The 243,793-nt window shown below is 36.9% G+C and overlaps 1 protein-coding gene and 1 long non-coding RNA gene across 14 annotated transcripts; one reads left to right on the top strand and one right to left on the bottom strand.

Annotated features, from left to right (window-relative positions):
* Nucleotides 1–115,537: 115,537 nt before the first annotated feature.
* Nucleotides 115,538–141,035, bottom strand: LOC128146422 (uncharacterized). 2 transcript variants are annotated; one of them, XR_008236757.1, is made up of 3 exons: nucleotides 140,224–141,035; nucleotides 138,128–138,308; nucleotides 115,538–116,972 (listed from the first exon to the last, which is right to left on the bottom strand). It is a non-coding gene; the product is annotated as an uncharacterized LOC128146422 (long non-coding RNA). The 2 variants fall into 2 exon arrangements; XR_008236756.1 differs by lacking the exon at nucleotides 138,128–138,308.
* Nucleotides 141,036–141,160: 125 nt separating this feature from the next.
* CHD9 (chromodomain helicase DNA binding protein 9) lies at nucleotides 141,161–243,077 on the top strand. Of its 12 annotated transcripts, none has more exons than XR_008236755.1 (42): nucleotides 141,161–141,416; nucleotides 149,487–149,562; nucleotides 151,344–151,432; nucleotides 159,604–161,206; nucleotides 184,858–185,195; nucleotides 195,175–195,286; nucleotides 198,615–198,761; nucleotides 199,965–200,033; nucleotides 200,122–200,177; nucleotides 201,611–201,728; nucleotides 202,254–202,340; nucleotides 203,762–203,899; nucleotides 206,105–206,226; nucleotides 208,874–209,117; nucleotides 210,242–210,418; nucleotides 211,295–211,438; nucleotides 211,948–212,203; nucleotides 213,054–213,264; nucleotides 215,369–215,564; nucleotides 216,351–216,518; nucleotides 217,106–217,285; nucleotides 218,868–218,978; nucleotides 219,662–219,858; nucleotides 220,658–220,857; nucleotides 221,358–221,517; nucleotides 222,464–222,553; nucleotides 223,578–223,681; nucleotides 223,803–223,920; nucleotides 224,598–224,655; nucleotides 224,984–225,026; nucleotides 225,189–225,408; nucleotides 225,538–225,740; nucleotides 225,989–226,897; nucleotides 229,094–229,257; nucleotides 231,174–231,446; nucleotides 232,276–232,444; nucleotides 233,527–233,666; nucleotides 234,176–234,397; nucleotides 235,224–235,352; nucleotides 235,827–235,996; nucleotides 237,399–237,503; nucleotides 239,621–239,756. XR_008236755.1 is itself a non-coding variant. In XM_052797761.1 (42 exons), exons 5-42 carry the CDS (start codon nucleotides 159,770–159,772, stop codon nucleotides 240,482–240,484), a joined length of 8,679 nt encoding a protein of 2,892 aa, XP_052653721.1. In that variant the 5' UTR covers nucleotides 141,163–141,416; nucleotides 149,487–149,562; nucleotides 151,344–151,432; nucleotides 158,829–158,932; nucleotides 159,604–159,769; the 3' UTR covers nucleotides 240,485–243,077. The 12 variants fall into 12 exon arrangements, 11 of the variants coding, with proteins under 11 accessions (XP_052653727.1, XP_052653726.1, XP_052653721.1 ...); XM_052797761.1 differs by lacking the exon at nucleotides 235,827–235,996 and adding an exon at nucleotides 158,829–158,932 and having other exon boundaries at nucleotides 141,163–141,416; nucleotides 239,621–243,077; XM_052797767.1 differs by lacking the exon at nucleotides 235,827–235,996 and having other exon boundaries at nucleotides 141,162–141,416; nucleotides 232,303–232,444; nucleotides 239,621–243,077.
* Nucleotides 243,078–243,793: the final 716 nt, after the last annotated feature.

A 243,793-nucleotide genomic window follows, 5' to 3' on the forward strand; every position in this document is an offset into this window, starting at 1 on the left:
AAGCAGAATCACACAAAAGTAATAGAATAGGAGCTGGTAGGATGCTCTCTGCATTGTGGACTTGCCACAAAAAAACCCAACAAAAAAAAAACCCCAAACCAAAATAAACCAGACATCAGTGCTCAGACCCCAGCACTCCTGAGACTGAGACCCCCACTTAACATTGTCTAGAAGAGGAATAGGTAGAAGTCAGACTTGATACCCAGGACTAAGTGGCACAGAAGCAAACAGTAACTTCTACCAGCTTTGCCTGTCTACCCCAGGGATTTACAGTGGGAGAGCTACATTGCTAGTTGCCTGGCAATAGCTAAAATCTTAGAAAGACAAGTCACTTGAGCTGCAATTTGATTTTGAAACTGACTGAAGACAGTATTTTTCCCATATATTTTAACTTTAATCTTTAAATCAGTTTACACACCAAGACTATCAGTTATAAATGGGGATGGAAATCCAAACAGATTTTATGATTTGTGTGTGGTCCTGCTTCATTTTCTTGACATTGCCCAACTTTGTACCATCTTCATTTCGGTAGCAGTTAACGATACGGTATTTTAACTGCCAGCACTCTGGGGCCAGCACTTAACATACTAAACTGCTGGCCAAACAAAAAATTTAACATTATAACTGAGCTCCTCTCGACAGAGTGCATCACAGACTATGTTTACAGTGCACCTGACAGAGGAAACAAGTATTTTGTAGGACTACTGATTAATTCATAGATATATATGTGATTTACTGTCACTGCACTCATGCAACCAAAGCGGCACTACTGCCAGAGAGATTACCATACTACAAGTAAAAAGGTAAAGCAGTGGTTAAGAGGATACTCCATATAGAATATTAATCCTTTTACACACCTAGCTTTTTTACAACTGCTTTCCTTACTTCTCTTTAGAGCAGAAGCATAAAATTAACAAAAGCCTACAGGCTGACCCTTTAGGAGCATATTACCTGCACTCACTGTTTGCAAATAGTAGAAACATTTGGGATATTTTTCAGTTTAGTTTAGATTTGGGAAAATATTTTTATATATATATATACACACACACACACACAGAGCGTGTATCTTCCCAAGAATACATTGGCATGCAATTTTATATCAACGCTAAATCATACTAAACAAACTGAAAATAGCTTCTATGTTTAATTGTCAAACTATAAAAATTGTCTTATGCTAAGTATTTTTCCTTAAAAGGAATAATAGAAAGTGACAGAATAATAGAAGCCTAACGTGTCATAAAGGACATAATAATTAGCCTATCAAAATTAAAACATCTTTAATACTATAGCATCTAGGAGCCATAAACAAGTATGGGAACAACACTGTGCAAGAAATACACAAAACACCCTGTCACCAAGCTGATGGCATTGATGTATAAAAAAAGAAAGAAAGAAAGTACCCTCTGTACCTCATCATCAGGCTTTTAAAAAAGTATATTTACTCGTATTTGTGATTCTTATGAGAAAAACTAATAAAATACATAAGTATACATATTTTTAAGCCTGTGGTGCCAAGTTTGAATTATTGATTATACTGGTTTTTTCTCTGGCCTCCCACACAACTTGAGGACAATAGCTGGTAGCTGTATCATAGCCTGCAGCTGTACATCCTGCTTGTTTCTTCATTTGAAGAAATTAACTCTACTTCTCAAAGGAAGCTGTTGTACTAAAATGTACAACTGATTATTCTGTGTTGTATTAAGGCATTTGGAATCAGAGAGTGTATCTACTTGTCTCCCACTAGATACGCCCTGGCAAATCCATATGCATATACAGAGCACCAGCATAACGTGAAGCAGTATCATCTTGAGACCCACCAGGCAAACAGCTGCCTCAGTGTGCACTGCACCTTTCAAGGTAGCTCAAGCAATCCTATAGCATTTCTAGTTCCCAGTGTGTTAATTTTTTCTACTCTGCTGTGTGATATTTATTTCTTTTAAACCTAATGTGATTTATTACCTTTTCCACAAAAGGGCTGCTCAATGTTCCCCACTACTAAGAAGTAAGAGCGATCAGGCCCAAAAACTTCAGTTGTCACTGACAGCTTCACTTTACAACTCGTGTGATTATAGCAATAATGCTAAGCACTAAAAAACATAAGGTGAACTTAATAAAAGGTCTAAATACTATTTAATGTAAGAATAGATACATCCCAAATTAACAGCTACTCTTGAAAGCTTTGGCTTTACTTTCCACAGTAGATGTGTTCTGCTGCTTCTGCTCAAGGGACAGGGAGCTAAATGCAGTCCTCCAAGCAAGCTCTGTTATGACAAGGATTAATATTTCAATTGGGACACAGGCTGTAAGATTCTGAGATTTAAAAGCACTTTTTTCTGAAACAGAATGCAGGTAATGCATTTCATGAGAAATTAAGGGTTAAAAGTTAGTACATACAGGAGAAAATCGATGTCCTTCATTCAGTTCACTTAGACCATTTCTAGTTAACAGGACCAATGTCATCTTGGAAAACAAAAACAAAGTGCTGGAGTTGCACTCTGGGTAAATGCGTGCTTTAAAAAATACGTTTCAATTTTTTAAAGGCCTCTGAAAACATACTTTTCAACTGGCATGTAAGAGGCAAATTAAATACCCTGTGTATTCATGTTTTAGAAAGGTACGTTGAGTTTTGTGTGAGCGAATAGATACACCCAGGAACGTTCAGAACATGTGTTTGAGACTGTGAGAAACTAACTTATTCAATACACTTTCACAACATGCCAAACCTACTAGCTTATGGTTAAATGAGAATACCTCTTCCTTTTTCTTGATGGAATTACCATGTCACACTTCTAATTAGGATCCCTGGTTCCTTAAAGTAGATTAGGTATACATAAAATTGTGTGCTCTAGGAAAGCCTTTTTGACAGATATGCTGGACTAGACCAAGCAGAGTACCTCCTGACTGTCAGGAGAAACATAAACATTTAGAGAAGCACATATTCCAGGGTCACATAAAAATAAATATTATTTCTTGATACCTGTTAAACTTGAATAGAGTTCAAGTACAAAAGGTTTTTGATGAAATAAATTGGGGATTTTAATTTGTATGAATATGTCATATTTATATTTCATGGTCTACTGTTATAAATGATAAATGGAGTTTAAACATGCGTATCCTGATAATACATTATTAACTATACTATAACTGTTTCGTCAGACGGTAATTTGCATTTAATAATTTCAGTCATTTTGTTATTCAGAATTTGTATTTTCCCTTTTAGGTTCTTTTACTCCTCTGTTCCTCTGAGCTTAGGTTACTTTTTCAATGCAGTAAACTGTTGGGATATAATGGTTAAATAATGTGAAATTGCACTGATGCCAGTGAAATAAAAGTGAGTTTTACAAAACCAAGTTCCTTCCCTGAACATAATAACAGTAAATTTCTAGTGTCCTGTAGTGCAATATCCATTAGATTTATTATGTTGCAATTCCCAATCCCACTAGTTCTGCCTGAGGGTGAGTATATTACATTTCATCACAGTTTCATTTTCTCCTACAGATGAGAAATGGGAATGCTATTGCAGTTATGTAGCATGCATGTGTTAAATCTGATCTCTAATAAAATCAAACACATCACAACTCACAGCACTTTAGCACAGCGTCGGCAAAATGAAACACCATCTGTCATCATGTAGAGACTGCCTTATTGTAACACAAAATCAAACTGCTCAGTGTGAACATTGTTATTTAATAAATGGGTAAGTGGAAACTGATAATTATGATCTTATTTATTTTAAATGACGGGTTAAAGCTACAAAAAATGCATTATATCTTATCAATTAGACGTATGGACATTACACTAACACCAAGAGCAAACATCCATAAGCCAAGTCAAAATTTTAAATGGATTTAGTGAAAGAGTGAGATAAATATGCGAGACATACACTTACAAAGACCTGCCAAAATGTAGGCTAAGGATAGAAACTGATGAAACTAACATTCATTGTCTGTACTAATGAGACAATTGTAGTTTCTGATACAAAAACAGCTGAAGGCTATGGTAAAGAATAGCTACTTGTAGCTAGCTGGAAGGTTTAAAGGCAAAATGAACACCATGCTCTGGTCTGAATGGATTGCAATACTAAAGGTTAGTCATCATCCCAATATAAGCTGGACTTCTAGGAGCTTCTAGTTTGGCCACTTTAACTCGTATCAGAGTGAAGAATGATGCGACATATTTGCTATTAGTATGAATTAATTGCCTTAAAGAAAAAAGCATTTGTCAGCTAAACTGTTCCTTTCAATTAGCAACAACAGCTAAAAGAAGATTTCAGGTTTATAATTACAAGAAGCTGGATTTGACAATTTAAATGCCAGCTTCTAGTTATATAGTTTTGTTTCGCTATTGTAACAAAAACCCGAGTCATTTATCTTCAAAAAGGGATCTTCACATACAGAATATGTAGTTTTCAAAGAGCTATTACTGTATCTGCAAAGACAGTAACATGTTCAGACAAAATCTTAATAGTCCCATTGCCCTCATATCATATTTAAAGGACCCATGAGCCTGGTAAGATGTCAACAGAAGTGTCCAATGCAGTAGCACTGACATTGTGTGATGTCTAAGGGAGCAAACAGAATGCCCGTAAAATCTCATATGTTTATGAACGTGAGAATTTTCTCCATTCCATTGATATTGTATCATGACTTGGAACAACCATTAGCAGTTCAGCAGAAATGCCCCATACTGTGAATGCATTTATGATTATTTTGCTGATACTGGACTCAGAGGTTATTATATAAAACTTAAACGTATCATGGAATTTATTACCTGTTCAGTTTCAGATTTTGCTTCTTCAAGGCATTTTTTTTTAAAAAAAACATTTTAAAATAATGTTTGCCTTAAAAAAAAAAAAAAAATCCATCCCCTGTTCTGAATGTGTCATTTTTGGAGCTAATATGTAAAATGGGTGCAGGCCATGCACGGAAATTCACAATTTTTACAATAAAATTTGGATCTATATGCAGGGTTATATTTTACATTCCATTGATTAGGATTGCAGATACAACTTCCAAAAAAAATTGACAGACCAACATACATAGTCTTAGATAAAATTCTCAATGCTCAGGACATTAAGAATCAAGACAGTTATTTCTTCTTTGGCTTGCCTTGTTCTTAGGCTTTGAAACACATACATATGTCATACAGAAATACCTACCAGGCAAGACCCCAATAAAACAGGCACCAAGTGGCAAAATAAAAACAGTAAGTGTCCTTTATCCTGCAAATTCTCAAGGCACTGTACAATATAGTCATTTACCTACCACTGAAATGGAGCCACTTGCAGTGAGAAACACAGCAGCTGTTTAACAGCCCACATTAACACTACACAGCAGTCTAGGACAGGCGGCAAGGAAGAATACCCTATTGAGATGAAAGTGGAAAGAGAAATTACAAAATTTAACTAGAATTACCAGGGTTGGATTTGGGCCAGGAAACAGTCACTATAGCATCTTGAATAACCACAATAAGTCTGCAGCTTGGTTTTATAGCTCAGCCAGGAGATGGCATCTCAATCAGCGTAGAGCTCTCTAAGACCATATTGGGACACTTCTTTCAGTGTAGAGCAAAAGGGAAGTTAAGGATGGAGTACCAGCTTTATGCCTAGTTGTCATGGCTCTTGTTGGCTAAAACTAGATCTTGAACATTAATTTAATGTAGAGTTTTTGTGTTGATTATATCACATTAGGAAATTATACAATCATATATAAGGCTTTTGAGAATACTGAAATATTCTGCACACAGGGAACACTGATATACTTTCCGTATGTGCTTCATTTATTAAAGCACTTATACAAGGGAGCCCTTAGAGAAGGAACATCTTTCCAGGGAGACTCTGGAGGTTTGGTTGCTAGGAAGTTACATATGCTTCTGTTTTTAATGAGATTTAAAGTATCATGCATTATATATTATTTTCTACATTTAGGATGTTCACCGTTATTTGGCTTATTTTGTACTTCATTTTGCATTTCTGGCATGTAATCTCTCTGCATACAAAACATCTTTTATAAAGAATTCCCTGAGAAATTTCAGAGAGATTACATTTCACATTTTTTTCCCCCCAAAAGAAAGCTCATATAGCTTTTCCCTTTATTGGCATGTCTGCTGCAGGCATTCATTCATCAAGAATTTGTTTCTACCAACTTAAAAAAGAATTAATCTTGGCCCATACCACAGTAACTATTAATGTGGATACTGTGTGCCTTCTATCCATTCTCTTCTGTTGTATATAATAAGAATCCTGCTAGCTTTGTTTTCAGAAGAACTGTTTAAAGTCTGCAGGTTTTATTTCCCTGAAAATTACAGAGGTAATGTTTAAAGAGAATTTTTACAAGAATGGAACGCTCAACTCCTCTTAACTTTAATCATTAAATAAAGGGACAGCCATTACACAAAAGAATTTTTAAAACTATTTGGTTTTAAATGCCCATCTTAGGAAAGCAAATCATTATGTAAATGCACAGCAGAGCCAGCTTCTTACACGGCTTTCTCTTCATTTACATAATAAGAGATGCTAATCAAAGGTCAAAAAATGGTAGCAAACATTTCTGTTGAAGTTAGAGAGTGATAAGGCAAATTATGACGTTAGTTCTAGTTTTCAGAACTGTTTTGATCTGGAAATAGTTTTCAATAGTTTTCAAAACTGCATATTTAATATTAAAAGATGATAGGATGTGCTTTTCACCAGCTCCTTGTACTGGTATTGGATTTCTACTATGCTTGGATCACATATAGAAAGAAGTACAGCTATTTCAGTATTCTAACTTTAAACACAATTTGAGAGGTATGAAAATGGCAGTTGATCAGTTGTAGTACAAGTTGTACAAATATGCAAAGTGCAATAATAGATATTCAAATCACTGTAGTATAGGCATAACTATTATTCATCAATGAAATCCTATTACTCTTCTCTGTAGTAATTCCTGTCCTCCTCCACACTTCCCAAAGAAATTAAAATGTCTCCTTTCTCTCCATTACCTATTGAGGCTGTAAAGTGTGTATCTGTGTTGCTAAACTAACCATCATTCACGTCTAGTTACCAAGATCTAAAAGCCAAGCGAAATTTCTGCAGCAGGGTCTTATAGCAGGGCTAAATTTCTATGCAATGTGTATGCCTGTACCTTTGCAAGTTCTCGATAAATTGGGTTCTTGAACAAAGTGTTATAAAGCATGCAAGCTTTGGGGCTTACAGCTGAACATACCTGAGGCCACATCTTTAAACTATTAGATATCTAAGGATGCAGCTATGAACCATACTGATATTCCCAAATTCTCAATGGGAGTGTCTAAGTAATTTGCCAAGTAACAAATGAAGCTAAACTGGTTTTTTACTAATAGAAAAGGAAGATGATGACTGGAAAAAGAGCAGCCTAAACAAATGATATGCATTAATACTGTTTGCAGAATAACTGTAATGTTATATCTAAAGCAGCCATAAATATTGAACCAGTAATAAATTCTCTAGGGACTGGGGTTTTGGTTTTTTGGGGGTTTGCTGTGGTTTTGGGTTTTGTTTTTGTTTTACAAACAATACACGTGTATTTGCACAGACATTGTGTCTTGCTTCATTCCTTTCCATAAGGTCAGACAGAAACATACAGGAATTTCTGTTACTACGCAGCAAATCAGGGGAACAGCAACACCAAAAGCTCAGGAGATCATATCCAGCACTTTCATCTTTATCTTAAACAGTTAAGTACATTGAGTGTCAGTGGGAAGCACAAGTCTCCTCTACAAACTTCAGAAGTTTGTATGAATTACGTAATCCAAACCTATTTCTACAGTTTTGTCCCAGTTCAGGACAAAATCTAATTTCCACTTAGCAGATACATGGTTGAAATTTCCACAAAATACTATAGTGTGATTTTGTATCCAAGTGGAGAAAATAAAATCCTATAAAGTATTTGCATGATTATTTCTACTGAAACGTAACCAGAATTCAATCACCTTGTTTTACTCCAATTCTTGAAAGAAAACAAACAAAAAACAACCACTATGATCTGGCAGCTACCCAAACATTTGACAAAATGGATCCACTTCCTAATTATAAACTGATTATATCAGATTATAAATATCTAGATCATCCCATTTACCCTTCTTTAAAATATTGGAAGAACATTGTCTTTCTCACACTCATATGAAATTTCCTCTATGTTACAAGACTTACTGAAAATCAAAATTGATGATCCAGAAAGCTTCCCAGCTGGTTTTAAAACTCTGAGCGGATTTTAAGATATCCAGTTTTAGTAGCTGTTCATTATCCTTTGTAGTTCTTCCTTAAACCAAATCAAACAGTATTTCCTTATCACCGACTGATGAATACATTACCTTTTTCTTCCCTAAGTAGAAAAATTCTGATCAACAGTAGTTCTATCACTTCCATCTTGTAGTGGCTCAATGCCTTTTGTTAGAATCTTGATTATTCCTAATTCATCTTTTCTTATGGTCTATAGCTCTACTGTCTTAGAATCATCTGCCAATTTCCTTTCCTTATAGTTTTGCAGCAGTTATCTTAATATTTTTCAGATTATGTGTTATATCTTTATACTTGCTTTCACATCTTAGGTTAATAATGTAGCTAGTACTGCCATTTCTCTCGAATGCAGCTTTCGGACATTCCAGAAAAATGTTTTAAGGAACTCCTGATTACAGTTCCTTGTTTTATTTAACGTACATCATTCCCAGTAATTTAGCTTACAATTGTTTGGGGAAATCAATCATTTTGAACCACCAGACATGTGCTACCTGCTCAAATTTATGTTGTTTACATGTTATTTATAGTATCTTATGACAACTTTTACCTAAGTGACCATATATTTTTAGTTGTGCAGCCAGCCAGGTTTTTATTTGTTTTAATCAACATGAGGCTAAATATAGATTTTTTTTTTTTTTGAATGAACACTGAGTTGCTTCAGACTTGCTATGACTTAAAGGATTTCCTGTTTTCTATGCAGCACATTTCTACTTTATTTACTTACTATTATTATTATTCACTTAAAAAGCACACTTGCTTCTTTCACAACCTTGTAAATCTCCCCTACAACTCACATAAACTTTCAGCATTCACAGAAGCCTTTTGCAAAGGATTCCACAGCTCAACTGTCAAATGAAAACCCACTTGCTTGTTTTGAACCCATACTCATTGCATTTGATATCCATCAGTTCTAGAAACAAGAAGATGGGAGGGGGCAATGAAGGAAATGCAGTCTTCCTATACATAGCATCTGAATGTTTGAGTGACATCCTGCTCCCCAAACATGGCACATCTCTCCAGTAGACGCTGACCAAAATCCTGACTTATTAAAACATTGATCCACAATTTATTTATTTATTTAAGAAATCATTTAGATCTGAATTGGCAGTCACTTGGACAAAAAGGTAACGCTATTTTTAATAGAACATCAGACACACTACTTCCCTTTTGGCCACAGGTTCTTCCTTAATGATGTATAGCAACTGATTTAACACTCGAGTCACCTGATCTTCCCAGCTAGGTTGAATATATGCCCACATATGAACAACTGTGTGTCTTGAATATCATGCTGGCTTCTAGCACTGTCAGTTATATTATTTGTCTCTCTCTCTTCCCCCCCCCTTTTTTTTTTTACATCCCATGTTCTCAATTCTTCCCTTTCCACCACCTCCCCACCCCCCCAATACACATGCTAAACCAGTGCTCATTTTACTTTCCCCCTTCCTCTCTATTTATCACTATAGACTGTTCCGACCAACACAGCGAGGTTGTCACCCAGATGACATTTCAGTTAGGGAGGTCCTTATCTTCTTGCAAAACAGTTTCTCAGTCAAACTCAACCTTTTATATAACTATCAGTTAACTCCCAAAATATTCTGCTGCCAGTCTAGCTAATTGGCTGTAGAAAGATCACTCAGATGCACTTTTCTTTCCAGCTACTCTGGACCTCTGGAGTCACAGAAGAGTCATGTTTTTTCATGATACAAACTTGGATGACAATATATAGGATGTATCATCCTATATCACTGCAAACTCTTCTCAAGCAAATTGAGTTGATTATCCAAAACTGCAGTCAAATACTACACCCCAGTTTTATTAAGAGATCATGCTAGTGTGGTTTAGGATGAGGAAAATTTATTTGTATTCATAATGAAATCTCTTTGGGGAACAGGGGGAAAACAGTAAAAACTGGAAACTTAAAGAGACATGACAAATTTCTATCTGGTGTGTATATTCTTGTCCTGGTTTCAGCTGGGATAGAGTTGTCTTCCTAGTAGCTGGTACAGTGCTATGTTTTGAGTTCAGTATGAGAAGGATGTTGATAACGCTGATGTTTTCAGTTGTTGCTCAGTAGTGTTTATTCTAAAGTCAAGGATTTTTCAGCTTCTCATGCCCAGCCAGCAAGAAAGCTGGAGGGGCACAAGAAGTTGGCACAGGACACAGCCAGGGCACCTGACCCAAAGTGGCCAACGGGGTATTCTATACCATGTGACGTCCCATCTAGTATAGGAACTGGGGGGAGTGGGGGTGGGGAATCGCCGCTCGGGGACTAGCTGGGTGTCGGTCGGCGGGTGGTGAGCAATTGCACTGCGCATCATTTCTACATTCCAGTCCTTTTATTATTGCTGTTGTCATTTTATTAGTGTTATCATTATCATTATTAGTTTTTTCTTTTCTGTTCTATTAAACCGTTCTTATCTCAACCCACGAGTTTTACTTCTTTTCCCAATTTTCTCCCCCATCCCACTGCGGGGGGGGGGAGTGAGTGAGCAGCTGCATGGTGCTTAGTTGCTGGCTGGGGTTAAACCACGACAATTCTATAACACAGTCCAATGTCGCTTTATTCTTGGGCTGCTAAGAATCAGAACTAGCCAAGGAATAGCCCCTTTGTCCTTCTCCCTGATCTTCTCTGGTTAACTATGGGTTCCTAATCTTTGAATAGGAACTTCCTATTCCTATTCTTCCCAAACTTGCTTAACTGTCCTTCCTTACCAGCTCCGTTACACCTGCCTGCTTCCATTTTCCATTTAAAAACCTTCATTTTCTAACAAGATAGCTCACTTCTACAGCCCTTTTTTCTTCTTTTTTTTCTTCAGACAGCAAAACACACAACAAAAAGAACTATAACATATTCAGGGAACAGCTCAACACGGATTTATTGACAATTATCATGGTAACAGGTACAAAATTACATGGAGAAAAGCTTCCGATGCTCTTCTGTAAATTCTAGAGTTTGTCCCTCCTGATCATCTATCTCAAAAACGCATGTAAAACTATGTGCAAATTTGAACTTTAAAACTCAGTTTATACCTGGCCTGGAACATACTCAAATACTGGGCCCTACCTTACTTTTACAGCAGGTAAGAGAGCACAGATTATAGTATCCAGGTATTAAAACAGCCGAGGTACTAAAATCTCCTGTTACAAACATCTCATGGGCAATTTGGTGTCTTAATTGCTTGATATGTGACAGGCAGTCAGTATTTCTACTGTTTTATCATCACAGTGAGAAAGAAAAACTTTAAAGGGTTTTAAACCAGCACCTGCTCCTGCCTCTGCTGTAACACTGAAGAAAACTGATACAAGTCAAGGAAAATACATGAAGCTGCTTTTGATTGTCAGATTTCTGTTCTGTTCTGAGAAACAGAAACTTAATAAAATTTCATATCAAAAGCTGGCATCAGTTTCACTGAGTCTCAGTTATACAGTCATACCATGCAATTGCACATGAATTTTTTTTTTAAGCCCTTGGTGAGAAAATGTTCATGGCTATTCCATTAGAGATACTGCCCATATATTACGTATCAAGAATTAAGATCAATCTATGTGAGCAATCCCTACAAATATATTTGTAGGTGCGGGACCCTTGTGCCCTATTCCTAGAGTTCAACACCATTCCTCGTCAGCTCAGTTTCTATGAAATTACTAGATAAAATCTTAAACGAAGTAGTGCTACCTCTGCTTATTTCTTCTGAAGTCTCAAAAAATGACTTTTTTTCCCCCAAAATACAATAAAGCATAAAAAATATTTTTCTTCTATGTAGTGAATAGAAAAATAGTCAGTTTGGGCCACAAGAGTGAAAAGAATAACCCAGCAGGAAGAACTGGTACAGTGTAAGCCCAGCCTTGCTAATGGTGCTTAAGTATCTTACTTGAGGATTTTCTCATTGTGATTTTTGCTTGAATGCTCAAGTGTGCTTAATACACTCTAAAAACTTTGCATAATACCATAATTTTAAGTCTATGACTATCTACAGTGTTTTCCTCTTTGTTTCTAAAAACTCTCTTACAATATTTGATATTTCGATGGACAAGTTTATTGTGTGGTTGGAGTTACATCAAAATGATTTCTACCTTTGGTTGATTCAAATGAAGGAAATTACTATTTTTATTTATTTACAAAAAATACAGTGCTTTAGTGCATGCTTTTATAGGCAATAGCTCTACAGGTTTGAGAGTGCAGAAAATAGTGTTGAAAAATACAGTATTGTAACTCTACTTTTAAAATGTCTGCTTATTTGCAAGTCTAGCTTTCAGAAACTGTTTGAAAAGCAAGACTATTGGGCAAAGCAAAACTTATTTTGTAACTTTATACAGTATGAATTATCCCTGGAAGTTGTTGTCTGTTTAATTTTAGAAGCTTAGCACTAATAGAAGAGGCATAAGACACTATAGTCTTACAAATTCTGCTGAAGTTGTCTCTACCATGTACATGAATGCTACTGAAAGATAAATCCTTGAGTTTCCCCACAACACCCATTTCAGCTATTGGGAATTTCAGGATATTCAAGGATGAGACTGAGTCATCAACAGAGACTTGGATTGTTTCTAAATACTGTAAATTAAAGAGAACCAGAGATGGCTTATGCATGACCGAGAAGATTTGATAGTCTGGAAGACAGGAATACTACCACTGTCATTCTTGTACATGAGGTTTCTCAAATAAGCAGCCTTGAGGCAAAAGGAGATATACAGAATACTGTGACCATATTTTGTCTTTTGAAGACAGATTTAGAATATATAAGCCCAATGTCACCTTACAGTAGAAATACTCAGCAAAACTTAATGAGAATGCAAACCCACTGTATTCTCCAGTCATTTAAACTGGGATTAATCATAGCGTTTATAAACTGATTCCTTCCCTAGTCCCTGTAATCTCTCTTCCATACCTTCCTTCTCTACATCTTCTACCTGCTTGCATAGACAGAAAGTCTTCCCTGATGTGGACAAAATATATCATATTATTTGTTGAATTGTTACTGAGGATAAGCTTTTTCAAAAAGACGGACACTGCAACTTTCACTAAACTGTGGAATCAATCTGATATCAAGAGGGCGAGCTTTTCAGAGGTATGTCCCAGCGCTGATAAAGCTTTGCTGAGCAGTGCCAGTATCCCATCACTGGCATTGTGAACTCGGGTTGCTCCTGATAAGCACACTTGTCAGCCAATACAGGAAAAACTAGACAAGGCATACAGAATAACTGAAGCCTTGAGGATCAAGACTTTAACTAGGTCAGTATTCTGGGATCAAGAGAGACAGAATAAGAGCATTTAAGAATGGGTAATAAATCTGGCTGTGGCTGGGGAGATTGTTAGCATTGAGCGTCCGTTTCCAGTCACTGTGCAAACTTGAAAATCTCAGAGTTGCCTTCACTGGAGCTCTGAATAACTTCATCAGCAGAATGACCGCTTCTGATAAAATAGTAAGTGTCACAAATCACTTTAAGAGAAACCATACAGAGCATTCTAACTTAAGGGAAAAAGGTCTCAAAGGTAACTGTGATGAGGTTTGGTTTGTTGTTGGTTTTTCCACCCCCAAGAAACCCTCAACTTTCCTTTAAACTTGGAGGCACAACAATGTGCTTAGGTACAGCCGCTGTCTAAAGCATAACATCCTTCCAATAGCAAACTAAATTGGGAAACATGATACGATCTGCAAAGTACAAACTAAAATGTATCTCATGGTATTAGAACCTTTCTTTTAAAGTTTAAAGGAGATTTTGCCACTCCAGTATTCAGCCTTGGCATTTTAATATGTTGTTATTTTTCTGATTACAATATGAACAGAAGTAAAACTTATTTATGGTTACTGCCATTGTGAACCGTTTCCTATTTAGAACTTCCCAGTGGTAGCAGGAGACAATTCAAATTCTATAAGCATTCATAGAAACATCAACCAACCACCATATGTCGTATATAAATTACGCTTTTTCTTTGTGCATTCCAGTTTCTTTTATAATTTCAAACTTCATTGTTAAAATAAAATTTAAATGACAATAGCAACTGCTGTCGTTGCTTTTTATCCTGTTAGTGTTTCCAAAGCTCGCTCTCAGTAACTTTGGTATTTGCTCTCTGTCCGTTATTTCTCCTGTAGCACTGACAAATAGGAACTTCACAGTCCTGACACCATCTAACATATAGAAATATTATCTAAATTTAAAAACTGGGAAACTGAAGCTGAAAGATTTTTAACTAAAAGTCACCCTGAAAATCTACATTAACATCAGAAATTAAACCCGATGCTCAGAAAACATAGTATGGGCATCATATTGGAACACAGATAAATAAAAAGATAATGCCGTAAACACAATACCATCATAGCTGCAGGTAGAATATTTACTGTTTGACCTGCAACTCACACACTCCACTGTCATACATAAATCAGATTTTTGCAATACAGGGAGATTTCACTAGCAATTGCAGCAAAACCTCATTAAAATGAACTGGCAGACACAGAATATTCCTATCTTACAGAAAATTGGTGAAAAGCCAATAAAAAATTCCTTGCCTACACTTTATATTCAAAAATTTTCAGCCACTCTAGCTGTAATATTTATGCTGCACATATAGAAAGATAGATATAGTCAAGCTGTAGAACACAAAGTCAATATCTTTCCCACATACAACAAAATAAGCCATGTCTTCAGATGCCTGCATGCACTTTTGCACACTGATTTACAGTTAAACCGCCACCACAGAAAACTGAAATAATAATTCCTCAAGCACAGCTTACATTTTTCTAACCAGTTTATTGAAAGGTGGCTATTAATTCCCCTCAGAATATATTTGATGGAAAGCAAGCTGGTTATTTTAAGTTGAAAAACTCATGATAAACTATCTTCTCTCAATTATCAGTAACACATACTGTGTACTTAATTTGGTTCTTTCTTTGGAACCGAGTTGAAGAATAGCAACCACAACTACCTTCTCACAGAAGTTTATTACTCAGCAAAACTATTCATTTTCCTCTAGTACTATAATCCCAGCAGCTTTCACAAGCACTAAGTCAGTTTTAATTAAAACACACAAAGTTGATTACTCCAGCAAGGAATGCCTTTTTAGCTAAAGTATTCAGTCTGTCTCTGGCAGACAGGACACTTTTTGCAGAAAAAAGTTTGCTTCCTTTCTCATAAGAAAACACCTTTTGGGGATGAAATTACAAGTTTTGAACAACTGAAAAGTTGACATTGGTGTTCTGTTCTCATTATGCCTGCAAGCATGGTATTGTTCAGGGACTACAAACGCAGAAGGCAAATGGTGACTGCAGGATGTTGTGAGAAGACGCTATCAATCTGTGGAAATTTCCTTCTTCTGTGAAGCAGTAACTGCTTTCCCTCTCTGAATGTCCCCAGTTGGAGAAGATCAACATCTGAAAAACCACAGACTGCACACTTACATTCTTAAAATACATCTTAAAATAAATACTTAGTACCCCTTACTGGTTTGCTGCCAGAACAACCCTCTCAGCCTGCAGCAGATGTTGGGCTCTCAGCTCCCCAGTTCTCAGGTAAGGATTTAACCACCATGTCAAATCATGTGATTTGTGAATTGATTGAAGACTTTTTCCTTGGTGGACAGGTTGCATTTTAGAGCATTTCAGAAAAATTAAGTCTTGTGTCTACATCTACATAAATTATTCCATATTGTTAATTATTAGCTAGTAATCTGAATGGTTGTTTAATAATCCAAAAATCTGAAATTTATTGGAGCTTTTTGAAAAATGAAAGCAGTTTGAGGCTCTGCTGAATATTTAGCCAGTAAGGAACCTTTACATCAGTGTCATGGTTTAACCCCAGCTGGCAACTAAGCCCCACACAGCCGCTCACTCACTTTTCCCCCCCCAACGGGATAAGGAAAGAGAATCGGAAAAGTGAGAAAACTCGTGGGTTGAGATAAAGACAGTTTAATAGGTAAAGCAAAAGCCGCACACGCAAGCAAAGCCAAACAAGGAATTCATCCACCACTTCCCATCGTCAGGCAGGTGTTCAGCCATCTCCAGGAAAGCAGGGCTCTGTCACATGTAACAGTTAATTGAGAAGACAAACGCCATAACTCTGAACATCCCCCCCTTCCTCCTTCTTCCCCCAGCTTTATATACTGAGCGTGACGTCCTATGGTTTGGAATATCCCTTGGGTCAGTTGGGGTCAGCTGTCCCAGCTGTGTCCCCTCCCAACTTCTTGTGTCCCCTCCCAGCCTACTCACTGGTGGGGTGGGGTGAGGAGCAGAAAAGGCCTTGGCTCTGTGTGAGCACTGCTCAGCAGTAGCTAAAACATTCCTGTTATTATCAACACTTTTTTCAGCAGGAATCCAAAACATAGCCCCATACTAGCTACTATGAAGAAAGTTAACTCAATCCCAGCCAAAACCATCACAATCAGCTATGTTGCTGCTCACTGAAGAAAAAAACCTGGCATGAATATTTAATGTTGTTAAAACTCATTGAGTTGGAGACATGATACCTGGGGTATGCAGAGTTGAGCTTCTGAAGGCCGTTTTTAATAGCAAACACCCTCCTAACAGCAGGTACCATCAGGCCTAAAATACGGTGAGAGCCAAAATCAGCAAGCTGCAAGCAAGCTTTCCCCAGAGTGGGGACTTTAGCTTGGGCCCATTGTGTGAAGGTTCCACAGGAGGCACACTTTAGTGTCACCTGTCCTAAACAATTCAAGAAAAGTGCACTTACCCTGAAATTAGGAAAGCTGATTGCAGCTCTCTGCACATCCAGGCAAGATTAGAGAGACATGTTTCAGTCAGTACCAGCTAACTCCTGAACAATCAGAAAGTGTTCCAAGAAGGTTGCTGTGTTTTAGTCCATGCTGAAGTCTGAAACTACATCTGCCCTGCACCTTGTATGCAGCTACCTAGTTCAAAAACACCCATACATATTGCAAGACCCTTTTCTTAAGAACTGGGGGGGGGGAGGTTCGCTTGTTTGGGCTTGGTTTTGGGGGGTTTTGGTTTGGTTTGGTTTTTTGTTTGGTTTTTTTTTTTTAAAGAACACATTAAGAAAACCCTAATAAATGCACTACAATTTCCAAACCATCATTCTAATAAACTTAATAGGATTACATCATGAATGTCCAGTTTAAATTTCCACGCTTCAAGATCATTGTAGGCCAATAAGTGTATTGAATATCTACCACATTTGCAATAAACCCTGAACAGGGCTACAAAACTGTGAGCAGGTAAAATTTTATCATCATCTCTATGACAAGAAAAATGATTGATTGTACAGAGGTTCAGAGTTTGAAAAATGAGACAAAAAGCAAGAACTAAAATCACAAACTTGCCAATAGATGATAAAAGAAACATTCCAAAAGAGAAGGTGAAACTTTATTATCTGTTATCTTGAGAAAAGAAATCAACCTTCATTCAGCTACAGAGGGGATTTTTAATTCCAGATAAATGTTCTGTTTCATTTAATACTCTTAGAAATAAAGGAGGAAAAGTAGGCAAGTAAAGACATTTCTCTAAGGCCCAGGCCCAGGCTCTTTACACTTTGGGAGGGTGTGGAGGGGGGGAAAGGGGAGAGAATTAGAACATTTTGGTATAGGTACAAGAAAAATGGAAATATTATGTCAAGGAAAGAAGCTTTTCTTCTCACCTAGTGTTAAACTGTGCTACACAATCTAGGAAAGGGAGGGGTTTGTCTTTCAAAGAGGATTTTAAACAAATGGTGCTGACACCACTATTCCCCTTTATAAAATTTGAGGGTAGCTTCTAAAGGGACAAATTACTTAATGTTATGATTTTGAGATGTCTGAGATTTTCTTAGATTCTCAAAGTGCAGAATGACAGCCCCAGAAACAAAGTGAACTGATGACAGAAGCAAAAGAGAAGGGGATTTCTTCCTTCTGGACATTAAGGCCTACTAGAAATCTTTTCCTAATTTTTGTTAGAACTAAAACAAACTAGATTATCATATACTCACAATAGATATAAAAATGAATAGCTAGCATGGATAGCCATACGTCACCTTTTGTTTCACACAGGACCCAGGTCACCCATTCACCTTAAGACCAAACTTGCCTCAGAGACGGTAAAAAAGATCTTTCTGCCCTAGGATCATTAACTCCTTTCCTAATCCCTATACCAGCTTTGGCACTGGCATAGAAGTGAATGGTCCCCAGCAACGTTACTGTTCAAAATTCAGTTTCCTTTGAACGGTTCATTGTAATACTTCAACACTCAAGAATAATGAACTCAATTATACACCTGTCTAAGGCAGCTGTGTAATTCATTATAACTCTGCAGTTAAGAGATGAGGTATGTTGTTATTTACTAGACATGTGAAAACACTCACAGTGACAATTTGAAATATGCGGAACTCATCTGCTCAGTTCAAACTTAACACTCGGACCAGGTTCATCCCAAGTTCCTCTAAAGACTGACTCACCATGCTCATGAGAACTACAGGACACACACAGTAATCTATGACATGAGATGAAACGAGGTAAAAATGGAACAGTTTCCACCACATTATTTTCCTACAGGATCCCAATGACCCATTTAGTGCATAGTGTGTTCGGCAATCAGAGAAGGAGGAACCTGTTTCAATATTTTCTTCTTCTCGTTCAATGCAGAAGCCCATACGCTATTTATTTTACACCATGTAAACCCTGCAGTGATTACAGAAGTATTCATTTTGTAGTCTTCTTTCCTATATAATTCATAGACCAAGTACCAGAATACCTCAAAAGCTTCAAAGCAATTGTTTTTCAAACTCCCTTCATTTTACATACGAGAAAAGAAAGACAAAGAAAAGCAACTTGCCTTAAGACACATAGCAAATCAGTGGTGGACTCAAGATTACACCTTGAGACCACCTTACTCCCAAATCCAATACTCACTGATCTAGACTGTGTCATCTCTGTATTGAAGGACAAAGAATTAACAGCTTCTACATACTTCGTGTTTACTTCTAAGTACTTACCATTCCACTAGTCAAGATACAGCTTTCTCAAGTGATACCTGCCTGAATTTGCAGAATCTGTAGTATCTGATATGTGCTAATTTAGCCTCCATTAAAATGAACATGGAACTCTAAACTTCCACAAAAGCAATCAGCAGCATTAAGAATGATGAGGTTAGTGCCACCAAAACTTACAGCGAATCATACGGTCACAGCCCATTCTAAAACCAGTAAACAGACTAAATAAAGAGTTTGCATTTTCCTTTGTCCATCTTTAAATTAAGGGAGACCAGATCCAAACGTGCTGTGTCAGTAGAGAGTGAAGCTACATTCGTAAATCCCAGACAGAAAGCTAAGCACGAAGATCTCAGAGGTAATGGGAATATTTGGATTCTATTAAAGGGCATTAGAGAGCAATTACTATCAGATTTTGGCCATGAATTATTTGAATTGACTGTATTTAATAGGTGGAATTTGGAAAGGAGCTGTACATAGCGAGGACCTAAGCAGTATGAATTGAACCATGATTAAGTAAGATAAAAATAAAATCTAAAGAAGATAATTTCAGAACAGAGTCTGAAAGAATGCAAACAGGGCTGGGTAAAATATAATCAAATATAGTACTGAACAAAGTGGGCAGACAATATGGAGAAAAAAGTTCTCAAAGAAAAACACACACTTTCTAGTAATAAATGTGCTAGGAATCAAACTATCCAGAGAGAGTAAACAACAAAACACAAACTATAAAAGGAAAAGGCAGCACTTACGAGATACAAAACCAGCATGAATCTAAAAAAAAACACCACAAGAAAACCCCCAAGAAAATGTGCACAGAGTAAGCTGAAAGATTACAACTGCATATAAAGAAAACAGCTGAAGAACGAATAAGCCAATAGTATAAATAGTTAAGACTGAGAACAAAATACCATCCATGAAATACCATGAAAACCAAGAAATCAACACAGGAGATGGAACTACCACAGACCTATCATAGGAACAAAAAGAGTAACTTACTACCAATAATTATACATTACTAAAACCCTCAAATTCTTCAATCACTGTCCATAAAGGAGCTCCACAAAGAAGCTGGCAGACACATACAAATTCCAGACGAGAAGGTAGTCCAGAGGTCTTGAGACAACCAGAAAAAAGCGGAAGGACTTTGAAAAGAGAAAAGTCACCTAAAACATACACAACAAATTAACCTAGAAGGATAGAAAGAACTTTTATAACTATTTGGTGTAAAACTTTTCATTGGTTAGATTAGAGCTGGTTGTAAACATGAGAAACACTTTTATTGTACAGTGTCCCCTTTTCAACTTAAATGCCAAAAAATCTGACTTCCTTCTTTTCTTGCCTGACTAACCAGGGCTAACTTACATGTTTCAGGATAGATGGTTTAAAAAGTACAAGTGAAATAGTAACCAAAAATCATGAAATCAAAATAAGATGTCTCAACAAGTAACTAAATTGTAATCTTGAGCCAACAAGCTGAGAGGTTACTGTCAAGAGTAAAAAGAGAAGTGGAAGAACCACCTGAAAAAACTAAATTTTAATTGAGGAGACACAGCAGAGGGAATTTAAGTTGCATGGATTTTAGAAAGGTCACTAAGTCTCCGCTTCCTCCTCCATTCCCTTTCTGCCCTTCTTTCAGTCTTTTATTTCCCTCTGCACCACACAATTGAAAAGAGCATTTGGTCCAAAGTCATTAAGTATGGTATTGGGGTGAGCCACATATGTGGATAGGGAACTGGCTTAAATGTCACAGACAGAAGCTGTTTATGAGACAGAGCAGTTTGGGAGAGAGGGATTAGTGGAATGCCACAAGAATCAGTATTAGGCCCATTTTTGTTCATTTCATATATCACTGACCTAGGACATGAAAAATGTATGAAGGTGAAGAAATTTGCTGATGAAACAAAACCAGAGAATAGAGCTTGTAAAGACAAAAAGAGAATAGCAATAAAATTCTGAATGACAAATAGACGAGGATCACAGGCTGATACTGTTAGTGGTTTCACTGGCATCTGCAATTCATTGTAAAGAAAGATAAGGTTATGGGATGACAAAAAAAAAAATTAATAAAAGGTAGTGCTCTCTCAACGGCCATACGCCACAAAACATTTAACAGGAGTTGAATATGGTCCTGGTACTGGAAAAAACTTTAAAACCATCTGCACAAGGATTAACAGTATTTAAATTAATAAGGCAAGAAAGATTCTAGGATAGATATAGTAAACAAGAGTAAGACTTGGAATAAATCATTCTAATACTACATAAGGGACTTGAAGCCACATTTGGAATGCAGCCATAGTTCTTGTCCCTTTAGTATAAGAAGAATATTATAAGAGTGAAGATACTAAAAGGACAATCAGAACATTACAGAAACTCGAAAAATTTAGTTCACAAAGGAGTAAGCAGCTAGTATTCTTTGAAAAAAGATCCTAGGAGATTAAAATCCTTTTGAAATATACAGAATATTGAGGAGAATATAAGAGAAAGAATACATCCACCTAGAACGAAGGAATTATAGTGAGTTGAGGGGAATTTAAGAAAGCTATCTGCCTCAATAAATCTGTTTACTGATTACATAAAGTGAAGAGAGAAAACAAAGTATCATGATGACCAGCATTATCAGAATGGCTATATCAAGTGATGCTCCAAAGTGCTGGATGTCATGCAGCAGTACTGCTGTATCAAAAGTAATTTCACATCATGCTATATGGGTGACCTGGCAGATGATGGTCAGCACCACAGTTACCCAGAAGAAAAAAAAAAAAAATTGAGAAATTAGAATTAATAACTCATCTACTCCTACTGCATGCTTGTCCAAGCCCATAATAATGGCACAGATACTCCATGAACAAGGCCCTATTAATGAGTTTTTTAAATTGCAAGGAATTGTTTATGACTCATATAACATACCTTGTCACAACACACCCTTTGAAATCATACATTATTCCACAAGCACTACACAATATGCCAAGGCCACCGCTCATTCCCTCAGCTTGCTGGCTTTCTTTCCAAAATAGCCTTGCTTTTATCTAGGTCTGATCAAACGCTTCTTGGAAATCAAAGATCCTTACCAGCTTCAGAGGAAAACAGATTGACCGTCAATTGCTTATACATATTCTCAATATATGCAATATCTTCAGAATTACTACATGGCATGACTGTGTTAAGTGACCAGATTTATAAAACATTATATGATTTTTGTTGCAATGCTGCTTTTAAATCTACTGTTTTCTTAGCCTGAATAGTCTTTCATACCAGCCTTACTAACTACCAAAACCAGCTTAATATTAGAATATTATCAACTTCCATTATGTTTAATTTGAGAATCTGGCAAGAGATAATTTTAAATACATTTTCACCAAAATTAAAATCACAAATTGTAAAATTAATCCTTGAAGTGTCAGTTGTAGCATAATTTCAGTCTCCTTAAAGTGACTATTAACTACTACAGATCGGAATCCCAACCAAAAAAATGCAGTGAAGAAATTTAAATACCACACTAGCTACCAACCAGCCAGATAAAGTGAATTGGGTGAGATGAGTTCACTTGATTTGATAACCACCTGCAAATACACAGGTTGTGTTCCTGTCATCTGCATTCATTATCCAAACATGACTGGCTACCATTAGCTCTAATACGGTCTCAAAGGAATTCAGCAGCAATGCCTTAGGTTGAAGGAGAGAGGGAAAGAATAAAAATAAAAGTGAGAGTTATTACTTAGATGTGTTGTCAAATTTTACCTTTTTTAACTCCTTACTGGGAAAGTATTGTGCTACAAGAAGTGGTGTTTGGAGTTCAGAGGTTGCCACTCTTCCCTTAAAGACCTTCCTGATCTTATTGGCCAAGCAGAATAATTGTAGAAAACAGGTTTTTGCGGGGAACCCCTTGTTATGAAGACTCTCCTGCATTTCATCTATCTCCTCTGCCAGGAACAGGTCACCGAAAACAGCTCAAAACCAGGAGAGGAGCCAGCAAACTTAATCAGAGCTGGCAGTACTCTATTTTTATCACCTGGCAAGTAAGGAAATTATTTGGACCATTTCTTTTCGTTAACTTTTATCATTTGTTGTATTTCCTAGTCAAATCATGAAAAGTTTAGGATATAAGCCTGTATTTCACATCCTCTTAAATCAAGATGTTAGATGAGAGAGAAGCATATGCATTTGGATTTTTTGAGAGTGTGTGTGCACATGCACACATGTGTGATTATCAGTATGTCGGAACAGATGCAGAAGCTTTTCAGAACCAGAATCAACTGACCAATCACAATTACTGAGAAACTGAAAAGGTATTCAGACTAGCTATGTACGGGACCTGCTTAGAGAGAGAGAACAATTCCTACTGGAACAGGATAGTAACAGCTTTAATAATTTCCAAAACCCAAACAAAATAGAAGAAAACCAAGCCAATGCCTTGTATGAGGCCTAGAAATACTTGCTATGTAAAAATCGTACAGCAGTGGTAAGCTGAACTTGCTAAATGGTATTGCCCACTTCAGAGGATAATTATATTCCCTAAATAAGCTATTTAGTTGTACTTAGAAGAAACAAGAAATATTTTGCTATCATTGATTCTCATTTATATTGCAGTTCTGTTATGTATCTTGCATAACTACAGTTATTTAATAAGTTACTGAGGTGCCTTCTTTTCTATATCAAGTTTGGATTTCCAAGTGAGACTTATAAATATTATGTATCTGATAAACAGAATCATGTGATAATACCTTGTATCATTACCAGTAGCTTTGTAAGAAAATAATTTAAATCAGTAGAGGATAGTGTCAGGGCTCTAGTTAGTGGAATGGATGAGGTCCTTCTAAAGAATGCATCTCCCATGCATTTATGCTCTTTAGCATGGCCATTACCATATTATACATCTACCTAAAACAGGAATTAAAAGAAGGCTTTCTTACCATCTAGAGTGATTTCCACTTGCTTTGTATTGACAGAAATTACTTCATAAGGTGCAAAGGTCTGGAGATTCAGCATTTAAGTACACTGGGATTTGTCCACATGTGAACTTATAAAAAATGCTGCCTATTGTGTCTGCAGGGAGAAAGCATCACTATTGATTGCAAATAATTTTATACAGATGTTTGCTTACAAGCAAGCCTAAGAGACTAGAGCGGAGAATAGTGATACAGACCAGACTTGTCAAAAACTAATTTACCAGGTTTTGATCAGAAAGTAGATGACAACTGATGACTTTATACAAGCTGTTCTGAAATGCATCATGAGATGCCAAATAAAGTACAACAGCAATGTTTCCAAAAAATACAGCACATGCCTTGAAAACCTTCGTGGTTTTAACACAGATGTTATTTTAGTATTTTCAGACTTCCTTACAGTTCCTGAAAGACAGCAAAAAACTCTTCATTCTATTGCAACAGATCCTTAAATGAATAAGCCATTTCCCCAGCCCCCTACCTGTACATGTCACCGCATATTTTAAATGCCTATCATCACTGATATCAAATTCAAAGTATTCATTATCTGAATAATTTCTAAATGGACAGTTACCTTCACATTTGTCTTAAGTCTTTAAAGAAACCACCCTAATATCTGTCTTTAAGTTCCTTCCTTGAACTGCTGCTCCTGCTCTCTTGTTTTTCCTCTCCATAAGCGATAATTGCTTTTCAGTAACTCACTCACCTTTTCCCTGTACCATGCCAGATGGGGGATAGGAGGGGGGTGTAGTGAAAGATTGCAAAAGGAGCTGCCCTCTTTAGGTGCAGCAACAGGCTGCCGAGAGATACATTTTCCTTTATCCCACTTCACCAGCCTTGGACCACAAGACTGGATCTGCACTGGAGAGAGAAGTTCATTGCTCCACTGCCTTATTGCTTTCTACAGAAACCACAGTAGCACCTCCTTCTTCCCTGTCCTCTTATTGTTGCTGGCTGATCCTACAGCTTGTTTTCCTCCAATTTCTTTAAGAGACTTCTCTCTGAATGTCAAACCAGCAAACCTCTGATGGCACAGCTGTTTCCTTTCCCTCCTTAAATCATCCACAAGTTCTTCTACAAATAACTCTTATGTCACATGTCCTTGTAACAAACTGCACACAACCAAGAAAAGTTTCATCACCTCACATATGAAAATTCTTAGCTAAAGCAAGTATTTTTTTTTCTTTTTAGGGAGCAAAAATATGTTTTGTCAGCTTAAGGATGACTTTACAAGATACCATTTAATCCTCTACAGCAGAGAGAACTAGCACAAATCTGTTCCATCTTACAGTTACGAGACTGTCACCTCTTCACAGAAATTCAAGTTTTACCTAAAATTCACTAAATATTACATGAAAAATCTGCCAACTGGAAAGTGACTTGCCTTACAAATATGGTCCACAGTGCTGCAGGACTAATAAATTTACCCCCCAAAAAAGACGGCATTGACCCCAATGCTAAAAGTGACACCACAGAGAAGCTAGCAGCATCAAACAGATGAACAAGAGGAGAAAAGAAAAAAGCCACCAAAACATGTTCATTTTCTGACTATTTTGCACCATTTCCAGAGATAATCCTGATGTCAGAATTAACTAGTCAACTAGCTATTAGTAAGCTGGAAGCAATTTTAGCTACTTTCAGTATCCTTGATAAACTAGTGATTCAATATGCCAGTGTGTGAGTGATGAATTTCAGTGGTTTCAGAATGAATCTTGCAGTATATTATACATGTCATAACAATCCCACACTCTCCAGAAGTTAGTAGTCATGGAATATATCACACAGTTTGACAAGCAAATCTCTCAACAAGATCTACGTTTATCTCCTATGACCTACAAAGCTACTCTTATCACAACAAATGGAGCAAGCCCAGCACATCTCAACATAAAGACAGATTGAGACAAATCTATCTACTTTAAGGAACAGCCTCAGAGGACTATCAAAGTAAGCTAAAGATATATGTGCTCTCCCACAGCAAGATTTTTAAATCTATCTTAACTCAAACTAGTATGTTCACAGCTGGGGGCGGGCGGGGGGGGGGTAAGCCTGAAGAGTGCCAGGAACTAATTAGGAAACAGATAAAATGCGAGGTCTTACGTTCCATGTATTGTACTAAATGGCATCCTAATAGCGTGTTATGGTCAACTGTAATTTCTGCCAGAAGTAACCAAGGAAACCACCTACCTAAATGTATACATGGGGGAAGGTAGCAATGGAAACGGACTCAAATCCAAACTCAGAAAACTTGGAGAGCTAGCTGCAACAAGCCTCCAAAAGATGCAGCTGTTTGAAGAAACAGCTTATACATATTTATCGAAACATTTTTGGGGGTTTAAAAATCCCAGTGAAGATAGAGCAGATTCTCACACCGTACTAAGAATAGGATAGCAGTCAATATGGACCATGAGGCAGTAGTGATGTGGTAATGCACAGCAAGTCAAGATTCATGTTTTGGTAACTTGTGGATCTTTGGCAAGTCCTGCTTACGAGGTCTGAAAGACTTAGCAACACTTCGGCAAATAGTCAGCAGCTATGTCTACACCACTTAGAAAGATCAGCTTTTTGAGAGACTGTAAATGGAGCAAACATCTGCTTCTATATCCACCTAGAGAACGCACAAACCCAGCCTGTTCAATCCTGTCTGGTAGCACAGTAACCCATTGGGTATACACAATCTCATATTCTGGATGGCAGACTCCAGTTGCCATCATAAAAGATTTGTGCCTTAGACAGGTGGGTCTGATACTGACAGCAGCCTCATGAGATGTTTTACAAATGGGGCCGAGACTGGTCAGAAAACCTTTAAGCATCAGCAACTGCAGGATGACTTTCTGTTTATTTGCAGCACTGCAGTGCAAGCTTTCTTTGCAGATCTCTGAATGGCAACACATTTTTTAATAACCTCAAAAATTAATACTGTAGATGCCTTTTTAGAGCTAGCCTTGAAAAATTCCCAGAAACTTTGTTGATACAGAGCACATACATCATTAAAATGTGACCCAAATCCCTTGAAGTCAAGACACGCGTAACACCCTGTAGTATTTTGTTTGCATGTTTTACGGAGCATTAACTGCATTTGCAAGATATAAATTACTAGTTTTACAGAATTGCATATAGTACCTATCTCCACCCATGCTTCAATACCACTACTGGCAACTGAAAATATTCTGATTGTTTTCCATAGGAATTTGAGCATGTCTAGATGAAAGGATCATGCACTCATTTCTTGCCAAAAATCAATGAGAATTTAGCATCTACCTACCTTTAAAAAGACCAAGATTGTCTTGATTATCAGGAATTTCTTATTACTCAAATATGAAGGCTATTAATGAGTGGCTCAGGACAGAACAAGCAGAAAGTTATGAAATATTGTTTTTCTTAGTGTTAACTACAGTACTTTTTTGGTCAGTTCTTCCTTAGATTACCATTGTCACTTTATTATTTATTTACTCTACAAAATTATTTAAAACTTCCAGAGTACTCTGAATTAATTTGTATGTGTATAAATAATAAATATACTAGTGGCAGAATATAGACTGCAATACTCTTTAAATGTTCTGATGCTTGTTTGGTAATCAGTAGTTAAAATTAGCCACTGTACAATTGGTTACACCATAATTAGGTTTTTGTTGGGGTTTTTTGGGGGGAGGGGTGTTTGATGGGTTTTTGTTTGGGGGAGTTGTTGTTTTTTTGTTTTTGTTTTGTCTTTTTTTTTTTTAAACTTAAAAAAAAATTAGAAATAGATTACAGCACTGCAGCTGTATTGGAATAAAGAGAAGAAAGAGGAATGTCTCCATGCAAATTCACAAGCAGAGGGAACACTTTTCAACAACTTAAAAACCAGCTGCACAGTTAATTTGCCAAAATATTGGGTATTTTATTTAAAATAAATAAATAAAAATTACTCCATTTTGCAGCCATATGTGACCATCTCCCAACTTCTATCTGCCTGATAATTTAGAATGGGATGCTACTGTCTCTGTGCATTTATCTATTTAGATGAAGTCAAAAAAAGTCAAATCACAACAAAGATGTAGTGGAAATCTGTGTGGATCTATTCGTAATTCAAGAGGCAATGCCACAGACAGGAAGAGAAAAAGAGATATTGATGTAGCAGAAGAAAAATGAAGGAAGATGGTTGCAAATATATTTCTGGAGGGTAAGGGGAAAGATATGGAGATTGCTCATTTTTTGGCCTAATGAATAAATCATTTTACTTTCCTCCCCCCTTATGCACCTGCTGCTTTGAAAAGCCCTTTCCACAACCAACAACTGAACAGCAAATGCTGCACAATGACTCAAACGTTGCTGGAGCCATGCCAGCAAAAATTACCACTCTTCAACCAAGATAAACATCATATTACTTCATTACCCTTTTAAAACATATGCAAATTAAATCCATTATTCTTTTTTCTTACAGAAATGAAGTTCCTTTGGCTGGAATTCAACAGCTCCCTTTGTCATCGTTGACCGTGAATGGATGAACTTCATGTAGATGATGCCCATTTCCCATCTTTGAATCAAACATTAATACCATTTGACAGTAATAAATAACATTTATCACAATAGGGATCTACTAATGATTTTCCCACTAAGCTGGCTCATCAGAACCTATCAGCTGACAACTGCATAAATGAGATTAGCATAACAGCTGCCTATGACAAATGTATCTAAATCATTTTAATACCAGCTAGCTCTTTGATCTTCCTATCACGTTGTTGCCAAAACTAAATCCATTTCTTCAAGATACATGTTGTTTATTACAGATACATGTGTATATTCCACACCATTATGTACTCTAGAGATTTCAGTAATTAAAAGAATTAAAAATACTGATTGGATACTGCCACTATAATGTAAACTTGCAACACCGCACTTCAGAGTAGCATTCCACTGCCTACTTAATTCCCCCCCTTCCAGTATGAATTGTAGGATTCGGTGTTTAATAGCTGGGTGTTTCTCTGGCACAAAATAGATGTTTTAATGTAAATATGTGTATTAGCTTCTCTTTCTGAATATTGCTTACAGAAGCACCATTTTCATACTATTTAAACTGATTCCCAGTAATATGGGACTTGGTTCCATGCACACATCAAAGCAACAAATCATTGTGTTTGTATAAATGCAAAAGCGACAGGGAAAGAAAAACTCGCTGGTAGAGCAATGTATTTGTGTTTTAATTATTATTACAAGCAAGGCCTATGAGGCTGTCATACAAACTCATCAAAACAGATTTCAGACTAAACCCAAAGCAAACAGCTCATGTTGCACCCCTGTAACAACATTTTTAAAAGCACTCTTAACTTCCAAACGCTTCTTCAGTTGAAAGTCAATGTGCTCCTCTTCCTGAATTCAGATTGTCAAGAGTTCTTTAGGTCCTTAAGGATATAGATGGCTTCCCTAATGTCTAAAACACAGGAGAAAATATGCCCTCAGGTGCTTAAGGAAATCCCAGTCAGATTTACCACTCTGAGATTAAACCCATGATGCTTCAGAAATGAACAAACAGGATACAACATAGCACAGGAAAAAAAAAAAAAAAAAGGAAAATACTCAAAATTATGTTTTCCCCTGACTGTTTCCCCAAGATATTTTATTGCACCTTAAATTATAATTTCCAAAAATATTTACTTTCTTAACTATGCTAAAGATATTTTAAAAGTATGTCAATTTTGGTCTGTTGGCACGTAGACATTTCTAAGTGTCTCTCCTTCCCAGTTTTGAGCCATTTTGGAGCCACCAATCTGTTGAAATCTGCAAAAGAATCTCCATTGATTTACTTAAGCTTGGATTAAGCTTTTGATGATTTCACGTATGAAGTAACATCAGGGAAGCCTACACTTGAGTGCCCTTGATTTAAAACCCAGCTGTATGCGTACCTTTCCTGGACTGTGTAGCTTTACATGCATTTATTTTGTAGTTTTGTAGAGATTAGCATTTGTTTTCCCATCAGTGTTTTCAGGCAAGTTCTAAACAAAAATATTCATAACTATTTATACTTGAACCATCTTAATGGCTATTCTGTGAATAAATAGAAGGCAAACTAGGTATCTGTGCTGCATTTAAGATTAAAATACATATCCATTTTCCCAATCAGCTAAGTAAATTCTGGAACATGAATCTTTCGACTTCTGCTGAGAACCAGTGGCAACAGTGGCACCAGAGCTCGGTTCTCCTAGAAGTAGCACCAATTCATGGTGAAAAAGGTTTTTAAATTAATGTTTCTAAATGAAAAGTTTGAAGCGTTTTGCATAAGCATGGAAAATATGCAAGTATGAGAACTAATGAGATTGCAGGCTGAGCACTGTTAAAGTATTCCAGTTACAGTGCTCTGTAGCAAGTATCTTGTTTTCAATGCTGTTACATTCACAAGCACTTTGTTCTTTCTTGCATTTCAATTAAAATTCACGAAATGTTTTCTCCACATATTTTTCAAGTCTGCCTGCATTTTCCATATCGTAGAAAAATTTCTGGCCATTATTTTTCATGTAAAATGAACAGAATGTATGGTCTTTTGTCCAAGCCTTTTGTTTTGTGAAGCAGGCCATTTTTCATGGATGAAACTGAGGCACACACTTTCAGTTTTGACAGCATTTCTTATCATTCCGCCCAGTTAGCATTGTCACCTTTCATTATTTAATTTTGAAGTACAAGAAAGCCTGATTTATACCCATGATGTATAATTACAGGCAGATGGAGGGCTTGGAAAGTAGAAACACTGAACTAGGGCTGTAGTAAGTGCCTGTAAGCTTCCTGTGAAAAGTCTTCTCTGTGCCACCAGCTAAAAACGAAAAGGCAAACAATTTAAACTAAATGAATCCATACTGTTGTAAGTACTGAGTTAATGAAAGTGAATCAAAACTAATAAAGTACATTGGTTGTGTTTGCAAGGTAATTTAAAATGTTTCTAAGTACAAATGATGAAATCTGTTTGTATTAATCAAAATCATCTTTGAATGTGCCCATGGTCAAAAGGCTTTTTTTTTTTTTTTTAACCTCCACTTCAGTTGAAATCACTCTGACACAAGTCCACTGCATTTTGAAAAGAGAAACGCTTTCTGCAGTTCTTTCATATGATAATGTACAGTATATTTTCAGCTGCCTTTTTAAAGTTTAAACAAATGGAAGGCTTATTAAGAAGATATCATAATTACATGCAGCTATTTTACTAGCTCTTATCTGAAGCAAAAGCAAGCAATTAGTTGAGAACATAAATTCATTCAAGACACTTACCGAACATGAGGGAGTAATAGACCAGTGGGAGAAAATAGGCCCATTTTACTGTTTCATCTTCCCTGTAGAAAGACAGTAAACTTACTCTAGTAGGGTTAACACTACCTACAAAATAGCTCTTATATTCAAAAAAATGAACTAATAGTTCGGAAGGCTTTGAGACTGTTTAGCAAACGGCTAAACATACCAAAAAAGTCACCCTAGTAATCTCAGATGGAGGACAGCTGCTTTGACAGACAGCAAGGAGTTACTGTTGTAATAAATACAAAAAACATTACTGGTGCAAGTGGTCACTGGTTCAGTTCTCACCAGCAGAAACATAAGCCCACTGCTGTCTTGAAATCCCATTTTACTTTCAAATTATGGATCACTGAAAAGTAATCAGTAATAAATCAAAATAATGAGATTTTTGCTTCATACTGAATGCAGACACCAAATGGAAAATATTAGGAGCACTATTAGTGCTTATTCTATTTGATTTTTCTCTGCTTTTAAAGCATGCAATTCTCTAGAGTGCTGATCACCACATCCCCCACCCCCAAGCATACAAAACATTTCACATATGTTTAACATTAAGCACATGAATAGTTGCATAGAAGACTATGGAAACATTCACGAGCTTTCAAGTTGAGCACCTGCTTAAAGGTGACAGCATGGAATGGAGGACTTCAGGCCTAGAGCTGCCACTTGTGTTGTCACAATGATGGTGGTGACATCCACCAGAACACGATTCCCAACCACAGCAACCACTCCCAGCATGTTAGAAACATCTACCCAAATGAAACTCCCCTGAGAGGATGCAGCTGACCAGATTTCAGGTGCACAGGTGCTTGGACAAATCGCTGACCTCCAACGGGAAGGAGCTGAAGAGAGCAGAAGGGAGAAGACTACACAGCAGCAGGGAGGATGAATAGGAGATGAACAGGTTCTTCATGGACACACTACTTCTCTATTTCAAACTTGATGTTTAAGACATCAACATTTCTGTTATAAAGGAAAGCTTTATTTAAGGTGGGGGAGGGAATAACGTCCAAGATTTTCAACAGTTACTTGGTTATAGTTAGATTCCAGAATAACTGTAATCCTTCACTGGACTTCCTCCCAGATCATTTGAGACAATTCTTCAGGTCCAGAAAACTATCATTTTGGTAATACAATGCTCACAGTGTTCATTTTTAAGTCCTGGTAATCCAAAACGCAGTTAATACATAATGGTTACTTCGTAACCTAGCTTTACATTTTATAGTCCCATTTGATGAATAAAAGTCAGTTTAAAATAATTTAAAAGGTATATAGTATAAAGTATTCACTCCTCCCTTTTTGTTATGGGGGTAACCAGGAAAAAAGTAGAAGAGTATTAAAAACAAGGTTTTTCTATTTTTACTGGGAACATATGTATAGAAATTTCTCACATATTTAAGAAAACACCTACATGCAAATCCTCTTTCTCTAGGAAGAATAATAGAATATTTGTGCTGGAATTTGTTAATGTTTTCTAAACTAGTAGAAAAACAACTGTTTTTCTAGCAGAAACATTTGGCAGGCACATAGGCAGAGTAATACTTCATCTTTCTGCAGTTATCTTCATTTGCAAATCTCAGTAATATTAATTCATTCTGGAGAAACAGTCTAATGATATTTTTTTCCTCTTGTCATCGTTTGGGCTCTGAATGTTTCTTTTAATGAATGCAACATAATTCATGCATAGTCACTACAGAACCCAGCAAATTCATAATTAGTGACAATTTTGCACCTGCTGTTGTGGGTAGATGCTATTCACTTTAATTTAACTTGATACTTTGATTATTCATTGGAAACTGCAGGAGATGCCGATTATCTTACATGTTTCCTGAAAAGAACATAGCAGTCACAACTGGATAAATAAATAAATAAATTTTAAAAAAGCATTTTCAAGAATTTTCTAGTAATCAAAACCCCAACCCAGCAATACACACATCTTGTGTACATATGTACACACATTACATTCATGAACATCATCCTCAAGATGATGGTAGTATTTCACATGCTTAAAACTAAACATGATAATAAGTTTAACCATATTTTTAAGTTAAGCTACTAGCTGAAGTTAGAAGTATTATGTATATTTTTATGCAAGTGGTGAACCTGCTGGAATGTGTACCCAACTGCCTCCAATATCAGTCCTACTACAAAGACATATTTGAATTTTGAACCACAAATGTCATATGGTAGCTGGAAAAGTTCTTTGTGGTTGAAAGAAGGGACATATTACATACAGAAGAATTGAGCACGGTCATGCTGGATGCATGTGTATTCATGGCTGCACAGATTTCTTCTTCCTGTCCCTCCATATCCTGCCATGCTCAAAGGTATTATACACATCTGACCATTTAAACATGTTTTGCTCTCTAAACCTATCTCCCAATAGACTTACCAGGTTGTTTTTCTAGAAGCCTAAGCAGCAGCACTTTCAAAAATGGGAGGAAGAAGATGAATCTTGTGTGTATGGACACACAAACCTTAACATACCAAAACCAAAACAAATCCTCTGCTACCCCTTCAAGTATTTCACAAACCCAGAAAGTCAGAGGGCTAGCAAACTTTCTGCACTAGTACAGGACAGAAGAGACTATAGTTGGAGCAATGTTGATGGGCCTGCTTATCCTCTAGGAAGAGCTAAAAAAGGCACCAGAGACTCTGTTCCCAAGAATGGGCTGGCATGTGGTGGGTTTCTAGAGCCAATCCTGGATCAGCCATGAAACCGTGGTACAGTATAACACATGACTTTCAAGGTATTTTCAATTATGCCTTACACTTCAGCATTCAAAGACCTAAACACACACAGAGGCCGCTACTAGCTGTTAATACCATCTATCATCAATGATCAGGGTAATGAAATCCCTGTTAATTTTTTTTTTTTTTTTAATATCAGTGATATTAGTGTTTCCTGCCTTATCAAAGCATCTTTTTTTTCCCCTCTAGAAGTGAATAACATTGCATGGTATTATTAAAGAATCATCCTTCCCTCCTCCACCCCTTTTTTTTTTTTTTTTCCTTTTTGGAAGTGCTGCTGCACTTGCTGAACCTTTTAGAAAACCTTGTTTCAATTTTATTGTATGACTTTGCCTAGCCAATAATTGTCAGAAATTACTTTTCTATTAGGTAAAAAGATTAGAAAAACAAGACATTTTTGTCACTTCAGCTCCCCATATTCCCAGACATTATTCAGTAGAAAAGAAAATATTCAGCACCATTAACTTGAACAGCATCTTGTTACAAACAAATTAAATTCTCATATTGTCCTACTGATGTTAAAGTCTAGTTTCTGTATTCTGAAACATTCCAGTACGACTGCCACAGACTAGAAGGGGATGGTTCTGAATCACCTCACTTTTACATAGGCAAATCACAGCCTCAGGCATTCTGATGACAAGGTGGAGTGCTTATGGGTGAGGATGAGAGGGAAAGCCAACAAGACAGATATTGTGCTGGGAGTCTGTTATAGACCGCCCGACCAGGTTGAAGAGATGGATGAATCATTCTACAAGCGGCTGGCAGTAGTCTCAGAATCGTGTGCCCTTGTCCTTGTGGGCGACTTTAGCTTTCCAGACATCTGCTGGAAATACAACACAGCAGTGAGTAAACAATCTAGGAGGTTCCTGGAGTGTGTGGAAGATAACTTCTTGACACAGCTGGTGGGTGAGCCAACCAGGGGACGAGCCTTGCTAGATCCGTTGTTTACGAACAGGCAAGGATCGGTGGGAGGTGTGATGGTCGGAGGCCGTCTTGGGCTTAGTGACCATGAAATGATAGAATTTTCAATTCTTGGTGAGGCAAAGAAGGTGGTCAGCAAAACCACCACTATGGACTTCCGGAGGGCTAACTTTGGCCTCTTCAAGGCACTGGTTGAGAAAGTCCCTTGGGAGACGGTCCTGAAGGGCAAAGGGCTCCAGGAGGGATGGACATTCTTTAAAAAGGAAATCTTAATGGCTCAGGACCAGGCTATTCCCATGTGCCGCAAGTCAAACCGCTGAGGAAAACGACCAGCCTGACTGAATGGGGAGCTTTTACTAGGACTTAAGAAAAAAAGGAGAGTTTATCATCTCTGGAGGAAAGGGCGGGCAACTTGGGAGGAGTACAGGGATCTTGTTAGATCATACAGATTGAAAATTAGAAAGGCGAAAGCTCAGCTAGAACTAAATCTAGCCACTATCGTAAGGGACAACAAAAAATGTTTTTACAAATATGTTAACAGTAAAAAGAATCCCAAGGAGAATATCTTTCCTTTAATGGATACAGAAGGGAACGTAGCAACCAGTGATGAGGAAAAGGCCGAGGTACTCAATGCCTTCTTTGCCTCAGTCTTTAATAGTGAGTCCAGTCATCCTCAGGGTACTCCACCCCATGAGCTGGAAGGTAAGGATGAAGAGCATAACATACCCCCCTTAATCCAGGAGGAGTTAGTTAGGGACCTATTACGCCATCTGGACACTCACAAATCTATGGGACCTGATGGGATCCAAGAGTACTGAGGGAACTGGCAGAGGTCCTTGCCAAGCCACTCTCTATCATCTATCAGCGTTCCTGGTCAACAGGGGAGGTCCCAGAGGACTGGAGGCTTGCCAATGTGACTCCCATTTATAAGAAGGGTCAGAGGGAGGATCCGGGGAACTACAGGCCTGTCAGCCTGACCTCGGTACCGGGGAAGATTATGGAACAGTTTGTCTTGAAAGCACTCACATGGCAACTCCAGGATAAGAGGGGGATCAGGCCCAGTCAGCATGGGTTTACGAAAGGCAGGTCCTGCTTGACCAACCTGATCTCCTTCTATGACCAGGTGACCTGCCTAGTGGATGAGGGAAAGGCTGTCGATGTTATTTTCCTTGACTTCAGCAAGGCCTTTGACACTGTCTCTCATGGCATACTCCTTGAGAAGCTGGCATCTCATGGCTTGGACAAGTGTACCCTTCGCTGGGTGAAAAACTGGCTGGATGGCCAAGCCCAGAGGGTTGTGGTGAATGGGGTGAAATCCAGTTGGCGGCGGGTCACAAGTGATGTTCCCCAGGGCTCAAGTTGGGCCCGGTTCTGTTTAATATCTTTATCAATGATTTGGATGAGGGGATCGAGTGCACCCTCAGCAAGTTTGCAGATGACACCAAGTTGGGAGGCAGGGTTGATCTGCTTGAGGGTAGGGAGGCTCTACAGAGGGATGGGGACAGGCTGGATCAATGGGCTGAGGCCAATCGTATGAAGTTCAACAAGGCCAAGTGCCGGGTCCTGCACTTCAGTCACGGCAACCCCATGCAGCGCTACAGGCTTGGGGAAGAGTGGCTGGAAAGCTGCCAGGCAGAGAAAGACCTGGGGGTGCTGGTTGACAGACAGCTGAATATGAGCCAGCAGTGTGCCCAGGTGGCCAAGAAGGCCAATCGCATCCTAGCCTGTATCAGGAACAGTGTGGCCAGCAGGAACAGGGAGGTGGTTGTTCCCCTGTACTCGGCACTGGTGAGGCCGCACCTCGAGTACTGTGTTCAGTTTTGGGCCCCTCACTACAAGAAAGACATAGAGCTGCTGGAGCGTATTCAGAGGAGAGCAACCAAGTTGGTGAGGGGCCTTGAGCACAAGTCTTATGAGGAGCGGCTGAGGGATCTGGGGTTGTTCAGTCTAGAAAAGAGGAGGCTGAGGGGAGATCTTATCGCTCTCTACAACTACCTGAAAGGGGGTTGTAGTGAGGTGGGTGTTGGTCTCTTCTGTCAGGTGTCTGGAGATAGGACAAGAGGAAATGGCCTCAAGTTGAGGCAAGGGAGATTTAGGTTAGATATTAGGAAAAATTTTTTTACAGAGAGGGTTGTCAAACATTGGAATGGGCTGCCCAGGGAAGTGGTTGAGTCACCATCCCTGGAGATATTAAAAAAGCGAGTGGACAGGGTACTCCAGGACACGGTTTAGGGGGCATGGTTAATGGTTGGACTCGATGATCTTGAAGGTCTTTTCCAACCAAAATGATTCTATGATTTTTTCTGAACTCTACCATTTCCAGCCACATACCCTCAATGCCAACAGTCAATGATTTAAGTGGCTCAATGCCTGTCATTTTAAGTTACTCTTACAGAACAGAAAATGCGGTTTAAATATTTTAAATCATGACCCTTTCCCAACTATAACCAACAAGCAGGAGGAAAAAAAGAGCATTTCTAACCTACTTTATCTGGCTGACAGACAGATGTGGAACCAAAATAATGCAAGGAATAAGGTGCTCACTTGGAAACTGAGCATGATCTTTCAGAGTACAAATTACAATTAAGACTTTTTTTTCTTGATTTTATGGCATGCTTTTTATTGACATTAATATGCTAGATCCTCAGTTCCTCTTCACTGTACTTCAAAATCAAGGCAATGACCAACCCAGCACTGTTAAGATTCTTCTTTCGTTTGACCAAGGAAACCATACAGTGTATACAGACATTGTTTCAGCTGCACAATTTGTCTCTTCTCCTCTTTGGGGGATAAAACTCTTCACAAGAAAAGTTAATGTAATAAACTCTATAGAGCCAAAAATACAAGACCAAGTAGGTATTTAAAAATAAATCTGATTTTCCTGACTCAGCTTACATCCTTAATAAGCAGTCTAATGACTCTCTAGATGACTGACATTACAATTATCATAAACTGAGTTCACTATTAGAATATTCATGGAAAATGCTATCATTTTATAGTTATATAGATATAATGGGAATTAGACAATAAAGAACTGCATATTCAAGAATTTCTTCAAATACTAAGGAAATCTATTTAAGTAAATACAGAACTATCAGCATACATGAGCACTCCATGATCTTTTTCATAAATTATCAATTCTGGGTTCTCTAAATTAGGAAGAGTATATAATTCTTGAAGAGATAATGGTGTCAGCATCAATAAGGGACATTGCTCAGGACCACTGCCTCCCAGTAAACTAGTACCAAGAACTTCATCTAGACCATTAAATTCACCTAGTATGTTATTTTAACATATTTTAACAAGGCAATCCTTTCTGTGGCTATACAGTCATATGAAGACGAACTGAATTTGCCCTAAACACCTGTCTGCATCTTGCAGGCAGCTAATGAAGCCCTCATATGCCACCAAAATACACACCGTGTGTGCTAGAGAGCTACAGAGAACTTGATGTCAAATGTATTAGCGTAAGAGGACATTTGCCCTGTAGGCTTCTTGCAGCCAGAATGAAGTTGGGTTGGACATGCAAGCTAGGACCCTATCAGCTGCTTGTGACAGCTTGTTTTCTTCATCAGCCCTTGTACCAACCTAACGCTCCTGCTGGTTGTGAAGCAAAGCCATAACATCAGATTTACTCTATAACATATATTCAATAGATAAATCTAGGTCAAGAATCCCAGATTAGCAATCCACACACATATACTCCAACCTATGAAGATGGTTTCTTCTACAAGAAAGTGGTTTCTTTGACAAGAAAACTCACAGGTGCTACAATCATGCTTTTCAGACAGTCGTGATATCCATTATACTAACTGTGCTTGAGAATTTTTACTTTTTTCTCAGAACAGTATTTGGGGCCTTAATGTAACATAATTGAAACTTGATGAAGCAAAGAACTATGCATACAGAGTATCAATCTAAAGTAGCCTTGATAGCAGGTTGTGCTTGCATGCTGGCTCAGCATTAGCAATTCAAGTGTCACATAGAAAATAAATTTGCATTCTTGAGTGTCCCATTTCAACGGGTTACTGTAATGAATGCAGACTCACTGAATACAAAAGAAAACACTGGAAAACAGGACACTTGCTTTTCATGGTCTTAATAGATCTATGTAAAAGTATTTTCTGCTGACTCAGGGATTGATGATATGGATTAGAATTCAGTTTTAGCATACACCAAAAAAGAGCCATGAATGTCACATCTTAAATTCTGTCAAGATGCTAGAATTTAAGCTCACTTTATTTCTGATCTGGACTATAAAAGATTTGAAAGAATTAAGAAACTCCTCAGGACATAGAGAAATCACCATCTTTGTTGCTGTAATATAGCCATGAATATGTCCTCGGGAGAAATGTTTCCATCCATTTTCAATCATGTAAACATGTGCCAATTGTTCAAACCTATGGGAGAAAGACAAGCTGCTTCTCCCACTTCATTTGTTGTTCAGAAAGTTGCTGCTTTGTCTTTAGAGCTCTGCTGAGGCTGCTTTCAGCAAGCCAGTACTCCATTGTTATAGCCATCACTTCATATGCCTTTAGGGACTGAAAGGATGGTGCAGATGGTAAACAAACATGCTTTACAGTCTTGGAGCTTAGACTAAGAAATTCAGATTTGCTTTTCATTTCTGGAATGCAACTAAGCAAAGAAATGACTCATTTATTATCAAGCTGGTTCTCAGTCCTGTGCAACTCCTCTCTGATTGTACTATCTAGCATAGATATTTCCCCTCAGTCTCAGAAACGTGACTGACAAGTGTAAAAAATTCTTTATGTACCTAAATTTCACCAGGGTATTTCACTCTGCTTCCATGGTACAGATACAAGCCAGAGCTCTGATGAATTTAATTTTAAAAACCTGAAGCTTTATATCACATACATCCTATTCACAAGGGGCATGGTATACGGGTCCTGCATTTGCATGTACCAGTCCAGATCACAACTTGAACAAAGACAAAATAGACATAAGCATCCTTCATTGCGTCCTGTAGCCAGCTCATCTGAGACAGTTTATTGCTGATAGGATGCTCTTCTCAGCCCTATCAGAAGTCTAGATTACCTTCAAAGGCAATGAAAAACAAATAGTTTGAATTCTACCAACAACTATATACCTATCTGACCAACATAGATCTAAGTAGTAGCGTGTAATTAGAAAGAAACAGAGGTTTTGGTCAAGTATAAAATTTTACAGAAAGAAATAGCAATGAAACAAGAGGGGACTCAATTAATTTAAACTATCATTAGCATGATAACTGATTTTAAGTAATCACTACAGCATATTCCATGCTTGATACTTGTTATATGGTGCAATAAGAAGCAATGAAAACAGGTAGCTTCCTGGAAAGGTTGTGGCTTCTTATCAATGGAGTGCTGGTGTATAATTCAACTTTAACTTTGCCTTTGGAAATCCATTCATCTGAAACAGATTCACAAATGTAATAGGGAGCAAGGTAACGACTCTAGAACCTTGTAACTTTAGGGTGTGAGGAGGACAGCCACAGCATTTATCCAGCCTACAGAAATAAGGTGCATTTGCTGAAAAAGATTAAAACAGTATTCCAGATGCAAGGTACATATACTTGTATAGTGAATTAGCTTGGTCCCCTTTACCCTTTGCGTACTCTTTAGAAGCAGTCCAGATGCCCAGGAGCCTACAAGCCACAGTTGAAAGCTAGAGAAGCTGGAGAAGTTACTTTCAACAGATTTGTTGCCTATTTTTCCTTATGCAGAATTTCTCCATGAACCTCTGGAGCCTATAATTTTGTACACAGTTGCTCACTGTCCAAAGTTGATCATATCACTTGCAATGCACTCAGCTTTTTGCTTATAAGGATTTTCTCATCCTATGTCCAGGTAATCTAGAAGTGTTTTCAGATTAATAAATGTCCAGAACAAGCTGCTTTTATTTAGTCTGGGCACTGGAGCACTCTCATGTGAGAAAATGGTAAGGTTTTCATTGTATTATTGTTAGTTTTCATCTTATATTAATCACCATGTCTTCAATTTAATCTCTAAATTACAGAGCTAGGACTTTCTGATAGGCACAATTGCTGCTCCTCAGTTTACTACCTCCTGTCAGTCCCTGATCACTTCATGACTTTTATTCATCACAGCTTCAAGTTATTCCTTGTGCAGAGTAACCATGGCCCAGAAAAGGCGGGGGGGGGGGGGTGGTGGTGACAAGGGGAGTGGAGAAGATTGCTATGGTTAACTATTTGGCAAAGTAAAGGAAAGAAATGCTTACATTTAAAAATGTTTATCTAGCACAGGTGATAATAGTTGAATAAGTAGTACATGAAAGTTGACCAAGTGACTTTTCTCCCTGACACGTTATTCTGTAAATATTCATCTTCTATTTGGTCCTTTTACAAAACTTGTTTTACTTTAAGACCGTACGGAAATTTACTGCATTTCTGCTTACCTTTTACAATACAGACACCTTACACAAGGGTTATACCTGCATCAACATGTTTTTATAATACACATTTATACAGATTAAAGCCATTTCTCTACCTCCATAAAACCCATCTCAGCATTTACGCTGCTTGAACAGATACTTCAGGAGAACCCAAGAACAGGATGGCACTACATATCTATTCACATCCTCCATTGCTTAGTTGTGACTAGTGGGAGAAGCATTCAGTGCAGAGGAATTTTTGTGCAGTGTGCACGAGAAGTTGATGAAGTGCATGCTTTTACAATGTTTGCTGCAAACATGACTGAATGCCCTGAAGTGCCCATACAGCAGTTACCCCTGTGTAGCTACCTGTCACCTCACTCCCTTATAAATAAGTGAAGGAAGATTTTTCAGATTGGTTCTACACAAAGAGGATCAAGCACAAAACACTTGACTCTCTGGAAGGCAGAGTGATTAAAGCTGTCTATAAATCTTCATAACAAATATGACCGAGCAACCTAATGTAAGTCAACATTTTCAAAGATGACAGAATCCTTTGATGAAGGAGTCATAGCCTTTATTGCCCATGTCGTGGTTTAACCCCAGCCAGCAACTAGGCACCACGCAGCCGTTCACTCACTTCCCCCCCACCCAGTAGGGTGGGGGAGAGAATCGGGGGAAAAAAAGTAAAACTCACGGGTTGAGATAAAGACAGTTTAATAGAACAGAAAGGAAGAAAATAATAATGATAATAATAACAACAGAATTGGAATATACAAAACAAGTGATGCACAGTGCAGTTGCTCACCACTCGCCAATCAATGCCCAGCTAGTTCCCGAGCAACAATCCGCCCCAGCCTGGCCAACTCCCCCCAGTTTATATACTGGGCATGACATCATGTGGTATGGAATACTCCTTTGGCCAGTTTGGGTCAGCTGTCCTGGCTGTGTCCCCTCCCAACTTCTTGTGCCCCTTCGGCCTTCTTGCTGACTCGGCATGAGAAGGTGAAGAATCTTTGACTTGGTATAAACACTGCTTAGCAACAACTGAAAACATCAGTGTGGTATCAACATTATTCTCATACTGAATCCAGAACATAATACTATACCAGCTACTGGAAAGAAAATTAACTCTATCCCAGCCAGAACCAGGACAGCCCAAAATATATATTTCTGGTCTGAATTTAACTCCTCTTAGCTTCTTATCTTTAGATCTTGCTAAGTATTACTTACTAAACTAAAGAACAAAACTGCCAGGCATAATTAAAAGATTCGAGGTATGCATTAACGTAGCAGTACCATGGAATAAGCACAACGTATACAAGAGTTCCTCCATCTCAAGGCTGAAGCATACATACTGCCACGGTTACCGTGTGTAACACAGAAACAAGCTTGCAACACGTTGCTAAGTTGATTAAAATTTTTAGCATACTCAGTGCTCCTTCCCCACTAATAAAATCTCCAAATCAATCTCTTTCATTAACTTAGGCTAACAGCAATGATGTAACAGGAGCTGGCCTTTGTTATGAAGCTTCCTGTGAAAGATGAATCCTTTAATGAACATGTAAATAACTCACAAGTCACAAAAATGACAATGCTGTACACACATCACCTGTGCAAACATCACAACAAGGAAAAGACACAAAGAGAAAACCAAAATATAAACTTCACAACTCTACACACACACTACAGAAATAAGTGGCAAGACGCTTGGCCACATTACTTATTCTCAAGAAACAGACATTGTTTGCCTTTAAATTGATGATTAAAAACTCCACTTAAATTATTACATGACCAGCAATTGCTCCATTTCCTAGAAATAAAGAAATCTGACACTATCCACAACTTAAATGCAACTTGCAATAGCAACAAAGAAAAAATGTGATTCATCATGCAGAAAGCTTATGCCCCCAAATATCAGAGATGTTCAATGGGTCAGGAAATCAGTGCCTATACATAGTAGTTACAGTACTTTCACTAGAGACTTTTTCTCTCAAAGTTTCACTTTATACAAATTGTAAAACTGCTGCAAGCATTAGGCCTTGTAGGTATCATAAGTAAAGGTAAGCAACCGGAGTAAAAACCAGTACTGAGAAACATGTTCTCATTACAAGCACAAAGAAACAGGAACTTCAATAAACAGACAAGTGGCTTCCACACATTTTTTGGCAGTTCTGACTGGGAGCCAGTCCTTGCACACATTTCTCTGCAACATTCATTCTCCAGAGCCCAAGACTTGAATGTGAAAAATTCTACGTGCATCCAAGGCTGAAACAGGAATATCTCAACAGGTGTACTTTTTTTTTTTTTTTTTTTAGAGACAGGTGGCAGGGGGGAATGTTCCTAAGAATTTGAACCTTCTGCTACTCTAAAGTTGGAACAAGTCTGTTACTGTAAATTTCACTTTATTAGATGTAGTAGCAAATACTAACCTTCATGAGATGGGAGCTTCTTCAAAGGGATACTGAAAAGTAGCTACTGCAGATGGGAAGGCAAGCAATAGGATGTTACCCTACTTAAGTCCATCTTGGACTGCTGAATCATAAATTCCTTTCCTCCAGTCCCATGAGGTGGGAACTGCATTTCTTTACTCTGAAATTAGTCTTTTATTGATGATGCCACAATAATGTTCTTGGAGAATGACTTTTTGTCACCTGTTGAATATTTTCTTTTGCCTTTGGAGGCTTACTAGGCCCTCACCTAAGGTAGTTACTGAGATTTTCTCTTGCTTTTGTTTACATTAATTGTCTATTGATTCAGTTTAACTGCTTATTATGGATTTCCCCAGGAGATGTCTATATCTCTAGTTTTCCTGTAACAACACACCAAGCATTTATGTAAAGCACTCCTGGCATGTATTTTTTCTCCTGCTCAATTGTTTTTGTTAGATGACTATTTCTATTACTTTTGAACTTGCACACAGTCTAGGGTTGTTATTTTACTCTGTCTTTCTGATGTTCAGCAGCATCAAGACATTCTTCTTATTCCTCCCCTCAAGGAAAATATCAACAACTAAGCCTTCTTCTCCACAACACTGAGACAGACAGAGGCGAGATGAGAAACTGCCAGGAAAGTCACTACCAATTGTAGGTAGCAGAGCTAAAGATTTAAGATAGTGACTATAGGTCTTCTGCACTTTACGCAATAGGACAATAAGAAAAGCCCATGAAGAGTGTTTGCTTCAGAACTGCTGATTTCTAAGCATTGACAAGTTTTGAATTAACTGGTTTCAGGCAATTTCTAAATTCTAACTTCTAATAGAGGATTAGAGAGTTTACAGATTAAAGGCCCTTATTCCCACTCAATTAGTTTTGAAGAAGAGGGCCTTGCAGAGACCTCAGCGTATCCAGTGTTTAAGGACTTACCAACAGAGAAACCACCGCAGGTCCTCCCCTCCTGGATAAATTGTATGGTCACTGAAAGACTGTCTTAATCCTAAATCAGAACAGCAACCAGAGCACAAACACAGGGCATTCAGCTGCTCTGAGTATTTAATTTCACATACACATGACGAGCTCAGAGCTGTCCTAGGAACAAGTACAAAGGTATATACAAGTTAGGCAGGTATGAATCCAGTTGCATTCAGAAACAGTAAAGTTCTCCTAGCTTGCAGACATAGACAAGTCATCTTGCTCTTTTTAACAGGGATCTTGCAGACTGTGCATACACACAGACATCACTCAAGAGCATGCTTTCTGCATTAAGGATCCAGCATGTTAGAAAACAAGGCATGAAAATGTGGGACTGTGGGGACAGTGAAGAAACCAGCACATCTACAACCCCTCAGTTCTTCAAACAGTTTTACTCAGCCAACATATAAACCCACCACATTTGCAAATATGCAACTTTGAATGGAGTCCCAGCATAACTGAAAGACAGAGGTAGTTCCGACAACAGCAAGCGTCAGACGCCTTCAAAACAGTGGTTCTTCCAGCCAGGTACCACATACTCGCAAGCTTACCCACCCCACAAACAACGTATCAGCATCTGTCAGCTTCTGCCTAGTCAGACAAGCACATCTCGCCACCAGGCCTGCCTCAGTCTCTTTCTGCTTTCCTGGTTTTTTTATATACTCACTGTATACATATATATTTTTTGTGTGTGTAGAGATATATATATAAAAACAAAACAACACACATCCACACACTATGCTTCTGTCACAACCACCTTCCTTCCCATCCCCTACAACCTGTTCACCTTAGGAGGGCAGCTTTTTCCTCCATGTTTCCTCTTAAATTGAAACTATCCTTTCAAAGTTTCAGCCTTCATAAACCCGCACTTTCTCTTTGGGAACTGGGGAAAGAGCAGCTTGCCCTCAGAAGCCCCCAGTCATCTGAACACAACGTTGGTGCTACCACCTGCTACCACCCAGTCTCACCGCACTAATAACAAGGCTACACCAAGTGCCACTTAACGCTCTCCACAACCAGCAGCTAAACTTTTCTCTATACATAACTATAAGGCTTAAGTTTACGTTCTATGTGACAACTGTGGTTGGTGACACTGGAAACCAAAGGGAATTTGTGGAAGGCAGATATCTGCAGTTATGTTTAGGTATCCTTAACACCTCATTACAAGTAGGTGAACAAGAAGTAGCTTAACTGAAAATTTTATCAATGCTGCATGGGTAGAATCCAAACTTAAAATAAAAATGCCTTTAGACACATGCAGGGTTTTTATTCAAGTATTGCCTTACACATGCACAGACGTACACCAAAGACACAAACAAAATGGACATTTTTCTTTTGTAATGCAACAATACCAAAATGAAATAGTAGCATTTCAAAAGCGTAATTAGGTCTTCCAAAAAGCACCCCTCTGGAGCCCTATAAAAACACCACAGGCATATAGATTTATTCTTCATTCAGGAAACAGTTTACATGTCGTTTTTCTCCCCACCCTCTCCTTAAGTTCTTCTGTTTAAAGACAATTTGTGTGTCATACAATAATTTCTTGTTCACCATTACTTCCTAAGCAAATCTAATCACAGATACTCATTTGTACCAGTTCAATTTCTGAACATGTACCCTTCTTATATTCTTTAATAGTGTATTGGGTCTGGCTGAGATGGAGTTAATTCTCCCCATAGCAGCCCTCGTAGTGCTGTGCTCTGCATCGGGAGCTAGAAAGGTGTTGATAACACACCAGTGTTTTGGCTACTGCTGAGCAGTGCTGGCACAGCATCAAGGCTGTCTCTCCAACATTTTTGCCCCCCCCTCAACGGCAGGCTGGGGCTGGGCAAGATCTTGGGAGGGGACATAACCAGGACAGCTGACCTAAACTAACCAAACAGATATTCCATACCATATGACATCAGCTCAGATATAAAAGCTAAGTAAAGGGAGACGGAAGGGAGGCATTTTTGTCTTCCGGAGCAACCACTATGCGTACTGAAGCCCTGCTTCCCAGGAAGTGGCTAGACATCGCCTGCTGATGGGAAGTAGAGAATAACGTCATTTGTTTTTCTTTGCTTTTGCTTTATTAAACTGTCCTGATCTTGACCCACAAGCCTTTTATATTTTCTCCCCCCTGTCCAGCTGAGGAGGGGGAGTGATAGAGCGGCTTTGGTGGGCACCTGGCGCTCAGCCAGGGTCAACTCACCACAAATAGTTATGTAAAATATCACAAGTAGCCATCTTAAGTGAGTTTCTGTATAATTGGGAGGGTGGAGACAGTATTTTACTATTACTCTACATGTTGAGACATGCACTGTTTCTACAATTCCACTCTACGATATATTTTTTGTGTCTATCAGCATGCATCGGTTCATACAGGTTCAAATTCACATATGAGTACCTCACAATATTTGTGTTTCTGAAAGTTGGGGTTTTTTTTAACTATAGTATCTGTAGTGATGTAAGATACACTGAAAGTTAGCAAAATGAGGACAAAACCTTACCTACTGAGTATATCAACAAAACTGGAATACAATTAATAGTGGGCAGTTGGTATTACCTGTTGCCTATTGCTTACATCTAAACACAGAATGATTATTGTGTTCAATCATCTCACAGGCAATATTTTAGAACCCACAATACAGTGATACATTGCAGTAAGCCCAGTTAGGACAAAGAAGTGGTTCTCTACATCAAAGGAATGCACAGAAGAGGAGTGGAGCAAATAAATATGATTAGCTTTATGTATGCTCAGTATTATTGTGCGCTATTGCTCAATAGATTTGAGCTAACATCAGATTTTATATACCGAATATGTACTATGCCACTGAACTTCAATATAGAGAAAGTTAACGTTAATCGGAAAGTTAAATTAATTGGAAAATTACACAACTAAAATGTTTTTGAGAGTAATTTCCTAAGGGGATGAATAACAAGCATAGTAGCGATGAATAGCTTGTGTTTATTTACCTAAGCTGAATTCTACCTTTAAGATGGCATTGCCCTGTGGTGGTGATAATACAGGATCTCTTTTTCCCAACAGAACCTCCGGAGGCACCAACTCTCAGAAAGCTCATACAGCTAGGAAAAAAGAAAAAAAAAAAAAAAAATCAAAACTATACCCTATCATACTTTCTTTGGAAAGCTTTGCTTTCTTTATAGAACCAAATGGCATCTCCCTCTAAGCTCGTCCAAAATTTTGCGAGTATATAGACCTACAGATTCCTTGACAGAAACGTTCTTGAAATGGTAAAAACTCAATTTAGATTCCATTTGAATACCTTTAACCTCAGAAAGAACACCAGCTATAAGATTAGAACATCTTCACTACCCAGACCTGCAACCCGTCCTGTCATCCCCATATTTATGACTGTCATCTTTTCAGCTTCGCTTGTTTTAAGGGGTTCCCAGTGCTTGCTCACAAGTGCCTGATTTCAGGTTGGAACCTGAATAATGCATCTCTAAAGCATATTTATTATGATTTTACACTTATTTGAACTCATATTAAAAAACAATATTTAAAAGTGCACCTTTTATAGTCCCATTGAATAATTGGCAGCAATTATTTTAGGTCCAGCTTGCCTTCAATACTAATCTCACATGTGAAAGAAGGACAAAGGTAACTTGCAAAAGGTTATTTTAATAACAAAAATCATTTCATGATTGATCATTATACATATCATATTGCAGCATGGGATCATACATAATACCAGCATGAGAGAACCTGTAATAGCAATATGAGGGCACTGCTCAGGGGTTTAGTGTGTGGAGGGAATAACTGTAATGAAAAAGGTGAAAAAAAAATCATAGAAAAAAAGGCCACAATTAGGTATACCTTTTGAAATGAAAGAATAAAGACTCAGAAAGTGGTATATTTAAGTACTTTTAAACATGTTTGAAACTTTTATATGCTCCTCAAGTTCCAGTTTTTAATGAGACACCACAGTTGAAAAGGGGACAGAAATAATTTTGAATGAACAATCAGGGGAGTACTTGAAAATCAGGAACATTTGAGGGGGTTTAGGGAAAAGCATTTAACAGAACTCTTGGCTACAAAGGCTGAAAATGGCTTTCACATATAATATCACTGTTGAAATACCTGTAATTTCAACTGTATCTTTCATACAAAACCCATGCAAAGAAAGTGCTATTGATCTAATAGCTAAAATATATACATCTGACTAGAAATACGTGCACAATATTTGCTTTAAACTCATTTAATGTCATAAGAAAGTGCCACAATTACTCATAGCAATTATACAAGATACTGCAATTTCAAATTACAGGGAAATAAAAATATGTACCTTTTTATCAATTCAGCTTCAAATATTTTCCCACTTATTTGCTTCATGAAAATTGTATTTTAGATACTGTATGTGCCCATATTTTTCAACAGGTATTTCATCTGAAATGTGCCTCTCCTTTATTAGAATACAGCAAAAGCATGAAGTGCATAATCTACAATTCTTATAAGGCAAAGGGCATCTCAGAGAGATATTTCAATAGCAAATTGAGCTGGAAAAAAATGTGTCAGTTCAATTCACAGAAGTGAACAGATTTCATTTTAACCTACTTATCTCAATGTTCCACGAGCAAGATTTAAGAATGGATGGGACATAATTTTACAGATATAACAATAAACTTACCAGTAAAAAAACCAGATTCTCAAATGCTAAGCATTCAAAACCAGCTCTCATGGCATTATTTATCGATAAATTTTAAAAGATCTGAGCTCTTAGCAATTGTGTCCCTACTGTAAATTATTACACCTTAAGGAAAACTTCTCCACAGACCTCAGGATCTTGGAGATACTTAATATCACAGTTGAAAACTTTACTAGTAAAGCAAGCAGCAATTTCCAGTGGTGATATCCAGGATCGTTCATGGTACCGCTCTCCTGTTTAAAAAAAAAAAAAAAAAAAAAAAATCAAGTATGAATCAAGTATGAGTGATAGCAAGCAAGAAAAATAATATTTTAACTTGAGTTAAAAGAAACACTGTCCAATTTAAGTCCATAAATAAGATTTCTTCTTTTGCATAAACAGCTCATCATGCACATTCCCTACAACACCAAAACCAGTCAACTAAGAAGTGAAATTCAGTAATATTTCAGAAAATAATCCTGCGCTGAATTGATTTCTCCCTCATCTATCATCTCTACATTGATTTGTAGATTTCACATGTTGCAGACTGGCTGATAAAGGTAGCATCCCTAACTCTTTGTAGTTATCCCACAGCCAGAACACCTGGTGCAATGTGACACTGACAACTGCTGCAAAATAGGGTCCTTCTGCCTCCGACACTGCAAATCCACTTTAACTTGTCACAGAGATCTAGTACAGTTTGTAGAAACAATACCTTTGGAACACTCGCTCCTCTCTGAAGTTTAGAAATGAATACCCAGACCTATGCAATTTGTTAAAGTTTTGTCTGCTTTTTAGCAGAAGCCAATGCAGTATGATTTCAAAGCATAAAAGAGATCAATAGGAAATGTCTTTTGGCTTTATCCTATTGAAAACTGATTTACTCTATGGGCTATTTAAACATTCTATATCTGTGTATTTAAATTAGACATTATTCCCATTCCCAGGATAGTAGAATGAAATGTAACCCTACATAACTTTGCAAAATGCATTCAAACACTGTAAGAAATATGGTTCGTGGCTGTGATGCTCATCCTGCGTTTACTGCTCTGTGATATTATTGTACATGCTTCTGTAGGCTAGCAGTTGCCACTCTTCACTGACTGAGCTGTTTAGTTCAATGAGTCTCTCATTTGATCTGTTATAAGGCTTTGAAAGACCCAAGCCTCACTCCCTAGCAGAAGCATAGTGACATTAAATATAGGAAGGCAGGAAAAAAAAAGCACTTCACTATACTCACAGCTCTTCAGTATACTCACCTACAGTCTCTTTTTGATGACCATGAACCATGTACTCTGAGCTATTCTGACCTATCCCCTCTGAAAACCAATCTTTCCTGGAATGATTTTGCAGTATCTGATAATTAACTTTTTGGGTGCTTAACCATCACGCTGTCCTATCTTCCAGGTGTTACATTTTCAAAATGACAGTAAACTCAGGGGATGGAGCGTCAGTGACTATGCAAACACTACACTACTCCTCTCAGGCTAGCAAGCACATACAGGCCTATATTAGGAAGCGATGTACTTTCTTGATCTGTGGTATGTATACTTCTGTGATAGGAAATAATGCTAACACAGCCTGAAGAGACTTTGGAAAGGTACTGAAACCTAAACCAGGGAAGGCTTAGAAATACACAAGTTTCTCAATTGAAGACCTTAAAAAAATTTGCCTTGTTTTTGGTAAATAAATAAAAATTGCAGGAGCTATGGAAGCAAAATTTTACAGTGTATAATGTAAGGTGGAATGAGGTTCTTAGAAGCGGATCGGAAAAAGCATATTAAACAAGCATTAAAAGATTTAAAGATGAGACAGAGGCTGGAACAAAAATACAGAACACCACAACTGTAATATTAGCTCTGCCAGTATTATCATGTGGCCTTCGTAAAGTCATTTAACCCCCACTTGGAGAAGCAGCTTTACTCTCTGTGGGTTATCTTCCTGGGTACCAATATAGGTTTTTAACTTAGCCTGAATTTGTGCAAGGTACACACAATGCATTTTGCGTATTGTTATACTGTCCCAGAGTTTCAAGTGATGCTAACTTGTGCACATCCTGACTGTTGGAAGAATGTGAGGAAAAAAGCAGGACTGAGATTTTAAATGCATATTTAGCACTGCTAGATACACATATTATAAAAAACATCCCACAAGGATCAGCTCTATTGAAATTCTAGTCACAGTTCACATTAAGCCAGCTTATTGTTTTCTGTTTAATAAAGGAATTACTTTAAATCAGGAACTGTTTGTGAATTTAAATACTATTCCTTTAACATAGCTTTTTTTTATTATTGTTACAAGTGTAGGTCTTGACAAAGACTAAATTGCAGCATTTGAGAGGTTTTTTGCCCTCTTTCCATTGGGAACAACAGAGTGCGCTAAGGGAAAGGTAGAGACAGAGTTATTAGAAAAGCCTGCAATTGTGCCACTCCAGAATATGTTTTTGTCTCTTTTCTCCAAGCTGTGCCTTTTTTAATATAACATTAATTATATGCCTGCATGATCATGATTATGTGATATGAAATTTTCTTCCAACAGATGGACCACATAGCCCACTGAAGACACCTGCATAGCCTGTGGATTGCTTATGAAAAGCAGACTTTTTGTTTCCAGTGCTGCCAGGTTATTGAAAATAGGTACAGATTTAACAGAAACAAACATTCATTCTCTTCACAGAAGAAGAAACAGAGAATTTACCGAGTATCATGAATACTGGAATACATTTAGCTTCTTCTACAGCTTAAACAATAACTATGATGCAACCTCTGTAAAGATTTATGAAGGTCTTTCAAGAGCAGTGGAAACCCATGAAACAACATCCATTTATGCAAAGTCTAGTAGACAAACTTTCCCCTCCCTGTAACTGTTAAAAGCTGAAGAGATTAATACATTGCATCACCTATTAGGCACATCTTTTTTACTCTTTCAAGAATGAAAAGATGAGGGAGACTCCTGTGTAATTCATAAGTCTGGAAACATAACTATGCACTGTCCACCCCCGCATGAAGAACAGACTTCAATGCAATTCTAGAACATATTACAAGAAATACAATGAACTGAATTGCCTTTTATAAGCTGTATCTTTAGTTATGAATATATAGATTCATATTTTATTACCTGAAAGTAAATTATAGCTCAAAAAGGTAACAGAAAAGAGAATAAGTCTAAGAATGAAAGGAAGCATCTGCCAAAGGTGCTACTGGTTCATCAACACAGAATAAACTAGTAAATTGTTAAAAACAACCTCTACAACTTTAGCTCACTACAAACTACATATAGCATCCCAAGGGAGTCAGAGGGAATATCCTATTGAATTTGATAAGAATCATATGTTTTCCATAGTATTCTCTGAAGAGGAAACTGTTTTCAGTAACCATTTACCCTGTAAATTTGCATTTACCAATAATATCAACTAATGGAAAACAGTATAAAAACATTTAAGCACACAAAAGTTAAAGCATAGTTTTTCTATTAACAGCTTTTATAGATTTTTATACCCATCCTTCATCAGAGATGTACAACACATGCATCAGATTACCATTAAAAAAAGAAGTATAAAGTAAAAAATAGAACATAAGGACGTTGCTAGTATTTTGTTGTGTTTGGGGGGGGAAGTATGCTTGCTTTTTTAAGATCCAATAATGGAATAACAAAAGATAGAGAGTTTAAATATAGCATCTTTGTTCAAAAATACTCACAACTACTATTGTGAAAACGCAAAATGCAAATATGCTGGCTGGACGGCAGCAGGTGTAGTTTTCCCAAAAGTGTAATTTTCCCACACCTCATTCAAATGTATGTTCTTAGTTCCACAGACAGAGTTTACATAGGTAGCTCACCTCTTAAATTAGAGTAATAAAATAATTTAATTATACTGTAAGTCTTATCAGTAGGACTAGGTACACCTTTATTTGGGGAGGAAAAAAAAGCTTTTTGAAAATTGTATTTACAGTTCTTTGTGAAATACAGCCTTATTATGAAATCCTTCTTGTTCTCAAGATATAGAACATTGTGCCAACTCAAATGTTCAGAATCATAGCCCACAATTCTATTCTGTTTGTAGTACAGACTTTCTGGCACATTCAATTTTTATTTTAATTATTCTATTCTGGGGAACAGAGTGGTCAGATTTATTATGAAGGTGGGCTCCAAAGGCAATATTATTATAGTTCTAACAGGTGAATAAACCAATACATTTTTTCAAACTATAAAGCAACTAATGGCACCTGGTGAAAATAGATCTGAACAGCTGAAGCAGAAGAGTTCAGAGGGGAGTAACAGCCTCATTCCAAGAGCAAAAAGGCTGTATAACGCAGTGTCCTCATTTTGGCTAGGATAGAGTTAATTTTCTTTCCAGTAGCTGGTATAGTGTTATGTTCTGGATTCAGTATGAGAATAATGTTGATACCACACTGATGTTTTCAGTTGTTGCTAAGCAGTGTTTATACCAAGTCAAAGATTCTTCACCTTCTCATGCCCAGTCAGCAAGAAGGCTGGAGGGGCACAAAAAGTTGGGAGGGGACACAGCCAGGACAGCTGACCCAAACTGGCCAAAGGAGTATTCCACACCATGGGACATCATACCCAGTATATAAACTCGAGGGAGTTGGCCCTGGGGGGGAAATCGCTGCTGGGGAACTAGCTGGGCATCGATTGGCGAGTGGTGAGCAACTGCATTGTGCATCACTTGTTTTGTATATTCCAATCCTTTTATTATTATTATTGTCATTTTATTATTGTTGTTATTGTCATTATTATTTTCTTCCTTTCTGTTCTATTAAACTGTTGTTATCTCAACCCATGAGTTTTACTTTTTTTTCACCCCCTTATTCTCTCTCCCACTGGGTGGGGGGGAAGTGAGCGAGTGGCTGCGTGGTGCTTAGCTGCTGGCTGGGGTAAACCACGACAGGCAGAAAGAAAAACAGATGACTATTTCTGAACGTCTTCTCAGGTTCTAGAACATACCAGTAACCTGAATTAGGTAAGATTATGTTCTAGTCTTAATTCATCAAATAATTTTAGTACTCTTACACTCAACTTTTTTTTTTTTTTTAAAACATGAATCTTTTCATTTTTGTTCTCTCCCAGTGACAAGGGTACAGCCTTAAATGGCAAGTCAAAAGGGTTAAGCTAGCCAAAATTGTAAATGACAGTAAATATTTCTTGCTCAAATAATTGAATATCTTGAGTAAAAAAGGAGGGGAAGAATGATAAACTGGTAAATAAAGTTTATGTGGTTTTATCACATCCATGTATGATTTAGTAGAAATAAGTAAAGGTATCATCAGAAAAAAAACAGCATGAAATCAATGTTTCATATGTTATGACATCTCAACATTTTATACATCACAAATTCAAAATACACTTTCAGAACCTCAGAAGAGGTAGATACGATATAATTCTACCCATCAGTAAAATGGAGCCACTTCTGGATTGGAATACAGCACACATCAGTTTTTATGACAGGACATTAAAAATTACTGTTATTCATTTCAAATTGCTGCAGATAATTATGGAACTTAATTGCAGAGCTGGAAATACTCCAGATATGATAGGTGCTAATACCTTTCATCTTACACAAAATTACATGCTCTCTAATGATTCTAAGGATTATCCGCAAGGCTATTCATACAGTACAAATTTATGGCTAATTTGAAGAAAAGAGCAAGGAACCTTATGACAATATCATTACCAAGTGTGAGGAGAATTTACTTTAAGGTATTCCACCTAAGCAGATGGAACATCTAAATGCTTGCATGGATAACTGTATTGCAGCCCAAAGTACATGGCTGGGTTACAATGCCTTTCTATCAAAGATATGTAAGTAAATATAGCCTTGAATTGAGCAAGCAAAATACCATCAACATCACAGAATTATATGTAGCTTTTCTTGTTTGTTTGTGTTTTGTTAGGTTTTTTTTTAAACTGAATTAATCCCACAGATTTCCACATCAGTCAGCATATTCAGAAGATATCACTAAAATATGGGAGTAAACAGTGTCAGAAGGATAGATTATAGTAAATAGTGCAATATATTAAGTCCAAGAATAAGACTGTACCTCAGATTTGCTCTTGCAGTCCTAGCTGCATGATTCCAGCAAAGCTACTCAGCCTATTCTGGAAACATGCAACTTAAAATAGTCTTTACACCCCCTGTCATGAAGGAAAACCATTTATGTCTATTTATTCTTTTGAAAACATAAAGATAAGTACCAAAAGTCATGATCCTCCCATGCTTCCTTCAAACTTGTATCATAACTCTGAACAATGTCATCCAAATAGTAGCATGCTGGTATGTTACATGAAATACAGTCTTTCTTTGGTCATGTTCTTATGATCTGTAATAGCAGTAAATCACTACTGAGATATTCTGATGGTAAAAAAAACACCACACAAAAAAAGACAAAAAGAAACAACACATTGAAACCAAACAACGACAAAAAAATACTTTTGGATTTCATGAGGTTCTGGAATTTAAATCAGTTGTTTCATGAATAAGAAAAATTAAGCTCTGTACTTATGGATGGTTAGTCTCCCACTGAGTTTTTTCCAAGTAGCTAGGACATATATCAAATTTAAGCAAAGAAGTTTGCCTCCTTCAGGATTAGTTTCAAACCGAACGGAAGTTTGAGACAGAACATTCTAACATTTAGAATAGCTGAAACACAGACAATACAGACAAAAATGCAAAATGTGAGAGGTTGCAAACTCAAGCCTTTAAATTGGGAAACAACTGACTTAATGAATATCCTGCCTCATTCGGTGCAGAGAATGGCAGTTTGCTTAATGAGCAGCTCTTCACTATTTTGGTTCATTGACATTGAACCAAAATTACTCCTACTTTATTTACTGCACACACTATTTAAAACAGTATTCTGGCAGTAGTTAATTTTTTCACTTAATTTTTCTTTAGCATTCATCAGTATTCTGTCCTACAGTTTCACAAGTGTGGATTAGTATTGAATTCTCGTAATTTTCCCATGAGGTGAGGGTTTGGTATTTAACACAAGACTATTCTTTGACTTCTCATCCCATTCATTATAACTTTTCAGGTAAGATTTCGAAGACAAAAGCCTTTCTAACTACCCAGCCCCAATTCATCACCAAAGGAGATGTACTGTGAATGAGGCACAGGTCTCAACAAAAAAATAGCATGGGATTGTGTAGAGTAGTCCATGCTGCAGCATCATACCAACACTCACCAGGGATGTTAGCAAGGTCGGAATTCTGACTGTAGCCTGACAGAGAAACCAAATAGCAGCAACAGCAAACCATCACAGCAGAAAGTTAGAACGCCCTTCAGAGGCTTTCACAGATTTTTTCTACTTTCACCTTTTTTCTACTACTAACCATCCCAAAACTCTTACTTATCCCCTAGTTCTGGTATGATCTCCATCTCATTCAATCCTTACTGGTATCCATTCTATTGCTTATCCATATCTACGTCCCAATTCTGATCACCATTGGATTTGTCATACAAGTCCTCAGTCTTCCTAAGCCTGTTTCAGTTCCCTGTTTCATGGTTTTCGCCTCCTTTCTGCTTCAGGCTCATTACTTCCACCATTCTTGTACCACATCTTTTTCCTTGTGGTTCTGATTACAGATTTCTCTCTTTAGCCTTCTCTTTTAATCTCAGTATCCAGTCTTAACAGGCAGGACTAACAGCACAGCTAGAACTTCTTTTATTATGTAGTAGAAAAGCCACAGGTTATGGTGGCTATAGTTTCCATAGTCTCTCCCATTCCTCCAGAGAATGAAAACTTTGTATTTAAGATGGAATTATGTGCTCGTATACTAGTGAATTCATTCTGGAATCACTGTGGAAATGACGAGATTGCTACAGCATTACAATGTGTTTTAAGTTTAATGTTTCTTTTCAAGAGATAAGGAGCCATGCTAACAGAACAGACACTGCCTCAAACTATTCCCTCCTACTGGAATCCTGCAAATAACTGGACTGCAGAGGCAGGACCAAACATTAAACAGCACTAGTTGTGGTCTGAAATAAGAAAAAATATAGTTAAAGAAAAGAGTTTAAAAAGTTAAGTAAAACAGTTAAAGTAAAAATAAGTGAGAAAAAGAGTAAATAGGGAATTTCAGCTTTCAGATACTGATTGAAATTTAATTATACTCCAGCGATGTCAAAGTTGTCTCAGCAACTTTTAAGGAAAACAAACATATTACTAGAACTTTGCACTTAGATACATGTAGTTTTTAAATTAAAATAAATGAAAGTTATATTTGTGGATTTAAGGGCAGATCTAAGCTCTTTATAGTTCAAAACATTGGTGATAATAAAACAGCATGCAAAGAGATGCCAGAATTAGGTACAACATAAGCACTCTTCAAAATTTGCGGGCACATTTTAACAAAATAAGTAACAGTTAGATTATGCCATACTAAATTAGTGTTGCAACAGATTATTTAATATTTCTCTGACCAGTGACTCAGCCAATCTTCTTTTAGAATTCTTACACAGATGGTAAATCCACAATATCCAGACATATCTTTATCAACTTTATAGTCTTTTAATAGAAAGTGACTGGAACAAATAATGATTTTTTTTTTTTTTTTTTGCTCAATTACCATACAATTGAAAAACTGACTTATGCAAGACATCAGGTAGAGACAGAACACTGATGTGAGGATCCTAGTTTCATTTTCAGTTCTAAAACATGGAAACTCATCTCTGACAGAGCAGGAAAAAAGCTAGCCAGCAGAGTAACTTTTCAAACATCTAGCTATAAAAATAGCATGATCAACTGTATTTCCCAACCAATTATTAATAATGCTGTTAGAATGATTTTGTTCCCAAAAAGCTTATTTTCACACTTTGTGAAATCTCGAATACTGGTCTTATAAGGCATTCTCTGTCAAATGACACAATGTTTCACCCCATGTTCTACGCATGCCTCTCTGCTCGATCGGCAACACATTTAGCATCACATACAGATTTCTACAGGGTAGCTGAGTTTACTGCTATATCAATTCCCCCCCCCCCCCCCCCCCCCCCCCGACCCAGTATTTTCTTGAATAGCAAGGATTTTCCTATGGTATACAACATTTACATGTTCACAACACAGTGACTGTTATCCCTTGGTAACTAGATAGGCAGGCAGATGTAGGTTTTTGGAAACATTCTAGTAAATATGGAGCAAGTAATTTTTTGCTGATTATTTATCATTATCATTATAAAGAAGGAAAGAATGATAATTTACACCTCTACCGTATATTGCTTTTAATGGTTTGTCCCAAATTGTTATTGCCAACCTTTACACAATAATGAAAAGGATTGTTCATAAAACAGTTCTTTGCAAAGCCAAGAGTATGAAATACTCTAGCTAAAGAAAACCATATATCTGCAAAATACATACATCTGAATGTAAAGGCATTTACAATAAGGGAGGGGAGGGGATTAATGAAAGACTAAGTTGGAGAGTAGTCTCTGATCAATGAGCTGTTCAAACTGCTATAAACAGGGTTTAGAATAGCAATTATCATTTTAACACCTAAACTTCCTGCTTTGGTCATGTGCTATATTCCTATTTTCTGGCCAAGGGAAGAAAGGTATTTTTTTAGATTCATATAGCTACTAGGGGACTACGCACAGGGGAACGGAACTTCAGAGTGGGGCTTGCTATCGTCAGTGAAGTAACATGTTTTGCTGTGGTGTAAAAGACCATGAGCTTGAAGTGGAACTTCTTCCAGGAGCTGTGTAGTCAATGTCCTGGGACCCGTATGTGATAAAGACAGACAAAGCATGTGTCATGTGTGTGTTATTAAGTCTGATTCATCTGACCAAATCACCTTGAGGCTGGATGCAGATGGAGAAAAGGAAACAAGAATCAGGAGGTGCAACTGCAATTTCTTTACGCTGCTTAGACAAGTCCTCCCAGGATGACTCAAGCCAACCTATTGGATCACACACACACCATCCACATTTGCACATCCAGTCACATCCTCCTTGTAAAGCTTCAGAAGAGAGAGACAGTTCTGAAAAAAGAAGTTGCGTGTCCTGTCTGGCCAATAGAAATGAAATTACGTTGAACAGGAAGAATCATAATTTTTAAAAATACAAGAAATAAAATGTACAATAAAGTCTCACGTACATTTCTATCTACCCATTAAAACTCATTGAATAGTAATGGTGATCTCCAAAAGGCCAAAGTAGGGAAAAACAGCTCTGAGACTGAATCTGCTACTCCTTTATGTTGAAATAAGTAGTCAATATCTTAGCTTCACTGACATGAGTAGAAAAGCTCCTATTGACCTATGCAGAGCATAGATTTTACCCAATGAGTCCAATAGTGCATTAGGTCCCAATTGTCTTGAAGAGCTTCACTGAAAGCATTATCAAAAACAATTCAAGTAGCCTGGCTACAGGCACACTGAAGATGAACGTGGATGTATCTGACATGTCTGCAAGGCCAGATAAAGCCTAGTGTTGTAGGAACCCAAACCAACAGAATTGAGCAGTAATATCTAATTGGAGGCTGCATGTCAAATACTGTGTTCAGTTTTGGGCCACCCACTACAGGAAAGACATAGAGGTGGTGGAGCATGTCCAGAGAAGGGCATCAAAACTGGTGAAGGGTCTGGAGAATAAGTCATATGAGGAGCGGCTGAGGGAACTGGGGTTGTTTAGTCTGGAGAAAAGGAGGCTAATGAGAGACCTTATTGCTCTCTACAACTACCTGAAAGGGGGTTGTAGTGAGGTGGGCGTCAGTCTCTTTTCCCAAATAACAAGTGATATGACAAGAGGAAACAGCCTCAAGTTGCACCAGGGAGGTTTAGATTGGATATTAGGAAAATATTCTTCACTGAAAGAGTTGTCAAGCACTGGAACAGGCTGCCCAGGGAAGTGGTTGAGGCACCATCCCTGGAGGTATTCGAAAAACGCGTAGACAAGGCACTTAGGGACATGGTTTAGTGGTGGAGCTGGCAGTGCTAGATTTACTGTTGGACTTGATCTTAAAAATCTTTTTCCAACCTAAATGATTCTATGATATCACAGAGATAAGAGCATAATTTGAGTATCAACACTTTCAGGGAAAGAGTAATTAAAAAAAAATTAAAATACTGAAGTGCCTAAGAAACAGCTTTGTGAATCCTTATGTCAGACTTGCAAAAAAGAGAAAAAGTGGCTTTTACTCCACACTGACAAGATCAGTTTAGGTAGGAAACCAGCTACTGGAAAAAAAAAAAAAAAAAGGACCAACATCATCTTAGATATCTGAATACAGCTCTGGAGAGTATTTCAGAGAACTAACCTATGCTATGCTGTTTAGCATAGAAAACACTGAATTCTCAGAAACCAAAACGCATCCCACTCCTTTTAACTGTCATTATTTTTGTTTGAATGACAATGTGTCAGTTATTTATAGCAAAGTATGTACTCTTCTCATAGAGTGTTTCTCATTGAAGTATGCCTAGCTGAGTGCTGGCACAAAAAGGTGATAAGAATTAAATCAACCGAATTAAAGTTTGCATTTTATTCAAAACAGTGTACTGTACAGCTTTCTCCGACTTGTCCCCTGCAAAAAAAAAGAAAAATTATAAATTGCTTTCATTTTTTGACAACTTGGTTTTGTTTTGCCTGGTTTGTTTTGTTGGTTTTCTGGGTTTTTTAATAGATTAGTCACCTTTATCATCTTGAAAAAAGTATCGTGATCTCTTCACTATTTGAAAAAATAACTTTTATGTATAATACATTATTGTGGGGTCTTACGTAAGAACCAAAAGATCATTAATTGCCTCAGTGGATTGTGTAGTTATTTGTGTGATCTCAGTGGACACGGGCTGAACATTTAACTAAAGACAAAATTAAATTCTAACTTTTAACTGAGCTAACAAGCATATCTTAACATATCATAACTGTAAATAACATATTTAGACAATCCATCACAAATGTAGTATCAGATTCAGCAAGTTGCAGTTTAGGTAATTTCTATTGATGACTGCATGCATTCACTAAGAAAAAGAAATGCACTGCAAGGTTACTGAATGCTGGCAACAATTTAGTAGAATATAAAAAAATATTTATATGTGATGTGTTATAAAAGGGAAAAGGATTTCATTATGCCATATTACCAAACTTTTCGAAATATTTCTATCACTTCAATTAGAACTATTTCTTTTGATGAGACATTATGCTCCAAGCCAGTGTTGCTACAGTAGCTAAATTTATCATACAAAGGATTTCTACCTTGGTACCTAAAAATCTTTTATACATTCAGTGTGCTCACTGGTTAAGAAGGTAAGAACATTCTTACAAACTGTAGTTGCTTACTTAAGTACTCCTGCTTCTACTTGTTGTCTATGAGTGTGCTCAAATGAAGATATTATATTGTAGTTGGATAACTAAAGGCTGCAACTGTATCATTTACCTACTGCAATTTATTCAAAGTTTCATCATCATGCTGCTTTGAAGATGAAAATGAAAGAGTTTACATTTAATGAAGACCATCTGAAGTGTCCCCATTGCAGCTGCAGGCTCTGTAGAAACTGTTGTGCAGGAGGCAATATGCTGTATTGTAATGCAGATTTGCTTAAGAGTGCATCTGCAGCAACAAGATCGTTTCCCATGGTCTTCACTGTATTTCTTCTATTATTCATAGAACACAATGTAAATGAAGCTATAAATTTTACCACATACTAAATGTAGAAAGAAGATAATGGAAATTGTGAATTATGAATGAATTGCTGTTATTGTGATTCCTCGAGGATTCTGATGTAGATGATTACATGCGTGCAAAGACACTGTAGCTAAACTTCTTTATATTGATCTTGAAAAATGATTCTAAGAACATTATAATTAATATACAGGATTCATAGATTTGTTTTTCATGACAATGCCAGATACAACTAACCATCAAAGGCAATTACATATCAATGCTACCTAGGGGCAGGCAAACATACTTGTATTTGGAATTACTGAATTGGGGAGAGAAAGATAATAGCTTGCAAAAATGCATTTCCCAGCTACCCACATGTGTTCTTTCACATTTAAATAAGCCACAGGCAAACTTTGTGGAGTATTCTGTAGCGAGCACATTCAAATGCCAAGTAATAAGTAGCAAGATGGGGGCTTCTCTTTTTTGTAGGGTGGCTGAAAAAGAAATAGTTTCTTTAAATGAAAGAAGTATTCTTCTACAAATTGCACAATCAAAAAAACCCTACAAGTATGAATCTGTCTCTGCCAGTTTTATCATTAATTATTATTCTCTTACCCATCAAGAATAAGTCTTAGTGATATGATAAAAGTCAGGAATTGTTTGATAATGTTTAGAAATTAGTAAGATTATTCACTAAAATTGCTCTATCTATAATCAACATCAGCAAAACACTTCCTAAAACTTGGGGCAAGTCTAAATCCCACAAGATATAAAGAGTAGCAAATGTACATTAAAATGAATTTGATACCAAAATTCTCACCCACTATGAAACCTCTCGAACTTTGTTCATTTCTCATAACAGCCTTTGGTCTGTTTGTAGCCATAGAGTAATTGACTGGCTCTGTCACTCCTTTCAGTAGACTTGACTTAGATGCTTATACAGGAAAAGGGTGAACAAGACATTTCTTAATTTATTACTACGTGGGCCTATGTTCTGTACCAATCATATCTGCATGTTTTTGTGCATTTTGGGGCAACAGATTTCAGTTACCAGGCAATATGGGCATCTCACATATTCCTGAGTTCATTAGTTGGGCATCACAGGTAGGGCCCAAGTCCTTGCCCATTTTTTCCACATTAGAATCTGCACCAAAAAAAGTCAACCCTGAAGTAGTAAAAGTGAGGGATAATAATGGAATTTGCACACCCTCTTTATATTCAATGCAGTCTCTTTAAGTTTGCGCTAAATTATATGGTGTCAGCACAAAAAAAGACTTTGACATATTATCACTCTCCTATGGAAGAAAAACCTAGGATATGAAATAATGAGGGTTCTTAACCTGAGTTCGTTTCAAGTAACTGGGGAAAAAAAACCAAAACCCAACATAAAACCAGAATAAACAACTAACAGTACTGAATTTTTTCTAGCCAACTTGAAAATACTATAATGGACAAGAGAGAAAAGCTTGGAAATAAACTAGTGAATAGTCTCAGGATGTGTTTTTGGCAAAAACATTCTGTGTTTTCATACAGGACAGCATCTACCTATCATAATTAGTACTTTGAGGATAGAAGCAGACTTTAATCATTTCTGTGATTTCTAACCTGTATCATTTGTTCACTAGAACACCACATTACTCATGTGTTTATGCTCCTCTAGGAATTTTGTTACACTTGACACCAATACAGATAAACTTACTTCCATTCACTCCTATTATGCTGATGTTCATTATCTTAGTACATTTTAATATAAACCCAACCTATGTTAACACACTTAACATAACACAAGTTACTACAAAAGTCTAAAAAAAATTAAAACAAGTGGAATTTCAGGATGATTTATTATAGGATTCCTGTTGTGGCATGAATGACTTCAGAGAAAAAGTAGCGTATGTTTGTTAGTGTAGCACCATTAAACAGAAAAATAAAAGTGATTAAATAGATTTAAGAGAGCCTTATATATAACAATATAGAACCACAAGTTACTACTCTACTGCAGGATCTCACTCAAACATATCATAAAATTCACCCAGCCAGCTGCTATATTCAGAGTCCACAGGTTTTCACTGTAATAGATTTTCTGTAAAAAAAAACAAAGCCCACCGAGTTTAAGATTCATCAGCTCTAAACTGCCCTGTTCCCCTTAGAATGCAGAATTTGTAAAGCATGTTAGCTACACATGTAAATTAATTCAAAATAAACCACATAGTTTGTGTTCATGACATACTTTAAAGTACTATGCAAAACCTGCATAATTAAGCTCCACCACAATGGCAATTTATGTATTATTTTCATTTCACAGGCGGCAAAACTGAGAGGTGAATGAAGCTACTGATTCAAGATAACAAGAAAATAATATCCTAAGCAACTAAGAAATCACAAGTTCCTGGGCTTACAATATTATCATCACTCTGAAGTAATTTTTTTTTAAAGGAAGACCCATATGAAGATGAGGATTCATTTTGCGTGCTTTTGTATAAACAAGAAAATCCTAAATAAATTAGAGCACAAACCATCATGAAATACATAATCAGATAAACAAACATTACATGATAATGCATTACTCATACAGGTAAAATGTAAATCTAGCTTAGTAATAATGTATCTGTTAAAATGTATGCATCTTACACAATTAATTATAAAATACATAATATAAACTTATAGCATTAAATATAAACCTAGGTTTTGATTGACCAGGTAACTTTAATATTAACGATTTCTAATAATTGGAGTGCTAGATTTTTATTTATATATATAGAATTTGTTTGCATTCATTACATTAATACTTGTATCATTTATATTACTTAATCTTTGAAAGTAACATTTTTATTTATAGTCAGTTTCACTACTCTTTTGCATTGCAGTTTTGGAAATCCCCAGTAGTGTTAAGTCTAATTATCTATTTTTACTTCTCTTAAAAATACCTACTTTTGACCAGAGCTGCTGTATGATTGCAACAACCTGCAATATGCAACATGCAACTTCTGGTCCTCTGCTTCTGACAGCCTCGCTGACTGTAAGGTCAAACATTAAGGGCTAATTCTCAAGGTACTAGGACAGAAGAATATGCACACAGCATGAAGAGTTGATATCATCAAATGTAATAGTGGAGCTATATACACAAATCGTCCCCAGAGAATTCAGAAGTCTGCTCAATCCTGTGGATATCCAACCTGTTCTGCAAAGTGCAGACCTTAGCTGCTGCTGTTAGCACACATGCATCTTCTACAGACCCTATCTGCACTCAAGTCCCTTCCTACTCTAATAGGTCTTTAGAGGGCATGGATGAGGGTGCCACACCATCTGTCAAAGCTAAGACACCTATGTGAGCCGCTAAGGAGGGTTGCGCTGCCAGCCTCGACAAGCTCAGCACCGCAGGGCTGTCTTCATGGGAGCTTCACCCTGTGCTGGAAGCCATGTCCTTTCCTAATAAATGTGGCCACTTTTATAGCCCTTTTGTGCAAGATTCCAACAATCAGTACGGTTTGGAAAACTAGTATACTAGAGAAAATTAAACGATGGCTTCCAAGCATCTTTAATAGCATTTAGTTGATCAGAGGGGAACTTCTTAGGTAGCAAAATAAGAGAAGCAGTAAGTCCTCATTATTTCCTCCCCATGGCATTCATTACATTACAGAGGAAATGACTACATAGAACATGGATTATGTATCACTGTATAAACATGTTCTTTGGTCTGGTATAGATGTACATACATTAGCTTTCACAAGCAACATTTAAACAAAATGCTTGTTTACTTGCAGTGGCTCTTCTGATGTTAAACTGGGATGAATAGGCAATTAAAGTTCAGAAACATCAGATGTAATTAAAAACATTTCCAAGTAGTTCTGTACATGGTTAAGAAATTCTCACCATATGAACTTTAAAACTCTTGTGCAGAATAAAAAGGCAGGCTAATTCTCTCTTTAAAAGAAACACTGGGTTTCTTGTGTCTTTATCAAACAGGGATTTTGTTAATTCATACTTCTAGAACTGACTGTCCTGATGGCACAGTTGTTCTTTTGTTTCCATTCCCATCACTAGATATGACAGGATTTAGGGAAATGTTCAACCTTATTTGAAGAAAGAATCTGACATCTTTATGAAGTCAGTGCTATACTAATGTTATTCAAAAATCAGAATCCTAGGACCAAAAAGTGAACTTAGTTTTGATTCTGAAGTGACAGTCAACTCAGCAACCAGATACACCAAATCCTCAAATCCAGACACTGTTCCGCTCTGGCAAAACTCTTATTTTCTTCCAATTTTGTTACACTCATGCTGTTCTGTGCAACTGATCCATAGCAAGCTTCAACACATTGAAACCACGTTTCAATCAAAGACTCACAGGAAGACAGAAGTGTCTGCAGGTTTAAAACAAACAAACAAACAACCAGCAAGCAAATACCCAGCCTGGTACTTGGCAAGGAATGCAGACACTTTTGAATCTCTTAGGAAAATGGAAGGTTAAATCAAATTCTTTAAGTGTGTCAATTAACATCCACTCGGTCAGATAAAATGTATTTGATTTTTTTTTTTTTTAAAGAAATCACATCAGCAACAGATGTAAATATGAAGACACTTGCTACCACCCTTTCAGAAATTTTCCATCCAAGCTTCAATTTATGAAGACAGAAAAAAGTTTCAAAGAATTAAACCAGGGATATTTATTTGAATCTGAAGTGCTATTGCCAAAAACATTCTCTGAGAACATCAAGATTGATGATCTTTACACACCAATTGTGTTTAAGTCAGACAAATGAAATGTCAAAAAATTTAATACAAAAAAGAGAGTTGCACATCTCTCATCAGTTAAGTAGTCACAAAGACATTACATGCTGGGTAAAGTTCTGGACATCTCGTAATGACATTTATTTGTATCTACAAAAGTGCAGCTTCCAAAGGAGTCCAAAGTTACTATTTGATTATTCTCTACTTGAGAAAGTTTAAATACCTCTCCTGAGGAAACTTATTATGAAGGTAATGCTCTCCTGAAGTCTGTATGTTAGGCATTACCTCTTCCAGTGGCTTATGAGAAAACCAAATGACAAAAAAACTCAATGATATGTCAAAGATCACATGACTCATTGATGACTATACTAGGAGCAGAGCATGGGAGTCCTGACTACCACCTGATGAAACACTATTTTCCATCTGTTGAGCATATAAAAAGAGAAGTTAAAGAAGATAACACATGCCCCCAGCGATGCTTCAAAACTAGGGCTCTGCACCAGCAATAGCCTGTATTTTATGAATGCAACTATATATTTTTACAAATAGTGAGTCACAAATTATGATTAAGAGCTTTGTTTTGCTGAGGCAGATGCCCATTTGCACCAGAATGTAAGTCTCCCAAGAAGATTTATTTTTGTTAGAATTAAAAAAAAAAACCACAACCCCAAAACCACAAACGCCAACATGCAGTACTATCACAGAGCTGCTGTTATCAGAACTTCATTTTACAGTTCTCTCAAAACCAAGTTACATCAGGTACTGCTGTAAAGATGCTGTTATATTACTGCCATTTTCACAGTGTCTTCCTTTATTTTACATTTTTCTCCATTTGTCCATAGAAATCCATTTTGTAAAACATATTGGCAGTCTTCTAAAATATGATTTATGGTACCACTTAAGCACTTATCACTTGCTATTCATTCTTCCAGCTACATTATTATTCTAGGCTACAAAACACTAAGTACCTCAGCAAAGCAAACATTTTTTAATTTATGGGGTTTTTATTATTTCTCAGACAAAATACAATATTTTTCCTGGCCTGTTTTTAATCATAAAACAAAATAAATCCACTAATGATTTAGATGTCAAAATTCCTTATTATTCATCAGCATCATGAAGCCTTAAGACTTAATACTGAAAAAAATATAGCCAGCTCCTTAACTTTAAACATGAAAGTAGCCTCAATTTTCTCTAAAGACTTATAGAACTGTAAACTAATTAGGCTCTTTTTTCCCCTCATTCATAATGAGAATTGATAGTTATTACTACATAAACTAGTGCAGCTAGAAAAAGCAGACCAGTTATGGAAACAACCCTTCCCTAGGCCCCCGCAAAATCTCTGTATTCCAGAGAGCAGTTTTGCTTTTTCTACCTATACCAGATAGCCTAATTAATAATATTCTTTCTCTTTCCAAGCCTTTCCTCATTTTTATGCATAGACCGTTACAGCTGAAACAAGACAAACATTACTTTTCTACAGCATAATCAACCAGATTAATTCCATGGACTCTAATGATGCTAACTAGCAAAGTGACAAGCAGACTGCACACGCCCAGCATAACAACCTTTCTAAAATGCAGGCAGATAATAGTTATTTGAAAATAATTATTACACATACAAAGCTCTGAAGTCAACATTAAAAGGCTTGCAAAGTGCAGAATATAGGTTTTCCAGTACTTCTAAGTCTACAGACATCTAGAAAAATAAGACACCAACTCACCACAGCAAGATTCACTATACATATTAAAAATTTCTCTTCTGTTCAATCACACAATGTTATACAGAACCCTCTGAAAATACAGCCTATGACCTGCTCTGTGAAACACAGGACCTGAAGAGACAAATGAGTAAAAAGAGAGTGGAAGCTTCCTGATTAGGACCTGCACACTGGAATTAGAAACAGCATAAGGCTTCTGTTGGAATTACGGGAGTTAATTCACATAATTGAGCATGATAGTCTGCCATCATTTCAGACAAACACTGATGACACACCAGAAGACAATTCCAACCCTACTGGCAAGAAAATCAGTTTGGCTTGTGGGAAAAGAAACTACTTACTTATGAAAAATATAAGATCACAAATCTTTCCCGCCCCCCCCCCTTTTTTTTTTAAATGTATCATGCAGGCATAAAGTTCTATAAGCAAACACATTTCAAAAATTATTTGAGGTTGCTGAGTTACAACACACTAAATTAGCACATCCTTTAACAATTGTCTACTTAAGAGCAAGGAAATGAATGGGTTACAGACATCAGTCATTAACTGTCAATATAAATGTTACACTAATCAATGTAAATGTACATATCAAAAAAACAACTTCACAAAGGTATAAATCAGAATTTTAAAAGCCTTTTTGTCTTGCAAATAAAATACTACTTTTTACATAAATAGCAAATGAAAATATGCACATCAACAAGCACTAATAATGGTCACCAGCCAACACTGACTTTGCTTTAATAATTTCAAAATGGGAGGGTGTGTAGGAGAGGGAAGCAGTTACTGAAACATACTGTCAATTGAGCACATCATCTGTTTTGTACCAGGAACCAACAGTCACTCAATAGCCTCTAACCCCTTTCTTCTGGGCATAGAAGATGACCATAACTTTTAAATACCTTAAATTGCAATACATTTTAATCAAATGCACATTAAGTTTTCAAAGACATTAAAGGCTAGAAGGTTTGGATGAAAAGCAGCAAGACAATTAAAAAAAAAATATATAAATACAGAAGCAAATAGAAACATCAGGTGGAAGAAAACTTCTTTTGACACAGCAAGTATTTTCAACAGCATGTAATAGAAGCCAGTTCTGAGATGCTTGTTTTCTCCTTCTCTGTGATAGTATTTAAAAGCTCTCTATTTTGAAGCCAAATAAAACTCCAGTCCAGCACTAAATGAGAGAATAAATACAGAAACTAGGAGAGCAAAAGTCTAAGTGTACAGGATACATAATTTTTTTTCTTTAAAGTAGTTGATAATGCCATCAAGATGAATGTCCCAGAAAACAAATGTTCACTTTATAGCTCTGAATCAAAGCAGAAAGATAGCATAACATAAATTGTCCAATAAGTTTTTCACATTGATGGACAGAAGATGAGCAACTGGGATTGCTGGGAAACAATCAACTATCTTAAGAATTTCTGACACAATCCAGCATTTGCAGCCCCAGTCTAGAAGGATGAAAAGACTGTACAAGATGGGAAGTTTTTATTCTCTTGTTGTCTTATATATATCTAAAAAGCACTTGGCTGGGAGAGGACTCAGTATACGTAGGCAGTTTAACAGGTGAGAAAAAGTGCAATTGTGCATGTACTATAAAAGCCTGTACTACAAAAGTACGTGAAAGAAAAGGTCCCATATTCCCATACATTTTAAACTCCACATCAAAACTCAAATATTTGAAATTATCATATACAATTCAAGTACCCAGGCTTTGTTATATTTTTGTTTACTACAATTAAAGTTGGAAGTAGAATACTCACAGGAGACAATCACTATTCAGAAGACTAGATCTGAGGAGGAGGTTTTAAGTATTCCTTCTAAAAGGGTTCATTGTTCTGACATGATTTTTTTTTAGTTTTTTATTAAAACACTAGGCAAATTAATAAACTAAATAATTTTGCTATTTTCTGCACAATTATTTTGTAACTTACTAAAAGAACACACACCACTGTAGATCCATTCTCATACTTCATAAGCTCCATGACTGTTGCTTTGTCATCCTGGTGATTTCATCAATTTGATTGTTTAAATCAATACAATATGAATTTACTTTGACTTGAATATTTTATTAGTTTAATTTCAGTGATACTAACTTCACTTTGGTTCCATGTTTCTGTGATTTTTAATGGTGAACATACTACATTAGAATCAGATACTGTGTGTCTTTTTTCCAATAAGCAGTTCAAGTCTAGTTACTTGAGGATACAGATAGATATTAAAAATCCAATCCAAACCCTGATCTGTTCACCTTTATTACCTTTTGGTTCTCACATTTCATAATAGAATCCACTCTGAATTTTAACTACAGTTAAGCTAATATTTACACTTACAACGGAGGAACTTCTAAACCATACTGTTCTAGTCAACAGCTATCTGCTACATGATACTAGTAGTACATACACTTTAACAGAATATATAGACTGGAAGCTTTATTCCTTCAAATACTGCTTAATTTTTAGAACTTGTGATCTCTGGAGCTTATTCATGTTCTATTGTTTGCTGTTTGTGAAACTGAAAGCTGAAAAGGACAGGAAGTATGCAAGAAGAAAGAAGTATCACCTGGAAAATGATATGTAAAAGATACTAAAAAAAAAAAAAAAAATCATTGGAGTTGTATAACATGGAGAATTGGATTAAAATTTTGATGTGGCTATAGTCCCCGCAAAGATGTCTGTCATTGGGAAAGATCCATCTCTGCATCAGAGGTGGACCCCTCTGGAAAGAAATTTTGGACTCTTTTTTCTGTATACTACTCTAACAAAAATTCTTCCTCTGACTTCAGCAAAGGTAGCTTAATAACCTGAAGCCTGTGAAGAGCAATTGCCCCACATGATGTGGGTCTAATAATGAGTTAATATCATTTAGGTCACTTCCTGCACAATCAGCATTAAAACACCAAAACTTGCACATTGTTCTTCAGTAATGCACCAGATCTTTTCCCCTTTCCCCAGTCATAAGTCACATACCAATTTCTTGCTTAATGATTACCATCTCTGGATTGTTACTCCCCATTTGATCAAATTAATTTCTGACCCTGACTCTATTGTTGGCTTTCCTGGAAATTGCCTCAGTTTGGTCGTACGAGTAACACAGGGTACAGAATATGCCTACGATGTGGAAACTCTAGAGAACACATACATAAGAAATACTAATGTGCCTTTTCCATTATGTATATATGTAAAATTGCATCTCTGAAGACACTTAGCTTGGCAATAATTGCAGAATGACTGGGTGACTGCTAGAGAACTTCAAGAACACCCTGACATCTTGTTAAACACTTATGATTGCTGCTTTGGAAACAAACAGCTTTCTTGACAAGGTTTACAACTTTGTCTATCCTATTGCCTACTATACAAAGTAGCTGCAAGCCTACGCTATCACACCATCCAATGTATTCTTTGTGAGAAAAGATCTTCTACTTCTGCTGGTTTTAAACCAAGTCTCAGCAAAGGTATTAGAATATCTGGCTCAAAATACTTTTTTGCAATGTCACTCATTGCTGAAAAATTACTTAACTGGGAAAATTAGAAAAACACTTCATCTCCATTTTCCAGTCTTCCTATCCTTGAGAAGGGTTGTCAGGCTAAGCAGTAACTATGGGGAGTCCCCTGTTAAAATGCTAGCAGTGATAATGCACATTGATTTTCACCACTGTCTCATGAGTATCTTCACGCTGAGAAGGGAATCATAGTTTACATACTGATGAGAACAGCATAAAGATACTTCCCTGTAGTTTCACATAGGAAGTACACAAGAATAGGACTGCAGGGTTCTCAAACTCTCACCTGAAGTTCTGTACAAAAAGGGACACATTTATAACACCCTACTGCTATACAAAGAAGAAAATAATCTGTTCTCCATGCCCATCGTGAACAGGACTAGTAATGGGTTTAAATTACAATGAGACAGCTTCAGCTTAAACGCAAACAAACCCCCTTCTATTAGTAGAGACTGGAAAAGATTGCCTGAGGAGACTGCACAGTTTCTATCATTTCAAATCTTGAGCAGTAGCTTAGACAAAGATCTGTCCTAAATCTTGAGCTTTGAACTGTCCAGTACATTAAGCATGGCAAGGTTCCAAATAAGCTCTCCAAGCTGATGAACTCTCCAACAAGTTACATGTGCAAAGCTATTCAAGCTATATTAAGAGCTACTTAACAGCAGGTACAATATCAAAATCCACATTTTATTTCACTCTCATCCCTAACCAGCGAGAAATACATTAAAATAATGCCGTGGGTTTGATTAAAACTAGGCAGAAGAAAGCAATCCGTCACTACTTTCTTTAATTTCCAAAATTGTACCTACAAATTCAGTACCTGTGAACTGTCTATGAACTCCGTGAACTGAAGAGCATTTTGGACTCAGTTTACAAAACCTGAGTTCAACCTACAACAGTATCACAATTGTTATGAACTGACCATTATACTGAATATTCAACAAACAAACACATTGGGTAAGAGAAAGAAACAAGATGAATTCACTAATCTTTATTTTAAGTTAATGTGAGGAAACTAAAAATATACAGATTTCATATTTACATATGCTTCTGACCACCTGTTTTCTACCTTATGCTCTGTAGCTGACCACAGCAATTGTTTAGACACACACAAAGAGCACGAAAGGAATTTGGGAGAGCAGAAAGTAAATTCTTGTGTACAATTTTGGCTTGTATTCTTACCCTTTCAAGTAATTCCAGAATTTCTTTTGGATAAGAAACATGTAAGAGACAGAAGTTCATTTAAAAGACACATTTTCTAGCTATTCTTAGCACTTCCTGAACCTTGTCCAATTTATCAACATCCTTTTTAAAGTTTTAACATCAGAACTGGACACCAGCATCCCTGTTTTGGTTTCAGTAATGCCATCTAGAATGGTAATGCTAGCTAGATACTTGTTTTCAGTACTTTTGCTTACACATTCAAGAATCTCATTCACTTCCTTAATGTGTTGTTTTACTCATGGTTTAAGACCATCTAAGACTGAACTGCTGCCCCCCTCACATTCCTTCCCTTTCTACTCACAACAGCACTGGCATTTTTGACATCAGTAACAATCTGACTGAAAACTTTTTTCCTGGGAAGCTGGGAAAGGCACAGCCAGAGAATCACAGAATATTTTAGGCACAAGTGCAGCCTTTGTGCAGTTTATGTTAGTCCTGACAGTGCACCTTTCACAACGGGATACTGGCTTATTCCATTGCCAATATCACAGTCTGCTACAGCATTTAAATAAGAAAAAAATAGAAGTATTACTTGAACCTGCTTATTTTAACACATGTACATACACTAAGAATTTTTAAATATTTTTATCTTATTACTTGGTCTTTGAGAGAAAAATATCATTTTACTTGGTTTTGCATTACCATTGCAGTCAAATCCTACCACCATGCTGCTTTTACGTAAATTTTCTGAGCGAAGGTTCACAGCAACCTGGTACATGAAAGTTGCCCCAGCTAGTAAACAATATAGAAAATCAGTCACAGGAAGCAAGGAAGATGGATATCCAAGACTGTTCAAATATACTTCATGAAGACTTACTAACATGGGGGTGTCCTGTGGTCCCATTTGGCCACTCAGTTTTGCTCAGGGTTGGTTTAATTTGAAAAGACGCCCAGGGACATCTCTTAGCCTTACGTGCTTGGTCCTGAGCAAGCAGTAAGGGACTGCCCCACTGGAGCGGAGTTCATTAAGAATGCTGACAATCTTTCAGGAAACTTTTCATTCACATTTCTACTGACCACAAAAGCAACATCCAAACAAAGAGAATAAACCTAGTGTTTCAGTTTTGAACTTGTATGCCTCTTTTTATGACCTCCACTGAGGTTCTTGTGTTACCCCGAGACCACATCTGAAATCCCCACAGATCTTTAGAGTTATTTAACTTGACACATCCCTTTTCAAAATGTCTTCCTAATTCCATTTCAGCTCATTATTTACTTACTCAGATATATACATACACGCACAACTAGCTGAACATGACTATTACTTAATTGCCTACAATTTAAGCTTCTGAAATAATCTCACTGTTACATTCTAAAGAACACAGGGAAGAGTAGTAACGTCAGTAACATGCATCAACAAATGCTTCTTAAAGTAATCCACTGTAAATGTAAAACCATACAGAACTGCAGTTCTGCAGGATAGTTAACAGAGAGCATAGAGATTTGGAAAAAGTATTATCTTGTTCACCATAACAACTGTATGCACTATCAAAAATCAGAAGTTGTGTATGCTTTAAAGTACAGTGCTATTTCATTGTCCTTTGCATCTTGGAATTTAGGTAGTTGAAAGGATTGGTCAAAAAAAAAAAAAAAAAAAAAAAACAAAACCCAAAAACCTACAAAAACACCTTCATTGTTAGAACCAATCCTTCATAACTGAGTTTCCAGACACAGGATAGCATCCTGGCCCCTTCTACTGAAATTATATTTTGTCATCAATATCAAGTGGAGAGAGAATTCTGTCCTATCGTCACTGCAGACACCAACAGTTCAAACAAATCATTACAGTTCACCACTGCATTATACTGTTTTGGAAGAATTGCCATCATTCTTAGTATGTAAAGCACAAGTGTTGTAAGATTATTTCTATCTTAGTTGTTACGCAATATTTGAAATGGCCTTCTTCCTAAAACGGGCTTTTTCCCCAGCTATGCTCTAGATGCAGCTCTCATTCTGCATTTAAGCAGGGCTTCAGGTGAATTAAAAAGGACAGATATGGCAGCCCTAAAGTAATATATGAAAGTCTTATTGTATTAGTCATTTTTCCTGTCATTTTGTATTAGTGTCATATTAGTCTAATGCAATACTAACATGATACTGAAATGTTAGCATATCACAGATTACTCAGTGTGTCAAGCTTGAGTCTGATCATATTACTTTGCTGTGTGTATTCCAGTGATGAAACCCTTCCCTTCCACCCCCTGAAACTGTGCAGGACCAACAGAAAACAGGAGGCACAAACTGCGCAGGAGTCTAAGACTTGCATAAGAGGTATTAACATCTCTTGTGCCAAACGAAAGAAACTAACAGAGCAAACAACATTGATTCAGTCTAGGAACTTGTTCATACAACTAAGGTATTCCTTTTCACTTTAAGATGATTTTGAGTCTCTCCATATAAACTGAAGAACTATCATCAAAATAGCAGCATTTGGAAGTGTTCTTATGATAGGGGAAATCCAACCAGAAAATAAAAGCATTGGATTATCCCCTTTCAGTTGTCTTTGCATTTAACCAGGAACTATTAAATTAGGCAATGAAAAAATCTGCATGGTTTTCTCCAAGTATTCTAGTGGCCTAGCATCAAGCAGGAAGTGAACCATATAACTGAAGGCTAGAAGGTGTGGCTGGGTTTTCCTGGTCAGGTCCTAGAAAACCCAGCAGAAATGCAGAGAGTAATTTCTGGCCTGGACAGTAATCATACTTAGGTAATAGCATGTAAACAAAAACAGAGAATAAACCCCCCCATCCAATCAATCTATGTTACTGTTCTCTTTGGTGATAACTATTGAAATACTTGTTTGTCAAACCAGTATTTGAATGTTTCCAGTCTAGGCACAGGTAGGACTGTCAGTAAAGACCACAGCCATTACAGTGTGTGACATTTCCTCTTCAGATGAAGCAGAGCTGCAACCTGTGTTTCAGTTTCAGAGGTCCCCATGCCTCTTTCATTTAAGTAACTAAAGTTTTTTAAAAAAATATTTAAATATTTTACTTACAATTATTTAAAGTGTTTATTTAAAACAAACACAGAACCCAAGAAAACAAGACTAAACAATGCCACATCTGAAAGGCCTTAGTAAATTAAGCTTGATAGACATTTACAGAGGAACAAGAAACTTTCAGAAATTTAAATGTTCCCACATGAAAACAGATGTTGCTAAGAATGAGAAGCAGTTTGACCAAAATAAAATCCAATTATGTAGGTGAGCACATTAACGACTTTGATTTATTCTAAAACTATAGATAAGTAAGGAAGCATTCAGAAAAAAACAGTTTCTTTTCATGGTCTTTGCCTACCACACTGACTACCCTGTATTGCTTTTGCAATAATTACTATGCATTAAATTTCAGTGAAGTTATACAGCTTCCCTGGCTCGTTAAGTTTTTACATAATTTTCCTCTACATGTCCTCGGTAACTACTATTAGGATCACAAATAGTACTGGAGAACTCTGCCTATGAGACGACCATAGAGTAAGTACCATTATGTGAGTTTTACATGTACACACTCAGACACATACATGTACTCTGACAAGAAGCACAAAAGCAAGCAATATTACTGTTTCTTTTTTTAATAAGTAGAAAATGATGGACAGAAAAAATGGTAATTAAGAACAAGAATGAAGAACAGAGCCGTAACAACCTATATGTGCAGAGTTCTGGTACATTATTTAACCATACGTTGCAGTTGAATTTTTTTGTATTTTAAATTTTAGGTGTGCATACCACACTCACCTCTGTTCAACTATAGTAGAATGACAGAAGAAGAGTTCTCTTCACAGTTTATACTACAGAGGTATAGGCATGCGCCAATTTACTGCTTTAACTCTGTCATTTGTACTTCTTCACAGGTACAAACATGCAGTTATCTCTATATATGCAAGAATGAACCTCTCACATGTAGTTTCCTAGCTATCCCAGATACAGATGGGCTTTTGTACAAAAAGACATCATTCACAAATACAGAGTACAAGATGACACAACAAAACTGTGCTGTTTAGTCTTTAGAGTTTTTTAAAGTGATTTTAGACTCCCTAAGTTTACTGTAAGGACTGGTAAAGGTTCAGCCTATTTTTATGGGTTTAAGTCAAGACTCAAAATATCAGATTTTTATATAATCAAACACTATAGGAAGCTAGACTACAAGTTTAATGCCATTTCATCTACTGAAAGAACTGTAAGCATATGATTTGATGAGCAGAGTTTTATTGAATGTGGATAAATATTTAAAGCTTTTTAGAGTCCCATGTAAATGCAATAAACACATATTTGATCAAACTGCCATCTGCTGGGTATTCCTGGGATTTAAGTGGTTTGGTTAAAAACACACACACACTTCTGTGTCTGAAAATATTTTAACAAGAACTATGAGAAATCTTTCCATTTTCATCACGTTTTTTGAAGTTTGGTTGGCAATAACCAATTGCCCTTGTGTATTGGGTCTGGCTGAGATGGAGTTAATACTCCCCATAGCAGCCCTCATAGCACTGTGCTCTGCATCAGTAGCTAGAAAGGTGTTGATAACACACCAGTGTTTTGGCTACTGCTGAGCAGTGCTGGCACAGCATCAAGGCTGTCTCTCCAACATTTTTGCCCCCCCCCTCAACGGCAGGCTGGGGCAGGGTGAGATCTCGGGAGGGGACATAACCAGGACAGCTGACCTAAACTAACCAAACAGATATTCCATACCATATGACATCAGCTCAGATATAAAAGCTAAGTAAAGGGAGACGGAAGGAGGGCATTTTTGTCTTCCGGAGCAACCACTATGCGTACTGAAGCCCTGCTTCCCAGGAAATGGCTAGACATCGCCTGCTGATGGGAAGTAGAGAATAACGTCATTTGGTTTTCTTTGCTTTCGCGCGCGACCTTGGCTTTCACTTTATTAAACTGTCCTTATCTTGACCCACGAGCCTTTTGTTATATTTTCTCCCCCCTGTCCAGCTGAGAAGGGGGAGTGATAGAGCGGCTTTGGTGGGCACCTGGCATCCAGCCAGGGTCAACCCACTACACCTTGTTCCAGCAGAAATGCTGTCAGAAGAGGCAGCTTTAGGACTAGGCCATGCTACAGACATCCTGTGACCCTGCATAACCTAATTCATCCTGCTCACACAAACACTGACATTCAGCTTGCTGGGCACAGCTCAGTTAGCTTCACCTGTGCAGCCCTTGAAGAGAAAGGGACACACAACAGGATCCAAATTGCCTGAAGCAACCATGCCCTATAACCACAGAATTTAGTAGAGGTGCTTGACTGCTTTTTCAGGAAAAAAAAAAAAAAAAAAAAAAAAAAAAAAAGGCAGCGACAGGAGAAATAAAAAAACTAATAAAGGAGTAGTAACAAATTACTTAAAGTACCTCCACAAAAAACAAGTCATATATAACAGAGGGGCAAATTTCTGAGAACTCTTTCTTCAGAAAATTAAGGAAATACTCCTCCTTGGAACCATCCAAGGTTACAGCCATCAAGAAGCAAGGCTACTCAGAGTGCACTACGCAAGTTTAATAACTGTGGTACAATCAAATGCAAACAGAGCACTCCCAGAAAATTATCATAAGTAGTAATGGTGGTAGGCTAAACTTTTAAAAGTGAGATTTCAAATTAGTTAGGCCCTGAAGGCAGAAGCAAAGTAAAATCTTGAGGCTTCCACAAAACAATAACTAAGCCCATTGTACAGAAAAACCATCTACTGTAGTCATCTTCCAACACCCCTCCTCTGAGAGGGCAAAATAAAATTATGAAATGCAAGCACAGAGCCATCAATTAGGAATTGGGTTGATCTGAGAGGCTGTTACAGAGGTGTTCATTGAGAGGTGTCTTGCCGCTTCTCCAAAGCATCTTTGTTCTAGGCCTGCAGGCTTATCTGTTTTGCAAACCTAGTATGTCACCTGCTGTTTCTTTCCTTAAGTCCCCGAATACATTTTAAATACCCTAAGTCACCTTTCTGAACACTTACTTCTATGACATTCAGAGACAGAACTCCAGGTACCACAGTTTTTACTGAAAGAAAAAATTGCCTCTAAGGTTTGGGAAGGTAATGGTACATTGCTATATAAACAGAAAAACTGTTTGGGGATTCAGAAGCAGGACTACTCAATCAGGTCAGCTGTAGCTTCACCTAGCTGATAAATCTGAGGTTAAAAAGGTTCATATGCACCTAAGTGTGCAAAAAAAGCTTTATGGAGAAGAAATACAGCTAGCCATGATATTTGATAGGATCTTTCAAAGGCAGGGACTCTAATTTTTAAAAGGCAGGGCATCTGCCAAGATGAAGTACTTGTGATGGGACAGTACTGAAAACCAATCGTCTGCAAATTTATTTAAAGCACGTTCATAGAAAACCCTTGTTTCAAACTACTGTATGGTTCCTTTTGGGGTTTGCGTGAATTATTAGGAAGAGATGCAAATTACCTCACAAGAGTACTTACAGAAAGAAAGAGAGTATTACTTGCATGTACATAGACTAGGATGGCAGGGGTGGGACCTCAAGCTTTAGAGGTTTTTCATAAGGCTTATTTTCCTTATAAAGAAGGAAGTTGGAAGGGGGAAGAGAAATGAACACAAATTCAGTTAAGCATCACCATTTCCTTTTGGAGCACAGGCAGGATTTAGGTATGCTAGAGGAAGGCTGAAGAAAACCTGGGCTCAAGCAGATAACCCATGCTCTCAAGACAGAAGGATGCTGTCCTTCCTTATCTAGGCTTTAAAGTTATGCTACTTTAACTGCATTTGGACCATAGTAGGTATAAGCCTAAATAAAGCTATAGTTCACTGTTATTTAAACAAAAATAAAAAGTTGTGTGTTTATCTGTCCTGTATAGGAAGAAAAAAATACATGAAGAAATACATACTAGCTTATCACACTTTCATACCGATGAAAGTTTCTTCACAAAAACTTGGACTGTTAGAAGTATACTACATTAAAAAGGTCATCTCCATAGTCTGAATTAAGAATGATGTTCCTATTACTACAATATAGAAATCAAGTGTAAATTGAACCAAAGCAATTTAGCAGAATTCAAAACATAAGATCAGGTTACACTATACTCTAATCCCTATTCAGAACCAAGTCAGCTATGCATAATTGCTGTTTTTCAATGAGAATGAAACAGTCTGTAAATGTTGTGTAAATCACCATGAAATGCTTGGGGATCCTGATGGGTGGAAAGTACTATACAGAGACACACTATTGTCATTTTACATTTAATTCTATAGTATTTGTATTTTAAAACCAGATACTCTACAAAATTCAAATAAGTGAGCGGGCTACAATCAGAAAGATTCTCCCTAATTTTATATCTTCCCCCCACCCCTGCTATCAGTAGATATGGTTTACAAGGTGTAGTGTTGGATTGCTAATCCTATATGACATTTTGTACACTGTCTGAAACTGCAGACTCTGGCATTTTCCAAGAATTACAAGATTATCATCTTAACAACAATGCTTGCAAAACCTGCAGCCATTTTAGTCAGTAGGGGCCCATTAAGTTCTTTGGGAACTGCAGCAGGAGAAAATGCACAAATTGCAACTAAAAATGCTAACTCAAGAAAACCAGTGCACAATAAGTCAGCCACGCACAACATGCACCGTATTTCAAAGGCCAGATATAAAATGGTGTTCTGGCTTTGTAGAAATGAGGTTTACAAAGTATCTGAGTCAAAACTTGTTATTCCTTAGGGAGGATTGTCTCTGCTGTCAGGGGAAGTGATGCTGGAACCAGTCAAACACACCTACCACCAGTCTGCTGGAAAAATAGAATGACGATAGCATAATGCAGGTACGACAAGTGGAGGATAAAGGTTCACTTACTGACCACAGTTTCTTGCTCTCAAGACTTAAATTCACCTGGATGAGATCCATGATAGATCCACCCCTTTGATTTTGAATGCCCAGACAAAGCACTGAGCAGGACTTCTAAAGGTTTCCTGCAGGTATATATGCACCAAATACTGACTCCTATCAAAACCGCAACTGAAAGCACACTACACAACCAGAAATTGAGCTTTTCCAAAAACAAAGAATATTTTCATGTGGAGTTTTAGATCAGCCCCAATACAGAAACACCCACAGAACACATCATCTGCTTCCACTAATTGCTTTGATTCTTTTAAAACGTTTAGTCTCCTTGGCAGGAGTATAGGAAAGAAAAAGTCTACATTGATATTACTTGTTTTTACACATTTTGGTCATTTGCTTCTTGTTTGAAACTTTATCTGTTACACAAAATGTAACCTTTAGGTTTGGAGCAGAGAGACTGGGTTTATTAGGGTGTTTGGGGCTTGTTTCATTTGTTTTTTTAATGCCCCTGCCCATCAGTGACCCTATGAAATTTTAGGCTGAGATTACTACATGCATACCCTATGTGAAGTAAATTACAAATACCTAAACACAAACTCTTTAATTATACTTACACATTAGAGAATGTGCTGGCTTGGGCTGGGATAGAGTTCATTTTCTTCACAGTAGCTAGTATAGGGCTATGTTTTGGATTTGTGCTGAAAACTGTGTTGATAATACAGAGATGTTTCAGTTACTGCTGAGCAGCGCTTACACAGAGCCAAGGCCTTTTCTGCTCCTCACCCCACCCCACCAGTGAGTAGGCTGGAGGGGCACAAGAAGTTGGGAGGGGACACAGCTGGGAAAGCTGACCCCAACTGACCCAAGGGATATTCCAAACCATAGGACGTCACGCTCAGTATATAAAGCTGGGGGAAGAAGGAGGAAGGGGGGGATGTTCAGAGTTATGGCGTTTGTCTTCTCAATTAACTGTTACATGTGACAGAGCCCTGCTTTCCTGGAGATGGCTGAACACCTGCCTGACGATGGGAAGTGGTGGATGAATTCCTTGTTTTGCTTTGCTTGTGTGTGCGGCTTTTGCTTTACCTGTTAAACTGTCTTTATCTCAACCCACGAGTTTTCTCACATTTTCTCACTTTCCCCAATCCCACCAGGGGGGAGCGAGCAAGCAGCTGTGTGGGGCTTATTGCTGGCTGGTTAAACCACAACAGAGTCAAATAGACTCAAGTCTTTATATACAGAATAAAGAATATCAGTTCATACAGTACAAGTCTTCAAGCTTATGCAAAACCCAAATAAGATTTTCATGGTTTGGCTACGTATACTTTATTCAGGATATTTTAATGCACAAACATCTTCAAAGTGTTCTAACAATCAAATGTGTATGGAATACACAAAACGTAAGTGTAAACTGTTTATAGTACGTGGGTAAGCAACAAGCTTTTGTCTAAGTCAATGGTGAAAATACATGACTTGGTAGAAAATACATGGATCTGTTTTCTAACGATACTGTCATGGGGAAAATAACAACAAAAAAACCCCAAACCAAACCATGGTAAAAATTTTCCTTGTATTTCAGTTCCCAAACAATCAGCCAATACTACACTAAGACTAAAGCAAATAATGAAGACAGTATGACCCTAATATTCCTTCTACCTTGTGTATTCGCATTCCAGGACAGTTGCATAACAACTTCAAAGTGATAATTCTATCTTTTGGGGTCTCATTTGGATCCAAGAATGCTTAAATATTTCAAGTAATACAGAAAGTGCCATCACTCTTCAAAGCAAAGTGCTTAGATAATCTGCCAAATTCTAACGTGCCATTTTTATTACTATTATAATTGTTGGTGTTAGGGGGGTGTTTCTAAAAAACTATGCACATAGGAGAAGCATTTGGTCACCATTGATAATAGGTGCTAGAAAAACGGTATCATACACTGTGTCCAGATATATTGCAACATACATATTCATCTCATCGCATTGCTAATAGAGGAACTAAACCAACATGGCAATGTTGTACCTCAATTAACTTAACATTTTACAAGAAGGTAGCAACTCATAACTTTTCCTAACATTTCCTCCCTTCAGTGACGAAAGACAGACTTGCCCTGAAAAAACATTAATCTTTTAAACAGTAGTATCTACTAGATAAAATTTGAGTTATTTAACTAGACTATATGCATTCTTATCTACAAATGCGTTAACCTTAGCTGAAACTGGTTTTGTGCAAATCCAAAAGTTTCAGGTATCGGGAAGCAGATGTCCTTTTACCTCCTACTTAGCTGGTCAAGCAAAATGTTCCCAGGGCTCCATCCTTCAAGGCTCAGAGGATGCCTCTTACAGAGCAGATGACCTTCACTCTGGTAAAGGACACCTAAAACTTATGGCATCCAAAAAAAAAAAAAAAAATCTATTTCACCTCAGGCATAAGTAACCTGACCATAGGACAGCTGAAAAAGTATTTCAAGACATCTCTTCCTAGCCAAACTGTTCTATACAGATTTTGGAGGTAAGGGCATAGGCAGGGAGAACAGAAAGAGGAAATGAAGGGTAGGTAGATATTTTGTTTTTCTGTTTCAGTTTTCTATGTGGAAATTTGTTTTCCATATTAGCAAAAGAAGGGGCAAAATGGTAGAGTTGCCATGGAGACCACAAGTTTCTCATTAGTGAACACACAGAAATCAGTTGGAAAAGCTAGAGAGGACAGATGCTAAATATACATTCTTCCTGAACTCAGTCATATTACTTTATTATTTTTTTTGCTCGTATTCCCTTCTGATTTACACATGCACAGATCCTTTCAAAATGTAAGGGGGAATGACTCCGATCAATTACAGAACATGAGGATTGTTTCAAACTTTTTTTAAAATGAAGTGCATACAAAAGAAATCATACATCTAAAAATCTCTCATAATGTGTTAGTCTACAAGCTAACTGCAACTTACAAACACTTAAAGCTAAGCAGTTTATGTAAAATTATGGTAGGAGGCTGCATTTTAGAAGTCATGTAGGTGAAATCCAACACATTGAACGCATGTAGGATTAATACAGAGAACATGAACTGGAGTTAAATCCTCAAATAATGCTCTGACCATTTCTGACTGGTGCAAATCAATGAAAAAACACAAATCCATCAGTCAAAATTAGCACTGTAGAAACAGTATGGGCTCCAGAATGAAAGTCTAATAGAAATCCAAAGATGCCAATTTCTTGAATCCAAGCAGCGTCTGAACTCATAATACTAACTTAAATATACATATTACCTGAAGCTGAACTGAAAGGCAATGAGACAGAACAACAGAAATACGTCTTTATTTCTCAGGAAATTCCCCTAATTTGATTTTTCAGAATTGTTTCCTTTCAAATATACAGAAAGCTTAGCTTAATAATCAATGTAGGTTGTTAAACAAAGGGACCATGCTATAACCTGCCATTTACTGTACTGTCTTATTGCAATGGTATGAAAACATTTCTTGACAAGAAACAAGGAAAACATGCTGCAGCGCAAGATTCTTTAAAATTCTGTAATACAGCACACATTACAAATGCAGAAACAGCTCCACAGAACATATCTGAAAAATAAGAGACTTAAGTACTCCTGAGAATCGTGGTCTGTTTCTGAATAAAAAAGCAATCACATAAAACATATGGCCTCTTAAGTGTTTAATAATTTTGTATCAAAAATAAACAGCTCATTTCGCATGGTGTAAATTGTGAAAGAGAATTCACATACAGTGCTATAATCTGGTCTAATTTCCATTAAACTGCTTTTCTTACAAATCCCTATTTCACTACCTTTACATTGTGCCCAGCTACAGAAACTAATAGTAGACTGACGACGACTGAATTAAAAATAAAAAATAAATTGGAATCTGTCCCCTAAGTTCCATTATTATGAACCAGATGTTTGTTTAGAACACAAACTTACACATTAAAGCAAGTACAAGAGTCCTGATTATTTAAGCACACGGGTGAAGGGAAAAATGAGCTAACCCCTTTCTACATTATCTTTTACTTCTTTTATCATAGGTAAAACAATGAAAAAGGTTTAAAAGCCAAAAGACAATCTTAACATGAGACCATAAGGAAACCTTCAAAGGGTGAAGAAACCTAGACTGCACTGATCTTCACTCTTGGAAGAGCCACTCTATTGCCAAAAGCACTCAAATGCTATGCACCAGACACCACATAAGATACTTAACCTTAAACTCAACAAACAAATGTCCAGGAGGAGTATTGGACCCACTCATGCTAGGATACTTTGAGTCATCAAGTTTTAAGAAAGGACAAAAAAAATGTTACAAGTATGAGAACTTTGGCAACTGCGAGAATCTATAACTAATCCCATGGTATGCACATTTATCACTTCTTTCTCATTTTAACATCACTGTTCTCATTTTATAGCATCACTGTGCCCTTTCAATTCCAGGATATTGTGAAACTGCTTTTAAAGAACATTAAAAGCTCAAAGTAGTACGGAAAAAGCAATGACTGAAGCTAATTAAGAACTCACTTGGTACAGTACATAAACTGTTTGACAATGTACATGAATACCATCATATGAGGAATGCAGAATATTTTTAAACGTTGTTTTTGCCTGTCATTTTGGAACTCATTGAAAATGTTCACCAAAACTCAACTTCACAATAACTTTCAAAGGTTTACTCTAGAAAGCTTATAAACCAGAAAAAATTCTCCTTAAGAACAAATATATTCCTGACATGCTTAACTGTGAATGAAGTGGATCAGAAAAAGCCTAAAATAATTTGTGTAGCAGTGAAGGCAAAGTGCTAACTGACCTCTGGGACATTCTATTGATCAAAACGGGTAGTACTGCACCTGTATTTTCAAGTTCAGAAAGCATGATAATGAATAGTTTTCTCCAGACTGGACAATATATTAAGGAACACCTTGAATATAGCTAATGTAATATTTTTCAAAGACACATATTGTGTAGGATATGCCCTAGAAATATAGATATTACTTGTTTTGGAATTTTCCTCTCCTCCCCCCGCAAAGTGAAGAACAATTGCAGTGGCAAACTTGGTATGAAAGTTATGAATATTTGAGTAAAAAGAAAAAATGTAACAGTAGTAGCTGGTAAACTATTATTTCATAAGAGCCATTTGGTCAATAGTATTTATACACAAACATCATCTTTTGCAGAGCAAGATACCTTACAGGAAACACACACCAAAAATCTATATATGTAGTCTATAAGCTGGCAATATGTGAGGTGGAAAAAAAACCCAACCAACTTTACAAAGGAGTTTTTCTTCTAGCAGCAGCACCAATAGTAGAAGAGAGGTTTGGGACCTTGCTCCCTAAAGAACTATCTCTGTCCACGACCTATTCCTGTTTTGAGGTCACTTGTTACCACCTTCTATAAGTAAGGAAGCAGGATTGCCATTTTGTTCAAGGAGGAAAGGCTCTTTCTTCTTCCTTCCTGTTAGCAGGATATAGATCTGGCCACTTAATTTTATTTTATTTTTTTTTAAATTAAATTACATGTACTGTTGTAGAAAACATTAGAAACAAAGTTACGTTAATAAAACAATATAGTCTATATTAAAAGTCCTAATATACTACAGTTTCTTTAATACCTGTCAGTGAAAGGGAATGCCTTCTCCATTCTTTTTTTCTTCTTGGATAAGTAATCACAGTCTATGTTAAATGTGTGCCTCATAGCACATTTATATATGATCTAAATAAAAGTATCATTACCTCATTCTACTTTGTTCCCTGCAATTTAATAGTATTTCTCTTCCACTTACTGTACTGTAATTAGGAAAAGACCAAAAAAACAGACCATGATTAGCACCAACTCAGTTTTTCCTGCCTACTAGAATGGATAAGTTTTTGGGACAGATACTTCTGTTTGTTTTTTTATTTGTTTGTTTGTATTTTTTAATATATTCTAAGTAAAACTGAGGTGAAATACAGTAATATGTCAATATGCAAGGCTATTATGAAATTGCCATAAAATACATTTTTAAAAAAGTAAAACAAAGACCTATTTATCCGGTCTCACGCATAGAATATCCAAGTATTAAGTGGTCTTTAAAATATATAACTGGCACGCTTCCCTTACATTATGATTAGCATTTAAGTGTTTAAAGGAAATTATGTGCTTGGAATAACTATTTGGAGAAATAGACACAAATAGAATTTAACACCCTGTCTCATTTAGCAAGCTAAGGACAGAGATTATGCTGGAGGGTGGTAATCATACCTTCAAGTTATGGTTGAAATTCTACTAAAAATAATTTCTCAAAAACAATTTTGATAAGAATCTAAATTTTAGAAAACGCTTATAGCTTTGAGAAACAATTCTGAATATCTACTTACTAAATCATATGGCTCTTGTCAGTTAAGTTACAAACAAGAAGGGCAATTTCATTGAATTAATACAATTAATAATAATCTAGGTTGAAGCCACTTATTCTAGTACTAGGGATAGTATACACAAAATATTCTATTGATGTTCATATTAGAAGTAGAAAAAAAAATTAAATTGAGGTTATAAGTACCACCTTTTTAAAACTGGTTATGTATTTATACAGAAAGAGTATACACAACTGGCACTCAAAGCCTGAATTACACAACTGTAGCAACCAACAAAAAATTTTTTTAAAACTTTTTGCAAAACCGAATCCTAACTTACTAAAAGGAGGAGTCCAAAAATGGAAATGTATTGTAAATAGCAGCATCATGTTTGATCATGCACGCGTGACCTTAAAATGTCATCTTATCCATTTTAATAGAAGGAAAATTTCTCAAGATATCAAATAATATATATACACAAGAGGAGTACATAATTTTTATTCCGTATATATTTTTCATGCATCACACATACATGTGAGTATATACACGTTCCATACATCTACACTTTTTTTTTTTTTTTTACATATATATGGTACCACTGAAACAAAAGGCACAAAGTATTTACAATGTCATGCCTGAAACAAACTACAATAAAGATGGGGGGGAAGTGGGGTTGTCGACTAACCTTTGGACCCTGATATAACATCTAGTCCACCATCTTGCTCCATCAAGGAAAGTTTAGATTCTTCGCAGAGCAGAGTTTTCCACCATAGTTTGTTAATAAGCAATGTGCAAGGATTACACACAAAAATCTTCCATATGGAAATCTGACACTGCACAGAAAATAAGATTACCTCTGGCCCCAATCCTGGCAATGAAGTGCTGGCACAAATACTTCTACTGCTGAATTAAATAAATGCACTGCTCCTCAAGCTGTACTAATACTTTACACTTTCACATTGCTTTTCATCCTTGTACAACTATTGCGTTTCTAGACCACTTTTACTTCTTTGTGTTGTAGCTTCATGTTATTAAGAGTATTTTCCATAAAAATATGATATTCTCAATGCTGTAATATTATTATATTTACATAAAAGAATTATTACATACTTGCTTCATTCTTGGCTGCTGGGGGATTGAAATATTTAAAATAATTTTAAATTTTTTTGTTGATAATTCAGTTTAGCATTTAATATTACACATATTCAGTATTTATGGTCACATGATAGGGATGGAATTGAATGACAAGGCTCCTTCGTTTTCCCTCCAGTTCTGCCACAGAATCCCGATACAACAGTGAGCAAGCAGTTTAGCCTTATTTTACACATCTGTTGTTTGTATGCTGCACTCACTTGTCTAAAACAAAGCAGTTAATTCCCTTTTGTAAAGGGCTGCTCACTTATCTGAAAGAAAAGTGTAAAAAGTGTAAAGCACAAGCCACACAGGAAGCAATATAGATTATTTCATGAAGTACAGAAACATACGTAAGAGCGAACAAATATGCCAATACTGAAGCTAGTCATTCTGTTGTGAGATCTTGTAAAACCGATTTTAAGCAACTGTTCAAGTATTTACAAGGAATACTTAGGGCAACACTTAAAATAGATGGGTTTTGTATACTGCAAGCCATATTTATCATATATTTATGAACATGGTTGTAGATACCATTCTCCATTAAGCTGCCGAAGCATCAAAAACATGTATGGGCAGAGCACGAAGTACTACTACATCACAAAGAAAATAATTTGAAATACAAACACATTTACATCACTAAAACTCCCAAAGTTACATTTAAGGGCTTTTTTATTTGACTGTTAAATACATTCCACCCTGAAAAGATAAACACAGTGCTCTTTAGCCAACTCGTTACATCCTGACGTCTGCTTCCATCATTGGAATTTTCCAACTGTGGTCTAATGTATTTCTTTAGCTAATCACTAGTATAACCTGACAGGCACTACTGAATAGTTCTACTAACTATTGCCAAGAATATATATTTATTTTTATATTTATAAAGACTGAAACATTGTATCAAAACAGTCTAGCAGACAAGAGTGGAAGTTATTTCAAGTCTACAATACTTTTTTTATTCATCTTTTAATGTAGGAAAAAAAATACAAGTAGGAGAAACATGAAAAAACTCTAAAGATCTGAAGATTTACAAGCTACATATGAATATACAGCACAGTGTAAAGACCTTCAAGTTACTTGCAAATCTACATCTGACTCTCATCAGAAAGGGTCAAGGTTGTTACTATAAAAGAGCCTAGAAAGGGAAATGTGCAAAAGAGTAGACAGAGATGCATTATTTAATATTACTCTTTGAAATAACATTCTGTGCATAAAGCACCAATGTTATGCAAGATAGAGAGATATGGATGTTAGTACTTAAAATTAAGAATAAGATTGTCAAAAGATCTAAAGCAAAAATATATTGCATTTTAGAAAGTAAGGACTACTACTTATATATTAAAAACTTAAAACTCAGATGCTACTCTTTTTATAAACATTAGCTCATACATAGTAATGTATTTTTTGCTCTCAATATAAAAATATAAATATAGGAAAAAAGGAAAGAATTTTTTTTCTGTTAGCATGAGCACACAACTTAAATCCAAGACAGTGACAGTTAAAGCACTTTTCTAAAGCCAAGAATGTTGTTCATGTTATTTTTCATTCAACAAGAAGTAACTGACATAAAGCTAGTGAAGTCCATAACATATAAGGCAGCTCATTTTCAGGCTACTGAGACCTAGGTATATTGAAAAAGAGAGAATACTGTTTAACTTTACATAAATGTTCTGATTTTTTTCAGATATCCAGAAGTCTTAGTTACATTTAATTTATTTCGGTTTCAAAAAGAAAATCTCTCCCCTAAGAAAACACTGGAAAATCTCAAATGGCCCAATCTTTCACTCCAATGGCCAAACTACTTACAAAATCATGTAAAATTCTGGAATTTGAAAATAAATTAAATACTGAGAAGAGTTCTTATACGAAGCAGTAATAACCTGTTAAACTTCAGAAACCCAAGAGCAATAATCATGTATCATTAAGTTGCTGAAGATTTGGGCACAAAGCTGACATAAGTATCTGCTCTTCAAAACAGAAAACAAAAAGTAGAATAACAGACTTATGATAAGCTAAATAACATATCCTTTAAATTCTAGTGCCCCATTAAAACTTGTTAATAAAACTATGTGAGTAAGCACTTATTCAGAGGAAAACTGCCTAATGGTTTATGGAACTTCTGCTTTTCTAGACAATTTTACTGAGATTATTCAAGGACATAAATAGTATAGGTTGCTTATAATAAAAAGCAAGAATAATAGATTGTATCTGTAAAGCGCAATGCTTTGCTGAGTACTTTCATTTAAAAACCTGAGTTTACTCCATCTGCCAATCAAGACTGGATGGAATGCAGGATCCCCAGCCTTCTCTACTTCGCTTCTAGTACCTCTAAAACAAGGACTGTCTCAACTTAAAAATAACAGAGAAACAACAATATTCTACATCTGATCCTTTGTTTATGAATATGTTTGTGTAATAACATAAAAGTAGAGGTATCAATTTACAATTTCCTTCTGTGTAAACAGTGACTGCTCAGTGCTTGGCCTTTAATTCTTCATACCCATTGAATCAGCATACAGTCATCTACAAGGTACCATCCAGTTTCAGAATATTATACAATGTTAAAACATGCTCAATTTCAGAATACTATACCAGCATTATATTTACCAAGTGTCAATTTAGATATATAAAATGTAAATATTCCTAAACACTGATTTTAACATGTCATTGTATTTTTTCCTCAGTTTGAATGGGAGATAGAACAGCTTATTACTGTACAGATACCATCTCATGTAACATTCAAGAATCTGAAAGCATTGAAAATAAATAAAGCTCTAAAAAGTAAAAATCTAATGGCTGATGTTTATTAGGAAGTTATCTTGCATCCATTTTAGATGTTTAATATACACTAACCTGAACTCAGTATTATGTCAGTTAAATAGTTTTCCTTCAAGTCTATCAAACAGCATCACCAATAAAGTTGGCCAGAAACAACTTTCAATCACTGAAAAACAGCATTCTTCTCCTACTCTGTATCATTTTTACTTTCATTCAGTTTTCTTCAAATGATCATCTTTGTACACATTTTTCTTCAATTATTACAACAAAAGCTCCTTTCAAGTCATATAAGAAGTGATGCTATTTTTTTCTTGCAGCAAGCAGCACTAACAGAAAGTAGCAGCGATACTAAACATTGTCTACAATTGTTATGAAAATACATTTATCTGTATCCTATGGTCATGGAAGCTAAAGATCAAGCCATAAAAGCTACATACAATAATTTATACTGATTTGAAAGAACATGTGAAGGAAATATTCAAATGCATAATTTGATAAAAATCAGACTAATTTCAAAGGCACTGGTTACCCAAGGCATGATTGCGAGACAGTTGTATTTCAATCAATATTTAATTCATTACTTACATCCTCTAGGTTCTATTAATATCCAGAGTACATCCAATTTAACAGCTCAAGCACTCTCAAACTTCTAGCAATTTTTTATCCTGGCATTAGGCCAATTTTAGCAATGTTCCAAACTACAAAAAAGGACACTTGCTGACATTCCATATTTGTTTCTTTTTCATAAAGCAAGGCTGTTTACTTAAGTCTGCTGTTTTGCAGCTGACCAGTTTTCTAAAATGGCAAACTCATGTGCAAGTTCTACTTCCCTCAACATGGAGCTACTATTCTTTTATGAGTTACTTTCAGTTTGTGCCATTTTTAATTATATAAAAATGAACACTATATCACAATTGTATTGGCTTTGTGTGGCAAGGTTTTGGTAGCGGGGGAGGGTTACAGGGGTGGCTTCTGTAAGAAGCTGCTGGAGGCTTCCCCTGTGTTCGAGAGAGCCCATACCAGCCAGCTCTAAGACGGACCCGCCACCGGCCAAGGCCGAGCCAATCAGCGGTAGTGGTAACGCCTCCATGATAACATTTTTAAGAAGGAAAAAAAGTTGGGACAGACAGTATTCGGCAGCCGGAGAGAGGAGTGAGAACATGTGAGAGAAACAACCCTGCGGACACCAAGGTCAGTGAAGAAGGAGGGGGAGGTGATGCTCCAGGCGCCGGAGCAGAGATTCCCCTGCAGCCCGTGGTGAAGACCATGGTGAGGCAGGCTGTCCCCCTGCAGCCCATGGAGGTCCACGGTGGAGCAGATCTCCACCTGCAACCCGTGGAGGACCCCACGCCGGAGCAGGTGGGTTCCCGAAGGAGGCTGTGACCCCATGGGAACCCCGCGCTGGAGCAGGCTCCTGGCAGGACCTGCGGATCTGTGGAGAGAGGAGCCCACAGAGCAGGTTTTCTGGCAGGACTTGTGACCCCGTGGGGGGGCCACGCTGGAGCAGTCTGTGCCTGAAGGACTGCACGCCGTGGAAAGGACCCATGCTGGAGCAGTTCGTGAGGAACCGCAGCCCATGGGAAGGACCCACGTTGGAGAAGTTCGTGGAGGACTGTCTCCCGTGGGTGGGACCCCACGCTGGAGCAGGGGAAGAGTGTGATGAGTCCTCCCCCTGAGGAGGATGAAGCGGCAGAAAATAATGTGTGATGAACTGACCGTAAACCCCATCCCCGTCCCCCTGTGCCGCTGGGGGTTGGTAGAGAATCCGGGAGTGAAGTTGTGCCTGGGAAGAAGGGAGGGGTGGAGGGAAGGTGTTCTGAGATTTGCTTTTATTTCTCATTACCCTACTCCGGTTGATTTGTAATAAATCGAGCTAATTTTCCCCAAACTGAGTCTGTTTTGCCCGTGACGGTAATTGGTGAGTGATCTCTCCTATCCTTATCTCGACCCACAAGCTCTTTGTTATATTTTCTCTCCCCTGTCCAGGTAAGAAGGAGGGGGAGTGATAGAACGGCTCTGGTGGGCACCTGGTGTCCAGCCAGGGTTAACCCATCACAACAATGTTTTAGGTAGTGATTGAGTCTCTAAACACTTCTTCACAAAGAAATTGTCCTCTATACAGGTGTGAAACAACATAGTTTTACCTATGCATATGCTTAACCACTGTTGCTGGAGAAATGCCGAGTGCCATGTAACATTTTATTTTAGAATTCTTCACAATACTGAACAATCTCATTACTAGTGCTGTTTTAGGAATGTACATAGAGTCTGATTTTTTCAAATTACAGCAGATTTCAGAATAGTGATTACTTGCTTTTGTTGATTTCTGCTTCGTTATATTTTATATCATTTAAACAGTGAAGAAACTGCTTTCACTGCTACTTTACTTCACTTGAATAGAAATATTTATGGAGCTAAAAAGGTAAGGATAGTCTCATATTTTTTTTCAATATTTACCCTTATTATTTGAGGGGAAAAGAAACAAATGGAAGAGATGTTTTTAAAAAAGATCAAGTAGCATCTTGCCTTGAATTCTTCCCCTCGACCAGTTCTTCCTAGATCAAAATCTGAAGTATTTCAGCTCAACCTTCTGCCAATATTTCAAGCAAAATGTCTGAAGCAGAATTTGTGAAAAAAGGACTACTGACTTCTTGGATGAGAAACAAATACTTTCACATTTGGGATGCAGAAGATCCACAGGGAATCAATTCTAGAATGAAACATCCACTACTAAAAATGTTTAGCTAGCAATCAGCTAATATCACAGTACAGAATAATGAACTCATGCTGCATCATTAAGTAACAATTTTTTCATGACCAAATAATGGTTATGCATAGCAAAATATGATGCAAACATGCTTTTGTGAGGGAATAATACTTTTGTTTCATCTGCTACTGAAGAAGAAAACTATACATTCAGTATAAAGTTTGGTGGTATTTTCTGTCTTTGTTTACTACATTGCGGATACATATACTTGTGTTTGTGAAAAGATGAAACAAGTTGTTCCTTGCACTTGAAAATAAGACAGTGAGATTTACAATTCTATTTAGTTCCTGCACAATTTTCTTCCACAGACAGGCTGAGCAGAAAGCCTTTTCCTGCCCAGATACCATGCACTGCTGTTTCACTCAACAGCTCTGTGAAATGTAAGGGGTAAAAAAGCATTCCTCTTCCCTGAGCTCAAGATAACATTGGGTATCTCAAAACTCTCACTTACCTGCAGGTAGCTTCACTTCATATTGTACAAGGAGGCACTGAAGAAGCAGAAGACTAGTATACTTATATGTAGTAGCTTGGGTTTTCTGTAGTGTCAATTATTTAAAGCCTTGATATACAGTATTCTTATCAGCTAACTTAAAAATTAGAAGTTTATGCAGCATAAACAGCAAAAGTGCACTAATATACAACTATACTGAACAGAGTTAGTAAAAGAAAATTATTCTAGAAGACACCACTACTTTCTCCTAAAACCATACAGATACTGAACAAGACAGAAGTAGCCAAGGCCCTTTACAAGCGAAATGCAGCTTTACATTGTTCCTTTCAGATATTCCACAAAAAAGATCTTCCAACCATTTTAAAGCATTTCTCTAAACCTTGCCACTTGCCCCAGAAGCAAAGCATATCACATACTTAAGCGCTGGATGCTCCAGAAGAGACGAGGGACATTAAAAATTATGTTCATTTTCCTGCTGTTATCAGGACAGGAAACAGTTTCTACAGCCTAAACCACATCTAAATTTCATCTCAACCACCCTAAACTTTGAACAGAGCAGTCAGACAAGCAGTGCTGTAGAAGACCAGAAACAGCAAAAGATGATGGTGTTGCATAAAGATGACAATGAGAATGTAAGAAGGGTTTGCAACAGCAGAAAAAAATTGCTTAAGGAAAAAGAGAGGGCTGGTCATAGAAATCACAGGGAGGAAAGAAAACATCAGTCCTGAGAAACATTTTGATAGCAGAGGAATACCCTCACAACACAGAAACAAAAGCTTATAAGGATAGAGTAAGAGAGATAAGGTAGTGTTGGAGAAAGAACTAAATCTGGTCTTGAAGGCAGGAAGCTGAAGTGTCTAAAGAAATCACTTCAAGACCACATTTTCAAGACTGCAATTTTATACACATACTCTCTATGCACATATGCAGAGAAATACCTTAACTTTATGTTCTGATTTTGTTTTTCAAAGATGGTATGTCTTAGGATTTTGAGAGTCTTCCATTAAACAGTCAATATTTTAATTAACTACTAAGTTCTTGACCAGAGAAAAATCTTAAACCTATGCATAGAATGCACATAATTTTTTTTTCCTCAGTTCTTATTATTTATAGCAATTTTTCATGCAAAGTCATTTGAAGTGCAATGCACAGAAGGCCAGAGCCTTCACTGCTTAGTTTAGATTTGTATCTCCACATTTTGTCATGCTTCCTTCTTGATCACTAACAAATCCTCCTTGAAAATGCCCATTTCTGATCTTGGTCTCTCCCCTCTCCTTCAGTGCAGATAGTTCCTTCTATGGAAGCTATTTGACCTTTTGCCAAGTGACCAACTCAATGACTTAAAGTTCCTTGTTAGGTCTCCACGTTAGTTGTCTTCCCAGGAGAAAAGAAAAAAAAAATTAAAAAATGCCTCATAATTAGTTAGCTTCTTCTCCCACTAGAGTGCTCTTCTGGTTTTTTCATAATGCAGGTTTATCTACTATGAAAAAATAAAAGTTACGATACATGATAAAGTAAAAGGGAACAATAAAAATACTGACAGTTCCTACAGTCAAATTGGAATCCATTAAATTGCACAGATTCCTAAACCAATTTTAAGATTAAAAAAAAAAATCTCACCAACAGTTACCCTTATTTGTCACTCTGATTTCCTATATTAAACTAAATCCCTAGGGCCACTAATAAATTAGAAATTACTTTGACTTTTCTATTATGACTATTATGTCATCATCCAAATCAGAAATTGTGGTATTACCACAACATGCTTTCCACATACTTGCATTAGAATGGCATTAACACTTGAATTAAGTCTACTTGTCACTGTGATCACACCTAATAATTGAAACGACATTATAATTAATTGATCATAAGATCATATTGAAGTAATTTTAGAACTGTTAATGCAAATTGTAATGAATCAAAATGGCAGTGCAACAAGTTCCACACTCCATGCAGGTGAGCTGAAATTGTTTTGGCATTGTAACATGAATTACTAACGGTGTGGTAATAGAATCACATTACAGTCTGTTCTATCTTTAAATCCTTCTGGCATGAAAATTTTGCATCAGAATAGCATGATGACACAGTTGCAGCATAGTCTCCCTTAAAATGGGATGGAATCATTCTTCCATACCACAATACCATAAGTTAAGAATACGTGCACTGTACTAAACAGGATACTGAGAAAGTACAGTATGATAGCATGTAAAAAAAAAAAAAAAAAAAAAAGCGCAAAGTTTACAACATTTTGCAACAATACTAGCTTGGATGTCCGTGGAGGTTAAACACGCTAGCATTAAATTATGCCTTTGCTAGGAAATTCTCTTCCTCCATAAAGCTGCCTAATCAATGACAGGAACAGACAAACTGCAAATCTAAAGCAATTTCAAGATACTCTACATTGTTTTGTCTAAAACTGTGGTCAACAGCACTCTGGCAAAAGATACAAAAGCAGCTGTATGAAGAGATTCTGAAAGAATACCTGATACGATTATACTTTACATTATGTTAATTCTTCAGTGCTCTTTGGACAGTGTCAGAAACCTCTGCTGATTAATACCTGCCATTCAAACTAGTCCAGTATCTACTAAAACCTCCCCTGACCGAACTCAATAGTTGTCTTGGGCATAGTCTCTCCACTCCTCTCTAGGTCTGTAGAATTCATTCATCTGGTAAGGTGAGGTTTGACAGAATATTTAAAAGCCCTGTGCAACAGGGAAAATTACATAGTTTCTATTGCCTACCTGTATTCTGGGAGTTTCCACTCAGGCTAGCTGCTATTGAAGCCAATAAAGAAATCTCCCAAAGGCTTGGGTTTTTTTTTTTTTCCTTGACATTACTCATCCAACACTCAATTTTTGAGCTGTCATTTCTTTCTACTGCAACCTCCCTGCTGCAGACTTCAGAAACCATGAGTGAGCAAGCAGCAGGAACAGGCTGCTCCATAAGAGAAGATAAGCCAAGAGGCAAGCATGTCAGCAAGGCAGGCACAGGGCAGCATCCTCACCAGCAAAGGGTGCAATCCACCACAGCCAAAAAAGAATAGTGGAGCAGGTCTGGTGACAGCAATCAGGGTCACCTAACAGTCCAGTGTGTGTCAGAAAAGTCATAGTGATGACGCTGTCTGAGGTTAAGCCAGTGAGGCAGGGTCAGGTCTGCTAGGCAGGTACAAGCATAGCTGCAACCTAGCCGGGGCAAAGGCCTGGATTTCAGTGCTGCTTCTGAGCTCAAGGAAGCAGACCCCCTGACAAGGCTTCACACAACTCTTGCTAACACAGCAGTCTGGTTTGAGGCCAGAAAGCTGCACCACATCAGAACTGGCCTCCAGCACATGCAGCTAAACCTATGCAATGGGTGGGGGTGTTCAGGGCCCACATGTGCTGAATATAGGAGAATATGGGTTGTAACTATTTTAAGATTTCTTTTGTTACTTCGTTACTACACTGGAAGCTAATCAGATCTTACATCTAGTTCTAGAGCAAAAATTCTACAATTAAAGAAACTTTAGAGATACTCTTACCATGTCAATTTAGTAAAGGAGTAGAAAAATAGTACTAGTGACAAAACTATAGAATGGAAACTGAAAGATAATCAAAGCATGAATCACAGGATTATGCCTGATGTTACATATATAGAAAAAAATCTGTACACTTAAGAGAACAGCTGGAGGTCAGCCAAAAGTCTGGCCTCAATTATTCAAATATAAGTACTTTAAGGCCTTTTATCCATACATTTTGGCTCATTCAATTTCCAGTTTTGGTTAAGTCACTATTGTTAAGTCCATTAAACTGCAGTAATCTCCCCACTGAACAGACCTTTCCTGAAAAGGTTAATAATTGCCATGTAAGTTTACTCCAAAACATAACATTCTTTTTATAACAACAATAAAAGGCAAAATGTCAATCAAAATAAAATGATCCCTCACTTCAACAATAAGTAATTGTGTTTAAAGTGTACAAAGATAGCAAAAATTAATTTTGGTGCAATCAATTCCTGAATTTAAATGAATATAATTATGTAATTATTAAGTTACTTAATGGATTTCATAGGCTTATTTCTGGGCTTGATGTCACTTTTCTTTCCAATTAACTCAGCTGTTACAATTAATTTTATATTACGAGCAAAACTAAAGATCAGAGCCAAGATTCACATGACTTCAGTTCACATAAAACCATACAGCATTGAAATTGATGATTTCTTCCTCAGCATGAATACCAATTAACTATGTCCATACAACAACCACCACCACGAGTCCTATAAAATAGCATTGTTTTCACATTGTTTAAATGGACTCTAATATTACGCCATTTAGCTAGAGTTGTCTTACAGTTTAAGTATACTTTAGTCACATCGTGTTAGTATCTTGCTTTCAGGCATGAAAATAATAGAGGGATGCCTTACGTAGTTGATAAATCTGTAAACATTCATGCTATATTTTCCACTGTTATTAATCTGTCATACAACTCTCTTAAAAATACCACATTCTCCCAAGTCTCACCCCTATCTTATTGTTTTGCTTGACACTAAAATAAGATTTACCAAGGAGATGCAAACTAAGGCAGCATTTTAGGAAAAAAGTGAGATGTCTTGCTCCTAGGGAAAAAAGTAACCATTACAATTATGAGCTTCTCGAAGTATTACATCAATCTACACCTAGCACAGAAAAATTCAATTCCTACCACCACGTTATCTGTTGTATGAGAGACACAGGGAATAAAAAGATTTTTCTGAAACCATCAAAATTAAATAAGACAGAAGAAGAATCATTTTGTCACCTAAACTCTACTTACAAAACTTGAAGAGATGTAATCTGAAGTCTGCTGTGAAATACATATTAGATCTATTAACAGGTCAAGTAAATAATCAACTTCAGCAGAGTAAAAAATTCAAAAGACATTTCCCATATGTATATTTCAAATAAATGTCACTGCTGCAGACAGCCTGCCTGTTACACACTTGCTTCATCTCTTGTCTACTAAAACCAATTGTCCCTGACTTCTTCTCAATCACCTACGAAGAGTAGCATAGCCCCACCAAAAAAGTAAGATTTTTCTCTTGCAAAACTTCAATTCGGACCAAAACAACCATGCACAGAGTCACAAAACTCAAGCTGAAAACTGTCAATAATGATTTTGCTCTACAACAGCCTGATGCTGTAAGGTTCTGAACACCTTCAACTTTCATTCAAATCAAGAAAGATCAGTCCCAAAGGGTAAATTGAAGCATTAGGTGTGGGATGAAAAAAACTAAAATTGTTTAAAAATGGATGTCTTATCCACAGGAAAGACAAGTATAACTGGATTCAAGTTATTTTACCTACATCTCACTTGCCCCAAAAAATATTAAATAAAATTATTAAAACTCTCAAGATGCTGCCTCATCTGACATTCAACGCCGTGTGATGAGAAAGGTATCTGTACTATACAGAGCAATTTAGTAATTTTAGTTCCTGTTTTCACGGGAGTTTCAAATACTATCTGTCCTGGTTTGAAATAACCCTTATAGGTAAAACAATGCACAGTTAAAACATGACGTTAAGTCTGCCACAATCAGGGAAAAATAAATTCCTGCTATTTTACAACAATGTCATTTGGGATCTTGACGATTTATTTTCCAGCTAGGATTTATAAACCATCAGGAAGATACAGCCAGTATTATAGAACATGGAAGGTGAGGGAAATAAAAGGGAAATTATATTGAAATAGATCAAAAGCTACCCCAATCTACAGATCTAACCTTTGCATCTATCAAATTCATACGAATGTAATTCTCCTACTGGGGCCTAAAATCATCAGTTCAGATTTGTACGAATGTACCTATTTACAAAATACTGGGTTGCACAAATTTAATTTAATAGCAGAAACATGAGGTTACTAATACAAGTTGAGGTTGGTTTGGTGGGGGCTTTTTGGTCCATTTGTTTACTTTAAGGGTTGTTCTGTGTTGAAGGTGTCATTTGTTTGTTGGGGAGGGGAGTTTTGGTTTTGTTTTGGGAGTTTTTGCTGGTTTGGGTTTGGGGTTTGTTTTGTTTTGTTTTAAATTTGTGCCAGCTGCTTAATAGAACAAACATAACCTAGAAGGACAATGCAGTTTAACAGTGCTATAATCTACATTCAGGCAACATGACCAAAACTCTTGAAATGCTAGAGTCATGCTCATGTTGCCAGATTAACTTTACCATTGGAGAGAATTTCCCTAAAGATGGTTTCTCTTAGAGAGAAGACCAAATATAAGAAGGTCATAATCTCCATTTTTGTTTTTCTTCACTCTCACTAGATCCAATTCCAAATATGTACCTAACCCATATTTCCCCTGGTCAGAGTTTGGAATAGGTACAGTTCAAGTAGATTGATTTACAGTACCTACATTAGACAACAATTTTGCACAAACTAATCCAGTGACAAAAAAAGGTATTTTCTTTCTCAGAAAAACAAAACCCCAAAAGACCAACTTTACTATCAGAACTAGAGAAGATGTCTGACCAGAATATTATTCTTTACAGTTAGCTGCTCTGTTGCAGCACCTTATACCAAACATTCATTCTACTCGTCCTCTTTCTAAATCAAGTTCCTCCGCAAGACCACCCTTATCCATAAAGCACGGAGAAAACCTGCAGTAGCTATCCTCACATACACTAAACGCCAAACAAAACATAGGTGGTCATCATCACAAGTTCAGGGGGGAAACCCCAACCAAAAAACCCACATGAACAAATCCGAAACACCCCACACACAGAACCACACTTAGATGGTTAGCTGTCTCTTAATGTTGATGCAACTGCCAAACTTCTCTTTCTATACATCAGGGTACTCCTCAAGAAGTCCAAAAGTGTATTCTGCATGCTCCTCTAATACTGTTGTGCTAATGCTTGGGAACATTCCGTACTCTTAAATATTTTGCTTCTTTCTTAGACATTTGACAAATCATCCTTTCTTATGACCAAGTGATCATTTTCACATCAGCTGTATCCCATCTTTTTGTTTCACCCTAAATTTCTGCTTAAAAAGCAGGAAAAAATAGAAAGGCATACTAATTTTACTTTTTCTTAAAATGAAAGAGGTCTGCAGAAATAGCAGTGGCATAGCTGTCCCAGTAACTGCTTTTATATAACTGGTGTTCCTGTATTATCATCTGGGCTTCTATACGGTTTAACAACATAGGCCTATTCCTTGAAAATCATGAGTCCTACTAGATTTCACTGGATAAAAAGGAACAGTATCACGTTCCTTACATTAGCAACATATTTGAACATAACAAAGAACTGCAAAATCAACAAAACAACAAACCTTGTTTAGGATCCCTGTCATATCCTAGTGTCAGATGTAACTACAAACAGCTGATTGGTTGCTTTTTGTTGTAGATACCAATATTGCCATATAATCAGAGTATGAAAGTTACTACCTATTTTATCAGTTTATTCTTTGGCAGTTGCCAAGATTTACCAGCTGTTCTTTTCAAGCAGGAAATAAATATTCTATTTGGTTTATATTTCAGCACAAATACACACACGCATGCAAATGTATATGCACATACTAGAACACTGGGTTAGTTACATTTGTTTACATTCTGTAGTAACGCAACAGCAATATTGTTGAACCAAAACATTCAGTTAAACTATAAATAAAGGATAAGCCAGATAACCTTCACATTTTTCTACTACAGTTCACATGAAATGAGAAAGTAACAATAAAGGTTTGCTATATTATACTTCATACTCATTCCTTACATTCATTGAGCTAGAGCACTGCTTATTTAGTTCCCACACAGATACATTCTAAAAAGCAACAAATAAAAAGCATTTTAAAGGGGAAAACCTGCAATGAGTTGTCATCAACAGAGAGAGCATCACCCTTATATTTTTAGCTAAACTAGTTTCTGATCTAGTCACATTAAAAACCTCAATTCTGGTGCCTGATCTTGTCAGACACCTACATGGAGCTATTGGGAGAGTAAACTGCAAGTTTTCAGCTATTTAAAAGCAGACCCTTAGTGAACAATAACCACAAAAAAGGTAAATTTATCATGATATCTATTTCCTTAGTAATCTAGTCTTACATATAGGATAGGCATACATCATGTGCAACATCAAAATCATTGAAAAGGAAAAAGGGAATTGAGAATCCTAGTTGTCATTAAGAAACCAATTTTCTGCATCCTATTACAGCTCAGAAGAACATAGTCCATTTAGTTCACTAGGAAAGGGGGGGGGGGGAATGGGGTAAAACCAGAGTTTAGGTTATGCCCATGAAAGAAAAAAAAAAACCAAACAAAAAAACCCCCAAAAAACAAAAACCAAAAAAACCCCACAAAGTATTTTTTAGGTAGAAGGGAAAAACCAGAATAGATTTATAGATAATAAATATTGGGAAACAGAGAGTTAGAAGTTCAGAGTTGTGACACTTCCTTCCACCCTCCAGAGTAGCTCCCTAACACTTTATTTTTTCTATAATGCAAGTAGCAATTACTTTAGTGCATCTACAGCAGCTTAAGAGCCCAATGCAATGATGTGGATGATCAGAACACAATTTTGTGTAAGCTGAGAACAGAAACAAATAGCTGAAGCTGAGGACATAGGAGCAAAGAGGCAGAAATTAAAGCAAGTTAGCCATACAAAGGAAATGCCTAGAGCAAATAAGTAAATGCAACATAGATCCTGAGATTATGCTAAGTCAAAGTTGATTATCACTACTTAAAGTGACAACTTCTTCAAGCTTTTCTCCAAAATTGTCTTTCAACTTTCATACATTAAGTGAGTAGTAGTTGCTGTCTGTCTTGTCCTGAAGTCTATTTAATTCAATAGTTGTTACAGCCCACCTGAAGCATCAACACAACACACAACGCTCAAGCACTGGTGGGGAATTGAATTTGTATCTCATTTCCCTTTATGAAGATCATTCACAGGTCCCAGAGATCTGTTAAGATGTACTAGCACAATTAAATACAAATCAAGACTTACCTAACCCAGGCACACTTGTCATCACTATTCCATACCTAGTATCTAGCCTGTATCAGCCATTTATTTTAACTGAGGTGAATTGAAAAAGAAATTCCTGCCCATGGCACTTTGAGGAAAGAGTGGGTTGGTAGAAACTTGAACAAGAGAAGAGATGCTGCTTCTGGTATTCTTTTCATCCTCCTCCTTCTTCCTATTTTAAAGTATCAATAGAGAGGGGATCTTACATATATACACACACATTTTTAAGTGTGTACAGTATATATTCCATATATTATATATAAAACATTTTATATATAGAAGCAGGATTTTAAAAATGAACTTTTACACTTTTTTATTTAAGTAGGCTCAACTTACTTTCATGTGCTGGTTCACAAAATTCAGACTTCAATTCATCCCTGCCACCAGTTTTATACTTATGAAAACATGACCAGGAATAGTGACAAACATTGTACATGCTGATTTAACTGTCAACTGCAAGAGAATTTTGGTACCAGTTAAAAATCCATGGACATGTTAGCTAATTTGTCAAAGCTAGGAAAATCTTTATTGAGTTGCAGTGGGTCAGTGGCTACTGCAATATTCACTACAGCTTGATTCTGCAGTAGTTTTTGTATCTGATCCAATTCTGAAAACACTGTATATGTAGACCATTTAATACAAAGCTAAATAGAAGAATATGCACACTGGCTTTTTCTAGTATTTGCTTACAAAACTGGTTAGAAACAGGAAAGAAGATATTCTGTACCATAGAAATCTCTTTTCTGATTAACTTTCATAACATTGCACCTGAAGTTTTTTCTTTAACACACCATGTTGATTTTGACAAATCTACCATTATACAACATCGCATGATGTAGCTTACGGACCTTGGTATGATGTGTCACAATACAAAACTGTCAACCAGTACATCTAAAAAGGTACTTTTGTAAAGTGGTCTGAAAGACTCTGACTCAAGACAAGAGCAAGAACTGAAAGGGGCAGGGGCAGCATGGAACAGGACAGAAGGCAATAAGGTATTTCAGAATACTTGAAGAAGGGCTAATAAACTTTCATATTCACAGCTTTAATCCATACATTACTCATTAGATCAAAGGGTTTTCTGACAATACTGATTAAACAATGGTACCAGGCAGCTGCCTACCCTTTAGCCTATTACAGAAGGGGCTGAACAGAAGGCACAGGTAAATACTGAACTAGAGGGATGTCGTACTGATCTATTCAACAATCCAGTGATCTGTTAGCTTGGCTGCCTGTATTACATTTTCAGGGTGTGCATACAGGAAAGTTGCTCAGCATGTGAAAATGAGTAATAATGGAAGTAATTCTGCCTCCCCAACCACCAAAAATAAATCTGGAACACTTCTGGAAGAGGAAAAAGGGGGAAACTACTGCAGTTCCGGCAGTATTAGGTTCATCTTCAAAGCGTGTTTGTGTTTTGGGGTTTCCCTCCCCCACCTTACAATTGCAAGATACTGAAAATACTCAAAAAGGGAAAAGCTGGCTTTGCCTAAATTACTTGGTCAAGGCATTTAATTGGCTGAGGGCAAGAGAAATGTGCTGTTAGGTCCCTAACTTCCTGCTGTTAAGAGAAACTCTTGACTATTTATTTACTTGGTTCTGCAGGTAACAGTTGTGAAATTATTGGAACATCACTATACATGAATTACAAATACATGCTCAGCAATATAGTGACAAGGACATTCCCTTTGCGTTTAAGTGAAAATGTAAACAAACTTAAGAACTCTGGAATCAAAGTAGTACAAAAATCTCATTCACTGCTGCCTCATTAAAGAAGCTTTTAATTAGTACACAAATAATAATAATTTTGTCTTCCCTCCACCCTTGTTTTTGTTGTGTCAGATTCCACAGAATTACACTGATAAACTCATATTAATATACTTAAGGTAAAGGAATTCAGAACTGATTTTTTGACAGAAAGGAAGGATAGCATAGAACAGAGAAACAGATCTATTGACCCAAACATTCAAAACTAAATATGATCAGATACTGACACATTTAATATTAGTATTTCAATAAACATTTCATTCTCACGTAAAAGAAAAATACCCTTGTGCAGAATATCCTACTGAGCTTACTTTCACAATTGTGGAGTAATTTGGAATATTTAACTGTAATTTTCAGTATTCAGCTATTACAAGACTGAGATAATCGTATACGGCTAGATCAAGTGACTAAGTCATGTGGCGGGAAAAGGAAATCAGAAGAAAGGCAAGAACATTCTATGCATGCATCAGAATCAGCTACAGGATGCTGCTTTCAGTCTCATGCAAAAAATTCAGGTATTGAAAGTCAGATCAAATGCAGTACAAAGATAATGAAGCCTTAGCTTCGAATGAAGAAAAGAGGATGACAAATCTTTTGCAGAAGATTTAGTTCCCTCTGATGAACATTCAATAGAGCTACAGTGTAAGGAACTTCAGATCAATAACTGGATTTGCTATAGTAATTTAAAAATAAAGCAGCTGGGGAAAGTATCAGCAGTAATAGTCTCCTTAAGCAGATGCCTGCAGAGGTTGTGTCTAGAAAGGACTGTAATGAGTTTACACTTACTCCACCTATCCTATCCATAGGGGTAGGCTACTAATGATTGTTTGGTCCTTTTGCAGCAGTTAGTGTCTTATGCCTCACTAGATTAGATAAATGAGATAATTAAGGATCATGGGGAAAAGCTTGCTAATGATTAAAGCAAACATTGAACCAGCTTTCTATTTATTCCCCTTCCATACATTTCAGTTCTATCTGATTTACATCTGCAGTTTTATGTTTGTGAATCGTCATATATCAACGAGCAATTTGCCTTCTCTTCACTTTTAACATTTTTCATATATGAGAAATGTAACTAATGCCAGCATACACTACTTGGCAGATATCAGGTATCTGCTCAAATAATGGACAATAAAACTGATGTTTGAGCAGACAGATATATATTTCTCAAATATAAGAGCACTCCAGAGAAACAAACAGGTAGTCATACTGACACACATGCTTATAAATTGTAATGGCTCAAGAGCATCATACACAAAAACATATTCCCCTTAAGACAGTAAGTTGTTTGTAGGGTCACAAAAGTCTTTTCTTGTAAATTCTTTTTGTTAACTGAAACAGTGGATGAGTTTCTCCTATACATAAAATTTAGGACCATAGGTTTTGAACATATGGTCAGGATGTTTTGTTCTCTGGGCAGAATGTATGAAGTTGGGCGACAACTTCGTAATAACTGTGCAGGCTTTCCAGCTCATTAGCCACCTGAAAGTAATGAACTAGAAAAGGTACAGGAAGTTAATATTCAAGTATCTTCAGATTAGGTTCCTCCTGACTATACATTACAACAGTGACAATAGAAATGCTTACAGCTGAAATAATCCTGCTAGCAGCTTGGGTTGGGGGGTTCTTTTGGGTTTTGGAGGGGGGACAAGGGGAACAGTATAGGTTGACCATAAAAACTTTAAATCAGAGGGGAAATGAAGAAAAAAACAACTCTATAAAACATGGAGATAATTAGCAATTCTCCAATAGAACCTTTTTGTTTCAGAAAAAGTTTGTAACATTACTTCTGAAATTTAAAAAAAAATTAAAATGGTTCTACATTTTCTAAATGAAGAGAACATATTTGGTGCTTCAGAACAGCTTTTTGTTTAAAAACATTGCAAGTTAACTTACTATTATCATGTGAGCCATCTGTTCATGCCAGTGCTTTTCCTTTATTATAAAATTGTAGAAATTTTACTGTTCATCCCGACTTTCGTTTGGAAGCCATTTTATTTGTTCATTGTTATTATTAAAAAAAAAAACAAAACAAAAAACAACCTAAAACCAAAACCAAAAACCCAACACACAACTCAAAAGCAGGTACCCACTCATCCCTCAAAGTTATCCAGATGAGGCAGACTCCGCCGCCACCCCCCCCCCCCCCCCAGTTTTATACCAATTCCAGTCATTTGTGTCTGAGGATTTCTTTCTGGCATCAAGTGTGGTACCAAGTAGATCACTATTTTCCTCCCCTTGACACTTAATGGAAGAGCTTTCCAGTGCATGAAGGAGCTTACTACTTACACTTTAGTAAGTTCCTTTTTGGTTACACAAGCTTTTATTGAGCAAAGTTAGCCAAACCATAATGTCATCATCTATGCCATATTGAACTATGAGCACAAGTGTGCTTTCTGAACCTCCAGAGCAGCTGTTTTGATTCAAATACTTATTGCCAATGTCGTCTTTTTTTTTTTTTTTTTTTTGAGAAGTTTAAATGAACAGAGAACACTACAACTGTAAGAAAGCTGAGTGTTACTGCAGTTTTCCATCCCAAGCAGAATTTTTTCTTCCTTGGCTACATGTTTAGTATAGTTAACTTGCAAGTACAGCAAAAGTTACTGAAATTCAAAGCAACTCCAATACTCCTATAGGGTAATACTTTTTGTCCTACATATACACAGCATTTAGTATCCTAGAAGCACTATACTAGCTTATAAAAGAAAATCCAATCCAAGATTTGGATTCACCATAAAGTTCAACCTCAACCAATTTCTAATAGCTTTTTTCTATGCAAGTAATTCCATTTTAAAGCCTTACAATATCTGCTCTTTACCCCATTTTTTTGTGGGGAAAAAATAAGGGGGGATCTTATCACACTTCAAACCCATTCAAAGCACTAACTTAATGCCCGATTCATGTCCAAGCCCAAGAAGATTATAGGTAAATACACAAACCTTAGCTGTGATGAGCCGACTTAGTCTGTCTTTTTATGCCCTAACAACTTTCAAGGAGTAACTGAAGCAAGCTATGGCCTTCTCTGTTTATAATTTAGCAGAAAGTTTACTCCTGCTGTAAGAAAAACTTATCATTCCCATTCTTCCTCCCCTTTCAAAAGTCCCTCCCAACTATTCCAGAAAAACACTAACAAGGCATGTGTTAAAGGATGTCCTGGTTCAAGTATTGCAGTCTGATAAACATTTAGATAGTGCTCTCATTTTTGCATGCAAACCTATTCCTCCAACTTTTCTTACAGTCTTTCTACACTTTGAAATATTAGAAAGCCTACATGCAGAGGCTTACCAATACAAGCAGTAGCGCCCCTTATAAGTAAACTTCTATATGATCAAAATTGAAGTTTGCTTCAAAAAAGTGTCCATTTAAAGCTCTGGAAACACCTAAAAAGATTTAAATCCCTAACAATTACTCATTTTCATTTTTTTTTCCCCCACCTGACCTCATTTAGCACAGCAGAAGCCTACCTTTCCTCGTCTATTAAGACTTCAATAAAATCATTCATTTACAGTTAACTGCAACAGTATTCACATTTAGACCTGAATATTAATTGACTGATAATGAGATGATAAAGCTGCTTTTCTCTGCAGGTGTACCAATCAATTTCAATGAAACTGAAGAAGTATTTTTCCTTACTGCATCTAAAATTAAAAAGTGATTTATGTTTTCTAATAAAGTGCTTTTCATTGATCTCCTTCTGAAAAAGTACGGTTTCATTTGCACCTTTTAAAATTATAATAGTTTCCGTTTGTATAGGAATGATTTTCCAATATTGTTTTGGCTCCGATTGATGATTAGCTTTAATATGGCTTTGCAGAATAAGAAAACCCTCCAAAGAATTTCTAACTTCTATTAAACTTTAAAATTTCTAGTCAACAGAATGAACCTTTTTAAAGACACAAAAGCATCAGAATAATTTTTAAGCTAGTATTTCTCTTGGACTTCTCCATTTGTACAAACTGTTCACTATTACTGTTAGTCAATGTAGCTCCAATGCTACTTAAAGACTTTTGCCAGCCATCAGTAACAAATCCAGCTTGCAGCAATTCAAAGTACCATCATCTATTAAAATCTTCTAGCAAATGCTTGAACTAACAGAGCAATTAGATTTCACTTCAAAATTAGTGTCTTCCAAGTGATAATAATTAAGGAACAATGAAAAGAATGGTATATTCTGATCATGTGTTCAAATACCAGGCTCAGTATAGGGACCAGTAAAATTGGGTACAGCTTGTTTGCTTCAGTACCAAGAGACAACAACAAGAATGAAAATATGGGATATGGAGTAAAACACATATAAATATAGGTATAAATATTGCTATACACTTGGAGAAAACTAAGGACAGAAGCTTGGCCCCAACTCCCATGAGCTCCAGAGTTCTGGCACCTTACTGAGCACAGGTGCTTAACCAAGCTGGCACCCATGATATGTGCAAAAAACATTGGTACTTGATGAAAAAAATTAAAATCAATGTTTTCATATTTTAGTATCTGTAGAACAGTGTTGTGTATTGTAAGAGTGATCTGAAATAGGCAGAAGAGCAGCTATGTTTTCTTTGCCAAATGAGAAGCCGAAAGAGAGGACAGCAATCTTCAGCATTCTCAGTGACTACTCACCACGTAACTAACTACTTTTGACACTGGAAGTGACCATAAACTCCACTGCAATCTTACAAAACTTTTCAGAGCAGTAAAGACTGTACTTAAAGAATCACCCGGTATCCTTACATTTTAGACACCAGAAGAGTGCTAGATATTAACTATGGATCTGCAAGTGACTGTCACCCCAAAAGGAATATCTCTTATCAAAACACATATTTCATAACATGTGACCATATTGAGTAAAAACATTAAAATTAAACAAGCAAACAATGCTTATTTACAACATTTATTTTACCAGAGGATTAAGCCTATCCAGATGGGATCCGACACCAGCACTGCAGACAGAAACCATCCCAGAACAAGCCAAAGTGAAAAACATACAAACCAAGAGATTGCATTGTTCTGATATACATATAGTAAGATGGAGTCTGACAGATAAGGAGGGAGACTCAACATAAGCTCTAGAAAGTTCAAATAAAATGGACCAGGGCTAGGAAGCTGACTCCAGGAACCAGGAGTAGATAGCTACAGAGACAAAAATGATGCCAGGACTCAGGAGTTAAGATCCTAAAGCACAGTCTTAGTGAAAAGCAAGTGTGCAGCCGAGACATAGTACTCACAGTCTTATATAGGCTTCCCTTAAAAGATCTGTTTAGAATAATAATTTCCCATCACAGCAAAGCCTAGGAATTTAACCAGATAAATACTATAAATACTTGCTGTTTGTCTAAGACATTTTTTGGCAGAAAATCTAGAATAAATTCACCAGAAAGCAGCAATTTTGGCTAGACAGAAGCTACAGAAGTTAAATGGACCCAAGAATCAAGTATGTAAGAAAGTAGCATTTACTATGACAGCTTTTAACTAGACTCTTTCATATAGTTTGTAGATGACTGAAACAAATATTCTTTTTAATTTGAGATGAATTCTACTTACTGCAGAACTGCATGACAAATACAGGAAATAGCTTTCAGTCAGAAAGTCTGCTTTCAAGGATTCATTACTTTTGGAGTTTTCTAGAGCTACATGCATAAACTCATGAATAAAACATAATTAATTTTCCTCTGATATAGAGTATTTAATCTGAAGAATTTAGCTTCTTAACAGTATCACCTAGCCATACCACACCTCTGTACATTGGAAAGTAATTAATTTTCTTACTGCACTGTAAGAGAGTAAAACACATTTAAATTAAAATAGATTTTAAATATACTATTTTCAATGGTAGACAAAGTTGTTTTTTCCAATTTGTTAAGAATCATCATCTAAAGACAGCAAGCCTAAACTCATGATGATTTTTAACTGTACTTCAAGAACATTTTCTTCTCACATTTGAAGCGGAGTACACAGCAGTTCAAGACATTTACTGTAATAAAAATCTTACATCTCCAGTATTATTCTGAACTCTCCCCAGAGTGCTATCATCACATTTCTGTAAAGCAAAGCAAAAGTACGATTTTCAGCCACTGAAGAACAACAACAAAAAAAAGTAAGTTTCAAAGTAACCATGGTTTAGAGGCAACATGTATTTTCTCAAAGGTCTCCCAATAGGATCCTCCATTGAGCCACTGACCTTATCTAACTACTGCTTAATTTTAGGAGTAATTTGTACCCTTTTGGAATCATATTTGACAACAGCAAAAAGAGTTTTAAAGTTTTACCCAGGAGCTCGACAGAGTGGAGGCACACAAAAAAAAAATAGTCTGCCACTAAAAACGTTCTCCTTAACTTAGTGCTACAGATGCCCAAATGTGGCCAATAGGCACTGGTCCCACAACACCAATAAGGGCAACAGAAAATACTTTAGAACACAAGCACTAGATAAAACATTTTAAGCATTCAATTCATAACAACGGAAAAAATTTAGATCAAAGCCTTGTTAAAAACATACAGCCTTTCTGACTGGTAAATTTAAGAGATCTATGCAAATTTAGTGTGTTGCATTCTTCCCTACTGGTCATCAGCAAAGATTGCGTACCCGCATTCCCCAATACAGATTTTAGTCTTATAATTCCTTTTACAACATTGCCCTCTAGTGGGTATTGCCTGCAGATGTTTTCTTGAACAGTAGATCAATTCCTTTGCTTCAGTGATTTAGTACTTCTGAAGAAAATTTAATAGGTCTCACCAAGTATTTTTGTATGCAGTAAGTGTTCTACAGCTGGGAGAGGAGGAGAAGGATATGCAGATAAGGTCTCACTTCATCTCTAGCCCAGCCTTCCTGGCATTTCAGTTAATTATAAAAAGTGTTTTGAATTGCAGATGGGAAGGACCATTAATTCCAAAAAAGCCTAGTGCATAGATTCCACCACAAATTCCAGTTCAAACTACTGATTTACCTCTCTGTCACTCCGTATTTTTGTTGAAGTGGAGAATAAGACACATAGCACATACATGAAATGATGTTAACAACTTATCTGAAAAAAGTTACATTTATTTTTTCTATGGAATAGAGCACTTCTATATTAAGAAGTAATTTTTTTCTCTATGTATAATTTTATACATACAGACACACACCCTCTCTTAAGTGTTCAAGATAGAAGTAATTTCTTGAGAAATGTTAGTGGTTATCAAAAGCAGTTTTGGGGTGGGGGAGCACCAAACACACACACAAACATCAATCTCACTACATTTGACAAAGTCACAAAACCAGTACACTCCAGTAGTTCAGTCAGCAGCATAATCCTTTCCAGGCCCCTGGGGCATTCCATTAAGGATGACTGGATGGTAGATGAGGAAAAAACCAAGAGTTTCAAGAGGTGTTGCTTGTTTGTTTTTTTAAAAATAACGGAGGAGGTAGGCACTACAGTGACTCTGCAATATTTAAGTTAATAGTTACATAGCAACTCTTGCACAGGCAACAGTTTTCCTCTGTCTTTGAAGAAAATATACCAACTGTTTTTCCTCCCAAGGAGACACACAGAGGTAACAAGAAAAGAAGAAAGCTGAAGATAAGTGCATATAACAGCTCCCAGGATACAAAGATAAGATTACAGAACAGGGGCATTGGGGAAGGGAAGAGTGCAAGGAAAGAAACCCAAACAAACCCACCCCCCAATAAAAGCCCTGATGTTTGGAGGTCAAATACTCTTGTACCAGGCTCTAAGACCCAAGAGACAGTGTGTGCCTACCACATCATTTTCCATCCCTGCAGTGTTTGTGATGAATTATGGTACAATGCACAGCCTTCTGAGCTAGCTCTACACATTACTAGCTAGCAAGGCACAGATCACTAGCCCTGTCTTGGGCTCCACAACACTACTGCTACATGTGAATCCATTACAGTCATCTTTAAAAAACTGTTTTAGATACAAACTGATCTGCATCTCCATCTCCCTCTGTAGCAGTATCCTATTATATTTTATCTGTTACAACAGCCTGGACCCCAAACCCCTAGCTCTGAAGAGCAGCACCTCTGATATGTGCACAGATAAGCTGTGCCACAAGAGGAAGAAGTCATGCAGAATGCAGCAGGACAGAACACTAGATGACCCTTGTTTTGTGGGGAAAGGAAAAGAATGTTGAAGATGGCAGAAGTCTTTGAGTTACAGGAAGCCAAAAAGCAGCTCATAGGATTATCTTAGTGAAAACACAAGCAACAAGGGACTTGCATGCAATGTCTGAAAGAAGCTACGGACATTCAGTACCACTAGCTTAAAATCTTGAACGATCGTCTACTTAATTTCCAGAATATGAAAACATCAAAGTATCAGCAAAAATAATTTGCTTAGAACAATATAAATTTTTTATTGATAGTATTGATTGTATTGATAGTAAATTGATAGTAAAAGCTATCAATACACTACAAACTACTGGCAAGTTCTGTGACTTCAATTGTGTACCAAGAAGTGCTGAACTATGCAGTCAATGCCTTAAGCTAACTACTTGACGATCAAGTACCATTTTAAAAATTCATGTTAAAACTGCTAGCTGCAAGAACTGAACTGGTAGTCAAAACTGCAAGTAGTCCAATTTTTCCTGGAACTGCAGCTTTCTCCTCCCATAAGAGACCAGACCTAGGAAATCCTGCACTGGGTCTCCAGAGAAAGAGAAGCACACCAAGTTTTTTTTTATATGACCAAATATGGATACCTTAGGTCGCAAACTACCGCTAAAACGTTAGGATCCAGTTCATAAGAGAAAGACAAAATTTATACATACCATGTATACCATCAGTAGCAACAGGCACCTCTGTTAACAGTGGCCACTTCCAGTTCTCAGCCAGGCTGTCTACAATTTTGAAACAGTTGGGGTGATACCAGTCATTTGGATAAGGAACACCTGCATGACTTGTTTAACATCTGAAACTAATTGTCCAATATTAATCTAAAATAAGATACCAGCCACCCCCCCAAACCTAACAGTTACACAGCTATTCAGTGATAGACTAACTCCTGTTATAAATTTCTGGATTCAACTCCCATGAGCTTCAGGTTGCTAAGTATACAGAAGTACACACATGGCTATCCTATCTGTTAGAGTATTCACTGGCAGTAGAATTATGCCTAGGTTGCCCCAGTTAAACTCTCAGTTTACACAGATGTAGCAGCTGTATTTCATACTCACAAGTGAACATCGCCAGCATTTAAAACGAGATGCTAATGCAGACATATAAAATCACAAACCAACATGTATTTAGCTGAAGAGAGGCTCTAAATCTTCTTACTATGGCTTAATTCTGACAAGTGTTAAACATTTATTTGGAAGTGCCAGCCACCTTTAACTTCTGCTTTCTTCACTGGCTCTTGAGGGTATAACGAAAAAAATCACAGCAAGTAGTAACAGACCTCGTATCTCTTTCCTACTCATCCCTCCTGCAATGCAAATTGAGGTAACTCCAATAGGTGTATTAAATAAAGTGTCATTTACTGAAAGACTGCTTACTGGACTGAAAACTCCATGTTAGTGAGATATCCAACATAGCAAGAAACAGACCCTTTGGAGAAATGCATCTACTCTTCCTCCTCTACCCAAAGGTTAATTTTGTCGTTTACAGGTATAACATAACATGACAGTTAATTGCATGAGGTTTGGATACATGAATATGGGAGAAATACTACTTTTTCTAAACACAAATGAGTGACACATGGCTCAAGTATTTCCAAGTATTTGATTTAAGAAAAACAGTATTTTCACCTACAAGATTTTACTTGTTAGCTGACCTAACCTAATGAATCATTTTTTGCCTCCAGATTGATACATCATTCAAGGACAGAACAAGAGAGGGGGACCCCCACAAAAAACCCCAAACTACTCAACAGTCGATAAACAAAAAATCTCTAGTCTTTAGTAACCTCCCCTCCATCCAAAGTAACCTGTCTTAATAAACAAACTTTGTCCTCCACTCAGTTTGAGGCAATACACCACCATCCCTCAGAAACAGCTCATCCTCAGATATTTAAGCGGACAGCCAAGCATTTTGTGTATATGCCTGTTTGGGAGTCAAAGCCATGTACGGTCCCATGACTAAACTAGAGCTTGTTCAAAATTCAGAAAAAGCTAGAAGCTCCTTTCCAGCTCACTATACTTTTTTAAAATCAATTCATTTGCAGGCTCCCTATATTAGTTCAAAGCAATTAAGATATTTTTACCTTCTTCTGGCATATCTACCAGACATCAGGCTCAGATTATTAATAGGCTACCCAAATAACTTTAAAAGCTGACATATTTATAAAAACAGGGTTCCTGAACAGATTTCATTGTTCTTCAGTTGTTATGTATAGCTATCAAAACCACCAGAAGTTCAGTGCTATTATAGAGCAACCATTCAGCTCTGCAAATACACCAGTTATCTAGAGTTACAAGCTCTGTTTATATGTTCAAGTTTTATACCTTCACTAAAGAAATACACATCATTCAACATTTTTAATGGACATACAATTCAGATTACATCTTCTCAAAACAAATATACATAAGCATTATTCACAAGCACTTAAATAGTGAACAAGCTTTAAGAACTGTCAAACTTCTTTTTAATAGAAGAAACAATTAGAAGTATAGGCTAGTCCACAAAGAAATCTACACCACCAATGTGTATCTTGGCATATGTACATCTTCTAGTACAGACAATAATAATGGAAGGAACCAAATATCTAACAGGTAAATTTTAGCCAGATTCCCATCAACCTAAAATACAAATGGTATAGGCCTTGTTAGAACAGTAATTTACTTCAGTTATGTCTTTAAGCACAGAACTGTAAAGAAATTGTTGCAAGTCTTTGCATCAAGAAGAATCAAAATGGATTATAATTGGGATTTTTAAACTGCTACAGTAGAGTTCATTATGATCAGATACATTAGAGTTATATAGTAAATATGAAGATAGGTGAATGGATCAACTTGTACAGTTGAGCATAGACAGAACTTAACATGTACTTCAGTTCTTAAATACCAAAATAGATTTCTGTGAGATGTTTCTTAGATTACATTTATTGAATAATCTGAAAGTTATTACTATTTATACTTAAAAGTTATTGCAATAGAAACTGTTTCAGAGTCAGAGAATTAAAAGAGATACATACACATATGTTTTGGGTTTTGTTTTAAAATCAGTTAATGCCTGAGATTTAGGGCTTCATTGATTTCTGTGAGATTACTTTGGATTCAGCCCAAGTTTCCAGGAGGCTATGTTGAGGGCAAGGCTTCTCATGCAACATACAGAGTTTTCCCTGAGTATCCATTGCAGGGAATTCATCAGCTTAGATGGCAATCTCACACCATTGTCCGTAAATGCAGATTTCCTTGATATCCAATATGAAACTTGCCTTTAACTCCACAGTGTCAGTAACACAAAGATCAATCCCTTCAAGCACAAAATGCCAATAAACAAGTTGCTTCCTTCATAGTTACAGTCTGTATTTGGAGCACATCAATATCCAATTTCAGCTTGTTCTGTCACATGCACTGTCCTTTGTAACTAAATTCTGGATAGCATCAGCAGTTTTTTCTGTGCCAGGATCTTCATTTTCTTCTTCTTCCTCAGGCTGTCCTCCAGGCTTCTGAACAGATTCCACTACTGTCATGCTCCTACTGGTATTGCAGCCCATTTTGGTCTTAAACAGTCAATGAAAGGATTTTTCTTAGGATATCTACAGAAGGCTCCCTGCATTGCAGGAATGAAGAACAAGGAAAGGAACCCAAGCTAAATAGCCTTCCCTATTGTATTGTTAAAAGCAAGTATGTTTGGTTTCTCTGACAACCCACTGATCCTGCCAATCAAGCACTGGCTAATAGAGAGCAAGTTTTCAGACTGGGAAACTGTTCTTCATTAGTATTTTTTCTTAACAGAGTAACTCACAATTGCCTTGCCCAAGGAAGTCCACTTTAACTTTTAAACATCCTAAAGCTCAGTACTAGGAAACAGGGTCTGGCTAGAGGGAAAAGTTTATGTCGTCAAAGTACAAGTCTGTACAATCATGTAAACATCTTCAGGATCATAATCTATACTACTATATATCTACCAGGTATTTTAAATAAACAGTAATACCTCCACAGTTTTGTTCCTGTTGCTTAAATGGCTTCAAGTCTGCAACTTTCAAGTTCCAATGCTAGTTTTAATAGAACTCCTTGATCCATCCTTGAGTGATAAATAATTTGCTCAATTCACTTATATAATCCAGTTTCCTCATTTCAGTCATGAAATTATCATGTTAAACATAACTTTTGTAACAAAAAATTGGACTATTGGCATGTCTTTCCTGTTGACAAATTAGGCTTCCATTTCAACACAGCTGTGGAATAACAGTAGCAGAGTGATTACTAAAGCCATTATTAAGTAGGTGATTTTATAGAGCTCGTTTTAGCACCATGCAACAACTTCTGACCTTCTCAAGCTTACTCATAAAATGTTTTTCTTACTACCAGCCACAAGAAAAAGCCCCCAGAGTTGGGAGACACCTTGCCCGAGATGCTAGTCTCTCAGAAGTGAGAAGTCCATATGCCCAAACCCTGTTAAAATATCAGCTTGAATCTCAGATTTAAGAATTACAAAACAAAAAAATACTCCCAAAAATCACTCAGTGCTGGAGTAGCTTGAAGTTTTCAGTTGAAAAGCAAGACTGAATGCATACACTCAAAATTCAAGCATGTCAAATAGCACATCACTACCAGATTCTAAACCAACAAACCAACTTACATTCTAACCCAGCAGACAAAATTTTCTAATAAGTGGTATACAATGAGTTCACAGTGACTGGCTCATACTATCATCTACTACAAACTAACTACAAGCCATCAGTACCCTCACATACATACAGACATCATTTGTTTCCCCATGAAAAAAAACCTGCCTTCTCAATTTTTTTAAACAGTTAACTGCAGACATGTATTCAGCTAAACAAAATATGCCACTATTTTACAGAACTATGTAGTACAGAAGCATTCAACGGTACTACAACTTATAGCTCTACGTGTATCCTAGGGGCTTCCACAAATACATATTTGACTACAGGAAGATCCTCCCTCCTGCACAGCACTCAATCAGGAATGCATTGAAGGTGAGCAGCAATTCTCCATAATATGCTCAGGGATCAATAGAGGCCAACCTCTGAAGAACTTTGATAATTGTAGAGGACCCATCCACCAAGTCAGAAAAGAAAGAATTTAGGAGGGAAGTTCGAGAATCATTTCCATTCCAAGGCTAGAGCTAGTTTAACCTCAGCTGATCAAAGGGCATGCAGCATCCAGCAGCTCAAAAAAAAGAAAAAAAAATTCTGAATGGAAGTATGGGGAAGAAGCAGAGCAGAGCTATAGCTGTGTCGGAACATTTTGCAGTTACTCCCTCACTGTTTTTAAACACAGTCCAGGACCCCATTTTCTCTTTCCAGTACAAAAAAAAGTGCATTTCAGCCAAACCCTCTAAACCAGGATGAGTTTCACCCCTGTCCAGTCATCTTTGCTATTACTGGCAATACTGGAACATCCAACGTAAGTGGGTTTTGGGAGTTAGCTTGGCTTACAAGTTACATGTGGTTTGTCAGACTGAAGTTCACCACAAATGAAGCCATACACATGCACTACTCCTTTAATGATTAGCTACTCATTTAATGTAAGTGACAAGCATAGGTTGGCTGTATGGGATTAAGTAGGCCCATATCTTCTAGATATAGCGAAAGCTGCATCAGTAAGCTTCATCACTAGATGCTAAAGGTGCGCTGTCTTAGTGTGAAAGGAAGATTGATGTTAATATGGAAGAACAAGGTTAACATGTGCCTCAAAGATGTTCAATGGAAATAAACAGGGAAATTCATTTTCAGTCCTTTTGAGGCAGAGGCTATTGAATTTGCAGCACGATGTTTAAGATTCTGTGAAGGAAGCACTCTTTTTGCCCCAAATTAGGCAGGATCACCGATTTGCACATCTGAAGCAAGTCAGAACAGCACCACACTGAGCTTGACTCCATATGCTTGGATTACTGCCTCTGACCAGTTACCACCAGAGGCAACGTCACTCTCTGCTTTGAGGCTTACATTGTTTGTTCTCTTTTAGTAACTGCCATTAAGCAAGAGTTATTTTTTTGTTTATATCATTACTACCCTCCATTTTATTCAACTAACATTAGGAACACCTGGTCAACCACTTACCTCTACAAGCATTGGGAAGTAAACAGAGCAGGAAAAACATACTTCATTAAAAACAATACCTGAGGTACATGCAGGTTTAAGTACCCGTTTTGGAAATTTAATTCTTAGTGCTTTACTCTTGCATTTAATTGTATGTATATGCTAGATGCCAAAGCAACTGTAATCTAGTTACTGAACTTTGGAATTTGTATCTGCCAGACTCACTTAATCCAGCATGTCTGTTCTAAAAATGTAAGAGAGGAAGATGGAAGCATTCAAACTCTAAAGGGACATGGGTCGGTTTTGGTTTTGTAAGGAAAACCCAGGAATACAATTCTATGCTTCTGCATTTCACCATTTGTATGCTTCATCCACTTTACTATAGTTCCTCCTTTTAATTCAGATAGGCCTTAAGAGTCAGAATGGTCTTACTTGTAAGGACTACAATCAGTCAAAAATCTCAGCGGTTCCCCAAAGTATAATACCTGTAAAAGTACTGATGATTCTGGAGTGTTTACTGGTCTGCATTTTCAGAACACTATCTCAAATTCCCCACTAGATGGTAGCTGAAAACTATGTTGATTGTGCAATATTACACAGCCTATGGTAGTCACAAGAGCTGCATCTAATGATTACAATTTTACAGGACTTATCACAGTATCTTTTAATAAAAATAAGACATGCTCAGAGATGACACTGTCTTAACTTTTTATGGATAAGAGGTACCTAGATAATTACACTGTCCTGATACTTAAGACTACTTTGCTCTCATTGAGTTCCACTTCTAGTTCAGTTTTGTTTGCAATAGTGGGCAAACACAGGTTTGCCAGTTTTCACAGTCAGGTATTTCTTTGGAACACCTCTTTATTTAACACATTTACTCCTTCCTCTACTGAAAGGGAATGGTTTTTTTTGTAAGACTCTTCATTATATCCCTGAAAATACTGAAAAATTCCAAAACCGGTTTCTTCAAAATGAGAGATCGTTCAGCTAAAGTACTAATGCCCTGCTTGTAGTAGTAGCCTAAGATTCAGTGCATTTCAGACAGCAAGCATTATATATTAGAACTGGACAATAAATGCAGAAGCACTTTTATACAAGAGTATTTGAAAACAGCTTAAGGTGTCACTGATTATACTTATATCCCATTCTCAAAGTTTCCGGCCTCTCTCTACTACAGTCTAACTGCACGTTGTTGTAGTATCTGGGCAACAGTTGATGTACTGATGTGCTACAAACTTAAACAGCAACCACTAGCTTCTCTTTAATCGCAGCACATTGTTCCCATAGCAATAACACTAGTTTTTCCATCCTGTATTTCCTTTTCAAAACTGGAAGTGCATAACAGCCAGACAAATGAGCAAGTATTCTAAACTTAACCATACAGTAGACCACTTCACTATTTTTGAATAAATTAACTAAGACACTTTTTATAAATGAACTGCAAGACAACCTCTTTCTTTTGTCTACTTATTCGACAGACTATTACTGACCAACCGCTTTTATGGAAGCACCCTGAAAGCAGAGAAAACTCTACATTGAAACATATCACTGAGCATGTTGTGTTGTCTTAATTGAGTATATTTATACCCTATTTCCCATGACAGTAAGGGAGATCACCTGATTCATCTCATAACTAGCCCATCATCTCCAAGGTTTAAAGGCTGCCTAGTAGACCTCATTTACAAAGCAGTCTCAGTTTCATTGTACTTCTCCCAAGATTTGAGTTGAACAGCTTCCATCTATCTCCCCTAAAACCAGAAGAAAACCTCCTCTTAAAGCCTTTGTAGGAAGTCCCATGCCAAGTCTAAAGGTGACAGTCAACATGCACCTATAAGCAATGTGGGCCACAAGGAGGGCAGATCAATCTGGTTGAGGAAAAACTAGGAAGCAGCTGACTGACTTCTGGGAAGTGAAAGCTTTAAACCACTTAAAAGAAGAAGTCAGAAACTGACTAAAGAGCATGTCTCTCAAAATGCAGTTTATGAACTCCTGTGTTAAAATTCTAATATTTTAAGAAGTCTAGGAATAGTGACTAGTAACCCAGTTAACTATGAAAAGAGTCAGCTACATGAATTACAGATATACAATCCAGTAATAAAAGAAACATTCCAAGCTCTTGAGGGGCAGATTGAGAACGCTTTCTGGCACAACCTTTGCAAAGCATTTAACGTTTGAATAAATGCTAATTTAAATCATAAAGTAATAATCATACAATCAATGCCTTAAATGTAGCTGAAGAATTTTATTATGAAGACAAAAGAGACCTAAGAAACAGATTTTTGGGGTCCCAATTTACCTAGGATAGACTGAGAAAACTTAAAACAAGCAAGAAAGACCAGCTTAAGAAGTCACATAACACACATGAATGTGGGCATCCCCATTCACCTAGCATATCTCTTTTGCAACTCTTAACAGCTTTAGCTAAATTCCCTTTTTTTTTTTTTTTTTAAAAGACCCTACAGTGACCTATACGACCCTGGTCATGCTTCCTCTGGAGAATAAGGATTGCTTTCATCTTCATTCCAACTTTTCTCAGTGGAATTTGTTCTAATAGATCATATTAGTTTTTACAAGTCTCTAATGAAAAATAAAAAAGAAAAACACAAACTTTAAGACTTCTAAAGATTTCTTCATGTTTCTCCATTTAATAGGTACACATTTATTTGAGTAGCACAGGAACATCCCCCAATGTCTTTATAAAAAAAGTGGTGAATTTGCTCACATATAATACAGGGTCCTCAGTCTAGTACTTAGTGTTGTACCTAGCTCAAACACTGACTTGCTTTGGCAGTTACAGTAACTGAAGAGATAATTCAGTTTTGAACAAGTATGGTTTATCTAATATACAAGGCAAGCCACTACACCACCTAATCAAACAGCTAAACTGAAAGAGTTCTTGCTTATTACTACAAGTAATGAATTAGAAGTTTTTGCAGATGTGACCCCTAAAAATATAGGTCTACTGGAAAGCAAAATCTGGTGTTTAAATATTTCAGGCTAGTTAAATGGATTGTGCAGAAATACATTATGGCTTTATTTCATACTACAACTACCGTACACAATAAGATATTAAGCCTACAACTGGTTTTGGGCAGGAAGACTCAACTTCTTGGAGAAAAGCCAGCAATCTTCAAACAATTTGAATCCCTGTGTGCACAAATTCTACATCAGAAACAGCTGCATCTTCCCACAGCAAGCAGGCTCAGGACACTGTTTCCTTAGCTTGCGTGAAAAATGTGTCCATAATATGAAATATAGCTGTACACTGCTCCAGTGATAATGTTCACTTAGCACTGCACACTGACGACAAGGCTCATTGACATTTTCAGGAGAATTGCCTTCTGTCATGTGTTTAGCTAGTACTTTTATGATTTTCCTCCTATTGACTAGCAGTTTTTGACCACCAGCAGCCAGATCCACCTGGTCAAGCACTTCCAAGCAAGAAGAATGAACTGCAATTACTTCACAGGTACATAATCAAGATATTTAGATTTTGTGGATGCTACAATATATTACTTCCTCCCCCACGTGTTCTGCATTTCCAGTGAAAATACAAAGAAGCATTAAAACATTCAGTGGCACATAGAGTACATACTGTCATCCCTCCTTATTTATCAGAGGTTTAGGTTTTGGGGTTTTTTTATTTGAATGGCTAAACTAGACTGGTAACTTTCTGTACTTACATTAATTATGGTTCTTTGAGAAGTGGTCTGCCTACCTCAGATAAGTAACCTTAATAAATTTTGCTATGAAATTCATGTCAAGTCAGCCTTGTTCAAGCTCCAAATAGCAATATGAAAAGAGACTATTTCCTAATTATTTTTAATTAGTAGACATCCAAGATTAATTTAGCAGTATACTCTCAAAGGAATGCCTATTTGCTATTTATTTACCTAAAGGAGTAAGATGGTAAATAGCTCAACAGAAGACTCATCCATATATGCCTATCTTTGTGTCTCAATCTTAATGTGCTCTTCTGTTGCTGTCAAATACGCCTGTGTTTCTGTACACTAAGGAGAAGGAACCACGACAATCTGTTCTCTCTTTAGAAACACAAGCTGTGTTTGGCTGGCTGAAAAAAAGTCTGTCAAACTAGTAAATATGTTATAGTACTTGACAATTTCACTGAACTAAGTTTAAGAACTGAGCTTTTAAAATTCTTAAGTGAGCTACATCACTCTCTAAGCTTTGTGTGTGCTTTTTTAACATCAGTAGGAAATATATCTCACTAAATTGTTAAATGCCAAATTTCTGCCAACTTCCGGATGAGGGAGAAAGACATAGAGAAACAGCATGCCTACAATACGACATGATAGAGTTAAGGACCCTGAGATTCTAAGCTTTTGTCTATTTTGCCAGAATACAACGTTACCTCTGCGCAAAAAGCACACACTAGAAATTTCCCACATTAAATTATCATCCACCATAACTTGTTTTCTGTTTCGTTGGAAGTCTTGCTACCTAGCCTGAACTGCAAACTGAAAATAATTTCCATTAATGATCTGACAAGTATTCTCTATCAGCCAGATGACACAGAGCTTCCTTCCAGATTTACTAGAACAAGGGTTCTTTGGTGTCCTTGAATATCAGAGACAGCATTAGGCCTTAACTTACGTGGTTTGTCACATGAAAAGAAATCACAGTATCCTCTTAGCAATGACTGCTAACTATTAGAAAGCTTACCACCTAACAAGGTCCTGTAGACAGAGGGTAGGAAAAAACCCACAAAATAACAAGACACACAGGACAACACTATTCTTTTTATTATAACAGGACACATCAAGCTACTTTACCTGCTCTTCTTCCCCACCCCTCCTGCCCAATTACTCACAATATTCCATTATCACACAAACCAAAAAAAGAGTACAAAACTAATTTGAAAAGGAGTCTTTCTATTTTCCAGTTTCCTCTCTGCATTCTGCATGCCTTGCTTTGCAAACATAGTTTTTCAAAAGTCCTGAAACCTAGAACATACATGTCTTAATTCCAAAATATGCATTAGAGCAGAGCATCAATAATCTATTACACAGTTCAGCATTGCAGAATAGTCTAAAAAACTGGATGTTCAAGTATGGCTTTAATACTCAATGCCTACAATAATGCATCAAATAAAAGATAAACATAAAATCAGTGCATGGAAAGGGACATAAGAACAAACATTTAGAAGTGAATAGTTGTTTCTGTTAGCGATGTTAAGACACACACTTTTAAATTAAGATCACTTCCACTTCAGACTGTTTTAATAGTTAACTAAATAGTATACCTTCCTCTAACAATGAAGCAGAAAGCAAACTGATAGCTTGGAACAAAGACCATGATTTCAATGTAAAAATTGCAGTTTTACCTGTGATAGAACCTGCATAGAGACAGGTTCTATCATGTTTGGGACACAATGAGGAAAAAAGAAAAAGGATAGGGGAAAAAGGCTGAGCTCAGAGAAGAAAAGTCAAACTAAAGCACAGGCTGATAATGAGGGGGAAGTGCATCTTCCTGTGGCTCATGAAACAGTTGGAAACTTTACCAATTCAGGGTGGGAAGCACCAACGTATAAAGCCAACTATTTTTAAGTCCCCAAAAAGCTCATAGCGGGATCTTAGAGCACAGATTCATAGCCCAGAAATTCCCATTCTGCATTCCAATAAAGGCACACAATTCTCTCAACTGACTTCCCAGTTTTTCTTCATTTGTAAGTTTTGCTTTAGTTACCTTAGATATATCAAGAATTATTGTCGTATTGTTAACACAGTGTCTTTGTGGACAAAGTGCTACAGAGCAATATCTGGTAGGTCTATATGGTTAACGATCTGCAGAATCTGCATAATAACTTGCTAAGCATTAGGACAAGCAACTGACCAATTCCACAAGTTTGGTGTACTCAGAGCTTTTAAAATTTGATCTCAATATATTTTTCATAGTACCTTTTCTAGCTAAGCTTATTTGTGGCTCCAGTTGCTCCATTATTTCAAGTTATTACAGAGATTATTGAGCTTTAGACATTAATATAAGCAGCTATATCAAACATACTATTTATGGTTGGGAAGCAGCATTCCTAAACAGCCAGATGCCTGTCACCAGATGAAAAACCTTAAGCAGTAATAAAAAAAGGTAACACCACTACTATATCACAACTTGAGGCCACCAAATTTGATACCAGCCAAGATGTTACACCTACTGCAAAACTGTGAATCAAGGTTTTAAGTAGTATTTTGAAAGCTTTACTGTTCCAGATCTTCAAATTACCAAGGGTATTTAAGTTAAATAATTCTTCCTGATCAACTCAGAATCAGAACTTAAGCTATTCTACATCAGCCACTCATGACATTACATCTCATCAGCTATCAAGACTCTCAATATTTTCATCAGCTCTTTTGGAGTTTGTTATTTTAAGCCACTGCAATCTGTTACCCAAATGCAAATGCCATCCATGAACTCTTCATACCAAGGGCATCACCTGTATTATGAGTCTTAGCTGAGATCCAGAACCATGTATTCATTCACTTAACTAAGGTTTCTACACAGTGGTTGAAATTCTGACTAATTTTGCTGAGATCAGAAGACTTGCCATGAACTCACTGGGGCCATGATTTAACTACACTTCAAAAACAAAACAGCAAAGTTAAATTTGAGCACATTTAAGGAGATAGAAGCAGATGGAAGAACATAATTAGTAGCCTTGTCCTCATTTCAAGATGAGGGACATTAAAATGAATATCAAGATGATAAATATTCAGAAATTAATTCCAAGACCAATACCTTAACATTCCCGTGTTTTCAAGTTTTTGTTTTCATAGGAAAGCTAGAACAGAGTGGTATTCAATCCAATTTATTCTAAGAGGAGCAACTTTTGAATTAAAGGGGTCAACTCCTGTAGCTGGAAAAAAAAAAGCAGGTTCAAACCTGACAATGAGACTGGTAAAAAAAAAATTAAAAAAAAAAATGCATGTAGGTTACGGTTTTTAGAAAAGTGCTGTTAGTTCAGCATACTCATGAAAGAGCTGCAGGTTAAAAAAAAATAAATTGAAGTCAATATAGTCAACAATACCCTTCTGAACAGAGGGTTATTTTCTTTTATCCCTTCATAAACAACAGAAAGGAGAGACTGAACACCCATTTAATTTGTCCAATCATATCTTCTGTCCACTGCTATTCTTCTCCTCACAGAGCATTCCACTGTGCTTTGTCCAGTGTAGCTATTTTCGTAACAACCATGCTCTACCTCTTGTTCTTTCATGCTCAAAAGCTTCAACTGCCCATGAGTTATACCTATTGATCACAAATCCTTACAAAACAATTAGATATATAGCACTGTTATACAAATCAGATTCTATATGAGTTGACGGTGCGAAGATTTAGAGTGGCTACAAAACAAGTTTATGTACTCTAAACTACTGCAAAATTGAACATAATAGAAGGTAACTTAAAAGAACAACAAAAAGCAGCACAAAGTACTTATGCGCCTTTCTTCATATTTGACAGTGTGTTCAACTTTGTGCAACTAAAATAATCACTGTTTGGTATTACCTAATTGGTGTTATTGGTTGCTGTATATACACACACACTTGGCCAGTTTGTATTTATTAAATCATTCTCTGGAAGATTAAACAATAAAACTCTGCTGAATACATGTTATAAATCTTGCAAGAATCCCATTCTGACATGAGAGATTAGAAGTTCTATACATGCCAGCAAGCATCTGCCTGCAAGATATGACAGACAACAACAGCCCGACCAGTACCTCTGGAGTCAGAAACAGCGTAACAAAATATTAGAAAGCCAGACCACAACCCAGTGCAGGTTTACTGCATTCTGAAGTTTTATTTTTATAACACTATCTAATCATATCACTAAGTTTCCTGGTTTCAGCTGGGATAGAGTTAGTTTTCTTTCTAGTATGTGGTGCAGTGTTCTGTTTTTGATTTAGTATGAGAATGTTGTTGGTAACACACTGATGTTTTCAGTTGTTGCTAAGCAGTGTTTATACCAAGTCAAGGATTTTTCAGCTTCTCATGCGCAGCCAGCAAGAAGGCTGGAGGGGCACAAGAAGTTGGGAGGGGACACAGCCAGAACAGCTGACCTGAACTGGCCAAAGGGGTATTCCATACCATGCGATGTTAAGCCTAGTATATAAATTGGGGGTAATTGGCTGGGGCAGGGGCAGATCACTGCTCAGGAACTAACTGGGCATCAGTGAGCAAGTGGTGAGCAATTGCATTGTGCATCACTTGTTTTGTATATTCCAATTCCTTTACTATTATTATTGTCATTTTATTATTGTTGTTATTGTCATTATTATTTTCTTCCTTTCTGTCCTATAAAACTGTCTTTATCGCAAGCCACAAGTTTTACTTTTTTCCCCTGATTCTCTCCCCCATCCCACTGGGTGAGCGGGGGAATGAGCGAGTGGCTGCATGGTGCTTAGTTGCTGGCTGGGGTTAAACCACAGCACTAAGTTTAAAAGAAAAACTGTCCTCTCATTCTATCTTTTTTTTCTACTGGGAGATTTATGACAGGCACATATTTTAGCCATAGACAACAGATAACAAAATTTTGCAGATAAAGATACTGAAAAATGTCTGCAATTTGGATGGCAAAGGTCACACAAGTGCTTTCAGTCAGAGACCATGACAAGTTAGGGGAGAAATCAGTGCTTTAGCGACATGCTCCAGGTGTCAGATAAATACACAGAAAAATAGTGTGCTACCCCTGCCAAGCTCTCCATCAGTGTGACAGGTCATGACTGTGATAAACAGTGTATTACAGGATGGAAAGGTCTTCAGTTACTATGAAGCATCAGTAACCCTTAAAAATAAATCAAGCTAGGCCTTTCAACCACAAGTTCAAAACCAATATGGCCACACTTACTTTTCAACAATACATGAAAACTCTATCACCACAGTGATAATTACTTCAGAGATTATAGTACTTTAATCAGAAACAATTTGGGGGAAGAAAGCTCTTGTTGACCTATAAGCTTCAGAAGGAGCAATTTCACAGTACTACCAGAAAGTTATAGGGAGTTTTCCTTTAACCAGAGAGGACCTAGGCAATTGAGAATTAGTTTCTTTATTATTTTGCATCTCTTGGCAAGTTTTCACATGTGACCAATAGACTTTATAGAGGACTGTTGATGAAGTGAATCAATCCTTTCAGCTCTGCAGAACCAGACCCTAACTTTGCAGAAAAACCTAGATTCAAAGTCAACTCCATCAGTTGCACTCAAATTCACCTATTTCTTGATGAGATGGAGTCCAATTACTCAGTTCTGTCAATAGAAACCAGAAGACTTGAGTCCCTATACACAGCTCACTTAATGAAACACCTTCTGGTGAAGTCCTTGATCTTTTTCTCTAGAGTTTAGTCAGCAGCTACTACAGAGCAAATAAGCCACCTAACACATGAGGAAAGCTACCCTGATACTTCTGTAGAAACTGCGCTACACATGCTAAGAAAATACGCCATGGCCAAAATGCTCTTCCCAAAAGGCACTGGAACCTGATTTCAGCAGACACTCTGTTCATGGCCATTTGCTCTTTGAGCCAAGCAGAACGCACTTCACAATTCATTTTGAATCATTTTTAAGAGGTAGGGAGGTGCTCCCAAAACAGAGGTGAATAAACAAAAGGGAAAACAGGCAAAGCTACTGAAAATGGAGAAAACGGGTAAGCTGCTAAGAGTAGCTGCTGAGCCAGGTAAAGGGGAAGTCTCAAGGGAATAGGTATCGGAGAAAGTAATCACACAGTAGGAGACCAAGGATTTCGGAGAACTAATTTGCACTGAAACACAACACAACCCATGCCTCAGGATTACAAAATGAGTCAGTCTGTATCCCAAATAAGCAGAGCCTCCTCCATCCTTTAGGGCCTCCCTCTTAAACACTGCGCTGTTCCATACAGTAACAGAGATGCACCTTGAGTGATCATTTCTCAGCAGAAAAAGTCCATACAAGATTATCTGTAGAGACAGAATCAGAAGCAGTACACAAAATGAGAGGACTGGACTAGTGACGGCCAAAGAGAGGCATGTGGAATGTATGAGGACATGAAATGTGTATTAGCCCTTCAACTTGGAGTTAAATTAATCGAATACAGGAATACTTAAACATATGTGAATAAGTTCAGACAACTGCACTATTTTTCTGCCAAGCTTGTCAAATACCTGAGCCCTGTAGGGTCATTTATGGCTTGAAATAGAAAACCACAAACCTCAGCAATATATTGTCAACACAGACCTTTGAATAGATGTTTTAGTCCTAAAGACAAACTGAATTACGGAAAAACATACTGACAAAAGGTTTAGTGGTTTGTTGTTCCCCCCCCCCCCCCCCCCCGAGGCTCTTCTATTAATGCAAAGTAAGACATTCTAGTATTTTATTAAATACTTCCTGTAGTTGTGCTCTCTTTTGGGGCAGACTGTCTCATGGGGAAGTTTCTTTTTTTTCTTTCTTTCTTGTGTTCCAGTAATATCTTCCTAATGCTATCATTAACAAGAATGTTGGGTACATGAAATACTCAGTTTTGCTGTTTCACCTTTAAAGACCACTCTTCATAAGTGATGAAAAAGGTTGCCTATCAGCTCCAGTCCAGAAATAAATGCTTTACCTAATAGGGTTCAGAGATTCTTGCTGCAAGTAGAAGGGTTTAACAGCCAAAAACACAGCTTCTGAATTAATTTGTTGTTTAATTAAAGTTCTTTCAAGCACTACCTTGAAACAGTCCACTTCAACACAGGTCTGAACAGCAACAGAGTCCAAGTTTAACAGTACCATTGGACAAGGTGCTGAAGCAGAACTTCCAAATCTAGAGCATGAGCCTGTTTGCAAACTAGGCTCATTAGCTGGAATCAAGATTCCAGTCCTCACACAACTGACTTAAATTGTGAGGTGGGTGTTGGTCTCTTCTGTCAGGTGTCTGGAGATAGGACAAGAGGAAATGGCCTCAAGTTGAGGCAAGGGAGATTTAGGTTAGATATTAGGAAAAATTTTTTTACAGAGAGGGTTGTCAAACATTGGAATGGGCTGCCCAGGGAAGTGGTTGAGTCACCATCCCTGGAGGTATTCAAAAAGCGAGTGGACAGGGTACTCCAGGGCATGGTTTAGGGGGCATGGTTAATGGTTGGACTTGATGACCTTGAAGGTCTTTTCCAACCAAAATGATTCTATGATTCTATGACTTAGTAGCTCTTCATAGGGAGGGAGTGAGTTATTCAGGCTGGTTAGTACTTTCAAGTTAGATCATAGCAATGTCAGTGCCTAGATTTGCAAGTGTACTGCAATACACTACTGTGATTTATTGCTTCCCACATAGGATCGCATCAAATTTAGTAAGTCACACTCATGTGCCATAGACAGCAGTCATACAACATTAAAAAAAGACTCAACTAGGCACCCAGTGACTGTTATCTGTTCTTAATGCATTATTTATCTACACATTCTTATTTAAAACTGCTCTCCCCATTTCAAAACTGCACTGTAACAAGTCCATCCTGACAGCTCAGTCTGCTTAACTTCCAAAACTCAAAATAATTTTCCCTACCTCTCACCAATATGAAGTTCTTATTGTTTAAGCCAAAAATTATCTTCCTTTTTGACATTACTTTCACAGCACTGCATAAAAAAAAAAAAATTAATTCTTCAGCTAAATCCTGTTCTTGAGATCTTAAATTCATTTTGCTATCAGAAGCTTCCCTTACTCTACTGAAGCACCTTACACCACTTCTTAATCACTTCTTCAGTAATCTTTCTTCTCATTGTATATTTGGATGTCTCTATTAGCTTTCACCAGCTCCCCCCCCCCCATTATAATCCCGTAGTATATATGCTTGTCAAAAGCATATAAGACATTATATATAAAGTACAGTTTTTCTCAGTAGATTTTTATGACACCTTTAGCTATTCACAGAATTTGGTTCCAAACCTGCCTTGTCTGTTCAGCGATATATGCTTTTTTGTAACCTAGAGTTCATGAGTTTCTATGTCATTCAATGGGAAGTAATTTCAGAAGTGAAAGAGCCATTATGGAAAATTGTAAAACTAGCTTGTTAAAATGAATTTCTTCAGCAGGTAGACCCTAAAAGTCCAACCATTTGTGGGTTGCCAGTCTTTCATATTTCCACTGAGAAACACCATTCTAGACCAGAAGTTTAAATCCAATGAATGCGTGGATTAAAGGTAACCAATACAAAAAAAGCACTCCACTTTAGAGTTCAGACACTATTTAAAAAGTTAGGTATTGACAACTTCAGTATCACACCCAATACCTTCATTTTGTTTTCCTTAAAGCACAGAATTAAATACACACCAAAAACCAGTTTGCAGAATTAGGAACAATTCACCCACAACAACTAATAATTCTTTCAGGAGTCAGACCTTAAGGCAAGAAAATGCTATCGAGTGTAAAGACAAACATGTTCCTCCAGCTGTTTGCCATACTTATTGGACATAATAAACTTGATATGCTGGAGGCTATAATTAATCTTTACTAAGTGAACACTCTTCTTACGATGACTTGCCTACTGAGCTGTCTAATGACACTTAAGGCTTTGATAAGTAAATAAATTAGCTCACTACAGTCAGACAGTCTTTCCTTTTTTTCTTTTACATGAGATCACAGATTTCTTTACATAGCTTGCCTTAGTCAGTCATCACCAGAAACAATACTTTGACCCTGAAGCTGACAAAAGGACATTCCATTTCAAAGCTCTCAACTCCAATTTCTGCATTACTTTCAATAACTTAATTTCTTTTTTTAAAAAAGAGCTGGTAATCTTTATTGATAAGAGCTTGGTTTAAAAATTAATTCTGCTGGAGAGTGACAGTATTATTTGCCTTTCTGTTGCTAGATCTCATTGCTCACAATAACATGCACAAAAGTAAAGCTGCAGTGCCCTCTTGTGAGCAGTGAAATCTCAATTTTGCAGAAGTAGTTTTAGCATTGATATTGTGAGGGTTGGGCAGCATTTGTGCTACAAACTGCCTTTTCTCAAGTAGAAGCACAGCACTTATTAAAAAGATTACTTTATTTATATATACATGCACACACCTCCTCCATCTAACTGTTCTGAAACAGATAAAGAAGCTCATATTAAAAAAAAGTAAATTTAAATTCCACTGAACCTAGTAAAAAGTGAAATAGAACGATTTCTTTATTCCTAATTTCAAAATAGGAGAAACCAAAAACCAGTTTCTTGGAGCCATTATCACAAGGAGTGGAAGGAAAGGTAACTATTGGTAGAAGTTAAAAAAAAAAAAAAGGAAGGAAAAGGGTTTGTAGTAGGGACAGTAAAAGCAATTGAACAGTCAAACACAGTATAGCAAAAATGCAATCCTAATTCCTAGATGTCTATAGGGAACAATTAGAAGATAGTGATAAAAGTCTGTATAGGCAATGCATATCCATAGCTAGTTGGATAGAACAAATATTTAAGATTTTGTTTTTAGTAAACTACAGTTAGAAGTTCACTAAAAGTCAGCAGTTTGACTCTCAGTCGTCCCTAGGTCAATTTTTGTATTCCACAGCATTACAAAATACAAGGTCAGTTACAAATATCTGAAAATTTACTAAAGTTTTAGGGCACCAATACAAAACTAAACAAGTGACACAGAAGGACCAGAAACAGCACCATACAATTGATTCTGTTGCCTAGGAAGTACACGTCAGAATTAACTTTCTGAAAAGTGACATCGTGTTATATGCCAATAAATATTTTGCTAAAAACCTCAAATTTATTATTTCCCTTGCATAGATCTGGTTTACTGTATACAGTAATAGTCAACCACTGAAGAAAGACAATCACCAGTGGCTAAGCTGCATGTAACTGTTTCAGTAAGGTTTCCACACGTAACATTTAAAAAGGCCTTTAAGTTTAATTTCAGCCTATCCTTGCACTTCATGACCGTTAAAGAAGTTTCACAGAAATGAAGCTTAACACAAGAAATCCAAGCCAGAACATTCACAAATCTTTAAAAGTTCATCTTACCACATTAACTAATCACTTGTAAGCAGATGTTAAATATTTGACTTCAGCCCAGAGAGTCAAGGTCCAAAGGAACTTCATTTGTTTAGGACCAGATCCAAAGAATTATTTCAACTGAATTTAGGCACACGGGTCCAAATTGCTGCAAAACTCCAATGAAACAAAACCTCTCTCCTGTGACTTCCTAAAACCACTGGCAGTCAGCCACATCTCTGTTCTGCCTTCAGCTCCCTCTTGGACAGTTTCAGTACTGCAGATGAGCAGGATGGCTGCAGCCTGCTTGCGTGGCTCTTGCAGTACTCGGGCTTTACTAGGACTTGCCTAAATCGCTTTCGCCAAATGACTGCTGAATCCCACACAGTTTACCTCGTATCAGTCCTCAGGAGAAGATACTTTGGGGCACATGGATGTAAAACTTCTCTGGTTTAGAAGTTTCACAATCAGTACCCTCCTGAAAATTGTATGGCAGGCACAGCAGTCACACAGAGCCACTCTGGAGATGTACTATAGAGATCAACAAGATTTCTGGTCTAGAGCAGATGATCCAAGTAAATTACTGCAGTGCATATATTTTAAGTGGTCAACTACACAGTTTACAGAATTTGGTAATATTAGCAGTTACTCCACGATACCTTAGGAATTCACAAGACAACAATTTGCACAAGCTATATGGTACTGATGAAGTTTACATAGTACCAAATTTATTTTACAGAGGTCTCAAACTGCAGATCTTGCTTCCACATGTATCAAATTAAAAGCAAATGGAAAATGGTTCACTTTAAAAATGCAATGCATGACTGACACAAAAAAAATTAACTTTTTTTCTTTTAAATTTGTTGGAGAGCAGATGAGTTTTAGTCTAGGTTAACACTACAGAATTATGAAGAACACATCCTCGTTTTCAGGTTCATGATTACTTGGCTATCACCTCAGTGCAAACTGGAGGTTTACTTATTGAAGCCAACACTGACGAGAGATTGAATCACTGCTTCATAGCTTCACTGCAAGTTTTGTAAAGCAACCAATGATAATCCACATTTCTCAAACAAAAAGTTGACTAGTTGGTTTGGCATGTTACATTATTCAGATTTACAAAACAAGTTTCTGAACATGTTCAAGATAACACAGATTTCTGAAGACATTCTAGGGATCTGGTATTAGAAAACAAGCTTCAGGAAATCAAGTTCGTGCCAGCCCTCCAGCCTGTCTAGCTCTCTGAATGGCAGTCTTCTCATTGAGCATATCAACTGGTCCTCCCCCATTTTCACATCACCTGCAAACTCCTCCAAGCAATTGATAAAGATATTAAACAGAACTAGTCTCAGTATGGATCCCTGTGGTATTCTATCTGTTACCAGCATTTGTATAGAGCATTACACACTCTCCACGCCTGATCATCCACTTTTCCACTCATTTGATTATCTACCCATTCAGAGCATAAAGTCCTGACTTGGACATGAATACTGCAGGAGACAGTGTGAAAAGCTTTGCAAAAGTTAAGTGACATCCACTGCTCTCCTGTCATCCATAAAGCTAGTAATTTTATCATAGAAAAATACTCCATATCCTGTAACATTAGCTCTGGCCTACCAGAATAAGGACATCTTTAACTTTACTGGCAGCTAAAACTTCAGCTTTAAAGGAAAATTAATGTTCTAACAGCTTCAGAGCAAAAATATATCTATACAAAGACCACAAGAGGGCAGAAGAAGCTTTCTACACTTAGTAACAAAAAGTTTAGTCTTGTATGGTTGGTTTCTAGCACCCATTCATACCACTCAGTCATGCTCTGCTTTATCAAGTTACATCAGATAAATGAATGCCTCACACAAAACTGAGATATCAAACCCAAACTCTTCAAACACCCATCTGTGATGATAGGACTCTCATGACACAATACATGCATGCTGCACTATAGGAAACAAGTCAGTTTCCCGGGTTTATTTCACTGGCTTAGTATCACATAAAGAGTAAAAGGGAATTAAGAGTAAAGCATAACATAATTAATATTAACAGTTTGTTGCCTGTTTTGTGGCAGTATAACTCACCAAGTCAGGAAACAAACAGCATTTTACACCAAAGTACTACTACATTAAAACTTAACATTTTAGGGACATACTTCATACACTGCTCACAACTGATAACACTATGCATACTAATATGGATGTCCACGTTACATAAAACAGTATTTCCAGCTGAATTTTCAGAGCTGCCTGAGAGAACCCAGTACATAGGTCATACCAGTACTCACAAGTTACTATGTTTTCTGACAAGTTTAAGGGGCCACCATACTATCTGATTTCACAGCTAGTTTTGGACTGCAAAACAGTCCTGAAGCTAGAACCTCAAGAGCTACACAAGCAAGTCCCACAAACCTATTAATTATGATTAGGAACCCTATTTATAGTGCAACTGTCCTTAACTATAATTTTGTTTTTCCTTCAGGACAGTTCCTTCCCTACTACAGTCCCAGAATACAGCAGCTGACAAACTAGTTACGTTTTGTTTTGTACAATCAAACTACCCAAAGAGTTTCTAAGCCTCCTTTAAACTGAAGAGTATCCCTATGTAGTATTTGGAATTAGATAAAGCTCCACATAAAGTGCCCTTTCCTCCCAGTCCTTACCAAACTTTCATCACAGCTTCATATCTTTAACATGTACCTGAGTTTCCCATAGTTTGTGCTTATCACTTTCACATGAGTAAGAACATCAAAAACCTGCAACGGGGAGAAGCTGTTACCACTAATCCTCTATCCATCTTTACAAAGAAAACCCTGTGGCTGTAACTACTTAAATATCCCTTCCACTAGACAGTTTTATCTCACATCACCTAAAACCAGCTCTTTGCATGTTCTACTGACAAAGAAAAAAGCAAAGGAAAACAACAGCAGAGAAAAGAATTCAGTTCCAGCAGGAGACCCGTTACCATCTCACAGTCAGGAGCCAGACACCTCCAGGACAGTTTTTTTTTACTAAAAAAGTACACCTCTACTTTAAATCACTCATATTCTCTGCCTCTCCTTTCTCCTCCTCATAAGAGCTACTTAGTCCTTAATTAAGAATATCCTATAAGTTTTCCCAAAGTCAAGAAGCGGTTCACAACTCCAGCTACCTTTAAAGCCAAGCCAGGAATAATAAAAACATAGTTAGTGCTACAATAAATAAATCTTAGTAAAAAATATTTAACAGCACAAAACTTCATAGAGAATACTACACTCACTCTAAGCTCTACATTCAAAAATCAAGTAATGACATATCCATTCAGTTTCTATAAATAGAAACAAACAGAAGAGAAACACAGATAAAAACAGGAAACAGCATTTTTAAAAGGCTCTAACTACTGCATTCCCTTCAGCATCTTACTTACTAGCGCAATTCAAAATACTCACCCTATTATCAGATCACTTAACCCACTTCCAGGCTTCATCTAGCCTTTAAAGACAACATAGTATCTCCAGCATACTTCTGCTTTAATAAAACCTCTTACCTGCTATTTCTACAGCTATTACTGTTTTCCTTCTTTCTTGATAACTCCTCCACATTCAACCACTCCACAGAAAACTATAGCAAGGCTTCAGTGTTGTCTTATGCAGCCCAAAGATAGTCAGGTGGCCTTCAGTCCTGTCCTCCACCTCGTCATCAAAACCTCCAACTCTGGCCTTAAAGGGCTACTTTCTTCCTAACACAAGTGCCTAGAAGAGGTCCTGTATCACCTCTCTTCTTTGTACGTGATCTTCACAGACCACACTTTCAACTCCAACTCACAAATCTCCTAACTCTCAACACCCAGATTCACAAACTGGCCTCAGCCTATCAAGATATGAACTTCTCTGCTCTCAAAAGACAATGCAGCAAACCTTTGACAAAACCTAAAACTGGTTACTGCCAGCAATCCCCCCAAAAATACGCTTTTTAGATTTCTTAATGAAAACACAATTTAGTAAAAAAATACTTTTGCAGTAAGATCAGATTTAAAATGTTCTTTCACACTGCCTATTTCATGACAGACCTCATTATAGTACTATCATTATGGTTTTATCAATTAACAGTGTACTTGTCACTGGCTGTCATTGTGGCAACCAGACAATCGAACTACAGATGTAGGTGTTTGAGGAAACAGCAACAGAAGCAGTTTTAGAAATCAGCATTTTGATACCCTAACTGCAGGTTTAATCAATTTACATCAGTAGTATCCACCGGTCAGGTAAACTTTTAGGACGTACCATCCTGTGAGTAAAACATTCTAGCTGCCAAGAGATTTCCATCTTACAAAGTAGATTACTTGCACATTTAATTAGCAAACAGATTTTAATTTGTAGTTGTTTATCACAATATGAAAGGTTTATATTCAGAATTCCAGCTTCTCTTTCTGATCCATACCCTTGGACACGATTGTTCCCACACATAGAGTCAAAATAATTAAATTTTGTCCTAATCTAAAAAGACTTACAACCATACCCTGGTTCACATCTGTCTCTGCAAGGCCACGAGAGAAACCCTCTGCTTCCATATACTTACTTTGCATCTGCAGTGTTTCACATGTGCAGGTGTACAGCGTAGCTGCTCCTTGCAGGAGTTCCACTGTATATTCCAGATCAAACAAACCTACAAACTGCCAGCCAACAGCACAACAAAACAAGCAGAGCTCCCCAATTTGAACTGCCTGGGAACTTACGACTTTGAATGTATTCAGAGGTAAAATGACAGGAGCTTACCCTCACCTTGCAGAGTTGTTAATGGCTCCAAAAGTCATCTGGAGAAAGTGTTTTGTTTCCTATTCATGCTGCAGGTTGCAGAGGCAATGCACCAAAGCAGCCAAAACACCTCAGCAAGGGCTCAGTTTGCATGGCGCTATAAGTCTTCACCTGCATCACAGATTCCTACCAGGCTGTTAGACTGTGCCTGCAAAGACGTATGAGGAGTTGCTCTAATAGCAACAATCTGCGCAGACAGCTGCTCTTTGCTTTCCCAAGTCACACAGAGTGGCTACTGAGAGGGATCAAAGCAGTCACTGTGGCAACAGTGGAATCTCAGCAGCTGATTCAGGAGGGAAGGGACAAAGTATTCTTCCACTCTTACCAAACGCAATATTTTAGAAGAGTCATCTGTATGCTATGACAGATCAAGGCAATATAATTACATTGTAAAGTAGTGGTGCTGAGAAAACAGAGATCTCATAAAATACATAAAACCTGCTAAAATTACAACTTTTTGAAACAATAGTAGGATTTTGGGGTGGTGATATAAAGTGGCAGAAGTTTTGATAGAACGAAAATTCAACACTGCACAAAAGCAATCTTCAAAACTGATGAGATACTGACATGTTTGAGAAAATAAAGCCCAAACCAAAAATCAACATTTAACTCTGTACATTTAAGCAACCTGGTTTTTTTCTAAACTCTGAGAGGATCCATCCAGACATTAAGACATTCAATGTCCTTTTGAGCAACAGAATAACCAGTCACATGGTCCTATTTTCAGTCATTCATGTGATTTATCATTCTAAGCCTGTGCTCTCAAATTATGACATTACCATTCACACTATCTACAGCTGAGGGCCCTTAACAATGTTAAAATAGTGTTGATAGCTTTATTAAGGAAGTACTACAATTGGCTGGCTAATTCTAATAAAAGGGTAAAGGCTGCCTTCTTTCCATAAAAGTGTTTGCTTCTTTCTCTGTGGAGGTTAGAGGAGCAAAGACATATATGTTTTCTTTTAGAAACCACTAGTATAAAAAACAACCACCTGTGAGGTATGTTCATTTTTTGAAGTTGTTCTAAATTGTTAGTGAGAGGCAAATTAGAAAGAAGAAAAATCTATAGGGCTGGCTACAAGAAGAAAGTGAGTACAGAAACTTTAGCTTAACTATTAACAGTAGTCTTTCCAAACAGCTTGAGAAGAAGATTAAAGTTTTAGCCATGAAGGAATTAAGAGAGAGGGAGAAAGACAAAGGTGCTGTAAAACTAAAACATTAAAGTAGCTTGTTTAAAGGCTTGTCTTCTGAACTAATGCTGAATAAGAACCTACCTTATGCTTGTATCTCCAGAAGCTCTAATGATTTAGAAACCCTGAATCAATTAATGTATTACAATATATAATTAAGCATATAAGATATACAAGAAGTCTGATACAGGGTAAAATGACAAACTTCTCTCTTAAATGATATCCTAAATATAGAAGCAACAGGTTGGAGAGAACTAGAAGTATATCCCCAGTTCCCTGCTGGCAAGCTACAGAAGGAAGCCTTAGGATGAAGTTTCTCATTACCTCTGTGCATACAGTCCTCCCAGGCCTGATATCCAAGTGTCAATAACTCTGACTGCGAAGTCTCTTGTATTGCTGGAATTCTCAATTTAGTCCTTAGGTCAACTCAGCAAGAGTTCTGTAACTGGTCACCTCAAGAGCTTTTTCTGTTCATCTGCTACTACAGCTAAAACTGCAAGCAAGCCCCTTCAGTGATTCTTTCAACCATGCTAGAAACTCGCTCCTCCAGCTTTTCGCTCTGGTCTCCTGCTACAAGGAAACGAGTGGTGTAACTACTTTGTAGCTCAAGACTCTTCAAAAGTTACTTCAGATAATGTGAATGTGAAGTGTTTTGTCAACTGCTACTTCTGAATTTTGATCTTGAAATCAATACTTGGCTTTTGATGCGCTTTGCTTTATATGATTGAAACAACTTATGTAAAGGGAAAGGCTTAGAGCTAATTTTGTAGGAACGCGTACCCTGTTAGCCTATTCAAGCGATCCATTCGAAAGTGGCTTGATCCGGTGTGCCTGAGGTTATGCTCGCCCTGTCTGATGTCCACCTTTATTTACCTCTGAAAGGCAGGACTTCTCCTTGCTCTCCCTGCTAGTACTTGGGCTTCAACGCAAAACCCGGTGATGCCATCAATAGGTCAAATTAACCGAATTCCTGGTCACACAGGCTCTCCCTAGAGAGAAGGAGAGAGAGTCTTAGCTATATACCGCGAGGGGAGATGTGGAACGCACCCCCGCTATTCTAATAAAGCGAACGAACGTATGCACGCTGGCCGCCGCGGGAGCCCTTCTCCCGCGAGGTAACGCCGCGGCAGGAATCCCGGCCCCGGCGGCGAGGCGGGCTCTGCCCTGCCCTGCGGCGCTGGGCCGCCCGCCGCACTCGTCATGAGGAAACCGCCGACAGCGACTGCGTAAGCGCCTCGCGGAAACGTGCCGGAGCTCCAAGTTTCCCTTTCCCAGGGAAAATCCCCGCTCCCCCCGCCGCCCGGGGGCTGGCACTCTGGGCGGGCGCCGTTCCAGCCAGCGCCGCGGCGGCCTTTTCCTCAGCGGGGGGGCGGCCGCCAGCAGCGGGGCCTGCTCCGCATCCCGGGCCCGGCCTCTGCCGGAGCCTGCAGAGTAAACGCGCCTGGGATTGGCTTCTGCCAACGAAGGGGGCCATATTGGATCAGCTCGCCCCGCCGCTCACGCACACCATTTTATCGGCTCCGCGGCGGCTTCCCCCCGCCCCCCTCCCCGCTCAGGGCTGCCCCCTCCCGCGGGGGCTGCGGCGTGAGGCGAAGGTGCCTCGGGAAGGAAATTCGCACGCTCCCGTTCCCCCTCTCCGCCTCCCGCGCACACTCCTCCCTGCGCACGCCCCTTCCCCTGCTCGCGTCCTCACTCCGCCCTCCTCTTCCTCCCCCCGCTCGCGGGCCCCCGCCGGCCCCGCACAGCCGCCCCGCCGCCGCTCACGCCCCGCTCCCTCCCTTCCCGAGGCGCCGTGTCAGCGCGCGGCGGCGGCCCCCGCGCGGGCGGCCAATCAGCGCGGGGGTGACAAATATGCAAATGCGCCCCCCAGCCCGTCCCCGCGGGTTCGCTGGGGCCGGTGGGGTCGCGGCGCGGAGCGAGTGAAACTTCGCCCACAGCCCGGCCGCCCCTCCCGCCCTGCCTGCGCAGTGGGCGGCGGGGGGAGGAGAGCCAGTCACGCCGCGCCGCCCTCGCCCGCTCCGCCGCCGCCCGCCTCTCCCGGCCTGCGCCAGCCACCCTGCCACCCGGTAAGTGCCGCCCTCGGCCAGCGGCTCCCTGGGCGCCCGGGGGGGGGCGGGGGGAATCCCCGGAGGGGGAGGGGAAGCCGCCGCCGCTCCTGCCGTCGCCTCTGAGCCGCCGCGTCTGCCCGAGGCCGCCCCGGCGGGGAGCTGTCAGGCGCGGGGCATCTCCTCCTCCTCCTCCTCCTCCTCCCCGCGCGTGTGCCTCCTGCCGGGCAGCGGCGGCGGCTCCAGGCGCTGCTGCCGCCGCCGCCGCCGCGTAATGGCGAACCCGGCGGTGAGTACGTGCGAAGGGACGGGCTGCTCCCCGCCACCTCCGGAGCAGGCCGCGCTCCAGGTGCCGGAGACACCGGCTGTCCCCGGCGCCGCGTCAGCCCCTCCCGCCCCTCCTCCCGCCGGGGGACGGCGCGGCGCGGCCTGCTCGCCGCCCGGGCTGTCCCCGCCGCCGCGCCTCGACCTGCTTCCGCCCCTCGCCGACACCGGCGGCGGAGCTGGCGGGCGCGGGGCTCCTCGCCGGTCCCTCGCACCTCTGGCGGAGGTGGGAGGAGGAAGGGGGGCGGCGGTGGGGCGAGTTTTTGCTGGGGGAGGCGGGGGTGGCGCGGGGCAGGATGGAGGCGGCGGGACGGGCGGGGGAGCCCAGGGATGCGGTCCCCGCCGCCCCCGTCCTCCCTGCCCCGCAGCGGGGCTGAGGGGGTGGCGCGGGGCCCGCGGGCGGAGGAGCGGCCGGAGGGTGGGGGCAAAGTTTGGAGGGGAGGAATGGGGCCTTGCCTCGGTAGCGGGGCGGGGGAGAGGCTGGATGTCCTGCCCCTGGCCTCTTTCAGGTAAGAAGATGGCAGGGCGAGGGGAACAGGGCTGGTCTCCTTCTGAGGGAAGTGGGAGGAAGAGGTCGGATGTCCCTCTCTCCCCCAGCGAGAAGGTGGCAGTAGGAGGAAAGGGTTGGGTGGAGGAAGGTAGGGCGAGAATATCCTCAGCCGCCTTATGCCCTTTAGGAAGGGGGCTGCGTGGCAGGGAAGGGAGGTGGCACCCTCCCAGGCAGAGAAGTGGGAATGTTAGACCTGGTTTCTCGCTATGCAAAGTAATAGAGGGGGGCAGAGGGAGGAGTTAAAATAATTTCCCAGGGCAAGCAAAGCAGTAGGAAAAAGAGGAGCTGAGTTTGGCAGCCCACTGGCTTGGATCCATGACAGCAGAAGACGTGGGAGCTGGGGAAAGGAATATGGAAGGGGAGGGTTGACATTGGGCGAGGTGTGTCTGGGAGAGACGGAGATGGGCATGCAGTCTGCTGTCCGTCTGGGCTGGAAGATTTCTGGGGCGAGGAGAACTGGTGGCCTATGGCTGCAGGTTCCCACTGCATGGGTGAGGCTTAGAAAGGGACTTGGCTGTGAAAGTGCAAGGTTGGGATTTATGGGCTGACATTTTCCAGGTAGGGGCCGCAGCCTGACTTCCTTCGGTGGTGACAAGGAGAGGATGTTGAGGCTAGCTCAATACTATATATATATAGTTCTGGGTGGATAGGTGGCATGCGTCCTTATTCTGAAGATAAATAAGGTGAAGTGGAGAAATTATGCTATTTCCCACTGAGCCTTAAAGCAGTGAAATGTTAAAACCTCATTATTTCCTCTTCACGCACAAATTTTTGTGAACGGGGATAAAAACTGTGAAGAGTCCAGAATTCTCTCATTTGGCTGTACAGCTTTGACGTTGAGGTTGATGCGTACACTTTCAGTTCGTAAGAAATGGTTTGCACTCCTCACTGTCTTTGTATCATAAGTGCCTTGAACCTTTAGCAACTAAAAACTTCCTTCAGTACATGAAAGTTGTTTAACTTCATCGGTGTGAGAAAATACAGCTCAGTCTCCCTCCCTTATGTAGAAGAGATCCAAACCCTTTAGTGTCATAATGCACGCTCATGGGGGACAAAATAATCTGTGTAAAGGGATAAGGTTTCTTATTCTCCTCTTGTGTCTTTTTTGAGACTTTGTAAGAAGTAGCTGTAAAAAGTAATCATCTTCTCTAAGGAAAACGAGGCCCATCAGTCCTAAGAGCTCTCTGCATCTGTTTTTAAACCTCTGTCATTTGATACCATCAAGTTCCCATTTGGCAGGTGTGAGGTAAAATAATTATTTCACCTTGTTTTACGTGTAAGCATTTGTATGCAAATATAAATATGTCTAGCATTCAAGGCAGAATATTAACATTCAGTCATCTTTGAGCAATATCTGGATTTTTAGCCTGGCTCCGAGTTTTAATTTGGTGGTGCATAGATCAACTTTTTGCTAGTTTCTTTCACAAGGTAAATATTTTAAAATTCATAATTATTCTTGTCCTATACTCTGTTAACTCTTACAGAAAGAGTAGCAACTAGTATCTTTTGGTTTTACCTACTTACAAAGTTTCTACACACCCCCAACCACTCACACCCCCAACTAATAACGACTTTTTTTCATTGTTCCTGCACCTGGCAGATGAGGCTTCCAAAGCACCATGGACTTCAATGCCTAGTTTTTGTAAACCAAAGAACAAAAATTAATATACATGTTTTTGAAAGTTAACCAGTTCAGGGATCTGTGTGCCAGGCCCTATGTATAAGTCAAGGGCACACAAAGAAGTTAGTGGGAAGTAAGGTAGGATGTGAACTTCAGATATCAACAACTCTGTGTTTACTGCCCATTGTGAACTCTCTAACCTTAAACGTGAAGTAGCTTTCTCTTTTTTTTTTTTTTTTTTCATCATTGGTGGGTAAGCTACATCAATTTACTTTGCACTTACAAGATGATAAGGGTAGGCACATAAGTAGTTACAATGTGTCTGCACTGGTTTACTTTGTGCTAACTTGTTTGCATTTAACCAAGTAGTTCTATTTATAAGAATTTATGCTGCTCTTCATGATGAAGATGTATTAACTTATTTCGCTCTGAGTAAAGCTGTCATTTTTACTGTAAGAACAGTTTTAAGTCTTACAATTTTTCAAGAATTTTGAGGAATCTCAGCACCTACTCATTTCACATGAGCTGCTGGTGCTAAATGCTCCTGAAGATTAGTCCAAGAATTCAGTCATGGAGAAATGTTGATGAAAGCACAGTGTGGTTTTTAAAAAGTATTTTTAGTGATGTTATCTGAAAGATGTATGACATGAACCACTCCTAAGAGACTATAGAGGCCCTAAAACAGGCATTGTTCATTTGTGTCCTTTTGAGAGAGAGACAAGGCGGATTAAAACAAGAAGATTGACACGCTGCCTTGTTTGTGCAACCCGTAAGGTAAATAGATGCACTTTTGTTCTTACTTGCTTTATAGGGCTAGTTGTAAGATTATTTTTCTTTGCTGCATGTTACAATTTTACAATGTAAATTTTCCCTATGATTAGAGTATATGTATCCTTCAAACACTTCAAAAGTACAGGTAAGCTGGACAATTATATATTTTATGGGTCTGGATTCCTTACAGTGCATTTTTTTTCTATTAGTCCTGTAGAAAGAAGTGTCCAAACACTGCATCATTGTCTGTCTTTGACACTTTCCATGCAATTTAGAGTAAGTTAGATCTGATGGAGTTGAATGGTGTGATCCTATTCATGACTGGATTGCAGTCTTCTACTTCTTTCCACCACTATATATGAACTAAATTCTCAGTAATGTTTGGTACTTATATTCATAAATCATCCAGTTGAAATATTTTGGGGGGGTTTAACTGAAATCCAGTAACCCTTAGCACTCAGTTTCTTTTCTAACCAAACTAGTTTTGTGGATACTTATAGTCTTCCACCGACCTATCCATATTTGTCCTTTTAATGGTCTCTGTTCTATCAAACTATGGAGCCAGGAGCTTAATGAACACTTAGAAATCTCACACTTACTTGGGCTCACATAGTGTACTCTCATTCTATTTTCTAGTGCTCTTCCTGTAGTTAGAAACGGTGCTTCAGGCATGTCAGGTATCTGTGTACACATAAATGGGTGATGGAGAAACCATCTGATTATTTAGTCAAACATTCAAGAATTGATAGTTAGCGTTATTGGAAATATTTTAGGATATCATTGAAGTATTCTCTTTCCCCTTCAGCAAAAGGAACTAAATAGTAATTCTTTTCCTGATACAACAACCACTGGAAAGAGTTTGCAGCTCTTGCTTTGGCTGAAGGAATAGCAGGATTCTCATGTTTTATCTATCTGGCCAATTGATAAATGAGAGCGCGAGCTGACCAAAAGTCAAGCAGGCTGAACATACGACTTTCTTATTTACAATAGTGCAGGGAAGAGAGATCTTTTTTTAAGCAGTATTTTTTTCAAAGTATTACATCAAAAAAGTATAATGTGGTTTACAATGACTGTGGTTTTGAGTAACTGCAGTGTTGAAAACTTGCAGAAGACCAACTCTAAATCCAACACTTTTTAACAATGTGGTTAGTGAAGCTATAGCTTGACTTCAGAAACATTAGCATCTTAGCAGTACTTCCAAAATGTGTCTGTAGTATTTGGATGGATACAAAGCTATGTATTAGAACAAGCTTTAGTGATCAAGTAAAAGGTTACTTTTGGCAGCACCTTGGAACCAAGTTCCCCTTTCAGTGTTGCCTTTACACTATGCTTGCTTACTGAGCTGCAAGAAACATATTACAAGGGAGGAAGCGTTTTTTGTAAACTTAGAATTCAGCAGAAATGTGTTGGTATGATATGGCGTCTGTCAGTGAGCAAATATGTTGAGATCCTCAACTTCATACATATTACTGAAGAGATACCAAATATTAATCTCTTTAGGCCACCAGTGTATATGCATCTTTCTTTTTTTAAGATAAAAGTTTTTGGTTTAATCTTAAATCAACAGTTAAATTTGCAGGAAGATGGAAAAATGTTCCCATCCTTTTTCTGAAGACAAATAGTAATATTGACTTTGTTCTTTATCTGAGTCATATTAGAAAATGTAGTAACTCTGGTTACCAAATTATTTCCTTCTGCAGTGCATTCTTGGGCACTTTTCCCTGTGTTGCATGATCAGTATTAAAAGATTGGTTCACTCTTTTATGTTGGTCACTAAAACTCAGGAGTTCCTCCAAAATTATTCTGCAAATGGCTTTTGAAGAGTAAATGATTTTATTACATTTGATACTTAACAACCTGATGAAGAAAGGGTTAACCTTCAGAAAGATTTCATCTGTATAATGGCATGAAAATCTACCCATCTGATATTCCATATGTTAGAAGAAATCTGAGCACTAGAATAGGATATGTTACTGTTTTCAGTTACCCTGTTGCAAAGCCATTGTAGTTAGTGGCTTCCACCAACATTAAAAACAGTGTTAGGTAAGACAGTGGGCCTAATTCCATATAATACGATGTTGCTTGTTTCAGCATGCAGTTTTTGAAAGTATTTTTTCCTGGTTTTCAGAAGCTAAACTAAAATTTAGCTTCAGAGCCAGATTTTTAGGTAAGTTTTTAAGAATAATTCATAGATACCCTTGAGGGACAGATGAGTATTGTCCCATTTAACTGGGGAAGTTTTTTAAAAGTCCACTTTGTCAGACTCTTGTGGCATAGTATTGATGTTATAGTAGAAGTTGTCTGAAGTCTCCCTCTATCTATTGGAGGTGATTTCAGGAACATGTCCTGAGTGTTCTGGAAACTGTGAAACAAGATGAAAAATGTTGTTTTGCTTGAGTTATTATCAGTTGTAATTGATTTCTTAATTTTAGAAGAGTATATTGAACAAGTCACAAACTCAGAGTGTCTGGCTTAACATGTGCTTGGGAGGAACTTTTCTGAGAAACTTTCATATCAAATCTCCTTAGAAATAGTTTTTTTAAAAAATAGAAAAATTGTATGCAGCCTCTCTCTGAAAAGTATAGACTTATGTTATAGATGAAACTCCTTATGCCAGCTAATGTAGTATGGCGTGGGAAGTCTGAACCTGTTCTGTTCAGTAGAGTACTATCATGGTATCTTAAACTGGTTTTGTCAAGACTTGAAATTGTGCTCCTTTTTTCATAGAGAAGACTTCTCTCTGTCAGGGTCAAGTCTTCACAACTGTTGGTCTGTACTCGTAGATCATGATCCATAGGCATCTGTAAAACAGGCATGATTCTTTGCATTGTTCTAGTTGGTACTTCCGGATTATAAACTTGCAGTAGTTCACAAAGATGCTTATCAGGCTAGAACATGAGAATTATTGGAAGTTAGTGTATTATCAGATTGTGAATTGAAAGAGGGCTATGCTGTGAAGTCTTTTGTCTCTGATGTTTTGTAATGAAATCTTGGTTTAGGCCACATGTGAAAATGAGAAGACTTTTTTCTGGTTTTCAATGCAAATGTTTCTCTACATCTTAAAATGGCAATGTAGTTCCTCAGGAAATATACCGGAATTCAGAAACATATGTTGTAGGTCTAATTTAAGGTGTAATGCTGAAATTAATGACAAAACTGTAGAAACCCTATAATGCTTATATCAGAAATCTCAACAGCACCAACAGGATTTTCTTAAACTTATAAGGAAGCTTTTGTAACTGTCTTTCTAGTGACCTGAAGTAAACTGTAAATTACAAATACGTTACACTGAGTATGTTATTCTAACTTTTTTGTCAACTAAAGAGGGTAAAAAGAGGTGTTCCTATTCTGTACAGATATACTAAGATTTGTGGGCAGATCTCTTAAAAAGGTTGCGGTATTCAAACCTGAGGAAAAGAACATTGGGAAATTTTGTTATCTGTATTAGAAAAATAAGCAGGAACTCACTGGACTCCTGAAATTTATGAGTTTTCACAGTTACACTTTGGAGAAGCAAAATGGCAATAATGTGTAAAGAGCAGAACTATTTACTGGTATAGCTTCCTTCAGTAGTCTTGTGGCCAAACCCCTGAACTTCTTAACAGTTTTCTTCACTAAAATAAACTGACTCGGGGGTAGACTTCCTTCTTTTCAAGGTTATCCAAACTTTTGGTATCTTTATAGCTCACAATCAACTGTGGCAAATTAAGATATTGTCATTCTCTGTATTATTATTGTCCCTTTATTGCAATTAATGCCCACAAAATATAAATGACTAAATAGAATGTATGTATACACCTCAGCCATTTTAATGCAAAGTCTAATGGGTTTGTTTAAACTGACAAGAGGAAGGGTTAAAACTAAATTGGGGGACTATACACTGAAGCAGCTGATGCTCATGTACATATTTTGCTCTGCAGGCTGTGCTTCGAGGGCAATAACCTTTGGCAGAGAGGTGAAGGTGGTAGTTGAAAATAATAACTTCTTAAACTGGTGCTGTTAAATTTCTTAAAGGTATTTGCAAAGACTGAAGACATAAAAGTGCACAAGGATTTTGTACAAAACTCATTTATTTTATTAAATTTACATAATGTTTTAAAAAATAGAAATTGGGGTAAAGTGGTTATTCTAAACTAATTGAAATGAATAGTTTATTTCCTGTTAAACTAACATGTACAAAAGTCTGCATTTTAGTGTCCAAAATGAGAAAGATTACTATTGTTCAAAATTTTTTATTTGTAATAGTAATGCTTTAGGATTCCATCAAGAACATAAGAAATCCATGTGCACTTAGGGACATGTGTATTTGTCTTTCAGTATTTTACGAAGATATTATGTTAGTTGGGCTGTAGAAGATAATTTTTAAAAAACTTTCTAACATAGTTTAATATGTATCTAGACATGCTTGTAACAAATTTAGTTCTGGTTCTACTTAACGTATAAGTTTTGTTGTATATCAGTAAATTTTACCAATTCAAGATTTAAAAGCAAGCATTAAGACTCTCTTCTAAAGAAGGAGACTTTACAGAACATTTTTTTTACTGTATCACATTTAACAGATGTATATACATACATATTTATAGATATGTAATTAAAATTTAACATGCAATATAGCTTATTTGAGAATCTGTGTAGATCTTATTTTGCTTCTTAAGAAAGCTTTAAGTTCCTTTTGTGTGGATTTCTCTTTGGCACTTAGTATAATCTTCAATGATTCTTCTGCTGTCTGAAGTATTTCTTGTATTTTACTTTTAGAATAATGTATTGTAGGTTTGGTGAATGTATATTTAATTATATATGGGTTTTTTTCTTCTTTTCAACACAGGATTTTTCAAAGTTCTAAGTACTCTACAATTGTCTCCATATTGGAAGCTGTTCAAGCAAGTGGACACTGTCCTAGAGTAAGAAACATCTTTTTTTTTTTTTTTTTTTCTTTATTTTGAAGATTCACAAAGAATCCAGTTGAGGAAGGATCCAAAACATAGCTGTTTTGGATAGCCAAGAACTTAAAGATAGTGTTTGTATTATATGGTAGTTACAGGTGAATTAGGTTTCTTTTTTTACTGTTGAATTCTTACAGCTAGGATAAGTTATTTGATTGCAGGTTTTCAATTTTTCTTTTTTTTTTCAAATAAAAATAAATTTTTGAATGCCTCTATTCAGTTAATTTATATATTGTAAAACCTTCATGCTACAACTTTGTTTAGTCAACAAAGAACTTTTAAATAAACAGAAGTTAAGGAAATAAAAATATATATTGAAAGGCTGCATAAAAGCTGACAGTTAAATAATTTAAAACTTGATTCTAATTTCTGGATGTGAAGAGGACTTTGCATGATGGGAGCTCTGTTTGCATGGTGGGAGTTCCAGTTTAAAAAATGACAACAACTAGAGGAAGTTTTCTGGCTGTTCTCATACAAAGTTCATCTCGCTTCACATAGATGGCAAAGAAAGAAGTATTTTAGCAACCTTCACCTAAGTATGTGTTTGGGTACATGCTTATTGTTTATGAATTCTAGAAAAAAATCTCTGCACATAATTTAAGTGTCTGTATTAATGCAGAGCTGAGACAGTTTAGCAACCTTGGCATAAGTCTCGAAGTTACTGAATAATAAAAGGGGATAAATGTAATAATTTATGTACCAAATTAGTACCAAATAAAATTTTTTACTGGAACATTGCAGGCTTTTGATAGCTGTTATAACCAATTTGTATCTTTGACATACATTACAACGTTGTCTCAAAGATGCGGGGCGAAGAAATAATCTTTGTGTTAAAATCTGCTTCTTAATGCACTGATACATACTATCTTGTCTTTTAGTAAAGATTGAAGGTTGAACTGTATTAATTAGTCTTGCAAAGGTGTTTAAGAGTTTGTCACCATGAAACTATATTTAGGGAGAGGGAAATCTGTATTTATTGGAATTGGAGGATGCTCTGTGCCTTGGAGAGAATGATCATGTTTTTGAAAGGGTAGCACTGTTTATGGAAAAACACACTGGTATAGAACGTAAGTTTATATACTAACTTTTTGTCTTGTCTTTTAATGTTAGAGGGTGTTTTTGTTTGCTATAAGGCTTTTACACACAGGCCCTAGAAGCCTTTACTTTCACTCCATGTGCATTTTCCCTTAAACTGTGTGATGTTTTGAAGCCTCTTTCAGCTTAGAAAAGAACCTCTTGAATTTGAGCTCCTCTACCTACTGTCAAGGCAAGGAGTAGGATAAAACTGTTATGCAAGTATGCTCCCCTAGAAAGGCAGTGTCAATTCCTGTTGGCAAGTACATCTGTCAGTATGTAATAGCATACTGCTGTTAAAAGATAGTACGTACAGGGCTTTTTGCATTGACAGGTTTAAAACCTAACCTCAAAAACTTTTTTACTTTTTGTCCTTATATTGTGTCTTAGTTGCCCTAAAACTTTTAGTATTCTGGCACAGACTCTACCCTTCAAACTTAGAGGTTTGTAGTGTTGGGTTGTTTTGCAGTGGTCCTACAAAATGAGCACTTTACTTGCCTATTTATCAGACATTTATAAAATCATGGCTACTAGTGATTCTGTATTAATTCTGGTGTTCTTGTTTTTATGGTATCTGTTATGTTTTTGAGTTTAAAGTATTGCATTTGAATGTATACTCCTGAAGTTGGTTATTGTGTGACTCATTTACCATGTTTCATTTTCAGGTCTCTAATGATGAAGTATCCATCTGGATTTAAAGCACATCTCTGAGCTTCTTAATTCTTCATAGAAGAGATGTGTTCTAGATTCATGGGTAAGGATATTTTTTTATCTTAACTTGGGCCCTTTTCCTTAGTACTCTGTGACATATTTTTAATTAGATTTCAGCAACTTATTTTTATGTCTTATAGGTCAATCAGATACTTTTATAGTATAGCATTCTTTAGGTGCCTGTGCTAGCTCTTAATTTTGACTCCAGCTAATTATTAAACTTTGGAGTTCTAAGTACCAATGCTCTAACTAAATCACTGTAACTCAGTATTACAGATAGAGAAACAGCATGGTGGTATATCGGTAAATAATTAAAAAATTCGTTTGTGATTTGAGATTCCTTTTCTGATACGTGTAACAGTTCTACAGGCTTTAATTGTGCATCTCACCATACATCTTCTGAATTTGGAGTTTTGGGAAGACAAACTCCATCCTGGAAAGCAACAAAAGGGAAGGATCTGAATTTTGTGCAATTAAAAAAACAGCAACACTTTTTTTCGATAATGTAAACCATATTTCATCTGAAGAAACTTTGTGGTATTACACACCCCCACTTCAAAACAGTAGAAACAAAACAACCACAAAAATCGCACTAGAAAATACAATTTTTTCTAAATACTTTTTAATTTTTGTAGGTCTCTAAATAAAACAGCTAGATTACTTCATACATTACAGAATTTTTATAAAATGTTATCTCCATGTATTAAGCACTGCTTGCTGTAATATCATTTTGAGACTTTACAAATTTACCTTGAGTTTAAAAGATCCATTTTAACATTAACTTTTTAAGAAGTAGAGTAAGTGGCCCTAACATATGCAGTAGGACTTTCTGATATCATGCTGGTTTATACAGAGAGTTCTGTAATATACTTTCTCTTTGGTGTGGTTTTGCTCTGTTCAGCTTACGCAGAGCTCTTCTCAGTAAAGAAGCTGTCCCATTCATAGTGAAGGCAAACACCTTTGAGAAGGGTAGAAATTTAAATTTGTCTTTAGGTGCATTTGGAAGATGGATTTTCTTTCCAAGTGAAATGTCACTTGTCATGTTGGTTGACTTGAACTTTTATGAATGACCATAACAATTGACACTTACTGAATATTTTTTTTTCTTATATAAACCTTTAATATTTATTTCCCAGAGGCTACCTGCGAGAGGAGGAGAGGTGATAGAAGGGAGTTGTGCATGTCTGGGGAGTAGAAGGGGGAAACAGTTACATGAGGGGCTTGGTGCAAGCAAACCAAGTGTAGGTATGAGAACAGACTACTCTGAATTACTATGACAATCACACACAAGCCTGTTTGCTCCAGTTTTATGCTCTTACTCAGTTGGAACTGTAGCTGTGGACTGGAACCTAGTCCTCAGAATTTAAGACCATCAGTTTCAAATCTTCCTAATCTTCAAATCAACATACAAGGTACTTGAGTTATTTTTTGAGTATTTAGCGTGATGTCTGTGAACTATGTAGCAGAATAGAATTCTAAATGAAACAGTGTGTTGAGGGTATGATTTTACTGAAGGGATGGCTCATTACTTGAAAATAATTATAAATGCATACCCATGAAAAGCAATTTTAAAATAAAATAATGCATATTTATGTATATATAATTGGATATGTATTTTTTTATTTAATGAAACAGGATACCGAAACAAGTTTTCTTCTAATTTTAGTGATACCAATAAGAGAAAATGCATCTTTTCAATCCATATTTAGCTACAGATACCATGGTACTCTTGTACAAAGACTTACTTATTCCATTCTGTTAGGGAATAAGAGAGTTCATCGCTACTAAATGTCTAAATGTTCTTCTACATTCCTGGGATTTTGAGGAGATTGTGCTATCCCTCTGTGCATTTTAAATTTAACATGTACATTGATCTTTAAATCTATAATTGAATATCATTTATATTGGCGCATCAGTGGGAAGTACCTTCTGTATTATTTAATTTACTGCAGCTTTTTGAACTTGGCCAAAGCTTTAGTTATAATTAAATCTGACAAATAATCATAGTGTAATTGTCTTTTATTTTTAATATAGGGGAGGGAATGTCTTTATAATTTCTGAATATTATGCAGAAGTGATCAGTTTTTTGAGTATCTGGTTTTTAACACGCGGTATTGTCTACCTCTTTTGACACAGTGTTCCATCCGCTAATAGATGGGCAAATCATAAAAAGCCACAAACCTGTCCTGCTGTTGTATGCTACTTAGAATTTAGCAAATGTAATGATTTTTTTCAGTCTCTTTGGCAGATGTCTTGTTTGGAAGCAAGTCTGTTATGCCTGGTTGCGTTGCTTTCCTAAAAAGAAAAAAAAAAAAACAAAAGACTTTGCGTATAATGTAAAACTCTTCTCTAGTTATGACTATCTGTGTTTACTACTGTGTCCTTCACCTGTAGTCTGGATTTCTGTTATGTCATGTTTTTATGACTTCAGTTTTAATTCCTTCTGTCTACTAACTTGTCCCTAGCTTCCTTCTGAGATAGCTTCTATTATTTGTCTGGATAGCCATTGTTTCAACTTCTATTGTGAAAAATGACCATCAAAGTCACTGGCTTCCTCTTATCTATGATACTGCCACACATTAGTCATGTGAAGCAGTGATACTTAGTCTATCAAACTATGAAAGTGTGGATATCATGGTAATGTACTGTATCTTTACCTGATTTACTTGCTTATAACTAGAGCAGTTTGTTTTCTGTTGTCATGTCATCAAAAGTAATCAACAATGCAATTAATGAAATAAACCACATCAGTAGTTGTTATTATCTTGTATTTTACTGCTACTGCCGCTTCATTTTCTTGCAAGCAAAATTTGATGTCTTTGTTCCATTCTGTTTTCTTATGTGTTCATTCTTTTTTGATGTATTCTGTAAAATAAATCTTTCTTTCCTTTTCTTCCGGTCTTTAAATCTTGTACCATTCTCTTAATTTCTGGTCTTGCTTGTGTCTGTAACTACAGCTTGTCTTTTTACAACTCAGATCTACCACACGCTAACGTAGTATAAAAGGGGATCATCTCTTTGAGACTTCCAGGCTGCCTATTTCCTCGTGGTCTTTCTTTCTGACAAGAATAAAGGGTTGTTATTAAACTCTGATGGACAACCAAAATGGATAAAATTTCCCCCCCCGCACCACACCCTTTGCAAGGAGTTGCATTAACCACTTTAACTTGAAACCTCAGTTTCCTAACCTAGCTCTGGTATTGATTCAATCTTGTTGCATACACAATTAAGGAAAGGAATCAAACCAGGCTGAGCGTAGCCAGTTTCATTTCTAAGTGATTTTGAATATAATAAGTAAAAATTGAGAAAGACCTTAAAGTTTTAAAAAAGTTAAAATTACAGTAGTAGTACGAGAGCTGCTTTTGCAGATTAAGATGACCAACAATAGTGCATTGATACATATTCTGTTTGTAACTGAAAAGATAGTTTTAGACCATACAGAATACAACGTGGTTTATTTTTAAATGAAAAACATGCATTATGCAGAAATTAGTATTTTTTCATTCACTTGGACTCGTAAGATCTATTTTAATACCATTTCTCCTGTTCTAATACTTTGGTTTCAATCTGTAATTTAAAATAGATCTCTTAATGTTAAGAACTAGTAGATTAAAGAAAGTACAGGTCTTCAGTTTAATGAGTAGTGACCAGACAAAAAAAACCCCAAGAGCTGGGAAATGTTACTCTTCTGATTCAAGTATGTTTGCAGAATAACTTCATACTTCTTGGAGAAAATGCTATGTTTTTTGTGAGGCATCAAATGATAATCAAAAAATTCACTGTTTAAATTCCAGATGCTTTAGCATATCTGAAGTTGGCAAACCCTGAAATGTGTTTCATTTTAACTTGGGGGATACTGTTGATGTTTCCTGGTAATTAATTTTAGAAAACTTCATGTTACATGTAAAAAAAAAAAAAAAATCACAACTTTTTTTTTTTTTTTTTAAGAATAGCAGGTCTAATGTATGATTTTGTTACATAGCTGTTAGATAGTAGTTACCCTGTAGTAGTAGTAGTTCCTGTTGCTTAGTTTTCTACATAATACCAGCTTGATTAGTACAAAGTTGAGAGTGTGAAATACAAAGGGAGAAACTAAATACTAGTAAGAAACATTGCTGAATGCCTTTGGGTTCCATTATGTTTAAAAAAGAAAACAAAACCTACTGCAGAAAATTCTAAATTTACCAAGTGTCTTATAGTTAGTAAATACTGCTGAAGCAATTCTAGCTGATAGGGGGCAGTAACTTCTTAAATTCAAATACAACAACTGTAGTCTTCCAATTGCTTCGTCAGGTTGTACCTCTGTTTTGGTGCTCATTTTATTGTCTAGAATTGGTCCAAGCAGTTCTCAGACATTGATGTTGTAGAAGGATCTTGCTAACTTTAAGCTGGGTAAAGATTAATATTAAATCAGTATGCAATAATAGTAGAGAATTTAGACATGCAAAGTATTAGAATTAATTTAGTTTTTACAAAAAGTGTAACTTCATCACAAATTCTCAATGTAAGAGGGCACAAAGATGTCAAATTGTATTTACTAAGAGAAATCTAACTTTTTACTGTAGTTTGCTTTATTGAGTAGGGATTCAAAACTAGTTTCCCCATTCTGATTCAAATGCAGCCCCAATAAGAGCTTATCTTCTATGAGAAGTATTTTGGAACTGGTACTGTAAAACACTGGCTGTCATTGCATTGTTAACATTGTAGTTGTCAAGTCCAATAGATGAACGTCTTAAAAATGTTTATTTCCTTGAATGCTCTTCTGCCAGCTCAAGGTAAAAGCATGTCCAAAGTTTGAATTGGTACCACATAACTGTTTGGGGAAGGAGGAGGCTGGATAAAAGTGTGTTAAACCATAACTGTACCTGCCATCGTTTTCTATGTAAGAGGGAGTAAGGACGTGGAGAAGAGAATCACTTACAGAAAGCATGTAAAAAGTTTTTGTGTCAGAACTTATTTTGTTTCATTAAGTTGGATGTGAGGAGGTAGGATTTTATTTTTTTAAGGAAAGGACAGAAATATAGTACTTGTGTGCCAACTAATTTCAGAAATGCATCACAATTTGCTTTCGTATGCCTTCACAGTTTGCATGCTGAGCATCTAATGTTTCAATATTCAAGTATAGCAGAGAGAAACAAAAAGGACAATTGTTCAATAAATTTGGAGATGACTTTGTGTGAAAGGCTAGTTTCTCCAAATCAAATACCCTTGAATTTCCAAGTTTGGTTTTCTTTGGGCTGAAAAAAATGTGATGGATTTTGTAGACACTGAAGAAAAAGGCTAAGGGTAAAAGTACTTCTCTGGTCAAAAAACAAGGTGTCTTTGCAATAGAGTTGCGTTCAGGCTATCTACAGCAGTATCCTTTCCAAAAAAGGCTTGGGTTGGGTTTTGTTTTGTTTTTTCGCTTTGTGATCTCCTCTTTACAGAGAAGCTTTCTTCATAATAAATTTATGTTGGTCTAATTAGCCTGTAGAGGTTTCTCATGTATCTAGCCTTTGGATTTCTCAGTTTGGAAGTTCATCTGTGCTATCCATCTTATTTGGATCCTTGAAGTGAAGCTGGCATCTTCAGGTTATGTTTCCTTTTTATACCTACTAAGACTTATTGTTTCATAAAGCCTTCTCATTTTAATAAGAGAGTATTATTTCCTCGTATTTCCTCCTTTTTCCTTATGCTGAAAGAAAGTAGGAAAACCTAAGATGAAAAGTGTTTCTTGGGTTTTGAGCAAAGAAGCAAGTATCTGTGAGGCAAGCTCAGAGCTACAGTGTCACAACTGCAGTGATGCTAGCTGTTATGCATGCTTTTTTCCCATTTTTTACTGTAAAGGTACACAGTCAATAAAACAGGAAGAGATAGTCTGGTATGTATTTTTTCAATATGGGGTTGTTTTAGTCCTGTTAAATAGTTCTAGGCTATTATGTAGTTAAACTCAAGAGCATGTATAGTAGTTAATTACCATAGAGTAGCTGGCTCATATGTTACTTACCGTATGTTAAAAAAAAAAAAAAATTGTACATCTTATTGTATCTATATCGCTAAAGATGCAAGAAATCTCTCTTTTTGTCTGTTTTTTCAAGTTACCACAAATTGAATAGCCTTCCTTACAGTAAAATATAGTTTGTCTCTGGGCATAACCAACGAGCTGTATGCAGTCTGCTGAGCTATTTATACTGAGTCTCAATATGTAAACTTTTATCAATACAGGCTTCGAATTTGAGTTTTTAACAGTAGAGTCCTTGTTAGCTCGGAACATGACATTTTACACATGACTACCATAATCTCCATCTATCGTTCCTCAGATGGGGGTTTCTTTAATTAGATCATTTGTTTTGTGTCTACGTTATTCTTTCCTTGGACTTAATCTGACTTGGTTGTCTTCTCTTAGCTAAAATAGCTCTTCCCCGACTTACCTTTTGAGTTGAAATACTGTTAAGATGAGAGATGATTATATTAGAAATGGTACAAAAACCTAAAACCGTGCCACGTCATCTACCTGGATCCTGATGTTGGTTTATCATCTGTTGGAAGGTGTTTTGATACTGAGAAAGTCATCATTCTGTTGCTTTTAATCATAAGCAGACAACTTAGTAAGTGTTGGAAGATAATGGGGTCTAATTTATGTTAGTGCTTCCTTTAACCTGGGACTTCAGGGAGTCCTAACTTCAAGCAGTAAGTTCCGCATGTATCATCTGGAATCCACGGCTACTTTGTTATGCTAAGCTGTCACCTTCCTAAGCCTCTGTGCCCTTTTTATAGCATGCTTGTTCTCTATACTCATAGTAATTAACACTCATACCAATCCATGCTTGATAGATGTCACCACTTGGTGTCTTTCAGTGTGATACAAGATCCATCTGCCCTTTTCCTGTGTAGACCAGAAGTTTTATATACCCAAACCCTCAACAAGGTTTATTAATTTAGTTTAGGCTTTATTCCTACTATGGTCACACCACTTTCAGTGGACTAGGAGAATAAGCAGAACAGGTTTTCATCAGTCTTTTGTCAAAGACTACTTTGTACTTAATAGGTTCAATGTGGACGTTGTCCATCAGAGAATATTTCAGTGTGTCCATTTCTGGAAGGATCCTATACTCATTTTATTCCTAGGAGAATTCGTTAATGAAGAATTGCAGTTGAAATGGAGGAGGAGAGCATGAAGATGAGCTTTAGTAGTAGGGTCAGGAATTAAAAGCTGTGACTGTTTCCTTTTTTTCTTTATAGTTAGGTATATGTGTTGACAGGGTAAAGGAATGATTATTCCATGAAGATGGTAATTGAAAGTGATTGCTCCTCTATGCTAGAGGCTTAGTAGTTATCTGGGGAGGTAAATTACCAGAGACACACATTTTCGACACGTTTTCATTCATTTCCCATTCTGTTTGATTACGCTACGAATGTGCAAGTTTTTAGGCTAAAGTTAAACTAACAATCCTTTTCAGCTCCTCTTGCCTGAAACCCCCAAATGCAAACTAATTCATTGGTGATCACTCAGTGATACTATGAATAAATAAAAAAAGATAACCAACTTGTATTTCAAAACTAGGTAAGTGTGTAAACTCTGTTGTGGAACCAAACGTAGTTCTTTTCCTGTGTTTATCTTTGACTGTATCACTGTATTAATCCTCTTGTCTTTCCTTTAAATAAGAGTTTTCTGTCTTTATGTGAGATAAAATACAGTTTTTCAGAATCTTACTTAATGCAACTTAAATAGAAGAAACAGAGTATCTCAGCTTTTCCTACTGAAGTCAAGGTAGCTTTGTTTTTAAATGTGGTTTATAACCTCTCAAGTTTCTTGTTTATACATACAGAATTATTGTGCACATTTTATGTGTTGTATGATTTCTTTCTACAAACAAATTTTAATTCTGGACTACTGAAAAAAACCCACAATTCTGTTACAATTTGGTAGTTTTAATGAAAATGGCAAAGGGGAATTGAAAATAGAGAAAACTGAATGAAAAAAATGAAACCATTACTTTTAAAACGTCAAATATTACGTTGATTATGAAAGGCACAAAAATGATATATGCTGCACAGGGTATCGAGTATAAGCAAAATTAACTTGAGTTGTGGTTTAACTAAACTGTAACATTACAAACAAAATATCAAAAATCCATAAAAGTATTGGGGAGGGGAAGGAGCGATGAGGAGAGTCATGAAAGTAATTTTCCTCTTTTTTTTTTTTTCCTCCCCCCCCCCCCCCCCCCCCCCCAGGGTGCTTTAACACTTTAAGACGAATGTTTCACCAGAAGCACTAATGGATGTTGGCATGCCTTGGATAAAGTGGTGACTGCTGGATCTCATTTGTTTCTGTTCACTGCAGAGAGCCAAAATTGACTCCATTTGGAGTTGAGAGAAAAAGCAGTACAGACCTATCAAGATGACTGATCCTATGATGGATTTTTTTGATGATGCCAATCTTTTTAGTGAGACCTTAGAAGGTTTGTCAGATGATGCCTTTGTTCAACCTGGACCTGTTTCACTTGTTGATGAATTGAATTTGGGTGCAGAATTTGAACCTTTGCACATAGACTCATTGAACCATGTGCAAGATGCTCAAAATCAACAAAAGATGAGTGAGTTTGATCAGCTGAATCAGTATGATTCACTGAAACTTCACTCAGTAAATCAGTCTTTTAATAGCTCAGCTGACAATGTCTTATCACCACACTCTCAATTCAATTGTTCACCAGTTCATCCGCAAAACCAGTCTAATGGGATGTTTCCAGATGTGGCTGATGGTAGTCCTATGTGGGGTCATCAAACTGCCACAACTGTTTCGAATCAAAATGGGTCCCCCTTTCACCAAGGACATTCTCAGTCTATGCAGCAAAACAAAAGCTTTGTAGCACACCATGACTTTGCCTTATTTCAGGCTAATGAACCGCAGCATCAGTGTGCCTCGCTACGGTCGCAACAAAGCAGAAACAACACAGGGCAAGATGCTCTGAGTCAGCCAAAAGACTTCATGGAAGTTAATGTATCTACTTCTCTCAGAGTCAGTGTTAACCACCCACCTCCAGTTTCTAATCCATCAACTTCACAGCAGCCTCTGTCTGTTCAACAGTTTTCTCAAACTGCAAGTGCTTCAATACATTTTTGTGGGAATCAAGAAGGAAATTTTGATGGACAGTCCCCAACTATTACTCCATGTTCTGTCAATAATAGCCAACAATTTTCATCTCCTTATTCTTACTCCAATAACCACATTTCTCCTACCAGCCTTCTTCAGTCTACAACAGCTCTTTCTACAAGCCAGCAGACACACTCTATCTCTGACTTCACTGGAAGCGATGCCTTTACATCTCAAACAGGGACCAAGCAAGAAACAACTGAGCACATGTTGAATCCTAATACACCTTTGAATTCAAATAGTTTTCAAATGTTGCATTCTGCACATCCTCAGGGCAACTTTAGTACTTCAAAACTCTCTCCTGTGAATATTAATTTTCCAACTTCTACTGGTTCTGCTTCTCAGATAAGCCATTTCACTGACCCTATTGAAAGCAACGGTTTTACATCTTTAGATGATAACTTACTTCATCAAGTTGAGACTCATAATGAACCATTTACAGGACTTGACCCGGATGACCTCCTTCAGGAAGACCTTCTGCCACAGTTTGATGATTCTGCATTTGTTCAGGATAGCACAAGCCATGTTTTAGAGCATGACCTAGAACACCATATAACCCCACAGCAAGTAACACAGTCATCTGATCTTGTTCGGGCACAGTCTCAAAATCAGATCCATCCTTGGCATTCTTCAGTTTCTAATCAGCATCTGCAAGACAGAAGTCGAGTGACCTTACCAGGACAGGTATGTAGGGATTTGGGGAGCAGAAGTTTGAGCTGTTTGATTTGGTTGATCTGGTGAAATGAATAATAGTGACTGGTGCTTGTGCCAAAGCATGATAACTGACGTTTCTGAGCTGTTATTATTTGACCCTGAAGAAGTCTGAGTAACAGCTGGTTTAGGGGGGGAAAAAAAACCAAAACCAACCTGTTGATGCAAACCTTGCTTTCTCCTGTTGTTTTCTTACCATTGCAGAAAACAAGATTTAAATGACCTGAAATATTTATTCAGAGAACATGATGCTGGTCCTTCTGCTGCTTGTATTTCCTAAGTACAGCAGAGAAAATTGGTTGGTTTATGGTTTTGGTGCAAATATAATGGCTTATTGTGTTTTAAAGTACTTATAGCAACATATTTTTAAGAGGTTTAATAAGGCTGGTGTGGCTGATTCCCTGCGAGAATTGCACTGGTTTTGTTGTTACTTGGTGCTTTGCTTGGTGTTTGTGCTCATGCTCATTGGCTAAAAACTTTGGGTTTGTTTTTGATGTGATTAGTAATAATAGGAAACAAAAAAGGCTATGCCTATGTTTGATTTTGTTACTTTTGGCTAAACCAAAAAACTCTGCAGTTGTTTCAGTGTGATGTGCACATCTACTGCAAGTATTAAAGCCCTCCGCATGGATGACAAGATAGTATAAAAATTATATTGTACTTTTTTAATGGTATACAAGAGAAACGACCTTCGCAGACAGCACTTTTCAGATTACCTGAGAGAAATAAAAATTGTGTGAGCATTGAAGAGTTCATAAAGACAATCCTTCAATCCTTCAGCCTGTTTCTTACGAGAGCTTGCTCATAACATGTAACGTAGTGAATTTTCAAATAGTTTTAATTGAGATATTAAGTCTACTTTTTTTTTAATGCTGACCATTATCATCATCTTGTCTTTTATAGGAAGTATGTGTCTATAAATTGAAATATAGACTGGTGCTTCTGGATTGCTTTTGTCTTTTATGAGAGTAGCTAAGCTTTAAAAATCAAAAAAATAGGGCAAGTAAAGTATTTTTTCACAACACGGTAACCAGCAAAATCATGTTTTTATTACAGCTACTAGAAACCTGAGCATATGTGAGATTCTTGCAGATCTTTCAGCTCAAAAAAAAGTTCCCGAATCAAAAGAAAATATGTCTTGAATATAGAAGAGACTTAATAACCAAAGGCACAAATAATTATTCTTTCAGTTTTTAAAATTTATCAATCTTTAAAGGTATTGATGTGGTTTAGGAGACTAGTTTAGTAGTTTTCCTTGCTAATGCTTGAAGAGTGGTATCAGTGACTGCATTATGTGTAAGTTAATACCTTAATATTATCACAGTTTGGCTCTGCTTGGTAGCTTCCAGCCCAAATTTGATTTGACAGGAATGACTGAAATGTCTTCAATTAGATGGTTTGGCAGAAGGAACTGTAGCTTCTATGTGATAAATGCGCATACTCAGCTGCCATTGCTGGTTACCTAGGGTTTCCAAAATTGTGAGACTGTCTGTCGAAATCCATGTACATGTGAACAGTGAAAGTAGGTATTTTTATTTTAAATTCCTGTTTTAAATTTCAGTAGGAATTTAGGTTGTATTTGGGAAAGGAGAGGGAATATAAATGTTTTCTAATTTTCAATCTGTGCATTTTGAAATAGAGGCAACTCTGACATCAAATACACACATGCAGGCAGCTCTAAAAAGGTTGTAGTAACTGTATTCCTTCTCTAAATTCTTGCTACCAATATTCTTTTTACCTGAGAATATAGAATGGTATCTTACTGGAAAAATAAATTATTGGGAAGGAAAGGAACTTAATTACTGACTCTTGCTTCTGCATAGTTTGCAGAAGGACACAGGCCTATGAAAGAGGCAATGTAACACTTTTCCCCCCTGCTCCCCTTAAATTTTATTTCATTAGTGTAGAGATAAGGCTTTAACACATTTAATCTTTGGTCTTGGTTCAGTAGATGGCTTCTCCATTACAATTTCTGCTTATGTTTATGGAGTGTGTAATTGTCAATTCCTACTACTGAAACTTTTTCTGTAAAATTGTGGTGTGATGTTAATAGAACACGTATACAGCTATGTATTTGAGATTAGCTTGATTAACTGAATGATGCAGTAGATACAATCTGGTTTTGATAAATGTTTATTATTTTCTAGGTCAGGGAGGTGGAAGAAGAGGGCACAGCCCAAGTAGCTGCTCTTGTCAGTTATCTCTGTAGCCTAAAGACACATGGTATAGTAGCTACTCGCAAAACGTGATCCTGCTTATTACTGTGTACAGTACTGCAGAGGGAGCAGCGCCCAAGTTCCCTGCCAGCAAGCAGAGCAGCAGAGCCCAGAATTGTGAACAGTAGCACTGAGGCTATTGGTCTCCCATGAGTCTACTTGGGGTGAAGGGTGAAGAGGAAGTGGATTCCAGGAAAGCTGGGGGTGGCGAGAAGTCCAGGGGTTAGTATCGTTTGTGAGGAACATGTGGGATACAAGCCAGGTGGTGGAAAGTAGGTCTAATAAAACTTTCTGGTGCTGTGACTTTTCTGTAGTATACATCAGAACGTTTTAAGACTTACTTCAATCTCACTGACTTCAGTTTTAGCGCTTTGTTTTATAACTAGGAATAGAGGGAAAGTTCTGAGACCTGTGGAGAGTGTTTAAGGTTTGGGGGGTTTGGTTTTGGTTTTTGTCATGGTGTGAAAACAAAGCGACTTTATGGTATTTAAACTTATTTTTTTTTTTACATTTTTCCCCTGGAACTCTGAAATGAAACAGACAGAAAACAGTTAGTTATAAAACTGCTTGGTTTGGTTTTTATTATTTTGGGGTATGCAATAAATTGTATAAATTAGATTCTGACCTTGAGTTTATATAATCGGACAGATGTTTAATGTTTCCTTCAGAAACTGGTTGTGAAGTGATAGCTGTCAAACTATTGTGAGGTATATATTGATGGGGGAGTGACAGAAGCAAATAATGTAGAAGCCTCTTTAGATCAGCAGTGCATTTAACATGAAAAGTAATAGAAAAGGAGATGGCAATTACTGAAGTTAAGAGGTGTTTTGGATCTGTCTTTTGTCTTATTACAATTCAAAGAGGGGGTTTACTTCTAATTCCCACCTTTATTCTTTGATCACTTTGTATAATTTGAAGTTCAAGATGAGTTTTTTCTGTTTGAGCTTTTTACAATTGTGTGTAGTTTAACCAGAGAGAAGAAGGGTGGCCTAAGGGACGGGGAGGGAATATTGGTCTTTCTGAAACTGGTTGTCTTTAGGCTAGGAGTTAGGTGGGAAGGGATTTTGATAATTTTCATGTGTAATAGTTAAGGTGAAATGTTTATTGTTTAACAAGACAATGTTTCATACTGGCTTTTGTACACATTGAGGAAACAATTAGTAGTGGATTTAATTATTTTCATCAGTTTTAGTTTGATAATGATTGAGTTTTTTTCAGAAAGGAAAACTTTTTATTTTATGAAGTAGTTAATGAACTGTAGCTATTGGAATGGACCCAACATTGGGCAACCGAAGATCTTTAACTATAGTTATGCTGACGTTATTTAAAATTAAGAAAGAATATTAAATACTTGTTTCATTATTTGAAAGCAAGCATACTCATCACATTTTTACTTGTACAGCTATTCTCTTGATAGAAATTAATTTTTAAATTAATACAATCTGTTCAGGGTAATAATGCTGCAGAATTAAAAATAAGATAGAATGTCTTATGCTGCTATTATACTTTCTATGCCTGCTGTAATTAGATTATAATTGTAAACAAATTGTGGCTCTTAATCTTACACCATGCATTCTTCATCAGTTTGAGAACACACAGTAAAGTGGAGAAGTGCACTGAAGATTCATGTAGCCTCAGCTTTGGCTAATATAACACTTCTGATCTTTTTAACTCTACTCGCTTTTCATAAAGTTGAAAAAAAGGCAACAAAAATACAGGCTTCAGCATTCAGTTCTGCATGTTTAGAAGAAAAGGAAGTCAGAAAGATAATCGGAAGTGTAAACTGTCCTAAGAGAAGTTTTATATGTTATTTTGTAGTAAGTATTTTAATCTCTTCTGGCTACATACATGAAAGCAGAATAATTGAGATTAAACTGGAAAATAATATTCCATTAATAATCAAAAGTGCTATAGGACAAGGTGGTAGTCTTAGTTCTTAAATCAGGTGAATCTTTTTCTCCCTTTTGTGACTTAAAAGTTTGGCACCTATCTTGATAATTCAGTATATTCGTGAATTCCAGTGTCTCACATCTGACTTTTTTTGTAGAAACTGACTTGAAACATGCAAGTGCTTTTATGCTTGTAAACACCTTTCCTATCGCTTGTTTTATAGCAACAGATGACACTGTATTTTTGGAGAGAATTTGTCTTGCCCTTGTTGAAAGTTTAGCAAAGCAAGTCTGAACATTGTAGATGAGTGCTTGGTTGGTGTTGTACCCTGGGACATCTGTATATATCAGAATGGCATAACCTCATATATGAGCATATCATCAGAGGTGGAACTAAGTTTCACCTGATCAAAGTCCAGGCTCATGTGCTGCTGAGGTGCAAGCCCTGAATAGTCACGGGCCTTTCACCTCTGACTGTGTAAGCAGATGCCTCCCTTTTATATCAACTCTAAATTCATTGTAGACAAGTATCCCTTGGATTATTCCACTCGTAAACTTCTTATTCTGCCATTGGTTGCTGTTCTACTTCTGTATGAGATCTTGCACTGTAAAGTTTTTATGAGAGAAATACATAGTAAGCAGTGATGTGTTTTCTCGGCAAGTTATGGGAGGTACAAGCCAATTACTTGATATATACAGTTATGGAAAATGTATAAAAGTCAAGGATACAGTATTTGTTAGAGTGTATTTCTTACATTCTGTATAGTTTAAGTGAGCCTGCAATGAGAAATATTTTCAAGTAATGAACTAATCACACTATATATAAATTCTTTGTAGAAGAGACTGGCTATTTTGCATAGTAAGTTTATAGATTATGGCTCCTAAGTGTTGTTACCATACAAGATTGTAAAATTATGATGCTGTTAGATATATATCGTTTGTGAAGCAGTGGATGACAGTTTTCAGTGGGACTGAGCATAATAAAATAGACATCTCAAAATTTCCCCTACTTTGCATCATCTGAAAACTGAAATCTAGACATCTGTTCCAGTAAGCATTTGTGTTTGGGGGGGCGTTAAAAATCACATCTTGTAATTTTGAAATGTAAAAAACCACACCCCACCCACCCCCCCAAAAAAAACCCAAACCAGAAGAGCCCTAAAACCTTGTTCTTTTTCCTAAAATGCTTAATAGTGCTAGTATAGCTCCTATTAGGCATATCCACTGTGTTTATATTGTCCTTGTTCTTTTAATTATGGTTAATTTTATGGGTGACATCATCATATTAACAAATGTAAATCTTTGTCTGAACTTTCCTTTTAACCATTTCTAGGAGTTGTATGCTCTGGATTTAGTTCTCTGTGCTTAAAGAACAATTTTCGCCTTCCTTGTAGGAGTTTATTAAATTCTTTACCACGGTGAGGCAGCAGAATTCAGTTGTCATCTCCCAGCACCTAATAGGTTTATCATGTATGTACAAGTAATGAAAGTCCCTCCACTGACCTTCTTTGTACTGTATTTTGCAGCTTTTTTTGCTTTCTTTATATTATTTTCAGAAAGGCCTGCAGAAATAATGGGGAGTGAAAGTGGCGAAGCTGTGTCAAATGCACAATGTTAATGAGAGGAGTAGGGCAGTGTCTCTGAGCTTGAGTAGTACAGTGCCTGGAATGATCTAAGTTTTTTAAACTATAGCTGTATATAATATGTTTTCATTACTAATCTATGGCTTTTTGCTAACGATGTGTTCATCATTGAAGATAGCAATATTTTGATAGCTTTATTTATAGTTTAATGTATATGAAACATTTCCTTTTGCATGTATTTTATCTAAGTTTTATATAAGCATTTTATTTCTTTTTAAAATGACAAATTGCATAGGCTGGGGAAAGGAAGTACATGTCTGAGAGATTAGTTTGTAACACGTTTACTGATGAGTATTTATTATAATTTTTAATTTCTCCTGTTTTCACTTGCCTTGTTTTTCCTTTCAAAATACAGCTGTATAGTAAAGGAAAGACAAAAATTGCTGGACTTTTAAGAATGGGGAACATGCGCCAGTGTATCTGCTTTACTGTTTTAAAGGCTTTATGAGTTTGTTAGTAATTACCATCTCTGTTGGGTAGAGTTAAATTGTTTCATCATTCTTCTTTTTGTTTTCACTGATGCTTTGCTTAAGTCTCTCTCAACTTTTGTCACTTGTCAAATAATTAGGCTGTCCAATTCTTTGTGTGTGTTTCCTCTTTAAAACGAAGTACTTGCTGTTGTAATGATTGTTATAATTTAAGAATATAATTTTTCCTGAGATAATTGCACACTCATTAAATGACTGCAGTAATTGTCTTTAAAATGTGCCAAAAGAGAAGCGTTTTTGTAAAAAGCACTTAACAGATGGCAAGCATAGGAAGGAAGCTTCTGACTAGGTCAACTTACAGGAATAATCCTACAGATATCAAGGCGAGACTGGTTGACAAAAATAAGTAAAATAGATCTTATTTTTTTAAATGATATTGCAGAATAACTGTGATTGAATAATCTAAATAATTATTTGCAAGCAGATGTCTTGTTAACACTGAAGAACTATAAAGCAATTCAGTAATGTGAGAATACTGATACAATTGTGGAAGCTTGGTGTCTGGAAGAAGTGGTACCTAATTACAGAGAAAGCAGAAAACAAAACCGAATTGTCTTCTAAAGATAGCAGCCCATACTATAGACTGTTAAAGCTCTAGTCCAATATATGCCTAAACTATGATTAGTTTAAGAGGAAAAAAAGTTTATGGAAAAAAGCTCCTATTCTTCCACTTTGTATTGTGTTAATGCAACCATTTGTGCTATGAACTGAACTGGGAAACTCATTCAGGTGCAGAGAAACTTCTTAGTTTTGTCAGGGGTGTTTTTCAGGAATACAAGTTCCTGATACAGTTCTCCTCTTAGCTGCACAGAACTGCGTACCATAGAAACAGTGGTGGGGAGAGAGGAAGGAATGGAAAGCATAATTGTCTGCAGCAGAGGCAAAATAATTGTACATGGAACTGCAGCCTCAAATGCAGAAAGAGTGCAAATGGGCTTGTTGTGGGACTACCCACTGGCACTGGTAACCACTAATCTGCTTTGTCTAACACTATTATCTAAAGTCTGAATTTTTGAATTGCTTCAAACATACCATTTCTTCAAAAAATTCCAGAACAGTGCTTCATCTTGAGACACTTTGTAGAAAATCAACACTTTATAAAGTGTTAGTGAAGTATTATTACTGAAAGAGAAGCAGAACTTCTGAAGATGTTAACCAGTAGTATGGTTTTGAAGCCAAAGAATCTGAAGTACATTTGGAATTCATGTGGCTTTTGTGCAGATGTCTGTGTCCTTTGTGCACTCAGGTTTTACGGTTTCTTTTAGCTGTTATGTTAATTCTAAATAGAGATCAACTAATAATTTCCAGCACTTTGTCCACTTAACAGCCTCCTACATCTGGTTTGTACATTGGTTTTTTTGTTCATTATCAGGTTAAAAAATTTGCACAAGTTCCTGGTTACATGGATTTCCAAGATAGCGTCTGTCTTCAGGTGTTGAGTGGATTGAATTTGGGAACTCTTAACGCTAATAAATACGAGTGGATTTCTAGGGCGATGAGACTGAGAATTCTTACGTTGATTTGAATAAGTTTGATAAATGAATCTGGGAATGTAGCTTTAGGCTAGAAGCAGTTGACAAGTCTTACATTTTTGAAGGCTGTGTAATTTATAGTAGAGATTGATTTTTCTTTCGTAAACGTGGCAGGTTTTCTTTTGGGGGTGTTATTTGGCCTGTGTTTGCACTTAGTTGGGTTTTTTTGCTCCCTCAATGTCTTTCTGTGAAGGCTAGTATTTTAATTTATATCTTATGAAATTGTTCCCGTCTTTTACATACCGCCTTTTCAGGAGTTAATCTGTATTTGAAAGTAATTTCAATGGTAGTAGCATATTGTATATGTACACATAATGCTATTCGATAGCGTATTGAGTTGCAAACCAGAACTAGCTTCATAGATTGATAGAAAGGCCTTTTTTAAGAGATACTCATGACTTCACAATTTAGTTTTAGTATATATGTTGGAAAGAAAAGAGAAGTTGGCTTTAGTGTTAAAAAACACATTGCAAATATTTTGGTTCTGAGCATTTTGTTTCTTTTCTTATAGTTTGAAACATTGTTTCAGAGAGTTCTGACCGATAGGTTTTTAAAATAATCTGAAGAGTAATCTTAAAAACAATTATTTCACTGTGCCATCTTTTTTACTGAGTACCACACGTATTGAAGGAGAGTGCTTTAATAGTATTTTAAGCAAAATTACTAGAAAAACATAGCTGTTTTGCTTTTTGTGACTTGCAACGTGCTATGGCTTACAGTACTTGTTTTTATACTTCAGAAGGATAAGAAATAGTGCTAGAAGATGCAGTACATCTGGGTTGTTTCTCTTTGGTAAATCTTTGTAGCAGCTGCTCATGAGGCACAGATATGGCTCAGCTTGATGTGTAAATTTTGTTGTAGCAGGAACTTTGGTTCTTGCAAGTCTTAAGCAGCAAGCAGCTGTTATAGAACACAAGTTGTCACAGGGAAGGCAGGTAAATTAATTTAAGAAACATATGAATGACAAAGACACATATCTTACTGTCTTTAAGTTTATTAAGAACAAATTTTAAAAGATCAGGTGAATTTATTTTGATGTGCCTGTGTCGTAGCTCCTATTTGTATCATCCTGTGGAGGATTCTTTGACCTGCAATCGTGTGGCATTATGAAATCCGATCAACTCCAGATACTACGCAAGAGGCATGTTTTATGGTGCCAGCCCGGTGTGCTTTTTGGCTTAATATAGTTTAATTGCAAATGTGTACGGGCTTTGACTGATTTCAGGAGATTTTCAGAAACGATGACCCAACCTTGATTGTTGGGGACAGAGGTATGAAGGTGCTCGTACTCCTGGCTGTGCTTAAGGATGTCCTTGGCAGTACACTGCGGCCTCTAACCAGGCTGTCGTTCTGCTGTATGTTAATAGCAGTTTCTGTTGACTATAACTCCATTAAAGGTGATTAGAATTTCTCTTGTCTTGAGCTTTACACTGGGTCAAGTCCTGCCTCTTCTGCCAATAGCCAGACTCAGTTGAGATAAAAAGCTACTGTTATTCTTATGTTTCTAGAGACCTGTCTTGCAACTTTTTCAGTTTCATCCCTACTAAAATTTCATGCACTCTGCTGTTTTGGTTTGGGTTTTTTATGGTAATTCCTGTGAAGCTCTTGGATGCTATGTTCTTTCTCTAGAAATTTTTTGGGAGACTTCTGGGAAAAAACAGTTTGGGTTTTATGCTTTTGGGTTTTTTCCTTTGCCTGAAATTGAATTGTGTTGGTCCCCAGTAGTATCCTTTGACTTGTGACCTCTATTTTCAAACCATTGCCTCTTTTTGATAAATTCCTTTTCTGTAGACATCTAGTTTTCCTCCTCGTTTAGGGGGGAGGATTTTGTTCAGGAATATTTAACTGAGAAAACTAGATTCACAGAAGTCGTTTCATTAGGTTTGCATATATGCTAAAGTACTTTTGTATTGGAGATTCTGGCATAGAAAGCTGTTAAAGTAGTTCATTGAAGCTGAAACAAAAAATATGTAAGTTGGTTTGAATTGAAGTGGAAGAAGTATGCCCCCCTTTGATTTAAATTGAAATAAGCTGTGCAGTCAGTACTGGGTTTAATGATATTAGTGACTTCCTAGCTGCTGATGTTGAAGATAAATTACTTTTCCCAATTTCTGTCAGGATATTTTAATGTATGTTAAGTGCTGATTTTTTTGTCTCACTGAAATTACAAACATTGAAAACATTTTGGTTACTCTCTTAGGTATCGAGGAATACTACAAAAAAAGCCATGTTCAAACATTGAGTAAACTTTTAAACTTAACTGCTTCTAGTGAATGAAATTATTGTAAATAGAGATCTTACATGCTAGCCTTTCTGAATATGCAATCTGTTTTGATTTAAAGATTGTTCATGATGAGTATTTCCCTATTAATATGAAATCAAATCAAACCTTTTTTTTCCCCCCACATCTGTCATCTTTCACAATACTTCATTGTTCTGCCATGAACAAGCAGTGAAAATGCATATGTTTTTAAAAAACAGAACAAAATAAAAAGGAGGCTGCCAATATTATCATAGAATCATTTCCTGGTACTGACCAAGACAATGATCAGTTGCAGCATGTTGTTCCAAGAGCCTTCATGCTCTGCATAAGCTGGTTGACTTAACTTCTAAGTGAATTTTATTTTACCATTGCACTCAATGTTCTGCAAAATTTGAGTAGAATTTGGTAAACTATGCTCTTAAAACATGTTGTGGAAGAGAATCTGTCTCTGTTTTGTTTAATCTGTGGTTGTTTCTCTGACCTAGCCTAGCTTTTCTTTCTGTAGGTAATTGCAAAAGTGAGGCATTGAGACAAAAGATGGGCAGGTTCGTGCTAGTTCTGCATAGTTCTTGCCTACTTGCCCTTTGCTTTCATCACTTCAGTAGGTTAAGTGACTCCTTTAAGTAGTAGAAGAGTACAAAAAATAGACCATGGACGGTTCTGCAGTTTACAACCCTTCACAGCTGTAATGTCTTCTGACTCTGGGACAAAAACCAAACAGAGAGATTTCAAGGGGGGAGAGTGTAAGGAAACAGTGACAGTAGTAAACTTCATAAGGATGAGAGGGTTTTTGTTTTTAATTATAAATATGTTTTCTTACAAGGCCACTCCCATGAGAAGTGTAGAAGGAACACTTTAACTGAAATTAAGTTTTGACAAGAACTAGCTATGGTTCAGGTCCTGTTGCTTTTTCTTGCTAAGTAAGCGATGTATGCCGTGCTGGTTTCTTAGTGTGCTTGGGATAGGCATGCTGAACCTGATGTTGGGTGTTTGGATTAAGGTGAATAAAAAGCTCCTTGTGTGTTGTTCTTTTTGGAGGTAGTTTGGGTGTGGGTTTGTCTCCTGGTCTTCCTCTCTGGTTGGTAATAAAAAACATGAGAAAATTAGTCTCTTGATGGCACACAAAAATGGTGGCTGTTTAGAACATGGATGGGCAGGTAGCAACTTGGGAAAATGGAAAGCTCTTATTTCAGTTTAATTTGGAGGGGTTTTTTGTAATTTTGTTTTCTGTTATGCACACTTTTGCAGCCAATTCTTTGTTGTTTTACATAAAAATCAGCATTTTTAAGAATTTTGTCATCTTGCATAAATCATAATTTCTGTCTAAAGGTAAACAAAAATTATTTGATTTCAGACTACTTGAAAAGAAAACAGTAGCTAATACCTGAATGCTTTTGAAGTAATATGGAAATTTACTGAAGGCTGTAAGTCTGAATAGTGCCTATGTTATTTTAAATTGCTGGGTGTGTAGTGAAGAGGTTGGATAAAAGCTACCTCAACACATTGAACTTCATGCCCTAAAGTTTGTATGGCATGTATAGGTTACTCAAATGTTCTTTTTTCCTTAAAAAAAAAAAAGTCAAAATTTCAGCTGCTATTTACGATTTAAAGCTTTATGGAGCTTCTAAAATAAAACCTTTATTTAGAATCTTCTCTCTGTATCTACTGTGTTGAAAAGATCTTGATCTTTCCCAGTGAGCTCAAACCTGAGTTTACAGTAGCAGGTGAAAAAGCTGCATGCTTGCTTTAGCAGTTTTAGGTTTCCCTGAGTGTGAAAGACTTTCTAGTAATGTAGAAAAAAATGTAGCTTTTAAAATTTTAATTATTTAGATTGAGTTGGTGCACCTCTTTCTACCCCCTTTCCAATTTTTAATGTGAGGTAATTTTATACGTGCAAATGATAGGTATGGTATGTTTTCAACTGCATATAGCTGTAATGGTTAAACACAATTGTGTCTTTAGTTTTCACAGTATTTGTTTCACAGTGTGCATTGCAGTTTGTATTTATTTTGGTATCGGGTCATTGACATAGATATTATTACTTTGCTATCTGGATGACAATAGCACTTGGACGCTTCGGGTCAGTATTGGCGTTCTGTTGTATATACAGGTTGGGTATGCTGCTTTCATAACTGGTATGCTTTAAAGTTACATTATTGAACTCCTAGTCTGCATCTGCTTGATATGGTTTCACTTGATAATACTTGTGTACTAAGCTGAAGTTAGCAACAGAATTCCAGTGGATTAGTGTGAGTTTATTTGAGCTGTTATAAAAAAAAAATACGTATTTTAAGAAAACAGCAATAAAATTTGCAGTGAAAAGTTCAGTATATTCTCTGTGCAACATTTCTTTCTTTTGCCTTATTTTGTGGATGGAGTATATTTCATTTCAGGTATTTTTTCACCTTTTTTTGTTACAGATTTGAATTTATAATTCTTAGCACTCTGATTACAGAATTCCAATGTTCTGTATTTCCAATGTAAGCTTGGATTTCATTTGGCCCCTTGTTTTGCTTTTTGATCATGCTTGCAGTTTTGGAAAAGTGCTAATGCTTAACTTCCTTTTGTGACTCATAAGGCCTTAAAGTAAGCTGCTGTATTATTGTAGATCTTGTTCCTTTCCAGACAGGCAGTTTCTGAAAGAATCTTTCCCATTACAGACTAACTTCGTTTGTGTTAGTAAAAAAGATTACATTTCAGAAGTTTACTTCGACCATCATACTGCAAGATCTGTTTCTGCATTTAAACCTGAGTGTGTGAATTGTCTTACTGACTTCAGACAACCAAACTTGTGAATTCGTCTGTCTTTCAGGACGGTAGCTTTAGAATAGCAAAAGAAAAAAAAAGTAATAGTAAGCAGTAGTTTCTGAAATTGATGGTTAGAAATATAAACTATTACAGCAGTCTTATCTCTTTTTGTTTTGTTTTTATTATGCATAGAGAATTGAAACAGGCTTGAGTAGTCAGAATGGAAATACAGTAAGTGGAATCTTTTCAGGATATATTACCCTGAATTTTAAGTTTCCTATATTAAACTTTTTGGAAGAGGGAAGAGTGATAAACTGCATTTGTGGGAATACACAATTTCCTCAAAACTTCAAAATAAATACATTTTAATTTATACATGGAAAAGTTCCTTTTCAATCATAATTTAACACTAGAGAATGATATTATGTGTAGACAAATTAATACTTCAACAAAGGAGTAACAGTTTAAATATTGTCATAAATGGACAAGTACACTCCACAGCATTTGCCTTTTTTAAAGTATTTATTATTTGCCTTTTTAAAAGTATTTATTCAGCCATTTCTTAATCTAGATAATGTAATAATTTGCCATGAGAGTCCTGTCAGTAGGTGCACATTTAAGAGGCTAAGATGCATGGGTAGGAAGGGGGAAAGAAAAAAAAAAAAAAAAAAAAGAAGTTAGAAGGTGATGTTAGGTGCTACTAAGCATGAATTTAAAACAAGAATAACAAAACAGGAGGTGTAAAAGACTGATCTTTTGTCAACTTAGTCAAAATGTCTTCTGAAGAAATATGGGTCCCTATAGCATTTCCACAGTCCTTTGGTTTTGATGCATTTGAATGTCTTCGGGGAAGGGGGAAGAGCAGGTGGGTAACAGGAAGGCCGGTTTAGTATTGCTTTAGTAGGACTTTTGTTCAGGTTTTCTTTTGTCAGATGAGAATCTATATGGAAGTAGGGAGAAAAGAAAGAATGAGTAGATGATGCGGTGTCAATGGGTTGGATTTTGCAGCTTGTGGTTACTATAATTGTAATGTTTTATGTGGATTCTCAGAGGTCCAAGAAGGATTGAGCTAATGTTTCATTTCACTCAATAAGATACCTCTTCTCTACCCATCTGTCTGCTTCATGTAAGTTGTAGGGACATCTCTGAGATTTCTGTTCTTCTAATTTGACTATATTTGATCAATGGGTTAGAAACTACTAGGAGCTTGAGAGCATAAATGTACCAACTTGTATGGCATGGTCGTATAGCCTTGTTTTGGGTTTTTTTGGTTTTGTTTTGTTTTTTTTTTAAAGCAAGCTGCATAAAAATTGAACAGCTGTCACTTGTAGTTTAATGTGCATGTATAACTGTAACCTGAGAGCTGAAAAACAACCTAGCTGAATGTTTTAAAGTTAAATCTTTCATGTAAGTCTTTAGTCAAAGAATTATGATTATCAAAGACTGGCTTCATAATAAGGGACAGAAGTGTTCTTTGCTTTATGAGGGACAACTGTTCTGTTACTTGGGGGGGTGGGGCATATAGCATATCCTACTGGTTTGTTTTTGATCAAGCTACTTGGGAAAGAGGCCAGTCAGGTGAAGGTATTAATGTGTTTCCTTGGGACAGCCAGTGAGGTTTGATGAAGTTGTAGTGAACAAACTTAGATCGATGTCATGTTATAATTAAGTAGGTTAATCTTGAATATGATAACTACATGAAGATGTCTTATCTGTCCAATGATGTAGCATGTAATTGGGGGGGGAAAATGGGCTACTACTTTGCACTGCTATTTTAAATTTCAAAATGTGTGGCATTTTGTAGACTGGCATGGGTTTTAGTTGGCGTAGGGATGGTTTAGATTGAGGAGCATTAGGAAAATGTCCACTGGTGTCTGCGGAACTCTTTTTGCTACTTTACCATTCAGAGCTCTGTAGACAGCTGAAGAGCAATGATGGGGTTCACAATACTGATGCTGGCATTTGTCTGCCCTCTTTATTCATATTGCTGCTACATCTGCTTTTTAAAAATTCAGCAGATAGTAGCAGGAGGACTAGAAAATCTTGGCCGCAGTAAGCTTATACTTGGCACATTTTGTTGCTATGTGTTATATTTTCAAGATACCTGATGTTTGCAAACTGGAAAGATTGAATACTAAATCATTCTGTTATAGAATAATTAAATTTTTACGTGTGTATGAATTTTTTTGGTGGTGCTTGTTCTTGCAGTTTTATAATAAATATTTGTATATTGTTTCTCTTTTTTCCAAAGCCTCAAAAAATAACCACAGGGAAATGTCTGAAAAGGTGCCTTACTTTGGGGAGAGGGAGAACAAACCTCAAACTTACTCCAGCCAAAAGTCATTTAGTGATTTCTTGTTTGCTTCCATTTTGTGATGTGGGGTTTTTTCCCCTCTATCAATCTTAAAGTTAGGAAATAAAGTATCTTCTTACTGTATTGGGTTTTTTGAAGAGAGAACAGGAGTTTAATAAAAGTTTTCTTCCTTTTTGAAATCAGAGAGGCATTCAAAAAAAGACGTGTTTAGTTGATCTAAAGAAAAGTTCAGATCTTTAAGTATAGTAAAAAGTATTTTAAGCATCTCTCACTGCACTTTATATTTACATTTAATATCTGTTCAGGGAGTCCCCCTACTTTGGGTTTCAAATATAATGCAAAAATAAACTGAATTTAATCTTGTGAGGGAATGCAAGGTTTCCTACAGAAAAGAACAAAGTTAACAGCTTATTCTGATTTTTTCCAACACTATTACTCAGCAGGTTCCTGAAGCACCACTTACCGGTGTGAGATTACTTTAACTGACATTTGTTCAGTCATGAAAGACTAGAAATTAACTGAAACTGCACTAATGTTGTATTTTTCTGGAGTATAAAAGGTCATTAAAAAAAGTTGGGGAGAGCTGTTCTCTTTTGCTCCTTTGCAGCATTCCACTTCCCACAGATATAGAAGCTATATGGCTTTACCTGTTAAATGAAAGTTTTCCTAGTGTAAAAACGGGTGTATTCCAGAAGCACTAACTCTTAACTGTACCTTCTAAGAATGTCTTTGATGATGTGAGATTTCAGTGGATCAATATATTTGTAGGGTTTTATCTGGGGGTTTTGAACTCTAATGACTAGTCCTTAAATCAGAAAGATCTGTGTGATTTTCTTGCCCATAAGTGTTTGGCAAAGTATCTTACAGATTTATTTCCAGATGCTCGCACAGGACTTGTTTCTAACAGTGAACTGAAACCTGACTTTCCTTTTATAGAGCACTGACTTAAGTCAGTTCTGGTTTTTAAGGAGTCAAATAATTGTGAAAATTGTAAGATAAGATCGGTCAAGAGTGCAAGAAGGAAACAGAGTACTGGAACTTTTTTACTAAAACATTTTGACCCTTAGGATGGGTATTAAAGGCTTTAGAAAATCTGTAGAGGTATGGCATGACTCTGATGTTGGTCTGAGCCTAGTAATTCAACTCTATTGTGTATCCACAATGCCAGTTGACATGAATATGATAATTGCTTTTTTTTTATATATATATCAGAGCCCACAGTTTTCTCATGTTAAATATAGCGGTACTTCTAGTGGAGACTCACCCCATGGGTGGAACAAAAGATAGGCACTGCATCAGGCTTAGATCAATCCAAGTACTCAGCGTTACTAGTTCAGCATGTGAAAAACAGCACCTGAGAAATTTTGCTGAGGCAGTAGGTTTTGTTGGTATTGTATGCCATTTTCCAAATAGCTGTGTTCACCATTACAGACTCGAACCAAAGAGAAGTGGGTACATGATGGGCACAGAACACCAAGCCACTGAAAACTGACACGTATCCAATGCAGTAGCTTGGCAGACAAGCAGGATTGAAGTTTTCAATTTCTTTCATTTCCTGGCAATTTAATATGCTCCATTACATAGTACCTCCTTTAAGAATTACAGTGAAAGTTGCACGCAGTTTTTATACCACTACTAAATATTCAGAAAAACAATCTAACTGTGTTTGGCACTGAGGCCCAAAATACTGTCTTCAAACAAAATCTTCCAAATGGAAGTTTGTGTGCTGTAGACTCATTCTGTAATATCCAGTGCTGTCCTTGCAGCATGCCCAGGTTAGCAGCATCTGGTTACATTGGACAGTGGCTTGATTTTTCTCCCAACAAATGATATGGTAAGTCAGAGGCTTACTGGTTAAGAAGCTGCTACTAATCACAACTATGGTATCTTAGCTATAGAAGTGGTGAAACATGATTAGTGATATTACTGGGTTCTGTAGTATTTAGATGAGGAACGATACGCTATGTAGAGAGTGTGACATGCAAAGCCTGTGTGTGTTTTGTCTTAGAAACATGACTAGTTTAAAGTTGCTGACCTTTACATTAATGTTTTCATTTTTGCTTAAATTTAAACTTTGGTCATAATCTTGGTGTTAAATGCCTTGTGAGGTATTAACATTCTGAAGTGACTTGTGCAGATAAAAACCATTGCCTGGCCACATAGCTGTAGTTGCTAGCCATTCATCTATCAATATTACAGATAACAAATATGGAAGATGGAAAAGGTAAAATTCCCCCCCCCCCCGCCCCATATATTTTTCCTTTTTTTAAATCTATCTGTAACACGTCTATTTTAATTTGGGTTAGGTTTCACAAATGTATGTCTTGAGATTCTGTATCCCTTAAACACCGAGACATTCATTAGCGATAATAAGCAAGAAAAAGAAGGAAGACTATTACTAGAAAGAACCACAATTTGGAATACTTCATTGACTTAGTTCCATATATGCACCAAAGAGAATGGAAAAAATGATAGAACCCCATGGATCTTCATTTGCCAGTGCTCTTGGCTTTGTAGAGCAATCCCAGCAGATGGTGTGGAGCAACTGTTGAACAAGAAAATAAAAAGCACTTCTGAAGGAACTCTGAAGCGGGGGGAAAGGGCACTTTTCTGGAGAAATGGAACCCTGTTGTATGTTTAGGTGATATTCCCATCAGTTGTGCAGAAGTAGCTCAATTAACCATGGAAATCTTTATGATCTAAAGAAAACCACTTCTTTTCTTGGGATTGCTATTCAGCAAAGGAGATTCCTTTCTGCATGCATGTGGGGTGACACACATATTGTAAGGAATCTTCTACAGATTGACTTTGTCAAGGGTGTGAGCTCATATCTTTTTTTTTTTAATAGATATACTTTTTGATTATAAAACCACCATAAAAAAAAAATCACTAGAAGAGTTATTCATGCAGACTGTTCTACAGGAAAAAAGTTCAGAGTGCTAGAATGGAATTCAGAAGTCACTGCGTTGAGCTTATGCTTTTTTTTTTTTTTTCAAATTTGCATGCCTAAATACAATTTTATAACTCCAATGATGAATGGATATTCTTTTAAGATTCTTCACTGTAGCAGCTTAAAAGCAATTGCAGTTTTCAAATTTTGATGTGATTATAATGTGAAAAAGTAAGAAGCTAATTTGGACAAAAAACCCAAACTATTGATTATTATTAGTTAGGTGATTAATTTATTTGTATTATGGTTGTGATTTTGATACTGTTTTGGTGACTTGACATGAACAAAGGGAATCCTTATTTAGTAATAAACTTGGACAAAGATGATGTGGTAATGCATGAAGATCAAGTTTCCAGGTGGCTAATTTTAGCTGCTTTCAGTGCAGTTGATGTCAAGGTCATCTTGATTTTCCTAAGGACCTGGTAGACTAGCAAGAACTTGTTACGCTTTCAAGGCATATGGTACTTAGCATTGCATCTTCTTGCAGGTGTGTGCTACTACCAGTAGAAGTAAAAGAATCATTCAAGGCATTGCAAATGTAAACCTTAGCTTTCTATTGTTAGACTAGTTAGGGTCATAATTTAGTCCTTAGTGGTAGCTAGTGTTTGGGTGAGTAGATCCACAAGTGAAAATCATTATTTTTAAAAAGTGCTTTTTATAATTAAATCATGAATGTGTGACTCATTAAAATTGCAGGGAAAGGCATTACCAGTCCTTAGATTATACCAAGAATGGATGCAACTCAGGAGAGATAGTTAATCTTAAAGATTCTGTGCATACACAGAATTGAAAGTAATACTCCTCTATCATGAATGGCCATACCTACTCTAAGAAAGGTGTTCTTACAGTAGAAGCAATGTTTTACTTACAGAGCAGATAAGGCAGGATGTGGGAGTTTTTTCTAGGAGACAGAAGTTTTTTCTGTATTAAACTTACCTTCCTCTTGGGGCTTCCTTTGTAGTGACATGCAGAGGATGTGAAGACAATTTGTTGTGGAGCAAATTAACATGGGGTTAGGCCTTCAAGGGAAAAAAAAAAAGTGTCTGTAAGTGTTGAGGGCAGTGATATGTCTTTGCTGTGGTAAGTACTGTTACACCAGTGAAGGTCTTCAGATGCATGACCTACGCAACCCACAACAAAACGTTGGAGAAATGTCTATGAAAAGACTACTTAGCAGAGTACTGCTGTAGTAAGTAGCTATTGAGAATACTACTGTCATGATTCTGTCTCTCAATGTTGTCTGGTAACTTACTTGCTTTTACATTAGTTTGTTTAAGATACCATTCAGACATGTGTAGTGTACCTTCTACTCCTGCAAGACAGCATGTCAAATTCTTTTGAATACTGCTGAGAAGATGCTCCCCTGGCTTCTGTGAATCGGGGCATATGTGGGGAAGTCTATAGCTGTTGTCTTATCTGTTCCACCTTTAGTATTTTTTAGGCCTAGCTCTTCCGTGTTAACAGCAGTGTGGCCTATACCTGCTGCTGTTAATGGCTTTTGCAGGCAGCAGCAGTAGCATGAATTTGACATGATTCCTGCCAATTTCCCTGCTGCCCACAGGATTGCTGGGAGCAGCGGCGAACTGACAGGAGGCTTGTTCATTGCACTCGGCTGCTGCTTGGCAAAGCTATTAGCAGCAGCAGATACCCTGGAGCTCTCTCTGAGCAGACTCAAGACAACATTGCATTGGTTTACATTCAGTTATATTTGGATGATTATCTTTGTAACCATGTAAAGTAAAAACATAGATTTCCAAATAAAATCTTCAGTTTTTAACTACGTGGCTGCCTCAGGGTTTTCCTTTCCACCTTCTGCTATACGTTTGTCGTTTAGGAGTTTCTTTCTTAATGCTGATAGATGGAATAGGTTTGTAAGCTGTTGATGGAAGGATATGCTCCTTTAGGATGCTTGATCTGCATCCCTGCTTAGTGGGGGGAGTGGGGTGGGGTGGTATTTTTGGCTTGGCAAAAGGCTTTGTCCTTTTTGTTGTAGATGTTATGTAGCTTTAGAAATTGTTTTCAGTGTGCATGATGATTTATAACTGTTTAATTATTTTATAGCCTATATTATCAGAATAAAAGACTTCTGCTGAATTAATGACTTTTGTTGCTTTGGTTGCGAAGTACATGCAGATACTGTCCTCTGTAGTGCAAGCGTGTTTCTGGTTCTTCTCATCTCAAAACATTTGTGTTGCTTTCCAGTTTTGGTTTTTGTGACAACGGTGACTTCCTTGATGAAGGTTTCATTACAGCTTTATTTAGCTTAGAATGGCTGGCTGGTGCCTTCCTGCATCTTCATTAATGTCATTTCCATATGGTTAGAAATGTCATAGCAAAATTAAAAAAATATGTTCTCGGTTTTCTAACAAGTAGCTTACTGTTTGTGCAGTGCAGGAGACAGAAGCAATAGTGTAGAGTAAGCAGCAGAGCGTCAGCCTGAGGAATCAAAACACAGAGTAGCCTCGTCCAGCATACTCAGAATTCTGCAGTAAAGAAGTAGTGAAAGCTGTTGAGGAATAACTTTGGGAGGCAGCTTTGAGCTCCGAGGAAATGTAGCGTAAGAAACTTCATTTTAAAGGAATAAAATATCTAGGAAGATGATTGCAAAAGAATTATGAAGAAGCCGCCATTTCTATATTGCCCACTTAATTATTAGGCATTTTTTGTTTGTTTGTTTCTGGCCCAGGAATGTTCAAGAATGTACCAGTTTCTTTTAAAAATCCTCTAACTGTACTGGCTTTAGTAGCATTCAGCTTAGAGCTGAAATTATACCAAGAGTACATTAGGAATGTTTTTCTGTTTAGCTGATCTCAAAATGCAAAATAGTATGTTATTTAGCATTTCACAAAGTTATGAAATAATAATCCCTAAAAGATAAATCACTGCAACTTGTTATAGATGCCGCAACTATAATGTGGAAGCATCTTGGCTAGAGTTCTCAAAAGTAAAATTAAAATTTAATAATTGTCCTTGTGATTAAGCTGCATATTTACAGAAATATCTTTGAATTTAAGTGGTGGTGTTAAGAAAAGAATCCATTTAATGTATTGGAACCACTGGTGTTTTCAACGGACAATGAACTTCATTTTGAAATTAATCCTAAATGGAAGTGAAATTCTGATTAAGCGTAAGGCCTAATCTTAACAATCTCAAAACCCTTGGAATATTTTAAATTTTCAATGGAAAAAAACATATGTATCACAAAATAGAAGTATAAATATATATTGAGCAGAACAAATGAAATCCCGATCTTTCTTTATTCTTCTTTAATGGGCTTCTGAGACCACAGGGTATTGCTAGGACGGAGCTATGTTGTCACGAGCCGCTTGGGTTTTTTAATAACCTTTCAAAAAACCCGACCATACCTTCTTTTTGGTTTTATTTGATATGTTGACAATACGTATTTAAAAACTTGTCTGATCTTTTAAAATAGCACTTTAAACCAACCGCGGAACGAAGAGTTTACCATACAGCCGCGTCCCATGTAATCGAGGAGGTCGCCGCCGCAAAGCGTCCCCCGGTCTGGGCAGGGGGCGGAGGGGTAAAATCGAGTTAAGGTGTTCTTCCATTTTCTGGCGGAAGCAGGGAAGTCTGTAGCTGCTGGCTAACAGTAATGAGTTCAATGTGGGGGGAAAAAAACCAAACCCAAACCAAAAAAGTATATCGGAGAGCAAAATACGTTTGAGGCCGCAGACTCAGATTTCAGTTCCTGTCCCCCCGTGCCGTCCCCTGGCCCCGTTTTCGCTGAGAGAAGTGGAACCGCGAAGTCGCAGTGGAGGCTTAAGACAGAGGAAAACGCTTCGTTCCCACGGTTTTCCCTCGAAGCGAAAAACCCTTGGCGGCAGTACCGGGGGCCGGCGGGGCGGTAAGGGTTAATGCCCGTACCACATGTGGGGAAGAGCAGTCCGTTGGGGGTTAAACTGCAGAGCCTAATGGAATAATAACGGGTAGCACCATCTGCTGGCCTACTTCCGCAGAAGGAGTCAGTATTTTTAACGACATCTCTAATATTCATGCTGATGCATTTTGATGCTTTGTGCATTCATTTCTTTCTGTGCTTTGTTGGAATCTGGCTGGCTGCTTCCAGCTGTTGTCGAAAGCCCGCTCTGGAGGGGAGGCAGGCAGCCCTTGCCGTACCTGAGCCCCAGGACCAGCGGATGGGTACTTGCCGAGGGAGGAATATGGTGATAAATCACAACGTGTGTTTGTGGAGGGTTGTGCATATCTTGGCTGCAGCTCGCTAAATAGGCCACTTAGCAATCTTCTTTCAATGCTTTTCTCTTGAGCACTGCCTGGGGTGCTGAAAAAGCGGAGGGCAAGCCTTTGTCTGACGCCAAAAATGTCTTCAGTGAAGAGGCCAAGAGGAAGGGTAAGTGAAAGCCTGAATGAGTGGGAGGAGGAGGGGTTCTTTGGGCTAAAAGGCTAATGGGATTGAATAACCTTCCTTATTACTGGCTGCTGCTGCGGGAGCCGTGCTGCATCGCCATCTTGAGCTTGTTGCTGTTTTCTCGGGTCTTGGTTATTTGTTATAGCCTGTAGGCCTTAAGGTGGCATTTTAGAGAGCGATCCCGAACCCTGCCTCCTTCCCGGTGCTGCAGCGCTGCTGTTCAGCCTTGGCTGAGGCACGTATTGAAAACGTATCCAGTGAAGTGCACTGGATTTGGCCAGAAAATGTGTTCGGAAATTCCTGGTGGCTTTTCTTCATGCTGTAGGCAGAGGCGCATTTACGGGTGAGAACGTAATGTAACTGTTATCTGCTGGGTTTTTTGTCTGTTTGAATAGGAAATTCTTTCCATTCCTCAAAGGGGAAGGGGGGAGGGGAGGAAAGCAACAACATGTCTTCTAGCCTGTTTAAGGAGAGGCTGATAACCCGAATATTGCATTCGTAGCGTAAACAGTTCTGCGTCGATGAAATGGTGATGAAAAACCTGAAAATAAAAGCAAGTTACGTTTTCTAACTCAGGCACTGACCTTCTGTTGATCTCGATAAATACTGCTGTCTGATCTTTTTATGAATATAGAGCTGTTTAATTTTAGTCTTGGGTTTATCCTTTGTTTTTTAATCTTGATTTTGTTCGAGCATCTGTTCTGTTTAGCACGGAGTTAGCCTTGTAGATCTTTCGTCTGCTTTAAGGTAACTGTGGTCCTGGTATCTTACCAAAGGCGAAATACTGATGCTGTTACTTTCGGGAGTTCTGTGCTTTTTCAGATTTTATGAGAAGAACATTCGTTGGAGGTGTGTGTCAAATGTATGGAAATGCTGGAAAGGTTAAGGATTGCGGTCTCTAACCACAGAGGTGGAAAGAAGGCTGAGAGAATTTTAGCAAGACATTTTTTTACTGATTTGCAGTATGTGGATTGGTTGTTTAAAACCCACAATCGATGTAGTTGTTCTGAAACCCACGCCATTCTGTGGTATAAACAGAATTCCTTCTTTTTTTTTTTTGTCTGTATGAGCCCCTGACAGTTTAATGTTTTTTTAAATGCATATCCAGATAAAAACATTTGCACTTTTTGTTTTCCGAAATGTTTATATTCTTAAAATAAGGTGACTTTATTTACTTTTTGTTTCTTGCTACAGCCTCCTTCCTCGAAGAAGACTGATGGTTCAGGATCATATACTAAGTTGCAGAATACCCAGGTGAGGGCAGTGTCTGAGAAGAAGCAGAAGAAAAAAGCAGACTCAGAAAGTAAACAAGAGAAGGCAAATCGCATAATATCTGAAGCAATTGCAAAAGCAAAAGAGAGAGGAGAGAGAAACATTCCACGAGTAATGAGTCCTGAAAACTTCCCCAGTGTTTCAGCTGAAGGAAAAGAGGAAAAGAAAGGTAGAAAAGTTAAATCCAAACCAAAGGACAAGGAGAGCAAAAAACCAAAAACTGGTTCCTCATCCAAAATTAAAGAGAAAGCAAAAATTGGGTAAGTAGATTAAAATGCCATCTTACTTCTCTTCGGACTGTAAATCCTTGATTAAAACGAATACTGCTTACTGATAATAAAATGTTTTCCTCCATTGCCTACACAAAATTCTTCCTGATTAAGTCCATGTGTGGACTCTCTCATTCAGGAAAAAGAATGCTCTGTTTTCTCTTTAGATAAAATCATTTTAGGACTGTGCTTTTGAAAGGAATTATCTTAAATTCATATCCTAAAATATTCTATATTTACTTTGAAGCATAGACAAGACCAATATATCCTTCATCTAGTGTTGTAATCAGTTCCGACTCCAAATTAAGTTTATGATACTATAAATGCTGTCTTTATCAATTTTGGCATGTATCTTTAATACAGTGTGCATGATAAACTGTATAGAGAGAAACTGGAAGCTTAATGAACTTGTTAGCAAGTGAATATTCTTACAGATACCATATGTATCAAAAGTGAAGTGCACATTTGGAAAATCTGTATTCTAAGCACTTTGTAGTCTTCAGTCATACCAATTTAATCTGCCCTCTTAAAAATTTTGCAGACTCAGCTGGGTCAAGCTGGGTAGATACCTTGGGGTAAGGAGTTTTCAAAAGACATTAGATGTTAGAACTCTCCAAGGAATTCAGTAGGTGGCACGTCTTCTGACTCTAGAGCTAACCTAGTTCTGTATGTTTTTAAAGGAAAGTGTGTAATTTCCAATGGTAAGTATGTCAGTCGGGACTTGAAATGGAAATCTTAGCTACAGTCTGACTTTTATTTTTTAAAAATCCATGCTCTTTTTGCGGTAACAGAAATATTAACTGGCATATCTCTTCAATTTAAAATGTCTCATATACATATGTATATTCTCATTTATATGGAACAGAAGTGAATGTTCTTTTAATCAGCCCGTTTGTTTGCATTTTCTTTTTTTTTTTTTCCTAGAGATCAGTGCTTTTCTTACATGTTCAGAGTAAACCTCTTCCTTGAGAAGTTATCCTATAGTATAAAGGTTACTGCTCTAAACTCAACTTGATTCTTAACGTGAACTTTCATGGTCTTAATTTCTTTCTCTTCTGGTTATGGGTTGGCATGTGAATACTGCTCATAATATTCCTTAGCGCACTGTACAGTGCTTCCTTTTCTTCTTTTCTCCATCTTGTTTATAGTGGGATTTTGGATGTGTACTTCCAAAGCTGATTTCACTTTCATGTTTCTGAATTTACTTATGTTCTATAACAGACATTTTGTGGGTCTGTCTAATGAGAAAATTTACACACTGTTGTTTAACTAGTGTCAGTTTCCTGAAGCTTTATGTGAATTCCCTTTAGTGTGCTTTTTATTCGTTCTTTCAGATAATTACAAAACCTGCCAAAATATCATCCTTATGATATACTACATAGTTCCCATAATATTTTTACTGGTTTTAATCAGAAAAGTGAAATAAACTGTTACCTTTGATTTATACCTCTGCATTCAGATTTATGTCTTCATGGAACGCTTAGCTGTGCGCATTAGTTAGGATCAGTTTTAAAGGTTTCATGAGACAGCATCAGTTGAGAAACGGACATTTCTCAGGCTATGGTTTTAACCATGATATTTGTGCTTGACCCAAAGTACACTGAAGCTGGTAGAGAGACTCCCATTTAATTAAGTGTGGTCAACTTTTCATAATTTTGCATTGAGCTGTGAAGGTTTACCTCCCCTTTATTTACTAGTTCAATCAGCTAATGCCCCAGTAGCACTCTGTTAGCTTAATGATGCTGCCAGGTATTGCTTTAACTACGTGAGACACATACCTAAAGATTTAGCAGTCACATCCTGTTAAAGAGTAGTGAAGAGAGTCTTCTAGAGCCACATATTACACATTTTACAGAATTTCTGTGTATTTTGGAGGACAGCAGTAAATCAAATGCTTTGAGGCATCCACATACTTCATTTTTTTATCCAGCCTCATGTGTTACGTTGTGTTACCACTACTTCATATTATTTATATAAATACATAAAATATTAACTGTTTAGCAAAGAATATATTACAGTGGTTCTGAAGAGCAGTAATTGCAAGAAGATTTTTTTACAAAATAATCTTACCAGACTCTGTTTTCTATGCAAATGTAGCTATTGATCTTACATAAGAAGAATATTTACTGTAGAATGGCTATACTAGTCTTTTTCAAATGTGGTTAAAAAAATTGTGTGATTAATAGAATTTGTTTTATTCAGAGAAGAACAAAATTAAATCCAATAACTAATAAGGGTTTTAGAAGGCTAAACAACTCTTCTAAAGGTTTCTTCCTATCTTACATTCTTAAGAAAATATTTCTTAACAAATCTAAGCACATCCTGGAAATCATTCTTACGTCAAAGTAGGACTGGGGTTTTAAATGTGTCAGTTGCTACATTGGTTTTCTCATTTATCTTAAAATAAAACAAACTCTGACTGAATCTTGGGAGAAAATTTTGCCATGCTAAAATAATACCTTTAGAGGACAGGTGATTTATTGGGCAAGAAGGGGGAGAACCTCAATTCTATGAAAACTTCTGGTTTTCTCTTGGAAATAAGGATTTTTGAGATCTGTTTAAAATTGGAAGAAAAAGAAGAGAAAAGTTACTATTTTGTTTTCTTTTTTACTTAAGGAGAAAAACTTAAAAAAAAAAATAGTTTGCTTGCATTTAAGCAGGAAAGAAAACCCCAAGACAGTAAAAAGTCCCCTAGTGATTAAAAAGATAAACAATTTCCAACTGTTACAAAGTATTATCAACTGTAGTTCTGCTACAACAATGAAATCATGAGTGAAACCTCACAGCCAATAAAGGTCCACAGTAAAAAAGAATAAGCTAAGTATATATTTTTAACAGTAGCAGAGAATTTGTTTGGGTGCATCTGTCTTTCCTTTTTAGAAGGAGTTCGACTATATGTCCATCCCGGATGAGTATCTTTCCACTCAGTGTTTTCTATAGCAGACACATTTAAATTGCAGTAACTGTTAAATATGTTGATTCAGTTTGGATTTTGAGAGCCAGACCAGTCCTGGAGGTGGTGTGGAGTTATATGTGTTGGAGAAGATCCAAAGTCAGATGCATGTTTCAGGTGACTCCTGTTTGATTTGTAGGCTAGTATAGAGGTGAAAGAGCAAAAATTACTAACAAATATATTGATTTTTTTATTTTTTGAGAAGTGTTTGGAGAATGGTTTTAATTTTATTTTCCACATCTCTGCTAGCATCAAACATAGCCTATCCAATATAAGCGCAATTGTACGTTCTATAGTCCATCACTCAAAGAGCAAATTCTTATTTAAGTTGTGATCATAAACTTTGCTGGAATCTTACAGGGGTCCTGTCTGTGTAGTATATCCTGTGTAGCATGTCCTGTACTGCTCTTGAGGAGGATTTGCAGAGTTACACAATTGTCCATCTGTGAGAATTATATACTCTGCGTTGCTGATCTGTTAGAGCTGGAGCTGGAACACAAGTTGTAGAGCAGACCTTGATAAAATTGCCTGGTAGCCATCAGTTAAAAAAAAACCAAAAAAAACAAAACCAAAAAACAAAACGACAAACAGGCATGCTTTTGAATGTAACACAATACAGCTTTTACTGAAATGAATAGCCCTCATCTAGATCAAGATGAGTTTTAACTACTGGGTCTTAATTTAGGAGATTTAGGGGACAGGATGATTTTTAAGCAGTCTTTTTTTTTTTTCTTTCTTTTCTTCCTTGCTAGTTAAACATAATTGGTATGTGTTTGGGGGCTTCATGTTAACTGTTTACATTTTCCTTAGTGATTCCTCTGAGATTTACATGTACAGAAAAAAAATACAGCATGATTCTCTCCAATTTATCATTGCTAGTTATAAATTACTAGCAGTTACTTTCTAGGTAGGCTGCAGTTCCTTTCTAAAGGTGGGGATTAAGGTTTTTGATCCTCTGACCTGTTGAAGTCAAATAATGCCTGTTAATTTCAGTCAAATGTTTAGAACTGGATTCAGTAATTAGTAAAGTTTCTATGCCATAAGCATTGGTGAAGATAAATGACTGAAATCTTTTATTACCAAGAACATTGTAAGAAATTATTGGAAGTAGAAGAATGCATGTATAATATATTTAGTGTTACCAAATTAAGTAACCAGTTTGCTTTATGCATTGATTATTGATCAGGTTAATTCTTTAAAATTAACTTACTTTACAATTTTTCTGAGGACAGTAGAACCCCTTTTCATATCCTGTCTATTTACCAAGGTGCATTGATGTTTAGGAATCTATTTAAACCCTTAGTATTTTTACATAGAACTTGTTTCCACTTATAAGCTTTATCTAACTCATTACAATTCTACTTCTTCCATTTGAAGTGATGCATATTTAAACTAAAAAATCTATTACTTACCACTTCATATGAAGGATAGAGGAATTATGAATTTGTGAACATTGTGTTGTTCAAAAAATTAGATTGACATTCAGGTTTTATAGCTCTCAGTGTATTCCCACCTACTCAAACATAAAATTAAATATTATGACCCTGATGAAAAGCAGCAGCTCTGCATTGGTGGTGTAAAGGACAATATCAGTAGACTACATTTAGGAATTTTTTTTTTATCACTGTATAGTTTAAATAAATAAATCCCCAAATCCGAAGAATTCTATTTACAGAAGTTCTATTCAGGGTAGTAGTCCTTAAGTTCAAAACTGTTTCCTGTTATCAGAAATGGCTGTATTGTTTCATATGCTAAAAGAACAATGGTGGATTATTTTTCTTTATTCACCCTTAAATTATGTCATAATGAATCCAACAAGTCCTATGTGATCCTGTTCACGACTCAAATGAGTAAATGTCCTTGTTGCCTTGAAGTAGGTTTCACATCTACTGTTTACAAGACAGAGCATTTTTAGGACTCAAGACCCTGACAGAAAATCTTTATATGATTGCTTGTTGATATGATACTGTTAAGATGGTTTGAAACCTTTGTTAACTCAGCAACAGGAGACATGGGGAGGAGGGTGGAGAGGAAGCCATTCACTTGTTACACTGATCCTGTATCATTTAAGTTTAAATGCATAGAACCTGAAGTGAGTTTCCTAGAAGGCAGACATTGTGAGTTGTCTTTTGTGTTTTGTGTAAGTCAGGCAAATGTTAGCTAATAGATCTATTCTCAAAGGGAAGAGATGCTCACTGAATCTTTTTGTTCTATTCTATCTATTAGATCATAAACTACTTCTGTCATGATTAGAAATGGCACACAAATTCCAAATTTGATCATTGTTCTGGGATGCACTGAGCTGTGGCTCCTTGGTGAAGTTTTCTCTGCTCCCAGATTCTAATTTTGATGCATAAGTTGGGTCTAAGTGACATAATCTTAAGTTTCGAATGCAAAATACATGAATGCAAAATAGTGTGGTCTTATCAAATAAATAACTAAACATTTGTTTGTTCTCTTGCATTATTATTCCAGTGTTGTACGAGCTTGAAATAGCTGTTGGTTCCAATACTATAGGAGTCTCTTAAAAATCTGTGCACAATCCAAAAGTTATTAATTTGAAATATAACTGGAGAGGGAGACAATAGCTAATATTAGTGTGTTAGTATTATATATTAAACATATGCTAAAAGGGTAAGAGCAACTGTTTTTATATCACCCATTTAACCCTCATTCTAAGAGGATACACATCTTGTCAAGGAAATATCTGCTTTGTATTTTGCTAATAGATAAGATTTTTAGCTAAGTTTGTATTGATAAATACTAATACTGTTGATAACATAGGAGTTTTATTGCTAGTAATACAACAAAGTACTTTGACTACAAATTAAAATATTTTGGGTGGTGGCTTTGGACACTAATTATTAGTTACTCAGTGCTTCTCTGTTTTGGGAAAATTGAAGTGATGTATTAAAGGCATGTATTGAAGGCCAGCAATACTTACTATTTCTTACATTCATAATACATGTTTGCTGTTTTCTTTCCTCTTTAATACTTTCACATGTTCACTGTTTGGAAGGCTTTGAAAACTGTTCTTTATAATTTTAAAGCTGTTTGAAGTGCTGCCAACTCTTCCATCACATTCTCTGCTATGAAACAGAAAGGGAATGGAGCAGATTCTTACTGGTTCTTAATTTATAAGAATAAAGGTGCAATGCTCCTCAAATAGTGATTCCTGGTGGTCCTGCTGATACTTTATGTCTTTTAGTTTTGTGGATGTAAACCATGTTAGGAGTCTTGTGCTAAGGATTAGAAGTAATAATGGCTTATGAGATGGCTTCTTTTTATTTAAACTTTTCCATTGGTTTAAGTTTCTCAACATCTTTAGTTTGTAGTTAAGAAGGAAATGCATGTCTTAAAGTATTTCTAGATGTTATGTAATAAGATACACTTCAAATTTAAAAAGGCAAGGGAAAATGAAATTGGAATGGAGTCTGGTGATATTATTTATTCTGTGTCTACAGTGTGCTGTTTCCTTTTCAGAGAAATGGAATAGATAGTTTCTGTTCAGAACAGTTTGTATCTGGGTGGGAAAAGGGATTTTAGCCAAGGATCTTGATGCTTTCATGCAGAAATTTTATAAACTGGCAAGAGAATTTGCTCTCTCAATGAAAAATTTTCACAGAATTGATCCAGTTTACAAGCTTCGGAAAATCATTGTTTTCACATAGCAGATTTTTTAGAAGTTTTTGGCCAAAATAGGAGCAGATTGCATTTTTACAAATAGAAATGCGTGACTTTAGCACCATACTGTCGTTCAGCAGCGTTTGATAGCAAGGAGCATTGTGCTTCTGGGCACTGGATCAGAAAGCAGTAAAACTGTGCATTTATTCCTTGCATTGGCACCATATCCGTATAGAGGAGGAAACATTCTGATCTGCAACATGGAGAGAAGATGTTGAGAAAATTCCAGGGAGATGCTTGTGAAGAAAAGTGCTGGGGGTAGGGAGTACCAGATCAAGACAAGACACAAAAGCTGAAGGAGAAACACAACATTGTGTGAGACTGCAGAGGCAGAGCAAGAGGTGAACACGAGGGGGGATTACAACTACAGAGGAGAGGAAACTGTGGAAGGAAAGATGTAGCTAGAGCACTCTAATCACAAAACAAGCCATGTTCTAAACCAGAAGGTCCTTAAAATTCTCTGCTATTCAATGGATACCACTACAACCCATAGTAAAATAGTCATGGCCTTTCTTAGTATCGTGCTTCTTGAATCCAAAAGGAACCCGAGCCTAAAATATTAGGCAGTAGTGCATGAAATGAGGATGAACTATATGTTTGCATGCATACAAATGCTTAACGTAGCAACATGCATTTATGAAGCATTTTAATCTACCCTTTCACAAAAGAGGATCAAAATTTGGAATAGATTGCCCAGAGAGATGTCAGCCTTGGAGGTAAGCAGAACTGAACTGGACTGGACTGAGCAACATAAAAGAACTCTGAAGTTGGCTTTGAGTAGGGACCATATGTCCTCCAGAGACCTCTTCCAGCTTGACTTACCTGTCAACACTTATTTGATGAAAGAACATTTAGTTATCATTTTTCTTTGTTGTTAGTAGTCTTGTTGTTCATTTAAAAATCAATATGTTTTTTACATTCACAGTCATTTCTACGTGCCATATATGCATCAGGCCTTTAATGCTTTTGCTCCAAATCAAAGAGGAGACTTTGGGTCTTATTTATTGGTCAAAAAAATAATAATTTACAAATTACATGATGTGAGTTCACTGGATTGAATATGCACTATGTCCAGTTATTTCAATGAAAAGATAAACAAGGGACAGGTACAGATCAGCACAGCTTGTTGCACTTAATGACGTATGGTCAAAGTTCAGAAGAGTGCCTACCCAGTTGAGACCAGAGTTTCATCTAGCCTAGTATCCTCTCTCCGGCAATGACCAGAAGCAGATGCAATGGGAAGAATTTAAGAGCAGGGAAAACATACATGATACTTCTTGATATTTTCCCAAACTCCAAAGATGCAAACCAGGGACTTCGTGGGATAGGTACTGTTTCATTAATTTATTGGTCTTCCAAGAAGTTCTCACTCATAAGTTTATCAAATTTCCTTTTAAACCCATGCTAAATTTTAGCATCCACAATTTCATTTAAGTACAAGCTCAGAAGTTCAATCAGAGTGTCCCTTGTCTGCATCACATTTGAATATATTAGGTAACTTGACATATCAGCTGACAAGTGCTAATGTAGCACATAAATTCTATGAAACAAAGTGAGATAAAAATGGAAAAAGTGGTTTATCCAAGTCCATCACCAGAAAGAGTTGTACTGGACAAATACCTGAGAATCCAACAGTCTTAAAAAAAAAAAAACAACAGAAAAAGAATCCTAATCAAAGATGGAAAAGTGAGGGGAAAGAAACCCCCAAACTACTCTTGAAGACAGTAGGAAAATCATTGTGTTAGTTGTTGAAATTATTTCCTGCAATTATGAAACATGTTTTCTAAGTAATAATTAAACTGAGAACACCTAATGAAAAGCAAGGACTTGAGGACCAGAATTTACTGTTGAACAAGCAGCTCTGTGAACAAGCAGATATGTGATTATGCTTACTGCAGCTTAATTTCAGCATTCATTTGCCAGTGCCATTTAGTTCATACTAGAAGAAAAAATATGGGAGTGGAAAATGCCTTTTTTTTTTTTTTTTTTTTTAACCTTTCCACTGAACATACCTAGTGGTTAAATATTGAAAACCAATTAAAATGTTCATTGCTTCTTAAAATATGCCTGTAATCTTTTGTAGGTCATGTTGCTTCAACTATTCATAATGTTTTGGTAATCTAAGATTTTCATTTTCTCTGTGGACTGTTAGTTTGGATGTAGTAAATACGTGATAGTTCTCTTATGTGTACACTTGCAAAGAGAAGCAAATGAGATATAAGTGTTTGAACCACTACCTTCACATCAGTGGTTTTTCAGGTGGCCAATATATTTGATGCCACTTTGGTGTAAAATAACTTGTTTCGTCTGTATAAAGACTAAAGTCTTGGCTTTCATTTGTTCCATAAAATGGCAGAAGAGGCTTGTATGCTGGAAAAGTTACTTCATTTTCTGTCACACAGATCTGATTATTAGATACGATATAAAATATATATTTTAGGACAGCTCTTTATCTGTGATTTTATTGGGTAGTTTGTCATCACTCTGCAATTATGCCACTGAAAACATATTTTAAGAGGAGTATTTGGCACATTTCAAATATGAAAAAATAAATATTTTGACACTTTTAGTTAAAAACAAATCAGATGAATTGGTATCATAATTTACAGCGTAACCTTTAAATCTGAACAAAGAAATAATTGGTGCTTTTTCATTAGAGTTTAACTAACATATTCAGCACAATGTTGGTTCTTAATATATTCTGAGAGGTTCTAAGATTCCTTACAGATAAAACTACTGGGTTTTGAATACAGCTTCTTTTTTTTACTTTTTTTTTTTTTAAAGGGCAAAAAAGATTCATGCAATTCCCTCTTTTTTTACCATTGAATGACTTATTTAAGCATACAAGTTTTGCATGTCAGACAGCTTTGAATGATTTTAGATTGTTGTCCATAGCTAATTTTTTTGAGTAAAAATAAGAGAATATATATTTTGCAATGATAAATTGTTTATGGTAAATCATTTACAGTTGTCATCTTCAGATGGTATTTATGCTGACTTGTATAGTTTACCACTGTCAGTTAAAGTGTTGGATTTTGCATGTCTTTTACTCATAGATTTAAAATGTGTATGATACAGAGGAGTTTGTGATAGTAAGGTAACTGCCTTCCTGTAGAGAAACTCAGTAGCAGTAGTAGAAAATACTGTCTACTGTAAAGTTGTAGCTTTTTGTTTTGAGACATATTTTTCATTTTTCAGACAGTGGTGCTTCCTGAGTTTTATATTAAAAAGAATATGGGAATTGCTAGTGGATGTGGTGTTATTTTTAGTCTTGAAGTTAAGTAGACTAGTATATGGCATTCACTTAGATACTGGTTTTTTTTTTTTTAACAGAAAGCTAATCATCACACTGGGTAAGAAGCAGAAAAGAAAAAATGAATCTTCAGATGAATTGTCTGATGCTAAGCAGACTCCACAGCGGCCACTGAAAGATGAAGACTCACAGGTAAGTAGTCAGAATTTTTCCCTTTAAAATTTGTATGTGTTGTTATTTCTACAGGTATTTTTTCCCCTTTCTCCAAAAAGCTTTTGGACACAGTGACAGTTGCTCTTTCACTTTCATAGGTAGAACCTTACACTATCAGCTACTTTTCACAGTTGAAAGTCAGAAAATCCTACAGGTTAGAGTCCCCTTTCTGTAATGGGACATCAGTGCCCTTGTATCTGTTTCATTTCAGTACAGAAGTCCATAGATCTGAGACTGTAAGTGCTCATCCATTGAGCTGGCAGTTAGACCTGATCCTTACTTTGGCTGACTTTGTCGGGAGAATGCAGATTGCCTAATAGAAGGGACATTTATCAGTGAAACTGGCTTTTTGAGAACATTTAAAAGGCTTGTTTCAAACTTTACTGTCTTTTCTGAGCTCTGCTTCTGTAGAAACTGAAGGATTGGTTTCTTTCAGTGTTAGATCTGAAGGGAGCACTCGCCAATATGCTGACAGGCTCTAGTTGCTTGTGGAATACTTCTGAAGGAAGTGCCAGATCAAGAGTTGAAGTTGTAGAGTCATTCCCTCTAAGAATATCTCCCTTCTTTCTGCAATTTTTTCATAGATTGCCCTGGTGTAATAGTAGCATAGCTACTTGTTTACGAAACTTAGGCACAGAGAAGTACGCACTGCTTGTAAGAGATTATATCCTATTTATGCCTATGTTAGTAACAGAATTCTAACTTTCTTGCTTTAGGGTAAACTCCATTAAAAGTACGGTTATATGCTGGAAATGCACAGGTTTTTATCCCGTGGCAATTTCATCCACAGAGATGAAATCAATATTCAAAGGTGGTGTTGAGTAAAAATTAATTGCATTATTTGATGACAATGTCAGAAAACAATTATGAGATACTGAGTTGACCTTTAGTATTTCACAGATAATAATGCTGGGGGACAAAAAAGGATCAGAAGCCATTCCCAGAATGATTTTTTTTTTTTTTTTTTTTTTTTATTAACTTAAGAGATAACTTGTCTTAGGTAAAGGTTACCTGGAAAGGAATATGAAATTATTTAATTCTCAGGGAATTTGTCTTGGTATAGAAAGTCCGTTCAGTACACTGAAGGAGGTGAAAGCAGGTTTGGTGGTTCTGAAGCACTTTAACTTATTAACAGTGTTCTGTAATCAGATAGGTATAAATTTGTAGGCCAACAAATATAGTAAAAAAGACTGAAGATAATTTCTTTCTTCTCATTGCTTTTGATTTTTGGATTTTTGATTCCTAGTACAACAAGGGTAATCTTCAGTTCTAGTGTGGATGGACAGGGAGTATCATCAAATTGCATGGTGTGAAGGGAACAGAGGGTCGAGATAATAAGGGGTGGCATGGGATAGAAAATAATTACACTGCTGAATTTCACAGCACTGCCCCGTCTATCTTCAAAGGAGTTTGGGAGAAGCATAACAGGAAAGACTTAAGTTGCTTTACTTCATTAATTCATTCTTTCTTTAGTTTCCCACGTTTTCATAATTTTCTTTTACTATTGCAAATAACTGTCTATTTCTAAGCTCTGGGGGAAAAGTTTAGGTCTCTTCCCCCCCCCCCCCCCCAATTCATTTTGTATGCTTAGTTTCACAGTAAGTGTCTTCCTTAAATACATGGATTTATTTCTTAGAAAAATGTGTGGTACTACTTTATTTTGTGCCTTAGAGCATTTGTTTATGACCATGCTTCTCAGCTCAGGGAAATAAGGTTTTTTCAAACAACTCAGGCTATATATTAATATGTTGGACAGCATATGTATGTTGATGTTTTGTTAATCACTTCATACTTTAAGAAAAGACATAGTGAGAAGGCTTGAAAATGCTAGTTAATGCCTCCTTAGGGTTTGAAAAATTCAACATGTACTTAATGAGTAAAACTTGAACCTGGTTCTTAATCCTTCTTTTCCTAGTTCATACATCATTTTGCATTGCTTCTATTAGCTGGCATTTAAAAAAAAAAATTCTACTTCTGTCAGCAAACCATTGTTGATTTAACTATATTGTGACATTTTATGTCACTTCAGTGTGTTTGTTTAAATCTGAAGTTTCTTTTTGTGCTAAAACCCCATCTGCACACACTCACTTTTTATTGAAGAATAGCTAATCTGGCTACATTATTGTGGAAAGCTGATTGAGTAGTTTCATATATGAACTGTCCCAGCTTCTCCAGAGGAATGGTGATGCCCATTCTTTGACTTTTATTGTATAAGTAGTGTTACTACTCTACTAAAAATAATGTAGTTGTTAAAATATAGTTAGGTCTTTTACCAGATACCAGCAAGAGCAAGGGCTGAATTTAACAGGAAGAAAGTTCCTGTGCTGCAATCTTACTGTTACTTAATATCTGCTCTGCAGAAGCCAGTATGACCACAGGATTTTGGTTTTTGTTCTATTCATAACTTGTTCTTCTGCCAGCTGATTACTACAGTGTATTGCAACCAGCAGTGGATTTTCCTAAACAAAAATATGCTTTTCTGTGTACTTTGAGTCTGCTATCATTATTTATCCAATGGATTTAAAAATTAATTTTACAAATTGAATAATGCAGTGTGTCATATATTGGTACTGAGGGATGGAAAGGATATGCAATCTCCTAATAATTAAGTATTTGAAACTTAAACAGTGAGTGAGAAGGAACTATTTTCTTAGACTGAACATTATTTCTCCAAATGGAACTTGTCCTCAGACTCTTGCAGAAACAAGTGTGGAAGATTACAGAGATAAACCGCAAAGCAAGACAAACACTGCTGTTAAACAAGCTTGATTAAGGTGGAGGAGAAAACAAATACATTAACAAAGCGACAACTTTATTAGACATCAAATCAGACTTCATCAGCAATCTGACCAATACGATCTAATGAAAATCATAATTTTTTGTATAGCACTGTTGTTTAGTAGAGACACTTCAGCGTATTTTGTGTCTTTCACTCACATTCTTGAATCACACAGTAACATACTGCTGTTATACTGCATTATGAAATTGCTGTTGAAATACTGATGATGATGAGAGATCTGTTAAATATCAGCTTTGTTCCCATAGGCTGAAAATACTGTTCCATGTTTGCTTTTGAACTCTAAAGATAAAAGTATCAAATGTTTATATGAAACAGAAAAAAAAAATTAATTTATAGAAAATAGTATATGGCTGCTTCTGTCCTTCTGTGATTCACATGCTTGATGTTTTCTCTGAAATGTTGGCCTTTGGTTTTAGATACAGCTAAAGTACTGCTTAGAGTGTCTCAAAACTTTCAGTTGATGTTAGAGTAAATTTTTGGTAAAAATCTCTATTCTCCTGCATGCAGAAGAGAAGATCAAATCGTCAAGTTAAAAGGAAAAAATATGCTGAAGAAGGAGAAGGAAAACAATCAGAAGAAGAAGCTAAAGTTTCTGTAAAAATCAAAAAGAATTCTGCCCCTTTACCTGCTGAACAGCCTTTACAGTTGTTTGTGGTAGGTGAAAACTGGCTTGGTCTGTAGTGGGAACTTTACATTTATCTCAAGTAGTTCAGCGAATAAAGCTCATAACTTGGAAGGAATACATTATTATTACTAAGCTGTAGTTTATTTAATGTGACATCTTGCTAAGATCTTGACAACTGGAAGAAATAGCTTATTACTGTTTTTTCTTTTCCATTATAAATGTTCGTTGACTGAACTGAAGTTAAGGATAAGACTAAGGATAGTATATCTCAATGTGTTATGCTGTGTAGGCATATGAAAAAGATATGTGGTAATATTATCATGACTTTCAGAAGTATAAAACTAATTGAGCCTGTGGGGATCTCTGCTTACCTGTATTTTTAAAAAAGATACTCGTCCCTTTTTTCCTCCCCTTCAGGTTTACAGTTCACTGTTTAAGTTCTGCCACTTCTGATACTCAAACTTAACTGTTGAGCCTTTCTAGGTAAATGAAGTGGCAGGAAAGACACAGGGAAAAAAGTGTTCATGAGATGTTTGAAGGAGTGCCAAAGTGGTAATGGAAGGAGAAAGATAGTATGATTGGGAACAAATCAGACAAGAGGAAAGGTGACTTTTTATTGGAAGCAACCTTTAAAGACTGGCTCTTTATCTCTGGAACCACAGTTTCAGTCTTGGCAGGGCTAAGTAATCCTGTATCTGTGTCACACCTAAGCCCTGCTGGAATTCTCAGGCATGACCTTGTCTGCCCGATTCCACAGCATGTTTGTTACTTATGTTCAGAGTAAACCTATTAAATTGAGTTTGACACATGCTGGTTTTGTTTTATTAATATTCTTTTTAACCTGTCTGCCAGAGTTCTTATTTCTCCATATCTGTATAATGAAATTCTGGGTGTGCCCACTGCATCAGATCAACTCAACAGGGCATTCATAGTGAGTCTGTATCTGGAAAGCATCAGAATCACGATTGCTTGCACTATAAGTGTGTTTGGCAGGTGAGCATTGCATCTGATGCTCTTTTGGAAGTGCCAGACTTATTGTACTTTTGCATGTGTTTCCTCTGGATTTTAAATTTTACTCCCAGACTGTTAAAGAGAATGCTACTGGTAGAGGTCAAATTTGCCTTTATTGTTGGTCTCATAACAAGCCACTTGTGTTTGAAGGTTTTAAGCCTGATCAGTTTGAAGAGAGGGCATTTACTGCAATTCATGTCATTGTTTTCCTGCATTTATAGGAAAATCCAAGTGAAGAAGATGCAGCAATTGTAGACAAAATCTTATCCTCCAGGGTAATAAAGAAAGAAGTAAGTGATTGTCATGGGATAAAGTTGCTTATTTGAAAAAGGGTTTTGTATCTATTGTTTTACATTTCTCCTGAATTTCCTTTCTTAGATATCTGCTGGGATGACTGTAGAAACAGAAGAGTTTTTTGTAAAATACAAGAACTAGTAAGTATTAAAAAGTTGTTTCATTGGAGGAGTTGACTGAAATGACAAGTACCATATTCATGTACTAAAGTCTGGTATTGTTTGAAGATTATTTATAACCAGATTTTGTCATCTTTTGATACTTTTCTTTACAAATTTAATTTTAAAATTGCTAAGAATCTGCATTGTGTTGTTAGTATTGAATTTAAAATTATCAGTATTGTGAAACCAGCACTGACCAATAAGCTGACAGCCATTATTGCCAAAAGAACAGAATTTTTAGAGAAGATATATTTATTAAATTCAGTAGGGGCTACATGCCTGAGGCTGATTTTAATTTCCTGAATTGAAATCAGAGCTGTTTTGTGAACATGGATTAGATTTACAGTGTCATACATTTAGGAGAGGTTGATGTAGGAGTCGGTCTTACTGTTTTAAAAAGAAAAAAATCTCTTAGCGATAGAAATGATTTTACATCAGAAGGAGGAAATAAAGAATTAAGAAGAAAAAGAACTTTTTTCCATATTTTCGTATTTTAAATTTCGTACCTGTCTTCCTGTCACTACTCAGTTCTTGATGTTAAAAATGCAAGCACATTTTTAATTTTACATATGTAAGTAATTTCATTAGATTCTTGCTAATAAATGTAATTTTTTTGAGACTCTGGATTCACATGTTTCTGGAGACCATTTAGCTCTTGTTTTTGAAAGGGTAAAGTCTGTCTTTTCATCTCAGAATGAGTAATACCCAGCAACAGCTCTTTATTTCTAGCATATCTTTAGAAAGCTTAAAAAGTGATTAAAATATATTAAAAAGGGGGTGTGAGGAAGAATTAAATGTACTTCTGTCAAACCAATCTAACTTCAGAATGGCTCACTTGGACTGCAGTTAGATGGTGTAGGTACTGGTGCTTATGCTTCCTCCTTCCTTTGACTCCATTACTTCTTGCTTCTGTCCCAGCCCAATCTGATGACGTTCCTTTTTGCCATGGGCTCTGATGCTCCCCACTGATCTTTTAATAGGCTCAGATATATAGCTCAGCAGTACCCGTGAAGAGATGTTCACATGAAGTACATGAGAAAGCTGCATCCAATATATTAAGTCCTTTATATCTCTGGGTACTTTCTGATAGAGGTGTCAGTTTTTAAACTTAATTTATTTAAGCTCACTTCAAGTATGCTCCTTTCTCTTCTTGGGACACATGAAAGAAATTTATGAATCCATAGAGTTCTATGGATCCTAGCGCAAAAACACTGCCTTAACTAGATGCTTTAAGATGATTGTTTGGAGGAATATATCTTTGCTCTTTACAGTGAATTATGTCTTAAATGATAAAATGTTCCTTTTTAAGTGAAATTCTGATTTATAAAATACATTATTTTAACTGCATATAAAAAATAGATAGTAAGATTTTGCTTTCACTAATATGTTAATGTTAATCTCCGTAATTTTAGCTCTTATCTCCACTGTGAGTGGGCCACAGAACAACAGCTTTTAAAGGATAAAAGAATCCAGCAGAAAATAAAACGATTCAAACTAAGGCAAGCACAAAGAGCTCACTTTTTTGCAGATGTGAGTATGAAATATACAATTAAATAAGCTTTTTTTCCTTGTAAATTTGTGATTAGTAGTTTGCTTTTAAATAGAGCAGCTGAATGTTGAGAAGTAAAAATTAGCCATCAGGGTTGGGTTTTTGGTTGCAGCAGGGGGTGGGTTGTTTAAAGTAATTTTAAGAGCAAGTCTTCTAGAGTCACTGAACTAACCTGACTTGCATGGTTTAAAACTGGGATTGTTTGGGTAACTACTTAAAAGTGGTGAGGAGGGCAAGATTATGTTAGTATGGCTAGTTTCTCTACTATATGACTTTCACAAGACAGCACTTCATCCCTGAATAACTGCATTTTCTATTCTAATGTCAGATCCTTCTTCAGTGCCAGTTGCAAAAAAAAAAAAGGGGGGGTGGGTGGATTTCAAGGTGTGTGCAAAAGCCTCAATAGTTTCCAACTGCCCAATTCATTTGGTGTACAATGAGACCAGGTCTTAGCATATACCAGCTTTTTTTGCCTCTCTGTTGATTTTATTAATCTTGCATTGCAGATGGAAGAAGAACCTTTTAATCCTGACTATGTTGAAGTAGACCGAGTATTAGAAGTATCTCTTTGTGAAGACAAGGACACTGGTGAGGTAAGTATATCTTAAAGCAAGTCAAGAAGGTACACCTTCAAGTAGTGTTTGATAATCATAATTTTAGCAGATTTCAGAGCAACACGTTAATGATTTTAAGCCTCAATAATATTTTTAATGAGACATGACAGTTTTGTCATTTCTATGCTAGCCATGTATTTTGAAATAGAAATCAGAGTTCAGTGGCTTATATTTTTATTAGTATTAATAGGTCATAATAGACAAATCTTAGGTAGTTACTGATATAAATGTGAGGTTTGATAATTCCTTGTGAGTTCTGACAGAAGGCTGATCCCATGTACTGTCCTGTCTCTGATAGTGACAAGGAGTCACTGCTGAAAAAAGCATGAGAAGACAGGACAGTGGTGGTTGCCTTTTCCTTTCTAACTCTGTCTCTAGGCTTCAGGCAACCAGTGATTGAGAGGTGTTTTGATAGCCACCAGTGGACCTGACCCTCTGTACTTACCAAAACTCTTTTTTTAACTTAAGTATCTCTTCTCGAAAGCTATTACAGAACAAAAACATGAGATTAGAAAATAACAAAACCATGAGATTAGAAAATAAAAAAAGAAAACAGAAAAGCAAATCAAGCAAATAAATTGCCAAAATTCAGGAAGAGCCTGAGGCAAGCAGAGAACAAATACTGATAAAGTTGTTGATTAAGGCTACTGGAATAGCTATGATACTTGTTCTGTTCTCCTGGATAGCAAAACGAGCAGACTTTTATGCAGTGATTTCTGCATTGATCTTCCTAAAGCAGGGTTGAGGGTTAAAATTACTTTTCAATGTGTGCAGCAGAATTGTCATTATTATACTTGTAGAAAGAATGTGTTGTCATAAGATTTTTCTCTAACTTCTTGAAAATGACTTTTTATTTGGTTTTTAAATACTTATTTACTGAATCTAAATAAAATAATCTGCTTTGGTTCCATCTTCTGAGACTTTTCCTAAATTTTTATGTATGTCACCCAGCAGACCTGTAGAGCTTTCTATTTTGTTGAGAAGACCTCTGTTCAAGGAACTTTCTCAAGCTCTTTGTTTTAGGCTTAGGTAGCGTGATTTGGAGAGTGGAGGAGATGTTCTGGGTAGCACCTCTGTAGTTAGTTCCGCTTCCCCCACTCCCCCCAGCCCCCATTTCCACAAACATCACAAATGTAGTAATTTATCTTTCCTTAGACTTAAGATTTACTTGTGGGTAAGTGGACTGAAAAGTACTCCAAAATTCTGTAACAAGTGGCAGAGTATGAGAAGCCAAGGATAAGTAGGTAGATAACAAGAATCTGCACTGAACATTTTTAAAAGTATCAGAAATCTGCTTTTGTTTCCAGCTGTCATGTAAGCTAGCCACTCAGATAGTAAGGCATATTAACAGTCTGTATGCTAAATTAAAAGCTGGTAACATTCAGAATTTTCTTCTGCAGCCTGTTATTTACTATTTAGTAAAGTGGTGTTCGTTGCCATATGAAGACAGTACGTGGGAGCTGAAAGAAGATGTAGATCAAGCAAAAATAGAAGAATTTGAACAATTGCAAGCTTCCAGGCCTGACTCAAGGAGATTGGTAAAATTATACTTGATTTACTTGTCTGTCTTGGCAAATTGGATTTGATTTTTCCCAACTCCAAATTTTTATGTTAAAACATAAGGCTTATTGACTTTCTGCGTAAAGGATCTGTGTGCCTTGTTACCTAGGAATAATAATATTTTCAGGTAGGCATAGATAAATATTCTTTCCTAAATTGTTACTCTGTTTAAAAAAAAAAAAGTTGTTTAGGAAAAAATATGAAGTGCTATAACTTTCTGAGCGAGGAGCAACACATTGAAACTGGCTATCACAGAATCTAAACAACATTAAGATGAGGAGAAAGCAGAATAAAGTATAAACATCCTTTTATAGAGAACAGAGCTAAGTCTTGTGCTTCAACACTGAAGGAAATTGGCAAACGAGATCTGTCAAACAGATTCTGTAATTACTTCCTGCTTTTATTTTTCTTCTTGTCATAAAGGGCTTGCTGAAAGGAAGAAAAACATGTGTAATAAGGAAATGTGTTTTATCTTTGAATTATCAATCTTCTGTCTCATAGAGCAGGAGAAAACAAAATAGTTCTATTTAAAGTCCTGTATGTCATTGTCAGAGTAAGACGTGTCCTGCGTGGTGTAGTACAACACTTGTTCTAACTTAAGTATTTTACATAACTGAATATGCATAGTGTTTGAATTTGTAGGCTTTGGATTTTATTTTAGTGGTTTTTCCATCTACAGATAATGACAGTAGTCACGATTAGCGTCTTCATATTATATTTAGTTCATTTTTCTTATATTTATTTAAAATCCTGCCATTTTGGCATGTGGGAAGAAGGGCTTTTATACCTCTGTTACGGTATTTGGCTTTGTGAGAAGATGGTGATTAAAGCACAACTGTACAACTGACAGTCATCTTAGCATCAGCAACAAGTGGTTTTTGTTCCAGGCTCCAGCAGCTACAAGAAAGTATTTGCTGACTTGCAGCTCTGGGAGCAGGAGCATGGCTGCTTCTGGTGTGGGGGAGTGGACAGATGGTTGCTTGTGGGTGAGGGGAGGAAGACACAGCGGCTGGGGAGGGACAGCTACTGCTGCTCAGAGACCTGGTGTCAGGTGATGCTGGCATTGGCAATAAAGAGATATGAAATTCAAATTTAAAATTCAGAGCTGCCAGATAAGGCCACATGAGTCTAGAGTGAACTCAAGCTTTTATAAATACTGAGAAAAGGGGTGGGGGGGGGGCGTGGTACAGCTGATCAGAAAAGCTCTTACTAAAACTGTTTTGCTTGATTGTGTGAGTTTGTTCATTTTGGGATGCAGAAGCTATCTGAAGAGAGTGCTTTCTGCTGGAATCCTACCTAATATAAAGAACTTCATGATTTCTCTGTTAAGTTGCCTGCTAAGCTAATGGCCAGCCTGTTGAGTCTCCAGGCTTGTGAACTAGTGTGTGTGTGTATATATGTATATGTATATATATTTATACGTAGCCTGTCAGCCTTCCTTTAGCTTGCTAGGGACGTTAAGACAGTATACCTTGATACTCTTACCATCTGTTTTGTCATGTCCTTTGAATCATGATCCTGCATATGCTCATATTGTCTTTTGTCTGATCCCTTGGAGGAATTGATTCAGGGAACTAAACCACTCACAAATCTACTTTTTCTGTATTCCTGGTGTTGGCTGCCTGAATTGGCTAACTGTGAGATCGAGTGATCAGCAGTGACAAGGGGAAGTGCTGAAAGGAATGGGCAAGATGACAGTAACTCAATGCAGATTGCCCAAACTGCTTCAGGAGGGTAGCATCAGCATCCAGAGTTACTTAGACTGTGGGGATTTTGGTAGACCCAAATACTCAGTTGACTCTGGTTGTAGGACAGCTGTTCTTAGAGCTTCCAAAGTGAAACTTCGTATGTTCTTGAAGTTTCTCATATGAATGAATTACTGTTTCAAATTACCAGTGCCAAGCTATTTGTATGCTTAGTTTTGGAAATCAGTTACTTGATATTATTATAATATAGTTTTAAATTAATTTTTAAAGTATTAATTTATATAGACAAACAACTACAAATTTCAGGTTTCTGCAGACTAGTAATTAGTAAGTAATGTTAACCATGACACCTTCCCAGTTTTAAGGTTGAATAGTTACATTCTGATTCTGAATTGTTAAGCTCGGGAAATAGGTTAAAATGTTTTGGAAAAATAAAGCATGTACCAACTTGCACGTGTATTAATATTTCCTTCAAAGGACCGACCGCCTCCAAACTCCTGGAAGAAGATAGAACAGTCCAGGGAATATAAAAATGGCAATCAGCTCAGGGAATATCAACTGGAAGGACTTAACTGGCTCCTGTTCAACTGGTACAATAGGTATATGCATGGAATATTTTTTAATGTAAATTTTAAACCATGTGGAGTGAATCACTGTTACTGGGGATAAATACTGTTTTAACTAAGTTCATCTTAACTTCTGTGCTTATAGCTAAAAGGGTGTAACTGGAAAAAAAATTTATCTTTCTTTGGGTGTACAAGTATGTTTTTATCAACAAGAATAGCAAAAAGCAAATCTCAAAAGAATAAAACTAACCTAATTGAAAATAAATTTTCAACGGCTATGAGTAAACTAAAACAAAAAGCAGCTTCCACCAAAGAACAAGCTTTCAGGATTTTTGGAACAACTGGGAAACACTTGCATCTTTCAACATGATTTCTAGAATTAATAAGTATTTCAGATAAAGTTACATCTCTTCAAAAATAAGGCTAGTAGATAGTTGTTTTCTATATTGTAAGCTAAAGTTAACTTTTGAGCATTAATGCTGTGTTGTATTAATGAGAATATAATCACTTTAAAGACTTTTTTCCAGAATGATGTATTTTCTCTGTATCTAAGTTGGATTTCTATTCATGAGTCTTCTTGCTCGCTTTATTTCCAAAATATCAGTTGCCTGTCCTTTATAGCGATTATAGAATCATAGAATCATTTGGGTTGGAAAAGACCTTCAAGATCGAGTCCAACCATCATCCATGCCCGCTAAACCATATTCTGGAGTACCTTGTCTACGTGCTTTTTGAATACCTCCAGGGATGGTGACTCAACCACTTCCCTGGGCAGCCTATTCCAGTGTCTGACAACCCTCTCAGTAAAGAAATTTTTCCTAATATCCAACCTAAATCTCCCTTGCCGCAAATTGAGGCCATTTCCTCTCGTCCTATCTCCAGCCACCTGACAGAAGAGACCAACACCCACCTCAATACAGCCGCCCTTCAGGTAGTTGTAGAGAGCGATAAGGTCTCCCCTCAGCCTCCTCTTCTCTAGACTAAACAGCCCCAGCTCCCTCAGCCGCTCTTCATAAGACTTGTGCTCCAGGCCCCTCACCAGCTTGGTTGCCCTTCTCTGGACACGCTGCAGCACCTCAATGTCTTTCCTGTAGCAAGGGGCCCAAAACTGAACACAGTACTCGAGATGCGGCCTCACCAGTGCCGAATACAGGGGAACAACCACCTCCCTGTTCCTGCTGGCCACACTATTTCTGATACAGGCCAGGATGCCGTTGGCCTTCTTGGCCACCTGGGCACACTGCTGGCTCATATTCAGCCGTCTGTCAACCAGCACCCCCAGGTCTTTCTCTGCCGGGCAGCTTTCCAGCCACTCTTCCCCCAGCCTGTAGCGCTGCGTGGGGTTGCTGTGACCGAGTTGCAGGAGCCAGCACTTGGCCTTGTTGAACTTCATACAATTGGCCTCGGCCCATTGATCTAGCCTGTCCCCATCCCTCTGTAGAGCCTTCCTACCCTCAAGCAGATCGACCCTGCCTCCCAACTTGTTATCGTCTGCAAATTTGCTGAGGGTGCACTCGATCCCCTCATCCAAATCATTGATAAAGATATTAAACAGAACCAGGCCCAACACCAAGCCCTGGGGAACGTCACTTGTGACCCACCACCAACTGGATTTCACCCCATTCACCACAACCCTCTGGGCTCGTCCATCCAGCCAGTTTTTCACCCAGCGAAGGGTACACTTGTCCAAGCCACGAGACGCCAGCTTCTCAAGGAGTATGCCATGAGAGACGGTGTCAAAGAGGCCTTGCTGAAGTCAAGGTAGATAACATCGACAGCTTTTTCCTCATCCACTAGGTGTGTCACCTGGTCATAGAAGGAGATCAGGTTGGTCAAGCAGGACCTGCCTTTCGTAAACCCATGCTGACCAGGCCCGATCCCCTGCTTGTCCTGGACTTGCCATATGAGTGCTCTCAAGACAAACCGTTCCATAATCTTCCCCGGTACTGAGGTCAGGCTGACAGGCCCGTAGTTCCCTGGATCCTCCCTCCGACCCTTCTTGTAAATGGAAAGTATGTCAGCGAGCATACCATTTTTACCATACAGTTTCATGATCTGCAAAAGAAAATTTTGTTTTAATTCTCAGTCAAGCACTACACAGCAGTGTGAGCGTCTGTGCAAACAGTGAAGGGCTGGAATGTATGGCTGAGGGTGAGCACCTAGTGGTACTTTATGTAGTAATCTGGTTATATGCATTTGTCTCAGTTTTAGAAACGAGGGGAATTTTGTCAGTGATGCTGTAATGCACTCCTTTTATGTGAGTATAGCTGGGATACTTTCCATCTGTGACTTTTAGGGAATCTTCATTAATTTCTAGCAGTTTTGTCAAGGTGAGTGTACATGTAGGAAATCTGATTAATTTGAATGCCTTTAATTAGGGCAGACGTCGTCCCAAAAGAATACTTCTGCAATTTTTTCTAGGAGAACTGCATAGAACATTCCATTCTCAGGTTTTGCCAGTGCTAAACATGATTGAAAGCTTGTGGTTTTGTGTACTGAGTTCATTCTTTCACCATAACCAGGGAATGTTTGCAAGCATCTTTTAGAGTACCTCAATTTTGACTCTTGCTTTAAACTGGTAAAGATGAGCTTGGTTTTTATAAATTGTCCATTTGAGTAACAGCTTTAGTGTCTGTACTGTCTTTGATGTTAATAACAAATAAATACATTTTACTTTCAGGCGAAATTGCATTTTAGCGGATGAAATGGGTCTTGGCAAAACTATTCAGTCTATTACATTCCTCTATGAAATCCTCCTGGCTGGTATAAGAGGGCCTTTTCTGATCATTGCTCCACTTTCCACTATAACAAACTGGGAAAGAGAATTTCGCACATGGACTGACCTTAATGTTGTGGTGTATCATGGAAGCATGATCAGCAGGCAGATGATTCAGCAGTATGAAATGTACTTCAGGGACTCCCAGGTATTGTAATGTCACTTGTATGCAATAACTTACCCCAAACCTGTTTCAGGTAGTAGTAATGAAAAGTATACTTTCCATTATCTGTACGTATGTCTTAATGAAAGTCATTTTACATCCCTTGATGTGTTCTTTAAGCTTTTTACATATTGGAATCTTTAACGTATGCTTACTGAGTAAATTTTGTGAAAGTGGTTGCAGCAAGGTGCATGTTGTTCCGGTATGCTGAGTAATTTTGCAATTGAATAGCAGTGATGCTGATACTCATGTGGAGATTAAAGTGTGCACAGATGGTTGCAGTTGGGTCCTGAATTTGAAGAGCAGTGAGAACGGAAATACAGCCAATTAAGCTCTATGTTACTTTCATGTAGCTGTTGATTTCCTTTTTGTAGTATAAACGAGCTTTGTGTACAGTTTGCTTTTCTGTCTGAAATACTTCAAATTAAATTACATAAAAAAACTTTGAAATCTGAGTATTTTTCAAGGGGGTTTTTTGCCTTTTCTATATATTCTGCATAAATAAACAATTTTTTTAAACTATCATGGTATTTCTATAAAATTGGTAAGGCTGAAAACTTTAAAGCAGTGCTAAATACTAAACTGACATCTGGTTTCTCTAGTGAGTTATCGTATACTGCCTTATTGAAGGCCTTACATATTCTCATTGTCAGGCCAATGGAGTAGAGTAAGCTGGATAAAAAGTGTTCATTTAGTTCTCAGGTGATATTTTTATTACTTACTGTATGAGTGATAAATGTATTACGGTCATATATTTTGATTGATTGGTGGGAGGGTTTTTCCCGTTAGTCAGTCTTTCAGATTTTCCTAGGGTTAAAAATGTGATATTACCTACATGCACCTTTTGAAACAGGTTTATTAGATGGTTATATCTGTAATTGAAAAGTGGTTAAAATTTTACTGTTGGTTAGACAATATTGGATTTGTGGCTATTACTCATTAGTATTAATTACAGAGTTGTAGAGATGTAATAAATGTGTATGGGATGACAAAACAATTTATAATGTAAAATCTGGTGTCTGGCTCTTGATAAAATTTCAGCAACAAAATCTTTAAATTGAGTAGATTTGAGGTAATGTAACAAATTTTGTGTGTTGATGAATCTCTAGGGACGTATCGTTCGAGGTACCTACAGATTCCAAGCCATTATCACAACTTTTGAAATGATTCTTGGTGGGTGTCCAGAGTTAAATGCAATTGAATGGCGGTGCGTTATTATTGATGAAGCTCACAGACTGAAGAACAAAAACTGCAAACTCTTGGAAGGACTAAAATTAATGAACCTCGTGAGTAACTATTATTTCGCTTTTGGGGGTTGATTCTAGTTAAGTACAGTACGATAATAAATGACAAATCTGTTTTACCTGCCAAAAAAGACCTTCCAAGCAGTCTTTCTCAGTCCATACCTGTTCCTGATACTCTCTTAAAATGTGTGGGGTTTTTGATAGCTGATGCTGGCATGTTTTTGACTAAATAAAATGTGGCAAGTTCTACCTGTAAGCAGAATCTATTTCTGATGATACTATTCTATAGTTTGTTTAGATTATGATGAAGATTTCATTTAAAATTTGTTTTATAATAATAGTTTTTGTGCAGTAATCCATGTTTAAAAACCTAGAAAGTATTTTAAACAAGTTGTTTCACGATAAAAGCAAGCAGGTAGTAGAATTTAACAGAATTATTGTGTAGTCCTGTAGTTAAGGTTTTATTGGAAATAGCGCAAGATTTTATAAAGCGGATACTACCATGAACCTTGAGGCTTTTGGTGCATTACTACAAGATGGACCATGACTAGTGTTGCATTGGTTTTTTGACTTCATTATTACTTCCATAGACTTGTTGGTACATGTTCTCAGAAGTCATCTTTCTGATACATGCTTAGTGTATATTTTCCACACTGTAGAGAGAATTATACATGTGTGAATATTACAGGAGAAGTTGAAGTGTTCAGTCATTTCTTCATTACAGATGTAGGAAGACAATTTAAAGAAAAGCTGGTAGAAGATACTTATCGTTGTTATTTTATAAATCTGTTTATCTGTATTACCGCTGTACTTAGTGACATGCAGAACTGGTATTTTCAGGTTATGATGCTCAGACTTAATGCAAAAAATTTTGCAAATGTGTGCATATAAGGTCATGTGCTTTGTTTCCTTTTATAGGAGCATAAAGTGCTGTTAACGGGTACCCCGCTGCAGAACACAGTGGAAGAATTATTTAGTCTCCTTCATTTTCTTGAACCATTGCGTTTTCCTGCTGAATCTACATTCATGCAAGAATTTGGAGACCTTAAAACTGAGGAACAGGTACTGCATGTTGAATAAGTTCATTTTGAGCTTCAGTGTGTAAGAGTGACTTCCTTGAAAGGAAAAACTTTTGTTTTGGACAGTAACTGTTATTGTTTCCCACCCTCATCTTCACCCCCCACATAGCACCTATGAGTTTTTCTGTCATGCAGTTTCTCTAAACTGTGCAGGCAGTAGAAATCAGTTAAGTATGACATTTTATGTTGAAGAGTTATTTTTGCTTTTTTGGGTCGGTTTTGTAAATTTGGCAAGTAAATAAAATAATAAAAATTGAAGTTTTCTGGCTTTGTAGTCAGTCTTTGCAGACAAGTGCTAAAAAGATACTCTTTTTGGTTTTGGAGTACATTTAAAAAATTCTTCAGTAATTTGAGGTTAAAAAAAGGGCTGTATCACATCTCAAATCTTTTATATATGTCAGGGAAAAAATTAGTGATACTGAATTCAAAAATTTTTAATTAAACTATTTAACTACTTTTCCATGTTCCAACAAACTGTTGTGTTTCATTCAGGTTCAGAAACTGCAAGCTATCCTGAAACCCATGATGCTCAGACGATTAAAAGAAGATGTAGAGAAAAAGCTAGCTCCTAAGGAGGAAACTATAATTGAAGTAGAACTAACTAATATTCAGAAGAAATACTATCGAGCAATTTTGGAGAAAAATTTTGCTTTCTTATCCAAAGGAGCAGGGCAAGCAAATGTACCCAATCTGGTTAACACTATGATGGAACTCAGAAAGTGTTGTAATCACCCTTATCTCATCAAAGGTAAGTACATGCTAAAGACTGATTCTTTGGGGGTTTTTTAACTACTTTTGTACTTTTATTTAAAATACCTAAGAACTTTTGTTGTAATCCTTGATGTTTTCATCAGACTTGCCAAGGATTGGATTAGGTAGAAGCATTTTTTTGATAGATGTAAGGCAAAGTTGTGAGGCAGTTGCTTATTTGAGGCCTGAAATGTGAACTTGTTTTGTAGGACTTCACAGAACATTTAAAAGCAATTATCTCATGGAAATGTTACATCTCTTTAAAAGCAGTATGAAGAAGAACTTCTAGAGCTAACTTTTAAAATTAATGCTTCTTGCAAGTGATATGGTCTGTGTCAGTCTTCATTGCTTTTTCTCACATAGTTATAACTAACTTTGATTGTTTTTCCTGCTTGCAAGAAAATACACTTTAAGCTCTTAAAGGTTTTGCTAGGATTTCAATCATAGAGGGACTTGAGAAAAGGTTCCTCAAAATACTGGGTTTGAGACTCTATGTCCCATTTAAAATATCAGAGACAAAAGGACTTGTGGTTTTTTAGTTGGTCTTTTACACAACACTTGAGAACAAGTTGTATTTTCATTTTGGCAATTTGGAGGAGGGGTTCACCTCATTCTAGTTTTTTTTTCCTGTGGTGTTCTGCTTAAAAACTTGAGACTTGTTTTCAAAGAGCATAGAAATAGATCTTCTTGCTAGACTTCAGATCCATCCAGAAATTTGTTCTGTCTCCAGCAATGGCTAATGGGGGATATTTAGAGTACAAGCACTGATTTTGGTAACTTGGTCTTGTATGTATACAGAGATACTTGTGTAGATACACCTGTAGATACAGAAATGTATTCTTTGATAGGTGCTGAAGAGAAAATCCTTGGAGAGTTTAAAGAAACGTATAGCCCAAGTGCTCCTGACTTCCATCTGCAAGCAATGATTCAGTCAGCTGGTAAATTGGTTCTTATTGATAAGCTTCTTCCAAAAATGAAAGCAGGGGGCCACAAGGTCCTTATCTTCTCTCAAATGGTGCGCTGCCTTGATATTTTGGAGGATTACCTTATACATAAAAGGTAAGATACTGCATATTCTCTCTCCTATTATTGTTCTCAGTGGGCATATCTTTGAATGTTAGTGCAGGATTAATGAGTACAGCATACCAAAGATAGGAATTTTTTTTCTTTTTGCTAATCACTGTGTAACTTGCTGTGTTCTGTGATGGCTTATCATTTATTCACCAACAAATGAAAAACTTCAGAGAACAACTAAAGAGAGGTTGTTGAGTAAACCATGTGCCTTCAGTTTGTTGCTTTTTCTATTAAACATTCTTGTATGTATGTACTGTTCATACATTGTCTGTTAGAAACCAAGTAAGTTCAAGCTCAGCATTGTTCATCCAAACCCCAGGAAGCATAGAACGTGCTCTTTATTTACATCGTGTTGAACTTGGACCAGACAGGGGTAATGCAGCTCCTTACTCCCAACAGAATAGAAGTACAAAATGGTAAACAACTCAAGTTTTGGCTTTTATTAATGTAAAAATAAAAACGTGCTTCCTATCTTTCCTAAAGTATTACTGCTTTGAAATTTGCAGCAGAACTGAACTGCCAGCATAAAGCAGCTCCTCAGATCTGTTTTTGCTGTTGCATATAATAGTAGCCTTTGATTATACTGTTGACTCCACAGAAACGAAGAGCTTATTTAAGCACAACTAAATACTATGCATGAAGCCTTAGCACATAAAGTGTAACCTTGGACTTAGTTACAATCAGTAGTTGCTGTATCAACCTGAAAAACTATAAAAAGGCATAGTTTTGGTTGTTTTAATAGTCCATTTGTTGGAATGTGCATACTGCTTTGAAGTGTGTCTGTCAGTGAACTACATGGTAATACAGAGTTAACATGAAAAAACAAAAACTAGTAAAAATGTCAAGCCTTCCTGCAGTGGATACTGGAATGTATATTGGAAATCATTAGTAGATTATATTAATACTTCTTTTTGTGATAATTTTATATAACTTCTATGTTTCTATATTTTTTGTTTCATAAAGCTATCTATTTGAAATGAGAGCTCAACAGTTTGTATGTTTTATTTTAATAGACTAAATTTAACTTCATAGTAGCACTTAAAATCCAGTATGGAAAATACTCCTTTTTGTGTGACCAGTGTAACATCTAGACTACTGCATCATATCTACAGGTAGAATATTCTGAAATCCACAGAAGCTGAAACTTCCTCAATGTTACTGTTTGATTAGAAATGTTGGAGCGCACACATGATTTCACTCAATACTTAACAGAATTTGTGGCTGTAGGAAATAGCTGCCTGCCAAAGTGCCTGTGGTCCTGTGGATTATCTGCTGTGACATTTTATAGCTGATCAGAAGAAAGATGGTTGTGAAGCTTTTTGGCTAGTAGATACACATCCAGCATCTTACTCCATTTACAATGTACAGAAGTATTTGCTCCCTTTTTAAGCATTTCACTTGATTTCAGAAGTTTCATAGGAGTCCTTGTAATTATGAAAGGTAACAGAAATGACAGTGTTACTTCAGGCTTTTAAATTTGCTGGTTTTAGTTTAGAAAGCCCCAGATGCCTTGATAAAGACTGTTAGAGGTGCTGTCATGTCTTTTTTGTTCCATTTCTCTTAATCTTGACAGAATCAATATGTAGTTTGTCCAATGACAGCTCACCAAGTACTGCTTTCTGCTGATTACTTGGTTACCCCTAACATGTTCAGACAGTTTGGTATATAATACAGAAGTACACTGTCCTGCTTCTGTGACCTTGGGTGGGGATCCAAGCATAATAGCATGTGAAAAAGCTGTAAGTCCACATGGGACTTCAGGTTATGGTGTGTTTTAATGCAGCTAAGTGCCATGGTAATACATGTTTCCTGGTATGTATGATCAGGTACTTGCTTTAATGGACGAAGTTCGGAAGAACTTGTCTTAAAATGATAAGTGTTTGGACTTGCTGATGTGTATTAGTACTACAGATATGTCAGTTCTGTTGTGATTACTGGTTACGTTACCCACTGATAATCGAAGTTAGTTTCTGTCACTTTTATTCGCTGTAAAGAATAAATAGATAAGCAGGAGATCTGTTCTAATCCCCCTTTAAATCATGAAAAACTTTGTAATGATTTGTGTGTGTGTATCTGTGGCAATTTCCAGATACTTATATGAACGAATTGATGGGCGAGTACGAGGGAATCTCAGACAAGCTGCAATTGACCGGTTCAGCAAACCAGACTCCGATCGCTTTGTCTTCCTTCTGTGCACCAGAGCTGGTGGTTTGGGCATTAATTTGACTGCAGCAGATACATGTATAATTTTTGATTCTGACTGGAATCCTCAAAATGATCTGCAGGTAAATTCCTCTGAGCATAATAGTGAGGCCTAAGAAGTCAAACCTGATTGTTAGAAATTTGGTCACTTTGAATATTGTCTCTGTTTTGAACATGCATAATTTCAAAATGCTCAGGGTTTTTTTTTTTTTAAGGCATGTATTTAATGTTTATCAATGAATACTTTCTACTTGGATAGGAGACATCATCTGGGTTTGGCTGGGTTCTAACTTTTTCTTTCAAATTGATTACTCTTTAAAAGCACAACAGAGGTAAACTAAGTCAGTGAGTTGATAAAACCCTTAAGATTTTGATGACACTGTGAAGCCAGGGGTTACATTTGGCATATACTGACTAATACAGTTTAAGGAAATAGAACTGTTCAGTTGAAACGTAACATATAGAAAAAGATTAATATGTATTAAGAAACAGTGAATCAACTCTAGGAATTGGATGCTGAAATTGAGTCCATTCTCAAGTTGCAACTCCTTTATTATTTGTATCTGGAGATCAGATAACTTACGAGATAGCATGTCTTTTTATCTAATGTTACTGCAAGAGAAATACCATTCAGTAGCATTCAGCACAGATCATTCATCTGCATTTTACTTACTACACTGGTTTTAGAAAACTGTTCACAATGTGGAAAACATCTGATACCTTCCATTTACTTAAATGTGAATTGATCTCCTTTTGAGTTCATACTGTCATTTTTCAGTTGGTGCTACAGCAGAAGAAATACTTAGAAGAATCCTAGATATTCCTAGATAAGTCTAAAATCTTATTGCTGTTCTCCTTTCCTTCAAAAGGCTCAAGCCCGCTGTCATAGGATTGGTCAGAACAAAGCAGTGAAGGTCTACAGACTGATAACACGTAACTCCTATGAAAGAGAAATGTTTGACAGAGCAAGTCTGAAACTGGGACTGGATAAGGCTGTCTTACAGAGTATGAGTGGAAGAGAAAACAGTGTCGGTGGTGTATGTAGACTTATTTCTTGAAATAACTTTCCTTTTGCTTTTGTAATCATGTGGGAACTATTTTAAATTACAGAAGCTACCATTTTTCTGTTGTTTGAATCTGTTCTGTTTTCTGATGTGGACTAACCATATAGTTGACATAATTTTAAATGTAGTCAGTTACTCTTGATAAATCTTTTGCTATTTCTTGCCTCTTAAGGTCCAAGATAGATAACGTCGAATTAAAACAAGGAGAAAAGTTTCCCTTTGTTTCCTTGTATCTTCTCATATTAATATAATGTGTTACTTTAATATGAGATTTACATCTAATATTAACAGGCGATTTTTTTAAACTTGTGTTCCTCACAGTGTTGAGAATAGCCAAAACAAAAAAGATACGTACTTGTGAAAATGCGTACTGTAACCACATAACAAATTAATTCAGCTGTCAACTGGAGTTTTCTCTTAGCTTTTAATAATCTAAATTTTAAGTTTATAAATCATAAGGCACAGTTAGGTTGCAGACACATTGGAAAGGGAAAGAGAAATAGGAAAGACTTTGGGTTTTTTTTTTTCTTGACTGCCTAAAACCTATTTTATTTGCTCAGATCCAACAACTATCCAAAAAAGAAATAGAAGACTTGCTTCGAAGAGGTGCATATGGTGCCATTATGGATGAAGAAGATGAAGGCTCTAAATTCTGTGAGGAAGACATTGACCAAATTTTGCAGCGTCGTACTAAAACTATCACAATTGAATCAGAAGGAAGGGGCTCCACATTTGCCAAGGTGCAGAAGCAGCAAGTTGTTCTTTAACAGTATAGAGCTGTAAACGTAATTGAATGTTGTAAAGCTTGTGCTTTTTTTTTTCTTTTTAAAGTTATGTTTACTTTTATTTATGTGTGTGTATCTTAAGTACGTTTTTGGGGTTCTTACATCTATGTTTATATTAACACGTGCACATAGCAAAATCAGATTTGCGCATACAGATTGGGTAGATGCCAGATGCAAAGAGCATGCTTGAGCAAAGATGACTAATAGGAGTGTGCTGCTTTTGAAAAGGCTAGGATTTGTGTGAGATAGAATAGACTGCATTAACCAAGAATATTAAAACAGTTTTGTTTATAGATCTGTTTGTATTCACATATATTAAGAGTAGGAAAAAATATATATAAGGCAATAATTAATAAGATTAAAAATTGTCAGGCTTATTCTAAAAACGCCTACACATAGGATATAATTGGAACCTTGAGCTTTTTGGTGGTTTTTGGGGGTTTGTTTGGGTTTTTTTGTAAGAGTTTGAAAAGCAAAATAAGCAAGCTCCTAAAATAGCAGGGGGTAGGAAGTATATATATGTACATTGGGGGCTGAGAATGTAAAGTCTTTAGGAGTAGTAGTCTAGGATAAAATGGTACCAACACACTCTAAATTTTGGTGGGTAAGAGAAAAACAGTAATATCATAGCATCCAAAAAGCTATGCTGGAAAATTGGATGAACAGAACAAAAAGTAAATTTGGACTCCTTAATTTCCAAAGCATGTGCAGATATCAATCTGAACAAATACAAGTTCAGATAAATTTAAAAATACATGAATAAATATTTTTTTTTTAAAACTCAGGGACTGTAACTGAGCTTGGAACATGGGTCCTTCATGAATGCAGTTGTGACAATAAAAAAAAACCAAACAGGAAAACTTAAGAATATAAATGTCTATTTATTATATTTAAAATAATATTTATAAATATTACTGAACTTATACATTTATTTAGGCTCTCTTACCTCTTGTTGTTTGTGGCTTAAACAAGAAATAGAGTTCTAAAGGTCATCACCACTGTCTTTTTGTCAGAAGAGTTAGAAGTTTTTTGTATGTATTTACTCTTTTCCCAAAAGTAGGGTATCAGGGTTTTTTAAATGCCTTCTGAAATTAAGCTTATTCCATGCTCTCAAGCTTTGATTTTTGGTAGTTTAAACACTCCTTTGAAATTTCCCTCAAGCGAGTACTTGTGCATGCGATGAAATCCCCAAATGCTGATAAGCCTCTTTAAAAGATTCTATTTTCTGCCATTCAACTAATTTAGATTCAGACTTAGAAGCAGAAGAATCTTGCTGCTTAATGTTCTTCTCTCCTTCCTGATGGTGCATAAAAGTTCATTAGGTTTTTCTGGTAGATTATGGATCTGCTTTTAAAAAATTAAGGGGGAGGAGAACTTTTGAGTTGCTTTGCACTGTAAGCAAGTTCTAAACTCTTAACAGCTGCTTGGGAGATTTTTTGATGAAATAAGGTTATGTAGTCCTTACTGCACTGATGCATTCAAACACTACAAACTTTTGATGTATGACATTGGTAAGATTTAGTTTTATTTATTACAGGCTAGTTTTGTTGCATCTGGAAACAGGACTGATATTTCGCTGGATGATCCCAACTTCTGGCAGAAATGGGCCAAAAAAGCAGAAATAGATATAGATGCCATCAGTGGTAGAGTAAGTACTTCTCTTTTTTAATGCATGTTTTTTCAAGTATGTGCTTGCTGTTGAATTCTGAAATAGGAGGTGCAGGATTTCTGGTGCTTTTTTAATTAATATTTCAACAAATCTGACTTTTTGTGCTGGTTAGTTTGTGCATAGGTAATCAGCCTGCTGATAGCTTTAGTATTTCCTAGCTCACTGCTGTCCCAAAAGAGTTTGGAGGTCTTTGATTTCTGTTGAAGATCTGGAAATGCTCAAAATTGTGTAATTGTTCTGCTTGCCCTGTTTCTCTGTAAATCCTGGGCTGGAATCTGCAAAATAGCTGACTAAGAGTTGTATAAATTTTAGAATACTGGAAGTTGTGTCCTATGCTTGAAGGCATTCCCATGCAGTCAGTTCTAAAAAGGTTTCAGTGCCCCTTTTTACTCAGAGACTGCAGTGTAGTCTGTGTAAGTATTCAGCTCAGATGAGGTACTCAGTATTGTTTATAACTAATGTACTGGCATTGTGATATGAAACCCATTTTTTTGTTGCCTTAAATATACAAAATGTTTTACTTGCTTTATGGGTATTTACTGTCATGTCTTTACAAAATACCTATGAATGACATTAGAAACTGCTGTTTCTGAACTGAAACCATCTACTTAAGAAAAACTTATCAACTGTTTCTCTGATAAGGTTTGTTTGAAATTTTGCAGAACAGCCTGGTTATTGATACCCCAAGAATTAGGAAACAAACACGGCCCTTTAGCGCTACAAAAGATGAGCTGGCTGAGTTGTCTGAAGTGGAGAGTGAGGGCGATGATAAACCAAAGCTCCGCAGGCCTTGTGACCGTTCCAATGGATACGGAAGAACAGAGTGCTTTCGGGTGGAAAAAAACTTGCTGGTCTATGGGTATTGTATACATCCTTCTTCACTCTAGGAAGTTTTTAAAAAAATACTCTTTTTCCACATACTAAATTGTATTTATGGAATAACTTTTAGCTATATTGACAATAACCTGGTGTGTATATATAGAATTTATTTAGAATATGAATTTATGTGAATTTATCATGCACCCTGTATAAATCTTTCTGAGAATTTGCAGTTGAAGAAACATTAAAGAGGAGAGGTGAAAACCTTTCTTCAAAAGAGATTATGACATTTAATATGGGCACCACAGTAGTCTCTCTAAAAAATCATTACAGTAAGCACTGTAGGCAGGCTCAAAACTCTGTAAAGGAATAAATATCTGAAATAAAGGCTTGGTAGGTGACTTGATGTTCTTAATTGCAGAACATCTTGCACTTCCATGAGGTGCAAATAGGAACTGGAAATCTAACCAGTTATTTTAAATATACTTAAATCAGATATGTTGATTTGGAAATAAAATCTCAGGTCTTCTCTCACCCACCTTATAAAATAAATGACTGGGTTTGTTTATCAGCATGAGTTCCCATCAGTTTTGTGTCATAGAAGCTTAAAACGTTCATCCATATTTTTTTTGTAAACAGGCAAGGTTTTTTGTTTTAAACAGATGGAGTTTTGTTGCAAATGTTAATGTTACTTTCATGTTTCCACTCAGTAACTTAAGCTGAAGGAAGAAAGTGGAAGGCTAAATATTTTACAAAGAAATTCCCTTTTGTAATAGAAATCTACAGGCTACCCAAGTGTTTTGCTTCTAAGAGCTGATTTGTGTTTTACTTTGGACTAGGTGGGGTCGATGGAGAGAAATTTTGTCACATGGTCGCTTCAAGAGACAACTGAATGAACAGGATGTGGAGATAATTTGCCGAGCTCTATTAGCTTATTGCCTTGTTCACTACAGAGGGGATGAGAAAATAAAAAGTTTTATATGGGATCTCATTACCCCAACAGAGGATGGGCAAACACGAGAGTTACAGAATCACCTTGGTAAGGACTTCACGTGTTTCTGCAGTTCAGTAGCTTCGTATATGTATGCCAGTGGTACTGGGATAAAACCAGCTAAAAATTCTTTCTGAATGTGTCCTACTTGAAATAAATGGAATTTATTCCAGATACGCAATTCAATTGATGGGAAAAGAAGTGTCATTTCTGCTTTGCTTTGTATTTGATGGCTTACCCAAATGGATTGGTATACTCTGTGTAAGCTTTCTTTTCATTTCAGTTCATAAGAACCTATTCTGTTTCATAGTAGGTGACAACACACTCCTTTCTTTCCCCATCTCCTGCTTTGTGCTTAGCTGGTGAAATGTACTCCAGAGATGCTCTAAGAGACTAAAGAGGAAAAAAAATCATATCCAAAGTCTGTGATGCTAGTATTTTTTCTGCACCGCAGTTCACAATACTGGTATAGGATACAGGAACTGTAAGTGTAATGGGGATCTATATCTACATGTTGCTGTTACTGTATTATATTTTAAATTATATAGGTTTATCAGCCCCTGTGCCTAGAGGAAGAAAAGGAAAAAAAGTGAAGACCCAGGCTAGCACTTTTGATATACACAAAGCAGAATGGCTTCGAAAATACAATCCAGAACATCTATTGCAAGATGAAGGATACAAAAAGCACATAAAACACCATTGCAATAAGTAAGCAGTAGCTGAAGTGTGAATGTTTATGTAAGGATTCTTTTTTCTTCTAATTCCTCACTTCTTAGAAGACTTTAAAATACTTGTGGCACTGTGAAGAAAGAAGTTCTAATGGTGTTAGCTTGATTAGAATAAATAGGTTGCAGTGTATTTGAAGGTGAAACGAGTATTTCACATTCAAAATAATAGTTACAGTTTTTAAAGAAACTGTATGTTTGTGTCTGTACAGAGAGAAAGGGAGAGACATCTAAGCATTTTGGGGGAGCCTTACAGCAGCCGAAGGACTAAAGAGTTTGGGAGTGCTTAGCAGAGAAACTGAAAGCACTAAAGTTGTTGCCCCTCGATCTTATATGCTGTTTACCTGGCACGTTTTCTAGGTTTCTGAGAATCTGAGCTACTGGCTTGTTGAAAGCTCATTCATAATCATGAATGAGCTTGTTTTAGATAAACCATTTTTCTGTAGCAAACTTGTCATACTCTGCTTGAAAACTACACGCAGCTGTAGTCAAGACTGGAGATAAAGCATGGAGAAGCCATTGGGGTCATGCACCAAATTCTAAGGGAGAAGGAATGAAAAGGTGATGGGAAAGATGTTCATTGTCAGCCTGCTCGATTCGTTCTAAAGGAATCTTCTAAGTAGGAAAAGGAAAATAGCAGTTTCTTCTTAGCAGTATTTTATGAAGCAAGTGAGGAGTGTTCTGCTAGCCCTGGTCTTTGTCTAGGATTTGAAAGAATTTTTGTAATGAAATGATTTGTAAAAGTCATTGCAGTAAAAAGTGTTAGATGACCTGAATTGGAGGTTATCTCCTCTTAGAACTGAAGGAAGTGTATTTTAGGAAAAAGACTTGAAAACTTTGTGATATTATAAAAGACAAAACAAAACCACCCACAACTATAGAAAGCTTTTAGAGTGTTAATATTCGTATTTCTTTTTTTCTTTGTTTAGGGTCTTACTTCGAGTAAGAATGCTGTATTACTTAAAACAAGAAGTCATTGGTAATGAATTCCAAAAGGTGTTTGATGGAATTGATGCCAGGTGAACTACGGAGAGGTTTTTTTGCTTGTTTATTTTAAATGTAAACTATCAAATGAAAATTCAGAAATCTTCCTAGATGTAAATAAGAGAAGTTAAAACCCAATATTTGTATCCTTAGGCTGTGAGAAAAATGTTTCTGTTTACTAAACACTTTGTAGGGACTTGACATGAGGAAGTCCTGATTCCTATTTATGAGTCTAGCTATATACAGTAAAACTATTTTCTGAAAAAGTGAGTGAAGGATAGAATTATATACTTTACTTTCTAATTGGCGGGTTTTTCCTGCCTTTTTATGCACACTTTTGGTTATGTGCTGCACATTCCATTAATTAATTAATTTATTTTTTTAATGAAAGTATTGCCATTTGGAAATTCTTGAACTCACTGATACAAGAGCTTGTTTTAATTTGATTCAGAATGCTGTTAAAAACATTTGTGGAAGAACAGTCCATCTCGTGCTATTAAACACAAAAGCAGATAATCCTTGGTTTGCTAAGTTTTGCAAGCACAAACTGCTAGGATTTGGTGGAGTTTCCTGAGAGAGGAAGAATATTGTATGCTGGTTCTGCTTTCATATTCTTTCCCTATTACTGGTCTCTGTCAAATACGAAATACCAAGCTGTCTGGGTGGTTTGTATTGCTGGTTTTAGGGTCCTATTAAATGCAGAGATGAAAAATTGTATGCCTCAGTTTCTTTAGGTTATCAGGAACATTTGTAATGATAAATTAATATTGTATTGTGTGGGGTGTGTAACTTAGTAGTGTAACCATCCACTTTTTAACTGTTACTTGCTATTAAATAACAAAGTACATTAAAAAATTAAACATTTCAGTCCTAGGACTCTTTACAACCTTCAAAGTAGTCTTTGTACTAGTTTGCTGAACATGGAACGTTGTATATGTGTGCTTGAAGAGAGGAGTTTAAAAATCTCACATTAAGTAGAAATTTACAAAGAGAAAATAAAAATTTATTTCTTCCTCTGAATATTATTAATGTTGGTGTGCTGTTGGTGATTCTCCTTAGTGAAATTGATGTTTGGGTCCCTGAGCCAGATCACTCTGAAGTTCCTGCCGAGTGGTGGGATGCAGAAGCAGATAAATCCCTTCTAATTGGAGTTTTTAAACATGGTGAGTAATGTGGATGACTACATGTGTACTTTGCCACGCCTCAATATAAACACCCTACACTAAATGTTTTTATAGCTTACTCTGAAAGTTGAATTTGTGCCACTTTTTTTGTCCCTTATAGGTTATGAAAAATACAACACTATCAGAGCAGACCCAGCGCTGTGCTTCTTAGAAAGGGTTGGCAAGCCAGATGAAAAAGCAGTTGCTGCTGAACAGAGAGCAAATGATTATATTGATGGGTATGAGCACTTAAAAGTGGGCATGAATGTTTTGGGGCCTTAAAGTAAACAAGACTGAATTTTTGTGCTGTACTTCATTCTCTTAACTGGTTTTATACTAGTTTGATGTCATCATTGTGAAGAATACTACTTGGATTTTACTCCCACAGAGTGGAAAAGAGTTAGGAACAGGGTAACAGAACCACTGAAGTTTGGGATTTCACAGTTAAGGGGAAAATGCAGCAACTTGTTAGCAAGGACTCTACCTTGTGTCGCTATTTCAGAAATACTACTTAGACACTGAAGTGCAACAGCCTTCAGAGGCGGAGTACTACAGACCTATTTAACTTGATTTCAGGTCAGTCAGCTTGGTGTATTAGTCTTGTGTAGCTAACCAGTGATCCCAGTAGATCAATTTGAGTATCACTGATAACTGCTGACAGGGAGAACTGCTTTTATTCATTGTTTCATTGGTGAGGTTAGCAGCTGTGGTCATAAAGAACATTTTTGAATGAGATAGTGAATTGTGGGGGGCAGGATTCAAGCCAAAGCTGCCATGAAATATTTTCCTCATTTCAAATAGAAAGCTAAATACAGTATATCTAACTAAATTTAAATGAATTTTGCTTAATTGAAAAGAGTGTAAGGACTTCTGAAATGTTACTAAGATGGGTTCTTTTGTGTCAAAATTTTAACAGGGATGTAGAAGATCCAGAATATAAACCAGCACCAGCAATGTTTAAAGATGACATAGAGGTATAGTAGGCACCTATTAATAGCTCCTTTTAACACACTTATAATGTAATACTTCCATCTTTTTGTTGAGCAGATTATTACATTTTTCTGTATTTCTCTAAATCGATAGAACTTATGCCGTGTGTTTCTGCAGTTGTGTGGGCGGGGGGGGGGGGATGGGGGGGAATTGTTGTATAATTCTGTTGTATGCCTTGTTAGCCATTTGTCCAAAATATATGTTACTTTTATTCTTTGTCATATTCACAAATTGTCTGCAAGATGTAAGTTTAACCTAAATCTCTGGAGAGGGCTACATTTTAAATTTTGCTTCACTTCTCTTTTTCTACAGGATGATGTTTCATCCCCAGGTGATCTAGTAATAGCAGATGGAGGTAAATATATAAAGCTTAAAATCTGAGCCAATTCAATCTCTTTTGAATTGTTTAATTCTCCCTAATTCTTAGATAAAATGTATGTAGATTGCCTAGTGTAGAACCATAGGCACCAGCAATGATTAACTACTTTATTTTTCCTGTGGCTTTGTTTTAATATAGATGGACAAATGATGGAAGGAGACAAAATCTATTGGCCCACTCAGTCTGCCTTAACAACACGTCTCCGACGCCTCATAACAGCTTATCAAAGAACAAGTAAAAACAGGCAGGCCCAGCAGATCCAGCCAGCATTCCCAATACAGACTAGTATGATGCAGCCTCCATATGAAGAAGCTGCTCTAAATCCAAAGATGGCTGCTAAGATTGAAAGACAGCAAAGGTATGTGCAGCATGCAAATACACATTTTTAGTGCATCCTTATTTAAAAAATACTGAAGAAATAATAATAGCTAGCTGCATGAAATAGTGGAAGATGACAAAATTTCCAATTTTTTTCTTGCTGATCAAGATGGACGAGAAGAGAAGAAGCTGACTTTTACAGAGTTGTGTCCACATTTGGAGTGGTGTTTGATCCTGAAAGGGGACGATTTGATTGGACCAAATTTAGAGCAATGGCTAGACTACATAAGAAAACTGATGAGAGCTTAGAGAAGTACTTGTATGCATTTATGTCAATGTGCCGGAGAGTCTGTCGTCTCCCCTCAAAAGAAGGTGGGTGTATATATTTTTACTTTGTTTTATCTTTAATTTCTGTTGCCAGTGTTTATCTTGAAGAGGTTTTTCTTTCATGTGTTCCAAAACAAAAATGGGGCAGAAGGAAATAAGGAAACATGTGAAGTGCAAAATTGAAAGCTTATAATGGGGAGACATACTAACTGATTAAAGCCATATCCTTCTAGTATTGATTTGCAGCGGGGATTTTTTTGCCAGATTCTCATCTTTCTTTTGTTTTAATACAGAACTTGTAGACCCAAACATTTTTATCCAACCGATTACAGAGGAGCGTGCTTCTCGGACTTTGTATCGCATTGAACTCCTAAGGAAAGTGCGAGAACAGGTTCTTAGACACCCACAGCTGTTTGAAAGACTAAAACTATGCCAACCAAACCCAGACTTACCTGTCTGGTGGGAGTGTGGGACTCATGACAGGGATTTACTTATTGGAGCTGCTAAACACGGAGTTAGCAGGACAGATTATCATATTCTTCGTGATCCTGAACTCTCATTTATGTCTGCCCAGAGGAACTATAATCAAAATAAAGTGGCGCTCTCAAGGACTTCTACTCCACTCTTGCATCAGTACCAGATGGCATTATCTGCTTCTCCTCTTACACCTCAGTCAAGATTGTCAGATGCTAAAGTGAATGCTTTTGAGGACGCAAAAGCTAAAAACGAAAATCTGAAAGAGGATCCTCAATCTTCTGAAGAGGAATCTATGTCTACAGAGGAGACACAGACAATAATGAAATCTGAACCTTTGAGTCCAAAAAATGGCACACCAATACAAAATACAGACCATAAACCTAGCATGAAGACTGAAACAGACAGGCGCATGGTGGCAGCAAGGACAGAGCCTCTAACTCCAAACCCAGCTTCCAAAAAACAGAGAGTCAGCAAAAGGGGATCTGACTCTAGCTCTGACTCAGACTCTGACTCAGATAGATCATCCTGTTCTTCCAGGTCATCATCTTCATCCTCTTCGTCTTCCTCATCTTGTTCACACTCTCGATCAGGCTCTAGCTCTTCATCATCTTCATCTTGTTCTTCAGCATCTTCGTCCTCATCCTCGTCATCCTCATCATCGTCGTCGTCATCATCATCATCGTCTGAAGAGAGTGATAGTGATGAAGAGGAAGCACAAAAACGTGGTATGTGTGTAGTCTTATTTCTCCAGTATAACTCTTAAATGGAACAAGTTTATTCTTAATGGAAAAATGTCTAAAAAAGGATATTAAATTCCACAAAAGTAAACTTAAATAAACATATTTGCTTGATTCATCAAGTGAGTTGGAAGAATTTCAGGGATACAGCATTTTCTTTGCTTCATATCAGTGCCTGGGATGAGGTACTTAAGATTTGTTGACAGAATTATTCCCTAAGCAAGCTTACTGTGCATGTGGTTCATGTGTGGGAGAAGAGTGGAAAGGCTAATGTTTTCTGGAAATATACTGCGTATGTATATTCCCTACTACTTCTTTTTCTTTTTTCTTTTTCTTTTTCTTCCTAAATATATAGGTTCTTTTGGTTTCCCTGTTGGTTTTTTCCACCCTTGCTCACCTGTCTTTGTGGCTTCCTCATTGTGCTTTCATGAAATCTGCAAGCTTCCTTCTGTCTAAGCTGTAGAGTAATATAAGCTGCTTTTTCTTAGAAACTGGAGGTGGTCAAGCAGTGTACTTGCACTGAAAATTTTCAAACAATTAAAAATGGGTACCTGTTTAGAAAAGACTGAGGCAATTATAGAGCATGGGACCAAATAACAGACACACTTCTGAAAGCTTCAAAGTAGAAGCAAAAACCTCTGATCAGTAAAGTGATGTAATTTTTTTTAATAAACCAACCAATCATTATTTAATACATTCCTTATTATGATACTATGAAGCATCCTCTACTTTTGCTCTATTGAAACTCAGAATGTGAAAAGATTCCTCCACTGTGTCATAACAAATGGTAATAGAAAAAGGAAGAGGATGAAGTTAGTCAGTGGGATTACAGCATAAGTAAATGAGCTATTTTTTTTCCAATACCTCGAGGAAAAAAGCATTGTGTTAATCAGATGGATCCTCTTGTCTATGGAAATGACAGATGGAAACCGTAGGGTTAATTTACTGGGAAAATGATTACTGGGCAAGTAAAATGCCACTTAAACCAAATTATTAAGATGCTGCTGCCTATAGCAGTGGAAGGACATTTTCAGAGGAAACAGTTGTATGCAAACATTAAAATAGTGAGAGAAAAGGAACGCTTATATGACATAAATATTTATATCTAGATGGTGGATACTATAACATGTGCTACAGTCCACATATTAGGCTTGATTTCTGTCAGCTCAGTCTGTTCAGGCAAGTATTGTGCTATCCTCAGATTGCAAAATCTCATAAATCAGTCAGCCTTTCTTTTTGTGGCTGTTTTGCTGCAAGTTGGTGTTGAAGAGACTGCTAAATGCTGGAAAGTTTTCTTAACTTCATCTGTGTTTTAATTTGAAGCCCAGGTTTTATTTCATATGTTGTACAATGATCATGGATCTTTGGCATACTTTTCACATTTGAAACATCTTTTAAGGGAGAGCTAAATTTTATCAGATGACTTGATACATAGCTATTGTTGAGGACAAATTTGAGTTCTGTAGGATTGTCCCTCAATGCTCTTACTCGTGCTGCTGTTACCTTTTCAGGCAGCACCTTTTTTTTTTTTTTTTTTTTTTTTTTTTAAGTTTCAGACTGTTTCCCCATGTCATAGTGTAACTTACATTGTTGTCTGGATGGAGGCAAAAGTAAAATAATAATGAGGAGAGAACTATAAGAAAGTCAGACAACACAATGGAAAGATACTAGGAAAAAATACTCTGTGATTAAAATTTAAAAAATTAAATGATGCAGACATACGTGTTCAAGCAAGAACACGTTCATGGAACATCCAGCATTCCATCCAGTAAATGAAAAGGGGTGGTTTTTTTAAGTAGTATCCCAGTAGATTTGCCACGTTCTGGTGATAGACACTTTTCATTTCAATTTAATTCTGTATTTTAGTGCATGTTGGCTTACAAAGGAAATATGTTAAAATAAGTAAGGACTGTCTGTCAGAATACTCTGAAGCATGTCTGTTTTCAAATAGCTAAATGTTCGACATGTTAAGCTCTTGAAATATTAACAGGAATGTGTGTGGAATTTACATGGCTAGAAAAGAATCAGCAGTCATCCTGAAAAACCTAACAGATTAATTCTTCAGTTTAATTTTGTGTTTGGACTTTCTCTGAACATTGTTCTGTGTGTTTTGTTCACCCGAACCTCTTACAATGAGTGTTTAACTTCTTTACGATATCAAATTATATTAGTGGTTTTCTTTAGCAGAAGGAACCGCACATATAAAAGCATATGATGAAGAGAGTGTAGCTTCTCTGAGTACAACACAGGATGAGACGCAAGACAGTTTCCAGATGAACAATGGGACACCAAATTCCAGTTATCTCCTACAAGGTGGATACATGTTGGCTGCATCCTACTGGCCAAAGGCAAGTTTTCAATACCACTTTGAAAAACAGGGTTGTAGGGGAAGGTGGGCTGTGACAATAGTATTCAATTAAATATGTTAAAACCATACCACTGAGTTGTGGGGAGATCTTGGAAAAAAACAGAATTTTGTTCGTGGTAAATTACAGTAAAATTATGACAAAGCATTTTATACATTGCTTGTATAGCTATATCTGTAAAAAAGAGAATGTTCACATAGGAAACAACTTTAAAGGAAGCATTTTAAGATCAAGATGAGATAATTTATCAGGTATTTGGATCATCTTAAGTCTATGAGAGGAATTGTTTAGAGTAGTCCAAAAGAATGTAAAAAATGAAACAGAGCAAGAAATTGGTCAAGCTAAGTATTACAACAAATTTCTTAGTGGTAGTAGGACTCCTTCAGCTACGTTGCAAAATCCTGAATCATGTTAAAGCATAGGCTGGCTGAAGCACTGAGGTAATACAACTTTTATGTTAAAATGTAACTATATGATTCTATATGTGAATTAGTGATATTCTGAACTATACTTTGAAAAGATATTAACACCAAGTGACTGGAAATTCGTCTTGTTTGAAATAAATACTGAATATTTTTAAGCTCTTTAGTCATATCTGAATTTCTATGGCTGACACAGCTTGGAAGACCACAGAGCGGTTTCTTATGCTTTCAATTACTAGCTTAACTAAGAAGATGAAGCAAAAATTGTGAATTGCTGGAATGCCAGCTCACTACATAAACTTTGACTGCGACATACTTTTGAATAGATTTCTGTCCTGATGTATAAGGAAAATGAGACTGATTGGGACATTTTCGGGGTCTGAAAAATCTACTTGCTTTTATAGTCAGTGTTACACTTGGAGATTTTCATGCGTGACTTTTTTTTTTAAGTGTAGGAAACCCCATGTAATGCTAACTTTTGTGACTTCTTTTGATGCTTATATTTTTCAATAGTTCTAAAGAAATTTTAGCATGTTTTAGCATGTTTAGTGTGTTGCTAGGCATATGCTCTATATAAAAAAAAAAAGTACACTGGTGTTCCAATAAAAAACAATTTCAAAGTTGCAAATCAGCTTGAAAATTCAGAGCCAGATCACAAGGTTGTAATGAAGTAAAAGCTTCAAGGTCAAGCAGTTGAGGAAAGTCTGAAAAGGAGAGCAATGCAGGAGACAAAAAGGTTGATGAAATGGGGAAAAGAGATGTAGGATCTGAACTTCAGGAGCTTTTAGTTGTTATTACGTTGGCTCCTGGAAGATGTTTTTAAATCTAAATACTACTTTTCAGAATTTTTGAATGTTCATTTTGAGAAGGGGAGTATAACTTTCATATCACAGGTGCTTGGCAGATTGTGAAAAAAGATATTCGGAGTGTACAAAATCAGACTTTTTTTAAATATAGGGGAGGGTCTCGAACTTGGTAAAAAAATGTTTGCTTCCAGAACAGTTAATTTTAGCGTTCACATTTTTTATTTGACAAATAACTGCTCTCTGAAATTATCAGAAAACCTAGTAGTTTCTGGAGTCTGCATGTACTTAGCTGATTGTATTGGGACTTGAGATTTATGTATTATGCAGGTGTGTGAAGTTCGATTTGTGTGTGGCGTCTAAAGAGTGTGAATGAGTAATAATGTGGTTTCAAAAGCCAAAATGAGATGTGAATAAAAGTCTGTAGATTTCCTTTTATAAATGCTGTTTGATGGGTATGTTATGGTGCTGCAATTAAGTACAGAGATGGCTTTCACATAGTTTTACAGGGAATCGGTACAAGTCCAGGAACTTAGAAATCTTTTAAGCCCAAGTCCAGTGATTAAAAAGTTGTCATTTCTCTTCCTTTTAGAATTAGAAGATAATACATAAATGTAATGTGTACAGTGTTGGTAAGCATTACTCTTACAAAAATATTTTCTCTGTTTTTTAGGATCGAGTTATGATTAATCGACTTGACGGTATTTGTCAAACAGTGTTGAAAGGTAAATGGCCTTCAGCAAGAAGGAGCTATGACGGCAATACGGTGGCATCTTTCTACACAACCAAGCTTCTGGATAGCCCCGGTGCAGCTGCAGATTACAGTGAGCCCAGCGCACCAACACCCCCTCTTGCAGGTGTTAAAGAAGAATATGATCAATCACCACAGATGTCAAAGGTGAAGAAGCATGTACGAGAAAAGGAGTTTACAGTGAAAATCAATGACGTATGTTTATTTTTATTGCCCTAGGACCTGATTGCGATTGCGGTGTGAGGCATGCTTTACCTGCAAGTGGCTGCCTGCTCTCACTCTCACTTCCTTCACACACTTGTTTGTGGGTATTTGGGTCTGCTGCTTCTGGGCATTGAGTGTTTGGGTTTGGGGTTTGGGGTTTTTTGGGGGGTGGGTGGGTGGGTGGTGGGTGGGTTAGTTTTTTAATTTGCATAAGCCACTAGAAGGAATCATTGTTATTTCTCTCTCTGAAATGAAATTTTACCATTCTGGTGCTTCTTCAGAGAGCCTGTTTTATGCTGTTTCTAAGAAATCTGGTTAGTAAGAAAAGGTATTTCTGTTGTTTGGTGTTTTAAACATTTCAGCATGTCCTATCCAGCAAGCACTTTATTATTTTGTGGCCTTTTAGAGGTTATAGGTAAATTTCCCAGTTTAAATGCAGGCTAGAAGCTTCAAACATTTTTGTTGTCTGTAGTTTGAGACATGTTTGTAGCACACAAAAATGTATGAAAAATTCCTCTTGTAATTGGGTTTCACATTTCTTTAGGGCTGGATTAGGGAGGTAGACAGCTGTTCAGTGTCTGGATTTTTTCAGCTAAGATAGTAGATAATTCAAAATTTATATTCATATAAGCAATTCCATGAAATTTCTGTTGAGATTTGTTCTTTACATGGACAAGAAGCAAGACTTGTTTTAAGGTCTAACACAATGTTTTCATTCTTCCTCAATTCTTCTGGAGTAACTCTATGTGAGAATCCTGATTATGAAGTAGTCGTTTCTGCTTCAGAAGAGACTCTTCTAACCCTAGCATTTATTTAACAGGAAGGTGGTTTGAAATTGACTTTTCAGAAGCAGGGACTGTCTCAGAAAAGGCCATTTGAAAGCGAGGAAGGTGCACTGGGACAGCAGCAATACCTGGCTCGGCTACGTGAACTCCAGAATGCTTCAGAAACCAGCCTTGTCAACTTCCCAAAATCACTTCCCAAATCAGGTACATAAAATGTTAGAGGGCATAAGGATTAGTATTAAATATTACCTTCTGGGTTCTTCTGTTGGTCTCCATGTGTAGGCAGTGGAGAGAGATGTTTGCAGTGTTACTTGTTCTAAACTGCAGTCTTGGAGGAATTCTCTCCAGTGTGTTAAGGAAACCAGGCACCTAAGTTAAGGCACGAGGTTGGACCACATGAATGCTCTCTCACAGCACCAGTTACTGTAATATTAATTTATTAGAAGGATGCCATTACATATTAGAAACACCTCCACAAGAAGATTTTAATAATTGCAATGTCCATCACTGTTCACTGACAGTAATCAGTTTAAGTCAGAACTTATTGTGGCTAATTTCTAAGTAAAGATGAAGAGTTCTAGATTTCTGTCTCTGTCACTTTGCACTATTCATATTCTTTCCTGTGTCTAATGTAAAGAAACAGTGGAGGACAATAATCTAGAACCAATTTTTGACTTACAGCCAAAAAATTAAAGTTATTTTCATTAAAAAAAAAAATAACAGTAGGTGTACACTGACAAATAAAAACAAGCCTAAAATAAGCAGTTAAAATTTGGATTAAAATATTTGAAATTATTATAATTAGGTGCTCGATTTCACCAGCATCTGATTAAATGACTGCAATTCATTGAGGTTGCATACATACGTGGATGAGAACATTCCCTTTAAAAAAAAAATACTAGCCTTCGCTTGCATTTTGTACTTTCTTGTCCTTTGCAGCATACCATTAAGGTCTTGTTATAAACATTTATTTAGGGACGTCTGCCTCTGTGTGTGTGTGTGTGATGTCAGCAGTTCTTAACAGCTCTCCTCCCTGTACAGATTTATTTGGAGGGGGAAAGGGGCAGTAATAGGAAGCTTTCATAGTAGAGTGGCTTTTCAGAGCCTGATACTAATAGTGTTTTAAACAGTCATAAAACAATAGGTAATTTATGTTAGATATTACATGTAGAAATTATATGCACTTGCACTATTTCAAGTAATCTTATTTCCTTTTTTATTCAGACATGTTTCTTGTTATAAACAGCTCAAGCATCTGACACTAATTTTATTGCATCATTAATTAGGTACTTCCAGTCACTTAACAGCCAGTGCCAATGGAGTCATAGTTGACAGTCAGCCTGTAGTCAAAAAGAGAAGAGGAAGAAGGAAGAATGTGGAGGGAGTTGATGTCCTCTTCATAAATAGAAATAAACAGCCTAATCATGTAAGTAAACTTGATTTTTTTTATCCAAAAAAAGGTCAAAATTACTGTTAGTCCTTTAACTGAGCATAACTGTCTGTTGAGATACAACACTTCATTACTCAAAACTGTTGGGTTTGGGTTTTTTTTGTGAAAAATTTCACTGACAGTCTATGACTACACAAATGAGAACTGGTATAGTTTTACTAAATATTAGATATATACAATATTGATAACTATTATTAAAAATAAATTTAATTCTAGTTTTGATGAATGTAATTAACAACATATTATTAAAAACTTGATATTTGACCTAGCAACGCTTTCTGACATACTTTACTGTAACATCTGTTACAGGATCTGATGGTACAGTGACTTAAAGGGAGTTATCTATGGCACGAGTAGTCTTACTGAGTCCTTGAGTGTGTGCATAAGGATCTGCAGGACTGTGGCCTTCATTGTATCATACATGCAATAATTGTGATGGTTTGTTTTCTATGGAGAACTTAGTCAAATGTTTTGAATTTCTCCAGGTTAATCCAGGTATTAACTCCTGTCAAGTTGCTGCAGGAATAAACCCAGCACTCACTTACACGCAGTCCCAAGGCATGCTTGATGCAGAGAGTCCAGTTCCTGTTATTAACCTAAAAGATGGAACAAGGCTTGCAGGTGATGATGCCCCCAAAAGAAAAGATTTAGAAAGGTGGCTTAAAGAACATCCTGGATATGTTGAAGATTCAGGAGCTTGTATTCCTGTGAGTATTCCTTTCAGCTGTGCTTTAGCTAAATAGTAGAACATTTCTTATAAAATATATTTGGAATTGTATTCTATTTTACAGGGAATTATTCCTTCTTTGTTCTTCTGTTTTGTTTAGGAAAAAGGAAAATGTCTGTTTCTGTTTACATAATTTTAACTCTGCAAGCCTTCCTTTTCCCTCACAAACGTAATTGCTAAGAAAAGAAATACTAAGCAAAGACGTTTGATCTTTGTCTAATTTCACCTAAGATTAAAAAAATTATCAAAGATAAGAAAACTCTTATTACCATGATACTGATGATGTGAGCTGAAAATGTGTAACAGTGTATTTAGTGATGTGTGAGAGGATTAAAGACTTTACTGTGAGATGTATTTCATACCTACATTACAGTGCTATGGTAGTGATGTTTGTTTGTGTGGGTATGGTGTTCTCATTATGTTACCTCTGAATTTGAGAGTTGTTAATGTTGAACATGATGTAAGAAAATCGTATGTATGACATCTGGAATAACAACCTTATTTCTCCATAAAGATGTTATAATACAAAACAGTAGCAACATTCCTGATAGTTAAAGCACTGTTGAAAACTGAAAAATTACTAAAACAAAGCAAAGGGTAGAGGCATCAGAAAGAGGATTTAGTGCTGTTTATCGGTCTGCTTATTGTATAATTGTGATTAGTAAATTAGGATTCTTACTAAAATACTTGTGAAATTGAAGATGACTTCAGATGAATGCCTGACTCAAGAGAATGCACAGATATCTTAAAATTTTTAAAACAGTTATATCGGAAAGATAAATGCCTTTTTAATTACTTTATAACAGAGGATGCAGTTGCATGATGGGAGGCCCAAACAAAAAAGACACCGTTGTCGAAACCCTAATAAACTGGACGTTAATAGTTTGACTGGCGAAGAACGTGTTCAGCTCATAAATAGAAGAAATGCAAGAAAGGTATTCATAATACTGTTCCCATTCTGATGTTACCCAAATGAATAGTTACCTGAAATGAAGAACTCTATACACTACACTTGCTAAAATACTGTGTGTGAACGAAAGGTTTTTGTTTTAAGGTTTTGGCACAGAGCAAGAAAGTCAATGACAATCTTCTAGTAATCATTTTGCAACTATGAAAGGATGTAAGATATGGCTAGAAACTTGCCCTGTGGTTTATGTTTATATAGAATTGAACACTCAATATGTTTCAGTATTTGTGCTGTTGACTAATACAGAGGCATGGCCACTGAAATACATGTTGTTCTGATCAAAGTAGCAACATTTCAGAAGTTCTAACTTTTGTGTACATCTCATTACTACTTTTGACATGATTAAAATTATATTGGTAGTGCGTCCTGCATAGAAACTTGTCCATTGGATTTGCTTAAATCCTGTGTACTGGATTATTTTGCTTTTTTTTCTTTTTTTCAGTTATCTCTGGCATTTGACCTTTATGGTTCACCAGTATATATCCGTTGTAAATCACATTGCTAGGTTAAACAGAAGTGTATCAGGGGAACAAAAGTAGAAGGGGAATTCTTCTATAAAATCCCAACACTGGAAGATGGGAGACCAGGTGTTGAATTCAAGTTTTTGGACAGGTGGTCAAAGTTTGGGAAATGCATAATGCATTTGAATAAGCTTTGGGGAAGGCTAAAGGCAAAATTGAAGAAAAGCATGCAGAACATTACTGTTGTTTATTGAACAAATTTGGACAGATGTGTGGGATGGTGTCTTTGAATGTCAGTGTAGTACCAGAGCAGCAGTCCAGTGGGAGTCTTTGAGGTATTATGTCAATGTATGGAGCATTTTCTCTTGTGATGCTGCTAGCTTTTCTTTTTGTTAGAGACCAGTTGCAAGGAAAGCAGGAGGGTTTTTTTATGCTGCTATATTAAGGTCAGAAGCTTTGTGCATCTGTAGAGAAGAGTGAGGCAGAATCTGAGAGTCTTTCATCTCTTCAGTGCATTGAGACAGCAGCTCTAAAGAGGAACCTGTATGGTTGCTAGTCTCTTGAAAAACAGACCCTTGGCTGCTCTATAGCAAGCTGTGCCCTGAGGAATCTTTTCAAAGTTGATGATCAAGGAGTGAGAGATTTGATCTGTGCTTGCTGTAAAAGCCTGTGTTTTCATGATGGCTTTTTTTCTGTAATAAATTTCCACACCGTAGTTGAGACTTGTATTAACTTCAGTTTTCCCATTTATAACCTGTCCCTGACTCTTCTGCATCACCAAACTCATTTTGTCTCATTTTGGTTTTCAGTTCAGTTATCCATTTAGTAGCAGGGGGTGAGGGGATCAAAAGTAGCCTAGAAAATCTGAGTTTAAGTTGCAGTTTATAGAGAAAGTTCAGCAGAAACTGGAATTCTTTTTTTCTTTCTTCTTTATACCATTTCATCTTTGTTTCTGGATCTGAGTAATACTTCTGGTTAATTTGAAAGCTTACTTTCCTGCTTATATGATTTTATTAGGACATGCTGTCTAGCAATCTAGCCATCTTGTCCTTTTTTGCATGAAAAAAATACAAGAAATAAATTTCACAAGAGAAGCAGAGTCTCTTAATAGAAGTATTTTTAGAAGTTGACTGAGATGATAGAATAAAACTGATTTAGTGGATAAAGGAAGAGTTTAACAAGATTGTAGTTACAACCTTCTTGGTAATGCGTGGACCATTCTTGTTCTCTATTCATGTGGTTGCTCTTCCATTCATTGCATGTCTAAATAAACTCTGATATTAAACATTAGTAGGAATGTCAAATATTGAAGTTGCAAAGTGTGAGTTTAATAGATGAGTTTGAGTTTAGTAGATTTAGAACAAATCAAGGGTATCTCACATATGCCACGAGGAATCAGTCAAAAGCTCTATCATACTCATTGATAATTTAAAGTGAGATTTTATTTGTATTGTTTTATATAAAAGGCAAAAATGAAACAGTGTCAGGTATGAATGTTGCCTTTTTCTTACCAAATGAGAAGTATTTCCTGACTTCTATCTTCTGCTTCTCAGGTGGGGGGTGCGTTTGCTCCCCCTCTGAAGGATTTGTGCAGGTTCTTGAAAGAAAATCCAGAGTATGGAGTGGCTCCTGAATGGGGAGAAGTTGTAAAACAGTCTGTGAGTATTTGCAGAAAAAGATAACTATGACATCAAATGTATCATAAAAACAAACAAGGCAAACAGGAGAAAAAAAGCATGCCAAAAGGCATGCTTTTCATTTCTGGTATTATATTAAATGTGGAATGTGGGTCTATTTTAGCTTTTCTTCTGCCAGCTCAGTTCTGTAACTTGGTTTGCTGGCACAGCTGTGAGTAGGAGGAAGGGAGGGACAGTGGCTGGCAATCTCCAATTAGAGATTTGGTTGAAGGTGTGATAGTACTGTGACTTCTTTATCTCATAAATGTAGCCTTGAAGTTTTTTGGAAAGGTTTTAGCCCACAGAATACTTTCTTGTTCTTAAAGTTACAGTTAGGAAGATAAATATAATTTTAAACATTTATTTTACTTTTTAATTAATTTACTTTCAGTGTGCACCTTTAAGAAATACTATCTTCAATCAAACTTTTAATCAAGTATTAATATAGCTATTTTCTACTACTTAGAATTTCTATTTTTTATTTCTTAGGGGTTTTGTTTTTAGCTAAAAACTAGCGTTGAGATTCCAGTGGAGGGAACAAGGTTAATATATTAATGTATTTTTTGGAGTAGGTCTGCACGACTTCAGTGTTGCTCATGTATTCCTTCTGTATGGATTACCAACAAAGTTAGTGATAAGATTTCCCTGGTAGTCCTGAGCCAGCTTCTTACTTGGCAGCATGATACATTCAGTGTGTTTGAGGTTTGTACTTCATTAAATTTAAAAGAAGAAAGTGTTTTGATAGACTTTGTCCACAGTTCCAACAAGACACCAGGCCTACATTTTCATTACAGGAACTACTATATAGCTGGTATCTCTTTCCTTTTAAGTGTCATTGGTTCAAGTACGGTGTATGGTCCTGAGTTCATTCCCTGTTTGCCTTGAAGATAAGGACACATTTTGAACTTCAAAAAGTTGTGTTGTATAATAAAGAATGGTTTCTGAGTAACCCAGTTACTCTTCCATTCCATGTGTCTAACAGAAGTGAGGATGGTTTTGTCAATATTCTTGCGAAGTCTATTTTCTCACCGACTATAACTTGTCAGAAGCGTATTTTATTTACACTACATCTTCAGCCTCTGGCAAAGAAATGACGCAGTTAATTTTTTTTTTTCTAATTCATTGTCAACAGAACTTGTAATCTTTCTGTGAAGTTCTAAATGCCAATCTCTCCAGTACCCTTGTGGGACGTTCTGGTAGAAAAATAGGTAACTAGGAACAGGGTTAGACTGCAGTGAGTAAAGGTATAAATAATAGCAGAATTACTTTCAGAATTTAGTGGTTATCCACAGGACAGAACAACAGAGCATGAGTTCTGAATGCCTCTAGTTGTATTAGAGTAGTTTAAATTAAAGATATTTGCTGGGGAAGAAAAGACCATTGTAGTGTGGAGGTGAGTAATAGTTGGATCTTAATGATTGCTGTTTTTAAGAGGAATTTTCAAGACAATGCATTTCAAAGAGAATATTAGTGTCCATTGCAATTCTTTCTTCCTCATTAGGTAGGAGTGCTTACAGAGGTGAAGTAATACTGTGCAAGCCCCAAAAAGAAGTGCTCTGAATTTCTTTTTACTTGAACTTGAGTCTTTACTGTTTATTCTTAGGTTTAAGGATGAGGTGAACTGTGAGGACATTAAACAGACACTGGCAATAATAAAAAGGGCTTGGAGATTGTTGGTCTGTGTGCAATCACACATTTGTATTTAACTTCAAATTGAGTAATTTTTTTTTAATTAAACTGTCATGATTGGAATGTGGTAATATTGCAAAGCAGTGCTGGTTTAGATCTTAAATTGAGATTGCTCTTATAATTAGCTATGTTTGGCTTGATTTGCAAACAAACCCTTAGGGATGAGTTAACGGAAGGTCTGAGAAGATACCTGTGTAGTCCTCACTGTGGAAATGGGCCTTTAGACATTTGAGATGTGATAGCACAAAGTCACCACAAATTCCAGTGAGTTGTCTGGAGATCAAGCTGCTGTGCTAACATACCAGAATAATCTTTGACACTGTTACTGTATGCTTGGGGCTTCTGTTTGCTTGTACTTTTCCATCCTTAAGCTCTCAAAATACTAAAAATACCCAATGTGTCTCTTGCAGGGATTTCTTCCAGAAGGTATGTTTGACCGTATTCTCACTGGACCTGTTGTGCGGGAAGAAGTAAGCCGGAGGGGAAGGCGCCCCAAAAGTGAGATTGCTAAGGCAACAGCAGCTGCAGCAGCTGCCACCGCTGCAAGTGTGTCAGTTAACCCTCTGCTAGCTAACGGGTTGCTTCCAGGAGTGGATCTGCCTAGTCTTCAGGCCTTACAACAAAACCTGCAAAACCTGCAGTCACTGCAAGTAACAGCAGGATTAATGGGAATGCCAGCTGGCTTAACTACTGGAGGAGAAGCAAAGAACATGGCTGCCATGTTCCCCATGCTGCTGTCAGGGATGGCTGGATTACCAAACTTGCTGGGCATGGGAGGACTTCTAACAAAGTCTACAGAATCTATTTCAGAGGAAAAAAAGGGAAGTGATTCAAAGGAGGCAGATAAAAAGAAAGAAAGGACAGAAGACCAGAATACGGATACTGGTGGTGAAAACTCTGTTTCAAGTTCTCCTTCAACATCCTCTGCTGCTGCAGCTGCCAATCCTCTCTCTCTTAACCCATTACTTTTGTCCAACATACTTTACCCAGGGATGCTTCTCACTCCAGGCCTTAATCTTCATATCCCAGCTTTGTCTCAGTCTAATATTTTTGATGTACAGAACAGTGAAAGCAATGACACAGGCTCAGCCAAGCCCACAGAAGAAAAGGAGGAAAATTCTAGGGTTAGAGATCAGGAAGACAAAGGGGGAACAGAGCCAAGCTCTCACAATGAAAACAGCACAGATGAGGGTTCAGAGAAAGCAGATGCTTCATCTGGATCTGATAGTACTTCGTCTTCATCTGAGGATTCAGATTCTAGCGATGAAGACTGACCCCAGACTCTGCACTTAAATTATAAACTGATTTTGAATTTATTCTTTAATTATTTCATTGTAAATAACCCAGTGTTGAGTGCATCAATGATTTACTGACCGAACATTTCAGTATTTGTTTAGAAGTGCAAACTGCTTTCAGAGACGTTTTGCATGTAATATTTCTTGAAGTTCATAAGTTTCTGAACTTGTATGTACTATCAAATACACAATGGTGTAAAATTACAACAAAAGGCATTATAATTTTGTTGGGGGGTTAATTTTATGAAAATAATGCTCAAGTAAGAGCTGTATATTTAATATATTTGCAGTGAACACAGAATACTTTATGCATATTATTGATTTAATTTGAATATAGTTTTACAGCCTCCTTGACACTTATAATTTACAGATCAAAACTCAGCAATAATTTGGGCAGCTAATGAATGTCATGAAAGCTGTAGAATCTACATCACCATCCATTGCTTTAATTACATGAAAATGCTCTAGTGTTGTGATGCACTGCTGTTTCCAATTCAGGTACAAGTGTGTTTAAAAGAAGATAAATTTTTCCCAATCAGCCAATTAAACTGGCTACCTGTTACCTCAGCTGAGTTAGTTTAGGAAGTTTACATTGGTTTCTATTACTTGTTTTCAGGTTTTGTTTTGTTTTCTAAAGACATCCTGTATATCATGTTAAGATCTGAGTTATTTGAGATATGACTGTTGGTGGTTTTTTTGCCCTTATTACAACTGTTCTCTTTGACAGCAATAAGGGGAAATTAAAGCAAAAACTGTCTTATCTCATGCTACTTGGCACCATGTAGATCTATTTAGTTTACACCTTGCAAGGTTTTGGGCTCCCTCTGCAGAATTAAAAGTCCCAAAATGAGGAGTAGTTTCCCCAAGACTCAGAAGAGGCAAACTGTCATAAAGTGCCACTGAAAAGACCTTTCAACACTGCATACTTCATGTAAAAATTGTTTGTTTGCTTTGTTTGTGTAGATTTCTATTTGTGTTTTATGTCATAAAACCTCCTGGAGTTACCAGTTAATAATGGCAAATAAAGTATAGATAGTTTTGAACTCCTTTTGAGTTTAAACTTCTCTGCAGATTTAAATCTGACTAAATATTAAATATTACCCAAAATCATTATTGGGATATCACTTCATATATTATGCTGAGTTACCCACTAAAGAAAAAGCACTTTGAATAGTAAGGAAGACAAATTATTCCTAGAAACCACAGTAACAGGGCGTAAGGCATCTGTTTAAGTCCAAATCCTTAGAACCCTTTGCTATATAAAATCTGTGTAATATTTGATGTGTGATATGATTCCTCCTTCTTCTTAAGCTGCTATTACTCTGACACAGTTGAGGCCCAGATTCACATTTACAGAAGTTCTGAACTGACTGATACTTCAGTTGACCTTGGTTACATCGTTTGCGGTCCAAGAATAGGCAAGTGTTAAGAGAAAATAGATACAGGTACTAGTAGAAGTCATTGAAAAAGCTTTACAAAGGGATAAATTTAAAAATAAAAAACAAAAACTGTATATTTTGATATAGTTCTGTTGCTTGCTTGTACAGTAAAACAACTGTGTTGTTTTTTATCAAGAACTTTACCAATGAAATATAAGTTTCTATGTGCAAAATAACTAGCCCCATGATTAGAAGCAGTATTACGTGTAATTACACAATTATACAAGTACCATTTGGATTGTGCTGGTTACGTATTTTCCCAAATAGTATTCTGATATTTGGCCCTTCATGCAGTGTCTTAGCAATAGTGAAAATTAAAAACTGCCAAGAGAAGGGGGTAGCAGTTCTTCATCATGAAAAAAAAAAAAGTATTTCATATTTAATATTTTGCCCTTTGTAATATAGCACTTTTATTTAACTAGGATGCATTTATGAAATAGCCAAAGTTTTACAAACAGTTAGTAACTTAGTTTGCTGATGGAGTATGTCAACAATACCATCACTTCCCACCCTTACCCCACAAAACAAATCCTAAATCTTGTGGCTAAAACCTAATTTATATCAGATTTATGAAATAAAGTATTTTCCTAATTATGGTCAAGTGAGTTTGGTTACCATTCTAGTGATTCTTTCTATGTAATAAGGCAATTACAGTTCCAAGTAATGAAGGTTGATGTAGACTTGAACATAATATATTGCGTTTATTTTTAATCAGTTTGAACCAGAAGGGGAAAAAATGTCCCACTATCAGCTAAACTATATGCAAATAAGGTTGTATAAAGTTAAGGGTTATAAGGAAACCTCAGTAGAATTACACTAATACTGAAGTTAAAATTAAAAGGATATCCAAGGTGATGATAAAGTGTGTGTTGGTAGTTACTAAAAGAACTTTAGCTGTTATTGCCTTGTATTTCTATCCCTTGTTTCAGGCTTCATGATCCAAGTCCTAGTCCAGGTTTTTTTTGGACATTTGCAATATTTGCCAGTTGTGTTCTGTGTAGTCTGAATTTGCTTTCTGTAGTTGAACAAGCGTCTTAAAAAGTCATTTGTAATTTATTGAATTACTTTCTATGATGTTCTATAGAGCAAATGGAAGTTTAATTATTTTTTATTAAACATATTCTTTGACTACCCATGATGTCGGCCTCAATATGTGAAAATAACGCTGTGTAAGGATTAAAAATGTATCTTTCAGCAGCAAAAGTTAAGTTTAAGTGTTAAGCTTTAAACCAAAATTATTCTTAACACCTCAAAAAAAAAAAAAAAGCCAAGTCCCTTGCTCCAGCCCCTGCCCAAGACCATGCTTTACTGTTGTATATTTTTTCTGGGAATCAATTTCCTGTAATTCCATTGTCTTACAAACAAAATAAGCTGTTGTTCCAGCCCTTCAGTAGTTACGGTTAGACAGGAGTATACAGTCTAGGTTCTGGTCCAAAAGTTGACTTAATTTGAACTAATGATGCATCTCATGTTCCAGGGTAAGCATGTTGGCAGTGGAGTAGCTTTGAATCTTTTTTTTTAGAACTCTGCATTACTATCTACATGTTTACTAAATCTTTTAATTATTTACACAACACTTAATGTTGCTATTTTTCATATCTTTCATACAGGGCACGGACATTTCTCCTGAACACAAGTTGTCTCCTGGTTGCCAGGTACCTTCTTATTTTAACCTGTCATTGCACTTTAATGATTCAGTGGTATCCTTCTTATTTATTTCAGTCTGAATTTTGTCTTCAGATCATGATCACCCTTTCTGAGCTTCTGCTTTCTCAAATCTGTACACAGGTGATAAAAATGCACATATGCGTATGAGCTCTGTTCTCATGTTCTCCTGTTTCTTTTTTCC

Source organism: Harpia harpyja, chromosome 9, assembly GCF_026419915.1.
Source record: "Harpia harpyja isolate bHarHar1 chromosome 9, bHarHar1 primary haplotype, whole genome shotgun sequence".
Classification (NCBI taxonomy): Eukaryota; Metazoa; Chordata; class Aves; order Accipitriformes; family Accipitridae; genus Harpia; species Harpia harpyja.

What these genes read in the sequence shown, in the direction of transcription:
- CHD9 (XM_052797761.1), top strand. Translation starts at nt 159,770, where the DNA reads ATGACTGATCCTATGATGGATTTTTTTGATGATGCCAATCTTTTTAGT. An exon ending in TGTTTAAAGATGACATAGAG is followed by an intron (nt 224,656 to 224,983) that starts GTATAGTAGGCA and finishes CTTTTTCTACAG; the next exon opens with GATGATGTTTCATCCCCAGG. An exon ending in TTACAGTGAAAATCAATGAC is followed by an intron (nt 231,447 to 232,275) that starts GTATGTTTATTT and finishes TTTATTTAACAG; the next exon opens with GAAGGTGGTTTGAAATTGAC.